The 288,358-nt window shown below is 45.9% G+C and overlaps 1 protein-coding gene across 1 annotated transcript; it reads left to right on the plus strand.

The window, feature by feature from the left end:
* The first annotated feature begins 20,439 nt into the window (after nt 1–20,439).
* Nucleotides 20,440–152,992, plus strand: LOC141247126 (uncharacterized). Its single transcript, XM_073669190.1, has 11 exons — nt 20,440–20,756; nt 25,575–25,913; nt 26,086–26,412; nt 49,282–49,404; nt 91,705–91,815; nt 91,956–92,072; nt 96,177–96,287; nt 96,567–96,683; nt 134,301–134,411; nt 134,691–134,807; nt 152,964–152,992. Exons 1-11 carry the CDS (start codon nt 20,552–20,554, stop codon nt 152,990–152,992), a joined length of 1,707 nt encoding a protein of 568 aa, XP_073525291.1. The 5' UTR covers nt 20,440–20,551.
* The last annotated feature ends 135,366 nt before the right edge of the window (nt 152,993–288,358 follow it).

Raw genomic sequence — 288,358 nt, forward strand, 5'->3', positions numbered from 1 at the left:
CCAGCACCACAGCAGGTAGTTGACAGGTGTCTTGCATAGAGAGAGACCTGTCAATCACCTCATGCACTGCTGGGAAGAGCTGGCCAGGGTCATGACTGGACTAGTCTCATCTCTGGCTATGGTACCAGGATACAGAGCCGAGACAACGGATAGGCAAGGGTAAGCAACCGCCTAGGACATTACATCTTGCCTCCCTGAGGTGGGGCGCAGTTCGAAAACAAAAATTACAGTGCTGTGTCTATGGCCATCTGGCACCTCCCTTCGGCCACAGGCATTCAGTACACTGACAGCTGGGGTGCAAGCACACAGGTGAGCAGTGTCAGTGAGTCACTAACACTGCTCACTGCTCTTTCTGCATGTGCCTCGGCTGGTGTTCCCTCCCTGCCCTCAATTGCATTTACATCTTTAAGATGGAAATACAATTGATGTGAATGCTGGGTCAGGAGCAGTGGAGCGCTTATCAGCTCCCTGCTCGACTGGCAACTCCAGCAGGACATAGGATACTTCTGGCCTGCTACTTGTTGGAGAACAGCGCCATGCAGGCACCATGACATCACTGTGTGGCGCCCCTAAGGGTTCAGTCGCCACAGAGGTACTACAACTGGTGGTGCCTTACTCTCTGGTAAGGAAGGGAGTGCAGCCCGGGACTCTAACACTTGCATCCAACACTACACTGCTCCAGGCCGGCTGGAAGGGCAAGATGCACTGAGTTCTGCTGAGCCCTGTCCCTGGCTGGAGTGGGGGGAACCAGAGTGAGGGGGAGCTGATGCACCCCCGGGGCAATGGGGTACTCGGCAGCCGGGCCTATGGATGCTGGGGGGGGGGGTATGTCACAGTGGCTGGCCCGGTTCATGGCCCAGGGTGGTCAACCAAAAAGGGGGATTGTAACTTGGATGGGAAAAATAAAATAAATAGTTTGTGACGCCACCTGTGGTACCTGGCAAGGTTTACCAACGCTGGTACAGACATCCGGGGGGTGATGGGATGGCAGCTGAGGTGTTTCTGCTCCCCACAGGTGGAGCGGGCGCCCCCCGGGGCAGTGTGGAGTTTGATGGTGGTGATGCTGGGACTTGTAGTGCAGGCGGAGTGATGGCGCAGCTGAAATAATGGACGGAGGCAGTGCGGTGCAGTCATCCGAGTCTTTACTCACAGTTCTCATGTACGTTCCACTGATACACTGCGTGGGTGCCAGCCTCCCACGTCGCGCTGCGTTCACCAGACCTGGGGTTCAGCTCTTCCTCAGGTAGGTTAAAAGCCCCTAACGGAACCCCGCTTTCTGATGTTCCTCTCTAGACCGACTTCACGCTGGGTCTTCTCCCTCCTGCTCTGTGCTTCCCCACTCACAGTCCCGATCGGGTGCTCTGAAGTCCCTCTGGACAACATGGAGTTCCCGGACCTGCTTGACCCTCACGGTGACTAGGATGAGGCTTTGAAAACTGCACTATAGAAGCCAGAAGCCTCCGGTTTTTCCAGCCGAGACCTGGAGTAACACGGCTGGTCCAGGAAAGAAAAGGCTTCTATATAGGTGAGTTTCATGTGCTGTGTACATCCATCCATCCCTCGTCCATCCATCCCTCTTCCACCCATCCATCCCTCCCTCTTCCATTCATCCATCCATCCATCATTCCCTCCCTCATTCATCCCTCGCTCATCTATCCCTCTCTCATCCATCCATTCCTCCCTCCTTCATCTATCCATCCATCCATCTCTCATCCATCCCTCCATAAACCATCCATCCCTGATTCATTGCTGCATCCACCCCACATTCCCTTATCCATCCATCCCTCTCTCATTCATCCATCCATAACTCCCTCCTTCATTCATCCCTCCCTCATCCATCCCTCTCTCATCGATCTATCCCTCTTTCATCCATCCCTCCTTCACCGATCTATCCATCCCTCCCTCATCCATCCATCCCTCTCATCAATCCATCCATCCATCTCTCATCCATTCCCCCTCATCCATCCATCCATCCCTCCCTCATCCATTCATCCATCCATCCCTCCCTTATCCATCCATCCATCCCTCCCTCATCCATTCTTCCATGCACATGACGCGCCCCCTGGGCCATGTTTGGGGAATACCCGGAGCCAGATCTGTTGGGGGTAGTAGTCCTCGTGGCGGTGACCCGGTCCGTGCCCAGGGTGTCAAACTAAGTGGCGGAATTAGTATATGATGTTTTAGTGTTCGACTACGCCACTCGTTGAATGCGGTTATGAAACCGCCGCTGCAGGGCAGACCGCTGAGGCCGGTGGTACAGTTGTGCAGCGTGGGTAGTATAACCCCCAACGGGAGGGGTATGGCCTCAGGGCAGCAGACGTGGATGATGGGGATAGCGGATTTGCACGCAGGCACCAGGAACCACTCAGAGACGGTGCGGTATAGTTCAGGGTCTTTACTGGTGGCAAAGGTAGACCCTCCCGGGAGTACTGGCTAGCGATCGGGGCCTGGTCAGTCCATGAGCAGACAGGATCTCCCCTGGCCAGGCGGATTTGTAGGCCTCCTCAACTAACTGTACTCTTCTTGGCTACCTTGCTAGAAGCGGGTAAAAGTAGCCCACGTCCCTGAGTGTACCGTGTGGTGCTCACCCGTATGGCCGGTGACTCGGGGCCTTCTGGTAGCCTCCGCTCCACGACGGCGGTGCTGGTCCCTTGCGTGTGACCGTGCCTTCGGGTTTCTTGGCCAGAGGACCTGAAATCCCCTGCCGGTCGGTTTCTGCTGCTGGGTATGGAACATCCCCACAGCCTCGGACTCCGTGTCCGGTGAGATCTCTTCAGCCAAGGCGAGCTATCTAGCTTCCAGCCTCTGGCACTCACTCCTGCTCCTACAGAGCTCTTGTTGTCACTTTCCCTGCAACTGCTCCACACCAGACCAGACTGTGTCTCTGTCTCTGTCTGTGTTCTTCTTTTAACCCCACCTCAGCCCCAGTTTATATAGGGGAAGTTCTTCCCCTCCCAGGACTGGGCAGGAGGTGTGGCATGCTTAGGATTCCTGACCAGGAGACCTCCCACCTGCTCACAGACGTAATATTGCTATTACTGTGGTAACCAGACCCCTGGGGTTCCACATTCCCCCCTAGTAAAATTTAGTACTCCGGGACTAAACATATTTTTGAAAACATAACAGGGTATAAACAGGAACAATACAATAAGGAAAAACACATTAGGGTGGTCACGGTGTGTCCGCAACCGGGTGCAATTTTTGAAACAAAAAGGGTGTCCATTTCACCAAAGAACGGGGAGCCGTAACCAGGTAGGGGTCTGTCCTGCCCCGAGTCTTTAACAGTCTATAGTCCGTTCCTGGGTTACGCTCCAAACATATATACAATAGAGTTCTAGTAAATCCACAAAAGATACCTATAAAATAACTGGAAAAACATAATTATTTACAAGCAACAGTAAACAGGTAAATATTAATAAAACAGTCTAAACACTTTAGATCCTCCAACGTACGGGCAACTGGCCTCTAGTGGCCCTAGTAGACCTACGGAGCTTACTGACCGGTCCTGAGCTACAGGGTGTAGGAGTTGTCAAAGGTAAGCTGGGCAGCTGTCTACGGACTCTTTGGCTCACTAGGGGCACGGCAGGCTCACTATAAGCAGAGGGTCGATTCTCCTGGTCTGCTTGTATGGGGTCTTCTGCCTCCTGGACCGGTTGCTCTTCCAGCTCTACCTGTTTTTCCGTAGGCACTTGGGATGCTGGCTGGAGGAAGGTGAGGACGGGTACTACAACAGCGCCATTTACTTGTGTCCAAGATCGAGGGAAGTCTCCGAGTACAGTACTGACCATCTCTTCCCTTTCCTCTGCGGGTCGAGGGTTTTCTTGATCTTCTTCAGGGCTTCGCAGCTGCTCGGGACACTTCTTCAGGTGATCTCGGGAGACAATGGCTGTGGTTTCTCCTCCATCCTTACTGATTGTGCAGACTTTCAGGTTTTCATGGCTTGATGGCAGTACGGTGTACGGGTCCTTCTCCCACTGGTCGTCCAACTTGTGGAGCTGTCTTTTCCTCTTCAAGACCTGCTCTCCAGGTACCAGGGGAACAGCGGGAGCATACTGGTTGTAAGTCTTCTCCTGTCTTTCTCTTGCTTGACGGAGACTTCGCTCAACGCTCTCCTGTACTTTCCGGTACTGCTGCTGCCTCTCTGTGTCCCAGTCTGCTTCTGGTGAAGTGTCCTCGGGTGTCAGGACTCCCATATCCAGATCAACAGGCAGCTTACCAGGTCTTGCTCTCATTAGGTAAGCCGGGGTACAGTTGGTAGAACCTACAGGGATGTGGTTGTATAGGTCCACCAGATCAGGCAGTTTCTCAGGCCACAGACTGCGTTCTTCCAGGGGCAATGTTTTCAGAAGGTCTATCACCACCTGGTTCATCTTCTCACAGAGTCCATTGGTTTGCGGATGATAGGGTGTTGTTCTTATCTTCCGGAAACCATACAGAGTGCAGAACTCCTGGAAGACTTCCGCTTCAAAGGCAGGTCCTTGATCCGTCAGCACCTGCTCTGGGTATTCGTGTGGACGGCAGAAGTGCTGCTGGAAGGCTCTAGCTGCTGTTTGAGCCGTTAAGTCCTTGACGGGGACTACAACCAAGAACCGGGAGTAGTGATCCACGATGGTTAACGCATAGACGTAGCCACTTCTGCTGGGGGTCAGTTTTACATGGTCCAAGGCTACCAGTTCCAACGGCTGCCTGGTGACGATGGACTGCAGGGGAGTCTTCTGGCTGGCACGGTCCTTCCTTCTTAGGTTGCATGGGCCACAGTCTCTGCACCACCTCTCGATGGTTCCTCTCATGCCTACCCAGTGGAACCGCCCGCGCAGCAGGAACTCCAGCTTCTTCCATCCGAAGTGCCCAGCTCCGTCGTGGTATGCCTCCAGTACCATTGCCGCGTCTCTTCTTGGCACCACTACTTGCCAGACCAGTTCATGCGTCTGGGAGTTAACCATTCTGCGGCACAACTTCCCCTTGTAAAGGAACAGTCGACTCTTCTCAGCCCACAGTTGCTTGGTCTCCTCCGGAGCGTCTGGGTCAAGGCGGGCATCTGGCTGAGTCAGCATCTCCTTCACCAGTCGGACGGCGGGGTCACTGTCTTGCGTTTCTGCCCAGTTGTAATGAGGTAAGGGGTTGAACGTAGCGGATTGCTTACCCCTTACACGGTGGGAATACTGGGTAGTCCCATGACGGTGAAACGCGGGGAGTTCAACTTCTTCCAGTTCACCTGGATCTTCCCCTACGTCCGGTAGGTTTGGCATTCTGGACAAGGCATCCGCGTTGGTATTGGAGCGTCCTGCCCGGTATTTGATCGTGAACTCATAGTTGGACAGGCGGGCCATCCATCTCTGCTCCAGGGCACCGAGTCTTGTAGTGTCCAGGTGTGTCAACGGGTTGTTATCCGTGTACACGGTGAACCGGGAAGAGGCGAGGTAGTGCTTAAAGCGTTCGGTGACTGCCCACACCACTGCCAGGAACTCTAGCTTGAATGAGCTGTAATTCTCAGGGTTTCTTTCGGTGGGTCGCAGTTTTCGGCTGGCGTAAGCAATTACCCGTTCTCTCCCCTGCTGGATCTGGGACAGTACGGCTCCTAGCCCGATGTTACTTGCGTCGGTGTAGAGGATAAAGGGCTGGCTGTAATCAGGGTACGCCAGGATTTCATCCCCCGTGAGGGCCATCTTCAGCTGGCGGAAGGACTCTTCTTCCAGCTTCTCCCATCTGAAGGGCGGCTTCTGGTTCTTGGCCTTCCTGGACTGGCCTATCAGGAGGTCCTGCATAGGAGCTGCCTTTTTGGTGAAACCGGGAATGAATCTTCGGTAGTAGCCTACCAACCCGAGGAACTGCCGCACTTCCTTTACGCTGGAGGGTCTTGGCCATTCCTTAATCGCGGTGATCTTATCAGGGTCGGGGGCCACTCCGTCAGCACTCACCACGTGTCCCAGGTACTGCACTTTTGGTTTTAGCAGGTGACACTTCGACGGTTTCACCTTCAGACCGTAGTTTGCCAGGGCTTCAAACACCTCCGCCAGGTGTTTCAGGTGGTCCTCGTAGGTTTTGGAATAAACTATAACATCGTCCAGGTACAGCAGGACCGTCTCAAAGTTCCGGTGTCCCAGACAGCATTCCATCAATCGTTGGAAGGTTCCTGGTGCGTTGCAGAGTCCGAACGGCATGCAGGTAAACTCGCTAAGTCCCATCGGGGTGGTGAATGCGGTCTTCTCCCGGTCCGCCTCTGCTACAGGAACCTGCCAGTACCCGCTAGTGAGATCCAAAGTGGAGAAGAAGTTAGCAGATTTTAAAGCAGCCAAAGACTCCTCTATCCTTGGTAAGGGGTACGCATCTTTGTGTGTGATACGGTTGATTTTCCGGTAATCTACACACATTCTCATAGTGTTGTCTTTCTTTTTAACCAAGACTAGTGGAGCTGCCCAGGGGCTACAGCTATCCCTGATTACCCCAGCCTCCTTCATGTCTCTAAGCATCCCCTTGGCGTGTTGGTAGTGTGCAGGGGGTACGGGACGATATCTCTCCTTTATGGGAGGATGGTCTCCCGTGGGGATGTGGTGTTCTACCCCCTTTACTCGCCCGAAGTCTAGCGGGTGTTTACTAAACACTCTCTCGTACTCTCGAACCACCCGATAGACTCCCTGTTTCTGGTGTGAGGGAGTGGAGTCAGTACCCAAATGCAGTTGCTGACACCAGTCCTCCATTAGTTGCTTAGAGCCGTTACCTTCCTCTGGATGAGATGGAGGCAAGGGTTCCACGGACTGTACAGAATTTTGGTTGATGGTATACAATTTGGCTAGCGTAGCATACCGGGGCAGCTACACTTCCCTCTTCCCGATATTTATTATGCGAACGGGCACCCTCCCATGGCGTACATCAACCACCCCCCGTGCTGTCAAAATGGTGGGCCTACTGTCTGAGTAGACGGGTTCTACCATTGCTTGGTAGTCTCTACCTCTGAGACCAATAGCTGCCCGGCACCAAATCATCATCTCACTTTTTGGGGGCATGGCAATAGGGAACGGGTCACACATTCTCACGCTACCTATCTCACCACCGGAGAGTTCCACTTGTTGCCGTCGCATCAGTGCCCGGATCTCTTTTTGGAGCACTCGCTGCTGGCCGGAGCTGGCGTTCTTGGCAACCTGCTGTAAAATAAGAATCACCTCTGCAAGACAATTTTCAATCACATTAGTTCCTAGAGTTATCTTTGGGTGACTCGCGCTTGTCAATGTCTACAATGATCAGTCCCTGTGCTGCCAGTTCGACTTTACCGATTTTAATGGTCATCTCTTTAAATCCGATCTGTGGCACGGGCTGACCATTGCTGGCGATGATCCTCAAGTCGTCGTCTGGGTAGCGGGTTATATCCGAGTCATTCCAGTACTGCTTGAAGAGCACGTACGGGATGGTGGTGACCTGTGACCCGGTGTCAAGTAGGGCACTCATAGGAATGCCATCCAGTACCACAGGCAAGACTGGACGTCCTCCCACGTATTTGTCACGCCAGTTCGATGGGCCTGGTGATCTTATTCCTAGGGGTTGGCCCTCTACCCCAGGTTGTGCCAGTTTAAAGGACAGTACCTTGCCATATGTCCGGGTTGATTGCAGCGGCGGCAGATGGGTTGTCCGTCCTCGTTGTATCGGTCGCTGGGTCTTCCTCTGGCCGGTGGGGTCCTCCTTGGTCGGCGCCACGGGATATCCTCCGGTCCGGATGCCAGCTGGATCTTCTCTGGAGTAGAAACCTGTAAAGACTGCACAGTTCGGGTTAGCGCGGCAACGCTCTTAGTCAGCTCTTGGACCTGATGGTGCAGGTCTGTAGCCGGGTCACTGTTTAAAGCCTGCGCATCAGCTCCCACAGGCCCTGCAGACAAGGGCGCCGTCTCCTGGTGGTAAGTGATAGCAGGGCGCCTGTGGGTCACAGCGCCACCTGGTGCCGGTTCTCGGAGCACCCGGATGGCTCTGTCCTTGAACTGTGCAAAGTCCAGGTCAGGGTCCTGTAAGGCCATTGCCCGCAACTGGGTTCGGTGGGCATTGCACAGTAGACCCTCAATAAATTGTTCAGTCAACAGCTTATCTTCATTTCCCACGCTGTCAGGGTCTGCCTGCTTAATGGCTCTCAGGGCCTCTTGTAGGTTTAAAGCATAGTCTCTTATACTCTCATGTGCCCGCTGTTTGCACCCGTAAAATCGAAGCTTTATTTCGGCTGAGGTGCGGGTGTCAAATGTGTCTTTCAGCCGGGCTAGTATCTCTCTGACAGTCCTCTTCCCCCCAGGTGGCCAGGACTTTACCTCCCTTTGGGCTGCCCCTGTTAATTGAGCCACCAGGATGCTCACTTTTTGCTCTTCTGTGAGGGGGTACACCTGGAAGAGGCTATCCAGCCTTTCTCTGAAGTCATTTAGGGTATGTGACTCCCCTGAGTACTGGGGTAGCCAGGCTGCCCCCGGGATATAGGGCATGGTGAAAGGCATGACCGCAGCAGCGGTGGTGCTGGCGGTGGCTGTGGCAGTGAAGCTCTCCTCCGTATCCGACATCCTCCTCCCCCCTAGTGGACCGTGGCCTACCTTGCGATGATCCTCTTCCGTAGGCCGCGGCTCCGCAGTGGATCGTCAGGGTTGAGGACCTTCCGTCGCGCTCCTGTGACGTCGGCGTCTGCTGGGTTCCTTCCAGGACCTTACGCAACGTCCGGACGTGAGGCGGGGCTTCAGTTCTCGCGCGCTTTCGGAGTCCACGCCCCTCTTCTTCCCGCGCGGCGTCCTCGAGATGGCGTCCAACGGCGGGAAAACTCCACGGATGGCGGGAAGAAGGCAAAAGATGGCGTCGGATGGCGGGAAAACTCCATGGATGGCGGGAAGAAGGCAAAAGATGGCGTCGGATGGCGGGAATCTTCACCACAGGTAAGTTTAACAGTCTTTTTCAGGCACGCAGTACCCGGTGGTTGCGGGCACGAAATCCTGCCGACTACGCCAAAAGTTGACGCGCCCCCTGGGCCATGTTTGGGGAATACCCGGAGCCGGATCTGTTGGAGGTAGTAGTCCTCGTGGCGGTGACCCGGTCCGTGCCCAGGGTGTCAAACTAAGTGGCGGAATTAGTATATGATGTTTTAGTGTTCGACTACGCCACCCGTTGAATGCGGTTATGAAACCGCCGCTGCAGGGCAGACCGCTGAGGCCGGTGGTACAGTTGTGCAGCGTGGGTAGTATAACCCCCAACGGGAGGGGTATGGCCTCAGGGCAGCAGACGTGGATGATGGGGATAGCGGATTTGCACGCAGGCACCAGGAACCACTCAGAGACAGTGCGGTATAGTTCAGGGTCTTTACTGGTGGCAAAGGTAGACCCTCCCGGGAGTACTGGCTAGCGATCGGGGCCTGGTCAGTCCGTGAGCAGACAGGATCTCCCCTGGCCAGGCGGAGTTGTAGGCCTCCCCAACTAACTGTACTCTTCTTGGCTACCTTGCTAGAAGCGGGTAAAAGTAGCCCACGTCCCTGAGTGTACCGTGTGGTGCTCACCCGTATGGCCGGTGACTCGGGGCCTTCTGGTAGCCTCCGCTCCACAACGGCGGTGCTGGTCCCTTGCGTGTGACCGTGCCTTCGGGTTTCTTGGCCAGAGGACCTGAAATCCCCTGCCGGTCGGTTTCTGCTGCTGGGTATGGAACAGTCCCCACAGCCTCGGACTCCGTGTCCGGTGAGATCTCTTCAGCCAAGGCGAGCTATCTAACTTCCAGCCTCTGGCACTCACTCCTGCTCCTACAGAGCTCTTGTTGTCACTTTCCCTGCAACTGCTCCACACCAGACCAGACTGTGTCTCTGTCTCTGTCTGTGTTCTTCTTTTAACCCCACCTCAGCCCCAGTTTATATAGGGGAAGTTCTTCCCCTCCCAGGACTGGGCAGGAGGTGTGGCATGCTTAGGATTCCTGACCAGGAGACCTCCCACCTGCTCACAGACGTAATATTGCTATTACTGTGGTAACCAGACCCCTGGGGTTCCACACACACATCACTATAGACTGAGGTTCTGCAGCAGCTGAGGAGTATTATGTGGTATATACAGTACAGACCAAAAGTTTGGACACACCTTCTCATTTAAAGATTTTTCTGTATTTTCATGACTTTGAAAATTGTACATTCACACTGAAGGCATCAAAACTATGAATTAACACATGCGGAATTATATACTTACAAAAAAAGAGTGAAACAACTGAAAATATGTCTTATATTCTAGGTTCAAAGTAGCCACCTTTTGCTTTGATGACTGCTTTGTACACTCTTGGCATTCTCTTGATGAGCTTCAAGAGGTAGTCACCGGAAATGGTTTTCACTTCACAGGTGTGCCCTGTCAGGGTTAATAAGTGGGATTTCTTGCCTTATAAATGGGGTTGGGACCATCAGTTGGGTTGTGAAGAAGTCTGGTGGATACACAGCTGATAGTCCTACTGAATAGACTGTTAGAATTTGTATTATACCAATAAAAAAAGCAGCTGAGTAAAGAAAAACGAGTGGCCATCATTACTTTAAGAAATGAAGGTCAGTCAGTGCGAAAAATTGGGCAAACTTTGAAAGTGTCCCCAATGCAGTTGCAAAAACCATCTAGCGCTACAAAGAAACTGGCTCACATGAGGACCGCCCCAGGAAAGGAAGACCTCTGCTTCTGAGGATAAGTTTATCCGAGTCAACAGCCTCAGATATCGCAGGTTAACAGCAGCTCAGATTAGAGACCAGGTCAATGCCACACAGAGTTCTAGCAGCAGACACATCTCTACAACAACTGTTAAGAGGAGACTTTGTGCAGCAGGCCTTCATGGTAAAATAGCTGCTAGGAAACCACTGCTAAGGACAGGCAACAAGCAGAAGAGACTTGTTTGGGCTAAAGAACACAAGGAATGGACATTAGACCAGTGGAAATCTGTGCTTTGGTCTGATGAGTCCAAATTTAAGATCTTTGGTTCCAACTACCGTGTCTTTGTGTGACGCAGAAAAGGTGAACGGATGGACTCTACATGCCTCGTTCCCACCGTGAAGCATGGAGGAGGAGGTGTGATGGTGTGGGGGTGCTTTGCTGGTGACACTGTTGGGAATTTATTCAAAATTGAAGGCATACTGAACCAGCATGGCTACCACAGCATCTTGCAGCGGCATGCTATTCCATCCGGTTTGCATTTAGTTTGACCATCATTTATTTTTCAACAGGACAATGACCCCAAGCACACCTCCAGGCTGTGTAAGGGCTATTTGACCAAGAAGGAGAGTGATGGGGTGCTATGCCAGATGACCTGGCCTCCACAGTCACCAGACCTGAACCCAATGGAGATGGTTTGGGGTGAGCTGGACCGCAGAGTGAAGGCAAAAAGGCCAACAAGTGCTAAGCATCTCTAGGAACTCCTTCAAGATTCATCAAGAGAATGCCAAGAGTGTGCAAAGCAGTCATCAAAGCAAAAGGTGGCTACTTTGAAGAACCTAGAATATAAGACATATTTTCAGTTGTTTCACACTTTTTTGTTAAGTATATAATTCCACATGTGTTAATTCATAGTTTTGATGCCTTCAGTGTGAATGTACAATTTTCATAGTCATGAAAATACAGAAAAATCTTTAAATGAGGTGTGTCCAAACTTTTGGTCTGTGCTGTATGTATACATCACCATAGACTGAGTGTCTGCAGCAGCTGAGGTGTATTATGTGGTATATATGTATACACATCACTATAGATTGAGGTTCTGCAGCAGTTGATGTGTATTATGTGGTATATATGTACACACATCACTATAGATTGAGGTTCTGCAGTAGTAGATGCTGCTTTCCACACATGAGAACACTGCTCTGTTATTTCCTATTCTGGAGTCAATGTGCAGTGAGAGGACAGAGAGCGGTGCTGGACACTGAGACGGCAGTGCGAGCTCTGGCTGTGAGGTTAGATAATACAGCACATGGAGCTGTCAAGTTTGGCAGAGCCGCAGGTAAACAAAGTGAGTGCAGGGAATAAAGTGAAATTCAGGAGGAACGAACGGCAGAAGCAAAAAATAAAATTTATAAGGGTGCTGTATATTACAATATAGCACAGATTAGCTTAAAAAAAAATTGGATTTCGTGGTCAGACAACTTCTTTAAGAGCACACTGGAAATTGTAAGTTCATGAGATACAAATGTATATGGGGATGACCTGACATTACAATTGATCGCTGTATTAAGCTTGGTGATGTATTCATGTACTGATCATGGTTCCAGTCACATATTCATGTCTGATAATGGTACTGGTGTTGTATTTATTTACTGATGATGTTTTTTGTGTTGTATTCATGTACATATTTTGATTGATTCTGGTGATGTATTCCTGTACTGATGGTGTTCTGGTGACGTATTAATGTATTGATGGTGATTCTGATGACCTCACCAGAGCTATCAGTGATAGATGAGTATATAATCAGAATGTCTATAATTACATGAACACATCAGTATAACCACTGGCAGTACAGGAATATAGCACCACAACCACCATCAATTTTATTTCAAGTTATATTTGTTGCATGATGGATGCAAACACCTTCAGTCATATCATTTTATCTATAATGTTGTCTGTTTCTATAAGGGCAGGGGTGCACAACCTGCAGTCTGCAGGTTTTGATGCCATCAGATCTGGCCATGTCCCGTTACTCTTGGAGACCAAACACGGCTTCACTACCTGGCTTCTACAAGCTGTTCTACATATCTCCCCACCCCGGGATGCTAGAACGTGTCATGACGCAGGCGGGTGTTCGTCCCGTTCCCGCAGTATCAGAAATATAACCATTAATATGTTAGGACGTATGATAACTTCATGACTCCTTTTGAAATTACAGCTCCCATACATCTTGGGGGGTTTATTTGAAGCAGTCAATCATCTTAGGCTCCCAGCATGGGTTCATCCTGCCAGAAAGGCCTTGGTCCCAGGTAGGCTGCTAAGGGTGTGAGTTTTTCCACTTGGAAATTTTGAAGCTGGACCACTTGTTGAGCCAGGTGTCCTTTCTCAGCTTCACATTTTGAAGGAGGTCTATAATCTCGGACCGGATATGATAAAAACAATTGGCATAAAATAATATCCCTATTTGCTTCAAACACGTGTATTATGTCTAGGTCTGTCAGTTCCTATAACACCCTTGCCAATTTCAGATGTGCTACTTGATGTATTAGAGGAAGAGTCATTTTTTATAGAAGGATATCAGAATCGTATCTTTCATTTTGAAAGTAGAAGAAAGCTTTGTAACTGATTTTGTAAATTATTTAAATAGCCTATTACACAGTTCCAATATATATTCCTCAGTTACTGGCAGATAAGAGACTAATATTTTCAAACAGGTCAAAATGGTTTATATCAGTGTTAGCGTCAAATTCAATGATTATAACTCCTGGGTTGATTGGGAGTATCTTCAAGCGGATTGCCTGCAGAGAGAGTTCCATCAGTGACATCAGACAGTAGGGGCTTCTGAGGGTCCAGTGTTCCCTCAAAAAGGTGGGGGTACTGTCGTGGTTCGGTTTAAGGATTCGATCAGCTGACCTATTGCTGCGTGGTCGGTTCCAATCCTTTAGCTAAGGGGTTTGCCTAGCATGGTAAACACCAATTGAATTCCTGCAGTGAGTCTGTTTGTTTTCTTCCCAATTCCTCTTCCTTTCACCTCTTTAGGTTTCTGAGAGGTTTTACTTGTTCTGTTTACTTTTGGCTCTATTTAGCTTTCCCTCTCTACCCTATATGAACGTGTTTTAATTTCTCACCCTGGGTTTTCGTTACTTCCTGCACACTTTCCTTTTAGTTGGTCTTCCGCCTTAATGTATAATCAAACATACAAAAATGGAGAGTGTGGTTATCATTATATTTACATTATATCTATTCATCCATTTTACAGTTAGAAAGTAATGAAACCAGAAAACATTTGATGATCAGAGGAAGTAAAACCATTTGTGTTTCGATTCATGGAAGCAACTGAAATACATTGTCAGCACCATTCTGAACACATGAAAATGAGAGCATTTCTGCATTTAAACTGTTTCTGTTGATTTGACAATTTACACCTATTCCTGTTGTTAATGTAGTTACAAGAGTAAATGAGCAGGTTTATCAAAATAATCTTAACCCCTTTACCCCCCAAGGTAGTTTGCACGTTAATGACCAGGCCAATTTTTACAATTCTGACCACTGTCACTTTATGAGGTAATTACTCTGGAACGCTTCAACGGATCCCACTGATTCTGAGATTGTTTTTTCGTGACATATTGTACTTCATGATAGTGGTAAAATTTATTTGATAACACTTACGTTTATTTGTGAAAAGAAAGGAAATTTGGCGAAAATGTTAAAAATTTTGCAATTTTCAAACTTTGAATTTTCATACCCTTAAATCAGAGAGATATGTCACACAAAATAGTTAATAAATAATATTTCCCACATGTCTACTTTACATCAGCACAATTTTGGAACCAAAATTTTTTTTTGTTAGAGAGCTATAAGGGTTAAAATTTGACCAGCGATTTCTCATTTTTACAACAAAATTTACAAAACCATTTTTTAGGGATCACATCACATTTGAAGTGACTTTGAGGGGCCTTTATTACAGAAAATACCCAAAAGTGACACCATTCTAAAAACTGCACCCCTCAAGGGGTGCTCAAAACCACATTCAAGAAGTTTATTAACCCTTCAGGTGCTTCACATGAATTTTTGGAATGTGGAAGAAAAAAATGAACATTTATTTTTTTTCACAAAAATGTTACTTTAGACCCCAATTTATTTTACAAGGGTATCATTAAAAAATGGACCCCAAAATTTGTTGTGCAATTCCTCCTGAGCACGCCGATACCCCATATGTGGGGGAAAGCCACTGTTTGGGCACACGGCAGAGTTCGGAAGGGAAGGAACGCCATTTGACTTTTTGAATGTAAAATTTACTTAAATAATTAGCGGGCGCCATGTTGTGTTTGGGGAGCTCCTGAAGTGATTAAACAGTGGAAACCCCCCACAAGTGACACTATTTTGGAAACTAGACCCCTCAGGGAACTTATGTAGATGTGTGGTGAGCCCCTTAAACCCCCAGGTGCTTCACAGAAGTTAATGACATTAAGCCGTAAAAATAAAATTTTCACATTTCTCAAACAAAAATTTTTTTCAGCCCCCAATTTTGCATTTTCATAAGGGTAACAGAAGAAATTGCACCATAGCATTTGTTGTGCAATTTCTCCTGAGTAAGCAGATACCCCATATGTGGGAGAAAACCACAGTTTGGGCGCACTGCAAGGTTCGGAAGGGAAGGAGCGCCATTTGACTTTTTGAATGTAAAATTTACTTGAATAATTAGCGTACGCCATGTTGCGTTTGGAGAGCCCCTGATGTGCCTAAGCAATGGAAACCCCCCACAACTGACACCATTTTGGAAACTATACCCCTCAGGGAACTTATCTAGATGTGTGGTGAGCACCTTGAATCCCCAGGAGCTTCACGGAAGTTTATAACATGGCGCCATGAAAATAAAAAAATCTAACTTTTTTCACAATAATGATGTTTTAGCCCCAATTTTTTTATTTTCACTAAGGTAAGAGGCAAAAATGGACCCCAAAAACTTTTGTTCAATTTTTCGCCGATACCCCATATGTGGGGAAAATATACTGTTTGGGCTCATGGTGGGGTTCAGAAGGGAAGGAGCACTGTGTGACTTTTTGAATGCAAAATTGGCTGGAATCGAGAGCGGACGCCATGTCGCGTTAGGAGAGCACCTGACATGCCTAAACAGTGGAAACCCCCCAGAAGTGACTCCATTTTGGAAACTAGACCCCTCAAGGATTTTATCAAGGGGTATAGTGAACATTTTGTTCGACAGAATTTGACAACATTAGGTCATCATACTGAATAAGTTGTCATTAGTCTTGAGCGCAAATGCTCGCTACTTGAGTTTGCATTGGGTGCTCGGGTATGCACCGTGTATCTCGGGTGCTCAAGTGACATGCTCGAGTCCCCACCCAGCATGTTTCACGGTTATTAGACACCCAAAAAAAACATGTTGGGATTGCTTGTGCATGGCTGGCAATCCCCGCAAGTTTTTTTTGGCTGTATAACAGCTGCAAAACATATGGGGCGGAGACTCAAGCACCCGTGATACTCCGTGCATACCCGAGCAACCGATGCAAACTCAAGTAGCGAGCACTTTTTGTAAAAATCCCAACCCCAACACAACCCTAACCCCAGTCCTAATACAACCCCAACCCTAGCACAAGCCCGACCCTAACCCTAGCCCAACCATAACCCTAGCGTAGCACAACCCTACCCCTAGCCCAACCCTAACCCTAGCCCAACCGTAACCCTAGCCCAACCCCAACCCTTGCCTAGCCCTAGCACAACCCTAGACCTAGCACAACCCAAGCCCTAGCCCAACCCTAGCACAACTCTAACCTTAGGACAACCCTAGCCCTAAAGTTTATTATTTACGCCATTCATAGTGCGGTATAAGTGATTAGAGGACTTTATTCTTCGGATCGGCCATGCCAAATTCTATCTTTCATATCTTCCTATAAAATAGACTTTATATTTTGCTTCCACATCTGAGTGGCAGCATTTGCAGTATTCTGGAAAGACGCTAGAGTGGTCATCCAAAAACAGATTTAATTGTTTCTGACATGGCCGAAAGTGTTGGCACCCTTTCAATTGTTCCGGAAAATTGAGTATTTCTCCCCAAAAATTGCTGCAATTACCCATGTTTTGCTATACACATATTTATTTTCTTTGTGTGTATTGGAACAACACAAAAAATAAAGAAAAAAAAGGCAAACTGGGCATAATTTCACACAAAACCCCTTCAAATATGAGAGACCTGGAGCAGTTTGCAAAAGAGTGGTCTAAAATTCCAGTTGAGAGGTGTAAGAAGCTTGTTGATGGTTATAGGAAATGATTGATTGCATTTAAATATTAAGCTGGGGATGCCAACAATTTTGTCCGGCCCATTTTGGGGGTTTTGTGTGAAATTATGTCCAATTTGCCTTTTTTTTCCTCTGTTTTTTTTTGTGTTGTTTCAATACACACAAAAGAAATAAGTCTGTGTATAACAAAACATGTGTTATTGCAATAATATTCTGGGAGAAATATTTCAATTTCTGGAACAGTTTCAAGGGTGCCAACACTTTCGAACATGACTGTAACCATGTATGGCCTTTTTAGAGGTCTTGTCCTTCAAGGTGTTGTGCCATCATGATTATCCAAATACATCAGCTTTATTAGTTCTGACATTGGTGGTCTTCATGTATCCAAGTATTATTTGGCTCATTAATTTGATTGCGCACTGTGTAATTCTTATTTCAACAGGCATGCAAAAGTTTCTTCAGTGATAACAGCTTATCACCGGGGTTTAAACTATAGCTAGTGTTTAGACAATCGGCTGATTGTTTGGATGGCAGTAGTCCAAGAAAGGGTTGTTCACGTAGAATTTCTCCTGGAACTCCATGAAGATATAAATCCCACACATCATCTACAGGCTGCATATAGCATACAGTATATTATATTGCAAATCTATTGTTCATGTTACTTTTAGACAAATGTATTATAATTACAAATCATCATTATGTATAGACTTGGAAGATAAGAATATTCCTTTGCAATGATTGATTATAAATTATGTACTAAAAATCACAGGGATTAGTCATCCAGATGTGGTGGCTTGAAAGTTGTAAAAGAGAACAATGTTAAGGAGAAGTACTGACCAAATAGTGGGAACTTTACCGTAATCTGTATTAAGGTCACATTATGTAAATGGGAAACTGAAAGATTTTCTGTCTGCTCAAAGTCCCAATCTGTCATTACTGCCTGAAATATTTCTATGCCAACAAAGGAGAATTTAACTCAGCATTCATTTGTCAACATCAGCCTCATTGTGCTGTCTGGTGCCCATCACTGGCTAAAGCTAAGGAACCATAAGGTAATTTAGGCAATTTTACACTGAATATTTTAGAATGCTTAAGGCAATTTGGAAATAATCTTTCATGATTTTGATGTTTATAATATTAAAAGTGTACTAGCGAGATATTTATCCAGTATAAACTTTTTCATCTGTAGATTGAGGCCAATTAACTCACTGTAAGAATTGTAGAGTAACTGAGTGTATTTTGTATAAGCTGTTTTATACATCTCTAAAGTATTTACATCTTGAAATTTATTTTCAAATTTTCTGATGTCACTGAGTTTTCTATGGATGTCTGTAAATTGAGATTCCAAGGATTGTTAAAATGTAGCACTTGGATGAGCCAGATGCCCATTCAGCTTCACCCACAAAACTCCACATCTTAGATTGTGGCTGGAGATGTTTCCATTGAAAACATCAGTACTGTTATACATCATCAACTTCATTATATCTATTGTGAAAAAATATTGATGAATGATATTGACCTGTAGTTTTGACTTTAAACCCACAACATCTCAGTTTATATTGTGAAATGGTAGCAGATTTGTGGCGGATTTTTCCTGCTGAGTTCAATTAGAAAGTCAAATTTGAAGCAGACTGATTTTTAATTATCTGCAATGGAACTTTTATTTGTGAACAAAGCCTTCAATTTTTTTTTCCCATCAAATACATTTTTTGGCATATAAATAAAGATAAGTGGTTACCTTATAACAAATCTGTCATGTGAAGTGTCTGCCAGACACTGCAATAAGCCTTAAGTAGTATTCAGACATCCATTTTTTTGTGTACGCGGTCTATATATGTTTTTCATAGATAGAAACCGTACCTAGCATAGCCTACTAGGAAGAAGCTTGTGGCGAAACACGCATTTCGTGTATGAAAATAAAAAACAGTGGCGGTAACAAACAGTCCAGTAAGAACGGACAGCACATAGACGGCATCCGATTACAGTCCGATTTTTTCATAGACCAGTAGACTTGCAGTGGCAAATTTGGCCTGTGACTTGGATCAAAATTGGACAGGTCTCCGTGATTTTGGGCAGATCGCTCAGTCCTTGAAAAAATCTGGACATGTGAACAGCTCCATAATAGGTACGAATTAGATTCATGAAAAACACAGGACTCGTATGAGAAAAACGAATGTCTGAATGAACCCTAAGGTCTTACCAGCATACATGAGAGTGTAATTGCAGATAAATCACAGCCAAAATATTCATACAGACAAATAGGAAAATAATTATACCTTGTAGAACAAAATGAATATCGAATATCTGAGTTATATACCGACACCAATAGAAAGTACTGTTGATCCAGAAAGAAATAATTTGGAAAGAAAGAGGAAGCAGATAGACGAGCAATTAAAGTTCTAACCATGGACTGCTTCTCCAATGCGGAGAATAAAACCACACATTCAAAACATTTCTGATGGGAGAGCTTTATATTTACTGATGCTGGTTTTCTGTGATGCAGGCACATTTTGGTCAAACCAAGACTCCGTTGTGCTCTGATTTTACTTCTTATTTCTGCAAAGATTGGAAAGGTTCTCAAACGTCTGACAACAATACTGCATTTTATCAAAAGTGGTCCGTGATATCTGGAAACCATGGCAACAATTATTTTATTTTTCTATTTTATACAAGGCAAGTATTGTAAAATAATAATAGAACTAGAGATGTCACCTTTTAGGAAATCTTTGCCCAGTTCAGTATGAAAAACAAATAACGTTTTACTCACTGTTCCTTGGTCCACTGGTGAGTCTCCACCACTGTTCCTGCTCACTGGCATTGGCTGCAACGTGCTACTGTGCTACTGTGTAAATGGACTCACACAAGATAATTGCTTACGTTTAGAGAGTGCGTGAAGACCAATAAAATCATAGACATTCGGGCCTGATTCATTATTGAATGTGCTTTTTTTGTTGTGCACTTTTTTTGCTTGTGTAATATTCATCCTGCAATTTGGGCCTTTTCTAAGTCTATGTTATGTGGGGGGTGGTTGTGCCTTTGTTTTTTTTGCTTGCCACTGTGGGTGGAGTTTAAGATTTCCAGATGTTTTCGTCTGATTCATCATTTTCTACCTGGAGTGATTTTATGCATGTTTGTAATATAGCAACTAATTTTGCAACATTTTGGCGGAACATGCAACTTTTTGCTCTATAAAGTAGGAAAATAGGTTAAAGACAAAAATAAACAGCATATTTATTTTGCTCGAAATTCATGATGATGATTTTGATGAATTTAGCACACAAAAAAATAAGCAAATACCACAGGCCAAAAAAACGAAAATGATAACCGAATATCACATATGATGCATCAGGCCCTTCATGTCTTGAGTTGACCTCCCTTGTTGACTGGTCATGGTGGAGGGAGATCCCATTCCAAGCTTAGCTATGAGATCTAATGGGTGCTATGTATCAATGAAAGTTTTATGTTTGAGCATAGAACATACACTACATGAACATATATGTATTACATTTTGGTTAAGAGAGGAATGACATTTATAAAGTACTAACACAATTCTATTGTACAGCTGTGTCAGGTTATCTTTTTGGACCAGGTGAAGTAACAGGAGCACTAGGAGGTACTGTGATCGTATCATGCTACTACAATCCCATCTCTGCCAACATCCATGGGAGAAAGTTTTGGTGCAAAATGATCAGAAAAAATTGTATAACTATTATATCAACCAATTACATTGCACCAGAGTACGCCAATAGCACTCATCTGCAGAATTATAGAGATCATTTCAAGATAAATATGAGGAATCTACAACCAAAGGACAGTGGATTATACCAGTGTGGAATCGGAGATGATAATAGTCGATTCTTTTACCCCATTAATGTAAAGGTTTCTAAAGGTATGTGCCATTTTCTTGTTCTTATTTCGTATTTCTGAATTTACAGAGGATAAGATCATTTTTTTACCTTCCTACCAAGTGAGGGATCCTCATCTACAGTATCTCATGAACGCCTTATTAATGCTGTTGAAGTCTGGTATAGAGCTCCCTTTATGATCCAGAGAGGGACAAAGATCATCTATTGCTGTGGTGACTTAGCCCATAATAATATTCATATAGGCATTCATTTAAATGGCTGCAAGGAAAATGTATGACCAATGGCAGCTTTCCTGGACGCAGCAACTGATTGGCAGGCTTTATACTATTTTTATTGGTTGTCACTCATGTCTTTAAATGGGTTGGCTGGTCACAGTATATTGATGAACTATCCCCAAATAGGCCATCTACATGGGATTGGTAAGGGTCCAACAACCAGCAGCCCCAGTGACAACCGAATGTAAACAGTTTGAATGGATGTAGAAAGTGCAGCTCCATTAAGGGTGTTGAAACCTCTGCCAGCTACTGCAGAACAGGTTCTATTCTTTTGTAGCAATAACTTTTTCTATTCCAGCAATAACTTTAGATGACTTGGGGTGCCTGGTGTTGGACCCTCACTAATTTGATATTAATGACTACAGATACCTACAGTGCTGGCCAAAAGTATTGGCACCCCTGCAATTCTGTCAGATAATACTCAGTTTCTTCCTGAAAATGATTGCAATCACAAATTCTTTGGTATTATTCTCTTCATTTAATTTGCTTGCAAGGAAAAACACAAAAGAGAATGAAGCAAAAATCAAATCATTGATCATTTCACACAAAACTCCAAAAATGGGCCAGACAAAAGTATTGGCACCCTCAGCCTAATACTTGGTTGCACAACCTTTAGCCAAAATAATTGCGAACAACCGCTTCCGGTAACCATCAATGAGTTTCTTACAATGCTCTGCTGGAATTGTAGACCATTCTTCTTTGGCAAACTGCTCCAGGCCCCTAATATTTGAAGGGTGCCTTCTCCAAACTGCCATTTTGAGATCTCTCCACAGGTGTTCTATGGGATTCAGGTCTGGACTCATTGCTGGCCACCTTAGAAGTCTCCAGTGCCTTCTCTAAAACCATTTTATAGTGCTTTTGGAAGTGTGTTTTGGGTCATTGTCCTGCTAGAAGACCCATGACCTCTGAGGGAGACCCAGCTTTCTCACACTGGGCCCTACATTATGCTGCAAAATTTGTTAGTAGTCTTCAGACTTCATAATGCCATGCACACGGTCAAGCAGTCCAGTGCCAGAGGCAGCAAAGCAACCCCAAAACATCAGGGAACCTCCACCATGTTTGACTGTAGGGACCGTGTTCTTTTCTTTGAATGCCTCTTTTTTTTCCTGTACACTCTATGTTGATGCTTTTTCCCAAAAAGCTCTACTTTTGTCTCATCTGACCAGAGAACATTCTTCCAAAACGTTTTAGGCTTTCTCAGGTAAGTTTTGGCAAACTCAAGCCTGGCTTTTTTATGTCTCGGGGTAAGAAGTGGGGTCTTCCTGGGTATCCTACCATACAGTCCCTTTTCATTCAGACGTCAACGGATAGTACGGGTTGACACTGTTGTACCCTCAGACTGCAGGGCAGCTTGAACTTGTTTGGATGTTAGTCGAGGTTCTTTATCCACCATCCGCACAATCTTGCGTTGAAATCTCTCGTCAATTTTTCTTTTCCGTTCACATCTAGGGAGGTTAGCCACAGTGCCATGGGCTTTAAACTTCTTGATGACACTGCGCATGGAAGACACAGGAACATTCAGGTCTTTGGAGATGGACTTGTAGCCTTGAGATTGCTCATGCTTCCTCACAATTTGGTTTCTCAAGTCCTCAGACAGTTCTTTGGTCTTCTTTCTTTTCTCCATGCTCAATGTGGTACACACAAGGACACAGGACAGAGGTTGAGTCAACTTTAATCCATGTTAACTGGCTGCAAGTGTGATTTAGTTATTGCCAACACCTGTTAGGTGCCACAGGTAAGTTACAGGTGCTGTTAATTACACGAATTAAAGAATCATCACATGATTTTTCAAAGGGTGCCAATACTTTTGTCCACCCCCTTTTTTAGGTTTGGTGTGGAATTATATCCAATTTGGCTTTAGGACAATTCTTTTTGTGTTTTTTTCATTGAAGACAAATTAAATGAAGAGAATAATACCAAAGAATTTGTGATTGCAATCATTTTCAGGAAGAAACTGAGTATTATCTGACAGAATTGCAGGGGTGCCAATACTTTTGGCCAGCACTGTATGTCATCAACATGGACAATCCCTTAAACAGACTGTTTTTCTTAAGGGAACCTCACATGTGAAAAAAATGTTATTAACTTGTAGATATGGGGCTAATCTGCAGGTTAATAGCACTCAGAAGCCATGCGGCCACTACGCATAAAGCCATGCTGCCAGGAGGAAGTGAACTTTATTTCTCTCAGCAGCCTTGGGCTTTCAATTATGGAGGCGCGGCTTCAGTCACTACTAAGTACATACTGAGCGGCGTCTGTAACCATGCCCCCAGCACTGACTGACAGCCGACTCAGCAGTGCAGTGCCTGCTGTCAGTCAGTGCTGGGGTGTGGTCACAACCTCCCCTCATCATGTACTAAGCGGTGACTGAAGCTGTGCTAGCTGCACCTCCATGACTGCAAGGAGGAAGCTGTCTGGAGGAATAAAGTTCATTTTCTCCTGGCAGCAGGGCCTTTAGTGCGGCGGCTGCATGGCTTCTGAACTCTGTTAACCTGCAGATTAACCCCATATCTGCAGGTTAATAGCATTCTTTCACATGACAGGTTTCCTTTAAAGGGGATCTGTCAGTAGATTTTCACATACTAAACTATTTATATGTGCAAATATCCTTGTTGTACTGTCATACAGTACGTTATGTCTGTAAGGCTCTAATTTAAAAAAAAATTACTGCCCAACCTATGTTTTTTTTCTGCATACCTAATCCACTATGCTATTACCAATAGCATTTTTTTTTACAAATATACCTTTATTTTAGCAATGTTACATTAAAGGTATTGTCTCTAATTCAGTTTTTTTTGTTTTGTTCAAAACAGCAGTATTCAGATGGGGGTCTTTCCCTGTGTCATGTGAAAAGGCTTGTTATAGAATCAACATTGACTAATAAGGTGGCTCTCTCCAATAGATGGCAGTATAGAGTGAAGTTTCTTCCTCTTGGAAGAGTCTAATGAAAAGAACAGAAAAGGGAGTTATAACCATTGTGAGAATATCTAGCAACATTTTTTTTAAATAGCTGAATTTAAAAAGTTAGTATTCCAAAATCTAACAAAGAAATTTAATAGGGGTATTCCCACCTCCAAGATCCCATCCCAATATGTAGTACGTGTAATAATAATAATAACAAAAACTTAAATTAGAGATGTAGGAAAGTTCTCCTGATAACCTATGTCACTTTCCTCAAGTGCAGGCATTGCAGTAGCGTAGGTATCCATGGTTACAACCAGTAGCAACTAACAAACTGTTACTATATGAGTGGTCGTAACCATGGATACCTAAGCTACTGCAATGGCCTGCACATGAGGTACTGTAAGTGACATACGTTATCAGGAGAACTATACTAAGTTTCTAATTGGAGGTATTTGCTAATACTATTATTATTAGACCAATTCTATATTTTGGGGTAGGATCTTGAAGATGGGAATATCCATTTAATAATGTATCAACTCATTTAAAAGCAATAACAATACATTAAATACAATAAAAAGAAAAATGAAGTAAGTTATAAAAATGTAGACTATGTTAAATTTGGATTTTTTACTTTTAGTACATTTTAAAAATTGTACCACACTTGCTATCAACAAATATATACTTTATGGATTTGGTAAAATATTCTAGAAATATTTTTTTATATAGTTTTTCATTGTGATATCATATATACACATAATGATGTTTGTAACTCTTTATGGGCTGTAGATTGTCAATTGTTATATTATTATAGCTATTTTGATTACTTTAATATATTGAACCAATTTATGTTCATTGACTTCACGTAATCCAGATAACACAATTTTGGGATGATTTATTATTATTATTATTATTATTACTTACAGGGATAAATATTACAGATGAGGGACTATATTTGAGTGGAGTTGATTTCTGCTCTAATATTTCAAAATTTAGAATTTGCCAAAATGCTGAATTTTTTTTGTAGTTCGCTAACAAGTAGATTCAGCTGAACTGTGAAGGGCCAACAAAAGGTTAAAAAGATAATAAAAAGAAACAACTTATATTCACCTTACCGCTCACCTCTCTCCAGTCTCTCCGCTCTTCATCTTCCCCCATTCAGTTCTCAGTGCATCTTCTTATAACCGTCGTTGAGCCCTCATTCCCCACAATGAGCAATTGTGACATCCTGATGTCGTGAATTAAAGCGCGCTCTCGTAGAAAAGTCCTCTGGCTCATTAGAGCTGAAAGTCCCAGCTTAGTATAAAGAGGCTCAAGGGTTCATAGATTCAGCTCTAGGTGGGACTGTTAAGAAGATGTGCTGAGGACAGGGGCTGGGGATGCTGAAGAGCAGAAAAGCCGGAGAGGTGAGATGACTATAAGTATTTTATTTTTTTTACATTTAACTTTTATTATGCTCTGAGGTCTGGAGAGACCCCAGAACATAATAATAGACATTCAAATTGTGGAGAATTTCCTAGGACAATCCACACGATTTGATTAATTCTAATTTTGTCAGATCTGTTCATCTCTAGTAAATATATCTTCTTTCTATTAAAGCGTCAAGCAGTTGCAGAATAATTAAGGATGAATGCAAATGAACATATATTTATCCTGCTCTTACAGGAGACAAAATTCCCTACTCTTCGGAGGTTATTGTTACACATCTCAAAGGTTCAATCATGATTAATTGTCCAGTTCCTCAAGAATTCAACACCAGATGGAAGTACTTGTGCAAAATGAGTACAATAGGTGTTCCATCCTGTCACACAATGGTAAACAGTTCTGGATACGTTCATCAAAATTTCTGGAAAAGGATATTGATACATGAGGTTTCCAACACAAGTGATTTCAAAATTCTTGTCAATAAAATTAAAATGAATGACTATGGGTTCTACCGATGTGGAACTGGAAAATTTGAGGATGGATCAGATTGGACAGATCTACACATTCATATCTTAAATCGTAAGTGACATGCAATAGAAACATATTAATACTCTACTAAAATGCTGCTTTATGTTCTTTCTAACCATAAGTGCTAAATATTACATTGACAACTATCTCTACAATTCATGTTATGTTAAAAAATAATGATTTACATATTTATACTTACATATTCCTTAAATTTAAATTTCAGCTTCAAATAAAATAAGGTACCAGATTACAAAGCCACTCAACCGATATCCTGGGGAACAAGTAATGACACAATGCCGGGTCCCAATATCTTTCAAATCTGTTTCCCTGATATATTGGTGCCGATGGAATAACACTGGGTGTTTGCGTTTGATAGACAATGATGGATTTGTCCAGGAAGGTTTTCAGAACAGAATTTTCTTCAATAACACCAACAGACACATTACTATTACACTAAATCATTTAGAATTGGGAGATACCGGATGCTACTGGTGTATCATTACAGATGGGCATAATGTGGAAACATCGTCAGTGGAGATCTACATTTTAGGTAAGGTTGTACTTTCAAATTGGATTTGGATTTTAATTAATAAAACTTCTGGGTTTTGATAAATTTGAATACCGATGTGCAAAACTATAAAGTCTAAAAAGGAGATCAAATGGAATAATTATGGAGCATTTTGATAGCACACTGATAGCAACACTGCAATAGAAATGCTAGCACAGGCTTCCAGTATCCGTTGTTTCAGATGCTGCACATCTCATATCTTGATGGTATGGTGTGGTATATGGGGTACAAAGATAGTGGGGCCATTCTTCATCAATGGAAACCTCAATGCCACTGGATATCTGAAATTGCTACATGATGATGTGTTGCCCTCTTTATGCACTGAAGATGGCACGTTCACTGAGTTTTTCCGACAAGATGGTGCACCACCACATTATGGGTGTCAGGTCTGAGCATTCCTACACCAACAGTTTCCTGGAAAGTGGATTGGTCGTTGTGGGCCAGTTGAATGGCCACCAAGGTCTCCCGATCTGCCCCCCTTAGACTTTTATCTTTGGGGTCATCTGAAGGCAATTGTCTATGCTGTGAAGATACGAGATGTGCAGCATGTGAAACAACGGATACTGGAAGCCTGTGCTAGCATTTCTTCTGTGGTGTTACTATCGGTGTGTCAAGAGTGGGAGAAGAGGGTTGCATTAACAATCCAACACAATGGGCAGCACTTTGAACACATTTTATAAGTGGTCATAAACTTGTAAAAAACTCATGAAAGAATAAAGTTATGTTAAAACCAAGCACACCATTGTTTTCCTTATGAAATTCTCAATAAGTTTGATGTGTCACGTGACCCTCTTCCCATTGAAAAAAATAAAGTTGGATCCAAAATGGCAAACTTCAAAATGGCCGCCAAGGTCACCACCCATTTGGAAAAGTTTTCCCCCTCCTATATACTAATGTGCCACAAACAGGAAGTTGATATCACCAACCATTCCCATTGAATTTAGATGTATCCATATAAATGGCCCACCCTGTATATAAAAAGACCCATATGCATGTTTTTATCAATATCTGGCATGAAATCAGAATAAATCTTTCCTGTTTAGGTCAATTAGGATTACCATAATTTTTAATATTTTCCAGATGCCAGAATAATGAGACAGAGAGAATGTTTTAAAGCATTTTTATTACTTACTGCAAAGTCAAAAGTTTACATATATTTCATTAGTATTTGGTACCATTGCCCTTAAACTGAATGACTTGGGTCAAACGTTGGGGATATCCTTTCACAAGCTTCTCACAATAGTTGGTTGGAATTTGGGCCCATTCCTCCTGACAAAACTGGTGTAACTGATACAGATTTGTAGGTCTCCTTGCTTTCACCTTCCTTTACAGCTTTGCCCATAAATAATCAATATGATTGAGATTAGGGCTTTGTGATGGCCACTCCAAAACATTGACTTTGTTATCCTTAAGCCACTTTGTTACCATTTTGGCAGTATGCTTTGGGTCATTGTTCATTTGGAAGACCCATTTCCGCCCAAGCTTTAACTTCCTGGCTGATGTCTTGAGATGTTGCTTCAGTAATATCACATAATCTTCTTTTCTCATGATGTTATCTATTTTGTGAAGTGCACTAGTCCCACCGGCAGCAAAACAACCCCGCAACATGATACTGCCACCGCCCATGTTTCACAGTTGGGATGATGCTCTTAGGCTTCCAAGCTTCTTCCTTTTTCCTCAATTTTATTTTCATCAGACCACAGGACATGTCAACAAAAATTAAGGTCTTTGTTCCTGTGTGCATTTGCAAACATTAATCTGGCTTTTTTATGTTTCTTTTTGAATAATCGAATTTTCCTAGCAGAGTGGCCTTCCAGCCCATGTTGATACCGTACTCGTTTCACTGTGGTTATTGACACAATCTTACCAGCTTTGGCCATCATCTTCACAAGATCTTTTGCTTTTGTACTTGGGTTGGTTTGCACATGTCAGACAAAAGCACGTTCATCTCTGGGACACAGAACCCGTCTCCTTCCTGAGTGGTATGATGGCTGGACATTCCCATCTTGTATGTACTTGCTAGTGTTGAGCGAGCACTAAAATGCTCGGGTGCCCAATGTTAGTCTATGGGAGACCCGAGCATTTTTGCGGCGGCACCCCCGGCAGTCTGTAGAAAGCCTAAAAAGTGCAAAAAACACTGGTGACAGTGCTCAAATGACATGGGGACAGCATGGGGATCGCCTCAGGAAGCATTTCTGCCCCCCAGGTCACTGCCATCAACAACGTGGTCAGAGGTATTAAGCCACTTTTACGGACTCACAATAAAAAGTTCAAAAACGAAACTGAAACTGTTGACCTGTGAAATATGTTAAGGAACATCCTTTCCAGGGTAAAAACTTGTGTATAAGGTAAAATAAATAACCAAAAACAAAAATACTCCTCCACACCTTGGGCTATGTTCACAAGTAGCATTTTTTATGTGTTTTTGCACTTTGTATTGCTTTCAACCGTGACAAATGCATTCACCGGGAAATGTTATTTTAACATTTTTCTACCTTATCTGGCCATGTGCTGTGTGACATTTGCATACAGTGCTGAAAAGACAAGGGAACAGCATGGGGAAGACCCCTGGAAGAATCTCTGACACCCAGGTCACTGCCTAAAAGTGTGCCCATCAGAAGTGATCCTTGCCGCATCAGAAGATGCAGACTTGCAACTATCCCCGTACAAGTCCTTGTCCCAGGTCAGTGTTCAATTGTACCTCCCCCATTCCTTGCAATGCAAGCGCAAATATGCAGCCAACCACCCACCCACCCGCAGGCTGCAATACTATACTGCTAGTGACTCGCCCCCTGGGCCGTGGGGTACCCGGAACCGGGCTTCTGTACGATGCTGGGGGGTAGTAGTGGCAACCCGATCCCGTGGCTCAGGGTGGTCAGACCAAATTGTGGCAGTCTATTTATCAGTGTTTTGAATGTCCGACTACGCCACCCGTGGATTGCGGTCAGGGATAACCGCCGCTGCGAGGCAGACCGCTGAGGCTGGCGTTGGTGTGCAGCACAGGCATAGGATAACTCCCCACGGGAAGAGTGCAGCCTCAGGGCAGTGTAGGTGGATGCTGGGGGTGATGGTACAGGCGCAGCAAAGATCACACTGAGTCCAATGGTGCAGTCCAGGGTTTTTACTCACAGTTGTTATCCATGTCACTTCTGTCAGCAATGACTGCCCAAGCCGTGCTGCGTCCACCAGGTGAGGAGCTCGGTCAACCCCCAGGCAATTCAGAAGTATGGCACAGGACCCCCTTCTGTCCTTTCTCTGGCCTCTCATGCCCCACCAGTGACCAAACTTCTGTCCAGCTACCGCGGACCGTGTAGGGCAAGCGTTGGCCTCCGCTTCCCGCTATCCTATATGGTGCCTTCCTAGCAGGTTTGGCGGGGGGTCGCACCAATAAATGGTCACGACCTTCGGTACTTGGCTGAGGGATGATTTACCTCCACCAACTTGGGAATCCGGTACCCTTCCACAGCCTGACCCTTCACCCAATATAACACGGGTTAGCAACGGTTGCTGTCCGTTCTGCTCTCTTAGGGTCCCTTCTGCCTTCTTGTTTCTGGAGCCTTTCTACTCCTCTGTCTCTTCTCTTTCCTTCCTTCTCCTTCTTCTCTTCTGCTCTCTGGCCCCGGCCTTTTCTCTAGGCCTGCCTCGTGGAGCTGAGCTCAGGCTGAGCCTCGGCTCCCTGTCAGCCCTCTCTCCCTTCTGCGCTGACTGGACTTCTCTGAACTCCCTCGTAAGATGGCCCCCACCTTTTATCTGCTTCTCTGTGTCTGAGCTCAGGTGACCTGCACCCAATGAGCTCCTTCCTATGCTCCAGAAACCGTCCCCTCTTCTCCTACATCACTGGGTTCTCTCCCCCCTCCCCACTCCAGCCAGGGACATGGTCAGTTGTGCCTGCATAAATGGGAGCACCGTCAAGCTGTCCCCCGGAAATGGGGTGAGGGTGTGTATGCAGCTAACTGAGCCCTGGTCCACACTCCATCCTTACCTGGGAGTGGAATATCACACCTCTGGTTGAGGTGCAATACCCCTGTAGCAACAGAACCCTCGGGGCGCTACACTAGCTTGCACTTGAAATGGGGCCTTTTAGTTTGGAGGAGGCCAAAGCTGGCCACTACCTCATCCCCACACTTTTCTTAGCCTGGCCTGCTTTAGGGCAGCATTGGATGAGCCCACCAGACAACCAGAGACTCCTCCGGTGGGCCCTGGTTTCTCCATCAGGGGAGTTGAGAGTGCCAAGGTGAGGAGCATGATGATGATGATAGAAGTTAGCATCTGCTTTGTTTTCTTGGAATGCAAGCGTAAGTGTGCAGCCTGCCACCCACCCACCCCCAGGCTGCAATACCATACTGATAGCTTGCACTTGAAATGGGGACTTTTAGTTTGGAGGAGGCCAAAGCTGAGCAGTACCTCATGGCTGCTTCCGCAGCGAGGTCTCCATACTCAGTCCCCAGCCACCACTATTTGTCCTGGTAACCTTCCCCACACTTTTCTTAGCCTGGCCTGCTTTAGGGCAGCATTGGATGAGCCCACCAGACAACAAGACTCCTCCGGTGGGCCCTTGGTTCTCCATCAGGGGAGTTGAGAGTGCCAAGGTGAGGAGCATGATGATGATAGAAGTTAGCATCTGCTTTGTTTTCTTGGAATGCAAGCGTAAGTGTGCAGCCTGCCACCCACCCACCCCCAGGCTGCAATACCATACTGCTAGCTTGTTTGCACTTGAAATGAGGCCTTTTAGGCTTGTGGAGGCAGACGCCGGCCACCTTGTCATGGCTGCAACAGCGGCCTGGTATCCATACTCAGTCCCCAGCCGCCCCTATTTGTCCTGTATACACAAGCGCGCACACCAAAACATTACCTGTGCCATCCCCAGTGCATTTAGTACGAAGGAAAGCCTATTCCGCTGTAGTGTGTGCACGCCAACCCCCTGTTTATGGCAAATGCGAAGATGCCTCCTGCCCTGCGCCTGTCGTTGCAGACTTGCAACTATCCCCGTTCAAGTCCTTGTCCCAGGGCAGTGTTCAATTATACCTCCCCCATTCCTTGCAATGCAAGCGCAAGTATGCAGCCTGCCACCCACCCACCCCCAGACTGCAATACCATACTGCTTGCTTGCACTTGAAATTGGGCCTTTTAGGCATGTGGAGGCGGAATCTGGCCACCACGTCATGGCTGCGTCGGCGGCCTGGTATCCATACTCAGTCCCCAGCCGCCCGGCGGCCGGGTGTCCACGCTTGGTCCCCAGCCGCCAGGGGGCGGCCGGGTGTCCATACTCGGTCCTCGGCCGCCCCGTGGCCGGGTGCCTACACACTGTCCCCAGCCGCCTGGGGGCGGCCGGGTGTCCATAAACCATCCCCAGCCGCCCCTATTTGTCCCGGTGCGCCTTATACACAAGCGCGCATAACAAAACATTACCTGTGCGCTCCCCAGTGCATCTAGTGGGAAGGACAGCCTAACCACAAACACGTGGACAAGTGAATGTGGCCCGGGATGGTCCATCTCACTGACGCCTTCACACTGGGTTAATATTGTGGAAGCCGGGACACAGTTGGACAACGGGATGCAACACATCCTCCAGACATAGAGGATTGCGGGTCCTGGTTCAATCAGGCTTCAACACAGAGTTCAGAAGGTAGTCAGCAGCAGTGGTCGGCCTCCTACTCAACGAGAAAATTATTCATGATCATGAGGCCATCCATCTCCTTAGCTTTCTGTTCCTTGGAATGCAAGCGCATGTATGTAGTAGCGGATAGGCCTGAGGTGGTCAGCGTTTTGGCGCATATCCTACCTCCTCCGAGGATTGCTGGATGTTTTCCTGCTACTATCCCAGTTCTATGACTCCCATTAAAACAAAGCTTCAGGAAATCAATGATGGATGAGGTAGTGGCAAAGGAGAAAGAGCAGGAGGAACAGGGACCATTCACATCAATATCAGGCCAGTCAACCACACATGTCTTGTAGGATATGTTTCTTTACAAAAAGGATCGGTTCGGCTACACAGTTATAGGGCATACTGTGAGTGCAATGCCTACCAAAAATTTTGAGACACTCCAATGCCCCTTGGAAGTAACATGGAGGTCAGAGGGCCTTAACTAAACCGTTTTTTCCATTTATAGCAACTGGGTCTCCTGTACACTGTTGGCCTAAGCAGTGAATGGAAGGCTTTCCAAAAATTATGAGGAACTGCAATGCCCCTTGAAACAGACGTGGATTACAGAGTACTAAAAACCTCCTACCCATTATTGGGGAGTGGGTCTCCCTTAGTGTTCGCCTATGCATTGAAAAGCAAAAGCTGACTAAAATTAAGAGGAAATGCAATGCCCGTTGGAAGAGTCATGGAGGTTAGAGGTAATTAAAAACAACATTTCAATGCCCCTTGGAAGAGCTGTGGAGTTCAGAGTGGTTTAACAAGACGGTTTTAATGCCCCTTGGAAGAGACGTGGAGGTCACAGTAGCTTAACAAGACGGAATAAAAAGACAATAACAATGCCCCTTGGAAGAGTGGTGTAGGTCGCAGTGGAATAAAAAGACAATATCAATGCTCCTTGGAAGAGTGGTGGAGGTTACAGTGGTATAAAAAGACAATATCAATGTCCCTTGGAAGAGTGGTGGAGGTCGCAGTGGAATAAAAATACAATATCAATGCCCCTTGGAAGAGACGTGGAGTTCAGAGTGGTTTAACAAGACGGTTTTAATGCCCCTTGGAAGAGACATGGAGGTCACAGTAGCTTAACAAGACGGTTTTAATTCCCCTTGGAAGAGACGTGGAGGTCACAGTGGAATAAAAAGACAATATCAATGTCCCTTGGAAGAGACGTGGAGGTCCCAGTGGAATAAAAAGACAATATCAATGACTCTTGGAAGAGACGTGGAGGTCACAGTAGCTTAACAAGACGATTTTAATGCCCGTTACAAGAGCCATGCAGTATAGCATATTAAAAACATTATTCCCATTATTGGGAAGTGGGTCTCCCATAGTCTTTGCCTATGCCTTCCAAGCAAAAGCTGCCAAAAATTAGGACGGAGGAACTTGCAATGCCCCTTACAAGAGCCATGCAGTACAGCATATTAAAAACATTATTCCCATTATTGAGGAGTGGGTCTCCCATAGTCTTTGCCTATGCCTTCCAAGCAAAAGCTGCCAAAAATTAGGATGGAGGAACTTGCAATGCTGGCAACATGGACCACGGTCACCCTGGTGGTATATTGGTGGTGGAGGCTGAGGATAAGGAGAAGAGCAAAAAACAGCCGAAATGAGGAAACGTATACCCATGTGTGCGTGTGAAGCGGTGCATGGGAATATACCTCCCGAAATAACACAGTGGATTTGACTTTGTTACTCTGCTGTCATTTGGTTATGATGAGAAGTCTGGCCCAATCCAGCCCTTGTTCATTTTGATAAGGGTCAGCTTGTCAGCATTGTCAGTTGACAGGCAAGTGTGCTTATCAGTTATAATTCCCCCAGCGACACTAAAAACACGCTCCGATAACACGCTAGCGGCAGGGCAGGCCAGGACCTCCAAGGCGTACAGAGCGAGTTCATTCCAAGTGTCCAGCTTGGATGCCCAATAATTAAAAGGTACAGAGGAATCACAGAGGACGCTGGTACGGTCGGCAAGGTACTCCCTCACCATCTTTTGAAACTTTCCACTCCTTGTGAGAGTACCCCGCGCCTCAGGGCCTGTAAGCTGGGCGGGTCTCAAAAAACTGTCCCAGAATGCTGACAGTGTTCCCCTGCCTCTGCTGGATTGGAGTTGGGTCTCTCTCGCCTGTACTCCTTAGTTGGGCAACGAACTGTGACCTCTGCCACTAGCGTGTTCAGATGGGAATTTTTTAAACAGTTCTGCAGCAAGGGCCTTCTGGTACTGCCCCATTTTTGTAGACTTCTCCACCTCAGGAATAAGAGAGGGAAAGTTCTACTTGTAGCGGGGGTCTAAAAGTGTTACCAACCAGTAATGACTGTCACCCAACATTTTGACACGGTTAAGGCAGCGTAATATAAAGTCAGACATGCGTACAACAGGGGGTTCTCTTACACGCACAACAGCGGAAGAAGCAGTGGTGACACCTGCTGACACTGGTCGTGGACCCTGGGGTTCGTCCCACAAAGTCGGGTGCTTTGCTGACATGTGCCTGATCATGCTGGTGGTGGTCAGGCTGGTAGTTTTGTCACCCCTGCTGATGCTGGCCTAGCAGGTGGTACAAATGGCCTTTTTGGTGTTATCAGCAGAGTCTTTAAAAAAATTCCAGACTCTGGAAGACCTACCGGTTGTACTGGCAACGTCCCTCGTGTTGGTGTTATGGGGAGCGGTTGCCCGCCTTCTGTCTGCGGCCACCACACTGCTTCTTCCTGCCTGTTGGGGTACTCTGCCTCCCTCCCCTGTGTGCTGCTGGCCTCACTCTGCGTGTCCTCCTGCCACGTTGGGTCAGTTACTAGATCATCCACCACCTCCTCCTCTTCCACTTCCGCACCATGGTCCTCCTCCTCACTTCGTGGCAATTGTGTCTCGTCGTCGTCCACCTCTTGTGACAAATTGCCAGCGTCGCCTTCCTGTGGCCGTGGCTGTTCAAATATTTGGCCATCACTACATGGGATCTCCTCTTCCACCACTTCAAGCGGAGCAGGCGAGGGGCCCAAATATGGAAATGGACCAGTGAACAGCTCTTCAGAGTGTCTAACTGTGGGATCAGTTGCTGTCTGACGACACTCGGCATTGTGGGAGGAAGGAGCATCAGGGTGAGGAGGAGTATGCGGTCGAGACTCATGGCTACTAAGACTTGACAATGTGGAAGACAGACCGGAGGTCATGGTGCCCAGGTGACTGGAAGTATTATCTGCTATCCAATTAATAACCTGTTCACACTGATCAGTTGGCAATAGTGGTGTTGTGTACTTCCCTAGTAATTCGGTCAAGAACTGGAAGCGAGAAGATGTGGCTGTTGGTTGTGGCACATTTTCACCTTGGCCACGGCCCCGTCCTCTGCACGCACCATCACCAGAACGTCCAGTTCCATGTCCCTTGCCATGCGCCTTGCCCATTGTAAATGAAGTAAAATAGCTTACACTTGCACTATCAATGGCAAAAGGGTAATAAAAAGGAGATTAGAACCGTGGAAGAGGAAAACCACAGTTCTAGTTCTCTGGCCTACACCAGAATCTTTTAAACAGATATATTTGTGTCTGAACAGTCAGCGAGACACTCAAACTGTTTTTTTTTATGGAAAAAAGGCAAAAAGGTGGATTACACCCAGATTTGAACCATGGAAGAGGAAAACCACAGTTCTATTTCTCTGGCCTACACCAGAATCTTTTAAACAGATATATTTGTGTCTGAACAGTCAGCGAGACAGTCGAACTGTTTTTTTTTATGGAAAAAAGGCAAAAAGGTGGATTACACCCAGATTTGAACCGTGGAAGAGGAAAACCACAGTTCTATTTCTCTGGCCTACACTAGAATCTTTTAAACAGATATATTTGTGTCTGAACTGTCAGCGAGACACTCAAACTGTTTTTTTTAAGTAAAAAAGGCAAAAAGGTAAATTACACCCAGATTTGAACCGTGGAAGAGGAAAACCACAGTTCTAGTTCTCTGGCTTACACCAGACTCTTTTAAACAGATATATTTGTGTCTGAACAGTCAGCGAGCCACTCAAACTGTTTTTTTTATGGAAAAAAGGCAAAAAGGTGGATTACACCCAGATTTGTACCATGGAAGAGGAAAACCACAGTTTTATTTCTCTGGCATACACCAGAATCTTTTAAACAGATAAATTTGTGTCCGAACAGTCAGCGAGATACTCAAACTGTTTTTTTTTATGGAAAAAAGGCAAAAAGGTGGATAACACCCAGATTTGAACCGTGGAAGAGGAATACCACAGTTCTAGTTTTCTGGCCTACCCCAGAATATTTTAAACAGATATATTTGTGTCTGAACAGTCAGCGAGACACTCAAACTGTTTTTTTTTATGGAAAAAATGCATAAAGGTGGATTACACCAAGATGTGAACTGTGGAAGAGGAAAACCACAGTTCTAGTTCTTTGGCCTACACCAGAATCTTTTAAACAGATATATTTGTGTCTGAACAGTCAGTGAGACACTCAAACTGTCTTTCTTTATGTAAAAAAGGCAAAAAGGTTGATTACACCCAGATTTGAACCGTGGAAGAGGAAAACCACAGTTCTAGTTCTCTGGCCTATACCAGAATCTTTTAAACAGATATATTTTTGTCTGAACAGTCAGCGAGACACTCAAACTGTTTTTTTTTATGGAAAAAAGGCAAAAAGGTGTTTAACACCCAGATTTGAACTGTGGAAGAATAAAACTACAGTTCTAATTTCCTGGCGAATACCAGACTTTTTTAAATAGATATATTTGTGTCTGAACAGTCAGCGAGACACTCAAACTGTTTTTTTTTATGGAAAAAAGGCAAAAAAGTGGATAATACAGAGATTTGAACCGTGGAACTGCAAAACCACAGTTCTAGTTATCTGGCCAAAACCAGACTCTTTTAAACAGATATATTTGTGTCTGAACACTCACAGACACACTCAATTTTTTTTTTGTGGGGGGGGGGGGAATACCAAAAGGTTAATAAGACGGGTATTTGCACAATTTGACTGAGGAAAAAAAAAAAAAGAGGATTTAGATGAAAAAAAAGGATTTTTCCTGTCCCCTGAGACCTGGGGCTAAGTCTAGCAATTTGAGCAGCAGCAGCCCACAGAACTGTAATGCAGTGTTTGTTGGTATAACCACTGTGTCTCCTATACAGCCTGCCTGCCTGCCTGATATCTGGGATGGAAATTAGTCCTCAGAAGGACTCTTTGTTTGATTTTGCAGGCTTTAGAGACCCTACACTTCCTATTTTGCAATATAAATCTCTCCCTAGCTCAGCAGCACCTCACTACACTGTCTGATCCGGAGCGACTGTGTCCAAGATGGCGGCGCCCGGTTTTAAATACTCGAGGTGACGCTGTGTGGCCAGCCAATCACTGCAGTGCCCACAACCAACATGGCTGCGGCATTACAGTGACTGGCTGGCAATCCCTGCATGTTCATTGGCTCTGTAAAGAGCGCCAAACATGCAGGGCGGAGACCCGAGCTCCCGCCCGAGTAACCCGAAAATGCTCGGTGCTCGCCGAACATCCCGAGTAGTGAGTAGAGATGAGCGTTGTTCTACTCGAACTGTTCGCCAATCTCAAATTCGAGCTGTTTTGGGCGGTGTTCGAGCCGTTCGGCGAACACGAACAATTTGAGAAAAATTCGGCTGTTCGAGGTTATGTTCGATAACTGTTCGTGCACCAAAATCATAACTGGATTTTTTCTCAGTAATGATGAAAATTAATGTTAATACGCAGTTTGAGTGTACAGCGGGGTGGGGGGAGGGGCAGGGGATGGATCTCTGCAGGAACAATGAAGATCTCCATTTTTTTTTCTCTTTCCCGCATTTACAGTGGGGAGGTGCAATCTGTCAGCCTATCAGCAGCGCACACACGGAGCGAAGTGCTTTTTTTCACACAAGCAAGGGCATGTGTCATTGGCAGTGTATGTCACATGTCCTTGCCCTATAAGACCAAGCCATTTTCCCCGTCGCCACCATTTTCTCACTGCTGCAGCTGCGTGTTAGACGGCACCGCTGTTTCTGTGTGCGCTATACCTTGTTAATTTCAAGCCAATTTTCGCACAAATATACAGATAGCTTGGGAGTAGGGAATAGTTGTGATTGCAGTCCTTTTAAGGACTAGGTTACAGCATTTCCTACGACTTTTATCAGGCAGGTCTGTGCTCTTAAATAGATAGGTTGTGGGAGTAAAGACTAATTGTAATTGGAGTCCTTTTCAGGACTAGGTTACATCAGTTCCTATCAGTTTTTGCCAGGCAGGTCTGTGCCAGTGCTGTGCAAGTTTTTTTCACAGCATTTGGCTGAATCTAGCAAAGCTAATCCTTTTTGGCCTATTGCAGAGTGTGTTAGTCAGTGGAGTAGCCTATCTGTGCTGCAAGATATACCACCTGTGTATAGAATACCAATTTTTTTACTGCACCTAGTGAAGTAAAATCTTTTGGGCATAGCATCATTCTATTAGTCCATCTATACTGACCTCCATCAGGTTGCAAACTGAATCTAATATTTTTCTGCATCTAGCTCTGAAAAAATATTTGGCCTTCTAGCAGTGTGTGGGACTTGTTCTATTAGTCCACCTATACTGACCTCCATCAGGTTGCAAACTGAATATATTTTTTCTGCATCTACCTCTGAAAATATATTGGGCTTCTAGCTGTGTGTGGGACTTGTTGTATTAGTCCATCTATACTGACCTCCATCAGGTTGCAAACTGAATATATTTTTTTCTGCATCTACCTCTGAAAAAATATTGGGCTTCTAGCTGTGTGTGGGTCTTGTTCTATTAATCCATCTATACAGACCTCCATCAGGTTGCAAACTGAATATAATTTTTTTCTGCATCTAGCTCTGAAAAAATATTTGTCCTTCTAGTAGTGTGTGGGACTTTCTCTGTTAGTCCATCTATACTGACCTCCATCAGGTTGCAAACTGAATATATTTTTTTCTGCATCTACCTCTGAAAAAATATTGGGCTTCTAGTTGTGTGTGGGTCTTGTTCTATTAATCCATCTATACAGACCTCCATCAGGTTGCAAACTGAATATAATTTTTTTCTGCATCTTGCTCTGAAAAAATATTTGGCCTTCTAGCAGTGTGTGGGACTTGTTCTATTAGTCCACCTATACTGACCTCCATCAGGTTGCAAATTCAAAATAATTTTTTGTATGCATCTAGCTCTGAAAAAATATTTTGCCTTCTAGCAGTGTGTGGGACTTTCTCTGTTAGTCCATCTATACTGACCTCCATCAGGTTGCAAACTGAATCTAATTTTTTTCTGCATCTAGCTCTGAAAAAATATTTGGCCTTCTAGCAGTGTGTCAGACTTTCTCTATTAGTCAATCTATACTGACCTCCATCAGGTTGCAAATTAAAAATAATTTTTATCTGCATCTACAGTACCTCTGAAAAAATATTTGGGCTTCTAGCTGTGTGTGGGACTTGTTGTATTAGTCCATCTATACTGACCTCCATCAGGTTGCAAACTGAATATATTTTTTTCTGCATCTACCTCTGAAAAAATATTGGGCTTCTAGCTGTGTGTGGGTCTTGTTCTATTAATCCATCTATACAGACCTCCATCAGGTTGCAAACTGAATATAATTTTTTTCTGCATCTACCTCTGAAAAAATATTGGGCTTCTAGCTGTGTGTGGGACTTGTTGTATTAGTCCATCTATACTGACCTCCATCAGGTTGCAAACTGAATATATTTTTTTCTGCATCTACCTCTGAAAAAATATTGGGCTTCTAGCTGTGTGTGGGACTTGTTCTATTAATCCATCTATACAGACCTCCATCACGTTGCAAACTGAATATATTTTTTTCTGCATCTACCTCTGTAAAAATATTGGGCTTCTAGCTGTGTGTGGGACTTGTTGTATTAGTCCATCTATACTGACCTCCATCAGGTTGCAAACTGAATATATTTTTTTCTGCATCTACCTCTGAAAAATATTGGGCTTCTAGCTGTGTGTGGGACTTGTTGTATTAGTCCATCTATACTGACCTCCATCAGGTTGCAAATTGAATATAATTTTTTTCTGCATCTAACCCAGCCAATAGTTTTGGCCTAATACCACAGTTTGGCCACTCAGCTCTGCTCGGTTACCATCCATTGTTTTTTTGTGCAAACAACTCCAGAGTTGTGAATTAGTTAACCACCAAAATGAGTGGAAAAAGGCCTGCTGCTGGTGGAAAGGGGAATAGGCGTGTTGGGAAGGGGAAAAAAGGTTGTGTCCGTGGGGTAGGTGTTAAAGCAACAGTAACATCTGCAGAAGAAAGACCATCTTCCAGCCAAACTAAAATGTCTACTTCTTTTAGCGGACAATGTGATAAGATCCCTTTCTTACGGCCACGCCAATCGCTACAAATTCCAGATGAGGCACAAAAACAGCAGGTGCTTCAACGGATATCAAGTGCTCCTTTAAGTGGGCTCTCCTCCACATCAACTTCAACATCACAAATACTCCAGTCCTCAAAGGTGTCACCCAAATCGCACTTGCTTCCTCACAGCTCCCAAATCTCCAGCTGCCCGTCTGAGTATGAGGTAGAACAGATGGTTGAGTCTGCAGAGCTGTTTACTCATACTATAGCCTGGGAATCAGAGGTCGACTCCAGCGCTTCTGTGAATCCAGATGAGGAAATGATCTGCACTGATGCCCAGAATCTTTATGGGTCGGATCCAGGACCAGACGCAGAAGGTTCTGACCATAATGTAGACCCTCATTCCCAAACTGTAACTCCTGTTGGTGGAGACAATGAGGAAGACGATGATAAGACTCAAATACCTGATTGGAGCGACAACTTTAGTTTTTTGTCAGGGCAGGAACAGGTTGGCTCTGAGGACGACGGGTGTGATAACACACAGGGTGATGATGATGAGGTTGGAGATCCCACTTGCTGTCAACCCACAGTCAGCCAAGAGATGAGGTCAGCAGAGGAGGTGGAGGAAGATGCTAGTGACGACGAGGTCAGGTTGCGCCTTCCTGGACAGAAACGTAGTACTGGAAGCACGTCAACAACTGCATCCTCAAACACAACTCTGCCTCTCACCACAAATCGTGGTGGCTCTTCAGGTCGCATGGGTGCTAAGCCTTGCATAGCCTGGGCATTTTTTCAGATCGATAAAGATGACCCAACTCGTGTTATCTGTAACATTTGTCAGCAAAAGCTAAGTAGAGGCCAAAAAATACATAGTTTGAGTACTTCATGCATGAACCGGCACATGGACATGAAGCATAAGTTGCAGTGGGAAGCTCAGTGTGCTACAATGCGGCCTAGCCGGCCGGGCCAACCACCGTCTGCCATATCTTGTGCATCCGCGGCCTCTTCATCCTCTGTGACTGGGGGGACAGCAGTCACACCTGTTTTGGGGCGCAGACCTGCCACCTCTTTACCCGCAACAGCCAGCGTGATTGGCAGGTCATCATTTTCTTTGGAGGTGGTAACACCAGCTGGTGTTGAGCGCTGTCCGACATCGATAGCACCACCTTTGGATCAAGGCAACCTAACATGTCCGCCTGCATCTTCCTCACAGACCGGCAGTTTGCCGGGGACACCCTTATCAACCCCGTCTAAGCACAATAGCCAGCCCTCGGTCCCTCAGATGTGGACAAGTAAAAGACCATTTCCTCCTAGCCATGAGAAAGCTAAGAGGTTGAATTTCACCATCTGCAAGCTCTTGGCTACAGAAATGCTGCCTTTCCGCCTGGTGGACACAGAGGATTTTCGAGACCTTATGTCCGTCGAAGTGCCCCAGTACCAGTTGCCCAGTCGGCACTACTTCTCAAAGAAAGGTGTGCCTGCGCTCCACCAGCATGTCGCACACAACATCACCGCTTCTTTGAGAAACTCTGTGTGTGACAGGGTGCATTTCACCACAGACACTTGGACGAGTAGGCATGGACAGGGGCGTTACATGTCGCTGACTGGGCACTGGGTAACTATGGTGACAGCAGGACAAGGGGCTGCTGTCCAAGTCTTGCCGTCCCCACGAGATGTGCGTCAATCCTCTTTATGTCAAAGTTCCTCCACTGCTTCTGCCTCCTCAACCTCCTCTCGGTCTTCCACCTGCACCCAAAGCCTGTCTGGTCATGCCACAAGCTTTCTAACTGCGCAGAAGGGATCCTGCACACCTCCTTACTATGCTGGCAGTAGGGCTCAACGTCATCAGGCGGTTTTTACTTTGAAATGTCTGGGAAATGTGAGTCACACAGCTGAGGAGTTGTGGTCAGCTCTGGAGAACCAATTTCATGAATGGCTGTCTCCACTGGACCTGAAACCAGGGAAGGCCGTGTGCGACAATGCTGAAAACCTGGGTGCGGCCCTTCGCCGGGGCAATGTCACACACGTGCCTTGTATGGCTCACGTGTTGAACCTGGTTGTCCAGCAATTTTTAGCCCACTATCCCAGACTAGATGGCCTTCTGCAGAGGGCACGGTCGCTGTGTGCTCACTTCCGCCGTTCGCATCCCGCAGCTCAGCGACTTACATCTCTACAGAAGTCGTTGGGCCTGCCACTTCACCGGCTAAAATGCGATGTGCCTACCCGGTGGAATTCAACTCTGCACATGTTGCAGCGACTGTGGCAGCACCGACAAGCCCTGGTGCAATACGTTCTGACGTATAGCCTGGGCCAACGAGATCCAGAGGTGGGGCAAATCACGCTGGAGGAGTGGTCTCAGATCAGGGACCTATGCACCCTTCTGCACAGTTTTGAAATGGCGACGAAGATGTTTAGTGCTGATGATGCCATTATCAGCATGACTATTCCGGTGATTTACATGCTGGAGCACATGTTAAACAGAATTCGGAGTCAGGTGGTGGCACAAGAGGAGGTGGAGGAAGTAGAGGAGGAGGAGTTGTATGCGGAAGGGCTAACATCTGCAAGGTCCAGACGGTCGGCAGCACCAAGGCGGCAGGCATGTGAGGGTGGGGGAGATGGTTTTACCAGGGCGCATGGTAGCAGCCAAACTAGTGAGGAAGGTGCAGGAGCCCAGGAAGAAGTGGAGGACGAACTGATGGAAGACTCATCAGATGAGGGAGACCTTGATCACATTTCTGTTGTGCGAGGTTGGGGGGAGAGGACAGAGGAAGGAAGCATGATTGTTACCTCGCCACCAACACGACAGGGACTTGGTGCTCCTGGATGCGCAACACACATGAGTGCCTTCTTGCTGCACTACCTGCAACATGACCCTCGAATTGTGAGAATTAGAAATAATCCTGACTACTGGGTTGCCACACTGTTAGATCCCCGGTACAAAAGTAAATTTGCCGAAATTATTCCTGCCATAGAAAGGGATGCACGCATGCAGGAGTATCAGCAGAGACTGTTGCAGAATCTTACATGTGCTTTTCCACAAAACACCAGTGGTGCACGTAGTGAATCTCACAGTTCCAACTTGCCAACCGTGGGACCGTCAAGTGTTCAGCACTCAAACCGTAACAGAACCACAGTATCTGCTGGTAACATCAATTTTGCGGAATCATTTCACCACTTTTTTAGCCCATCCTTTGCAAGGCCACAGGAGACAAGAAGTCTGACACATAGTCAACGCCCAGAGACGATGGTACAGGAGTATCTCCAAGTAAACATTGAAGCCACGACTGTGTCACTGGACCCTTGCTCTTTTTGGGCTTCCAATCTGGATAAATGGCCGGAGCTAGCCACTTACGCCTTGGAGATCTTGTCATGCCCCGCAGCCAGCGTTCTGTCTGAACGTGTGTTCAGCGCTGCTGGTGGTGTGCTGACAGATAAGCGCACACGGCTCTCCACTGATAATGTAGACAGACTCACGTTCATAAAGATGAACAAATCATGGATCCGAAACGACTTTTCTACCCCTGTGTCATCCTGGGGAGAGTAAAAGCTTGATGATTGGTTAAAATCACCCTACCAACCGTTTTAAGCTTTCAAATTACTAATCATGTTTATCTGTATCTTGACTGGAAAATAATTTGGGCTTTGTAGCAGTGTGCAGCACTGATCCTATTAGGCCATCTATAATAAGCTCCACCAGATTTAAAATTAAAAATAATTTTTAGCTGCATCTAGCCCGGAAAATAATTTTGGGGCTCCGAGATGCGCAAGACACATAAATGCCTTCTTGCTGCACTACCTGCAGCATGACCCTCATATTGTCAGAATTCGAAGTAATCATGACTACTGGGTTGCCACACTCTTAGATCCCCAAACTTTTCGATCAACCTTTTCATTTTAATAAAGACCAAAAAAATGGTCATTTTTGAAATTATAAGCATTAGCAGGTTGTTAGAAACTGAAATCAAACAGTTTTCAACTCAAAACTTTATTCTAGGTGATGTTACATTTTCACATAGGACCCCTTGTTCGAAAGGAGCTTCTGAACTCTCTCGTCCATTGAATTTGTCAGGTTTTGGATGGTTTCTGCTTCAATTGTTTTGCATGAGGACAGAATACCCTCCCAGAGCTGTTGCTTAGATGTGAACTGCCTCCCGCCATCATAGACACTCCTTTTAATGATGCTCCAAAGGTTCTGAATGGGGTAGAGGTCAGGGGAGCATGGGGGTCACACCATAAGTTTGTCCCCTTTTATGCCCATATCAGCCAGAGATGCAGATGTTTTATGTGCAGCATGAGATGGTGCATTATCATGCAGAAAAATGATCTTGCTGTGAAATACACGGTTCTTCTTCTTGAACCATGGCAGGAAGTGCTGTTTGAGAAAATCCACATACATTATGGAGTTCATCTTTAGCGCCTTCAGGGATCCTAAAGGGGCCGACAATCTCTCTCCCCATGATTCCAGCCCAAAACATTACTCCACCTCCTCCTTGTTGGCGCTGTAGCCGTGTTTGCGTGGGGTGTCCATCAACCAGCCATCCTCCACTCCATCCATCTGGACCATCGAGCGCTGCATGGCACTCATCCGTGAACAAAACAGTTTTGAAATCAGTCTTCATGTAATGTTTGGCCCACTGGAGCCGTTTCTGCTTGTGTGAAGTGGATAGAGGAGGTCGACAGGATGGCATATGCACAGCTGCAAACCTCTGAAGGACCCTGCATCTTGTTGTTCGGGGGACGTTGGAGGCACAAGCAGCTTCAAAAACTTGTCTGCTGCTATGACAAGGCTTTTTTGCCGCTGCTCTTTCAACCTGACGTAATTGCCTGTAGGAAAGAGTCCTCAATTTGCCCTTATCAGCACGCACACGTGTGTACTGTGAATCAGCTACATACTTCTTGATTGCCAAGACACTTCATCCTGATCATCGCACAATGTTGATTGTAGTCATGCCTTGACCTAAACACTCCACAATTTGTTGCTTCTCAGCAGCCGACACATCCTTTTTCTTTCCCATTTTGGCAGAAAATGTAGGCTGCTTAATAATGTGAGAGAGCCTTCTTAAGTAGTCTTGCCTTTCATTGGACACACCTGCCAAACTAATTAGCACAGGTGTCTGCAATTGCTTACAGTGATATAAAGAGCCCTGACACACATCACCATCAATGAGTTTAACTGACAAACAAATTCTTCCCTTATCACTCCTAAACACTTTTTGCATAATAATTTGGAACGCAGTGTACATGTGCTTTTCCACAAAACACCAGTGGTTCACATAGTGAATCTTACAGTTCTAACTTGCCAACCGTGGTCTGTATGGAATTGTTCAATAAAGTGCCCAAAATTAAGATAACATAGATGGGAGAGGTCTCTATGAATAGGAATTCCTAAGTATTTGATACCCTGTGAGGGCCAGGCAAAGGGAAAGTTGGACTGGATGGAATCCTATATGGATGTGGGGAGGGAGACATCGAGGGCCTCAGACTTTGCTGCATTGATTTTAAAATTTTACCATGTAACAAAGTGATCTATTTCAGCCATAACAGCAGGGATGGATATATGTGATTGAGTGATATATACTAGGACATCATCAGCAAATAGAGAGCACTTGTACTCGGTGCCTCCCACCTCAATCCACCTAATATTGGGGTTATGGCGAATTGATGAGAGCAGGTGCTCCGTCACTAGGATGTATAAGAGAGGGGACAGAGGACATCCCTGCCTTGTCCCATTGGTGATTGTGAAAGGTGATGAAAATGTTCTGACGCACCCCCTGGGCCTTGGGACACCCGGAGCCGGACCCTTTTTGGTGGATGCTGGTGGTTGTAGTCTTCGTGGCGGCGACCCGGTTCCGTGGCTCAGGGCGGTCAAACCAGTGGCGGAACTATTTATGTGGTTTTGATGTTTAAATGTCCGACTATGCCACCCGTGGATTGCGGTCAGAGTGAACCGCCGCTACAGGGCAGACCGCTGAGGCTGGTGTTGTGGGTGCAGCAGAGCGTAGCATAACTCCCCACGGGAGGAGTATAGCCTCAGGGCAGTGTATGCGGAGGATGGGGGTGATGGTGCAGGGCAGCAGCAGTAACGACACGGAGTCAGTGATGCAGTCCAGGGCCTTTACTCACAGTTCTTATTATCCAGACCACGTCTGCAGGTAACGGCTGCCCACGTCGTACTGTGCTCACCAGGTGAGGGGCTCAGACAACTCCCAGATAACTTTGGAGCACTTCACAGGACCCCCTTTGTGTGTCCTTTGTCTGGCCTTTCTTACCAACACTTCTGTCCGGCTGCCTCAGGCCTCCTCTTGGTAAACTTGGCGCCAGTTTCCCTGACCCTATGTGGTGCCTTCCTAGCGGGTGTAGCGAGGGGCTGCGCCACATAAAATGTCAGAGCCTCCGGTTTCTAGCTGAGGGTCGTTTCCTGCCTCCACTAGTTCGGGGACCGGTCTCCCCCTTTGGCCTGACCCCTCCACGCAGGTGGATTCGGGCGTGCGGTGGCGACTCGCCCGTCCGCACCCCTGGGATCCCTTCATTCCTCGTTCCTGGAGCCTTCTCCGCTCCTCTTCCTTCCTTCTCCCTCTTCCAGGCCTGAGCCTCTGTTACTAGGCCCGCCTCCGGAGCAGAGCTCATGCAGAGCCCCTGCTCCCTGCCACTTCTGCTCAGACTTCTCTGCACTGAACTAAGATGGTGCCCACCTTTTATACTCCCTTCTCAATGCACCCAGGAACTGCTTCCTCCCTGCTCCTGCACTACAGGGTTCCCCTTCCTCAGTGTTCCCTCCCCCCACTCCAGCCAGGGACAGGGACTGTCGTGCCCATCTCAGGGGCATATTGGTCGCCCTGCCCCACGGCAATGTGGTGTAATGCATGCAGGTGTCGGGTCCTGATCCACACTCCATCCTTACCTGAGAGTGAGATATCACACCTCTGGGTGAGGTGCAATACGTCTGTAGCAACCGAGCCCTCAGGGTGCTACAGTTCCATTTATCTTCAGCCTAGGTGACGTATTGCGATACAGGGCCGTGATTTTGGCTATAAAAGGGTCCCCTAGACCCCTACCCCAAGCTTTTTAAGAGAATCATATATGGCGTGCCAGGAGACTCTATGGAATGCTTTCTCAGCATCCAACGAGAGTATCTAATTACAAATTTTTAACTGCATCTAGCCCAGGAAATACTTTGTGCCTAGTAGCAGTGTCTGCTAGTCAGCGGATTATCCCGGCTGTTAAGCAAGCTACACCACCTGTAGTTTAGACACTTAATTTTTTCAAAGGAAATGCTTCGGGACCATGGGATACTTAGTGAAGAGCATCAGGAGGCACCCCAAGGCATAGGGGCTGGGACTGGCAGTAGGATGCCTTGCGGTGGACAGCCGAGCTCGATCCTTATAAAAGCTTTTTAACTGCAGCAGCTTTAGTGGACGCTACTGGAGCTGGAATTACCGCGGCTGCTGGCATGAGACTTGCCCTCCAATAGATCCTTGTAAATGGATTTAAAGTGTATTCATTCAAATTAGAGAGACAATTTAAATTAAAAAGCTTAGAGCTGCCTCCACCACAGGGGGGCTCGCTCGACCCACCAGCGGACAGGCACCAGTATTGGGAGAGGGGGGCTGGCCGTCAGGATTCACCGCGGCTCTGGCACAAACCCGGCGACACGGAGGTGGCACGGGCAGGAGCGGACTGGCCGTGTCGGCTTCTCACTTTTTGGATTTTAGAAGGGCACATGCCTATATCTGTGTCTCCCCCTCCTTTTACTCCTCCACCTCTTTTATTTTCGCATAACTATATGTACTTGTCACTTTTCCATGTGTTAGTTATGTCTTCTGAGCAGTTTGTCAGCTTTTGGACACCTTTGAAGGTGTTTTCTATGTGTTTCTATGTGTTTTTGTTTGCCTGCCATTGGTTTTAACGGTGTTCGAAGATGTTCGACGAACAGTTCGACGAACAGTTCGGCGAACACACGGGTGTTCGACGAACCGAACTCGAACACTACGGGGGTGGCTCAACACTAGTAGTGAGATGCTCGGGCGAGTACCGAGCAGTGCCGAGCATGCTCGCTCAACACTAGTACTTGCGTATAATTGTTTGTACAGATGAACGAGGCACCTTCAGGTATCTTGAAATCGTACCCAAGGATGAGCCAGACTTGTGCAAGTCCACAATTCTCTTCCTGATTTCTTTAGACTTTCCCATGATGCTACACAAAGAAGCAGTGTGTTTCAGGTGTGCATTAAAATACATCCACAGGTGTGTCTCTAATTAACTCAAATGTTGCCAAGAAAACATCAGAAGCTTTCAAACACATGACATCATCATATGGGCAGTCCAGAATTGTTTAAAGACATAGTAATCTTATTGTATGTGACTTTGCAGTAAGTACTAAAAATGCCTTAAAACATTCTCTTTCTCTCATTATTCTGGCATTTGGCAAATATTAAAAATTATGGTAATTATAATTGACCTAAAACAGGAAAGGGTTATTCTGATTTCATGTCAGATATTGAGAAACACATGCATATGTGTCTTTTTGTATAGTGTATGTAAACTTCTGGTTTCAACTGTATACAGAAAAATGATTATAAGAACACAAAAAAATAAGCCCTCACACAGATCTACCGACAGAATATGTTGACACAAGCAATTTTTGTTTTCTTAAAAATTACAGAACTTCTTTTCCTCGCTAAAGTATATAAAAGTAAACAAGTTTGGCACAGACATAATCTGGAGAATCATGTTGTCAGGTCATCTATATCAATAGAAAAATAAAAAAGTTATAGCTCTTTAAAGAATGGTAGGAAAAACGAAACAGCAAAAGTGAAAAATGAGTTATTGGTTAATTATTTTTATGTTATAAAAATGATTTGATTTTGTGTACAATAAAACCTTTAACACTAACAATGTCATGGACTCTTTTTAGCTACTCCTACAACTGAATTATACCTGAGTTCTATCATTAGAAAGACGCATGGAAATATTTTGACTGGAACAACGGCAAACTCAATAGGTATTACTTTACACAATGTACTTTTTGTTCTTGCAAGTAGGTTTTGAAGTTTAGTGGATATGTTTGTATTTGTACTCTTAAAGAAAGAGTCACCTGTCTTAACACAGGGCACAGTCAGAAGGCCATATCAGACCAAGATTGTAATGCAGTGCAAAGACTGGCTTGCAGCTCTCCCAAATCCAGAGAGACAACTGCACTGAAGTACATGAAGCTATAATGCTCAGGTCGGGAGAGCCGCCAGCCAGTCAGTGCACTGTGTTCTGATTTATACGGCCATCTAACTGCGCCCTAAAACAGATTTCTGTCAGTGTGATAAGAAGATGCCTATTTTTATTCTATGTTGATTTAATTGGCGGGTAGGCAAAGAGACCTTGGACTACATTCAGCTTATCCCATTGACGCAGCAGTTTTTTTTCCCCCCAAGGACAGTCCTTCCCGCTCCTCTGGCCGGGGTCAGATATTAGCCTTGACCTACCATTTCACACGTCTTACATCTCTGTTCTCATTCTGGGACCTCTCCCAATCTGCAGGGGTTTATCCAAGCACTGTAGGCATTGCAGAGGCCACCCCACTTGAATGTACCACGCTCTGGAAGACAGGCAGTTGGCCCAGGTCGGTCATCTCAGTGTCACAAGTTCCTTCTAGCAGGCGGTCCCAACAGAACCCGAGATAATGCGTCTGATTTCCATTCTCCCTTCCTGATCGGAACTTGATATGGTAGTTGAACTTAGTCAGCTGTGCCATCCACCTCTGCTGAAGCACCCCCAGTTTGGCATGTTCCAGGTGAACCAATGGATTGTTATTCATTATGACTACCACTTCAGCCCCGTTAGGTACTCTGCAATAATTCAGTCATTGCCCAAACCAAGGCCAGCAGCTCTTGCTTGAAAGAGCTATAATTTGCGGGGTTACCTTCTGTCTCTCTTAGGGAATGGATTCCATATGCCACCACTCTCTCCCAGCCATCTAGTACCTGTGACAACACTGCTCCCAAACCATGCAGGCTTCCGTCTGTGTAGAGCAGGAACGGAGTATCAAAGCGTGCAGAAGCCAGAATTGGTGTGCCGATTAGGGCGGCTTTCACATCCTCAAAGGCCTTCTGTTGCTGAGGGCCCCACTGAATGGGGCGATTCTTGGGTTCTAGAGTTGTGCCTCTCAGGCGTTCGTTCAAGGGACCGACCAGATGAGCGAAATAGGGGATAAACCATTGGTAATATCCTGCTAGTCCCAAAAAGACTCTAACCTCTCGCTACGTTCTGATACACCATTGTTTCATTGGGGGCTCATATCACGTACAGACGATGAACAACAGTGGGTCAGTTTTTGAAAAAACAAGCAAGAGATCCCTTCCTCCCAGAACTACTGCTACATCACAGTTCTGCTCCATTCAACATGCTTTCCCCTAGAATTAGCCAGAAAAAATGAAGTGGAACTGATTAAACCTCTTTAGAGTCCAATAATAATATACTTTTAACTGTCTCATCCTTCCTCTCAAGACTTGTTCTTGTGATGGATTTTTTTGTGAAGCTGGATGCTTATGTGAAAACTTAGTAAGGCAAGCATGATAATAACTTTTTTGAGGGTCTCTCAGATTTCAGAGGAGAAAAACAAACATATGACTAAGTTTTCTATATGTGGATAAAAAAGGGGTTCACGTGGGTTCTGGATTTAGAATGAACTGCATTGCACTAAATATTTTGCTGTGGGACCGTCCTCTACTAGCCTTCATCAGAACATGTCTGTTGTAAAAACTCCGTATTCAGCGCAGCGTACCGTATTCTTAATCTGATGGTGCAGTCAGTAGCGTCTACTTCACAGCTTGCAGAAGGTGTTTTACAGTAACATGTCCAGATCTCTACGTATTCTAGCTAATATCCCTCCTTGTACTTCTCCTTTTTGTATCAAGGTTTGTTTTTTTGCATAGAGGAGCATCACAATGTAATGCTTAAGCAGCTATTCTAATGCTATGACTACTGCTATTTGCAACTTGGTGATGATGTATAGTATATATAGTTCAAGAAATCAGAATATGAAATCAAAATTAAGCGTTGGAGAGATTGGTGGTTAGCTTAGACTTTAGCAGAATCATATACTAATATAGAGTCAGAGACTCATAATATATTTAAAAGGAAATGATCTCCAAGTTTTTGGTACCCCATCTGAGAGCTGCATGATGCAAAGACCCTCATTCCAGTGATGTATCACCTATTGTGCTGCATGCTGCTGTTTTGATAAAATCAGTTTTATCTGCTGAAGATTTACCAATTTTCTACATGCTGAGCTCTCTGTGTACACTGTGCATAGGCAGAAAGTTGCTAATCTGTATTGGGGGCGTGGTTATACAGAGCTGATGAATATGGAGGACTAAATGGAAGCAGATTTACTGGTCCCCTAATGGTAATCTCCCAACACAATGATTTTATCAAAACTACAGCAAACAACCCAGTATTTGATGCATCACAGGAATTAGGGTCATCGTCTCTATATTTTGCTCCTCTCTGATTAGGTGGCAAACACCTAGTGACATATTCCCTTTAAGAAATGAGGTATGTTTTCATTCATCTATTTTATGTACCCACGTTCCAGATATAGGAAAGTCAAGGACCTGGCACTCAGGAAATGCACTATATAAATACCGTATTTTTCGGACAATAAAGACACACTTTGTTCCTCCAAAATTTTGGAAGAAAGTGAGGGGTGCATTTTATAGCCCAGATGTACTTTATAGTATGGCTGTGGATGGGGGGGGGGAGCGGCAGCAGCGGGTCACAGGAGGCTATATAAGTTACATAGTTACATAGTTTATAAGGCCGAAAAAAGACAAGCGTCCATCCAGTTCAGCCTATTTCTTGTGCACTGCAGCTATTCCGCAGTGTTGATCCAGGGGAAGGCAAAAAAAAACATGCGGTATAGGCCAATTTACATCATTGAGGAAAAATTCACTTCCCGACACCAATCTGGCAGTCAGATTAAATCCCTGGATTAATTAACTATCACTAAGCATAAGGTGTAATTTTATTGTTCTCAAGAAAGGCGTCCAGGCCTCTTTTGAACTCATTAAGTGAGTTGGACATCACCACTTCCTCTCCCAGAGAGTTCCAGAGTCTCACGGCTCTGACCGTAAAGAATCCCCTTCTATGCTGGTGCAGAAACCTCCTTTCCTCAAGACGCATAGTGTGCCCCCTCATCTTTGTCACCATCCTTGGTATAAACAGGTCATGGGAGAGATCTCTGTACTGCCCCCTGATGTATTTATACATGTTTATGAGGTCTCCCCTAAGCCTTCTCTTTTCCAACGTAAATAGGCCTAATTTTGACAACCTCTCTGGGTATTCTAGTCCCTCCATTCCCTTTATTACCTTAGTCGCCCTCCTTTGTACCCTCTCTAGCTCCAATATGTCTTTCCTGAGCACCGGAGCCCAGAACTGTGCACAATATTCTAAGTGCGGTCTTACCAGCGCTTTATACAGAGGAAGAACAATGTTCTCATCATATGCCCCTATTCCTCTTCTGATGCATGCCATGACTCTATTTGCCTTCGCAGCTGCTGCCTGACACTGGGCACTCCAATTTAATTTGCTATTAACCAAGACGCCCAGGTCCTTCTCCATGTCAGATTTCCCCAACGGTTTCCCATTTAATATGTATGGGTGACTGCTGTTTTTCTTTCCCATGTGCATGACCTTACATTTATCGGCATTGAACCCCATTTGCCATTTTTTGGCCCAACTCCCCAATTTATCTAAATCCTCCTGTAGCTGTGCCCTATCCTCATCTGTATTAACTACTTTACAAAGTTTAGTATCATCTGCAAATATTGCTATTTTACTATGCAACCCTTCCACTAGATCATTAATAAATATATTAAATAATATAGGGCCCAAGACAGACCCTTGAGGCACCCCGCTAGTAACCCTGACACCCCCTGAGCTTACTCCATTGATAACCACCCTCTGCTTTCTATCACTCAGCCAGCTATTTACCCACTTGCACACATTATCCCCCAGACCAAGCATTCTCATTTTATATACCAACCTTTTGTGTGGCACGGTATCAAACACTTTGGAGAAGTCAAGGTATACAACATCCACTGACTCTCCCCGGTCCAGCTGTGAGCTCACCTCCTCGTAGAAGGCGATCAGGTTTGTTTGGCAGGAGCGATCCCTCATGAATCCATGTTGATATGGATTTAGACAGTTATTATCTTTAAGATATTCTACAATAGCATCTCTAAGAAATCCTTCAAACAATTTACCCACAACAGACGTTAAGCTGACTGGTCTATAGTTCCCAGGGTCACTTTTAGACCCCTTTTTGAATATTGGTACCACATTTGCTTGGCGCCAGTCTAGTGGGACAGTCCCTGTCCATAAAGAGTGCTTGAATATAAGATACAGTGGCCGGTCTATCACATTACTTAATTCTTTTAATACCCGGGGGTGTATGCCATCTGGGCCTGGTGACTTGTCTATTTTGATATTATTTAGGCGTTTCTGAACTTCCTCCTGGGTTAGGTGGGTGATATTTAGCAGAGGGTTTACTTTATCACTCTGCATTTCCTCCGATAAATTGTTTTCTTTTGTGAAAACAGTGGAGAAGAAGCTATTGAGTCGGTTTGCTTTACCCTCATCGCCCTCTATGATTTTACCCATGTGATGCTGTTAAAGAGGATGAAAATTCACTGCTCCCCATGCCCATAGTCTCTCCCATGTTTATGCACTGAAACTGGTGTCTAGAGGTGGGAAGGACTATGAGAGTGGAGAGCAGTGAATATTCATTCTCTTTAATAGCAGGCACACGTGATCGCCCAGCCACTGCAGGAAGCCTGCGGCTGCAGCTAACACCGTGCCTGCTATTAAAGTAAATGAATATCCACTGCTCTCCACTCCCATAGCCCCGGGCGTGGGGAGCAGTGAATATTCCGGCAGCTTACCCCCATCGGTATTCTCACATCACACTCACATACTATTTCATCCAGCTTCAAGCACCCCTTTAACTGGCAGTATCATCCTATACTTCTGTGCTTTATTTAGAGCCATGTCTAATCATACAGGAGGTGAGACAAGGAGATGAGCGCTGTATCCTTGTATCTCTGACACTTAGAAAGCTAAGCTATGGTGGGGGTATGTTCTCTTTCTAGTGCTTATGATTAGGCAATTCATATAGACACAAGATATGCACACAGTGAAAGTTAACTAATAAAACCCACTTGGACTTATAAAAAGTTAAATCATTATGGGCCAATATTTTGATTGCTAATATCTCTGCAACAGGGATAAAACCTGTTTTATTCAGTTGAGCAGCCATTATTACATTCTATGTCCAATTCAACATTTGGTGAGAGGTCCCCTCTAAAATGACGCCGCCATAGCCTGGTTTTAGTCCAGTTTCAGATGCCCTACAGTGGCCGGCGCAGCTTCAGTCACCGCTCAGTACACAGTGAGCAGCAGCTGTAACCAGGGCATGTTTACATCCTCCGCTCACTATGTACTGACTGAAACTGGCTGCACAGCAACGACTGACAGCCGGAGGCTGCCGTGAGGAATAAAGCTAATTTCTTCCCGGTAGCTGGGTTTTCAGTGCAGCAGTTGCACAGCTTTAGAAAGCAATTAACCTGCAGATTAACTCTATGTCTGCAGGTTGATTGCATTTTTGACATGACAGATTCTCTTTAAATAAGGAATAATGAAGATCTCTAGGTTATAGCAACCCTTGTACAACTAAAACTTTCCTGGATGTTCACAAGTTCCTAAAATTATAAGATTAATACAAGTTAATAAACTGGTGAATTGCACTATAATGTCTATTATATTGAAAAACTCTATTTGCTTCAAAAGTATTCTAGCAATACAAATGCAAAGCTGTAGGGAATTCATATTATTTCCTGATACCCAGCTGATGCCCTGCAAATCTACCAGTTAAATACTGCAGCCTATAGTCTGTATGTAGTAGACATGAGTAATTCAAATTTTATGAAATTCGCAGGTTCCACCGAATTTGAATAATTTACAGAAAATAGCATCAGTCACAGAAGACTAACACGATCTCATGCCCAACTGCAAGGGCATCCCCATAATGCCTTTCAGCTATTAAGATCACATGGTATTACACAACTTATCAGGAGGGAAGAGGAACTATCATAGCTTCTATAAAAGCCAAGGCAGAGAATGCAGCAGCCAATTTAGGATGATTTTAGGATAAATAGAGGATGTCAGAGTTCACAGCTCAGCAATAGTGATGAGCGAGTATGTTCTGTTAACCCTTTCGGCAAGCATGCTCGGGTGCTCGCCGAGTATCTTCAGCATGCTCAGGTGCTATGTTTCAGTCACTCTGTGCTCATGATTTGCGACTGTTTGACAGCTTTAATACATGTGAGGAATGCCTAAGAAAAGGGCATTCTTCACATGTATTAAAGCTGTCAAACAGTCGCAAATCATGAGCACGGAGTGACTGATACATAACACCCGAGCACGCTAAAGATACTCGGAAAACACCTGAGCATGCTTGTAAATCTCGAGTAACGAGCATGCTCGCTCATCACTACTCAGCAACAAATATTTCCTTCTGTAATCATGAGAGTAGTAGTCTGCAAAAAATACATGACTGAGGGATATCTAACCTTTGGTCTCCTTTCATACCAAACCCTCCTCGGCATGCTTCTACCCCAAGATAACAACACTAAGGCCTGGGTCCCACTAGCGTATGGTATCCAATGCGATAGCATCAGACGCGATCCGAACGGAGCTGAAAAAAAAATGCCACTGAGCACACCATCATGGGATTAAATTGGTATGAATGCAATCCGATTTTTTTATTCGATTACATTCACACAATTTAATTGCAAGTGAGAGCGAGCCCTGACTCTGCATGAATTGGATGGAATGGCCACATCACAGCCCTTTATTAAATAACACCATAACAATAACAACGTACCATATTAAATGAGGACTCTAATGAATGGAAGGAATAGGTTTTTGGAGGTGCATCAAATAATATCCCACACCACCAGCCACTCCTACCATAGAAGAGTCTCATCACCCTTTTACCAAATCACTAATTGCGCCCCAAAGAACTGTTTCAGCCACAGCAAACATGCACGTTCCACCGCACCTGAACCACCTTCATAACATCATCCCTTACACCCAGAGTCCAAATGTTAATTTCTGTCTCCGATAAATGAAACCTATCTTATCTCAAATGCTCCCATTAAGGAACCTCCAACTTCCGATGCTGAAACACAATTGCAACATTCCTTGGTAAAAATGAGCTACCTCCCTGCTAACCTTGATATGAGCCTTATTCAAACACTCCATGAATCGAGCGGGATTCTAAGCCAGTGTGGTGCCCTGCTGCGCATTGGTGCCACAGAACCCAGAAGAGTGCATGGATGGATTTCTCCACAAGAAGCCTTCACACATTCACACACCTCCACCCTACCACCTCAGACCACCAGAGGGAGCCCATTAGGGATATATATAGGGAGGATGGAGCCATGCAGTAGAGTTTAGAGTGAGTTCAGTTGTGAGTCAGAAGTTAGTTGAGTGTTCAGTCAGACTGAGAGAGAGTCTGAGAGCGTGCTGATGCTCAGAGAGCAGCGAAGAGGCAGCACGCTGGCTGCTGTGCTTAGGCGAGCCAAGGCCTACAGCACATGTGAGGGCCCTAAGTGTGGTTGAAGGCAAGAGGAGAAGGAAGAAGTAGTGAGGGGGCAGAGGAGCATACCAGGCTCACCCCGAGATATATACCGGACACCGGGTCCGCGCCTACGGGGACCCTTTATACCCAGTAGGGACCACCGGAACCCCTGGAGGACTACAGGTCTCAGGTTTACCAAACGCTGACTACAGTAACAGGACTAGGAGTCACGGAGGCCCCAGCGTCCAGGGAGAGTGATCTCCAAGAGAAGGCCCTACCACCAGGTCAGCAGGTGCAAGGGAGAGAGCGACAGTAACCAAGCTAGGCCTAGTTCCAGGCAGGCCAGAAGCTTAGTGAGTAAAGCCACGGATCAGGAGGCCCTATAACCGCTTACTGGGGAGAGTCCAAAAGTGCACCCTTCGTCCGGAGTACCCTGGACCGTGCCTGCATCATCACCAGTAAAGGTACTGAAGCTTACCCCCGTGTGAGTGTCCGTCTTTCCTCCGCGACCGTCCTGCCATCTCTCCCTAGCATCCACCGTCTACCCCTATACTGCCCTGGAGCTAACTCTACCTGTGGAGAGCCACACCACCCCTGCTGCCGTAACACCAGCTCCAGAGGACTGCTACACAGCGGCGTCTCCCTTTAGCCGCATTCCACAGGTGGAGTAATGAACTTTCCAAATCCCCTATAAATATCCCCCTTTTTACTGACCGCCCTGGGTCACGGATCGGGCCAGCCACCGTGATATTCCCCACCGGCATCCACAAGAGGCCCGGCTGCCGAGTACCCCAGGGCCCTGGGGGCGCGTCACCAGCTTTATATAACAATAAGAGAACGAAAAAAAAACTAGCATCTTATCATGAAATGTCATGAACCCCAACAAATATCATAACAATATAATATTATTATAACACATGAATCATCGGATAGCACTCATTCGAGTTAGACGCTGGCTACTCGCCAGTGTGAGCTAGCCCTTAGGATGTCGCTCTATTTGCCGATTTAAGTGGTTGTCACGTGATCTCTCGTATGCGATTTGCAGACTTGTGGTCATATGACGACTGACGTCTCCTTCTGCTTCTCTTTTTGTTCTAAATTTCTATTGAGAGAAGAAGGAGGAGACGTCAGTCGTCATATGACCACAAGTCTGCAAATCGCATGTGAGCGATCATGTGAAGACCGCTCGAATCAGCAAGCAGAGCGACATCCTAATAAAGTGCATATTACACATCTTTAGGATTCAGCATGTCAATGTACAGAATTACAAACATGTACATAAATTACACCTATATAATACACACATACACTCAACACATGCCCTGCACCAACTCTACAGCCAGGGCCTATCAGATGCCGGCAGCTACAGAGCACACATGCGTCACGTTGATGTCATTACACCTATCAGAGACCTGCTGATACGGGTCTGGGTGGTGGAACCTCTGTGCTTTGGTGCAAGGAGGGACCAGAGGGGCATGACTAAGTGCCTACACGGCCTGACCAAGGTCGCACGGCGGCTCAATCGACTCCGTGAACCAGGGAGGGACCGAGCAGGGGGACCAGATGCCACTCTGGGACCGACCTTGTGTGAGAGCAGGTGACTCCCACGGGTCAGATGGCAGGAACTGACTGGTACAGCGGATGAGCACGGCAGGGAGGTTGACGGGTGGTCCGGGTAGATAAGCAGGCTGGTTCGGCAGATAGCCAGACGGGTGCCCCGGGTAGGCGAGCTGGCCGGCACGACAGGTAACTGGCAGGTGCTCCAGGTGAGCAGGCTGGTGGGCACAGCAGGTAACTGGGAGGTGCTTCCAGGTAAGCAGGCTGGTGGGCAGAACTATTGACAGGCTGACGGGCTGAACTGTAGACAGACTGACAGTCAGACTGGTGGGCAGGACTGACAGGCAGCGGGACCTGAAGGCTGAATCAAGTGTTAGCACACAGAACAACAACCTTGCACAGGCACCTCCATTTTGGAGGAGGTGCCTTATATAGGGGAAGTACTCCAGCCGGGGACTTTTTAGGACGGCGCGTGAGGCCCCTTTAAGAGGGAGGGAGCGCGCGCGCACGCGCCCTAAGCACAGTGCCCGGGAAGCTGCGTGCGTTGCGTGCCACAGCAGCAGGGGAGCGGGAGGACGCAGGACCTGGACCATGGCGGTGAGGGGAACGGCGTCTCTGCCCGGCAGGAGTCAGAGACGCCGATGCTACACCCGCAGCTTGGTTGTTACGCCCCTGAATATTTTACATCATGCACATGACATTGTATGTAAAAGGTAGAAACAAGACAGCAGAATATTTTTTAAGAAAAAAAAAATCTGAAATCAGTGTCAGTTAGAGACGGTGTTCCACTTGTCTCAAGATATTGTACTAAATTTTTGCATTTCTTATGCAATACTTTTTGTTAAGGGGGGATTATTATTATTATTTTTTTGTTAATACAAAAGATAATTCTATAAAATTCAGACATTTAACTTTGACTGTCTACCTCACTGTCTATTTATTTTTTGCATATCTGTTTTACCCGTCTTAGTTTACTGTCAGACAAGTCACACTAAAACAGAACCCTGTTGCATGTGCTGGCTTTTCAGTCTTGTACCTATGTAACATTTATTATTACAAAAATTTTAGTAAGGGGGGATGCTTTTTGCTGAAAAAAATAGAAAATAATTTTTTTAATGTAGACATTTAACTATGCATGTTTATTTTTGCTTAACTGTTATATTAGTCCAATTTGGCAACCATAAATGTACACCCATATATTGTCCTACTGCTACATTTTGCTTCCTGTATGTGATCTACCTGCCTAATATTTCTTGTTATGTCCTTTAAGGCAAAGGTTAAACAAGTGGTGTGGAAAAGATTGTCAAAAGTTAATTATAGTGTTGTACACAATGTATGGTAAAAATGTGGGAGCTGCTAGCAAAATCAAAGCACCATCAGTTGTCCAGGCAGTAGTTCTACCAAGGCAGACCACAACTGGCCTCCTTTGCCTCTAGCAAGAATATATATATGGCACATAACATGTCTCAGTCACAACAGGAGATGTTACCTCTAACAGCAGCACCATCAGTTTGAGTCACTGCTTATTTTTCTCATTTATATAGCACCATTAATTCCACAATGCTTTACGGGCATCACCACTGTCCCCAATGGGGCTCTAGATTCCCCATCAGTATGTCTTTGGTCCTCATATGTCAGTTGGGGACTGAGAGTCCCCCATAACCGTTTGCTAGATTGTCATGAGATGCAAGAGCGTGAAGCGAAAGAAAAATGAATTAAGTGTTATTAAATCTAACTGAGAAGTGCCCATGCCTGCTTAAAGCAAGAGAAACCTCTGTGAAGAAATGTGTCTATTATCTGATGTACATAGTTCTTATCAAGTTCATGTTCAGTAAAAACAACAATGTTGGAGTTTGGTCTCCCTTAATTTGTTCTTTAACATCTATTCCTGGCCTGCCCGATATAGCGGCACCATGCAGCCTGCAGAGGCATATCACCCAGGTATTAATAATAATAATAATAATAATAATTTTTATTTATATAGCGCCAACATATTCCGCAGTACTTTACAATTAAGTAGGGACTAGTGTTGAGCATTCCGATACTGTAATATCGGGTATCGGCCGATATTCGCGGTATCGGAATTCCGATACTTAATTCCGATACTTTTACAATATCGAATACCGGAATCGGAAGTTCCCATAATGCCTGCGCTCTGCAGTGTCTGTGAAGGATGACAAGCTGGATGGCAGCGCGATCCAGCCTGTCATCAGAATGCCATCCCAGCGGGGGAGAATTCTCCTGATTGTTTAAAAGCCGGCGGGCGGTAAAAAGCCGCCGGCTTTTAAACAATCACACAGCCCCATACTGCTTCCCCGCAGCCTCCCACCCCGATCCTCCGCTCCCCTCGCCACCTCCCATCCCGATCGTAAGTTAGGACCGGGCGGGGAGCGCAGCACCAAGGAGCGGGGAGCGAAGGACCCGGGCGGGGAAGCCGGCAGTGAAAAGACTTCACCGCCGGCTTTCCCGTTCTGTGCTGCGCTTTCCCGCCGGTTATTTCAAATGAACAGCTGAGGTATCAGGTGATGCCGATCAGCTGTTCATTTGAAGTCGCTGCGTTGCCCTCAGAGGGTTCATGTGAGTTCATGCTTGACTGCATGAACTCACATGAACTTTCCCACGGCCGCACAGGTCAGCCTCACCTCCCAGACCCGTCATGATTAGTGTGTGTGCGGGGTGTGTGTGCGGGGTGTCTGTGCGATGTTTGTGCGGGGTGTGTGTGCGGGTGTGTGTGCGGGGTGTGTGTGCGGGGTGTGTGTGCGATGTTTGTGCGGGGTGTGTGTGCGGGGTGTGTGTGCGGGGTGTGTGTGCGATGTGTGTGTGCGATGTGTGTGTGCGATGTTTGTGTGCGGGGTGTGTGTGCGGGGTGTGTGTGCGGGGTGTGTGTGCGGGGTGTGTGTGCGGGGTGTGTGTGCGGGGTGTGTGTGCTGGGTGTGTGTGCGGGGTGTGTGTGCGGGGTGTGTGTGCGATGTTTTTGCGGGGTGTGTGTGCGATGTTTGTGCGTGCAGGCAGACATAGGCCGATGTGACACTACTACTCCCATCGGCCTATGTCTGTCCCCCGTCCACTCGTGCCAGCAGGATCAGCTCGATGGGAGCAGTAGTTCCCATCAGCCTGATCCTGCTATTTAAATTGCCCTACTGTGTCCCCAATAAATGTTAGATACATGTCATTGGTGGCCAGTGGTTACCTAAAAGAAATTAGTTCATACATTACCTGTCCCCGCCGATCGCCACCTAAAATAAAGTAAAAAATAAAAAACTTCCTCTATACTCACCTAGACACCTAATTCCCCGAAGCCAGCGATCTCCTGTAATAAAATATAAAATAATAAACCACAACCTTATCCTTACCCCTCCGGAGTAGTCCACGAGTGGCTCACGAAGATCTCCAGTTCAGAGCAGCCACATAGAATGTGACCGCTCTGAACCGCTGCCGCCGCTAGAATGACGGGGCCGTAAGGGTTCACCGGAGTTCAGGCAGCGCTGCTCCGGTTAGCTGCTTTATGGCCCTGCTGTATCGTGAGAAATTCCCACTGTACAGCAGTGCGGTAAAGGAGGTCTCCGGAGCTGCGCTGCCTGAATGCACTCCGGTGACCTCAGTCAGTGGCTCCCGCTGCCGGGAGCGGACGTGTTCCCGGCAGCGTGAGCTTACAGCAGCCATGCACAGCTGTCACCATCTCCAGATGTGACAGCTGTGCATGGGAGATCAGCGCAGGAACGTGGACAGGTAACTATTATTTTTAGTAAACTAAGAATTAAATAAAATGGTGTGTTTTATTTCAAATAAATTATTTTTTTCTGGGTGTAGTGTGTTTTTTCTTTTTAACACTTTGTAGGTTAGTAATGGGGGTGTCTTATAGACGCCCATCATTACTAACCTGGGCTTCATGGCAGCTGGCGCTGACATGAACCCCACCACTATTACCCCCTGCCACCGCACCAGGGCAGCGTGGAAGAGCGAGGCTAAGTGCCAGAATTGGCGCATCCTATGGATGCGCCATTTCTGGGGCGGCTGACGGCTGGTGTTTCTAGCCTGGGAGGGGGCCATTATTCATGGCACCCTTCCTGGGCTATTAATATCAGCCCCCAGCTGTCTGCCTAGCCTTTGCTAGCTATTAAAATAGGGGGGACCCCACGTCATTTTTTTTGGGGGGGTCCCCCATTTTAATAGCTAGTAAAGGCTAGGTATTCAGCTGGGGGCTGATATTAGTAGCCTGGGAAGCTCCGTGGGTTTTACCCCCTTCCCAGGCTTCAAACATCTGCCCCAGCCATCTGCTTAACCTCCGCTAGAGACTAAAATTATGGGGGATCCCACGCCATTTTTTTTGTAAATAAATCCTTTATTTTAACACTAAATGACATTTGAGGAGTTAATAAAGATGCAGTCCCTAAATTATTATTTATTTTTTAATTAATTTTTCCCAAAACTTTTGACGTGGGCTTCGCAATATTTTTGTATGCCAGCCAGGTACAGCATCCAGCTTCTATGAACGCGCCATTTTCCGGGGCGGCTGCGGACTGCAATTTTCAGCGGGGGGGGGGGCAGAAAGCTTGGGCCTCCCTGCGCTGCAGATTCCAGCCCCCAGCTGCCTAGTTGTACCTGGCTGGACACAAAAATAGGGAGAAGCTCCACGTTTTTTTTTTTTTTAATTATTTCATGAAATTCATGGAATGATTAAGAAAAAAAGGGCTTCCCTATATTGTTGTGTCCAACCAGGTACAAATAGGCAGCTGGTGGTTGGGGGCAGCCCGTTCCTGCCTGCTGTACCTGGCTGGACACAAATATAGTGCAAAGCCCCACGTCAATTTTTTTTTAATTATTTCAGGAAATTCATGAAATAATTAAAAAAAAATTATGTTGGGCTTCGCCCTATATTTGTGTCCAGTCAGGTACAGCAGGCAGGAACGGGCTGCCCCCAACCACCAGCTGCCTATTTGTACCTAGCCGGAAACAACAATATAGGGAAGCCCTTTTTTTCTTAATTATTCCATGAATTTCATGAAATAATTAAAAAAAAAAATACGTGGGGCTTCGCCCTATTTTTGTGTCCAGCCAGGTACAACAAGGCAGCTGGGGGCTGGAATCCGCAGCGCAGGGAGGCCCAAGCTTTCTGCCCCCCCCCCCCCCGCTGAAAATTGCAGTCCGCAGCCGCCCCGGAAAATGGCGCGTTCATAGAAGCGCCATCTTCTGGCGCTGTACCCAACTCATCCAGGGCCCTGGTGCGGTGGCTCACTGGGTAATAAAGGGGTTAAGGCCAGCTTGGCATTATCAGCTGGCCCTAAGCCCGAAATTCATGGGGTCACGCCAATATTAGACATGACCGCCATGAATTTCTAGTAAAGTATTTAAAAAAAACACAAACACCCAGAAAAAAGTCCTTTAATTGAAATAAAGACACAATTCTTTATTGTTCTAAATTAAACCATACTTACAGTCACGCCCATTCCAGCTGAAGCCAACGATCTCCTTCAATAAAAGAAAAATAATAAAGCAACCTCATCCTTACCTTTCCATGGTTCCCACGACAGCTTCAGCTCTGCTACATCGAGATGACAGGCTGGACCGCAGCAGAACGCTGCCATCCAGCCTGTCATCCCGCAGACACTGAGAAGCGCAGGCATACTTCCACTCCTCAGTGTCTGGCTGTGACGGCATCCAGATGAGCCGAGGTCATGTCCAATGAACTCAGCTCACCTCATGCACGTCACTGACAGCGTGGGAAAATACAGTAATCAACACTGTCACTGTACTTCATATATATGTGACTGACATGTTTCTATCTATCTAATCTATGTGTGATTCTCTATTCTTTCTATTCTAAATTGTCGGGTACAGATGCTGAATTGCCGGCCGGCTTTCTTAAAGAGACGGTGCACGAAAACACTAATATTTTTTTAAATAAATCCTCTACACTAAATGACAAGTACAGTAAGCAACACTGTCACAGTACTTCATATATATGTGACTGACATGTTTCTATCTATCTAATCTATGTGTGAAGCTCTATTCTGTCTGTTATAAATTGTCGGGTACCGCTGCTGAATTGCCGGCCGGCTTTTTTAAAGAGACGGTGCATGAAAACACTAATATTTTTTAAAATAAATCCTTTACACTAAATGACAAGTACAGTAAGCAACACTGTCCCTGTACTTCATATATATGTGACTGACATGGTTCTATCTACCTAATCTATGTGTGAAGCTCTATTCTTTCTGTTGTAAATTGTCGGGTACCGGTGAATGCCGCTGATGAATTGCCGGCTTTTCATGTCATTCTACATTATTCTTAGTTGTTTTACTTCATGTAGAATTAACCTACAAGGAAAGAAAGGGTTTATTTTCATTCCGATATTTGTGTCCCATTGACTTGCATTGGTTTCCGGTATCGGAATCGGCGATATCCGATACTTTTTGGGTATCGGCCCGATCCAATCCGATACGATATTTCCTGATATTGGAAGGTATCGCTCAACACTAGTAGGGACATATACAGACAATATAGACAATACAATGTATCACATTTCAACAGTTACAGGAGGAATGAGGGCCCCGCTCGCAAGCTTACAATCTATATGGAAATTGGGGGACACAATAGATAGAACATGGTCATCAGCCAGTATCGGTCTAAGAGCAGTTACCGTGTGCTATTGTGTGCATGGAGGATGTGGAGACAGATGAATTCGCAGGGGTAGATTAAGATTAACATTTAGGAGGGGACATGGGAGAGTTAGGTTGGTGAGTTGATGAGTTGAGGTGGTCGGTTTGTCTAAACAGATGTGTTTTTAATGTGCGTTCGAAGACATGGGGGCTAAATATGAGTCGGATCATTTTGGGGCAGTGTATTCCAGAAAACTGGCGTGGCACGAGAGAAGTCTTGGAGGTGGAGGTGTGAGGTTCGGATTAAGGAGGATATTCGTCTTAGATCAGTTGCAGAATGAAGGGCACAGGTGGGGTGATAGACTGAAATGAGGGATGAGATATAGGGCGCTGCAGAACTGTGGAGAGATTTGTGGGTGAGAGAGATGAGTTTGTATTGTATTCTGTGGTGAATGGGTAACCAGTAGTGTTGAGCGATACCTTCCGATATCGGGAAATATCGGATCGGATTGGATCGGACCGATACCGAAAAAGTATCGGATATCGCCGATTCCGATACCGGAAACCAATGCAAGTCAATGGGACATAAATATCGGAATTAAAATAAACCCTTTCTTTCCTTGTAGGTTATTTCTACATGAAGAAAAACAACTAAGAATAATGTAGAATGTATTGGGGGAGGTGGGGGAGACAATAAAGGCACAGAGGTTTAGCCCAGTCAAATGGAATAGCAGGAATTACTATTTTTTTATTATGTTCTGAGTTACGGAAATATTAACTATGTTAAGTATTTTTATATTTTGTCAGATATTTATGTTTCACTACTTCCATGCTCTTCACCTTCTTTTTTACTTCTCCCACACTTTCTCCTTCATCATCCTCAGCATCTTTTTCATCCACTTCTTCTTCACCTTCTTCTTCTTCACCTTCTTCGTATTATTCTTTTTTTTACATTCTTCATATTCTACTTCTTCATCTTCTTCATATTCTTCTTCTTCATCATATTCTTATTTGTGACAGGCATTCCTGTAGTTGTTATCTATAAAAGGTTGGACATTACACCTTTCGTTCTGCCCGTCACAAAAGATTTACAACAGGATTTGTCCGCGTTCAGTTTGGCCTGCAGCAGCAGGTCTTTTCCAGGGGCACCACGAGGAGGAACGGACTCACCCCCATACACTGCTTAGTCATCTTCTGCTTATAATTTAGATATTATCTTTTGCTCTGATTTTTAGTCTTATGCTTAATGTTCTTCCGCTTTTTGTTCTGCAGCTTCTTGTATTTCTGCTTCTTGGTTTTCTGTCTCTTGTTCTTCTGTATCTTGGTGCTTGTCTTCTCTTCTTTGTCTTCTTGGTCAACTTCTTCAGGGTCATCTTCTTGGTCTTCTTCGGGGTGGTCTTCAGGGTCGTCTTCGGGGGTCCTCGTCTTCGGGGTCCTCGTCTTCTTCGGGTTGGTCTTCTGGGTCCTCGTCTTCGGGGTCCTCGTCTTCTTCGGGGTGGTCTTCAAGGTCCTCGTCTTCTTCGGGGTGGTCTTCAGGGTCCTCGTCTTCTTCGGGGTGGTCTTCAGGGTCCTCGTCTTCAGGGTCATTGTCTTCGGGGTCCTCGTCTTCTTAGGGTTGGTCTTCAGGGTCCTCGTCTTCAGGGTCCTCGTCAGGGAGATCCAGAGTGATTACCAAGAACCATTTCAAAAAGCTTGAACTTGGAAATGTAGCAGAAGGTACAAGAAAGCTGAGGAACTACCGAGGACCAGCTGACGGTACTGGAACCCGGATGGGTAGCAGAAGGTACAAGAGCCAATGGAACTACCGAGGACCAGCTGATGTTACTGGAACTCGGTTACTAAGCAGGAGGTACCTGTGCCAGAAAGCACTACCAAGGACCAGCAGACGTTGGTGGAACTTGGATACCGAGAAGGAGGCACCTAATCCAAAGGCACTGCCGAGAACCAGCTGACGGTACTGGAACCCGGATGGGTAGCAGAAGGTACCCATGTAAAAAAAAGTTCAAGGCCGCGAGCCGGCCGCAGTTACCAAAACCCACAGTCCTACAGGGGGTGCTTGTCCTATTGGCACTATGGAACCAGCCTTCATTGCCAGATCCCGCAGCCCACATAGGAGTCACCTAAACTGCAGGCACCATAGAGTCGGCTAACCCGACCGCAACACGACAGGACAACGCATTGGAGGCAAAGTGACGTTGACACTACCCGGAAACAGCTGGCGTGCTGGAACCAGGCTGGGCAGGAGGGAGTACCCGTGCCAAAGACACTGCCGAGAACCAGCTGACGGTACTGGAACCCGGATGGGTAGCAGAAGATACAAGAGCAAATGGAACTACCGAGGACCAGCTGACGGTACTGGAACCCGGATGGGTAGCAGAAGGTACAAGAGCCAATGGAACTACCGAGGACCAGCTGATGTTACTGGAACTCGGTTACTAAGCAGGGGGTACCTGTGCCAGAAAGCACTACCAAGGACCAGCAGACGTTGGTGAAACTTGGATACCAAGAAGGAGGCACCTAATCCAAAGGCACTGCCGAGAACCAGCTGACGGTACTGGAACCCGGATGGGTAGCAGAAGGTACCCATGTAAAAAAAAGTTCAAGGCCGCGAGCCGGCCGCAGTTACCAAAACCCACAGTCCTACAGGGGGTGCTTGTCCTATTGGCACTATGGAACCAGCCTTCATTGCCAGATCCCGCAGCCCACATAGGAGTCACCTAAACTGCAGGCACCATAGAGTCGGCTAACCCGACCGCAACACGACAGGACAACGCATTGGAGGCAAAGTGACGTTGACACTACCCGGAAACAGCTGGCGTGCTGGAACCAGGCTGGGCAGGAGGGAGTACCCGTGCCAGACACTGCCGAGAACCAGCTGACGGTACTGGAACCCGGATGGGTAGCAGAAGATACAAGAGCAAATGGAACTACCGAGGACCAGCTGACGGTACTGGAACCCGGATGGGTAGCAGAAGGTACAAGAGCCAATGGAACTACCGAGGACCAGCTGATGTTACTGGAACTCGGTTACTAAGCAGGAGGTACCTGTGCCAGAAAGCACTACCAAGGACCAGCAGACGTTGGTGGAACTTGGATACCGAGAAGGAGGCACCTAATCCAAAGGCACTGCCGAGAACCAGCTGACGGTACTGGAACCCGGATGGGTAGCAGAAGGTACCCATGTAAAAAAAAGTTCAAGGCCGCGAGCCGGCCGCAGTTACCAAAACCCACAGTCCTACAGGGGGTGCTTGTCCTATTGGCACTATGGAACCAGCCTTCATTGCCAGATCCCGCAGCCCACATAGGAGTCACCTAAACTGCAGGCACCATAGAGTCGGCTAACCCGACCGCAACACGACAGGACAACGCATTGGAGGCAAAGTGACGTTGACACTACCCGGAAACAGCTGGCGTGCTGGAACCAGGCTGGGCAGAAGGGAGTACCCGTGCCAAAGACACTGCCGAGAACCAGCTGACGGTACTGGAACCCGGATGGGTAGCAGAAGATACAAGAGCAAATGGAACTACCGAGGACCAGCTGACGGTACTGGAACCCGGATGGGTAGCAGAAGGTACAAGAGCCAATGGAACTACCGAGGACCAGCTGATGTTACTGGAACTCGGTTACTAAGCAGGAGGTACCTGTGCCAGAAAGCACTACCAAGGACCAGCAGACGTTGGTGGAACTTGGATACCGAGAAGGAGGCACCTAATCCAAAGGCACTGCCGAGAACCAGCTGACGGTACTGGAACCCGGATGGGTAGCAGAAGGTACCCATGTAAAAAAAAGTTCAAGGCCGCGAGCCGGCCGCAGTTACCAAAACCCACAGTCCTACAGGGGGTGCTTGTCCTATTGGCACTATGGAACCAGCCTTCATTGCCAGATCCCACAGCCCACATAGGAGTCACCTAAACTGCAGGCACCATAGAGTCGGCTAACCCGACCGCAACACGACAGGACAACGCATTGGAGGCAAAGTGACGTTGACACTACCCGGAAACAGCTGGCGTGCTGGAACCAGGCTGGGCAGGAGGGAGTACCCATGCCAAAGACACTGCCGAGAACCAGCTGACGGTACTGGAACCCGGATGGGTAGCAGAAGATACAAGAGCAAATGGAACTACCGAGGACCAGCTGACGGTACTGGAACCCGGATGGGTAGCAGAAGGTACAAGAGCCAATGGAACTGCCGAGAACCAGCTGGCGGTGCTGGAGCCCAGGGTAAATACTAAAAACAGAGGAGCCAGAGGTGTATTTGGAGGAGGTTTTAAATCCGTAGTACAGTGGATGTGGACAAAGCAGGAGAATTTGCCGGACACACAGCTGGGGATCAGCTGACGTTACTGAACCCCAATAACACTGGAGCAAGCGTTGACTGTGCAGACGGCACTTCTGAGCAGCAACTAGCGGTATTGGAGCCCAGGGTAAATACTAAAAACGGAGGAGCCAGAGGTGTAATTGGAGCAAGTTTTAAATAAGTAGCACAGTGAATATGGACAGAGCAGGAGAAATTGCCGTGAACACAGCAGGGGAACAGCTGACGTTACCGAACCCCAATAACACCGCAGCAAGTGTTGACTGTGCAGACGGCACTTCCGAGCGCCAACTGGCGGTGTTGGAGCTCAGGGATTACAGTTCAGGTGGTAGAAACATGAACAGAACAGGAGACCTGGATACTGTTGCCAACCAATTATTTATTCTGGAAGAGGACAGGCAAATTCATGAGAGATCCAGGCCTTGTTCATTTTGAGAAAAGTAAGCCGGTCAACGTTATCGGAGGATAGTCGCATGCGACGGTCTGTTAGTACACCACCTGCGGCACTAAAGACGCGTTCCGATAATACACTAGCAGCAGGGCAAGCTAGCACCTCCAGTGCATACTGACTAAGCTCTGGCCATGTATCCAGCTTACAGACCCAAAACTTGAAGGGAGAAGAGCCGTCTGGGAGTACACTAAGAGGGCAAGACATGTAGTCTGTCACCATCTGACGGAAACGTTGCCTCCTGCTGACTGGAGCCGTCTGTGATGGTGTAGACATTTGTGGCGGAGGGGACACAAAACTTTGCCACATTTCGGCCATACTGGTCTTGCCTTGTGCTGAGGCGCTGCTTCTGCTCCCTCTTTGTGCAGAGCTTCCTCCACTGCCTCGACGCACTGAGCTGCTTTGTAAAGCACTAGCAGCACTGCTCTCGGTTGGAATGGAGAACATGATGAAATGCACCAGTGCGTCTTGGTACTCCCGCATTTTACGCTCCCGGTTCAACGGTGTTAAGAGGCTTTGTAAGTTGTCCCGGTAGCGAGGATCTAGGAGGGTGGACACCCAATAATCAGCCGTGTTGAGAATGTGGGCGATGCGGCGGTCGTTTCTCAGGCACTGCAGCATGAAATCAACCATGTGCTGCAGACTGCCAACTGGCCAAGAAACGCTGTCCCCTGCTTGAGGCGTGATCTCTGCCTGCTCTGCATCACCCCACCCTCGCTCTAGATACTGACTACTAGAGCATTGTGTACCTCCCTCCTCTGGACAGATGTCTTCCTCATCCATTGACTCCTCCTCATCCTCCTCACAAAGTGTCCCCTGCCTAGGCCTTTGTGAGGAACCACGTTGCGCAGACTGTAGAGAAGCAGATGGCATTTGTGACTCCTCATCCTCCACCTCTTCCAAAACCTCGTCCCTTAGTGCGTGCAGTGTTTTTTCAAGCAGGCAGATAAGGGGGATAGTCATGCTGACTAGTGCATCATCTGCACTCGCCATCCGCGTGGAATAATCGAAGGCACGCAAAACGTGGCAAATGTCCTTCATAGAGGCCCACTCAGTGGTGGTGAAGTGTGAACGGCGCGCACTGCGACTTGTTTGCGCCTGCTGCAGCTGGTACTCCATTACTGCTGCCTGCTGCTCACACAACCTCTCCAACATATGTAACGTTGAATTCCACCTGGTGGGTAGGTCACATATGATGCGATGTTCCGGAAGACATAATCGGCGCTGCAGAGCTGCAATGCGTGATCTTGCATTGCTGGAACGCCGCAAGTGAGCGCACTCTATGCGGACCTTGTGAAGCAGTGCATCAAGATCCGGATAGTCCCTCAAAAAACTCTGCACGACCAAGTTGAGCACATGTGCCAGACATGGGATGTGAGTGAGGTTGCCTAGGCCCAGAGCTGCCACCAGATTTCGGCCATTGTCACACACTACCATGCCTGGCTGGAGATTCGCTGGCACAAACCACACGTCACTCTGCTGCTTGATGGCATTCCAGAGCTCCTGCGCTGTGTGGCTTCGATTCCCCAAAGAAATTAATTTTAATACGGCCTGTTGACGTTTGGCCACGGCTGTGCTCATATCGGTCATCATAACAGGTAACCGTTCACGGGTCGATGTGGAGGTAGACCGTGACGGCTCCTGCAGCGCTGATTCAGAGGAACTGGAGTATGAGGAGGAGTCAATGTGTACAGACTGGATTCCTGCAATCCTTGGAGTTGGCAGAACACGTACAGCGCCACTCTCAAGATCTGTACCCGGCTCCACAACATTTACCCAATGGGCAGTGAGGGAAAGGTATCGTCCCTGTCCATGCTTACTGGTCCACGCATCAGTGGTCAGGTGGACCTTGCTACTGACGGCGTTTTGTAGCGCATGTTTAATTTTTCCCTCCACATGATGTTGCAGGGCAGGGACGGCTTGCCTGCTGAAATAAAAGCGGCTGGGCACGTTGTATTGTGGGACTGCCAATGCCATAAAGTTACGGAATGTGTCAGTCTCCACCAGCCTGAATGATAGTATTTCAAGGGCCAGTAGTTTAGCAATGCCAGCATTCAGAGCCTGTGCTCGGGGGTGGTTTGCCGAGTATGGGCGCCTTTTCTCCCATGCCTGTGCTAACGATGGCTGTAGACTGGCCTGGGAGTGTGAGGATGACTGGGAAAGTGGTGCTGTGGGTGGAATTACACTGTGTCTCTGTACAACAGTGCCAGAGATTCTTCCATGGCGATCCTGTGAGGAAGCCGAACCAGCTGTGTGTGAGCTGGAGGAAGAGGCTACAACACGAGCTGAAGAGGTGGTAGGTGGCGCTGTAGGTTGGCCTAGGTCTTCAGTGTGTTTGTGTAACTCCACCACGTGCTTGGTCCGCACATGTTTCCACATATTTGTGGTATTGAGGTTGCTGACACTTTTCCCTCTTTTCACCTTCTGATTACACAGCTTGCATTTGACAAAGCAAATGTCATCTGCAACTGTGTCAAAAAAGGACCAGGCACTGCAAGTCTTGGGAGCGCCCGCTTTGGATTTTGGAAGAGCCATGCTCCTAATGGGTGCCGAAGTGGAGGCTACAGGCAACCAAGTCTGCCCCCTCCCTCTCCCTCCTTTTTGGGCCGTTCGGGGAATCTCTTCCTCAGAGCTGCTCCCACCACCTTCCTGTCCCTCACGCCATGATGGGTCAAGGACCTCATCATCTACACCACCCTCTTCAAACAACTGCTTCTCCTGGGTAGTCTCGACAGCACAGTACGCACCAGAAAGTGGCACCTGAGTCTCATCATCAGATGCGTACTGAGGTGTGCTGCTGACCATAGGCACTGGCCTACCCGCCTCTTCAGATTCAGAGAGACAAAACGGTTGCGCATCACTGCATACTACCTCTTCTTCAAATTCTCGAATTCTGCTTGGCTGGCCCCCTCTTTCCAAGCCAAGAGATTCAGAGAACAGAAGTAGAGATGGCTCCTGTCCAGGGCTCTCTGACTGCCTGGGCAATTTGGCAGGTGGTGAAGAGACAGATGGGTGCTCTTCAGTGCTCAGGACCTGAGAGGATCTGGAACTAATTGAAGTCGATGCGTTAGCTGCCATCCATCCGACAACGGCTTCAATTTGGTCCTCGCGCAGCAGTGGGGTACGGCTAGCTCCTACAAAGCTGCGCATAAAGGACTGTTCCCTGGTAAAACTGGGGGATGCTGAGTCACTGGTGCCCGCAGCAGGCACAGAATCCCCACGTCCTCTCCCTGCAGGCACAGAATCCTCACGTCCTCTCCCTGCAGAAACTCCACGCCCACGCCCACGACCACATGCCTTACTCCCTGCCTTCTTCATCTTGGTAGACTGATAAAGATAGGCAGAAAAGTACTAAGGGCTTAGTGTGCTTATTCCTGAACAGCTGCTAACAGGTATAAGAAACACTAATTTTATAAAGTGTGGACTAGACTTTAATATGAGCTAATGTGGCCTACACAACTGTAAAGTGGAGTGTTTGATGAACTTTATTTAGGTTTTTTTTTGTCACAAAAAGACACTGGATGTGCCTAAAGATGTAATAACGATAGTATCACAAACTTTTTGTAGCTATTACAATGTAGGAAGGTAACCTACAATGCAATAGATGAGGCTGCAAAAAATAGGCTAATACTAATCTGGCTGGGGCTGCAGGGCCCAAGGCTGCAGAAAGGCTCCTCTATCTACTCCTATATAGTGTGTTTGGAATCAATTTAGCTGAATACGGATGGAACCACCACACTAATAGGAGATATCAGGAAAAATTATGAATTGGCAATAAAGGACAATGTATGAGGCAGTGACACACACTGAGTGCACTACAACCAGACGGGGTTGAAGCACACACTACAGGGTGAGCTGCACTCACACACCAGACCTTGCAGACAGCGGTGAACAGTACAGATGCAGAGCACTGTGCACTAGCGCTGCAAGACGGAAAAAAATGTCTCTATCTACTCCTATATAGTGTGTTTGGAACCAATTTAGCTGAATACAGATGGAACCACCACACTAATAGGAGATATCAGGAAAAATTATGAATTGGCAAAAAAGGACAATGTATGAGGCAGTGACACACACTGAGTGCACTACAACCAGACTTGGCTGAAGCACACACTACAGGGTGAGCTGCACTCACACACACAGACCTTGCAGACAGCGGTGAACAGCACAGGGAACTGTGCACTAGCACTGCAAGGCACAGTGATTTAGAAAGTAGCTTGGGTAAAGCAGTATAGAGCAAATAGGTAGCTAAAACTGTCCCTCAGAACAACAGCGTCCTATCCCTAACTGAATTCACAGCAGAGTGAGCTCAAAATGGCGGCGGTGGCTTTTATAGTGCATCATGACATCATTTCAGCAGCCAATCACAGCCATGCCATTAGTTAAGATGCCTACATGCCTAACAGGATGTGCCCACACTTCTTAGGATCCTCATTGGCTGAATAAAATGAAAATGTCTCATTGCATTATGGGAACTTCCGATTCCGGTATACGATATTGCAAAAGTATCGGAATTAAGTATCGGAATTCCGATACCGCGAATATCGGCCGATACCCGATATTTCAGTATCGGAATGCTCAACACTAGTAACCAGTGCAATGACTGGCACAGGGTAGAGGTATCGGTGAAGCGGTCTGATAGAAATACAACCCTGGCTTCTGCATTCAGGATGGATTGGAGAGGAGAGTTAGGTTAGAGGGAGACCGATTAAAAGAGAGTTGCAGTTGTCCAGATGAGAGTGAATAAGAACGACAGTAAGAGTTTTTACAGTATCAAAGGTGAGAAAAGGTCAGATTCTGGAGATGTTTTTAAGGTGCAGGTGACATGAGTGATTGAGTGATTGTATATGGGGAATAAAGGAAAGTTGTGTGTCAAATATGACTCCAAGACAGTGAGCTTGCTGCTTGGGAGTTATGGTGGCGCCACCCAAGGAAAGTGAAAAGTTAGGTATAGGTAGGTTAGTAGAGGAAGGAAAAACAAGGAGTTCAGTTTTAGAGAGATTCAGTTTCAGATAGAGGGAGGACATGATGTTAGAGACAGCGGACAATCACTGGTATTTCGTATTAGAGTGGGGGGTGGGGTCAGGTGAAGAGGTATATAATTGGGTGTCATCAGCATAGAGATGATGCTGGAAACCAAATTTGCTGATGGTTTGTCCAATAGGGGCAGTATACAAGGAGAAGAGGAGGGGACCTAGGACTGATCCTTGTGGAACCCCGATAGTAAGGGGAAGATTAGGCTACACAAAAAGCATGCACTCTAAAGATTATGTGACGCCAATACCAGGAAACTGAAAAATTAATACTACATAATAATAGTAATATAATATAATATTTAATATTAATGATAACAATATGGTATTACTGTATATATTCTGATAGTACCACATTTCAACCTCCCAAACAAGAATTTATTTCTTTAATTTCTCTGTGCAGAAAGTCATATAAATGTCACCCTCAGTCTTAGCAGCACGAAGAACCTTCCACCCACATTAATCCCCAATCACACTGTCCTGAATACTGAAACATCTAAATCTCAAACTGGAGGTTTGTTATAATCGCACAGATCAGAATTACCAGGACTGTGTTATGGTTTATGTACTGATATATAGAATTTTGTGCAGATGACACAACATGGCAGCATTATATAACTGCTCAAAGAAATCCAACTGATGGAGGATCCACTGTCCAGTTACCTGCTGTTCCTGCATCTGCTACACATAGTATCCAAGGTCAGACAGTTTTTGGTACCAGTATCATATACAGTAAAAAATATCTGTTGATATTATGTCATCTGTGCTTTTTTATGTTTGACATTTACTACTCAGAGATTGCTACTAGTACTACAAGCAAAAACCAAGTCACTGGTAAGAGAGAGGAATATATCAGCTCTTTTCTATCCACAACTAAAGACACAGCTGTCACTCACATTAAGCACGGTTGGTAATAAATAAAATTTGAAATATTAATTCCTGAATTGTCAAATCAAATATTAATATGATATGCATTCTCTGCAAAAAAACACTAAAGAGCTGTACCACAGAATATCCAGCAAATGGCAGACTACTAATAAAGTAACAAAAAAAGAAAATCATAGTGGCACTCACTGTTCCTATTAAAATCCAACGTTTTTATTCAATACATCATATTAAAACTAGCTGCAGGGGAGAGTGAAGCACATGGGACGGAAGACGGCCGTTTCGCACCTCTCTGCACTCCAGGACCTGGTGAAGCACAGACAGATGCGAAACGGCCATCGTCTGACCCTTGTGCTTCACTCTCCCCTTCAATACAGTTTTAATATGATGTCTTGAATAAAAACGTTGGATTTTAATAGGACCGGTGAATGCCACTATATTTTTATTTTTTTGCAATTTTCATGGACTTAGTCAGATGAGCACCCGCTACCTCTAGATGTAATTGCCCTATATAAATACAATTGTATAAGGAAACACAGTTTTTTGGTGCCGGATTTAACTTTCTTTGTTCTAGTAATAAAGTATATATGAATTTAAAGAGGACCTTTCACCAGTTTTAACATGTTAAACTGGCAGATCATGGAATAGCGGCTGCAGACCTGAGATTAACATAGTTGTTTTTTTTATTTCTCATCTCTGTTGCGGAGAATATTAGCTTGTAAAGTTTAGGTTATAATTTACATTGTCCAAGACGGTGTTACCAGAGATTTTTTCTATGGGCGTGCACTTTTTACCCTGCATGACATTGACCAATCATGAGCAGGCAGCCACATACTGGGGAACAAAGAACACCCCCCACAATAACTTACAACTGGATTTCTTCTCTGTAAGCTATGTGATGATCAGCCCTGCTCTCCTGTAGTCTGTGTATAGGGAGGGGATACAGCAGGGCACTGAGAGAGGAGAGACACAGTTGAAGATGTGTTTGTAATTAGACAAAGCTCTGCTGTGATGTTCCCCCCATCCACACTTACTGCCATGAGATGATAGCTGAAAAGTGTAAGCACACTCATCTCTACTCTACTTCTAGCACTTATAATTACTCTGCAGTAAGACCAGTGGGAGAACTGGCTGTCTGTCATTACATGTTTCAAACAGGAGAAAGCCTGATCTAAGCTAGTGTGGAGATGTGATCTTATTTCCCCAATAGGTTCCTAACTGCATTTAATTGGTCAATGTCATGCAGAGTCCAAAGTATACTCCCAGAGAAAAATCTCTAGTAATACCATCTTGGACTTAATATTTATATGCTAAGTTATCATTTATGCTAATATCGCCTCAATTCAGGAGAAATCAAGAAATATAATTTTTCTACCGCTCTGCAGTCACTATTTCATGATGTGGCAAGTTTAACATGGTCATATTGGTGCAAGGTCCTCTTTAAATGAAAGCTGTCAGCCAAACCATTTGCAATTTTCATGCTTACAATCACGTGCCAACTAATTTCTCTTTCTGATTCTCTCAATGTTCAATGAAAAACTACAGCCACTGCTTCAGAGAGCCAAATCCACATAGTGAGTTTATTACACGCTGTGAGAATTTGGCATGCTGCAGTGCTTGCCAAAAATTAGCTTTGGCCCGGAAAACACTTTAACCTATATGCCCTGCCATATATCTTAAACATAGGTCTCAAACTTCATATGAACATTGATTATATGACTATTTTGTTTGGTCCATAGGTTTGTAGATATACAGTGGTGACTGAAAGCTCTTCATTTTTCTTAAAAATGTGATTACTTCTACCTGGTTATTGTGATGCCATTTCTCTGGTGAAGAATTGAAAGCGCATGAAGCTGTCATCATGCAAGACCTTAATTTTAACCAAAATGCTTTTGAATATAAGTATGGTCATTTAATTAAAGAAAACTGACAGCCAAACATTTTGCATATACTATTTAATTAAGCCACTAGGGTATTCAAGACATCTTGAGGGATTTTGCTTCATTCCATTTACAAATCTGCAAACAATTCACCTTTATTGCTATGGATACGGGCCCCAAATCGTCGCCCTAACTCATCCCAAAGATGCTCTATAGGGCTTAAATCAGGTGATTGACTTGGCTATTGCAACAGGCGAACATTTTCTTTGCTAACCAATTTTTTACTAAATTGGATGTGTGCTTAGGGTCATTGTCTTGCTGGAATTTCCATCCTCTGCCTACTTTGGTTTTACCATGTGGCAGCATTACATTCTCCAGTATATCCTTGTACATGGTGGCATTCATATTTCCATCAATTCTATGCAGAGGGCCAATGGCAGATGCAGAAAACAGCCCTAAACTATGACATTGCCACCACCATGTTTCAATGTAGGTGTTTGGTACCTTACATTATTACATTTTCCAATTGGGCGGTATATACGTATAGTGCTTGAAATCACTACCAAACAGCTTGAACTTGGATTCATCAAACCACAACACCTTAGACCAATCTGTCTCTTTCCATTGGCTGTGTTCTTTGGCAAACTCAAGTCGGACCTTCTGGTTCTTTGCAGAGATGAAAGGCTTCTTGACTGGAACTCGTGCATTCAACCCTACTGCTCTTAGCCGTCTTTCCACAGATTGGCGACTCACTTTGACCCCATATTCTTCCTTCATTTCGTGCAAAATTTGTACAACACTTTATGGACATCAGATACTCACATATTAATAATGTGATCAACTCTGGAGGAAGTTTTCTGTGGTCGTCCACTTCTAGCTTTATCAGCTGTTCCATAACCTTCTTTTTCTTTCTTTAATATATGTGACACTTGACTCTGAGATCAGGTGAATTCCATAGCTCCTTCTTTTTGGCTTCTGCCTGACTTCACTCTCAGAATAATTAACTTCCCGACATCTGGTGATAAATTTGGCTTTGCCATGTTTTAACCTAAAAGCACACACATAAAAAAATGAGGGCAAAATTCGACTACCCATGACAAAATATGCAAAACATTTGACCGAGCAAATGTTGAAAACTAATACATAAAGGGATAAAACAATGTCAAACACCATTTTCGTCCTTACAGCTGACATCTATTTGCTTCGCAACAGCACAAAATCAGAATATAAAAATGAACCTTTGTTAATATGATTAAAAATTCTGTGTTTAAAGAACCAAGTGCTCACACAGAAAAAAGGAAATAGTAACATTAATACTGTACAGTAATCAGTCAAACAAATTGACCGTATGCACCAGAATGGTATCAGTTTCACATAACCAAGGGTTCTGGGGGTGAGGATATAACATTCAATCTTAACACAGTCTGTTGTTTATTAATCCATATGCATGATCATGGAACTAACCCCTTACAACTAGAACCAGTTATACCAGAGGTAAGAAATAATCCTCCAAGGTTTATAATGAGCAGTCAGCAACGACCGGATAATCGCAATTCACCATGTCCGCCGTAGTGTTATCGTACACCAGGTGTGACGTCACTTTCCACACACCCCGGATGTGAAGTCTGAGTGTCAATGCCAGACTTATGCGTTCCGGTGGGTGGAAGTGCGAGCGGTCTGACCAGATGAGTGTTGTACGCCATTGATTAGCTGGGTGCAGCGCGGTACATTTAAACCGGGTCAGCTTGTGTACATATCACAGCAGCATTCGGTCTATGGATTCCGCAATGAGACGGTCCTTCTTCTTTGAAACTATGAATGAAACATAATCCCCTGATGAATCGGCGTGAGGAAACATGTCGGGAGGTTCTTTGAATCATATCCTCATCCTAGGGATGACTTGTTGGAGTTTTCAACATCCCTGGGTGAGATCTATCCATTATTATCCTTTGAATTCCTGTTTAAATGCACATTAGGGGCTATTTCTTCATAGGGATATAATGGTAGTCTAGTGGTCTATTTTTTTTACAATATATCCATAATTCATACCTGTCACTAACAGGGTGTGTATACTATGACATGCTGCAGTGTTGATGTCATGACTATAGCTCACATTACTGCTGCACTTAATCAGTAGACTCAGTATCACAGGGTTTACGGTGACAGAGAGGGGCCAGATGATTGAGGTGTCAGATTTCACATACTTCTGCACTGATTAGAAGTACTTCACCACCATATTAAATGGTGCAAGTTTCTGCTAGCAGTGCAGGGATTAATCTGTGCAGTTGTGAACTTCTGGAGCTTTCCTGCTTTGATGATCTCAGCTGTTAAGAGTTGGCCACTCCCCTCAGCTATATATACTCACCTCTGGCAATCAGGGATTGCCAGTGTTAGTTTCATACTGCCTAGTTCTGGGGTTGGAGGTGTTGGTTGTTTGAGGAGGTGTTTTGGAGTGTTGTTCTTTAGACTTTTGCTTTTTGATTAGTCTGTGTGCATATTCTCGTCCTCTCCTATTTGCTTTTTCCATCCTTCACTTCCCAGTGTTCCACTCTGTTGTTTGTGAGTGCATATTTGTGTGATTCGTATTTTCATTTATCCCTGTACATCTTCCCTTTTATGTCTGGTTTATGTTTTCTTATACACTACAACTCCCCATTACCTTGGGTGGGGGAGGGGACAGATAAGGGCTGATTTAGGAGCTCAGCAAGGCACGTGGCCCCGGCGTCTTCACCATCAGAAGTAATCCGGGGAGCAGGGGTAGATAAGGTGCCCCTAGCTTCAAGAATAGGGAAAGAGCACCTAGCCCTGGGATATCCTGCAACAGAGACAAGACATTCAGCCTTTTGGGTTGACTACTTTATAATATATGGATAGTCTTCTCTGCTGTATCCATGTTTTATACATACAGCTCTGCTACAGACATAGTAAACTCTCAAAGCTCTGCTACCACCATAGTATATACTCACAGCTCTGCCACTGCTATTGTACACACAACTTACAGTGAACACACACATATACTGTTACTCTGCTACAGCAATAGTACACGGAAAGAGCTCTGTTACAGCCACAGTACACACACACAGCTTTGCTACAGCCCCAATACACACACAAAGCTCTGCTACAGCAATACTACACACAATCAGCTATTACAACCAAATTACACACACATACAGCTCTGCTATAATCATAGTACACACACAGCTCTGCTATAACCATAGTATGAACGTACAGCTCTGCTCTAGCCATGGGACAAATACACACACAGGTATGGTACAGATGGTGTACACACTCAGTTCTGCTACAGCTATAATGCACACACACACCTATTCTATGATCCTAGGACAGGCAAAGACATCAATAGTACACAAACAGACACAGCTCTGCTTCAGTCATAGTGCACAGTTGAAACCAGAAGTTTACATACACTATATGAAAAGACTCATATACATGTTTTTCTCAATATCTAACGTGAAATCAGAATAAACCTTTCCATTCTAGGTCAATTAGGATTACCATATTTTTTAATATTTGCCAAATGCCAGAATAATGAGAGAGAGAGAATTCTTTAGGCACTTTTATTGCTTACTGCAAAGTCAAAAGTTTACATACAATAAGATTACTGTGTCTTTAAACAATTCTGGACTGCCCATACGATGATGTCATGTGTTTAGAAGCTTCTGATTTGTTTTTTTGGCAGCATCTGAGTTAATTAGAGACACACCTGTGGATGTATTTTAATGCACACCTGAAACTCACTGATTCTTTGTGTAGCATCATGGGAAAGTCTAAAGAAATCAGCCAAGATATCAGGAAGAGGATTATGGACTTGTACAAATCTGGCTCATACTTGGGTACAATTTCAAGATACCTGAAGGTGACTCATCCATCTGTACAAACAATTATACACAAGTACAAACAAGATGGGAATGTCCAGCCATCATACCACTCAGGAAGGAGATCGGTTCTATGTCCCAGAGATGAACATGCTTTGGTCCGACATGTGCATATCAACCCAAGGGTAAAAGCAAAACACCTTGTGAAGATGATGGCGGAAGCTGGTAAGATTGAGTCAATAACCACAGTGAAACGAGTACGGTATCAACATGGGCAGAAAGGCCACTCTGCCAGGAAGAAGCCATTACTCCATAAGAAACATAAAGCCAGACTAATGTTTGCAAATGCACACAGGAGCAAAGACCTTAATTTTTGGAGACATGGTGTGGTCTGATGAAACTAAAATGTAACTATTTTGGCATTATAACCATCGTTACGATTGGAAGAAAAAGGGAGAAGCTTGGAAGCTTAAGAACACTATTCCAACTGTGAAACACGGGGGTGGCAGCATCATGTTCTGGGGTTGTTTTGCTGCAGGAGGGACTGGTACACTTCACAAAATAGATGTCAGTGTGAGAAAAGAAGATTATGTGGCAATATTGAACCAACATCTCAAGACATCAGCCAGGAAGTTAAAACTTGGGCGGAAATGGGTCTTCCAAATGGACAATGACCCAAAGCATACTGCCACAAAGTGGCTTAAGTAACAAAGTCAATGTTTTGGAGTGGCCATCACAAAGCCCTGATCTGAATCCTATTGAAAATTTATGGGCAAAGCTGAAAAGGCAGGTGCGAGCAAGGCGACCTATAAATCTGCATCAGTCACACCAGTTTTGTCAGAGGAATGGGCCCCAATTCCTGTTGGCATATGCAACAGATTAGGACTTATTATAAGTGAAAGGAGGACTTTATACTAACCAGACAGCAGATGGCGATAGTGTGTAAAGTTATATGCCTGCTGTAATGGTGGGAGGAAAGCTCTCAATTGTTGGTTGTTTTTACTTCCAGTGTTTTTTCTTTCCTTTCCTGCATGTGTTATGTCAACAGCACACGGACTGTGTGACACTGAATTGTATCTCATGTTTAACCAGTATGAAGTAAATACTGTTTACTCAAGATATCTTGCTGATTGAAGCTCTCGTAAGTACAGTAGTGACTGTAAGAAGATGCACTCTGTGACAGGTTATGGGCCCAGGCCGGAACCCAGACACTAAAGCCCAGACACTACAGGCCCGCACTACAAGAGGATCCTGGTTTATAACCCCAGATAATGGAGCACACAGATAAGCTCTGTAAACAGAAGGAAATAAATCCAGATACAGAGTGACAAAGGAATTCATGATCCCAGGAGCTGGATATAATTACAGAGAATTCAACACAGGCAGGACATACAGGAACTATCAAGAAGAAAAAACAGGACAATATCTTCAGTACATCTCTCTAAACAAGTAAGACTATATAAAGATGATGAGTAACACAGAACTGAAATTCACAGTAGCTAAACTGAATAGTGAAAATTATCAGTTATGGAAATTCAAAGTAGAGATGTTGTTATCTAAGGATGATTTATGGGAAGTAATTGTTACAGAAAGACCAGATCAAGATAATCAGACATGGGAAAAGAAGAATAGACAAGCGAGAGCCACCATTAGCTTATTAGTGGATGATGCTCAATTAATACATATAAGAAATGAAGAAACAGCTAAGGGAATGTGGGAAAAATTAAGAAAACTGTATGACAGACCTAGCTTGAATCACAAGTTATTTTTATTAAGAAAGCTTTACAGTATGAGATTGAGTGCAAATGACGACATGCAGAAGCACATATTCTCAATGATGGAAGTGATATCACAGCTAAGATCTATTGGTGAAGACATTAAAGATAGTCATGTAGCAGCTATATTATTGTGCAGTTTACCAGATTCGTATACAGCCTTGATAAATGCCCTTGAGACGAGACCAGAAACTGACATTACATTAGATTTTGTGAAAACAAGACTAATAGATGAATATCAGAGAAGAAAAGAACAAAGAAATGATTCTTCTACTGAAAAGGACAGTGAAAACGCTCTTAAAGCTACAGAATTTAAAAAAACCTATAATAAAGAGACAAGACAATGCTTCAGATGTAAGAAAAAAGGTCATTTAAAGAAAGACTGTACCATATGGAAAGCAGAACAACAAAAATTACAACATAAAAAGCATACACAGAAAGTAAAAAACACAATTTCCGATTCATGCGAGAATAATTGTAATGGCACATTTAAAGTAACAGACAAGAAATCATCACTTGGTTGGTTTATTGATTCAGGAGCAACGAGTCATGTGACAAGTGACAAGAATTTCTTTACTGATCTTGATTTAGATAAGAAAGAAGCCATTTATCTTGCAGATGGAAGAAAAATAACCGCAGAAGGTATCGGACAAGGTATGCTAAATTGTTCAAACAAGTTCGGACAAGATTCAAAGATACTTGTACAGGATGTGTTGTATGTTCCAAAATTGGAAGGCAGATTATTATCTCTGAAACGTTTCACAGCAAAAGGACTTACAGTAAAATTCAAAGACAATGAGTGTGCAATTATTGCAGGAAACAAGGTGATAACCAAAGTCAAGGCAGATGAACAATTATATCATTTTGACACACCAAAGGAACAGATGAAGGTACGTACACATGATCTCAAAAACTGTATTCACATGTGGCATAGACGTCTAGGACATAGACACTCTGACAGTATAAGGGAACTACAGAGAAAAGAATTGACAAAAGATTTAAAGATATCAGATTGCTCAATTACCGTAAGATGTGAATGTTGTTTAAAATCCAAAGCCACAAGGATATCTATTCCAAAAGAAAGTGAGATGAAAAGCACAAGACCACTTGATTTGGTGTATACTGACGTATGTGGACCCATGAAAGTGACTACATCAGGAGGCAATAGATATATGTTGACTTTTATAGACGACTACTCAAGATACACAGTCACATACTTAATTAAGAACAAAAGTGAAGTTTTTGATAAACTTGTAGACTATGTAACAAGATCAAGTAACAAATTTCAAAGGAAGCCAATTGTCATCAGAAGTGATAATGGAGGTGAATTTACAGGTCACGGAATAGAAGAATACTTAAGACAAAATGGAATAGAACACCAGAAAACTATTCCATACACACCTGAACAAAATGGAGTAGCAGAAAGGAAAAACAGAACTCTAACAGAAATGATAAGATGTATGTTGACGGATTCCAAACTACCAGAGAAATATTGGGGTGAAGCAGCAATGACAGCTACATATCTACAGAACCCACTTTTTTCCAGAAAACTGACGAAAACTCCATATGAACTGCGGCAAGGTATGAAACCAAGTGTCAATCATTTAAAAGTTTTTGGATGTAAAGTTTTTATATTCATTCCAACAGAAAAACGTTCCAAACTTCAAAACAGATCCATGGAAGGAATATTCGTTGGATATAGTGAAAATTGCAAAGGATCCTAGATCCCAAAACAGACAGAGTTACGGTGAGTAACAGTGTGGCATTCATTGAAGATTTAAATGAAGACATTATGATTTCAGTTGAAACAAAAAATGAGAAAAACAATAGTGACATAACTGAAAAAATATCTGATGAGAAAGAAGTAGAAATTAATGAAGAACAAAATACTGAAAGTGAAGAATCACAACTACAAACAGACACAGAACCAAGACGTTCAATGAGAGAGAACAAAGGAAAACCACCAAAACGTCTCTCATACAAGACAAGCATAAGAAAAATCTATGAGCCTACCTCTTGGGAAGACATATCTAAACTTCTTGAAGAAGCTAATAAATGGATAGAAGCAACAGAAACAGAAATTAAATCCATGCATGATTCAAATACATGGACATTAACAGATTTGCCAGAAGGAAGAAAAGCCATAGGATGTAAATGGATTTTTAAAGTAAAATACCAAACAGATGAAAGATACCGAGCAAGACTCGCAGCTAAAGGGTATTCTCAAAAATATGGAGAAGACTATGATGAGACATTTGCTCCAGTTGTCAAACACACTACAATAAGAACTTTACTTACAGTTGCAGCAATGAAACAGATGGAACTGAGACATCTGGATGTAAAGACAGCTTTTTTGAATGGAGATTTAACAGAAGACATTTACATGGAACAACCCCCAGGATTCAAAGATGAAAGAAATCCAAACAAAGTTTGCAAACTACAGAAAAGCATATATAGTTTAAAGCAAGCAGCTAAAGCGTGGAATGACAAAATCACGGAAGTACTTACAAATGAAAAATTTCAAAGAAGCAAAGCTGATCCATGCTTGTACACAAAAAGGCTAATTAATAGATGGATTTATGTACTCATATACAGTACAGACCAAAAGTTTGGACACACCTTCTCATTTAAAGATTTTTCTGCATTTTCATGATTATGAAAATTGTACATTCACACTGAAGGCATCAAAACTATGAATTAACACATGTGGAATTATATAGTTAACAAAAAAGTGTGAAACAACTGAAAATATGTCTTATATTCTAGGTTCTTCAAAGTAGCCACCTTTTGCTTTGATGACTGCTTTGCACACTCTTGGCATTCTCTTGATGAGTTTCAAGAGGTAGTCACCGGAAATGGTCTTCCAACAATCTTGAAGGAGTTCCCAGAGATGCTTAGCACTTGTTGGCCCTTTTGCCTTCACTCTGCAGTCCAGCTCACCCCAAACCATCTCGATTGGGTTCAGGTCTGGTGACTGTGGAGGCCAGGTGATCTGGCGTAGCACCCCATCACTCTGCTTCTTGGTCAAATAGCCCTTACACAGCCTGGAGGTGTGTTTGGGGTCATTGTCCTGTTGAAAAATAAATGATGATCCAACTAAACGCAAACCGGATGGAATAGCATGCCGCTGCAAGATGCTGTGGTAGCCATGCTGGTTCAGTATGCCTTCAATTTTGAATAAATCCCCAACAGTGTCACCAGCAAAGCTCCCCCACACCATCACACCTCCTCCTCCATGCTTCACGGTGGGAACCAAGCATGTAGAGTCCATCCGTTCACCTTTTCTGCGTCGCACAAAGACACGGTGGTTGGAACCAAAGATCTCAAATTTGGACTCATCAGACCAGAGCACAGATTTCCACTTGTCTAATGTCCATTCCTTGTGTTCTTTAGCCCAAAAAAGTCTCTTCTGCTTGTTGCCTGTCCTTAGCAGTAGTTTCCTAGCAGCTATTTTACCATGAAGGCCTGCTGCACAAAGTCTCCTCTTAACAGTTGTTGAAGAGATGTGTCTGCTGCTAGAACTCTGTGTGGCATTGACCTGGTCTCTAATCTGAGCTGCTGTTAACCTGCGATTTCTGAGGCTGGTGACTCGGATAAACTTATCCTCAGAAGCAGAGGTGACTCTGGGTCATCCTTTCCTGGGGCGGTCCTCATGTGAGCCAGTTTCTTTGTAGCGCTTGATGGTTTTTGCAACTGCACTTGGGGACACTTTCAAAGTTTTCCCAATTTTTTGGACTGACTGACCTTCATTTCTTAAAGTAATGATGGCCACTCATTTTTCTTTACTTAGCTGCTTTTTCTTGCCATAATACAAATTCTAACAGTCTATTCAGTAGGACTATAAGCTGTGTATCCACCAGACTTCTGCACAACACAACTGATGGTCCCAACCCCATTTATAAGGCAAGAAATCCCACTTATTAAACCTGACAGGGCACACCTGTGAAGTGAAAACCATTTCCGGTGACTACCTCTTGAAGCTCATCAAGAGAATGCCAACAGTGTGCAAAGCAGTCATCAAAGCAAAAGGTGGCTACTTTGAATAACCTAGAACATAAGACATATTTTCAGCTGTTTCACACTTTTTTGTTAAGTATATAATTCCACATGTGTTAATTCATAGTTTTGATGCCTTCAGAAAGAATGTACAATTTTCATAATCATGAAAATACAGAAAAATCTTTAAATGAGAAGGTGTGTCCAAACTTTTGGTCTGTACTGTATGTAGACGACATTTTGATTTGTTTTAAACAAGATTGGGATAAAGAAAACATTCTAAAAATCCTGAAGCAACATTTCGAAATCAAAGACTTGGGAAATGTAAAACAGTACCTAGGAATACAGGTAGAAAGAGAAGAAGACGGAAGTTTCCTACTGAATTAAAATCACATGATTCATGACATAACAGAAAAATTTGGATTAAAGGATGCAAAAACAGTAAAGTCTCCAATGGAAACTAATTATCTTAAAGAGATGAACAGTGAAAAAAATATGCTACCAAATAATGAAGAATACAGAACAGCAATAGGAAAACTACTGTATCTAGCGACCGTTACAAGACCAGACATCGCAGCAGCAGTAGGAATCCTGAGTACAAATGTATCAAAACCAAATAAAGCTGATTGGAATGCCGTGAAGAGAGTAATGTGTTATTTGAAAGGAACTAGCAATGTTTAGCTGAAATTACCCACAAGTGATAATTGCATTTTAACAGGATATGTTGATGCAGATTGGGCTTGAGATCCAACTGACAGAAGATCTACCAGTGGACATATTTTTTTTCTCTCAGGTGGACCAATAAGTTGGACAAGTAAGAAACAGTGAATTGTGACACTGTCTTCAACAGAAGCAGAATATGTTGCCGCAGCACATGCGAGTCAAGAAGTACTGTGGTTAAGACAATTGTTGACAGAATTAGGACAACCACAGTTGGAACCAACAAAACTGAAAGAGGACAATCAAGGATGTCTTGTTCTTGCTCAGATGGAAAGAGTCAATCCAAGAACCAAGCATATTGATGTGAAATATCATTTCTTGAGAGATCATCAGGAACAAGGAGTCTTGAAATTAGAGTATTGTCCTACTGAAGAAATGACAGCAGACATCTTCATGAAGGCGTTGAATGCTGATAAACACCAGAGACTAATAAAAAAGTTGGGTTTGATTGAATAAGTCCTTACTGTTGAGAAAGGGTGTTGGCATATGCAACAGATTAGGACTTATTATAAGTGAAAGGAGGACTTTATACTAACCAGACAGCAGATGGCGATAGTGTGTAAAGTTATATGCCTGCTGTAATGGTGGGAGGAAAGCTCTCAATTGTTGGTTGTTTTTACTTCCTGTGTTTTTTCTTTCCTTTCCTGCATGTGTTATGTCAGCAGCACACGGATTGTGTGACACTGAATTGTACCTCATGTTTAACCAGTATGAAGTAAATACTGTTTACTCAAGATATCTTGCTGATTGAAGCTCTCGTAAGTACAGTGGTGACTGTAAGAAGATGCACTCTGCGACAATTCCGACCAACTATTGTGAGAAGCTTGTGGAAAGATATCCCAAACGTTTGACCCAAGTCAGTTTAAGGGCAATGGTACCAAATGCTATGTATTAAATAAATACTATGTACATAATCTTTTGACTTTGCAATAAGTAATAAAAATGCCTTAAAACATTCTCTCTCTCTCTCATTATTCTGGCATTTGGCAAATATTAAAAATTATGGTAATCCTAATTGACCTAAAACGAGAAAGGTTTATTCTGTTTTCATGTCAGATATTGAGAAAAACATGCATATGTGTCTATTTATATACTGTATGTAAACTTCTGGTTTCAACTGTATATGCAGACAGACTTAGCTTTGCTATTGCCATAGTGTGTACAAAAACAGCTCTGCTACAGCCATAGTATACAAACACCCACTTCTGCTATAGCTATAGTACACCCACAACATTGCTACAGTCATAGTATACACAAAGCTCTGCTATTGCCATTGTACATACACATAGCTCTGATACAGGCAGAGTATATACACACACACAATTCTGCTACATTCATAGTGCATACACAAAAAGCTCTGCTACAGCCATAGTGTATACATACACACAACTCTGCTATAGGCATATTACTCACACAGCTCTTCCATAGCCATAATATACAAAGACTCAGCTCTGCTATAGCCAAAATGTACTGTATATGGACCCAGACACAGCTCTGCTACTGGCAGTCCACACGGAGTAAGCAATCATCCTCACAGTCACTCTACCTCTTGGCTCAAGTAAGAACAGTCTGAATGAGTGACATATACTGTATGCTGACAGTGCAGGGAAGATTGAATATAGTACAGGTCAAAAGTTTGGACACATCTGTTCATGTACTATGTCTGCTAAGTGATGTTTGTGCATCATTTATGATGGCTTTTATCAGAGGAGCTGTGAATTTGAATTTTTTGAGGTTGGTAACCTTGATGAACATATACTGCGCAGTAGATGTAATTCTTGCTTTTTCTTTTCTGGGGATGTCTTCATGAGAGCCAATTTCATCATAGTTATTTATGGTTTTCATGACTGCACATGAGGATACCTTCAAGACTCTGATAATTTTCCAAATTGACTTTTCTTAATTTCTTAAAGTAACGATGGACTGTCACTTATTTTAGCTTTAATTGAGTGGTTATTGTTATATTCTGATGTAGAACAGTTGAGTATAGGGCTCAACACTGAATGGTACTGTGCACCAATACTGCCTCTGCAGAAAATACCCGATGGCCACAAATACTTTCTGAAGGCTGAAGAGTACACAAGTGAAGTCATGACGAAACATACATATTCATTGCAAGCCATTCCAGGTGACTGCCTGATGAAGCTGCTTGAGAGAATAATAATAATTAATAATGTTATATAGCACCAACATATCCCGCAGCACTTTATAATTGAAAGGTTACAAAAAAGATTATTCCAAAGTAACATATAGTTTGATAGGAGTTATAGGAGGAATGGAGGTCCCTGCTTGCATGCTTACATTCTATAAGGAAATATGGGGGACACTATAGATAAAAAGTGCTTGCCATGGATGGTCCAGCCATCATTGTACTAAATAGGGGTTTTGATATAAAGCTGCATAAGCCGGTCATCAGCCAGTATATGTCTAAATAAAGTTACCAAGTGCTATTGGGTGCATGGAGGATGTGGAGACAGATGAGTGGGAGGGACCAGTTTCTGATGAAAATTTACAAAGAGGGAACAGGAAAGATTGATATTAATGAAGTGAGGTGATAGTTCTATCTAAAGTGATGTGTTTTTAAAGCAGACTTAAACATGTGGGGGCTAGGTATTAATCGGATCATTTGGGGTAGTGCATTCCAGAAAACTGATGCAGGAAGAGAGAAGTTTTGGAGACGGAAGTGGGAGGTTTGGATTATGGAGTATGTTAGTGTTAGCTCAGTTGCCGAATGGAGTACACGGAGCGGGATATAGACAGAGATGAGGGAGGAGATGTAGGGCAGTGCAGAACTGTGGAGATCTTTGTGGGCAAGAGAGAGGTTTATATTGTACTCTGTAGTGGATGGGTAACCAGTGCAATGACTGGCACAAGGTGGAGGTGTCGGTGAAGCAGCTGGACAGAAATACAACCCTGGCTGTCACATTCAGGATGGATTGGAGATGAGAAGGTTTGGTAAGAGGGAGATCGATCAGTATAACATTATCATCAGAGTAAAAGAGAGGAATCTAAGGTTTAACATGCATTCTGGTTTGTTGCTTAACTGCTTGTTTCCATTTGTGTCCCTTCGTGGTTGTTCTGCCTTCAGTCTGAATCTACAATGTCCACATTCCAATAAGAACAAGGAAAACCACTGGGTGAACAAGTGTGTCCAATCTTTTGACCGTTACTGTACATTTCTTTGCAGCATGCGCAAATTTTGTCTATATAAAATCTCTGTCAGTGGACTCACAAAAAACAAATATTTATGACAGTTTCCATGTGGATAGTACCGGGAAGGGGTTGGGGCGATATTGCACTGCCCCTCTCAGCTCAGTAGACTATTAGTAGTTGTGTGTTCTGTTCCTATTGGTGCTTCGCAGCTGCTGGCAATATTTAAAATATGGTGCATTTATAGGAAAGGCTCTCTGTGATACAGAAGTATTCTAGCAATACAAGGGCAAAGCTATAGGTAATAAAATTATCTGATGCCCTGCAAATCTACCAACCTGTAGTCTGTGAATAGACATCAGACTATACAAACAGTATGTAATCTAATGATGTTCTGATAAATATTACTGGAAATGTAAAAAAAATAATAATAATAATAATATTGTATATATTCTGATAGTACCATTACATCTTCTAAACAAGAGTATATTGTTATTCATTTCGCTGTGCAGATAGTCATATAAATGTCACCCTCAGTCTTAGCAGCACAAAGAACCTTCCACCCACATTAATCCCCAATCACACTGTCCTGAATACTGAAACATCTAAATCTCAAACTGGAGGTTTGTTATAATTGCACAGATCAGAATTACCAGGACTGTGTTATGGTTTATGTACTGATATATAGAATTTTGTGCAGATGACAACAATTGTGACATTATATGTCATCTGTGCTTTTTTATGTTTGACATTTACTACTCAGATCTTACTAGCACTACAAGCAAAAACCAAGTCACTGGTAACAGAGTGGAGTATATCAGCTCATTGTTACCCACAACTAGAGACACAGCTCTTACCCAATCTATTCCCAACAAGCAAGGTTGGTAATAATGCCATGTACAAATATGAAATTGTCCAGAAAATAGTTATATGGTATGCATTCTTCGCAGAGCTGTACCCCAGAACATCCAGCAGATGGCAGACTAGTAATAAAGTATACATCTCCACTACAAACAGCAACCAAGGTTGGCAGAGTCTGTTCTTCAATGTCATAAATGTATTTATTTTCTAATATTAATAATATACATTTTATATAGTAGCATGGATGTTTTAAGGAATTAGTTTAATGGCAAAAACTACATTTTTAAAGACAAAAGAATAATCATGATAAGCTAAAAGATTTACGTTATGATAATTTATTTATTTACCAGAGTTTTTTTCTCTGTGGGCGTGTACTTTTTTTTTACCCTGCATGACATTGACCAATCATAAGCAGGCAGCAACATACCTGGGAATAAAGAACATCCCCCACAATAGCTTAGAACAGGATTTCTCCTCTGTAAGACTTGATGATCAGACAGCCCTGCTCTCCTGTAGTCAGTGTACGGGGGGGGGGGGATACAGCAGGGTACTGAGAGAGGGGAGGCACAGATGAAGATGTGTTTGTAATTAGACAAAGCTCTGCTGTGATGTTCCTCCCCCCACACTTACTGCCATGAGATGATAGCTGAAAAGTATATGCACACTCATCTCTACTCTACTTCTAGCACTTAGGGTATGTGCACACGAAGACTCCCAGCCTGAGCGGCGGCTTTTTTTTTATTCACATGCAGAGTTTCCTCATAGAGGTTAGGTCTATGGGGAAAGCCCGCATACGAAATTGACATGCTGCGGTCTGGAAAGGCACGCCGAATGTCAGTTTCCGCGGGTGATCTGCATACGCATAGTGGACATGGGATTTCTACAAATCCCATCCTCTTTGCTGTTACATCTGGCCACTGCGGGTTTGACGCAGCATAAGTCCACAGCTTCAAACCCGCAGCAGCTCCGGATCGTCTGCACACACCCTTATTACTCTGCAGTAAGACCAGTGGGAGAACTGGCTGTCTGTCATTACATGTTTCAAACATTGGCTTTCTAAAGAGCACCAAACATGCAGGGCGGGGACCTGAGCTCCTGTCCGAGCAAGCCGGAAATACTCGCCGAGCTTGTCAAGCACCGTGATACTCGGGCGAGTACCGAGTAGTGATGAGCACGTTCGCTCATCACTATTTGGCATTCTACAGTGCTTGCCAAAAATTTGCTTTGGCCCGGAAAACTAACCTTTATGCCCTTCCAAATATCTTAAACATAGGTCTCAAACTTCATATGAACAGAGGATTATTTTGTTTGATCCATAGGCTTATAGATGTCAAATGTCAAACACCATTTTCGTCCTTACAGCTGACAACCATTTGCTTCGCTGCAGCATAGTGTAACATCCCTGCGGCGTGCTTGCATGGTGCACCACCTCCCACCATGCAAGACCGCAATCTCACCTCTCAGTCCAGGCTGCACATTTTGTTTCAGTATCTGCTGTGTCCATGTCTCTTGTCTGACTGCTTAGGGCATCGGTGCAGCTTCTGCCTGTTTCTTATAGTTACTGTGTGCACAGTCCTAATGCATCCCCAGCCTATTGCTGTGAGTCACTGGATATTTAAACCCCCTCCACCCAATAGGAGGTGCCTGAGCAACACTTTCACTCAGTTTGTTTTGCAACTGAGTTGCCAGGTCCTGTCCTGACTCTAGTCTGTTTCTGCCACCCTGGGGGCTGAGTACCCAGGGCAGCTACCTGTACCTGTGACTTCTAGTCAGTTTCTGCCACCCTGGGGGCTGAGTTCCCAGGCTCGTTCTTGTATCTTGTTCCTGGTTCAGGCCCTGTCTGAACAGTGTCCTAGTCTGTTACTTGTTTGTGTCTATGTCTGTATATTCCCTTTTTCCTGCAGTATCTGAACGTGCACCTAACTCCAACTCGTTGTCTCTGTACTTCTGTTTGTGAGTTTTGTGTCCACTCGCTACAAGTACCTTGTGTGTATCTGGTTCTGCTCGTTCTGTTTCCCTGCCTCTGTATCTAACTCCTGTGTTCCAGCTATCTTCTTGTGTTCTCCAGTCTGTTCCATGTGAACAGAGCCCTGTCCTGTCTACTGCATCTGCGGGTTTTTCTTTGCTCTGCTTGCTCACTGCACCTGCGGTTTTGCTCTGCTTTGCTTGTTCACCGCATCTGCGGGCTTTGCTCTGCTTTGCTAGTTCACCGCATCTGCGGTTTTGCTCTGCTTTGCTTGTTTACAGCATCTGCGGGTTTTGCTCTGCTTTGCTTGTTCACCGCATCTGCGGGTTTTGCTCTACTTTGCTTGTTCACCGCATCTGCAGGTTTTGCACTGCTTTGCTTGTTCACCGCATCTGCGGGTTTTGCTCTGCTTTGCTTGTTCACTGCATCTGTGGGTTTTGCTCTGCTTTGCTTGTTCACCGCATCTGCGGTTTTACTCTGCTTTGCTTGTTCACCGCATCTGCAGGTTTTGCTCTGCTTTGCTTGTTCATCGCATCTGCGGGTTTTGCTCAACTCTGCTTGTCTACCGCACCTGCGGCTCTGTTCCTATATCCCAGTCTGTGCTGGTCCCTATCCTGCCTACGTTCCTACTTGCCAGTACCCGCCTGTCTGCATGTCAGCCGTGCCTGCCTGTGCCCACCTGTTTGCATGCCAGCCGTGCCTGCCAGTGCCCACCTGTCTGCATACCAGCAGTGCCTGTCAATATCCACCTGTCTGCATACGAGCCGTGCCTGCCAGTACCCACCAGTCAATATGCCAGTTTAGCCAGCCAGTTCCTGCATTCCCCGGTGTGGGTCAACAGCTGTGACCGGGGTCTGACCTGGAGTAGCACCTGGTCCCTCTGCTCGGTTCCTCCCTGGTTCACGGATTTGACTGAGCCTCCGTTCTACCTTGGTTGGATCGGGTTGATACTTAGTTACGCCCCTCCAGGCACTCCTCGGTTCATGGTATAGTGGGATCACTAATCACACTCACGCTGGTCAGTCCGGGCGCGAGCGTAACACACAGAATCAGATGAGCGGGCTTTGGGCCTCCTGCCTCTTGCCTCTGCGTAGTAAGTTTCTGACCTGCCTGGAGCTAGGCCTAACTCTGTCTCTGTCCTGCGCTGGCTGACCTTGTGGTAGGGCCTTTCCTTGGAGTACACGCTCCCGACTTACGGGGCCTATGTGTCTCCTGGCTCTGTTACGTATCAGCACTTTAGCGATCCTGGGACTTGTAGTTCTCCAGGGATTCTGGTTTATCTTACTGGGTCGCGGAGATCCCGGTAAGCTTCGGACCCGGTGTCCGGTAACCGCTTCGGGGTGAGCCAATTAAGCTCCTCTGCCCCCTATGTACTAACTCTCCTCTTGCCTTCGGCCTACTCGGGCCCTCACTAGGCTACTCACACTAACGGCAGCTTGCCGCGCTTCACCGATCTTATGGCGCCAGCACACCTAAAGCTCACCTCTCTGAGCTACCCGGAGTCTTGATCTGGATAAGCTCCACTGCAGGATAACAATTGCAGGAGCTCGAACAGGCTTTTGTCCTCTGAGGAAATTCTTCTCAGACTGCACTGGACTCACTGCTAAACCAGACTGAACTCGACTCTGACTCCAGAATAGACTAACTCCTGCCTGGTTCCACCTTCCCTATTTATCTATCCCTATCGGGCTCCCTCTGGTGGTCTGAGGTGGAAGGTGGAGATGTGTGAATGGTTATGGGGGCCTCTTGTGGAGGAATCCATCAATACACCCTTCTAGGATCTGTGATACCTAGCGCAGCTGGGCGTCACACTTACATTCTATAAGGAAATAGGGGGGACACTATAGATAAAAAGTGCTTGCCATGGATGGTCCAGCCGTCATTATACTAAATAGGGGTTTTGATATAAAGCTGCATAAGCCGGTCATCAGCCAGTATCTGTCTAAATAAAGTTACCAAGTGCTATTGGGTGCATGGAGGATGTGGAGACAGATAAGTGGGAGAGACCAGTTTCTGATGAAAATTTACAAAGAGAGAACAGGAAAGATTAATATTAGTGAAGAGAGGTGATAGCTCTATCTAAAGAGATGTGTTTTTAAAGCAAGTACCATTACATCTTCTAAACAAGAGTTTATTGTTATTCATTTCTCTATGCAGATAGTCATATAAATGTCACCCTCAGTCTTAGCAGCACGAAGAACCTTCCACCCACATTAATCCCCAATCACACTGTCCTGAATACTGAAACATCTAAATCTCAAACTGGAGGTTTGTTATAATTGCACAGATCTGAATTACCAGGACTGTGTTATGGTTTATGTACTGCTATATAGAATTTTGTGCAGATGACACAACATGGCAGCATTATATAACTGCTCAAAGAAATCCAACTGATGGAGGATCCACTGTCCAGTTACCTGCTGATCCTGCATTTGCTACACATAGTATCCAAGGTTAGCCAGTTTTTGGTACCAGTATTGTATGCAGCAAACAATTGTGACATTATAGGTCATCTGTGCTTTTTTATGTTTGACATTTACTACTCAGATCTTACTAGCACTACAAGCAAAAACCAAGTCACTGGTAAGAGAGAGGAATATATCAGCTCATTGTTACCCACAACCAGAGACTCAGCTCTTACCCAATCTATTCCCAACAAGCAAGGTTGGTAATAATGACATGTACAAATATGAAATTATCCAGAAAATAGTTATATGGTATGCATTCTTCGCAGAGCTGTACCCCAGAACATCCAGCAGATGGCAGACTAGTAATAAAGTATACATCTCCACTACAAACAGCAACCAAGGCTGGCAGAGTCTGTTCTTCAATGTCATAAATCTATTTATTTTCTAATATTAATAATATACATTTTATATAGTAGCATGGACATTTTAAGCAATTACTTTTATGGCAAAAATTACATTTATGAAGACAAAAGAATAATCATGATAAGTTAAAAGATTTACGTTATGATAATTTACTTATTTACCAGAGATTTTTCTCTGTAGGCGTGTACTTTTTTTTACCCTGCATGCCATTGACCAATCATAAGCAGGCAGCAACATACCTGGGAATAAAGAACATCCCCCACAATAGCTTAGAACAGGATTTCTCCTCAGTAAGACTTGAGGTGATCATTTATATAGTACAGTAGTTTTACGGCAAAAATAACATTTAGGATCACAAAAGTGGAATCCTGATAAGCTAAAAAAAATTGATGCAAAAACTCTCAAAATTAATCAATGTCCTCATTGTACGGTAAGTAGTGTTGAGCGAGCACTAAAATGCTCGGGTGCTCGAAGCTCGGGCCGAGCTCGCCGTGATACTCGGGTGCTCGACCCGAGCAATGAGCCCAATGTTAGTCTATGGGAGACTCGAGCATTTTTGCGGTGGCACCCCCGGCAGTCTTTTAAAAGCCTAACAAGTGCCCAAAACGATAGTGACAGTGCTCAAATGACATGGGGACAGCATGGGGATCGCCCCAGGAAGCATTTCTGACCCCCAGGTCACTGCTGTCAACAACGTGGTCAGAGGTATTAAGCCACTTTTACAGGCTCACAATAAAACGAAAGTGAAACTTTTTTCCTGTGAAATATGTTAAGGAACATCCTTTCCAGGGAAAAGACTTGTGTATAAGTTAAAATAAATGACCAAAAACAAAAATACTCCTCCACACCTTCGGCTATGTTCACAAGTAGCATTTTTTATGCGTTTTTGCACTTTTGTATTGCTTTCAACTATGACAAATGCATTCACCGGGAAATGTCATTTTAACATTTTACAACCTTATCTGGCCATGTGCTGTGTGACACATGCATAAAGTGCTGAAAAGACATGGGAACAGCATGGGGAAGACCCCTGGAAGCATCTCTGACTCCCAGGTCACTGTCTAAAATTGTGCCCATCATAAGTGATCCTTGCCGCATCAGAAGATGCAAACTTGCAACTATCCCCATGCAAGTTCTAGTCCCAGGGCAGTGTTCAATTGTACCTCCCCCATTCCTTGCAATACAAGTGCAAGTATGCAGCCTGCCACCCACCCACCCCCAGGCTGCAATACCATACTGCTTGCTTGCTTGAACTTGAAATTGGGCCTTTTAGGCATGTGGAGGCGGAATCTGGCCACCACGTCATGGCTGTGTTGGCGGCCTGGAATCCATACTCAGTCCCCAGCCGCCCCGCGGCCGGGTGTCCATACTCAGTCCCCAGCCGCCCCGCGGCCGAGTGTCCACACGGTCCCCAGCCGCCTGGGGGCAGCCGGGTGTCCATAAACGGTCCCCAGCCGCCCCCATTTCTCCTTGGAACATCCCCCCACACACTTTTCTTAGCCCGGCCTGCTTTAGGCAGCATTGGACGAGCCCACCAGAGAACCAGACTCCTCTGGTGGGCCCTGACTTTTCCATCGGTGGTGTTGAGAGTGCCAAGGTGAGGAGCATGATGATGATGACAGAAGTTAGCATCTGCTATGTTTTCTTTTAATGCAAGTGTAAGTGTGCAGCCTGCCACCCACCCACCCCCAGACTGCAATTCCATACTGCTAGCTTGCACTTGAAATGGGGCCTTTTAGTTTAGAGGAGGCCGAAGCTGGCCACTACCTCATGGCTGCTTCGGCAGCGAGGTATCCATACTCAGTCCCCAGCCGCCCCTATTTGTCCTGGTGTGCCTTATACATAAGATTAAGCGCGTATACCAAAATATTACCTGTGCCCTCCCCAGTGCATTTAGTGGGAAGGAGAGCCTATTCCGCTGTAGTGTGTGCATGCCAAACCCCTGTTCATGGTACATGCGAAGATGCCTCCCACCTTGCACCTGTCGTTGCAGACTTGCAACTATCCCCATTCAAGTCCTTGTCCCAGGGCAGTGTTCAATTGTACCTCTCCCATTCCTTGCAATGCAAGCGCAAGTATGCAGCCTGCCACCCACCCACCCCCAGGCTGCAATACCATACTGCTTGCTTGTTTGCACTTGAAATTGGGCCTTTTAGGCATGTGGAGGCGGAATCTGGCCACCACGCCATGGCTGTGTTGGCGGCCTGGTATCCATACTCAGTCCCCAGCCGACTGGTGGCTGGGTGTCCCCGCTTGCTCCCCAGCCTCCAGGGGGTGGCCGGGTGTTCATACTCGGTCCCCAGCCACCCCTATTTGTACCGGTAACCTTTCCCACACTTTTCTTAGCCTGGCCTGCTTTAGGGCAGTATTGGCCGAGCCCACCGGACTATCAGACTCCTCCGGTGGGCCCTGGCTTCTCCATCAGGGGAGTTGAGAGTGCCAAGGTGAGGAGCATGATGAGGATGATAGAAGTTAGCATCTGCTTTGTTTTGTTGTAATGCAAGCGCATGTATGTAGTAGTGGCTAGGCCTGAGGAGGTCAGCGTTTTGGCACATATCCTACCTCCTCCGAGGATTGCTGGATGTTTTCCTGCTACTATCCAAGTTCTATGACTCCCGTTAAAACAAAGCTTCAGGTGATAAATGATGGATGAGGTAGTGGCAAAGGAGAAAGAGCAGGAGGAACAGGGACCATTCACATCAATATCAGGCCAGTCAGCCAGATATGTCTTGTAGGATATGTTTCTGTAACAAAAGGAGCGGTTCGGCTACACAGTTATACGGCATACAGTGAGTGCAATGCCTACCAAAAATTTCGAGGCACTCCAATGCCCCTTGGAAATGACATGGAGGTCAGAGGGCGTTAACTAAACCTTTTTTTCCATTTATAGCAACTGGGTCTCCTGTGCACTGTTGGCCTAAGCAGTGAATGGAAGGCTTTCCAAAAATTATGAGGTACTGCAATGCCCCTTACAAGAGCCATGTGTGGCACCCCAGGGGTCTGGTCACCACAGTAATAGAGATTACGTCGGAGAGCAAGTGGGAGGTTTCCTGGTCAGGATCCCTTAAACATGCAACATCCTCCTGCCCCAGTCCTGGGAGGGGAGAATTCTGCCCTTATAAACTGGATCTGGGGTGGGGTTGAGTGAGTCAGAGAACAGAGAACAGTCAGAGTCAGAGTGAGAGCAAGGGAAAGTAACAGCAAGGAGCTCTGTAGGAGCTAGGAGCTAAAGACGAGGGGCTGGAAGCTGAGCAGAGCTCGCCCTGGCAGAAGACAATAGGAACCGGACACAGGAGTCCGAAGCTGTGAGGACTAGAGATGAGCGTTGTTCTACTCGAACTGTTCGCCAATCTCAAATTCGAGCTGTTTTGGGCGGTGTTCGAGCCGTTCGGCGAACACGAACAATTTGAGAAAAATTCGGCTGTTCGAGGTTATGTTCGATAACTGTTCGTGCACCAAAATCATAACTGGATTTTTTCTCAGTAATGATGAAAATTAATGTTAATACGCAGTTTGAGTGTACAGCGGGGAGGGGGGAGGGACAGGGGATGGATCTCTGCAGGAACAATGAAGATCTCCATTTTTTTTTCTCTTTCCCGCATTTGCAGTGGGGAGGTGCAATCTGTCAGCCTATCAGCAGCGCACACACGGAGCGAAGTGCTTTTTTTCACACAAGCAAGGGCATGTGTCATTGGCAGTGTATGTCACATGTCCTTGCCCTATAAGACCAAGCCATTTTCCCCGTCGCCACCATTTTCTCACTGCTGCAGCTGCGTGTTAGACGGCACCGCTGTTGCTGTGTGCGCTATACCTTGTTAATTTCAAGCCAATTTTCGCACAAATATACAGATAGCTTGGGAGTAGGGAATAGTTGTGATTGCAGTCCTTTTAAGGACTAGGTTACAGCATTTCCTACGACTTTTATCAGGGAGGTCTGTGCTCTTAAATAGATAGGTTGTGGGAGTAAAGACTAATTGTAATTGGAGTCCTTTTCAGGACTAGGTTACATCAGTTCCTATCAGTTTTTGCCAGGCAGGTCTGTGCCAGTGCTGTGCAAGTTTTTTTCACAGCATTTGGCTGAATCTAGCAAAGCTAATCCTTTTTGGCCTATTGCAGAGTGTGTTAGTCAGTGGAGTAGCCTATCTGTGTTGCAAGATATACCACCTGTGTATAGAATACCAATTTTTTTACTGCACCTAGTGAAGTAAAATCTTTTGGGCATAGCATCATTCTATTAGTCCATCTATACTGACCTCCATCAGGTTGCAAACTGAATATAATTTTTTTCTGCATCTAGCTCTGAAAAAATATTTGGCCTTCTAGTAGTGTGTCGGACTTTCTCTATTAGTCCATCTATACTGACCTCCATCAGGTTGCAAATTAAAACTAATTTTTATCTGCATCTACAGTACCTCTGAAAAAATATTTGGGCTTCTAGCTGTGTGTGGGACTTGTTGTATTAGTCCATCTATACTGACCTCCATCAGGTTGCAAACTGAATATATTTTTTTCTGCATCTACCTCTGAAAAAATATTGGGCTTCTAGCTGTGTGTGGGACTTGTTGTATTAGTCCATCTATACTGACCTCCATCAGGTTGCAAACTGAATATATTTTTTTCTGCATCTACCTCTGAAAAAATATTGGGCTTCTAGCTGTGTGTGGGTCTTGTTCTATTAATCCATCTATACTGACCTCCATCAGGTTGCAAACTGAATATAATTTTTTTCTGCATCTAGCTCTGAAAAAATATTTGGCCTTCTAGTAGTGTGTCGGACTTTCTCTATTAGTCCATCTATACTGACCTCCATCAGGTTGCAAATTAAAACGAATTTTTATCTGCATCTACAGTACCTCTGAAAAAATATTTGGGCTTCTAGCTGTGTGTGGGACTTGTTGTATTAGTCCATCTATACTGACCTCCATCAGGTTGCAAACTGAATATATTTTTTTCTGCATCTACCTCTGAAAAAATATTGGGCTTCTAGCTGTGTGTGGGACTTGTTGTATTAGTCCATCTATACTGACCTCCATCAGGTTGCAAACTGAATATATTTTTTTCTGCATCTACCTCTGAAAAAATATTGGGCTTCTAGCTGTGTGTGGGTCTTGTTCTATTAATCCATCTATACTGACCTCCATCAGGTTGCAAACTGAATATAATTTTTTTCTGCATCTAGCTCTGAAAAAATATTTGGCCTTCTAGTAGTGTGTCGGACTTTCTCTATTAGTCCATCTATACTGACCTCCATCAGGTTGCAAATTAAAACTAATTTTTATCTGCATCTACAGTACCTCTGAAAAAATATTTGGGCTTCTAGCTGTGTGTGGGACTTGTTGTATTAGTCCATCTATACTGACCTCCATCAGGTTGCAAACTGAATATATTTTTTTCTGCATCTACCTCTGAAAAAATATTGGGCTTCTAGCTGTGTGTGGGACTTGTTGTATTAGTCCATCTATACTGACCTCCATCAGGTTGCAAACTGAATATATTTTTTTCTGCATCTACCTCTGAAAAAATATTGGGCTTCTAGCTGTGTGTGGGTCTTGTTCTATTAATCCATCTATACTGACCTCCATCAGGTTGCAAACTGAATATAATTTTTTTCTGCATCTAGCTCTGAAAAAATATTTGGCCTTCTAGTAGTGTGTCGGACTTTCTCTATTAGTCCATCTATACTGACCTCCATCAGGTTGCAAACTGAATATAATTTTTTTCTGCATCTAGCTCTGAAAAAATATTTGGCCTTCTAGTAGTGTGTCGGACTTTCTCTATTAGTCCATCTATACTGACCTCCATCAGGTTGCAAATTAAAACTAATTTTTATCTGCATCTACAGTACCTCTGAAAAAATATTTGGGCTTCTATCTGTGTGTGGGACTTGTTGTATTAGTCCATCTATACTGACCTCCATCAGGTTGCAAACTGAATATATTTTTTTCTGCATCTACCTCTGAAAAAATATTTGGCTTCTAGCTGTGTGTGGGACTTGTTGTATTAGTCCATCTATACTGACCTCCATCAGGTTGCAAACTGAATATATTTTTTTCTGCATCTACCTCTGAAAAAATATTGGGCTTCTAGCTGTGTGTGGGACTTGTTGTATTAGTCCATCTATACTGACCTCCATCAGGTTGCAAACTGAATATATTTTTTTCTGCATCTACCCCTGAAAAAATATTGGGCTTCTAGCTGTGTGTGGGTCTTGTTCTATTAATCCATCTATACTGACCTCCATCAGGTTGCAAACTGAATATAATTTTTTTCTGCATCTAGCTCTGAAAAAATATTTGGCCTTCTAGTAGTGTGTCGGACTTTCTCTATTAGTCCATCTATACTGACCTCCATCAGGTTGCAAACTGAATATAATTTTTTTCTGCATCTAGCTCTGAAAAAATATTTGGCCTTCTAGTAGTGTGTCGGACTTTCTCTATTAGTCCATCTATACTGACCTCCATCAGGTTGCAAATTAAAACTAATTTTTATCTGCATCTACAGTACCTCTGAAAAAATATTTGGGCTTCTAGCTGTGTGTGGGACTTGTTGTATTAGTCCATCTATACTGACCTCCATCAGGTTGCAAACTGAATATATTTTTTTCTGCATCTACCTCTGAAAAAATATTGGGCTTCTAGCTGTGTGTGGGACTTGTTGTATTAGTCCATCTATACTGACCTCCATCAGGTTGCAAACTGAATATATTTTTTTCCTGCATCTACCTCTGAAAAAATATTGGGCTTCTAGCTGTGTGTGGGTCTTGTTCTATTAATCCATCTATACTGACCTCCATCAGGTTGCAAATTCAAAATAATTTTTTTCTGCATCTAACCCAGCCAATAGTTTTGACCTAATACCACAGTTTGGCCACTCAGCTCTGCTCGGTTACCATCCATTGTTTTTTTGTGCAAACAACTCCAGAGTTGTGAACTAGTTAACCACCAAAATGAGTGGAAAAAGGCCTGCTGCTGGTGGAAAGGGGAATAGGCGTGTTGGGAAGGGGAAAAAAGGTTGTGTCCGTGGGGTAGGTGTTAAAGCAACAGTAACATCTGCAGAAGAAAGACCATCTTCCAGCCAAACTAAAATGTCTACTTCTTTTAGCGGACAATGTGATAAGATCCCTTTCTTACGGCCACGCCAATCGCTACAAATTCCAGATGAGGCACAAAAACAGCAGGTGCTTCAACGGATATCAAGTGCTCCTTTAAGTGGGCTCTCCTCCACATCAACTTCAACATCACAAATACTCCAGTCCTCAAAGGTGTCACCCAAATCGCACTTGCTTCCTCACAGCTCCCAAATCTCCAGCTGCCTGTCTGAGTATGAGGTAGAACAGATGGTTGAGTCTGCAGAGCTGTTTACTCATACTATAGCCTGGGAATCAGAGGTCGACTCCAGCGCTTGTGTGAATCCAGACGAGGAAATGATCTGCACTGATGCCCAGAATCTTTATGAGTCGGATCCAGGACCAGACGCAGAAGGTTCTGACCATAATGTAGACCCTCATTCCCAAACTGTAACTCCTGTTGGTGGAGACAATGAGGAAGACGATGATAAGACTCAAATACCTGATTGGAGCGACAACTTTAGTTTTTTGTCAGGGCAGGAACAGGTTGGCTCTGAGGACGACGGGTGTGATAACGCACAGGGTGATGATGATGAGGTCGGAGATCCCACTTACTGTCAACCCACAGTCAGCCAAGAGATGAGGTCAGCAGAGGAGGTGGAGGAAGATGCTAGTGACGACGAGGTCAGGTTGCGCCTTCCTGGACAGAGACGTAGTACTGGAAGCACGTCAACAACTGCATCCTCAAACACAACTCTGCCTCTCACCACAAGTCGTGGTGGCTCTTCAGGTCACATGGGTGCTAAGCCTTGCATAGCCTGGGCATTTTTTCAGATCGATAAAGATGACCCAACTCGTGTTATCTGTAACATTTGTCAGCAAAAGCTAAGTAGAGGCCAAAAAATACATAGTTTGAGTACTTCATGCATGAACCGGCACATGGACATGAAGCATAAGTTGCAGTGGGAAGCTCAGTGTGCTACAATGCGGCGTCAATCCTCTTTATGTCAAAGTTCCTCCACTGCTTCTGCCTCCTCAACCTCCTCTGGGTCTTCCACCTGCACCCAAAGCCTGTCTGGTCATGCCACAAGCTTTCTAACTGCGCAGAAGGGATCCTGCACACCTCCTTACTATGCTGGCAGTAGGGCTCAACGTCATCAGGCGGTTTTTACATTGAAATGTCTGGGAAATGTGAGTCACACAGCTGAGGAGTTGTGGTCAGCTCTGGAGAACCAATTTCATGAGTGGTTGTCTCCACTGGACCTGAAACCAGGGAAGGCCGTGTGTGACAATGCTGCAAACCTGGGTGCGGCCCTTCGCCGGGGCAATGTCACACACGTGCCTTGTATGGCTCACGTGTTGAACCTGGTTGTCCAGCAATTTTTAGCCCACTATCCCAGGCTAGATGGCCTTCTGCAGAGGGCACGGTCGCTGTGTGCTCACTTCCGCCTTTCGCATCCCGCAGCTCAGCGACTTACATCTCTACAGAAGTCGTTGGGCCTGCCACTTCACCGGCTAAAATGCGATGTGCCTACCCGGTGGAATTCAACTCTGCACATGTTGCAGCGACTGTGGCAGCACCGACAAGCCCTGGTGCAATACGTTCTGACGTATAGCCTGGGCCAACGAGATTCAGAGGTGGGGCAAATCACGCTGGAGGAGTGGTCTCAGATCAGGGACCTATGCACCCTTCTGCACAGTTTTGAAATGGCGACGAAGATGTTTAGTGCTGACGATGCCATTATCAGCATGACTATTCCGGTGATTTACATGCTGGAGCACATGTTAAACAGAATTCGGAGTCAGGTGGTGGCACAAGAGGAGGTGGAGGAAGTAGAGGAGGAGGAGTTGTATGCGGAAGGGCTAACATCTGCAAGGTCCAGACGGTCGGCAGCACCAAGGCTGCAGGCATGTGAGGGTTGGAGAGTTGGTTTTACCAGGGCGCATGGTAGCAGCCAAACTAGTGAGGAAGGTGCAGGAGCCCAGGAAGAAGTGGAGGACGAACTGATGGAAGACTCATCAGATGAGGGAGACCTTGATCACATTTCTGTTGTGCGAGGTTGGGGGGAGAGGACAGAGGAAGGAAGCATGATTGTTACCTCGCCACCAACACAACAGGGACTTGGTGCTCCTGGATGCGCAACACACATGAGTGCCTTCTTGCTGCACTACCTGCAACATGACCCTCGAATTGTGAGAATTAGAAATAATCCTGACTACTGGGTTGCCACACTGTTAGATCCCCGGTACAAAAGTAAATTTGCAGAAATTATTCCTGCCATAGAAAGGGATGCACGTGACGAGCCCCCTGGGCCATGTTGTTAGGGATACCCGGAGCCGGATCAGATGGGGGTTGTAGTCTCCGAGTGGCTGTGACCCGGTCCGTGCCCAGGGTGTCAAACTCAGTGTGTGGCAGTCCTTATAGATGTTACTAGATGTTCTTTTGTGTCGACTACGCCACCCGTTGATTTGCGGTCAATACGGCCGCCGCTGCAGCAGGGTCCACTGAGGCTGGTGATGTGTGTGCAGCTTAGGTAGTATAACCCCCAACGGGAGGGGTATAGCCTCAGGGGGTCAGCCGTGGAGGATGGTGGTTGTGAAGGTGCAGCAAGGAGACTCAGAGGCATAAAATGCAGTTCCAGGGTTTTACTTACTGGTGTTGCTCGGGTCACTGTGTACAGCAGTGACCACCCAAGCCGTGCTGCGTCCACCAGGTCCTGGACTCGGTCAACTCCCAGGCAACTCCGGAGTGTGGTCCTGAGCTCCCTTTCTGACTTGTCCTCCTCTCCGGCCTTCCCCACCAGGGATCCACCTAAGTCCGGCTCCCTCGGGCCTCCTGTTGGTAAACCCTTGTCTCTGGGTTCCCTGACCCTATTCTTGGTCTGCCTTCCGGGTGGATTTAGTGGGTGGTCGTGGCAGATCCTGCCCACGACCTCTGGTTCCTGGCTAAGGTGTGCTGTAGCCTCTGCCAGCTTGGGATCCGGTACCCTTTTGCCGACCCTTCACCCTTTTGTCCTTATTTTGGGATCTTGGGGTCCCCCTCTGCGCCTCTGGGTCTCTCTTCCTTCTCCTCTGCTCTGCTTCTCAGGCTCTCAGACAGACTGACGTCTCACAGACTGACTGACCGACAACTGACTGACCCTGATCTAAGATGGTGCCCACCTTATATACTCCCTCTATGTGTGAGCTCAGGTGACCAGCACCCAATGAGCTCCTAGCTTTACCCAGGCTGCTCCCCCTATCTGCCCCTACACTACTGGGATGTTCCACCCCCCCCCCACTCCAGCCAGGAACAGACACTGTCGTACCTGCACGTTTCTCTAGTGGGAGTACCATCGATCTGTTCCCCGGAAATGGGATGTGTGTAGTGCATGCAGCTAACTGAGCTCAGCTCCACACTCCATCCTTACCTGGGAGTGGAATATCACACCTCTGGGTTGAGGTGCAATACCCCTGTAGCAGCCGAATCCTCAGGGTGCTACACACGCATGCAGGAGTATCAGCAGAGACTGTTGCAGAATCTTACATGTGCTTTTCCACAAAATACCAGTGGTGCACGTAGTGAATCTCACAGTTCCAACTTGCCAACCGTGGGACCGTCAAGTGTTCAGCACTCAAACCGTAACAGAACCACAGTATCTGCTGGTAACATCAATTTTGCGGAATCATTTCACCACTTTTTTAGCCCATCCTTTGCAAGGCCACAGGAGACAAGAAGTCTGACACATAGTCAACGCCTAGAGACGATGGTACAGGAGTATCTCCAAGTAAACATTGAAGCCACGACTGTGTCACTGGACCCTTGCTCTTTTTGGGCTTCCAATCTGGATAAATGGCCGGAGCTAGCCACTTACGCCTTGGAGATCTTGTCATGCCCCGCAGCCAGCGTTCTGTCTGAATGTGTGTTCAGCGCTGCTGGTGGTGTGCTGACAGATAAGCGCACGCGGCTCTCCACTGATAATGTAGACAGACTCACGTTCATAAAGATGAACAAATCATGGATCCGAAACGACTTTTCTACCCCTGTGTCATCCTGGGGAGAGTAAAAGCTTGATGATTGGTTAAAATCACCCTACCAACCGTTTTAAGCTTTCAAATTACTAATCATGTTTATCTGTATCTTGACTGTAAAATAATTTGGGCTTTGTAGCAGTGTGCAGCACTGATCCTATTAGGCCATCTATACTAAAGCTTCACCAGATTTAAAATTAAAAATAATTTTTAGCTCCATCTAGCCCGGAAAATAATTTTGGGGCTCCGAGATGCGCAAGGCACATAAGTGCCTTCTTGCTGCACTACCTGCAGCATGACCCTCATATTGTCAGAATTCGAAGTAATCATGACTACTGGGTTGCCACACTCTTAGATCCCCCAAACTTTTCGATCAACCTTTTCATTTTAATAAAGACCAAAAAAATGGTCATTTTTGAAATTATAAGCATTAGCAGGTTGTTAGAAACTGAAATCAAACAGTTTTCAACTCAAAACTTTATTCTAGGTGATGTTACATTTTCACATAGGACCCCTTGTTCGAAAGGAGCTTCTGAACTCTCTCGTCCATTGAATTTGTCAGGTTTTGGATGGTTTCTGCTTCAATTGTTTTGCATGAGGACAGAATACCCTCCCAGAGCTGTTGCTTAGATGTGAACTGCCTCCCGCCATCATAGACACTCCTTTTAATGATGCTCCAAAGGTTCTGAATGGGGTAGAGGTCAGGGGAGCATGGGGGTCACACCATAAGTTTGTCCCCTTTTATGCCCATATCAGCCAGAGATGCAGATGTTTTATGTGCAGCATGAGATGGTGCATTATCATGCAGAAAAATGATCTTGCTGTGAAATACACGGTTCTTCTTCTTGAACCATGGCAGGAAGTGCTGTTTGAGAAAATCCACATACATTATGGAGTTCATCTTTAGCGCCTTCAGGGATCCTAAAGGGGCCGACAATCTCTCTCCCCATGATTCCAGCCCAAAACATTACTCCACCTCCTCCTTGTTGGCGCTGTAGCCGTGTTTGCGTGGGGTGTCCATCAACCAGCCATCCTCCACTCCATCCATCTGGACCATCGAGCGCTGCACGGCACTCATCCGTGAACAAAACAGTTTTGAAATCAGTCTTCATGTAATGTTTGGCCCACTGGAGCCGTTTCTGCTTGTGTGAAGTGGATAGAGGAGGTCGACAGGATGGCGCATGCACAGCTGCAAACCTCTGAAGGACCCTGCATCTTGTTGTTCGGGGGACGTTGGAGGCACAAGCAGCTTCAAAAACTTGTCTGCTGCTATGACAAGGCTTTTTTGCCGCTGCTCTTTCAACCTGACGTAATTGCCTGTAGGAAAGAGTCCTCAATTTGCCCTTATCAGCACGCACACGTGTGTACTGTGAATCAGCTACATACTTCTTGATTGCCAAGACACTTCATCCTGATCATCGCACAATGTTGATTGTAGTCTTGCCTTGACCTAAACACTCCACAATTTGTTGCTTCTCAGCAGCCGACACATCCTTTTTCTTTCCCATTTTGGCAGAAAATGTAGGCTGCTTAATAATGTGAGAGAGCCTTCTTAAGTAGTCTTGCCTTTCATTGGACACACCTGCCAAACTAATTAGCACAGGTGTCTGCAATTGCTTACAGTGATATAAAGAGCCCTGACACACATCACCATCAATGAGTTTAACTGACAAACAAACAAATTCTTCCCTTATCACTCCTAAACACTTTTTGCATAATAATTTGGAACGCAGTGTACATGTGCTTTTCCACAAAACACCAGTGGTTCACGTAGTGAATCTTACAGTTCTAACTTGCCAACCGTGGTCTGTATGGAGTTGTTCAATAAAGGGCCCAAAATTAAGATAACATAGATGGGAGAGGTCTCTATGAATAGGAATTCCTAAGTATTTGATACCCTGTGAGGGCCAGGCAAAGGGAAAGTTGGACTGGATGGAATCCTATATGGATTTGGGGAGGGAGACATCGAGGGCCTCAGACTTCGCTGCATTGATTTTAAAATTTTACCATGTAACAAAGTGATCTATTTCAGCCATAACAGCATGGATGGATATATGTGATTGAGTGATATATACTAGGACATCATCAGCAAATAGAGAGCACTTGTACTCGGTGCCTCCCACCTCAATCCACCTAATATTGGGGTTATGGCGAATTGATGAGAGCAGGTGCTCCGTCACTAGGATGTATAAGAGAGGGGACAGAGGACATCACTGCCTTGTCCCATTGGTGATTGTGAAAGGTGATGAAAATGTTCTGACGCACCCCCTGGGCCTTGGGACACCCGGAGCCGGACACTTTTTGGTGGATGCTGGTGGTTGTAGTCTTCGTGGCGGCGACCCGGTTCCGTGGCTCAGGGCGGTCAAACCAGTGGCGGAACTATTTATGTGGTTTTGATGTTTAAATGTCCGACTACGCCACTCGTGGATTGCGGTCAGAATGAACCTCCGCTACAGGGCAGACCGCTGAGGCTGGTGTTGTGGGTGCAGCAGAGCGTAGCATAACTCCCCACGGGAGGAGTATAGCCTCAGGGCAGTGTATGCGGAGGATGGGGGTGATGGTGCAGGGCAGCAGCAGTAACGACACGGAGTCAGTGATGCAGTTCAGGGCCTTTACTCACAGTTCTTATTATCCAGACCACGTCTGCAGGTAACGGCTGCCCACGTCGCACTGTGCTCACCAGGTGAGGGGCTCAGACAACTCCCAGATAACTTTGGAGCACTTCACAGGACCCCCTTTGTGTGTCCTTTGTCTGGCCTTTCTTACCAACACTTCTGTCCGGCTGCCTCGGGCCTCCTCTTGGTAAACTTGGCGCCAGTTTCCCTGACCCTATGTGGTGCCTTCCTAGCGGGTGTAGCGAGGGGCTGCGCCACATAAAATGTCAGAGCCTCCGGTTTCTAGCTGAGGGTCGTTTCCTGCCTCCACTAGTTCGGGGACCGGTCTCCCCCTTTGGCCTGACCCCTCCACGCAGGTGGATTCGGGCGTGCGGTGGCGACTCGCCCGTCCGCACCCCTGGGATCCCTTCATTCCTCGTTCCTGGAGCCTTCTCCGCTCCTCTTCCTTCCTTCTCCCTCTTCCAGGCCTGGGCCTCTGTTACTAGGCCCGCCTCCGGAGCAGAGCTCATGCAGAGCCCCTGCTCCCTGCCACTTCTGCTCAGACTTCTCTGCACTGAACTAAGATGGTGCCCACCTTTTATACTCCCTTCTCAATGCACCCAGGAACTGCTTCCTCCCTGCTCCTGCACTACAGGGTTCCCCTTCCTCAGTGTTCCCTCCCCCCACTCCAGCCAGGGACAGGGACTGTCGTGCCCATCTCAGGGGCATATTGGTCGCCCTGCCCCACGGCAATGTGGTGTAATGCATGCAGGTGTCGGGTCCTGATCCACACTCCATCCTTACCTGAGAGTGAGATATCACACCTCTGGGTGAGGTGCAATACGTCTGTAGCAACCGAGCCCTCAGGGTGCTACAGTTCCATTTATCTTCAGCCTAGGTGACGTATTGCGATACAGGGCCGTGATTTTGGCTATTAAAGGGTCCCCTAGACCCCTACCCCAAGCTTTTTAAGAGAATCATCTATGGCGTGCCAGGAGACTCTATGGAATGCTTTCTCAGCATCCAACGAGAGTATCTAATTACAAATTTTTAACTGCATCTAGCCCAGGAAATACTTTGTGCCTAGTAGCAGTGTCTGCTAGTCAGCGGATTATCCCGGCTGTTAAGCAAGCTGCACCACCTGTAGTTTAGACACTTAATTTTTTCAAAGGAAATGCTTCGGGACCATGGGATACTTAGTGAAGAGCATCAGGAGGCACCCCAAGGCATAGGGGCTGGGACTGGCAGTAGGATGCCTTGCGGTGGACAGCCCAGCTCGATCCTTATAAAAGCTTTTTAACTGCAGCAGCTTTAGTGGACGCTACTGGAGCTGGAATTACCGCGGCTGCTGGCATGAGACTTTCCCTCCAATAGATCCTTGTAAATGGATTTAAAGTGTATTCATTCAAATTAGAGAGACAATTTAAATTAAAAAGCTTAGAGCTGCCTCCACCACAGGGGGTCTCGCTCGACCCACCAGCGGACAGGCACCAGTATTGGGAGAGGGGGGCTGGCCGTCAGGGTTCACCGCGGCTCTGGCACAAACCCGGCGACACGGAGGTGGCACGGGCAGGAGCGGACTGGCCGTGTCGGCTTCTCACTTTTTGGATTTTAGAAGGGCATGACATGCCTATATCTGTGTCTCCCCCTCCTTTTACTCCTCCACCTCTTTTATTTTCGCATGACTATATGTACTTGTCACTTTTCCATGTGTTAGTTATGTCTTCTGAGCAGTTTGTCAGCTTTTGGACACCTTTGAAGGTGTTTTCTATGTGTTTCTATGTGTTTTTGTTTGCCTGCCATTGGTTTTAACGGTGTTCGAAGGTGTTCGACGAACAGTTCGGCGAACACACGGGTGTTCGACGAACCGAACCGAACTCGAACACTACGGGGGTGGCTCAACACTAGTGAGGACTTATATATCCAGCAGCAGAAACCAGCCGGCAGGGGATTTCAGGTCCTCTGGCCATAGAAGCCCGGAAGCTCAGTCACAAGCAAGGGACCAGCACCGCCGTCGTGGAGCGGAGGCTAACAGAAGGCCCCAGGTCACCAGACATACGGGTGAGCACTACACGGTACACTCAGGGACGTGGGCTACTTCTACCCGCTTACAGCAAGGTTGCCAGGAAGAGTGCAGACAGACGGGGAGGGCTACAACTCCACCTGGCCAGGGGAACTCCTGCTTGCTCACAGACTGACCAGGCCTCTTATGCTAGCCAGTACTCCCGGGAGGGTCTACCTTATAATCATCAGTAAAGACCCTGAACTGCACTGCAAAGCCCCTTAAAAGAGCCATGCAGTACAGCATATTACAAACATAAGTCCCATTATTGGGGAGTGGGTGTCCCATGGTATTTGCTTATGCTTTCCCAGCAAAAGCTGCCAAAAATTAGGACGGAGCAACTTGCAATGCCCCTTACAAGAGCCATGCAGTACAGCATATTACAAACATAAGTCCCATTATTGGGGAGTGGGTGTCCCATGGTATTTGCTTATGCTTTCCAAGCAAAAGCTGCCAAAAATTAGGACGGAGAAACTTGCAATGCCCCTTACAAGAGCCATGCAGTACAGCATATTACAAACATAAGTCCCATTATTGGGGAGTGGGTGTCCCATAGTATTTGCTTATGCCTTGCAAGCAAAAGCTGCCAAAAATTAGGACGGAGCAACTTGCAATGCCCCTTACAAGAGCCATGCAGTACAGCATATTACAAACATAAGTCCCATTATTGGGGAGTGGGTGTCCCATAGTATTTGCTTATGCCTTGCAAGCAAAAGCTGCCAAAAATTAGGACGGAGCAACTTGCAATGTCCCTTACAAGAGCCATGCAGTACAGCATATTACAAACATAAGTCCCATTATAGGGGAGTGGTTCTCCCATAGTATTTGCTTATGCTTTCCCAGCAAAAGCTGCCAAAAGTTACTCTGCTGTCATTTGGTGGTGATGAGAAGCCTGGCCCAATCCAGCCCTTGTTCATTTTGATAAGGGTCAGCTTGTCAGCATTGTCAGTTGACAGGCGAGTGCGCTTATCAGTTATAATTCCCCCAGCGGCACTAAAAACATGCTCCGATAACACGCTAGCGGCAGGGCAGGCCAGGCCAGGACCTCCAAGGCGTACAGAGCGAGTTCATTCCAAGTGTCCAGCTTGGATACCCAATAATTAAAAGGCACAGAGGAATCACGGAGGACGCTGGTACGATCGGCAAGGTACTCCCTCACCATCTTTTGAAACTTTCCACTCCTTGTGAGAGTACCCCGCGCCTCAGGGCCTGTAAGCTGGGCGGGTGTCAGAAAACTGTCCCAGAACGTTGACAGTGTTCCCCTGCCTCTGCTGGATTGGAGTTGCATCTCTCTCGCATGTACGCCTTGGTTGGGCAACGAACTGTGACCTCTGCCGCTAGCGTGTTCAGATGGGAATTTTTTTAAGAGTTCTGCAGCAAGGGCCTTCTGGTATTGCCCCATTTTTGTAGACCTCTCCACTAGTGTTGAGCGATACCTTCCGATATCAGGAAATATCATATCGGATTGGATCGGGCCGATACCCAAAAAGTATCGGATATCGCCGATTCCGATACCGGAAACCAATGCAAGTCAATGGGACACAAATATCGGAATGAAAATAAACCCTTTCTTTCCTTGTAGGTTAATTCTACATGAAGTAAAACAACTAAGAATAATGTAGAATGACATGAAAAGCCGGCAATTCATCAGCGGCATACACCGGTACCCGACAATTTACAACAGAAAGAATAGAGCTTCACACATAGATTAGATAGATAGAAACATGTCAGTCACATATATATGAAGTACAGTGACAGTGTTGCTTACTATACTTGTCATTTAGTGTAAAGGATTTATTAAAAAAAATATTAGTGTTTTCGTGCACCGTCTCTTTAAAAAAGCCGGCCGGCAATTCAGCAGCGGTACCCGAAAATTTATAACAGAAAGAATAGAGCTTCACACATAGATTAGATAGATAGAAACATGTCAGTCACATATATATGAAGTACAGTGACAGTGTTGCTTACTGTACTTGTCATTTAGTGTAAAGGATTTATTTAAAAAAATAATAGTGTTTTCATGCACCGTCTCTTTAAGAAAGCCGGCCGGCAATTCAGCATCTGTACCCGACAATTTAGAACAGAAAGAATAGAGAATCACACATAGATTAGATAGATAGAAACATGTCAGTCACATATATATGAAGTACAGTGACAGTGTTGATTACTGTACTTGTCATTTAGTGTTAAAATAAAGGATTTATTTAAAAAAAAATTGGCGTGGGGTTCCCCTTAATTTTAGGCTCTAGCGGAGGTTAAGCAGACAGCTGGGGCAAATGTTTGAAGCCTGGGAAGGGGGTAATACCCACGGAGCTTCCCAGGCTACTAATATCAGCCCCCAGCTGAATACCTAGCCTTTACTAGCTATTAAAATGGGGGAACCCCCCCAAAAAAATAACGTGGGGTCCCCCCTAATTTAATAGCTAGCACAGGCTAGGCAGACAGCTGGGGGCTGATATTAATAGCCCAGGAAGGGTGCCATGAATATTGGCCCCCTCCCAGGCTAGAAACACCAGCCGTCAGCCGCCCCAGAAATGGCGCATCCATAGGATGCGCCAATTCTGGCACTTAGCCTCGCTCTTCCACGCTGCCCTGGTGCGGTGGCAGGGGGTAATAGGGTTGGGGTTGATGTCAGCTTATAATGCCAGCTGACATCAAGCCCAGGTTAGTAATGGAGAGGCGTCTATAAGACACCCCCATTACTAACCCCATAGTCAAAGTTAAAAGAAAACACAAACACCCAGAGTAAAGTCCTTTAATTGAAATAAAGACACAATTCTTTATTGTTCTAAATTAAACCATACTTACCATCACGCCCATTCCAGCTGAAGCCAACGATCTCCTGCAATAAAAGAAAAATAATAAAGCAACCTCATCCTTACCTTTCGATGGTTCCCAGGACAGCTCCAGCTCTGCTACATCGAGATGACAGGCTGGACCGCAGCAGAAAGCTGCCATCCAGCCTGTCATCCCGCAGACACTGAGAAGCGCAGGCATGCTTGCGCTCCTCAGTGTCTCTCTGTGACGTCATCCAGATGAGCAGAGTTCATGTCCAATGAACTCAGCTCACCTCATGCACGTCACTGACAGCGTGGGAAAGTTCTCCTGCACTCAGCGCTTCAGCGTGAGAATTCTCCCACGCTGTCAGTGACATACATGAGGTGAGGTCATGTCCAATGAACTCAGCTCACCTCATGCACGTCAATGACAGTGTGGGAAAATTCTCACGCTGAAGTGCTGAGTGCAGGAGAATTTTACCACGCTGTCAGTGACGTACATGAGGTGAGCTGAGTTCATTGGACATGACCTCGGCTCATCTGGATGTCGTCACAGCCAGACACTGAGGAGTGGAAGTATGCCTGCGCTTCTCAGTGTCTGCGGGATGACAGGATGGATGGCAGCGTTCTGCTGCGGTCCAGCCTGTCATCTCGATGTAGCAGAGCTGAAGCTGTCGTGGGAGCCATGGAAAGGTAAGGATGATGTTGCTTTATTATTTTACTTTTATTGCAGGAGATCGTTGGCTTCAGCTGGAATGGGCGTGACGGTAAGTATGGTTTAATTTAGAACAATAAAGAATTGTGTGTTTATTTCAATTAAAGGACTTTTTTCTGGGTGTTGTGTTTTTTTAAATACTTTACTAGAAATTCATGGTGGTCATGTCTAATATTGGCGTGACCCCATGAATTTTGGGCTTAGGGCCAGCTGATAATGCCAAGCTGGCCTTAACCCCTTTATTACCCAGTGAGCCACCGCACCAGGGCCCTGGATGAGTTGGGTACAGCGCCAGAAGATGGCGCTTCAATGAACGCGCCATTTTCTGGGGCGGCTGCGGACTGCAATTTGCAGCGGGGGTGGCCCAGAAAGCTTGGGTCTCCCTGCGCTGCGGATTCCAGCCCCCAGCTGCCTAGTTGTATCTGGCTGGGCACAAAAATAGGGCGAAGCCCCACGCAATTTTTTTTTTAATTATTTCATGAAATTCATGGAATAATTAAGAAAAAAAGGGCTTCCCTATATTGTTGTGTCCAACCAGGTACAATAGGCAGCTGGTGGTTGGGGGCAGCCCATTCCTGCCTGCTGTACCTGGCTGGACACAAATATAGTGCGAAGCCCCACGTCAATTTTTTTTTAATTATTTCATGAAATAATTTTTTTAAAAAAGGGCTTCCCTATATTGTTGTGTCCGGCCAGGTACAAATAGGCAGCTGGTGGTTGGGGGCAGCCTGTTCCTGCCTGCTGTACCTGGCTGGACACAAATATAGGGCGAAGCCCCACGTCAATTTTTTTTTAAATAAATCCTTTATTTTAACACTAAATGACATTTGAGGAGTTAATAAAGATGCAGTCCCTAAATTATTATTTATTTTTTAATTAATTTTTCCCAAAACTTTTGACGTGGGCTTCGCCATATTTTTGTATGCCAGCCAGGTACAGCATCCAGCTTCTATGAACGCGCCATTTTCCGGGGAGGCTGCGGACTGCAATTTTCAGCGGGGGGGGGGGCAGAAAGCTTGGGCCTCCCTGCGCTGCAGATTCCATCCCCCCGCTGCCTAGTTGTACCTGGCTGGACACAAAAATAGGGAGAAGCTTCACGTATTTTTTTTTTTTAATTATTTCATGAAATTCATGAAATAATTAAGAAAAAAAGGGCTTCCCTGTATTGTTGTGTCCAACCAGGTACAAATAGGCAGCTGGTGGTTGGGGGCAGCCCGTTCCTGCCTGCTGTACCTGGCTGGACACAAATATAGTGCGAAGCCCCACGTCAATTTTTTTTAAATCATTTCAGGAAATTCATGAAATAATTAAAAAAAATTGATGTGGGGCTTCGCCCTATATTTGTGTCCAGTCAGGTACAGCAGGCAGGAACGGGCTGCCCCCAACCACCAGCTGCCTATTTGTACCTGGCCGGACACAACAATATAGGGAAGCCCTTTTTTTTTAAATTATTTCATGAAATAATTAAAAAAAAATTGACGTGGGGCTTCGCACTATATTTGTGTCCAGCCAGGTACAGCAGGCAGGAACGGGCTGCCCCCAACCACCAGCTGCCTATTTGTACCTAGCCGGACACAACAATATAGGGAAGCCCTTTTTTTCTTAATTATTCCATGAATTTCATGAAATAATTAAAAAAAAAAATGTGTGGCGCTTCGCCCTATTTTTGTGTCCAGCCAGGTACAACTAGGCAGCTGGGGGCTGGAATCTGCAGCGCAGGGAGACCCAAGCTTTCTGGGCCCCACCTGCTGCAAATTGCAGTCCGCAGCCGCCCCGGAAAATGGCGCGTTCATAGAAGCGCCATCTTCTGGCGCTGTACCCAACTCATCCAGGGCCCTGGTGCGGTGGCTCACTGGGTAATAAAGGGGTTAAGGCCAGCTTGGCATTATCAGCTGGCCCTAAGCCCAAAATTCATGGGGTCACGCCAATATTAGACATGACCGCCATGAATTTCTAGTAAAGTATTTAAAAAAAACACAAACACCCAGAAAAAAGTCCTTTAATTGAAATAAAGACACAATTCTTTATTGTTCTAAATTAAACCATACTTACAGTCACGCCCATTCCAGCTGAAGCCAACGATCTCCTGCAATAAAAGTAAAATAATAAAGCAACCTCATCCTTACCTTTCCATGGTTCCCAGGACAGCTTCAGCTCTGCTACATCGAGATGACAGGCTGGACCGCAGCAGAACGCTGCCATCCAGCCTGTCATCCCGCAGACACTGAGAAGCACAGGCATGCTTGCGCTCCTCAATGTCTCGCTGTGACGGCATCCAGATGAGCCGAGGTCATGTCCAATGAACTCAGCTCACCTCATGCACGTCACTGACAGCGTGGGAAAATTCTCCTGCACTCAGCGCTTCAGCGTGAGAATTCTCCCACGCTGTCAGTGACGTGCATGAGGTGCGCCGAGTTCATTGGACATGACCTCACCTCATGCACGTCACTGACAGCGTGGGAAAATTCTCACGCTGAAGCGCTGAGTGCAGGAGAATTCTCCCACGCTGTCAGTGACGTACATGAGGTGAGCCGAGTTCATTGGACATGACCTCGGCTCATCTGGATGTCGTCACAGCCAGACACTGAGGAGTGGAAGTATGCCTGCGCTTCTCAGTGTCTGCGGGATGACAGGATGGATGGCAGCGTTCTGCTGCGGTCCAGCCTGTCATCTCGATGTAGCAGAGCTGAAGCTGTCGTGGGAGCCATGGAAAGGTAAGGATGATGTTGCTTTATTATTTTACTTTTATTGCAGGAGATCGTTGGCTTCAGCTGGAATGGGCGTGACGGTAAGTATGGTTTAATTTAGAACAATAAAGAATTGTGTGTTTATTTCAATTAAAGGACTTTTTTCTGGGTGTTGTGTTTTTTTAAATACTTTACTAGAAATTCATGGTGGTCATGTCTAATATTGGCGTGACCCCATGAATTTTGGGCTTAGGGCCAGCTGATAATATGAAATAATTTTTTTAAAAAAGGGCTTCCCTATATTGTTGTGTCCGGCCAGGTACAAATAGGCAGCTGGTGGTTGGGGGCAGCCTGTTCCTGCCTGCTGTACCTGGCTGGACACAAATATAGGGCGAAGCCCCACGTCAATTTTTTTTTAAATAAATCCTTTATTTTAACACTAAATGACATTTGAGGAGTTAATAAAGATGCAGTCCCTAAATTATTATTTATTTTTTAATTAATTTTTCCCAAAACTTTTGACGTGGGCTTCGCCATATTTTTGTATGCCAGCCAGGTACAGCATCCAGCTTCTATGAACGCGCCATTTTCCGGGGAGGCTGCGGACTGCAATTTTCAGCGGGGGGGGGGGCAGAAAGCTTGGGCCTCCCTGCGCTGCAGGTTGCTTTATTATTTTACTTTTATTGCAGGAGATCGTTGGCTTCAGCTGGAATGGGCGTGACTGTAAGTATGGTTTAATTTAGAACAATAAAGAATTGTGTCTTTATTTCAATTAAAGGACTTTTTTCTGGGTGTTTGTGTTTTTTTTAAATACTTTACTAGAAATTCATGGCGGTCATGTCTAATATTGGCGTGACCCCATGAATTTTGGGCTTAGGGCCAGCTGATAATGCCAAGCTGGCCTTAACCCCTTTATTACCCAGTGAGCCACCGCACCAGGGCCCTGGATGAGTTGGGTACAGCGCCAGAAGATGGCGCTTCTATGAACGCGCCATTTTCCGGGGCGGCTGCGGACTGCAATTTGCAGCAGGTGGGGCCCAGAAAGCTTGGGTCTCCCTGCGCTGCAGATTCCAGCCCCCAGCTGCCTAGTTGTACCTGGCTGGACACAAAAATAGGGCGAAGCGCCACACATTTTTTTTTTTAATTATTTCATGAAATTCATGGAATAATTAAGAAAAAAAGTGCTTCCCTATATTGTTGTGTCCGGCTAGGTACAAATAGGCAGCTGGTGGTTGGGGGCAGCCCGTTCCTGCCTGCTGTACCTGGCTGGACACAAATATAGTGCGAAGCCCCACGTCAATTTTTTTTTAATTATTTCATGAAATAATTTAAAAAAAAAGGGCTTCCCTATATTGTTGTGTCCGGCCAGGTACAAATAGGCAGCTGGTGGTTGGGGGCAGCCCGTTCCTGCCTGCTGTACCTGACTGGACACAAATATAGGGCGAAGCCCCACATAATTTTTTTTTAATTATTTCATGAATTTCCTGAAATAATTTAAAAAAAATTGACGTGGGGCTTCACACTATATTTGTGTCCAGCCAGGTACAGCAGGCAGGAACGGGCTGCCCCCAACCACCAGCTGCCTATTTGTACCTGGCCAGACACAACAATATAGGGAAGCCCTTTTTTTCTTAATTATTCCATGAATTTCATGAAATAATTAAAAAAAAAAAAACGTGGAGCTTCTCCCTATTTTTGTGTCCAGCCAGGTACAACTAGGCAGCTGGGGGATGGAATCTGCAGCGCAGGGATGCCCAAGTCTCCCCCCCCCCCCACTGAAAATTGCAGTCCGCGGCCGCCCCGGAAAATGGCGCATTCATAGAAGCTGGATGCTGTACCTGGCTGGCATACAAAAATATGGCGAAGCCCACGTCAAAAGTTTTGGGAAAAATTAATTAAAAAATAAATAATAATTTAGGGACTGCATCTTTATTAAGTCCTCAAATGTCATTTAGTGTTAAAATAAAGGATTTATTTAAAAAAAAAATGGCGTGGGATCCCCCATAATTTTAGTCTCTAGCGGAGGTTAAGCAGACGGCTGGGGCAGATGTTTGAAGCCTGGGAAGGGGGTAAAACCCACGGTGCTTCCCAGGCTACTAATATCAGCCCCCAGCTGAATACCTAGCCTTTACTAGCTATTAAAATGGGGGACCACCCCCAAAAAAATGACGTGGGGTCCCCCCTATTTTAATAGCTAGCAAAGGCTAGGCAGACAGCTGGGGGCTGATATTAATAGCTCAGGAAGGGTGCCATGAATATTGGCCCCCTCCCAGGCTAGAAACACCAGCCGTCAGCCGCCCCAGAAATGGCGCATCCATAGGATGCGCCAATTCTGGCACTTAGCCTCGCTCTTCCACGCTGCCCTGGTGCGGTGGCAGGGGGTAATAGTGGTGGGGTTCATGTCAGCGCCAGCTGCCATGAAGCCCAGGTTAGTAATGATGGGTGTCTATAAGACACGACCATTACTAACCTACAAAGTGTTAAAAAGAAAAAACACACTACACCCAGAAAAAAATAATTTATTTGAAATAAAACACCATTTTATTTAATTCTTAGTTTACTAAAAAAAAATAGTTACCTGTCCACGTTCCTGCGCTGATCTCCCATGCACAGCTGTCACATCTGGAGATGGTGACAGCTGTGCATGGCTGCTGTAAGCTCACGCTGCCGGGAACACGTCCGCTCCCGGCAGCGGGAGCCACTGACTGAGGTTACCGGAGTGCATTCAGGCAGCGCAGCTCCGGAGACCTCCTTTACGGCAGTGCTGTACCGTGGGAATTTCTCACGATACAGCAGGGCCGTAAAGCAGCTAACCGGAGCAGCGCTGCCTGAACTCCGGTGAACCCTTACGGCCCCGTCATTCTAGCGGCGGCAGCGGTTCAGAGCGGTCACATTCTATGTGGCTGCTCTGAACTGGAGATCTTCGTGGGACACTCGTGGACTGCTACGGAGGGGTAAGGATAAGGTTGTGGTTTATTATTTTATATTTTATTACAGGAGATCGATGGCTTCGGGGAATTAGGTGTCTAGGTGAGTATAGGGGAAGTTTTTTATTTTTTACTTTATTTTAGGTGGCGATCGGCGGGGACAGGTAATGTATAAACTAATTTCTTTTAGGTAACCACTGGCCACCAATGACATGTATCTAACATTTATTGGGGACACAGTAGGGCAATTTATATAGCAGGATCAGGCTGATGGGAACTACTGCTCCCATCGAGCTGATCCTGCTGGCACGAGTGGACGGGGGACAGACATAGGCCGATGGGAGTAGTAGTGTCACATCGGCCTATGTCTGCCTGCACGCACAGACACCCCGCACACACACCCCGCACACACACCCCGCACACACACACACCCTGCACACACACACCCCGCACACACACCCCGCACACACACACACCCCGCACACACACACACCCCGCACACACACACACCCCGCACACACACACACCGCGCACACACTAATCATGACGGGTCTGGGAGGAGTGGCTGACCTGTGCGGCCGTGGGAAAGTTGATGTGAGTTCATGCAGTCAAGCATGAACTCACATGAACCCTCTGAGGGCACCGCGGCTACTTCAAATGAACAGCTGATCGGCATCACCTGATACCTCAGCTGTTCATTTGAAATAACCGGCGGGAAAGCGCAGCACAGAACGGGAAAGCCGGCGGTGAAGTCTTTTCACTGCCGGCTTCCCCGCCCGGGTCCTTCGCTCCTTGGTGCTGCGCTCCCCGCCCGGTCCTAATTTACGATTGGGATTGGAGGTGGCGAGGGGAGCGGAGGATCGGGGTGGGAGGCTGCCGGGAAGCAGTATGGGGCTGTGTGATTGTTTAAAAGCCGGCGGCTTTTTACCGCCCGCCGGCTTTTAAACAATCAGGAGAATTCTCCCACGCTGGGATGGCATTCTGATGACAAGCTGGATCGCAGCTGAGCGCTGCCATCCAGCTTGTCATCCTTCACAGACACTGCAGAGCGCAGGCATTATGGGAACTTCCGATTCCGGTATTCGATATTATAAAAGTATCGGAATTAAGTATCGGATTTCCGATACAGTGAATATCGGCCGATACCCGATATTTCAGTATCGGAATGCTCAACACTACTCTCCACCTCAGGAATAAGAGAGTGAAAGTTCTCCTTGTAGCGGGGGTCTACAAGTGTCACCAACCAGTAATGACTGTCACCCAACATTTTGACAACGCGAGGGTCACGGTTAAGGCAGCGTAACATAAAGTCAGCCATGCGTGCCAGACTGGTAACGGGCAAGATTTCCGTGTCCTCACCAAGATGACAACTGACCATGCTCTCCTCCTCCTCTTCCTCCTCCCCCCTGTCCTCAGGCCACCCACGCTGAACCGACGGTATGACACTTGTACAGGTACTACCGTCTACAACGCATGATAGCAGCTCCTGTTCTTCCTCCTCCTCCTCCTCCTCTCCCTCATTGTCCCCCAATGCACGTTGGGATGAGATGAGGCTGGGCTGTGTGTAATCGCCCGCTACGGCTTCTTGATCCATCTCATCATACTCTGGTTGCAATGCCTCCTCTTTAATTCTCTGCCACAGATCTGCCTGCTCTTTCACAGCTGTCCACAACTCACAAACAGTGTGAGGTTTATCACCTAAGCTTATGAGTTTCAGCACAGCCTGTTGCCGCTTGGCGGAGGCAGTACTGCAATGCTTCCAGCTTGTAACTGATGTGGTGATATCTGAGATGGAGGCTGAACATGAGGAGGAGGAGGAGGATGCGCAGGAGCTGTACACTGTGGGGGCAACTCTGACTGACATAGGGCCCGCAATCCTCGGTGTGGGGAGGATGTGTTCCGTCCCAAGGTCCGACTGGGTCCCGGCTTCCACTATGTTTACCCAGTGTGCCGTCAGAGAGATGTACCGTCCCTGGCCACAAGCACTTGTCCACGTGTCCGTTGTCAGGTGGACTCTCCCAGTAACTGCGTTGTTGAGGGCACGGCAGATGCTTTGGGACACGTGCTTGTGTAGTGCGGGGATGGCACACCGGGCAAAATAGTGTCGGCTGGGGACCAAGTACCGAGGGACGGCCACCGCCATAACATTGCGGAAGGATTCCGTCTCCACCAGCCTAAAAGGCAGCATTTCCAATGCAAGCAGTCGTGAAATGTGCGAATTTAGGACTGTGGCCTGTGGGGCGTTAGCTGCGAATTTCCGCTTTCATTCAAAGGTCTGGGATATGGACAATTGAACGCTGCGGTGGGACGTGGACGTGGACGTTGATGCTGATTTTGAGAAACTGCCATAACAAGTGAAGACTGAGAGGAGGGGGCATCTTTACATGCAGTATGGACAGGGGATTGCCTTGCACACACAACAGGGGGTTCTATTGCACGCACAACAGTGGAAGAAGCAGTGGTGACACCCGCTGACACTGGTCGTGGACCCTGGGTTTCGCCCCACAAAGTCGGGTGCTTTGCTGCCATGTGCCTGATCATGCTGGTGGTGGTCAGGCTGGTAGTTTTGTCACCCCTGCTGATGCTGGCATGGCAGGTGGAACATATGGCCTTTTTGGGGTTATCAGCAGAGTCTTTAAAAAAATTCCAAACTCTGGAAGACCTACCGCTTGTACTGGCAACGTCCCTCGTGTTGGTGTTACGGGGAACGGTTGCCTGCCTTCTGTCTGCGGCCACCACACTGCTTGTTCCTGCCTGTTGGGGTACTCTGCCTCCCTCCCCCTGTGCGCTGCTGGCCTCACTCTGCATGACCTACTTCCACGTTGGGTCAGTTACTAAATCATCCACCACCTCCTCCTCTTCCACTTGCGCACCACGATCCTCCTCCTCACTTCCTGGCAATTGTGTCTCGTCATCGTCCACCTCTTGTGACAGATTGCCAACGTCGACTTCCTGTGGCCGTGGCTGTTCAAATATTTGGGCATCGCAACATGGGATCTCCTCTGCCACCACTTCAAGCGTATCAGGCGAGGGGCCCAAATATGGAAATGGACCAGTGAACAGCTCTTCAGAGTGTCCAAGTGTGGGATCACTTGCTGTCTGACGACACTCGGCATGGTGGGAGGAAGGAGCATCAGGGTGAGGAGGAGTATGCGGTCGAGACTCACGGCTACTAAGAGTTGACCGTGTGGAAGACAGACCGGAGGTGGTGGTGCCCAGGTAACTGGAAGTATTGTCTGCTATCCAATTAATAACCTGTTCACACTGATCAGTTCTCAATACTGGTGTTGTTCTGTGCTTCCCTAGTAATTCGGTCAAGAAGTGGGAGCGAGAAGATGTGGCTGTTGGTTGTGGCACATTTTCACCTTGGCCACGGCCCCGTCCTCTGCACGAACCATCACCAGAACGTCCACTTCCACGTCCCTTGCCACGCGCCTTGCCCATTGTAAATGAAGTAAAATAGCTTACACTTGCACTATCAATGGAAAAAGGGTAATAAAGAGTAGATTAGAACCGTGGAAGAGGAAAACCACAGTTATTGTTTACTGGGGTATACCACACTTTTTTAAATAGAGATATTTGCGGCTGAACAGTGAGCGACACACTCAAACTGCTTTTTTTTTAGATACCAAAGGCCCAAAACTGGATAGTACAGCGATTTGACCCGTGGAACTGCGAAACCACACTGGGATGTCGGGCCTACACAAGACTATTTTCAACAGATATATTTTTGTGTCACAAAAGTCAGGAGACACTACTGTTTTTCTTTACGGAAAAAACTACCAAAACCTGAATAATAGAGATTTTTTACCGTGGAACAGCAAAACCACAGTTATAATTTACTGGTGTATACCAGGCTTTTTAAAATATATATATATTTGCGGCTGAACAGTGAGCGACACACTCAAACTGTTTTTTTTAGATACAAATGGCCCAAAAGTGGATAATACAGAGGTTTGTACCGTGGAACTGCAAAACCACACTTGTATTTCTTGGGCCTACACCAGACTATTTTCAACAGATATATTTGTGTCTGAAAAATCAGGGAGACACTATTATTATTTTTATACAGCAAAAAATGCCAAAAACAGGATAATAGAGATGTTTTACCGTGGAACATTAAAACCACAGTAATAATTTACTGGTGTATACCAGGCTTTTTAAAATATATATATATTTGCGGCTGAACAGTGAGCGACACACTCAAACTGTTTTTTTTAGATACAAATGGACCAAAAGTGGATAATACAGAGGTTTGTACCGTGGAACTGCAAAACCACACTTGTATTTCTTGGGCCTACACCAGACTATTTTCAACAGATATATTTGTGTCTGAAAAATCACGGAGACACTATTATTTTTTTTTTTTACAGCAAAAAATGCAAAAAGCAGAATAATAGAGATTTTTTACCGTGGAACAGCAAAAGCACACTTCTGTCTCTCTGGCCTACATCAGACTATTTTCAACAGATATATTTGTGTCTGAAAAATCAGGGAGACACTATTATTTTTTTTTTTTACAGCAAAAAATGCAAAAAGCAGGATAATAGAGATTTTTTACCGTGGAACAGCAAAAGCACACTTCTGTCTCTCTGGCCTACACCAGACTATTTTCAACAGATATATTTGTGTCTGAAAAATCAGGGAGACACTTATTATTTTTATACAGCAAAAAATGCCAAAAACAGGATAATAGAGATGTTTTACCGTGGAACAGCAAAACCACAGTAATAATTTACTGGTGTATACCAGGCTTTTTAAAATATATATATATTTGCGGCTGAACAGTGAGCGACACACTCAAACTGTTTTTTTTAGATACAAATGGCCCAAAAGTGGATAATACAGAGGTTTGTACCGTGGAACTGCAAAACCACACTTGTATTTCTCGGGCCTACACCAGACTATTTTCAACAGATATATTTGTGTCTGAAAAATCAGGGAGACACTATTTTTTTTTTTTTACAGCAAAAAATGCAAAAAGCAGGATAATAGAGATTTTTTACTGTGGAACAGCAAAAGCACACTTCTGTCTCTCTGGCCTACACCAGACTATTTTCAACAGATATATTTGTGTCTGAAAAATCAGGGAGACACTATTATTATTTTTATACAGCAAAAAATGCCAAAAACAGGATAATAGAGATGTTTTACCGTGGAACATCAAAACCACAGTAATAATTTACTGGTGTATACCAGGCTTTTTAAAATATATATATATTTGCGGCTGAACAGTGAGCGACACACTCAAACTGTTTTTTTTAGATACAAATGGCCCATAGAACTGCAAAACCACACTTCTGTTTCTCTGGCCTACACCAGACTACTTTCAACAGATATATTTGTGTCTGAAAAATCAGAGGCACACTTTTTTTTTTTGGGGGGGGGGACACCAAAAGGTTAATAAGATGGGTATTTGTACATTGTGAAGGAGAAAAAAAAAAAAAGGATTTTGATAAAAAAAAAGGATTTTTCCTGGCCCCCGGGACCTGGAGCTAAGTCCAGCAATTTCAGCAACAGGAGCAGCACACAGGACTGTAATGCAGCGTTTGCTGGTATAACCACTGTGTCTCCTATACAGCCTGCCTGCCTGCCTGCCTGATATACCTGGGATGGATATTAGTCCTGAGAAGGACTGTTTGTTTGATCTGGCAGCCTTTACAGACCCTACACTAACTATTTTGCAGGATATATCTCTCCCTAAATCAGCAGCGCTGTCCCTACACTGTCTGATCCAGAGCGACTGTGTCCAAGATGGCGGCGCCCGGTTTTAAATACTCGAGGTGACGCTGTGCGGCCAGCCAATCACTGTAATGCCCACAAACAACATGGCTGCGGCATTACAGTGACTGGCTGGCAATCCCTGCATGTTCATTGGCTCTGTAAAGAGCGCCAAACATGCAGGGCGGAGACCCGAGCTCCCGCCCGAGTAACCCGGAAATGCTCGGCGCTCGCCGAACATCCCGAGTAGCGTGATGCTCGGGCGAGTACCGAGCAGTGTCGAGCATGTTCGCTCAACACTAACGGTAAGTGAATCAATAAAATGGAAAGAATGAGGTGCAGATTTCCAGCATTCTGTACTAATTTCAGCAATTAAAAAAAAATAAAAATAGGTAGAAATAATAGAGAAATAATCCTGAAGGCTTCTATAATTTTATATTATTTGACCCGACTACCAGTATTTAGATTAAAATTAACCATTAGGATGTCAATTAACATCCTGGAAAGTAGTCTGCATGTATGGAGGGGACTCAGGAGGTGGCATCTGTATAACAGATTTCTATATATCTGTATATCTCTAGAACATAGCTGGCATCTGTCTTAAACAGCCACAGCTGGAGCTCTGACAGCGACATTTAAATTGATCGTCTCCCATCACTATTGCAGGGGACCAATGGGTAACAATGGCTGAACTCCCTAGGAGACCATAATTTTAACTATACACTGTGATATTGCAGTAGATATTATAAGCCATCAAACAACTGCAGATTTAAGTACCCTAGGGGAACTAAAAAATTAATGTAAAAAATTATCATACATTTTTTTTTACAAATATTAAAATAAAATAACAAAATATACAAATTTAATTCAACCCTCCCCTTGTTTCCTCTGTTAAAAAATTAAGAAAGGAAAATATATAAAAAAACAAACATATTTTCCATGTTCGATTTATCAAAATTTAGAATGAAATAACCACTATGGTAAACACCATAAAGGGAGAAAAAAAACAAAAAAAAGTCAGAATTGCGTTTTTCTTTTTTTAATAATCTCACTATCCGAAAAAAATGCAATAAAAAGTGATCAAAATGTTGGATGTAATCCAAAATTAATATCCATAAAAATGTCAGCTCACCACACAAAAAATAAGACCCACACAGCTCCATCAACTGAAAAATAAACATGTTACGGGTCTTGCAAAAAGGTAAAACAAAACAAAATTTATTTACAAAATTCAGAATTTTTTTCATCGCTTAAATAGAATTTTTTCTTTGCAAATTTACTTTTGCAATAATCGTAATGACCTGGACAATCAGGTTTCCAAGTCATTTTCACGGCACAATGAACGCCGTAAAAACAAAACCCAAAAAACCAACAGTGGAATTGCATTTTTTTTTTTAAATTTCATCCCATTTGGAATTTGTTTCCTATTTTTTGTATATGGTATAGCAAAATGAGTTGTGTAAGGAAAACTACAGCTTGTCCCACAAAAAATAAGCCCCTAAGCAGGTATGTGGCATAAAATAAAAAAAAATGTTATGGCTCTTGGAAGAAGGTAAAGGAAAAAAGAGAGCGCAAAATGTAAAAAACTTTCTGGCACTTAAAGGAGAGTGTTTTTAGGGTTGAGAAAAAAAGTCAGCGATGAGCATATTGTCACGATTCCCCTGTATTCCCTGTGCGAGTGATCGGTCACGTGGCCACATGTATGTGATTTGCATAGCTGCAGTCACATGCCACCTAGTCTCATCTGGCTTCTTTCAGTGCTGTAGGAGAGACTAACTGGCACATGACCGCAACGATGTAAATCTTATATGTGTGGTCACGTGACTGACCACCACTCGCATGGGGAATTGTGACAGTGTGTGCAGACTTTTCTTCTCAGTGCCGAAAACCCCTTTAAGATATTGTATTGAATAATATAGTAAACCCTTGATGTGATTGAGCAGACACTGATCTTGACAACCATGTGCTGACATTGACGGTAAAAAATACACTAAAGCTTCCTCAGTTAGACTTGGGACATAAGGATGGAAGAACTAGATTGAGGGAGTAGTGACTGTCAACCATTCACCAAGCTCAGGGTTCTTTGTTCCTCTACCACCCTTCGTCTTCAGACATTTAGTGCCCACAGCGTTGCCACACTTTCTCCACAGTCATCATTTTTCTGGTTCCACCACTCTCTGATGCTCTGTGCACTTCCCTCATTTTCCTTTAATCCTTTCCTGGCTGGTTATCAGGCTCCACAAAGAATGATTTTAGTAAAGATCTGGCACTAAACTAATACGCTACTTTTTTTATTGATTAGTATTCATTTAATTGCAGGCAGACCACACTTCATATGCGCACTGAATGATCTGTAATTCACATATGCATTCAATTTTTTACATTTTTTTATTATTATTTATTTATATAGCGCCATTGATTCCATGGTGCTGTACATGAGAAGGGATTACATACCAGATACAGACATCACTTACATTAAACAAAACTAACAATGATAGACTGATACAGAGGGAAGAGGACCCTTGCTTTGCGGGCTTACATTCTACAGGAACGGGGCAGGAGACAGTAGACCAGACAACATAGTACCTGAATCACTGGCGGGGAAGAGACTGTTATGCTATTTATTGCTTGGACTACGGCCATGTTGTCGCAGTTAAAGCGTATCCATTTATCCCTAAAATGTTCTCCCCACAAATTGACCACCACCAGGATCGGAAAAATCTCCAGGAATGTCAAGTTCTTTACTATGCCAGTCGTTTGCCACTCATCTGGCCACTCCGTTGCCCCTGAAAATACGCTCCAAAACCCGTACTTCCTGCTCCGTCCGTGAATAACTCTAACTGATGATTGTCTACTGCCTCATTCATTATCAACGAGAGACCATTGTACAATTCCAAAATTTTTTCCCATACCGCTACGTATTTCTTATGCTCCTTCATCAGTCAAATATAGTGATGAGGAGCCATGATCCTGGCTGTCACGCTAGTCAATCTTCTAGAAAAAACACATCCCATGGGCATGATTCTGCATTCAAAGTTAAGTTTGCCTTGCAGCAATTGTATTTCTCTAAGCGTTAGTTTCTGTACCCACCTTGACCTGGCTACTTCCGATTTTAATGCAGAAATTTTTTCTTGTGGTAAACGAAATTCCCAATTACCCAAGGCGATTTCTATGCCCAAAAAACGTAAGTACAATGTCGGACTCTCCGTTTTATCCTGGGCCAAAGGACCCCGAAGTGTTTTACCACCCATTCCATTGAACATAATGTGGACTCGCATAACTTTGAATGTTTGTGACCGAAAATCAAAAAATCATCTAGGTAGTGGATGATAGGTGCCCCGCCAGACACGACTCAAACCACCCACTCTAAAAAACTGCTGAAAACCTCAAAACCGAGCAGGAAAGGGAACACCCCATGGGCAAATACCGATCAATAAAATATTTCCCCTCCCAAAAGCAGCCGGATACTCTCGGAGTCAACTGGTAGTAGTCTGAAGGCAGCTTCGATGTCGGTCTTTGCCATGAGGGCCCCCCTACCCAACTTGTAAACCCATTGCATTAGGGTTTCAAGGAGGTCTTCTGCGGTCGCCATGGGAGTCACAGGTCCAGTCTTATATTGTCCTGGAGGTCACGGGTCAGGTCTTCTCTTGTCCTGGTAGCGGGGGGAAAGAAATGACCCCGCCTCCCCTTCGCCTTATAACCCCTCACCTATGCCCCCACCTCCACCAAACCCACATCATGTGGGCTTCCGCCCACTGGCCTGGCCTGGGGGCTCCAGCATCCCCTTTCACGGTAAAAAATACACAAAATCTTCCTCAGCTAGACTTGGGATATAAAAATTAAAGAAGTAGATTATGAGGGACCAGTGACTGGTCAGCCATTCACCGAGCTCAGGGTTCTTTCTGCCTTTACCACCCTTTGTCTTCAGACATTTAGTGCCCACAGCATTGTCACACTTTCTCCACAGTCCTCATAGCTCTGCTATTGCCATAATGTTTATACACACAGCTCTGCTACATCCATTATATGCAAACACCCACTTCTGCTATAGCCATAGTACACCCACAACATTGCTACAGTCATAGTATACACAAAGCTCTGCTATTGCCATTGTGCACACACATAGCTCTGATACAGCCATAGTATATACACACACACAATTCTGCTACAGTCATAGTGTATACACAAAAAGCTCTGCTACAGCCATAGTGTATACATACACACAACTCTGCTACAGGCATATTACTCACACAGCTCTGCTATAGTCATAGTAAACACACAAACACACACACACACACAGCTCTCCTATAGCCATAATATAAACAGACACAGCTCTGCTATAGCCAAAATGTACTGTATATGGACCCAGACACAGCTCTGCTACTGGCAGTCCACACGAAGAAAGGAATCATCCTTACAGTCACTCTACCTCTAGGCTAAAGTAAGAACAGTCTGAATGAGTGACATATACTGTATGCTGACAGCGCAGGGAAGATTGAATATAGTACAGGTCAAAAGTTTTGACACATTTGTTCATGTAGTATGTCTGCTAATTGATGTTTGTGCTTCATTTATGAGGTTTTTTTTTTTTATCAGAGGAGCACTGAATTTGAAATTTTTGAGGTTGGTAACCTTGATGAACTGACACTGCGCAGTAGATGTAATTCTTGCTCTTTTTTTTCTGGGGATGTCCTCATGAGAAGGTGGAAGCAGGACTACCGACCATAGGTAAATACAAAGCAGGGTAGTGGGTATAATAAAATTTAACCTGTAATGAATATAGTTAAAAGAACCAATGGGGCTCAAAATGGACGCAACAAAAGTACAGACAAAAACATATGTTTTTATTGTGTTACCATCACATTAATTAGGCTACACTGGTAGGAACTCTACCCCCTGATTGTGTAGGTGACAACTAATCTTGTGTGCCATTTATTGTTTTTTGTGTGTACTTTTGTTGTGCCCTTTTTGAGCCCCATTGGTTCTTTTAACTATATTCATTAAAGGTTAAATTTTATTATACCCACTACCCTGCTTAAGATGTCCTTATGAGAGCCAATTTCATCATAGTTATTTATGGGTTTCATGACTGCACATGAGGATACCTTCAAGGCTCTGGTAATTTTCCAAATTGACTTTTCTTAATTTCTTAAAGTAACGATGGACTGTCACTTATTTTAGCTTTAATTGAGTGGTTATTGTTATATTCTGATGTAGAACAGTTGTGGTATAGGGCTCAACACTGAATGGTACTGTGCACCAATACTGCCTCTGCAGAAAATACCCGATGGCCACAAATACTCTCTGAAGGCAGAAGAGTACACAAGTGAAGTCTTGACGAAACATACATATTCATTGCAAGCCATTCCAGGTGACTGCCTGATGAAGCTGCTTGAGAGAATAATAATAATAATTTTTTATAGGATCAACATATCCTGCAGCACTTTATAATTGAAAAGGGATAGACAAAAAAGATTATTCCAAGGTAACACATAGTTTGATAGGAGTTATAGGAGGAATGGGGGTCCCTGCTTGCATGCTTACATTCTATAAGGAAATAGGGGGGACACTATAGATAAAAAGTGCTTGCCATGTATGGTCCAGCCATCATTGTACTAAATAGAGGTTTCATATAAGCTGCATAAGCCGGTCATCAGCCAGTGTATGTCTAAGTAAAGTTACCAAGTACTATTGGGTGCATGGAGGATGTGGAGACAGATGAGTGGGAGGGACCAGTTTCTGAGGAAAATTTACAGAGAACATGAAATATTGATATTAGTGAAGTGAGGTGATAGTTCTATCTAAAGTAATGTGTTTCTAAGGCATACTTAAATATGTGGGAGCTAGGTATTAGTCGGATCATTTGGGGTAGTGCATTCCAGAAAACTGATGCAGGAAGAGAGAAGTTTTGGAGACGGAGGTGGGAGGTTCGGATTATGGAGTATGTTAGTCTTAGCTCAGTTGCCGAATGGAGAACACGGAGCAGGATATAGACAGAGATGAGGGAGGAGATGGAGGGCAGTGCATAACTGTGGAGATCTTTGTGGACAAGAGAGTTTATATTGTACTCTGTAGTAGATGGGTAACCAGTGCAATGACTGGTACAAGGTGGAGGCGTCGGTGAAGCAGCTGGATAGAAATACAACCCTGACTGTCATATTCAGGATGGATTGGAGAGGTGAAGGTTTGGTAAGAGGGAGATCGATCAGTTAAAAGTTGTCATCAGAGTAAAAGAGAGGAATCTAAGGTTTAACATGCATTCTAGTTTGTTGCTTAACAGCTTGTTTCCATTTGTGTTCATTCGTGTTTGTGCTGCCTTCAGCCTGAATCTACAATGTTCAAATTCCAATAAGAACAAGGAAAACCACCGGGTGAACAAGTGTGTCTAAACTTTTGACCTTTACTGTACATTTCTTTGCAGCATTTGCACTTTTTGTCTATATAAAATCTCTGTCAGTGGGTTCACAAAAAACAAATATTTATGACAGTTTCCATGTGGATAGTACCGGGAAGGGGTTGGGGCGATATTGCACTGCCCCTCTCAGCTCAGTAGACTATTAGTAGTTGTGTGTTCTGTTCCTATTGGTGCTTCGCAGCTGCTGGCAATATTTAAAATATGGTGCATTTATAGGAAAGGCTCTCTGTGATACAGAAGTATTCTAGCAATACAAGGGCAAAGCTATAGGTAATAAAATTATCTGATGCCCTGCAAATCTACCAACCTGTAGTCTGTGAATAGACATCAGACTATACAAACAGTATGTAATCTAATGATGTTCTGATAAATATTACTGGAAATGTAACAATAATAATAATAATATTGTATATATTCTGATAGTACCATTACATCTTCTAAACAAGAGTATATTGTTATTCATTTCTCTGTGCAGATAGTCATATAAATGTCACCCTCAGTCTTAGCAGCACGAAGAACCTTCCACCCACATTAATCCCCAATCACACTGTCCTGAATACTGAAACATCTAAATCTCAAACTGGAGGTTTGTTATAATTGCACAGATCTGAATTACCAGGACTGTGTTATGGTTTATGTACTGATATATAGAATTTTGTGCAGATGACACAACATGGCAGCATTATATAACTGCTCAAGGAAATCCAACTGATGGAGGATCCACTGTCCAGTTACCTGCTGTTCCTGCATCTGCTACACATAGTATCCAAGGTCAGACAGTTTTTGGTACCAGTATCATATACAGCAAACAATTGTGACATTATATGTCATCTGTGCTTTTTTATGTTTGACATTTACTACTCAGATCTTACTAGCACTACAAGCAAAAACCAAGTCACTGGTAAGAGAGAGGAATATATCAGCTCATTGTTACCCACAACCAGAGACTCAGCTCTTACCCAATCTATTCCCAACAAGCAAGGTTGGTAATAATGACATGTACAAATATGAAATTATCCAGAAAATAGTTATATGGTATGCATTCTTCGCAGAGCTGTACCCAAGAACGTCCAGCAGATGGCAGACTAGTAATAAAGTATACATCTCCACTACAAACAGCAACCAAGGTTGGCAGAGTCTGTTCTTCAATATCATAAATGTATTTATTTTCTAATATTAATAATATGCATTTTATTTCCAGCATTTAGATTAAAATTAACCGTTAGGATGTCAATTAACATCCTGGAAATTAGCCTGCATGTATGGAGGGGACTCAGGAGGTGGCATCTGTATAACAGATTTCTATATATCTGTATATCTCTAGAACATAGCTGGCATCTGTCTTTAACAGCCACAGCCGGAGCTCTGACAGCGACATTTAAATTGATCGTCTCCCATCATGATTGCAGAGGACCAATGGGTTACAATGGCAGCCAGGGGCCTGAGGCTATAGGCTGAACTCCATAGGAGACCATAATTTTAACTATATACTGTGATATTGCAGTAGATATTATAAGCTATCAAACAATTGCAGATTCAAGTATAATAAGTATTCAATTATAATAAAAAAGTTTTACAAATATTAAAATAACATAAAAAATATAAAAATTTAAATCACACCTCCCCTTGTTTCCTCTGTTAAAAATGAAGAAAGGAAAAAATATAAAAAACAAACATATTTTCCAAGTCCGATTTATCAAAATATAGAATGAAATAACCACTATTGTAAACACCATAAAGAGAGAAAAAAAAAGTTAGAATTGCGTTGTTTTTTTTTTTTTTTTTTTTAATAAACTCACTTTCTGAAAAAAATGAAATAGAAAGTGATCAAAATGTCGTATGTAATCCAAAATTGGTATCATTAAAAAAGATAAGACCCACACAGCTCCATCAACTGAAAAATAAACATGTTACGGGTCTTGCAAAAAGGTAAAACAGAACAATTTTCTTTAAAAAATTCAGATTTTTTTTCATCACTTAAATAGAATTTTTTTTTTGCAAATTTGGTCTTGCAATAATCGTAATGACCTGGACAATCAGGTTTCCAAGTCATTTTCACGGCACAATGAACGTCATAAAAACAAAACGCAAAAAAACAACAGTGGAATTGCATTTTTTTTTTGCATTTCATCCTATTTGGAATTTGTTTCCTATTTTTTGTATATGGTATAGCAAAATGAGTTGTGTGAGGAAAACTACAGCTTGTCCCACAAAAAATAAGCCCCTAAACAGTTATGTGGCATAAAATAAAAAAATGTTATGGCTCTTGGAAGAAGGTAAAGGAAAAAAGAGAGCGCAAAATGTAAAAAAAATTCTCTGCCACTTAAAGGAGAGTGTTTTCAGGGTTGAGAAAAAAAGTCAGCGATGAGCATATTGTCACGATTCCCCTGTATTCCCTGTGCGAGTGATCGGTCACGTGGCCACATGTATGTGATTTGCATAGCTGCAGTCACATGCCACCTAGTCTCATCTGGCTTCTTTCAGTGCTCTAGGAGAGACTAACTGGCACATGATGGCAACGATGTAAATCTTATATGTGTGGTCACGTGACTGACCACTCGCATGGGGAATTGTGGCAGTGTGTGCAGACTTTTCTTCTCAGTGCTGAAAACCACTTTAAGATATTGTATTGAATATCATAGTATACCCTTGACGTGATTGAGTAGACACTAGTGATGAGCGAGTATGTTCTGTTAACCCTTTCGCCGAGGATGCTCGGGCGAGCACCGAGTATTTACAGCTGCTCGGTGATATGGTTGAATCACTCCAGTGAACATGATTTGCGACTGTTTGACAGTTTTATTACATGTGAGGAATATGTAAGAAATAGACATTCCTCACATGTATTAAAACTGTCAAACAGTCGCAAATCATGCACACGGGAGCGATTCAACCATAACACCGAGCAGCTATAAATACTCGGAGCTCGGCCCGAGCATACTCGGCGAAAGGGTTAACAGAACATACTCGCTCATCACTAGAGACACTGATCTTGACAACCATGTGCTGACATTCACAGTAAAAAATACACTAAAGCTTCCTCAGTTAGACTTGGGACATAAGGATGGAAGAACTAGATTGAGGGAGCAGTGACTGTCAACCATTCACCAAGCTCAGGGTTCTTTGTTCCTCTACCACCCTTCGTCTTCAGACATTTAGTGCCCACAGCGTTGCCACACTTTCTCCACAGTCATCATTTTTCTGGCTCCACTGCTGACTGATGCTCTGTGCATTTCCCTCATTTTCCTTTAATCCTTTCCTGGCTGGTTGTCAAGCTCCACAAAGAATGATTTTAGTAAAGATCTGGCACTAAACTAATAGGCTACTTTTTTATTGATTAGTATTAGTGATGAGTGAGCACTAAAATGCTCGGGTGCTGGTTGTTCGAGTCGAGCAAATTGGAATTCTCGAGTGCTCGGACCGAGTAACGAGTAAAGATGAGCGGTGTTCGACTAGAACTGTTCGCCAATCTCAAATTCGAGCTGTTTTGGGCGGTGTTCGAGTTGTTCGACGAACCCGAACGATTTGCAAAAAATTCGGCTGTTCGAGGTTATGTTCGATAACTGTTCGTGCACCAAAAGCGTGTCCTGCATGTCTGGCGCTATTTAGAGCACCAATCATGCAGGGATTGTCTGCCACTCACTGTAATGCCACAGCCATGGTGGTTGTGGCATTACAGTGATTGCCCAAATCGATGGGAACAGTGCTCACAGTGAAACATGAAAAGCCGGCAATTCAGCAGCGGCATACACCGGTACCCGACAATTTAGAAGAGAAAGAATAGAGAATCACACATAGATTAGATAGATAGAAACATGTCAGTCACACATATAAGAAGCACAGTGACAGTGTTGCTTACTGTACTTGTCATTTAGTGTAAAGGATTTATTAAAAAAAATAATAGTGTTTTCATGCACCGTCTCTTTAAAAAAGCCGGCCGGCAATTCAGCATCTGTACCCGACAATTTAGAATAGAAGGAATAGAGAATCACACATAGATTAGATAGATAGAAACATGTCAGCCACATATATACGAAGTACAGTGACAGTGTTGCTTACTGTACTTGTCATTTAGTGTAAAGGATTTATTAAAAAATATAATAGTGTTTTCGTGCACCGTCTCTTTAAAAAAGCCGGCCGGCAATTCAGCAGCGGTACCCGACAATTTATAACAGACAGAATAGAGCTTCACACATAGATTAGATAGATAGAAACATGTCAGTCACATATATATGAAGTACTGTGACAGTGTTGCTTACTGTACTTGTCATTTACTGCAAAGGATTTATTAAAAAAAATAATAGTGTTTTCATGCACCGTCTCTTTAAAAAAGCCGGCCGGCAATTCAGCATCTGTACCCGACAATTTATAACAGACAGAATTGAGCTTCACACATAGATTAGATAGATAGAAACATGTCAGTCACATATATAATAAGTACAGTGACAGTGTTGGTTACTGTACTTGTCATTTAGTATTAAAATAAAGGATTTATTATTAAAAAAAATTGGCGTGGGGTTCCCCGTAATTTTAGTCTCTAGCGGAGGTTAAGCAGACAGCTGGGGCAGATGTTTGAAGCCTGGGAAGGGGGTAATACCCACGGAGCTTCCCAGGCTACTAATATCAGCCCCCAGCTGAATACCTAGCCTTTACTAGCTATTAAAATGGAGGACCCCCCCCAAAAAAATGACGTGGGGGTCCCCCCTAATTTAATAGCTAGCAAAGGCTAGGCAGACAGCTGGGGGCTGATATTAATAGCCCAGGAAGGGAACCATGAATATTGGCCCCCTCCCAGGCTAGAAACACCAGCCATCAGCCGCCCCAGAAATGGCGCATCCATAGGATGCGCCAATTCTGGCACTTAGCCTCGCTCTTCCACGCTGCCCTGGTGCGGTGGCAGGGGGTAATAGGGTTGGGGTTGATGTCAGCTTATAATGCCAGCTGACATCAAGCCCAGGTTAGTAATGGAGAGGCATCTATAAGACACCCCCATTACTAACCCCATAGTCAAAGTTAAAAGAAAACACAAACACCCAGAATAAAGTCCTTTAATTGAAATAAAGACACATTCCTTTATTGTTCTAAATTAAACCATACTTACCGTCACGCCCATTCCAGCTGAAGCCAACGATCTCCTGCAATAAAAGAAAAATAATAAAGCAACCTCATCCTTACCTTTCCATGGTTCCCACGACAGCTTCAGCTCTGCTACATCGAGATAACAGGCTGGACCGCAGCAGAACGCTGCCATCCAGCCTGTCATCCCGCAGACACTGAGAAGCGCAGGCATGCTTGCGCTCTGCAGTGTCTGGCTGTGACGGCATAAAGATGAGACGAGTTCATGTCCAATGAACTCGGCGCACCTCATGCACGTCACTGACAGCGTGGGAGAATTCTCCTGCACTCAGCACTTCAGCGTGAGAATTCTCCCACGCTGTCAGTGACGTGCATGAGGTCAGCTGAGTTCATTGGACATGAATGAGCTCACCTCATGCACGTCACTGACAGCGTGGGAGAATTCTCACGCTGTAGCGCTGAGTGCAGGAGAATTTTCCCACGCTGTCAGTGACGTGCATGAGGTGAGCTGAGATCATTGGACATGAATGAGCTCACCTCATGCACGTCACTGACAGCGTGGGAAAATTCTCCTGCACTCAGCGCTTCAGCGTGAGAATTTTCCCACGCTGTCAGTGACGTGCATGAGGTGAGCTCATTCATGTTCAATGAACTCAGCTGACCTCATGTACGTCACTGACAGCGTGGGAGAATTTTCACGCTGAAGTGCTGAGTGCAGGAGAATTCTCCCACGCTGTCAGTGACGTGCATGAGGTGCGCCGAGTTCATTGGACATGAGCTTGTCTCATCTTTATGCCGTCACAGCGAGACACTGAGGAGCGCAAGCATGCCTGCGCTTCTGAGTGTCCGCGGGATGACAGGCTGGATGGCAGCGTTCTGCTGCGGTCCAGCCTGTCATCTCGATGTAGCAGAGCTGAAGCTGTCGTGGGAACCATGGAAAGGTAAGGATGAGGTTGCTTTATTATTTTACTTTTATTGCAGAAGACATTGGCTTCAGCTGGAATGGGCGTGACGGTAAGTATGGTTTAATTTAGAACAATAAAGAATTGTGTGTTTATTTCAATTAAAGGACTTTATTCTGGGTGTTTGTGTTTTTTTAAATACTTTACTAGAAATTCATGGTGGTCATGTCTAATATTGGCGTGACCCCATGAATTTCGGGCTTAGGGCCAGCTGATAATGCCAAGCTGGCCTTAACCCCTTTATTACCCAGTGAGCCACCGCACCAGGGCCCTGGATGAGTTGGGTACAGCGCCAGAAGATGGCGCTTCTATGAACGCGCCATTTTCTGGGGCGGCTGCGGACTGCAATATGCAGCGGGTGGGGTCCAGAAAGCTTGGGCCTCCCTGCGCTGCAGATTCCAGCCCCCAGCTGCCTAGTTGTACCTGGCTGGGCACAAAAATAGGGCGAAGCCCCACGCATTTTTTTTTTAAATTATTTCATGAAATTCATGGAATAATTAAGAAAAAAAGGGCTTCCCTATATTGTTGTGTCCAACCAGGTACAAATAGGCAGCTGGTGGTTGGGGGCAGCCCGTCCCTGCCTGCTGTACCTGGCTGGACACAAATATAGTGCGAAGCCCCACGTCAATTTTTTTTAAATTATTTCATGAAATAATTTTTTTAAAAAAGGGCTTCCCTATATTGTTGTGTCTGGCCAGGTACAAATAGGCAGCTGGTGGTTGGGGGCAGCCCGTTCCTGCCTGCTGTACCTGACTGGACACAAATATAGGGCGAAGCCCCACGTCAATTTTTTTTAAATTATTTCAGGAAATTCATGAAATAATGAAAAAAAAATTGATGTGGGGCTTCGCCCTATATTTGTGTCCAGTCAGGTACAGCAGGCAGGAACGGGCTGCTCCCAACCACCAGCTGCCTATTTGTACCTAGCCGGACACAACAATATAGGGAAGCCCTTTTTTTCTTAATTATTCCATGAATTTCATGAATTTAAAAAAAAAATACGTGGAGCTTCGCCCTATTTTTGTGCCCAGCCAGGTACAACTAGGCAGCTGGGGGCTGGAATCTGCAGCGCAGGGAGGCCCAAGCTTTCTGGACCCCACCCGCTGCATATTGCAGTCCGCAGCCGCCCCAGAAAATGGCGCGTTCATAGAAGCGCCATCTTCTGGCGCTGTACCCAACTCATCCAGGGCCCTGGTGCGGTGGCTCACTGGGTAATAAAGGGGTTAAGGCCAGCTTGGCATTATCAGCTGGCCCTAAGCCCGAAATTCATGGGGTCACGCCAATATTAGACATGACCACCATGAATTTCTAGTAAAGTATTTAAAAAAACACAAACACCCAGAATAAAGTCCTTTAATTGAAATAAACACACAAGTCAGCCGTCACAGTCAGACACTGAGGAGCGCAAGCATGCCTGCGCTTCTCAGTGTGTGCGGCATGGCAAGCTGGATGGCAGCGTTCTGCTGCGGTCCAGCCTGTCATCTCGATGTAGCAGAGCTGGAGCTGTCCTGGGAACCATGGAAAGGTAAGGATGAGGTTGCTTTATTATTTTTCTTTTATTGCAGGAGATCGTTGGCTTCAGCTGGAATGGGCGTGATGGTAAGTATGGTTTAATTTAGAACAATAAAGAATTGTGTCTTTATTTCAATTAAAGGACTTTATTCTGGGTGTTTGTGTTTTTTTTTTAACTTTGACTATGGGGTTAGTAATGGGGGTGTCTTATAGACGCCTCTCCATTACTAACCTGGGCTTGATGTCAGCTGGCATTATAAGCTGACATCAACCCCAACCCTATTACCCCCTGCCACCGCACCAGGGCAGCGTGGAAGAGCGAGGCTAAGTGCCAGAATTGGCGCATCCTATGGATGCGCCATTTCTGGGGCGGCTGAGGGCTGGTGTTTCTAGCCTGGGAGGGGGCCAATATTCATGGTTCCCTTCCTGGGCTATTAATATCAGCCCCCAGCTGTCTGCCTAGCCTTTGCTAGCTATTAAATTAGGGGGGACCCCACGTCATTTTTTTTGGGGGATCCTCCATTTTAATAGCTAGTAAAGGCTAGGTATTCAGCTGGGGGCTGATATTAGTAGCCTGGGAAGCTCCGTGGGTATTACCCCCTTCCCAGGCTTCAAACATCTGCCCCAGCTGTCTGCTTAACCTCCGCTAGAGACTAAAATTACGGGGAACCCCACGCCAATTTTTTTTAATAATAAATCCTTTATTTTAATACTAAATGACAAGTACAGTAACCAACACTGTCACTGTACTTATTATATATGTGACTGACATGTTTCTATCTATCTAATCTATGTGTGAAGCTCAATTCTGTCTGTTATAAATTGTCGGGTACAGATGCTGAATTGCCGGCCGGCTTTTTTAAAGAGACGGTGCATGAAAACACTATTATTTTTTTTAATAAATCCTTTGCAGTAAATGACAAGTACAGTAAGCAACACTGTCACAGTACTTCATATATATGAACAACTGGCTACGTCGATGGTGCCGTCAACAAGGATTTGGATTTCTGGATCACGGAATGAATTACCTATACGATGGACTACTTGCTAGAGATGGGGTGCACCTTACGAAGACTGGAAAACATGTATTTGGAAGTCGCCTTGCTACACTCATCAGAAGAGCTTTAAACTAGAACAATGTGGGAAGGGAAGCAAAAGGCCAGAAAAAGCCATACAGCTGACAAATACTATTGAGATCTCTGCTACTGGAAGTGGAAAAGAAGAACAAAGACAAAAAAATCTAAATAATAAAAATATGGGAGGAAGAGAAACCAATCACAAACTAAAATGTTTTTATACAAATGCACAAAGCATGGGCAACAAACAAGGAGAATTGGAACTACTAATGCAGGAAAAGGAATATGATGTCATTGGAATCACTGAAACTTGGTGGGACGATACACATGATTGGAATAAAAGGCTAAAAGGATACAACTTATTTGCAAGAAACAGACTTGATAAACGAGGAGGAGGTGTTGCATTGTATGTTAGAAAAGCGTATATCTGCACAGAGATTGAAGCTTCAGAGACTGGGAGTTCTGTGGAAACTGTTTGGGTAAGAATACAAGGAGAGAACAACGGAAAGGACACCATTGTAGGCATTTACTACAGGCCACCTGGGCAAGCTGAAGATATGGATGAACTCTTTATGTATCAAATGACCAAGTTCTCCAAAAAATATGACGTAGTGGTCATGGGAGATTTTAACTATCCAGACATTTGTTGGGAATCTCTCTCAAGTAAAACTAACAGGTCAAGCAAATTCTTATCCTCTCTTGCTGACAACTTTATCTTCCAAAAGGTAGGGGAGAAAACAAGGGGATCTGCTACTTTGGATCTAATTCTTATAAACAGGGAGGAAATGGTTGAGGAGGTAAAGGTGGCTGGGACCCTAGGAGGCAGCGATCATGCTATTATAGAATTTTGGATAACTAGAGGAGGAAGACATGTGAAGACTCAAACTTCAAGGTTAGATTTTAGAAAGGCAGATTTTAAGAGACTCAGAAAGAGAATAGGAGGGATCCAATGGCTGGATGTCCTTAAGGACAAAAATGTCCAGGAAGGATGGGAAATTTTTAAAAATGAGATTCTCAAAGCACAATCGTTAACAATCCCAAAAAGTAGGAAGAATGGGAAGCATTTAAGGAAACCAGGATGGATGAACACAGAACTTAAACACATGCTAAAAAGAAAGAAAGAAATGTTTATTAAATGGAAAGAGGGAGGCATATCTAAAGAAGATTATAATGCAGTCTGCAGATCCTGCAGGGCACGTATCAGGTTAGCTAAAGCTGACAATGAATTAAGGCTTGCAAGAGATGTCAAAAGCAATAAAAAAGGATTTTGGGGGTATGTCAAAAGTAAAAGAAAAGTCAAAGATGCTATAGGATTTTTACAGGATGAAAATGGAGAAATGGTAAGAGATGATGTTGAGAAGGCCGAACTTTTTAATTCCTATTTTGCATCTGTTTTCTCTCAGAAAGAAAATGTAACATCAACTGATCTTCACTGTCCTTTTAAAGGAATAGAGGAATCCAAGTTATCAGTAAACAGAAAGATTGTGAGGGAATATTTAGCTAACATAAATGAGTTCAAGTCTCCAGGTCCAGATGAATTACACCCCAGAGTACTGAAGGAGATTGTAGAAGAAATTTTAGAACCACTCTCCATAATCTTTGAAAATTCTTGGAGAACAGGAGAAGTCCCAGAAGACTGGAGAAGAGCAAATGTTGTTCCTATCTTCAAAAAGGGGAAGAAGGTGGACCCAGGGAACTATAGGCCGGTGAGTCTGACTTCTATACCAGGAAAGATCTTTGAACAAATTATTAAACAACATGTATGTAAGTACATGGATAAGAATGAAGTGATTAACCAGAGTCAGCATGGGTTTGTAACTAACAAGTCATGTCAGACTAACTTAATTTCTTTCTATGACAGAATCACTGACTGGGTGGATCAGGGAAATGCTGTAGATATAGTATATCTTGACTTCAGCAAAGCATTTGACAAAGTATCTCACATCATCCTTATTGAAAAAATGACCAAGTATGCAATGGACCAGGCAACTGTTAGGTGGATTCATAACTGGCTTAGTGATCGGACTCAAAGGGTGGTTGTAAATGGCTTCACATCCAGCTGGATGAATGTCTCAAGTGGGGTACCACAGGGCTCCGTCCTGGGACCTGTATTGTTCAACATCTTTATCAATGATTTAGATGAAGGAATTGAGGGTAAACTGATTAAATTTGCTGATGACACAAAGCTAGGAGGGATAGCTAATACTAGAGAAGAGAGAGAGAGGATTCAAAAAGACCTAAATAAACTGGAGCAGTGGGCAGCAACCAACAGAATGGTTTTTAACAGGGAAAAATGCAAAGTACTACATCTGGGCAATAAAAATGAAAAAAGCATATACAGAATGGGAGGAATAGAGCTGAGCAACAGTACATGTGAAAAAGACTTAGGTATACTAATAGATCATAGACTGAACATGAGTCAACAGTGTGATGCAGCAGCAAAAAAGGCAAATACAATTCTGGGATGTATTAACAGAAGCATACAGTCTAGATCACGTGAAGTCATTATCGGTCTTTACTCCTCTTTGGTCAGACCTCATCTGGAATACTGTGTACAGTTTTGGGCACCACATTTTAAAAAAGACATAGACAAACTGGAGCAAGTTCAGAGAAGAGCGACCAGAATGGTGACTGGTCTGCAAACCATGTCCTATGAGGAACGGTTGCAGGATTTGGGAATGTTTAGCTTGCAAAAAAGAAGACTGAGAGGAGACTTAATAGCTGTCTACAAATATGTCAAGGGCTGTCACATTGTAGAAGGATCATCTTTATTCTCATTTGCACAAGGAAAGACTAGAAGCAATGGGATGAAACTAAATGGGAGGAGACACAGATTAGATATTAGAAAAAACTTTTTGACAGTTAGGGTGATTAATGAGTGGAACAGGCTGCCACGAGAGGTGGTGAGTTCCCCTTCAATGGACGTCTTCAAACAGAGGCTGGACAGACATCTGTCTGAGATGATCTAGTGAATCCTGCTTTGAGCAGGGGGTTGGACCAGATGACCCAGGAGGTCCCTTCCAACTCTACCATTCTATGATTCTATGATTCTATGATTCTATGACTGACATGTTTCTATCTATCTAATCTATGTGTGAAGCTCTATTCTGTCTGTTATAAATTGTCGGGTACCGCTGCTGAATTGCCGGCGGCTTTTTTAAAGAGACGGTGCACGAAAACACTATTATATTTTTTAATAAATCCTTTACACTAAATGACAAGTACAGTAAGCAACACTGTCACTGTACTTCGTATATATGTGGCTGACATGTTTCTATCTATCTAATCTATGTGTGATTCTCTATTCCTTCTATTCTAAATTGTCGGGTACAGATGCTGAATTGCCAGCCGGCTTTTTTAAAGAGACGGTGCATGAAAACACTATTATTTTTTTTAATAAATTCTTTGCAGTAAATGACAAGTACAGTAAGCAACACTGTCACAGTACTTCATATATATGTGACTGACATGTTTCTATCTATCTAATCTATGTGTGAAGCTCTATTCTGTCTGTTATAAATTGTCGGGTACCGCTGCTGAATTGCCGGCCGGCTTTTTTAAAGAGACGGTGCACGAAAACACTATTATATTTTTTAATAAATCCTTTACACTAAATGACAAGTACAGTAAGCAACACTGTCACTGTACTTCATATATATGTGACTGACATGTTTCTATCTATCTAATCTATGTGTGATGCTCTATTCCTTCATGTCTAAATTGTCGGGTACCGGTGTATGCCGCTGCTGAATTGCCGGCCGGCTTTTTTAAAGAAAGCGTCTTCTGAGCAGTTTGTCAGCTTTTGGACACCTTTGAAGGTGTTTTCTATGTGTTACTATGTGTTTTTGTTTGCCTGCCATTGGTTTTAACGGTGTTCGACGGTGTTCTAAGGTGTTCGACGAACAGTTCGACGAACAGTTCCTCGAACATCCCGGTGTTCGACGAACCGAACCGAACCCGAACACTACGGGGGTGGCTCAACACTAGTAACGAGCCCAATGTAAGTCTATGGGAAACTCAAGCATTTTTCCGACGGCTCCCCCCGGCGGTCTGCAGAGGGCCTAATAATTGCCCAAATAAATGGGAACAGTGCTCAAATGACATGGGGACAGCATGGGGAAGACCCCTGAGAGCATTTCTGACTCCCAGGTCACTGCTGTCAACGTTGTCAGAGCTATTACGCCACTTTTATGGACCAACAATAAAACATACAAAAACAAAACCAAAATGGATTTTCCTGGGAAATATGTTAAGGAACATCCTTTCCAGGGTAATAACTTGTACAGTATATAAGGCAAAATAACCAAAAACAAAAATGCTCCTCCACATCTTGGGCTATGTTCACACGTAGCGTTTTTGATGCGTTTTTGCACTTTTGCATTGCTTTCAACCAAGACAAATGCATTCACCGGGAATTGTCATTTTAACATTTTACAACCTTATCTGGCCATGTGGTATGTGACATGGGAACAGCATGGGGAAGACGGCTGGAAGCATCTCTGAGTTTGCCACCACCACCACCCTGTATTCCACATGGTCCAGTCTCAGTAGATGTGAGTCTGGATCACATTATTATTATTACTTTATCGCCATTTATTCCATGGCACTTTACAGGTGAAAAAGGGTAGACATCGCAAAAACAATTACAATAATCTTTAACAAAAATGTGACAGCGACTGGTACAGGAGAGGAGAGGACCCAGCCTGCAAGGGTTCAGTCTACAAGGCATGCGTGAGGATACAGTAGATGAGGATAGAGCTGGTCTTGCAGCGGTATGGTGGAGCGACGGTTACTGCAGGTTGTACGCATGTTGCAAGAGGGAGGTCTTCAGCTTCCTTTTAAAGGTTTCAACAGTAGGCAAGAGTCAGAAATGGTGGGGTAGAGAGTTCCAGAGAACGGGGGGATGCACGGGAGAAATGTTGTATGCGATTGTGGGAAGAGGAGCAAAAAGGGGAGTAGAGAAGGAGATCTTGTGAGGATCGGAGGTTGCGTGCAGGTAAGTACCGGTAGACTAGGTCACAGATGTATGGAGGAAACAGGTTGTGGATGGCTTTGCATTCCAAGCTAAGGGTTTTGAACTGGAGTCTCTGGGTAAAGGGGAGCCAGTGAATGGATTGACAGAGAGAAGAGGCCAGGGAATAGTGAGAAGACAGGTGGATTAGTCGGGCAACAGAGTTTAGGATAGATTGGAGGAATGCGAGAGTGTTAGAAGGGAGGCCACAGAGTAGGAGGTTGCAGTCTTTGAGAAGGGAGATGATGAGCGTGTGCACTATTGTTTATGTAGATTTGTGGTTTGAGGAATGTGCGGATCCGGGAGATTTTTTTTACTTGGAATCAGCATCTTCCTCACCCTGATCCTCCTTCCTCTCACCATTCCGAGTGCCCTGAGACAACTGATCCCACACTTGGACACTTCAAAGAGCTGTTTTGTTCATCTTTCCATTTATAGATTCTGGCCTCTCGCTCAGTCCGCTTGGAAGTGGAAAGAGCTTGGATATGTGGTTTGAAGGAGAGATTACAGTCCAAGGTTACCCCAATAGCTGTTCACTTTTCCATCGATAAATCTGGGCCTCTCGACTGGCCAGCTTCGAGCAGGGCAACATAAAATCACATGTAGCGATTTGAGGAGCCATGGTCACCCGAAGGTGATGGTGAGACAGTGCAAATACTGTCGCAAGAGGTGGATAATGATGAGACACAATGGACAGAAAATCAGGAAGAGGACCAGGTAGCGGAAGTGGAAAACGAAGCGGTGGATGACGAAGTCACTAACCCAATCTGGCAAAGGAACATGTAGAGCGAGGACAGCAGCACACAGGGGGAGGGAGGTGTAGCACCAGAAAAGGCAGGAACAAGCAGTTTGCTGGCCACAGACACAAGGCGGGCAACTGTTCCCCGGAACACCAACATGACGGAAGTTGCCAGTACAACTGTTAGGTCTTCCCGAGTCTGGTTCTATTTTAAACACTGTTTAGATAGCCCCAAAAAGGCCATTTGCAACATCTGCCAGGCCAGCATCAGCAAGAGCACCAAAACTACCAGCCTGACCACCACCAGCATACTCAGACACATGACAGCAAAGCACCTGACAAACTGGGTCAAACACCAAGGTCCAGAAACAGTGTCTGCGGGTGACACCACTGCCTATTCTGCTGTTATGCATGCACGCCAATCCCCTGCCCATGTTGCATGCGAGGATGCCTCTCGCCCTGCACCTGTCATTGCAGACTTGCAACCATCACCGTCCGCATCCTTGTCCCTTTGCAGCGTTCAGTTATCCCTACCACAGTTCTTGGAATGCAAGCGCGAGTATGCAGCCAGCCACCCACCCACAGGCCTCAATACTAAACTGCCACATTTCTGGATTGCCTGCACTTGATATGTTGCCTTTTAGACTTGTGGAGACTGAAGCTTCATACAACCTCATGGCGGCCAGGTGTCCATACTCGGTCCCCAGCTGCCACTATTTCTCCCGGTATCTTCTCCTCCTTCCACAAGCGCGGGTCCCAGAAAATTACCCGTGCCCTTTCCATTGCACCTAAGTGCGACGGACCACCTAACCACAAACATGTGGACAAGTGAATGCGGCCAGGGACGGTAGATATCACTGACGCATGTCACTGGGTTAATAGTTAATATTGTGCTTGATCTCCTAGGCAACAACCAAATTATTCCTGATGGTTGGATCATCCATCTCATTAGCTTTGTGTTATTTGGAGTGCAAGCGCAAGTATGCAGCCAACCACCCACCCACAGGCCGCAATACTAATCTGCTACATTTCTGGACTGCTTGCTTGCACTTGAAATGTTGCCTTTTGGTCCCCAGCCCCATTTCTCCAGGTATCATCTCCGCCTTCCACAAGCGCTGGTCCCAGAAAATTACCCGTGCCGACCCCAGTGCACTTACTGGGAAGGATTGCCTAACCACAAACATGTGGACAGGTGAATGTGGCCAGGGACGGTACGGAGTCAGTCCACAGTAAAAAAAAAAATATACAGCCATAGAGTGTCCGGGAACCTTCCCACACACTTTTCTTAGCCAGGGCTACTTCTCGGCAGGGTTGGTCAGACCCACCAGAGAACGGGAGACTCCTCCAGTGAGCCCTGGCTTCTCCATCAGGAGAGTTCATAGTGCCGAGGTGAGGTCGTGATGATTATAGAGGCCACCATCTCCATAGCTTGCTGCTAGTACTTTTCTGTAGGAATCAGCTTAGCTCCAACCAGCCTGGAATATTTCCAGTGGTTTGGTATTGGCACCCAGTACCAGAAGCGAGGCCATCCACAATTTCCTTCTCAGGAATTTTATTTGGCAGACTGAGTGGCTGCCCAAATACATTAGTTTCTCACAAAGGAGAGAAGATACTGAGTGGCAGTAGGTGCAAATTTGTCCAGCATGTTAGATATCAGAGGGAGAACAGAGAGGGCAGCACAGTGGCTCAGTGATTAGCACTGAAACCTTGCAGTGCTGGGGTCCATGGTTCAGATCCCACCAAGAACAACATCTGCAAGGATTTTGTTTGTTCTCCCTGTGTTTGTGTGGGTTTCCCCTCAGTAAAAATGCAGCCATAGAGTGTACAGGAACCTTCCCACACACTTTTCTTAGCCAGGGCTGCTTCTCGGTAGGGTTGGCTGTGCCCACCAGAGAACCAGAGAATCCTCGGGTGGGCCCTGGTTTCTCCATCAGGAGAGTTCATGAAAGCCAAACTTTGCAGCTGCTATGGGGCTCTTGAGCAGGGGAGAAAGGTGGGCCCTCAAAATCAAATCCTCTGGTGGGCCCAATGTTTTTCACTGACACTGCTTCTCATGAGAGTAGTATTTCACCACAGACATATTCTGAATATATATATATATATATATATATATGAAAGGAATGTCATAGAGGGAAACCGTATCTACTCCGGCTGGCAATTCTCCGCCACCAGTTTCCACCCACTGTCACACACGATCATGCCTGGCTGTATGTTCACCGGTGAGAGTCACAGATCAGGCTGCTGTGTTACAGCTTTCAACAACTCTGCAGCGCTGGGCAGTTTGTCACCTAAGCATTAAGCATATTATCTTCAGCACAGCCTGTTGCTTCTTGGCCAAGGCAGTGCTGCAGTGCTTCCAGCTTGTGACTGATGTGGTCATTTTGGAGATGGAGGCCGAAGCGGAGGAGGAGGTGCAGGAGCTGAACAATGTGATTACATTGAGGTTACATTGGCGAGTCTGGTTTTTATACTAAAGAAAGATCCTACTGTGCTTTTTTTTTTTTTTTTTTTACATCTCTTCAAATGTGCATTGAAGTGCGTCCTAATTTTTGGCAGCCCTTGAAATAGTTGCATATGCAATAACAGTGTAGGAGACACACTCCTTTAATAATGGGAAGGACAATTTAAATAGATTCTATATTCTAGAATATTAACTGTCTTATCTGAAATTCTTTTACGGCTGCGGTATCGCAGTATGGATAGCGTATTACACCTTTCCAGCCAGGTATTATTGCCTTATACTGCATGCTGCTCAAAAAAAATTAAAATCTACTCTATTCCCTATCGATAACGCTGTCAGATGAATTTTCAATAGGAACAGGTGCTGCTGCTAGGTGGTATTATCACCATCTACACATGAGTGTTCATTCTGGTCACATAAATGTTTTCCACAGTCCATAACTTTATTTTTTTTTATTTATTTGGCCTTATATACAAGTTATTACCCTGGAAAGAATGTTTCTTAACATTTTTTCCATGTTAGCTTGTTTTTTGTATGTTTTTTTTTTTGTCAGTCCGCAAAAGTGGCATAATACTCTGACAACATTGTTCACCACAGATATGCTATTTGTCAGCGGCCAACTGTAAATAGGTTTGAACCCACAACTGCGATACTTTAAATGGAGTGTAATATTTGACACGTTCACAGTAATTGCTGGATTATTAGGGCAGTCATATGGGATAACGTCTGATGGCCACGGTTTCAGGCAGTCGCCTAATAGTATGGTATTTGTCAGCGACCAAGTGTCAATTGGTTCAACAAAACACAGGTGGCTGACTTTAAAAGGAGTGGAATATTTGGCACGCTCCACAAAATTTCTGCATTATTATGGCAGTCATATGGATCACGTGCTTCTGATCATTGAAAAAAGTTCCTCTGCTTCCACAATACAGTAATATGCATACAACTAAAAAAATCTGGCTGTATTATGTGATCAAGCAAATGGAGCTGTAAAATGGTGTACACTGACACACTGCTACAATCTATAAATGGAGGACAATATTTTCCACATTCACTACAAATGGCTGGATTTGAACTGCAGTTATACAGTATGTGATACGTCTAACAGAGAACTACGGTTTTAAATAGCAGGCCTGCAATTTGCTAATTCACAGACACCAAGTGTGAATAACTTGATCGACACACTGCAACGGAATGAAAATGGAAGAAATGGCTGATTTTGGAACACTCTTATGGGTGTTATGTCTGACAGAGAACCACAGTTTTAAATAGCAAGCCTGTAATTTGCTAATACTATCTTTCACAGACACCTAATGTGAATAGAATGACTGACACACTGCAACAGAATGGAAAAGGAGGCCAATATTTTGCAATTTCAGTTTAAATTCCTGGATTTTTATTGCTGAAATGTGGAACAGATCTGGCTTTATTCTGCAGTGAGCACAAGCAAATGGAGCAGAAAATGGTGTACTCTGGATTCCTTTTTAAGCAATTAACCAGGATTAAAATAAAATCATTTTTTTTCCCTGGCCCGTGATATCTGGAGCTATGTCTACAAGTATCTGTAAGAACAGCAGCAGCAGCAGCAGGAACGTTCAATGGACCCTCTTTCACTATATGCACTGCAGTCTGCAACATACACTGCCTGCCTAATTCCTGCTATCACCACTGAATATATGAAGCTGGATTAGTCCTCAGAAGGACTGTTAGTTCAGTTGGATATATATATGTTGTGGAATACTTATAATAACTATGAAGAAGCAAATCTCTCCCTGACGCAGTAGCAGCTCTCCCTACTCTGATTCCGGAGTAGACTGTGACGAGCATGGCGGCGCCTGATCTTATATACACCTGATGATGCTGTGCAGCCAGCCAATCACTGTAATGCCCACAACCAACATGGCTACGGCATTACAGTACATGGCAGGCAATCCCTGCATGTTCACTGGCTCTCTAAAGAGCTCCAAACATGCAGAGAGGGGACCCGAGTTCCTGCCCGAGCAACCCAGAAATACTCGCCGAGCTCGTCGAGCACAGTGATGCACGGGCGAGTACCGAGCAGTGGCGAGCACGTTCGCTCATCACTACTTAGTATTCATTTAATTGCCTGTTTATACAGGCAGACTACTCTTCAGATGCGCACTGAATGATCTGTAATGGATTGCTCAGTGCTTATAGGCTGCAATTATTCTTGGGAGTGCAGGTACTGTTTATACAGGATGAGGTGCTGCTGAGAACAATGATCTTTTGAGAAATTCAAAAGATCTTTTCATCTAATGAAGTGTTTTGCTTGTTTGTTAGGTGATTGGCTGCCTGAAGAGATTTCATGATTATGATAAAACCAACATTCTTAGGAAGGCTCTGTCACGATAATAGTGCAGAGTCAATGGACTTCAAGTCATTGACAATCTTTGGAAATAGTTTCCCACAAGCATCAGAAGTGGTCAGGGATAGAGCGCTTAAGCTTGAGCCATCAGTGTCTTTCTGGAATCTGGGTCGGTGAAGAGTTATGGTTAGTGATGGGAGAGCGTGCTCGGTACTCATTCGAGCATCAGGGTGTTCGATCCAGTAGCGAGCAGTGGCGAGTATCGTGTGGTGCTCGAGTGCTCGGATCCCCGTAAGTGAATTATGATAGAGAGATTTTTCTGTCCTCCGGAAAAATGCTCGAGTTTGCCATTCACTTCCTTTATTCTCGCTACTCAAGTCGAGCACCTCGTTGCATCAGATGTGCTCAATTCGAGTACCGAGCACTCGAGTATTTCACTGCTCGATGAACATTAATTATGGTATTTGACTGCTATTGATCATTCAAGAGCATATGGCACCAGCCAGCACTTATCCAACCCATGACCTTTAACGATACAGACCAGTCAGAACACCGGAGAAGAAATGGAAGATCAGGAGGGAGAAAGCTGCGTGGGGAATAAAGGGTTGGAGGGGAGAGAGCTGTTGTGAAGAATCAGGTGACCTGCAACTTTACAAACTGTCTGACCCAGTTGATGAAGTAAAGACCTGTAACAGAAGGTGTCAATAGGTAACCTATCTTTGATATGAAAAGGGTGGTGTCAAAAGTTTAAGGTTACCTAACAAGGCTAGCGTCACCACCCAGCACACCTGGGCAAGTGCCTGAGCCTGGACAAATGGGGGGCCCACTCGCCATCAGGGGGTGAGGGAAGGCAGAGCATGTTCTGCAGGCATTCATTTGTATTCGCGTCTTTTCAGGATCTTCTCCCTGCCCGACATGCAGGTCATCTCATCATGCTGCAGACTTCATGAAAGTGCCGCAGAGGACTGAATAATGTGGGTGCAGCAGCTGGCAGATAGTAAGCACTTGTAGAGCTGAAGACATGGGCATATAATACACAGAAGGGCTTAATAAAGAAAGGGTCCAGTATGGGGATGCAATAGTACAGCTGGTTCTTTATGAATATGCTGCAGTATAAGGGGCTCCATATGGAGATATGGCAATATAATGCAGTTTAGTATGAAGATGGGGCAGTACAGGGGTCTCTATATAGAAATTTGGCACTATGAAAGGTATGGTAGATCTGCACACTCGGCTGCACTTGGAGGTAGAAATGGAACACTGTCTCTTCAAATTTTCAGTTTTTTTTAACCCTCTCTGCACCTACTATGCAGGAGAAGACTTCCATGTTTCACATCACTGAAGCTAACAGCCTCAGTGAAACATATTTCCCCTCCAGTATTCTGCCAGTGACTTTGTCACATATCCCCCCCCCCGGCCAAACCTGGGGGTTTTGGCACATTCACTTGCTAAACAAGTATGTACAAGGCATCTGCATTACCATGTAGTTTTCTGGGCCTGTGCTCTACATGAAAACTAAAGTCCTGAATCGATAGAAACCACCTAGTAACTTCGGCATTATTCCCCATCCTTTCCCTCATCCATCTAAAGGGTGCATGGTGCATGACACCAACCTAAACTTCCAGCTTAAAAGGTAATACCGCAGCATGTCGACTGCCCACTTGACGGCCAGACACTCTTTTTGTACGATGGCGTAGTTTTTCTCACAGGCAGAGAGTTTTCTGCTCAAATACAGAATGGGATGTTTCTCCTTGTTCACTTCTTGGGACAACACGGCTCCTAACCCGACCTCCGAGGCGTCTGTCTGGACCACAAACTCCTTATTCAAGTCAAGAGCAATCAAGACTGGCTGCTTACACAGGGAGAGTTTCAATTCTTGGAACACTCCCTCCGCTTCCTCAGACCATTTTGCCATTGCTGTCTTCATCCCTTTAAGCAGGTCGTCCAGGGTTGTGGCTATCATGGCGAAATTCGGGATAAACCGCTGATAGTATCCCACCAGTCCTTGAAACGCTCAAACCAGTTTTTTGCAGGCTGGTTGTGGAAAACTTTGGATTGCTTCCACCTTCTTTACTTGCGGCTTTATTTCGTCCCTTCCAACAATATAGCCCAAGTACTTCACCTCTTCTTTACCCATAGCGCACTTCTTCGGGTTTATGATAAAGCCGGCTTTCCTCAGCTCGTCCAGTACTGCCTGAACCTTCTGTAGGTGACTTCCCTAATCTGGGCTGAAGATCACGATATCGTCCAGGTAAGCGCAGCATACTTCTTGTGCGAGGTTAGGATCTGGTCCATGGCCCTCTGGAAGGTAGCTGGGGCTCCCTGCAGACCGAACGGCATCCTGGTGTACTGAAAATACCCGTTGGGTGTAGAGAAGGCAGTCTTCTCCTTGGCACCTGGTGACAAAAGAATTTACCAGTACCCCTTTGTTAGTTCCAGGGTAGTGGTGTACCTGGCAGGCCCCAGCCTTTCAATAAGTTCATCGACCCGGGGCATTAGATAAGCGTCAAACTTAGACACTTCGTTTAGTTTTCTAAAATTGCTAGAGAAGCGCCATTCTCCGTCTGGCTTTGGTACAAGAACAATGGGGCTCGACCAGCCGCTCTTAGACTCTTTGATGACGTCTAGGCTCAACATTCTCTGCACCTCCTTGGAGATCACCTCACGGCGGGATTCAGGAATTCAATATGGCCTCTGGTTCACCCGTACATGCGGTTCCGTCAATATTTCATGCTCCACAACCTGTGTACATCCGGGAAACTCTGAGAACAGGTCTCAGTTTCTCTGCAGCAATTCCCGGCACTGTTATTTTTGGGCCGGTGATAGTGTCTCTGCCACTATAACATCCTCGACCCTGGCTTCAGGATTGGCCCTCAGACACGTAGTCGTTCCCTGTCCCGCCACGGCTTAACCAAGTTGATGTAGTAGATCTGGTACTGCTGTCTTCTACCTGGCTGGTGGATTTTGTAATTGACTTCACTTAGCTTCTACACCACCTCGTACGGCCCTTGCCACTTGGCCAGAAATTTACTTTTGACCATGGTTACTATCACTAATACCCAGTCTCCAGGGCTGAATTGTCTCTGCCTTGCAGCCCGATTGGGCTTCTTGTGCCTGTAGGAGGCTCTCCTTCACAATTGGCATCATCCTCGTGATCCGGTCCTGCATTTGAGCCACATGCTCGATGACGCTCCGGTGGGGTGTAACCTCTGCTTCCCAGGTCTCTTTTGCTATGTTCCGAAGTCCCCGAGGATGCCATCCGTATAGCAGCTCAAACGGTGAGAACCCCATAGAGCTCTGGAGAACTTCCCTAATGAAGAACAGTGGGTATGGCAATAGGCAATACCAGTCTCGCCCATCCTTCTCCACGACCTTCTTCAGCATAGACTTCAAGGTCTTGTTGAATCTCTCTACCATCTGCGGATGGTATACAGACGTCCGGAGTTGTGTAATCTGGAGAGCTTTGCATAACTCCCTCATCACCTTAGACATAAAAGGAGTTTCCTGGTCCATCAGGATCTCCTTTGGCAGGCCCGTCCGGGAGAAAATATGCACAAGCTCTCTGGCGATATTCCTGGCGGATGAGTTTTTCAATGGTATCGCCTCTGGATACCGAGTTGCATAGTTCAACACTACCAGGATGTATTGGAGCCCCCTGGCAGACTTGACCAGGTGCCCAACAAGGTTCATGGTCCACCAGTCAAATGGGACCTCTATAATAAGCAATGGCACTAGAGGGCTTTGGAAGTTGGACACGGGAGCAGTTAGCTGACAGGTGGGGCAGGACCGCAATAGTTAACAATCTCCCTTTGACATCCAGGCCAGTAGAACCTCTGCAAGACCCGCTCCCGTGTTTTCTCTACTCCCAGATGTCTACCCAAGATATGAGAATGGGCCAGGTCTTACACTCTACGCCTATAGGGACCCGGTACCACCAACTGCTCTACCACTTCCTCTCTTGGTTTAGTGACCTGATAAAGTAGTTCCTCATTTAATGTGAAATATGGGAACATGGTGTCAGCCCCCGGCTCTTGAGCAACCCCATTTACCACAGACACATTATCAAATGCATTTTTCAATGTGGGATACTGCATCTGAGCAGTGCCAAAATTCCCAACTCAGGAATCTTGGCCTCTTGGGTCACTGTTCCGTCCTCATCACAAGCAAGGACACACAGGGGGAAGTCATCCCTCTCAGTCTGCATTGGGCATTCAACATGGTGAGATCGACTGCTTCCTGAGTCACATGGTATGCCTGCTTTCTGCCATAATTCCCAGAACAGGCTAAAATCCCGCCCTGTTATCACTGGATGTAGAAGGTCATTAACTACTCCCACTCCATGGGACACAGAGCCGCAGTTAGTTTTTATAGTCACTGTGGCAATAGGGTAGTCTTTGGTGTCCCCGTATATACAGCGGACGCCCATGTTTTTCCCATGGATCAACTGGAGGGGGAGTGTGGCCCTTATCAGAGTCACCAAACTCCCTGAGTCCAAGAGTCCCATCACCATTATCTCATTGATTGTTATGGGACATGCCTGCCAGGCTAGCTGGGCATAATACGAACAGCACCTCCCCACGCTGCAGTTCATCTGCTCGGAGGACATAGGACAACAGGAGGCTATGTGTCCAAGCCCATGACATCTCCAACAGGTCAAGACCTTACCAGCGACTTTTGGCAACCTCTCAGCGATCCCTTGGGATCTCAAACTCCCCCCAGTTGTGGCTCTACTACCCCTCTTTTGAGATTCGGGCTCCTTCTGGGTACTCCAGTACGGGGATGCAACTACACCCGGCTTCCTTAGGAACCTCTCGACCACTTGGTACCTTTCTACTAGTCCAACTAGGTTGTCTGCATTTCAGGGGTCCCCCTGGGCAACCCAGGTCTGCACCAACCTAGGAAGGGACTGGATAAATCTGTCTATAACAACTCACTCGACCATCTGGGCTGGAGTTGAGGACTCCGGCTGCAGCCACTTTTTCACAAGATGTAGTAAGTTGAACATCTGGGAGCGAGGGGGTTTGTCACCACAATACGCCCAGTGGTGGATCCTTTGGGCTCTGACTGACATAGTCACTCTGGTGCGTGCCAAAATTTCAGTTTTTAATTTGGCATACTCTTGTGCATCTTGTAATGCCAGGACATAATAAGCCTTTTGCGGCTCGCCATTTAGATAGGGGGCCAGCACCTCCGCCGACTGCTCCGGTGGCAGTCTCTCTTGTTCTGCTACCCGTTCAAAAACAGTCAAAAATGCCTCCATATTATCCCCTGGGGTCATTTTTTGCATGGCTCGTCTTACCGCTTTCCGGACGTACAAGTCATTACCTGGACTTGGGGGAAGGGCTGCTGGCCTCCCACGAACTGCCTCAGCGAGCAACTCAATCTTCTGCTGCTGCTGTCAGTACTGGTCTTGTTGATGCTGTTGCTATTGTCAGAACTGGTCTTGTCACACGTGTTCGCTGGGAACGCTGCCCGCACTTTTAACACCACCTGTGGTAGATCTGCTCACTCGGCTACACATGGAGGTTGAAACGAAACACTGTACCTTTCAGTTTTCAGTTGGTTTATTAAGCAGCATCAACCAATGTAGAGTTCATGAAAATAAACACAGCCCATCTGGCATAATGGAAAAGCAAAATAAGAAAAATGTCCAGCAAATTCCTTGCACAGGCCAGGGTCCGGCCTCTCAGTATTAGCAAAAACCACACGGTTCAGCTTAGAAGATACAAACACAAGCTCCCCTCTCTGGAGCTGGCCTCCAGATACTGAACCCCACCTGAGTGAAAAGACTGGCTATTTAAAGCCCCCAGACCACACCCTGGGGTGGAGATATGGTGAATGACCTCCCTCCCCACTACTGGGTATTCACCTATAAAACATTCCCTTTTAAATATGGCTGCTTAACCCTCTCTGCACCTACTATGCAGGAGAAAACTTCCATGTTTCACATCACTGAAGCTAACAGCCTCAGTGAAACATATCTCCCTTCCAGTATCCTGCCAGTGACTTTGTCACAAAGTGTTCTATATAGAGATGGGGAAGTATACAGGACCTTAATATGAAGATGTGACAGTAGAGGGCTGCTCTATATAGAGATGGGGCAGTATAGGGGGGATTCTGTATGGAAATGGGGCAGTATAGGGGGTTCTGTATGGAGATGGGCCAGTATAGAGGGATTCTGTATGGAAATGGGGCAGTGTGGGGGGTTCTGTATGGAGATGAAGCAGTATAGTGGGGACTCTGTATGGAAATGGGGCAGTATTGGGGGTTCTGTATGGAAATGGAGCAGTATTTGGGGTTCTGTATGGAGATGAGGCAGTATAGGAGGGGTCTGTATGGAGATGGGGCAGTATAGGGTGCTCTGTATCAAGATGGGGCAGCATAGTGGGACTCTGTATGGAGATGGGGCAGGATAGGGAGCTCTTTATGGAGATGGGGAAGTATATTGGGACTGTATGCAGATGGGTCAGTATAGGGGGCTTAGTATGGCGATTGGGCAGCATTGGGGGCTTTATATAGAGATCGGTCAGTGGTGAGGTCTTTGAGCGGAGATGAGGCAATGTAGGGGGACTTTGCATGGAGATGGGGCAGCATAGGGAGCTCAGTATTGAGATGAGTCAGTGTTGGGGGTCACTGTTTGAAAATAAGACAGTATGGAGGGATTAGCATGGAGATTGGGTAGAATGAGGGCGGCTCTGTATGGAATTGGGGCGGTATGTGAGGATTTGGTGTGGAGATTGAGCAGTATAGGGGGAACTCAGTGTGCAGATGGATCAATATGGGGAGTCTGTGACTGGAGATGGGGCAGTATGGGAGGCTGTTTATGAAGGAGGAGCAGTATGGGTATCAGAATGGAGAAGGAGCAGCATTAGAAGGACAGTGTAAATAGGAGGCTCAGTAAGGAGTGAGGGGGACAGTGTGAAGAGAGGGCTCAATATGAAGTAGAGGCATAGTGAGGGGGGTCAGCATTGGCGAAAAATAGTGTTGAGCGAGCAAGCTCGACACTGCTCGGTACTCGCCCAAGCATCTCACTACTCGGGATGCTCGGCGAGCACCGAGCATTTCCGGGTTACTCGGGCGGGAGCTCGGGTCTCCGCCTTGCACGTTTGGGGCTCTTTACAGAGCCAATGAACATGCAGGGATTGCCAGCCAGTCACTGTAATGCCGCAGCCATGTTGTTTGTGGGCATTACAGTGATTGGCTGGCCGCACAGCATTTAAAACCATGTGCTGCTATCTTGGACACAGTCGCTCTGGATCAGACAGTGTAGGGTCAGTGCTACTGAGCTAGGGAGAGATTTATACTGCGAAAAAGTTAGTGTAGGGTCTCTATAGCCTGCCAAATCAAACAAACAGTCCTTCTCAGGACTAATATCCATCCCAGATATCAGGCAGGCAGGCAGGCTGTATAGGAAACGCAGTGGTTATACCAACAAACACTGCATTACAGTCCTGTGTGCTCTTGCTGGTCAAATTGCTAGACTTATCCCCAGGTCTCAGGGGCCAGGAAAAATCCTTTTTTTCATCTAAATCCTGTTTTTGTTTTTTTTTCCTCAGTCAGACTGTACAAATACCCATCTTATTAACCATATGGTATCCCCCCCCCAAAAAAAAAATTGAGTGTGTCTGTGAGTGTTCAGACACAAATATATCTGTTTAAAAGAGTCTGGTGTAGGCCAGAGAACTAGAACTGTGTTTTTCCTCTTCCATGGTTCAAATCTGGGTGTTATCAACCTGCTTGCCTTTTTTCCATAAAAAAAAACAGTTTGAGTGTGTCGCTGACTATTCAGACACAAATATATCTATTTTAACAAGTCTGGTATACACAAGGAAATTATAACTGTAGTTTTGCAGTTCCACAGTTCAAATCTCTGTATTATCCACTTTTTTGTCTTTTTTCCATAAAAAAAACATTTTCAGTGTCTTGCTGACTGTTCAGACACCAATTTATCTGTTTAAAAGAGTCTGGTATAGCCAGAGAAATAGAACTGTGGTTTTCCTCTTCCACGGTTCAAATCTCCTTTTTATTACCCTTTTGCAATTGATAGTGCGAGTGTAAGCTATTTTACTTAATTTACAATGGGCAAGGTGCGTGGCAAGGGACGTGGAACTGAACGTTCTGGTGATGGTGCGTGCAGAGGACGGGGCCGTGGCCAATGTGAAAATGTGCCACAACCAACAGCCACATCTTTTCGCTCCCAGTTCTTGACCGAATTACTAGGGAAGATCACAACAGCACCACTATTGCGAACTGATCAGTGTGAACAGGTTATTAATTGAATAGCAGAAAATACTTCCAGTCACCTGGGCACCACCACCTCCGGTCTGTCTTCCACACGGTCAAGTGTTAGTAGCCGTGAGTCTCAACTGCATACTCCTCCTCACCCTGATGCTCCTTCTTCCCACCATGCCGAGTGTCGTCAGACAGCAACTGATCCCACACTTGGACACTCTGAAGAGCTGTTCACTGGTCCATTTCCATATTTGTGCCCCTCTCCTGCTCCGCTTGAAGTGGTGGAAGAGGAGATCCCATGTAGCAATGGCCAAATATTTGAACAGCCAAGGCCACAGGAAGGCGACGCTGGCAATTTGTCACAAGAGGTGGACGATGACGAGACACAATTGCCACGAAGTGAGGAGGAGGACCGTGGTGCGGAAGGGGAAGAGGAGGAGGTGGTGGATGATCTAGTAACTAGTGTTGAGCCACCCCCGTAGTGTTCGAGTTCGGTTCGGTTCGTCGAACACCCGTGTGTTCGCCGAACTGTTCGTCGAACTGTTCGTCGAACACCTTCGAAAACCGTTAAAACCAATGGCAGGCAAACAAAAACACATAGAAACACATAGAAAACACCTTCAAAGTTGTCCAAAAGCTGACAAACTGCTCAGAAGGCACAACTAACACATGGAAAAGTGACAAGTACATATAGTCATGCGAAAAGAAAAGAGGTGGAGGAGTAAAAGGAGGGGGAGACACAGATATAGGCATGTCATGCCCTTCTAAAATCCAAAAAGTGAGAAGCCGACACGTTCAGTCCGCTCCTGCCCGTGCCACCTCCGTGTCGCCGGTAGAGATGAGCGTTGTTCTACTCGAACTGTTCGCCAATCTCAAATTCGAGCTGTTTTGGGCGGTGTTCGAGCCGTTCGGCGAACACGAACGATTTGAGAAAAATTTGGCTGTTCGAGGTTATGTTCGATAACTGTTCGTGCACCAAAATCATAACTGGATTTTTTCTCAGTAATGATGAAAATTAATGTTAATGCGCAGTTTGAGTGTACAGCGGGGTGGGGGGAGGGTCAGGGGATGGATCTCTGCAGGAATAATGAAGATCTCCATTTTTTTTTCTCTTTCCCGCATTTGCAGTGGGGAGGTGCAGTCTGTCAGCTTATCAGCAGCGCACACACGGAGCGAACTGCTGTTTTTCACACAAGCAAGGGCATGTGTCATTGGCAGTGTATGTCACATGTCCTTGCCCTATAAGACCAAGCCATTTTCCCCGTCGCCACCATTTTCTCACTGCTGCAGCTGCGTGTTAGACGGCACCGCTGTTGCTGTGTGCGCTATACCTTGTTAATTTCAAGCCAATTTTCGCACAAATCTACAGATAGCTTGGGAGTAGGGAATAGTTGTGATTGCAGTCCTTTTAAGGACTAGGTTACAGCATTTCCTACGACTTTTATCAGGCAGGTCTGTGCTCTTAAATAGATAGATTGTGGGAGTAAAGACTAATTGTAATTGCAGTCCTTTTCAGGACTAGGTTACATCAGTTCCTATCAGTTTTTGCCAGGCAGGTCTGTGCCAGTGCTGTGCAAGGTTTTTTCACAGCATTTGGCTGAATCTAGCAAAGCTAATCCTTTTTGGCCTATTGCAGAGTGTGTTAGTCAGTGGAGTAGCCTATCTGTGTTGCAAGATATACCACCTGTGTATAGAATACCAATTTTTTTACTGCACATAGTGAAGTAAAATCTTTTGGGCATAGCATCATTCTATTAGTCCATCTATACTGACCTCCATCAGGTTGCAAATTGAATATAATTTTTTTCTGCATCTAGCTCTGAAAAAATATTTGGGCTTCTAGCAGTGTGTGGGACTTGTTCTATTAGTCCATCTATACTGACCTCCATCAGGTTGCAAACTGAATATAATTTTTTTCTGCATCTAGCTCTGAAAAAATATTTGGCCTTCTAGCAGTGTGTGGGACTTTCTCTATTAGTCCATCTATACTGACCTCCATCAGGTTGCAAATTAAAAATAATTTTCATCTGCATCTACCTCTGAAAAAATATTTGGCCTTCTAGCAGTGTGTGGGACTTGTTCTATTAGTCCATCTATACTGACCTCCATCAGGTTGCAAACTGAATATAATTTTTTTCTGCATCTAGCTCTGAAAAAATATTTGGCCTTCTAGCAGTGTGTGGGACTTTCTCTATTAGTCCATCTATACTGACCTCCATCAGGTTGCAAATTAAAAATATTTTTTTTTCTGTATCTTCCTCTGAAAAAATATTGGGCTTCTAGCTGTGTGTGGGACTTGTTCTATTAATCCATCTATACAGACCTCCATCAGGTTGCAAACTGAATATAATTTTTTTCTGCATCTAGCTCTGAAAAAATATTTGGCCTTCTAGCAGTGTGTGGGACTTTCTCTATTAGTCCATCTATACTGACCTCCATCAGGTTGCAAATTAAAAATAATTTTTATCTGCATCTACCTCTGAAAAAAGATTTGGGCTTCTAGCTGTGTGTGGGACTTGTTCTATTAGTCCATCTATACTGACCTCCATCAGGTTGCAAACTGAATATAATTTTTTTCTGCATCTAGCTCTGAAAAAATATTTGGCCTTCTAGCAGTGTGTGGGACTTTCTCTATTAATCCATCTATACTGACCTCCATCAGGTTGCAAAGTAAAAATAATTTTTTTTCGGCATCTACCTCTGAAAAAATATTGGGCTTCTAGCTGTGTGTGGGACTTGTTCTATTAATCCATCTATACAGACCTCCATCAGGTTGCAAACTGAACATAATTTTTTTCTGCATCTAGCTCTGAAAAAATATTTGGCCTTCTAGCAGTGTGTGGGACTTTCTCTATTAGTCCATCTATACTGACCTCCATCAGGTTGCAAATTAAAAATAATTTTTATCTGCATCTACCTCTGAAAAATATTTGGGCTTCTAGCTGTGTGTGGGACTTGTTCTATTAGTCCATCTATACTGACCTCCATCAGGTTGCAAACTGAATATAATTTTTTTCTGCATCTATCTCTGAAAAAATATTTGGCCTTCTAGCAGTGTGTGGGACTTGTTCTATTAGTCCACCTATACTGACCTCCATCAGGTTGCAAATTCAAAATAGTTTTTTGTCTGTATCTAGCTCTGAAAAAATATTTGGCCTTCTAGCAGTGTGTGGGACTTGTTCTATTAGTCCACCTATACTGACCTCCATCAGGTTGCAAATCGAATATAATTTTTTTCTGCATCTAACCCAGCCAATAGTTTTGGCCTAATACCACAGTTTGGCCACTCAGCTCTGCTCGGTTCCCATCCATTGTTTTTTTGTGCAAACAACTCCAGAGTTGTGAATTAGTTAACCACCAAAATGAGTGGAAAAAGGCCTGCTGCTGGTGGAAAGGGGAATAGGCGTATTGGGAAGGGGAAAAAAGGTTGTGTCCGTGGGGTAGGTGTTAAAGCAACAGTAACATCTGCAGAAGAAAGACCATCTTCCAGCCAAACTAAAATGTCTACTTCTTTTAGCGGACAATGTGATAAGATCCCTTTCTTACGGCCACGCCAATCGCTACAAATTCCAGATGAGGCACAAAAACAGCAGGTGCTTCAACGGATATCAAATGCTCCTTTAAGTGGGCTCTCCTCCACATCAACTTCAACATCACAAATACTCCAGTCCTCAAAGGTGTCACCCCAATCGCACTTGCTTCCTCACAGCTCCCAAATCTCCAGCCTTGCATAGCCTGGGCATTTTTTCAGATCGATAAAGATGACCCAACTCGTGTTATCTGTAACATTTGTCAGCAAAAGCTAAGTAGAGGCCAAAAAATACATAGTTTGAGTACTTCATGCATGAACCGGCACATGGACATGAAGCATAAGTTGCAGTGGGAAGCTCAGTGTGCTACAATGCGGCCTAGCCGGCCGGGCCAACCACCGTCTGCCATATCTTGTGCATCCGCGGCCTCTTCATCCTCTGTGACTGGGGGGACAGCAGTCACACCTGTTTTGGGGCGCAGACCTGCCACCTCTTTACCCGCAACAGCCAGCGTGATTGGCAGGTCATCATTTTCTTTGGAGGTGGTAACACCAGCTGGTGTTGAGCGCTGTCCGACATCGATAGCACCACCTTTGGATCAAGGCAACCTAACATGTCCGCCTGCATCTTCCTCACAGACCGGCAGTTTGCCGGGGACACCCTTATCAACCCCGTCTAAGCACAATAGCCAGCCGTCGGTCCCTCAGATGTGGACAAGTCAAAGACCATTTCCTCCTAGCCATGAGAAAGCTAAGAGGTTGAATTTCACCATCTGCAAGCTCTTGGCTACAGAAATGCTGCCTTTCCGCCTGGTGGACACAGAGGATTTTCGAGACCTTATGTCCGTCACAGTGCCCCAGTACCAGATGCCCAGTCGGCACTACTTCTCAAAGAAAGGTGTGCCTGCGCTCCACCAGCATGTCGCACACAACATCACCGCTTCTTTGAGAAACTCTGTGTGTGACAGGGTGCATTTCACCACAGACACTTGGACGAGTAGGCATGGACAGGGGCGTTACATGTCGCTGACTGGGCACTGGGTAACTATGGTGACAGCAGGACAAGGGGCTGCTGTCCAAGTCTTGCCGTCCCCACGAGTTGTGCGTCAATCCTCTTTATGTCAAAGTTCCTCCACTGCTTCTGCCTCCTCAACCTCCTCTCGGTCTTCCACCTGCACCCAAAGCCTGTCTGGTCATGCCACAAGCTTTCTAACTGCGCAGAAGGGATCCTGCACACCTCCTTACTATGCTGGCAGTAGGGCTCAACGTCATCAGGCGGTTTTTACTTTTAAATGTCTGGGAAATGTGAGTCACACAGCTGAGGAGTTGTGGTCAGCTCTGGAGAACCAATTTCATGAATGGTTGTCTCCACTGGACCTGAAACCAGGGAAGGCCGTGTGCGACAATGCTGCAAACCTGGGTGCGGCCCTTCGCCGGGGCAATGTCACACACGTGCCTTGTATGGCTCACGTGTTGAACCTGGTTGTCCAGCAATTTTTAGCCCACTATCCCAGACTAGATGGCCTTCTGCAGAGGGCACGGTCGCTGTGTGCTCACTTCCGCCGTTCGCATCCCGCAGCTCAGCGACTTACATCTCTACAGAAGTCGTTGGGCCTGCCACTTCACCGGCTAAAATGCGATGTGCCTACCCGGTGGAATTCAACTCTGCACATGTTGCAGCGACTGTGGCAGCACCGACAAGCCCTGGTGCAATACGTTCTGACGTATAGCCTTGGCCAACGAGATCCAGAGGTGGGGCAAATCACGCTGGAGGAGTGGTCTCAGATCAGAGACCTATGCACCCTTCTGCACAGTTTTGAAATGGCGACGAAGATGTTTAGTGCTGATGATGCCATTATCAGCATGACTATTCCGGTGATTTACATGCTGGAGCACATGTTAAACAGAATTCGGAGTCAGGTGGTGGCACAAGAGGAGGTGGAGGAAGTAGAGGAGGAGGAGTTGTATGCGGAAGGGCTAACATCTGCAAGGTCCAGACGGTCGGCAGCACCAAGGCGGCAGGCATGTGAGGGTGGGGGAGATGGTTTTACCAGGGCGCATGGTAGCAGCCAAACTAGTGAGGAAGGTGCAGGAGCCCAGGAAGAAGTGGAGGACGAACTGATGGAAGACTCATCAGATGAGGGAGACCTTGATCACATTTCTGTTGTGCGAGGTTGGGGGGAGAGGACAGAGGAAGGAAGCATGATTGTTACCTCGCCACCAACACAACAGGGACTTGGTGCTCCTGGATGCGCAACACACATGAGTGCCTTCTTGCTGCACTACCTGCAACATGACCCTCGAATTGTGAGAATTAGAAATAATCCTGACTACTGGGTTGCCACACTGTTAGATCCCCGGTACAAAAGTAAATTTGCAGAAATTATTCCTGCCATAGAAAGGGATGCACGCATGCAGGAGTATCAGCAGAGACGGTTGCAGAATCTTACATGTGCTTTTCCACAAAACACCAGTGGTGCACGTAGTGAATCTCACAGTTCCAACTTGCCAACCGTGGGACCGTCAAGTGTTCAGCACTCAAACCGTAACAGAACCACAGTATCTGCTGGTAACATCAATTTTGCGGAATAATTTCACCACTTTTTTAGCCCATCCTTTGCAAGGCCACAGGAGACAAGAAGTCTGACACATAGTCAACGCCTAGAGACTATGGTACAGGAGTATCTCCAAGTAAACATTGAAGCCATGACTGTGTCACTGGACCCTTGCTCTTTTTGGGCTTCCAATCTGGATAAATGGCCGGAGCTAGCCACTTACGCCTTGGAGATCTTGTCATGCCCCGCAGCCAGCGTCCTGTCTGAACGTGTGTTCAGCGCTGCTGGTGGTGTGCTGACAGATAAGCGCACGCGGCTCTCCACTGATAATGTAGACAGACTCACGTTCATAAAGATGAACAAATCATGGATCCGAAACGACTTTTCTACCCCTGTGTCATCCTGGGGAGAGTAAAAGCTTGATGATTGGTTAAAATCACCCTACCAACCGTTTTAAGCTTTCAAATTACTAATCATGTTTATCTGTATCTTGGCTGGAAAATAATTTGGGCTTTGTAGCAGTGTGCAGCACTGATTCTATTAGGCCATCTATAATAAGCTCCACCAGATTTAAAATTACTAATCATGTTTATCTGTATCTTGGCTGGAAAATAATTTGGGCTTTGTAGCAGTGTGCAGCACTGATCCTATTAGGCCATTTATACTAAGCTCCACCAGATTTAAAATTAATAATAATTTTTAGCTGCATCTAGCCCGGAAAATAATTTTGGGGCTCCGAGATGCGCAAGACACATAAGTGCCTTCTTGCTGCACTACCTACAACATGACCCTCATATTGTCAGAATTCGAAGTAATCATGACTACTGGGTTGCCACACTCTTAGATCCCCCAAACTTTTCGATCAACCTTTTCATTTTAATAAAGACCAAAAAAATGGTCATTTTTGAAATTATAAGCATTAGCAGGTTATTAGAAACTGAAATCAAACAGTTTTCAACTCAAAACTTTATTCTAGGTGATGTTACATTTTCACATAGGACCCCTTGTTCGAAAGGAGCTTCTGAACTCTCTCGTCCATTGAATTTGTCAGGTTTTGGATGGTTTCTGCTTCAATTGTTTTGCATGAGGACAGAATACCCTCCCAGAGCTGTTGCTTAGATGTGAACTGCCTCCCGCCATCATAGACACTCCTTTTGATGATGCTCCAGAGGTTCTGAATGGGGTAGAGGTCAGGGGAGCATGGGGGTCACACCATAAGTTTGTCCCCTTTTATGCCCATATCAGCCAGAGATGCAGATGTTTTATGTGCAGCATGAGATGGTGCATTATCATGCAAAAAAATGATCTTGCTGTGAAATACACGGTTCTTCTTCTTGAACCATGGCAGGAAGTGCTGTTTGAGAAAATCCACATACATTATGGAGTTCATCTTTAGCGCCTTCAGGGATCCTAAAGGGGCCGACAATCTCTCTCCCCATGATTCCAGCCCAAAACATTACTCCACCTCCTCCTTGTTGGCGCTGTAGCCGTGTTTGCGTGGGGTGTCCATCAACCAGCCATCCTCCACTCCATCCATCTGTACCATCGAGCGCTGCACGGCACTCATCCGTGAACAAAACAGTTTTGAAATCAGTCTTCATGTAATGTTTAGCCCACTGGAGCCGTTTCTGCTTGTGTGACGTGGATAGAGGAGGTCGACAGGATGGCGTATGCACAGCTGCAAACCTCTGAAGGACCCTGCATCTTGTTGTTCGGGGGACGTTGGAAGCACCAGCAGCTTCAAAAACTTGTCTGCTGCTATGACAAGGCTTTTTTGCCGCTGCTCTTTTAACCTGACGTAATTGCCTGTAGGAAAGAGTCCTCAATTTGCCCTTATCAGCACGCACACGTGTGTACTGTGAATCAGCTACATACTTCTTGATTGCCAAGACACTTCATCCTGATCATCGCACAATGTTGATTGTAGTCATGCCTTGACCTAAACACTCCACAATTTGTTGCTTCTCAGCAGCCGACACATCCTTTTTCTTTCCCATTTTGGCAGAAAATGTAGGCTGCTTAACAATGTGAGACAGCCTTCTTAAGTAGTCTTGCCTTTCATTGGACACACCTGCCAAACTAATTAGCACAGGTGTCTGCAATTGCTTACAGTGATATAAAGAGCCCTGACACACATCACCATCAATGAGTTTAACTGACAAACAAGCAAATTCTTCCCTTATCACTCCTAAACACTTTTTGCATAATAATTTGGAACACAGTGTACATGTGCTTTTCCACAAAACACCAGTTGTTCACGTAGTGAATCTTACAGTTCTAACTTGCCAACCGTGGTCTGCATGGAGTTGTTCAATAAAGGGCCCAAAATTAAGATAACATAGATGGGAGAGGTCTCTATGAATAGGAATTCCTAAGTATTTGATACCCTGTGAGGGCCAGGCAAAGGGAAAGTTGGACTGGATGGAATCCTATATGGATTTGGGGAGGGAGACATCGAGGGCCTCAGACTTCGCTGCATTGATTTTAAAATTTGACCATGTAACAAAGTGATCTATTTCAGCCATAACAGCATGGATGGATATATGTGATTGAGTGATATATACTAGGACATCATCAGCAAATAGAGAGCACTTGTACTCGGTGCCTCCCACCTCAATCCACCTAATATTGGGGTTATGGCGAATTGATGAGAGCAGGTGCTCCGTCACTAGGATGTATAAGAGAGGGGACAGAGGACATCCCTGCCTTGTCCCATTGGTGATTGTGAAAGGTGATGAAAATGTTCTGATGCACCCCCTGGGCCTTGGGACACCCGGAGCCGGACCCTTTTTGGTGGATGCTGGTGGTTGTAGTCTTCGTGGCGGCGACCTGGTTCCGTGGCTCAGGGTGGTCAAACCAGTGGCGGAACTATTTATGTGGTTTTGATGTTTAAATGTCCGACTACGCCACCCGTGGATTGCGGTCAGAGTGAACCGCCGCTGCAGGGCAGACCGCTGAGGCTGGTGTTGTGGGTGCAGCAGAGCGTAGCATAACTCCCCACGGGAGGAGTATAGCCTCAGGGCAGTGTATGCGGAGGATGGGGGTGATGGTGCAGGGCAGCAGCAATAACGACACGGAGTCAGTGATGCAGTCCAGGGCCTTTACTCACAGTTCTTATTATCCAGACCACGTCTGCAGGTAACGGCTGCCCACGTCGTACTGTGCTCACCAGGTGAGGGGCTCAGACAACTCCCAGATAACTTTGGAGTGCTTCACAGGACCTCCTTTGTGTGTCCTTTGTCTGGCCTTTCTTACCAACCCTTCTGTCCGGCTGCCTCGGGCCTCCTCTTGGTAAACTTGGCGCCAGTTTCCCTGACCCTATGTGGTGCCTTCCTAGAGGGTGTAGCGAGGGGCTGCGCCACATAAAATGTCACAGCCTCCGGTTTCTAGCTGAGGGTCATTTCCTGCCTCCACTAGTTTCGGGGACCGGTCTCCCCCTTTGGCCTGACCCCTCCACGCAGGTGGATTCGGGCGTGCGGTGGCGACTCGCCCGTCCGCACCCCTGGGATCCCTTCATTCCTCGTTCCTGGAGCCTTCTCCGCTCCTCTTCCTTCCTTCTCCCTCTTCCAGGCCTGGGCCTCTGTTACTAGGCCCGCCTCCGGAGCAGAGCTCATGCAGAGCCCCTGCTCCCTGCCACGTCTGCTCAGACTTCTCTGCCCTGAACTAAGATGGTGCCCACCTTTTATACTCCCTTCTCAATACACCCAGGAACTGCTTCCTCCCTGCTCCTGCACTACAGGGTTCCCCTTCCTCAGTGTTCCCTCCCCCCACTCCAGCCAGGGACAGGGACTGTCGTGCCCATCTCAGAGGCATATTGGTCGCCCTGCCCCACGGCAATGTGGTGTAATGCATGCAGGTGTCGGGTCCTGATCCACACTCCATCCTTACCTGAGAGTGAGATATCACACCTCTGGGTGAGGTGCAATACCTCTGTAGCAACCGAGCCCTCAGGGTGCTACAGTTCCACTTATCTTCAGCCTAGGTGACGTATTGTGATACAGGGCCGTGATTTTGGCTATAAAAGGGTCCCCTAGACCCCTACCCCAAGCTTTTTAAGAGAATCATATATGGCGTGCCAGGAGACTCTATGGAATGCTTTCTCAGCATCCAACGAGAGTATCTAATTACAAATTTTTAACTGCATCTAGCCCAGGAAATACTTTGTGCCTAGTAGCAGTGTCTGCTAGTCAGCGGATTATCCCGGCTGTTAAGCAAGCTACACCACCTGTAATTTGGACACTTAATTTTTTCAAAGGAAATGCTTCGGGACCACGGGATACTCAGTGAAGAGCATCAGGAGGCACCCCAAGGCATAGAGGCTGGGACTGGCAGTAGGATGCCTTGCGGTGGACAGCCGAGCTCGATCCTTATAAAAGCTTTTTAACTGCAGCAGCTTTAGTGGACGCTACTGGAGCTGTAATTACGCGGCTGCTGGCATGAGACTTGCCCTCCAATAGATCCTTGTAAATGGATTTAAAGTGTATTCATTCAAATTAGAGAGACAATTTAAATTAAAAAGCTTAGAGCTGCCTCCACCACAGGGGGGCTCGCTCGACCCACCAGCGGACAGGCACCAGTATTGGGAGAGGGGGGCTGGCCGTCAGGGTTCACCGCGGCTCTGGCTCAAACCCGGCGACACGAGGTGGCACGGGCAGGAGCGGACTGAAAATGTCGGCTTCTCACTTTTTGGATTTTAGAAGGGCATGACAAGCCTATATCTGTGTCTCCCCCTCCTTTTACTCCTCCACCTCTTTTCTTTTCACATGACTATATGGACTTTTCACTTTTCCATGTGTTAGTTGTGTCTTCTGAGCAGTTTGTCAGCTTTTGGACACCTTTGAAGGTGTTTTCTATGTGTTTCTATGTGTTTTTGTTTGCCTGCCATTGGTTTTAACGGTGTTCGAAGGTGTTCGACGAACAGTTCGACGAACAGTTCGGCGAACACACGGGTGTTCGACGAACCGAACCGAACTCGAACACTACGGGGGTGGCTCAACACTAGTCGCCGGGTTTGTGCCAGAGCCGCGGTGAACCCTGACGGCCAGCCCCCCTCTCCCAATACTGGTGCCTGTCCGCTGGTGGGTCGAGCGAGCCCCTCTGTGGTGGAGGCAGCTCTAAGCTTTTTAATTTAAATTGTCTCTCTAATTTGAATGAATACACTTTAAATCCATTTACAAGGATCTATTGGAGGGCAAGTCTCATGCCAGTAGCCGCGTAATTCCAGCTCCAGTAGCGTCTACTAAAGCTGCTGCAGTTAAAAAGCTTTTATAAGGATCGAGCTCGGCTGTCCACCGCAAGGCATCCTACTGCCAGTCCCAGCCCCTATGCCTTGGGGTGCCTCCTGATGCTTTTCACTGAGTATCCCGTGGTCCCGAAGCATTTCCTTTGAAAAAATTAAGTGTCCAAACTACAGGTGGTGTAGCTTGCTTAACAGCCGGGATAATCCGCTGACTAGCAGACACTGCTACTAGGCACAAAGTATTTCCTGGGCTAGATGCAGTTAAAAATTTGTAATTAGATACTCTCGTTGGATGCTGAGAAAGCATTCCATAGAGTCTCCTGGCACGCCATATATGATTCTCTTAAAAAGCTTGGGGTAGGGGTCTAGGGGACCCTTTTATAGCCAAAATCACGACCCTGTATCACAATACGTCACCTAGGCTGAAGATAAATGGAACTGTAGCACCCTGAGGGCTCGGTTGCTACAGAGGTATTGCACCTCACCCAGAGGTGTGATATCTCACTCTCAGGTAAGGATGGAGTGTGGATCAGGACCCGACACCTGCATGCATTACACCACATTGCCGTGGGGCAGGGCGACCAATATGCCTCTGAGATGGGCATGACAGTCCCTGTCCCTGGCTGGAGTGGGGGGAGGGAACACTGAGGAAGGGGAACCCTGTAGTGCAGGAGCAGGGAGGAAGCAGTTCCTGGGTGCATTGAGAAGGTAGTATAAAAGGTGGGCACCATCTTAGTTCAGTGCAGAGAAGTCTGAGCAGAAGTGGCAGGGAGCAGGGGCTCTGCATGAGCTCTGCTCCGGAGGCGGGCCTAGTAACAGAGGCCCACGCCTGGAAGAGGGAGAAGGAAGGAAGAGGAGCGGAGAAGGCTCCAGGAACGAGGAATGAAGGGATCCCAGGGGTGCGGACGGGCGAGTCGCCACCGCACGCCCGAATCCACCTGCGTGGAGGGGTCAGGCCAAAGGGGGAGACCGGTCCCCGAAACTAGTGGAGGCAGGAAACGACCCTCAGCTAGAAACCGGAGGCTGTGACATTTTATGTGGCGCAGCCCCTCGCTACACCCACTAGGAAGGCACCACATAGGGTCAGGGAAACTGGCGCCAAGTTTACCAAGAGGAGGCCCGAGGCAGCCGGACAGAAGGGTTGGTAAGAAAGGCCAGACAAAGGACACACAAAGGGGGTCCTGTGAAGCGCTCCAAAGTTATCTGGGAGTTGTCTGAGCCCCTCACCTGGTGAGCACAGTACGACGTAGGCAGCCGTTACCTGCAGACGTGGTCTGGATAATAAGAACTGTGAGTAAAGGCCCTGGACTGCATCACTGACTCCGTGTCGTTACTGCTGCTGCCCTGCACCATCACCCCCATCCTCCGCATACACTGCCCTGAGGCTATACTCCTCCCGTGGGGAGTTATGCTACGCTCTGCTGCACCCACAACACCAGCCTCAGCGGTCTGCCCTGCAGCGGCGGTTCACTCTGACCGCAATCCACGGGTGGCGTAGTCGGACATTTAAACATCAAAACCACATAAATAGTTCCGCCACTGGTTTGACCACCCTGAGCCACGGAACCAGGTCGCCGCCACGAAGACTACAACCACCAGCATCCACCAAAAAGGGTCCGGCTCCGGGTGTCCCAAGGCCCAGGGGGTGCATCAGAACATTTTCATCACCTTTCACAATCACCAATGGGACAAGGCAGGGATGTCCTCTGTCCCCTCTCTTATACATCCTAGTGACGGAGCACCTGCTCTCATCAATTCGCCATAACCCCAATATTAGGTGGATTGAGGTGGGAGGCACCGAGTACAAGTGCTCTCTATTTGCTGATGATGTCCTAGTATATATCACTCAATCACATATATCCATCCATGCTGTTATGGCTGAAATAGATCACTTTGTTACATGGTCAATTTTTAAAATCAATGCAGCGAAGTCTGAGGCCCTCGATGTCTCCCTCCCCAAATCCATATAGGATTCCATCCAGTCCAACTTTCCCTTTGCCTGGCCCTCACAGGGTATCAAATACTTAGGAATTCCTATTCATAGAGACCTCTCCCATCTATGTTATCTTAATTTTGGGCCCTTTATTGAACAACTCCATACAGACCACGGTTGGCAAGTTAGAACTGTAAGATTCACTACGTGAACCACTGGTGTTTTGTGGAAAAGCACATGTACACTGTGTTCCAAATTATTATGCAAAAAGTGTTTAGGAGTGATAAGGGAAGAATTTGTTTGTTTGTCAGTTAAACTCATTGATGGTGATGTGTGTCAGGGCTCTTTATATCACTGTAAGCAATTGCAGACACCTGTGCTAATTAGTTTGGCAGGTGTGTCCAATGAAAGGCAAGACTACTTAAGAAGGCTGTCTCACATTATTAAGCAGCCTACATTTTCTGCCAAAATGGGAAAGAAAAAGGATGTGTCGGCTGCTGAGAAGCAACAAATTGTGGAGTGTTTAGGTCAAGGCATGACTACAATCAACATTGTGCGATGATCAGGATGAAGTGTCTTGGCAATCAAGAAGTATGTAGCTGATTCACAGTACACACGTGTGCGTGCTGATAAGGGCAAATTGAGGACTCTTTCCTACAGGCAATTACGTCAGGTTAAAAGAGCAGTGGCAAAAAAGCCTTGTCATAGCAGCAGACAAGTTTTTGAAGCTGCTGGTGCCTCCAACGTCCCCCGAACAACAAGATGCAGGGTCCTTCAGAGGTTTGCAGCTGTGCATACGCCATCCTGTCGACCTCCTCTATCCACTTCACACAAGCAGAAACGGCTCCAGTGGGCCAAACATTACATGAAGACTGATTTCAAAACTGTTTTGTTCACGGAGGAGTGCCGTGCAGCGCTCAATGGTCCAGATGGATGGAGTGGAGGATGGCTGGTTGATGGACACCCCACGCAAACACGGCTACAGTGCCAACAAGGAGGAGGTGGAGTAATGTTTTGGGCTGGAATCATGGGGAGAGAGATTGTCGGCCCCTTTAGGATCCCTGAAGGCGCTAAAGATGAACTCCATAATGTATGTGGATTTTCTCAAACAGCACTTCCTGCCATGGTTCAAGAAGAAGAACCGTGTATTTCACAGCAAGATCATTTTTTTGCATGATAATGCACCATCTCATGCTGCACATAAAACATCTGCATCTCTGGCTGATATGGGCATAAAAGGGGACAAACTTATGGTGTGACCCCCATGCTCCCCTGACCTCTACCCCATTCAGAACCTCTGGAGCATCATCAAAAGGAGTGTCTATGATGGCGGGAGGCAGTTCACATCTAAGCAAGAGCTCTGGGAGGGTATTCTGTCCTCATGCAAAACAATTGAAGCAGAAACCATCCAAAACCTGACAAATTCAATGGACGAGAGAGTTCAGAAGCTCCTTTCGAACAAGGGGTCCTATGTGAAAATGTAACATCACCTAGAATAAACTTTTGAGTTGAAAACTGTTTGATTTCAGTTTCTAATAACCTGCTAATGCTTATAATTTCAAAAATGACCATTTTTTTTGGTCTTTATTAAAATGAAAAGGTTGATCGAAAAGTTTGGGGGATCTAAGAGTGTGGCAACCCAGTAGTCATGATTACTTCGAATTCTGACAATATGAGGGTCATGTTGCAGGTAGTGCAGCAAGAAGGCACTTATGTGTCTTGCGCATCTCGGAGCCCCAAAATTATTTTCCGGGCTAGATGCAGCTAAAAATTATTATTAATTTTAAATCTGGTGGAGCTTAGTATAGATGGCCTAATAGGATCAGTGCTGCACACTGCTACAAAGCCCAAATTATTTTCCAGTCAAGATACAGATAAACATGATTAGTAATTTTAAATCTGGTGGAGCTTATTATAGATGGCCTAATAGAATCAGTGCTGCACACTGCTACAAAGCCCAAATTATTTTCCAGCCAAGATACAGATAAACATGATTAGTAATTTGAAAGCTTAAAACGGTTGGTAGGGTGATTTTAACCAATCATCAAGCTTTTACTCTCCCCAGGATGACACAGGGGTAGAAAAGTCGTTTTGGATCCATGATTTGTTCATCTTTATGAACGTGAGTCTGTCTACATTATCAGTGGAGAGCCGCGTGCGCTTATCTGTCAGCACACCACCAGCAGCGCTGAACACACGTTCAGACAGAATGCTGGCTGCGGGGCATGACAAGATCTCCAAGGCGTAAGTGGCTAGCTCCGGCCATTTATCCAGATTGGAAGCCCAAAAAGAGCAAGGGTCCAGTGACACAGTCATGGCTTCAATGTTTACTTGGAGATACTCCTGTACCATCGTCTCTAGGCGTTGACTATGTGTCAGACTTCTTGTCTCCTGTGGCCTTGCAAAGGATGGGCTAAAAAAGTGGTGAAATGATTCCGCAAAATTGATGTTACCAGCAGATACTGTGGTTCTGTTATGGTTTTAGTGCTGAACACTTGACGGTCCCACGGTTGGCAAGTTGGAACTGTGAGATTCACTACGTGCACCACTGGTGTTTTGTGGAAAAGCACATGTAAGATTCTGCAACCGTCTCTGCTGATACTCCTGCATGCGTGCATCCCTTTCTATGGCAGGAATAATTTCTGCAAATTTACTTTTGTACCGGGGATCTAACAGTGTGGCAACCCAGTAGTCAGGATTATTTCTAATTCTCACAATTCGAGGGTCATGTTGCAGGTAGTGCAGCAAGAAGGCACTCATGTGTGTTGCGCATCCAGGAGCACCAAGTCCCTGTTGTGTTGGTGGCGAGGTAACAATCATGCTTCCTTCCTCTGTCCTCTCCCCCCAACCTCGCACAACAGAAATGTGATCAAGGTCTCCCTCATCTGATGAGTCTTCCATCAGTTCGTCCTCCACTTCTTCCTGGGCTCCTGCACCTTCCTCACTAGTTTGGCTGCTACCATGCGCCCTGGTAAAATCATCTCCCCCACCCTCACATGCCTGCCGCCTTGGTGCTGCCGACCGTCTGGACCTTGCAGATGTTAGCCCTTCCGCATACAACTCCTCCTCCTCTACTTCTTCCACCTCCTCTTGTGCCACCACCTGACTCCGAATTCTGTTTAACATGTGCTCCAGCATGTAAATCACCGGAATAGTCATGCTGATAATGGCATCGTCAGCACTAAACATCTTCGTCGCCATTTCAAAACTGTGCAGAAGGGTGCATAGGTCCCTGATTTGAGACCACTCCTCCAGCGTGATTTGCCCCACCTCTGGATCTCGTTCGCCCAGGCTATACGTCAGAACGTATTGCACCAGGGCTTGTCGGTGCTGCCACAGTCGCTGCAACATGTGCAGAGTTGAATTCCACCGGGTAGGTACATCGCATTTTAGCCGGTGAAGTGGCAGGCCCAACGACTTCTGTAGAGATGTAAGTCGCTGAGCTGCGGGATGCGAACGGCGGAAGTGAGCACACAGCGACCATGCCCTCTGCAGAAGGCCATCTAGTCTGGGATAGTGGGCTAAAAATTGCTGGACAACCAGGTTCAACACGTGAGCCATACAAGGCACGTGTGTGACATTGCCCTGGCGAAGGGCCGCTCCCAGGTTTGCAGCATTGTCGCACACGGCCTTCCCTGGTTTCAGGTCCAGTGGAGACAACCATTCATGAAATTGGTTCTCCAGAGCTGACCACAACTCCTCAGCTGTGTGACTCACATTTCCCAGACATTTAAAAGTAAAAACCGCCTGATGACGTTGAGCCCTACTGCCAGCATAGTAAGGAGGTGTGCAGGATCCCTTCTGCGCAGTTAGAAAGCTTGTGGCATGACCAGACAGGCTTTGGGTGCAGGTGGAAGACCGAGAGGAGGTTGAGGAGGCAGAAGCAGTGGAGAAACTTTGACATAAAGAGGATTGACGCACAACTCGTGGGGACGGCAAGACTTGGACAGCAGCCCCTTGTCCTGCTGTCACAATAGTTACCCAGTGCCCAGTCAGCGACATGTAACGCCCCTGTCCATGCCTACTCGTCCAAGTGTCTGTGGTGAAATGCACCCTGTCACACACAGAGTTTCTCAAAGAAGCAGTGATGTTGTGTGCGACATGCTGGTGGAGCGCAGGCACACCTTTCTTTGAGAAGTAGTGCCGACTGGGCATCTGGTACTGGGGCACTGCGACGGACATAAGGTCTCGAAAATCCTCTGTGTCCACCAGGCGGAAAGGCAGCATTTCTGTAGCCAAGAGCTTGCAGATGGTGAAATTCAACCTCTTAGCTTTCTCATGGCTAGGAGGAAATGGTCTTTTACTTGTCCACATCTGAGGGACCGAGGGCTGGCTATTGTGCTTAGACGGGGTTGATAAGGGTGTCCCCGGCAAACTGCCGGTCTGTGAGGAAGATGCAGGCGGACATGTTAGGTTACCTTGATCCAAAGGTGGTGCTATCGATGTCGGACAGCGCTCAACACCAGCTGGTGTTACCACCTCCAAAGAAAATGATGACCTGCCAATCACGCTGGCTGTTGCGGGTAAAGAGGTGGCAGGTCTGCGCCGCAAAACAGGTGTGACTGCTGTCCCCCCAGTCACAGAGGATGAAGAGGCCGTGGATGCACAAGATATGGCAGACAGTGGTTGGCCCGGCCGGCTAGGCCGCATTGTAGCACACTGAGCTTCCCACTGCAACTTATGCTTCATGTCCATGTGCCGGTTCATGCATGAAGTACTCAAACTATGTATTTTTTGGCCTCTACTTAGCTTTTGCTGAGAAATGTTACAGATAACACGAGTTGGGTCATCTTTATCGATCTGAAAAAATGCCCAGGCTATGCAAGGCTTAGCACTCACGCGACCTGAAGAGCCACCACGACTTGTGGTGAGAGGCAGAGTTGTGTTTGAGGATGCAGTTGTTGACGTGCTTCCAGTACTACGTCTCTGTCCAGGAAGGCGCAACCTGACCTCGTCGTCACTAGCATCTTCCTCCACCTCCTCTGCTGACCTCATCTCTTGGCTGACTGTGGGTTGACAGTAAGTGGGATCTCCAACCTCATCATCATCACCCTGTGCGTTATCACACCCGTCGTCCTCAGAGCCAACCTGTTCCTGCCCTGACAAAAAACTAAAGTTGTCGCTCCAATCAGGTATTTGAGTCTCATCATCGTCTTCCTCATTGTCTCCACCAACAGGAGTTACAGTTTGGGAATGAGGTTCTACATTATGGTCAGAACCTTCTGCGTCTGGTCCTGGATCCGACTCATAAAGATTCTGGGCATCAGTGCAGATCATTTCCTCGTCTGGATTCACAGAAGCGCTGGAGTCGACCTCTGATTCCCAGGCTATAGTATGAGTAAACAGCTCTGCAGACTCAACCATCTGTTCTACCTCATACTCAGACGGGCAGCTGGAGATTTGGGAGCTGTGAGGAAGCAAGTGCGATTGGGGTGACACCTTTGAGGACTGGAGTATTTGTGATGTTGAAGTTGATGTGGAGGAGAGCCCACTTAAAGGAGCACTTGATATCCGTTGAAGCACCTGCTGTTTTTGTGCCTCATCTGGAATTTGTAGCGATTGGCGTGGCCGTAAGAAAGGGATCTTATCACATTGTCCGCTAAAAGAAGTAGACATTTTAGTTTGGCTGGAAGATGGTCTTTCTTCTGCAGATGTTACTGTTGCTTTAACACCTACCCCACGGACACAACCTTTTTTCCCCTTCCCAATACGCCTATTCCCCTTTCCACCAGCAGCAGGCCTTTTTCCACTCATTTTGGTGGTTAACTAATTCACAACTCTGGAGTTGTTTGCACAAAAAAACAATGGATGGGAACCGAGCAGAGCTGAGTGGCCAAACTGTGGTATTAGGCCAAAACTATTGGCTGGGTTAGATGCAGAAAAAAATTATATTCGATTTGCAACCTGATGGAGGTCAGTATAGGTGGACTAATAGAACAAGTCCCACACACTGCTAGAAGCCCAAATATTTTTTCAGAGCTAGATGCAGAAAAAAATTATATTCAATTTACAACCTGATGGAGGTCAGTATAGATGGACTAATAGAACAAGTCCCACACACAGCTAGAAGGCCAAATATTTTTTCAGAGGTAGATGCAGATAAAAATTATTTTTAATTTGCAGCCTGATGGAGGTCAGTATAGATGGACTAATAGAGAAAGTCCCACACACTGCTAGAAGGCCAAATATTTTTTCAGAGCTAGATGCAGACAAAAAATTATTTTGAATTTGCAACCTGATGGAGGTCAGTATAGATGGACTAATAGAGAAAGTCCCACACACTGCTAGAAGGCCAAATATTTTTTCAGAGCTAGATGCAGACAAAAAATTATTTTTAATTTGCAACCTGATGGAGGTCAGTATAGATGGACTAATAGAGAAAGTCCCACACACTGCTAGAAGGCCAAATATTTTTTCAGAGCTAGATGCAGATAAAAATTATTTTTAATTTGCAACCTGATGGAGGTCAGTATAGATGGACTAATAGAGAAAGTCCCACACACTGCTAGAAGGCCAAATATTTTTTCAGAGCTAGATGCAGAAAAAAATTATATTCAGTTTGCAACCTGATGGAGGTCAGTATAGATGGACTAATAGAACAAGTCCCACACACAGCTAGAAGCCCAAATATTTTTTCAGAGGTAGATGCAGAAAAAAATTATATTCAGTTTGCAACCTGATGGAGGTCTGTATAGATGGATTAATAGAACAAGTCCCACACACAGCTAGAAGCCCAAATATTTTTTCAGAGGTAGATGCAGAAAAAAATTATATTCAGTTTGCAACCTGATGGAGGTCTGTATAGATGGATTAATAGAACAAGTCCCACACACAGCTAGAAGCCCAATATTTTTTCAGAGGTAGATGCAGAAAAAAATTATATTCAGTTTGCAACCTGATGGAGGTCTGTATAGATGGATTAATAGAACAAGTCCCACACACAGCTAGAAGCCCAATATTTTTTCAGAGGTAGATGCAGACAAAAAATTATTTTGAATTTGCAGCGTGATGGAGGTCAGTATAGATGGACTAATAGAACAAGTCCCGCACACTGCTAGAAGGCCAAATATTTTTTCAGAGCTAGATGCAGAAAAAAATTATATTCAGTTTGCAACCTGATGGAGGTCAGTATAGATGGACTAATAGAGAAAGTCCCACACACTGCTAGAAGCCCAAATATTTTTTCAGAGCTAGATGCAGAAAAAAATTATATTCAATTTGCAACCTGATGGAGGTCAGTATAGATGGACTAATAGAATGATGCCATGCCCAAAAGAGTAAAAAAATTGGTGTTCTATACACCGGTGGTATATCTTGCAACACAGATAGGCTACTCCACTGACTAACACACTCTGCAATAGGCCAAAAAGGATTAGCTTTGCTAGATTCAGCCAAATGCTGTGAAAAAAACTTGCACAGCACTGGCACAGACCTGCCTGGCAAAAACTGATAGGAACTGATGTAACCTAGTCCTGAAAAGGACTGCAATTACAATTAGTCTTTACTCCCACAATCTATCTATTTAAGAGCACAGACCTGCCTGATAAAAGTCGTAGGAAATGCTGTTACCTAGTCCTTAAAAGGACTGCAATCACAACTATTCCCTACTCCCAAGCTATCTGTAGATTTGTGCGAAAATTGGCTTGAAATTAACAAGGTATAGCGCACACAGCAACAGCGGTGCCGTCTAACACGCAGCTGCAGCAGTGAGAAAATGGTGGCGACGGGGAAAATGGCTGGGTCTTATAGGGCAAGGACATGTGACATACACTGCCAATGACACATGCCCTTGCTTTTGTGAAAAAAAGCACTTCGCTCCGTGTGTGCGCTGCTGATAGGCTGACAGATTGCACCTCCCCACTGTAAATGCGGGAAAGAGAAAAAAAAATGGAGATCTTCATTATTCCTGCAGAGATCCATCCCCTGCCCCTCCCCCCACCCCGCTGTACACTCAAACTGCGTATTAACATTAATTTTCATCATTACTGAGAAAAAATCCAGTTATGATTTTGGTGCACGAACAGTTATCGAACATAACCTCGAACAGCCGAATTTTTCTCAAATCGTTCGTGTTCGCCGAACGTCTCGAACACCGCCCAAAACAGCTCGAATTTGAGATTGGCGAACAATTCGAGTCGAACAACGCTCATCTCTACTAGTAACTGACCCAACGTGGCAGGAGGACACGCAGACCGAGGCCAGCAGCACACATGGGAAGGGAGGCAGAGTACCCCAACAGGCAGGAAGAAGCAATGTGGTGGCTGCAGACAGAAGGCGGGCAACCGTTCCCCGTAACACCAACACGAGGGACGTTGCCAGTACAACGGGTAGGTCTTCCAGAGTCTGAAATTTTTTTAAAGACTCTGCTGATAACCCCAAAAAGGCCATTTGTACCACCTGCCAGGCCAGCAACAGCAGGGGTGACAAAACTACCAGCCTGACCACCACCAGCATGATCAGGCACATGTCAGCAAAGCAAACGACTTTGTGGGCCGAACCCCAGGGTCCACGACCAGTGTCAGCGGGTGTCACCACTGCTTCTTCCCCTGTTGTGCATGTAAGAGAACCCCCTGTAGTGCGTGTAAGAGAACCCCCTGTTGTGCGTGCATGGCAATCCCCTGTCCATACTGCATGCAAAGATGCCCCCTCCTCTCAGTCTTCACTTGTTATGGCAGTTTCTCAAGAAACAGCATCAATGTCCATGTCCACGTCCCACCGCAGCGTTCAATTGTCCATATCCCAGACCTTTCAACGTAAGCGCAAATTTGCAGCCAACGCCCCACAGGCCACAGTCCTAAATTCGCACATTTCACGACTGCTTGCGTTGGAAATGCTGCCTTTTAGGCTGGTGGAGATGGAATCCTTCCGCAACCTTATGGCGGTGGCCGTCCCTCGGTACTCAGTTCCCAGCCGACACTATTTTGCCCGGTGTGCCATCCCCGCACTACACCAGCACGTGTCCCAAAACATCTGCCGTGCCCTCAACAATGCAGTTACTGGGAGAGTCCACCTGACAACAGACACGTGGACAAGTGCCTGTGGCCAGGGACGGTACATCTCCCTGACGGCACACTGGGTAAACATAGTGGAAGCCGGGACCCAGTCGGACCTTGGGACGGAACACATCCTCCCCACACCGAGGATTGCGGGCCCTATGTCAGTCAGAGTTGCCCCCACAGTGTACAGCTCCTGCGCATCATCCTCCTCCTCCTCCTCCTCATGTTCAGCCTCCATCTCAGATATCATCACATCATTTGCAAGCTGGAAGCACTGCAGTACTGCCTCACCCAAGCGGCAACAGGCTGTGCTGAAACTCATAAGCTTAGGTGATAACCCTCACACTGCTTGTGAGTTGTGGACAGCTGTGAAAGAGCAGGCAGATCTGTGGCTGAGACCACTGAACCTACATCCAGGCATGGTCATATGTGACAATGGCCGTAACCTGGTGGCAGCTCTGAGGCGAGGCGAGATCACACACGTACCATGCCTGGCTCATGTGCTTAACCTCGTGGTTCAGCGGTTTCTTAAATCGTACCCCGAGTTGCCAGATCTGCTCGTTAAAGTACGCCACCTGTCAGCTCATTTTCGGAAGTCGGCTACAGCTTCCGCTGCCCTTGCTGTGTTGCAGCAGCGTTTGCAGTTTCCGGCACACCGACTGGTGTGTGATGTCCCCGCACATTGGAACTCTACCCTCCACATGTTGCAAATGATTTGTGAGAAGAAGAGAGCAGTTGTGGAGTACCAGCTGCAACATGTCGGTCGATATTCAGGTCAGACTCGACACATAAGACCTCAGGAGTGGACCTGGATGTCTGACATATGTACCATCTTGACAAACTTTGAGGAGTCCACCAAGATGGTGAGTGGCGATGACGCCATCATTAGCGTCAGCATCCCACTTGTCTGTCTTTTGCACCGCTCTCTGCATAGAATTAAAGAGGAGGCATTGCAGCCAGAGTATGATGAGATGGATCAAGAAGCTGTAGCGGGCGATTACACACAACCCAGCCTCATCTCATCCCAACGTGCATTGGGGGACAATGATGGAGAGGAGGAGGAGGAGGAAGAACAGGAGCTGTAGATGGTAGCACCTGTACAACTGTCATACCGTCGGTTCAGCGTGGGTGGCCTGAGGACAGGGGGGAGGAGGAAGAGGAGGGCATGGTCAGTTGTCATCTTGGTGAGGACACCGAAGTCTTGCCCGTTACCAGTCTGGCATGCATGGCTGACTTTATGTTACGCTGCCTTAACCGTGACCCTCGCGTTGTCAAAATATTGAGTGACAGTCATTACTGGTTGGTGACACTTTTAGACTCCCACTACAAGGAGAACTTTCACTCTCTTATTCCTGAGGTGCAGAGGTCTACAAAAGTCGGGCAGTACCAGAAGGCCCTTGCTGCAGAACTGTTAAAAAAATTCCCATCTGAACACACTAGCGGCAGAGGTCACAGTTCGTTGACCAACCAAGGCGTACAGGCGAGAGAGACTTAACTCCAATCCAGCAGAGGCAGGGGAACACTGTCAACGTTCTGGGACAGTTTTCTGAGACCCGCCCAGCTTACAGGCCGTTAGGCGTGGGGTACTCTCACAAGGAGTGGAAAGTTTCAAAAGATGGTGAGGGAGTACCTTGCATCCTCCGTGATTGCTCTGTGACTTTTAATTATTGGGTATCCAAGCTGGACACTTGGAATGAACTCGCTCTGTACGCCTTGGAGGTCTGGGCCTGCTCTGCCACTAGCGTGTTATCGGAGCGTGTTTTTAGTGCCGCTGGGGGAATTCTAACTGATAAGCGCACTCGCCTATCAACTGACAATGCTGCCAAGCTGACCCTTATCAAAATGAACAAGGGCTGGATTGGGCCAGACTTCTCATCACCACCAAATGACAGCAGAGTAACAAAAAGTCAAATCCACTGTGTTGTTTGGGAAGGTGTATTCCCATGCACCGCTTCACACCCACACATGGGTATACGCTTCCTTATTTCAGCTGTTTTTTGCTCTTCTCCTTATCCTCAGCCTCCACCACCACTATACCACTAGGGTGACCGTGGTCCGTGTTGCCAGCATTGCAAGTTCCTCCGTCCTAATTTTTGGCAGCTTTTGCTTGGAAGGCATAGGCAAAGACTATTGGAGACCGACTCCCCAATAATGGAAATAATGTTTTTAATATGCTGTACTGCATGGCTCTTGCAAGGGGCATTAAAATCGTCTTGTTAAGCTACTGTGACCTCCACGTCTCTTCCACGGGGCATTGATATTGTCTTTTTATTCCACTGCGACCTCCACCACTCTTCCATGGGGCATTGATATTGTCTTTTTATTCCACTGCGACCTCCACCAATCTTCCAAGGGGCATTGATATTGTCTTTTTATTCCACTGCGACCTCCACCACTCTTCCAAGGGGCATTGATATTGTCTTTTTATTCCACTGCGACCTTCACCACTCTTCCAATGGGCATTGATATTGTCTTTCTATTCCACTGCGACCTCCACCACTCTTCCAAGGGGCATTAAAACCATCTTGTTAAGCTATTGTGACCTCCATGTCTCTTCCAAGAGGCATTAAAACCATCTTGTTAAACCACTCTGACCTCCACGTCTCTTCCAAGGGGCATTAAAACCATCTTGTTAAACCACTCTGACCTCCACGTCTCATCCAAGGGGCATTAAAACCGTCTTGTTAAGCTAATGTGACCTCCACGTCTCTTCCAAGAGGCATTAAAACCATCTTGTTAAACCACTCTGACCTCCACGTCTCTTCCAAGGGGCATTAAAACCATCTTGTTAAACCACTCTGACCTCCACGTCTCATCCAAGGGGCATTAAAACCGTCTTGTTAAGCTACTGTGACCTCCATGTCTCTTCCAAGGGGCATTAAAACCATCTTGTTAAACCACTATGACCTCCACGTCTCTTCCAAGGGGCATTAAAACCATCTTGTTAAACCACTCTGACTACCACATCTCTTCCAAGGGGCATTAAAACCATCTTGTTAAACCACTCTGACCTCCACCACTCTTCCAAGGGGCATTAAAACTGTCTTATTAAGCTACTGTGACCTCCACGTCTCTTCCAAGGGGCATTAAAAGCATATTATTAAACCACTCTGACCTCCACGTCTCTTCCAAGGGGCATTAAAACCATCTGATCATGGATCAACTTTAGCAATTACAGAACTAACAGGTCGAACTTGATGGACGCAAGTCTTTATTCGGCTTTACAAACTATGTTATGTTACTATGTTAGTTAAGCTACTGTGACCTCCACGTCTCTTCCACGGGGCATTGATATTGTCTTTTTATTCCACTGCGACCTCCACCACTCTTCCGAGGGGCATTGATATTGTCTTTTTATTCCTCTACGACCTCCACCACTCTTCCAATGGGCATTAAAACCGTCTTGTTAAACCACTCTGAACTCCACAGCTCTTCCAAGGGGCATTGAAATGTTGTTTTTAATTACCTCTAACCTCCACGACTCTTCCAACGGGCATTGCATTTCCTCCTAATTTTAGTCAGCTTTTTCTTTTCAATGCATAGGTGAACACTAAGAGAGACCCACTTCCCAATAATGGCTGGAAGGTTGTTAGTACGCTGTAATCCACGTTTGTTTCAATGGGCATTTCAGTTCCTCATAATTTTTGGAAAGCCTTCCATTCACTGCTTAGGCCAACAGTGTACAGGAGACCCAGTTGCTATAAATGGAAAAAACGGTTTAATTAAGGCCCTCTGACCTCCATGTCACTTCCAAGGGGCATTGGAGTGCTTCGAAATTTTTGGTAGGCATTGCACTCACTGTATGCCCTATAACTGTGTAGCCGAACCGCTCCTTTTGGTACAGAAACATATCCTACAAGACATGTGTGGTTGACTGGCCTGATATTGATGTGAATGGTCCCTTTTCCTCCTGCTCTTTCTCCTTTGCCACCACCTCATCCATCATTCATCACCTGAAGCTTTGTTTTAACAAGAGTCATAGAACTGGGATAGTAGCAGGAAAACATCCAGCAATCCTTGGAGGAGGTAGGATATGCGCCAAAACGCTGACCACCCCAGGCCTAGCCGCTGCTACATGTGCTTGCATTCCAAGGAACAGAAATCTAAGGAGATGGATGGCCTCATGATCATGAATAATTTACTCGTTGTGTAGGAGGCTGACCACTGCTGCTGTCTACCTTCTGAACTTTGTGTTGAAGCATGAGTGACCCACTACCCGCAATCCTCTATGTCTGGAGGACGTGTTGCATCCCAGTGTCCAACTGTGTCCCGTCTTCCACAATATTAACCCAGTGTGAAGGCGTCAGTGAGATGGACCATCCCTGGCCACATCACTTGTTCACGTGTTTGTGGTTAGGCTGTCCTTCCCACTAAATGCACTGGGGAGGGCACAGGTAATGTTTTGGCATGTGCACTTGTGTATAAGGCGCACCGGGACAAATAGGGGCGGCTGGGGACCGTTCATGGACACCTGGCCGCCCCCTGGCGGCTGGGGACCGAGTGTGGACACCCGGCTGCCAGGCGGCTGGGGACTGAGTATGGATACCAGGCCGCCGACACAGCCATGACATGGTGGCCGGCATCTGCCTCCACAAGCCTAAAAGGCCTCATTTCAAGTGCAAGCAAGCTAGCAGTATGGTATTGCAGCCTGGGGGTGGGTGGGTGGCAGGCTGCACACGTACGCTTGCATTCCAAGAAAACAAAGCAGATGCTAACTTCTATCATCATCATCATGCTCCTCACCTTGCCTCTCTCAACTCCCCTGATGGAGAAGCCAGGGCCCACTGGAGGAGTCTGGTTGTCTGGTGGGCTCGGCCAATGCTGCCCTAAAGCAAGCCTGGCTAAGAAAAGTGTGGGGAAGGTTACCGTGACAAATAGGGGTGTCTGGGGACCCAGTATGGACACCCGGCCGCCCCCTGGCGGCTGGGGACAGATTGTGGACACCCGGCCGCCAGGCGGCTGGGGACTGAGTATGGATACCAGGCCGCCGACGCAGCCATGACATGGTGGCCGGTGCCTGCCTCCACATGCCTAAAAGGCCTCATTTCAATTGCAAGCAAGCTAGCAGTATGGTATTGCAGCCTGGGGGTGGGTGGGTGGCAGGCTGCATACTTGCACTTGCATTGCAAGGAATGGGAGAGGTACAATTGAACACTGCCCTGGGACAAGGACTTGCACGGGGATAGTTGCACGTCTGCATCTTCTGATGGGCCAAGGATCACTTCTGATGGGCACACTTTTAGGCAGTGACCTGGATGTCAGAGATGCTTCCAGGGGTCTTCCCCATGCTGTTCTGTTGGAATAATACATATTAATCTGTATGTGTATTGCAACAACTACTGTGCTGTTTCATATGTTGTGCATATTGTGAGGTTGTCAACAAAGTTTAGTTAAAAAAAAAAAAAACTCCCACAGACAGGATGCCCCCTCCTTCTCTTCCTGTGTTGTTGTTATATGTGTATTTGATTTCCTCATGCTGCAGTAACACCAGACTCCATGCTGTGCCTATGCTGGATATGAATAAACCTACATTCTGTGTTCTAAACTCTGGATGTCACGCGGATTAATCCTCTGCTAACAGGTTATGGGCCCAGATGTACCTGAGTCCCAGAGTCACAGATCCCCAGAACACAGAGGAAAGAAAAGAAAGAAAGACAGCAAACTGAGAAGAAGCAAAGATGGCCACCAGCAGCAGCTATGATACGCTTGTAACCGCACTAGATGCGCGTCCAGATGATGAGCTTACACTGGAGTATGTCAGGGGGAAGCTCATAGATGAATATAAGCGAAAGGCAGAAGGTGTAAACAGTAGGACATGCAACACAGAATCTGCTTTACAGACACAAAACCTAACTGATAACAGGGAGCACATAAAAGAAACACGTGAATGTTTTGTTTGCAAGAAATCAGGACATTTGAAAGCTGACTGCAGAGTCTGGAAAGCTAGAATGAATCAGCTGAAAAAGCAAAGCAGTCATCAAAGGGTTAAAAGTGCTGTATCTGGAGAAAATGATTCTGTGAATACTGAAACTGCATATACTGTCAATGCAAATACATCAAAGCATGCATGATGTATAGACTCTGGAGCAACTAGTCACATGACTAATAACAGAGACTTCTTTTCTAAGCTTGACCAAAATAAATCAGAGAAAGTGATTATGGCTAATGGTCAGTACATGACTTCAGAAGGCATAGGAGATGGTTATATTGATTGTCAAATCTCACCAACACAAAGCAGGAAGGTCCCAGTAAAGGATGTGCTGTATATACCTAGTCTTGAAAGTAATCTACTATCTGTGAAGAAACTCACAAAACAAGGAAATTAAGTTACATTTAAGCATGATAGCTGCATCATCTCAAAGGAAGGTCACACACTAGCAGAGGGAAACATCACAGATGAACTTTATCAGCTGAAATGCAAAGAGTGTGTGTATACAGCGCAACAAGAAGAGCATAAAACTGTATTCATGTGTGGCCTAGGCGTCTGGCACACAGAGACCCAGAAGCAATAAGAAAGTTAGTCCAAAAGCAACTAGCTGAGGATATTACAATTGATCTATGTAACCAGACAATGAAGTGTACTAGCTGCATCAAAGGGAAAATGTCTAGGAAAGCTTTTCCTAAGAGAATTAGTACAACAACAGCACAGCCACTAGATTTAATACACACAGATGTCTATGGTCCAATGAGCACTCTGACTCCAGGGAAGAAGAGATATTTTCTCACATTTATTGATGATCATTCAAGATATACAGTTGTCCACCTGCTTCACAGCAAGAAGGAAGTTCCAGAGAAACTTGAAATATACCTAGCTGAAGAATATAATAAATTTGGAAGAATGCCAAAGATTCTACGTGCAGATAATGGGACTGAATATACAAGTAATGAGACACAGAGCATTTTAAAGAAAAATGGAATCCTATTTCAGACCACTGTACCGTACAACCCAGAGCAAAATGGTGTCGCGGAAAGAAGGAACCGAACACTATGTGAAAGTGGAAGAAGCATGTTATTTGATGCAAATCTGCCCACAGCATATTGGGGTGAAGCAATCATGACAGCTTGCTATCTTCAGAACAGACTACCAGGTAAAGCTACAGAGAAAACTCCATTTGAGCAATGGAATAGCAGAAAGCCAAAACTACATCACATAAGAATATTCGGAAGTAAAGCATTTGTACATGTTCCCAAGGAAAAGCGAACTAAGTGGGAATCTCACGCTAAAGAAGGTATCCTGGTAGGCTACAGCGAAACCCAGAAAGGTTATAGGATTTTACACCCAGAAACAAACAAGATCACAATAAGTAGAGATGTAGTGATTGATGAGAACTTTGTATCACCCAAGTTTTGTGACATCACGCCAGTAGTCCAGCTGAAGTCAAAATTACAAGACAGCAACAAGGAGGATGTAGAGGTCTGGCTGGATTCTTCAACTAATGAAGGAACAACAGAAAAATCAGGTGAATCTGAAATCAGGAGATTGTCAAGATCAAATAACGGTATACCAGCTAAACGTCTATCCTACATTGTCAAGACACTACCTGAGTCAGAGCCGCAGTCATGGGATGAAATGCAAGCACTACCTGTCCATGAAAGAACAAAGTGGATCGATGCCGCTAATGAGGAAATCAAATCGCTTCATCAACACCAAACTTGGAAACTTACCAAGCTACCACAGGGCAAAAAGGCAATCAAGTGCAAGTGGGTCTTCAAAACCAAATATGACTCTGAAGGTAAAGTCCACAGATTCAAAGCAAGGTTGGTCGCAAAAGGATATTCTCAAAAGTATGGCGAAGATTACGATGCTACATTTGCTCCAGTCGCTAAACAGACCACGTTCAGAGCTTTGTTAGCTGTAGCTGCTGTACAAAAGATGTATGTCAGACATTTGGATATAAAAACTGCCTTTTAAAATGGTGACATTGAGGAGGACTTATACATGACTCAACCTGCAGGTTATGTAAAAAGAGGTGAAAAGAATCTTGTTTACAAACTACAAAAATCTCTCTATGGTCTTAAGCAATCAGCAAGAGCATGGAACACCAAGATGAATAAAGTCTTGTTGGAAGAAGGATTTAAAAGAGGTCAAGCAGATCCGTGCTTATACACAAAATATACAGATGGAAAGTGGATGTATATTCTCTTATATGTGGACGACGTGATTGTTGTTCATCAAGACGACGCAGAAATTGGAAATATGACTGAAATTCTGAATCAGCACTTTCAAACAAAAGACCTTGGAAGTGTGACATTTTATCTAGGAATCCAAATCCAGAGAGAGGAAGATGGAAGTTTTCTTTTAAACCAAAGTGCAAAAATTAATTTGATTCTGAATCAGTTTAAAATGTCAGAGGCCAAAGGTATATCAACCCCAATGGAACCATCCTACCTGAAGCTGGAAGGAGAAGATGACCTGTTGCCTAACAATGAGAAATATCGTCAGGCAGTGGGGGCACTTCTATACATATCAACTATGACTCGACCGGATATCACAACAACAGTTGGAATCCTTTGCAGATATGTGGAAAAACCGCGCCAAAGAGACTGGAATGCTGTTACGAGACTTCTCCGATATTTGAAAGAAACGCAAGATGTAAATTTAAAACTATCTGCAGCAAGAGATCTAGAACTTACCGGCTATGTAGATTTGGATTGGGCTGGTGATTCGCGTGATCGTAAATTCACAAGTGGATACTTGTTTAAAGTTGGAGAAAGTTCAATCTCCTGGTCTAGTAGGAAACAAATGTCTGTTGCCTTGTCATCTACAGAAGCGGAGTATGTGTCCGCAGCCTATGCAAGCCAGGAGGTTGTTTGGCTAAGACAATTGATGGACGATCTTGGCAAACCGACAACTCAGCCAATGGTGATTTATGAGGACAACCAAAGATGCATTAAACTTGCATGCAGTGAAAAGATCAGTGCTAGAACCAAGGACATTGACGTCAGACATCATCATCTACGTGATTTGATAGATCGTGGGATAATTCAGTTTGTCTATTGTGAAACTGATAAGATGGTAGCTGACATTATGACAAAGCCATTGCCACGAGCTAGGTTACAAGAATTGAGAACCACAATGGGACTAAGAGGATAAGTAGTTGTTGAGTGGGGGTGTTGGAATAATACATATTAATCTGTATGTGTATTGCAACAACTACTGTGCTGCTTCATATGTTGTGCATATTGTGAGGTTGTTAACAAAGTTTAGTCAAAAAAACAAAAAAAACTCCCACAGACAGGATGCCCCCTCCTTCTCTTCCTGTGTTGTTGTTATATGTGTATTTGATTTCCTCATGCTGCAGTAACACCAGACTCCATGTTGTGCCTATCCTGGATATGAATAAACCTACATTCTGTGTTCTAAACTCTGGATGTCACGCGGATTAATCCTCTGCTAACATGTTCCCATGTCTTTTCAGCACTTTATGCATGTGTCACACAGCACATGGCCAGATAAGGTTGTAAAATGTTAAAATGACATTTCCCGGTGAATGCATTTGTCACGGTTAAAAGCAATACAAAAGTGCAAAAATGCATCAAAAATGCTACTTGTGAATATAGCCCAAGGTGTGGAGGAGTATTTTTGTTTTTGGTTATTTATTTTACCTTATACACAAGTCTTTACCCTGGAAAGGATGTTCCTTAACATATTTCACAAGAAAACAGTTTCAGTTTCGTTTTTGAACGTTTTATTGTGAGCCCGTAAAAGTGGCTTAATACCTCTGACCACGTTGTTGACAGCAGTGACCTGGGGGTCAGAAATGCTTCCTGGGGCGATCCCCATGCTGTCCCCGTGTCATTTGAGCACTGTCACTATAGTTTTGGACACTTTTTAGGCTTTCTACAGACTGCCGGGGGTGCCGCCGCAAAAATGCTCGGGTCTCACATAGACTAACATTGGGCTCGTTGCTCGGGTCGAGCACCCGAGTATCACGGTGAGCTCGGCCCGAGCTTCGAGCACCAGAGCATTTTAGTGCTCGCTCAACACTAGCGAAAAACAATGTGGAGGTCATAGTTCATAAAGAAAGAAGGTGTTTTGGGTGTATCTAATAGTGGAGCACAATGTGGCAGTTGTAGTTCACCAGGGCATACAGTATGATGTAGTCATAGTAAAAAAAGTAGAACAGTATGATGGGAAAGTGTGGACACTCTGTAACATAAGAGAGACTATGTGAGGTCATTTTTGTGCATGCAGCACAGTAAGGAGGAATTATTTATTCTGGGGAACAGTGTAGGGCTTATTTAGTGCACAGAATGGGTAGTCATATATTCTATACTGTACTACACCAATAGTTCTCTGCCGTGTCTGCGCATCATGAATCTGTGGTGTGTTAAAGAGGCCCACTGAGACTCTTTCGCTCGGGGCCCACGAAAACCTGAAGCCGGCTCTGTTACCTAATATGCTCTATAGTGTTATAATATGCTCTAGTGTGACAATACAGGTATTAAAACGCTATTTTGCGTGGGGAGAAGGTTGTGAGGGTGCATGAGTGCACTTACTTTACAATGAGTTTGTGTAGCAACAAGGTTTACTATTATTAACCCCTTTAAAGCCCATGACGTACTATTCCATACCTGCGCCCTGGGCTTTAAGAGCCAGGTATGGAATAGTATGTCATGGCGATCGCGCCCGTACACAGGCTGTGCGGGCGCGATCGTCACCGGGTGTCAGCTGATTGTCACAGCTGACACCCGGTGCTATCTGCAGTGAGCGGTCCCGCACCTCTCCCGGCACATTAACCCCCGCAATGCTGCGATCGAAGTGGCAAGGGGAGGTGATCGCAATACTCACCTCCTCTTCCGGCCTCCAGCGCTGTCTGCCGCGGCTTCCCGGATGTTGCCATGACGACCCGATGTCGTCATGACAACATCCAGGTAACCAGACAGCAGTAAGATAGTTTGGTCATGCGCAGTGCATGACCAAACGATCTTCTCCCTGTGCAGCGCTGACAGCCTGCATATCACAGGTATGGTGCTCCATTCCTGTGCTATGCAGGTGATCAGAATGAAAAAAGTGAAAGTCCCATAGTGGGACAAAGTATAAAAGTAATAAAAAAAAGTATCAGAAAGTGAAAAAAAACATAAAAAAAATTATGAAAATATAAAAAAAAATAAAAAAATAATCCATCAAAAATAAAAATATAATGTACACATCAATAAATATTATTATGAAAAAAAAACAAAAAAACAATAAAAGTACACATATTTGGTATTGCCGCGTCCGGAACAACCTGACCTATAAAACTGTCCCACTAGTTAGCCCCTTCAGTGAACACGGTAAAAAAAATAAATAAAAGAAGCAATAAACAATGCTTTATCACCATACCGCCAAACATAAAATGGAATAACACGCGATCAAAAAGACGAATATAAATAAAAATGGTACCGCTGAAAACACCATGTTGTCCTGCAAAAAACAAGCCACCATACAGCTCAGCCGGAAAATAAAAAAGTTCCAGCTCTCAGAATAAAGCGATGCAAAAAATATTTTTTTCTATAAAATAGCTTTTAGTATGTAAAAGCGCCAAAACATAGAAAAACAATATAAATGTGGTACCGCTGTAAACTTACTGACCTGAAGAATAAAGCTACCTTATTAATTTTACCACAAGCAGAACAGCATAAAAAAAAAAAAAAAAAATCAATTCCTGAATTGTTGGTTTTTTTTTATTCTGCCTCCCAAAAATCGGAATAGAAAGCGATCAAAAAATGTCACATGCCTGAAAATGGCACCAATAAAAATGTCAACTCATCCCACAAAAAACAAGCCATCACGTGACTCTGTCGCCCAAAATATGGAAAAATTATAGCTCTCAAAATATGGCGATTCAAAAACTAGATTTAAAAAAAAATGCAGCTTTTAGTGTCTGACAGCTGTCAGTCATAAAAACCCGATATGATTCTGGTATCGCTGTAATCGCACTGACCCGAAGAATAAAGACGTCTAATCACTTAAACCGCGCGAGGAATGGCGTAAAAAATAAACTCTCGGGTTAGGGTTGTGCTAGGGTTAGGGTTAGGGTTGGGTTAGGGTTGGGATTTTTTTCAAAAGTAAAAAAAAAAGAGATGACGATATGGCGATTAGTGTTGAGTGCAAGTGCTCGCTACTTGAGTTTGCATCGGGTACTTGGGTATGCACTGAGTATGGCGGGTGCTCGAGTCTCCGCCCCAAATGCTTTGTGGCCAAAAAATCCTCACAGGGATTGCCTGCCATGCACGAGCGATCCCCGCATTGTTTTTTTTTGGGTGTCTAATAACCGTGAAATATGTGGGTGGGGACTCGAGCATGTCACTCGAGCACCCACGATACATGGTGCATACCTGAGTACCCGATGCAAACTCAAGTAGCGAGCACTTGCGCTCAAGACTAATGACAACTTATTCAATATGATGACCTAATGTTGTCAAATTCTATGTCGTACCTCTGGGTTCGAAATGTTCACTATACCCCTTGATAAAATCTTTGAAGGGTGTAGTTTACAAAATGGGGTCACATGTGGGGGGTTTCCAATATTTAGGCACATCAGGGGGCTCTCCAAACGCGACATGACGTCCGCTCTCGATTCCAGCCAGTGCTCCTTCACTCCTGAACCCTGCTGTGTGCCCAAACACTGTATTTTCCCCACATATGGGGTATTGGCGTACTCAGGAGACATTGCACAAAAGTTTTTGGGGTCTATTTTCTCCTCTTACCCTTGTGAAAATAAAAAAATTGGGGCTAAAACAATCATTTTTGTGGAAAAAGTTTGATTTTTTTATTTTCACGGCTCCATGTTATAAACTTCTGTAAATGACTTGGGGGTTCAGGGTGCTCTCCACACATCTAGATAAGTTCCCTGAGGGGTCTAGTTTCCAAAATGGTATCACTTGTGGGGGTTTTCTACTGTTTAGGCACATCAGGGGCACATCCGCTAATTATTCAAGCAAATTTTACATTTGAAAAGTCAAATGGCGTTCCTTCCCTTCCGGACCCTGCCGTGCGCCCAGACTGTGCTTTTCCCCCACATATGAGATATCTTCTTACTCATGAGAAATTGCACAATAAACTGCATGGTGCAATTTCTCCTGTTACCCTTATGAAAATGCAAAATTGGGGGCTGAAAAACATTTTTGTGGGAAAAATGTGAAAATTTTTTTTTTACGGCTCAATGTTATAAACTTCTGTGAAGCACCTGGGGGTTAAAGGTGCTCAACACACATCTAGATAAGTTCCCTGAGGGGTCTAGTTTCCAAAATGGTGTCACTTGTGGGGGGTTTCCACTGTTTAGGCACATCAGGGGCTCTCCAAACGCAACATGGCGTCCGCTAATTATTCAAGCAAATTTTACAATCAAAAAGTCAAATGGCGCTCCTTCCCAAACAGTGGTTTTTCCCCACATATGGGGTATCTGCGTGCTCAGGGAAATTTGCACAACAAATTTTGGGGTCCAATTTTTCTTGTTACCCCTGAAAAAATAAAAAAAATTGGGTTTAAAATAACATTTTTGTGAAAAAAGTTAATTGTTAATTTTTTTCTTCCACATTCCAAAAATTCCTGTGAAGCACCTGAAGCGTTAATAAAGTTCTTGAATGTGGTTTTGAGCACATTGAGGGGTGCACTTTTTAGAATGGTGTCACTTTTGGGTATTTTCTGTCATAAAGACTCCTCAAAGTGACTTCAAATGTGATGTGGTCCCTAAAAAAATGGTTTTGTAAATTTTGTTGTAAAAATGAGAAATCGCTGGTCAAATTTTAACCCTTATAGCTCCCTAATAAAAAAAAATTTGGTTCTTAAATTGTGCTGATGTAAAGTAGACATGTGGGAAATGTTATTTATTAACTCTTTTGTGTGACATATCTCTCTGATTTAAGGGCATAAAAATTAAAATTTTGAAAATTGCAAAATTTGCAAAATTGTCACCAAATTTCCATTTTTTTCACAAATAAATGCAAGTGATATCAATGAAATGTTACCACAATCTTGAAGTACAATATGTCAGGAAAAAACTATCTCAGAATCAGGGGGATCCGTTGAAGCGTTCCAGAGTAATTACCTCATAAAGTGACAGTGGTCAGAATTGTAAAAATTGGCCTGGTCATTAACGTGCAAACCACCTTGGGTTGTAAAGGGGTTAACATTGAACGTGGATTATTGGTGTAGTGTGGGTCATTGTACTGAATGAAGGATACAGATTACGGACAATTGTATATATTAAAGGAATTTAGTGGTGTTTAAACAGCAGGTTATATGTAATGAAAAAAATGCCCAAACTCACCAACTATATCTCTCAACACACTCCAGTGGTCCTTAATTATCTTGATTTACTTGTGCTGCAGCAATGACATCATGTATATGACGCGCCCCCTGGGCCGTGGGGTACTTGGTGCCGGGCCGGTCGTTGCTAGGGGAGATGTCATTTTGGCGTGACCCGGTCCGTGACCCAGGGCGGTCAATAAAAGGGAATTTATTTACAGGGGAATTAAAGTTCTTATATACAGTTCATGACTCCACCTGTGGTATGCGGCAAAAGGGAGCCGCCGCTGCGGAGCAGGTTCTCTGGAGCTGTTGTTGATGCAGCAGAGTTGGTTCAGCTCTCCACAGGCAGAGATTAGCTCCAGGGCAGTGTAGATGTTGTAGATATTGAGGTAGTGGTTGTGGTGCAGTATAGTGCAGGGGGTGATGGCGCAGCAGTAATAATTCACAGAGACAGTGGGGTGCAGTCTTCCAGATTTACTCACAGTTCTCACTTTGCTCCTGGTTACAACTACAGATCATAACTTTCCATGTCGTCCTGTGCTTACTCAGGGAGGGGTTCAGCAAACCCTCAGGTACCTCCGTAGTACATAACGGGACCCCCTTCTGTGTGTTCCTTCTGGCTGTCTCCCTGCACCTCACACCCAGTGTCCCAATCCAGTGACCGCGGACCTTGTCGAGCGACGTCTTCTCTGTCCCCTGGGTCCTCTATGGCCACCTTTTCGGTGAGTTAGATGTGGCTTTTTATTTCCACAACTGAAATGCTGCATCCTCCGGTTACCTAGTTGAACATTGCAATTCTCACTAGTTAGGGGCCGGTCCCCTCTTCGACCCGATCCCTCCACCGCCTGGTAGATTCGGGCGTACGGGTGGCCTCCAGCACTGCCCGTACCCCTGGCATCCTTTCTTCACTCCTGGAGCCTTCTCTCTGCTCCCGTTCCTTCCTTCTCTCCTTCTCCTGGGCCTCCTCACTCAGGCCCGCTCTTCCCTGAGCAGAGCTCCTGCTCCCAACTCTTCCTCTGACTCAATCTCACTTCTTCTTCCTCTTAAATGTTCCACCCTCTCTTTTATATCGCTTCTTACTGAGCTCCCCTGAACTACTTCCTCCACCCACACCCACTACATGGTTCCCCCTACTTTGGTTCCCCCCACTCCAGCCAGGGACAGGGCTCAGCAGAGGAGCAGCACATCTTGCCCCTCCTGCTGGTCTGGAGTAGTGTAGTGTTGGATGCAGGTGTTAGGGTCCCGGGCAGTACTCCTTCCTTACCTGAGAGTGAGATACCACACCTCTGGGTGAGATGCAGTACCTCTGTGGCGACTGAACCCGCAGGGGGCGCCACATATATCCATGTGACTGCTGCAGCTAACGACTGGCCTCAGGTATGTTGTGTCATATACATGCAAACATCCAGACTGAGGCTAGTGACTGGCTGCATTGGTCACATGAATGTACATGACATCAACGTTGCAGGAGTGACATCAACATTGCAGGAGAAGTACATGAAAACCCGCAGGGGTGAAGAGAGTAGTAAAGCCTAATTTTATATTATGTAACCATCATGCTAAGGTGAATTGCAGAAGTCTTGATACATTAAGGATCAACACTGTAAATATTAAGTATTTGCATTCATTTTATGTATTTGTGAATAAGAGTTTAAAAACATTGAAATTAATACATTGAAATGAAATTCTTAAAATTGTGCTTCAGTAACAGCAAAGCAACAAACTTTGTGAAAACTAAAATCTGTGTCAGACTCAAAACTTTTAACCAAGACTGTATCGTTAAATGGAGTCTGTCATCCCAAAAATGCTAATTACATCCCTTATACAGGTAAGTAGGGAACTTATCCTCTATGAAAATCATACCTGTAAAGTTACCTTACAGTGTTTGGTGGTGACAGACCTTTAATTCTGTTTGTTCTGTACCTCAGACAACAGTATCCTTTTAATTGATACAGAAACTTGTAATACCAGGGTTAGCTGCACAGGTTCCTTAAAAGTATAGGAGTAACTTTCTATGACTGCAAAAAGCAAGTGACAGCATTATCTAGAAAGCTGATGCTAATTTAAAAGTATAAAAAAGGAGTGACTTGAGAAATGAATAAGTCTGCTCCGAAAACCACCTAAAAAAGCACTCATAAAATGCTCAAAAGAATGAACATCTGCATTTCTATGTAAAAACAACTTGCTTTTCATGTTAATTTTTTGAGTGTCTTTTAATTGCTTCAGGTTTCCAAAGCTGCGAAGTGGTGAGCTGACTATGCTACAGGTGTTTCTGCTCTGCAGACACTTTATTTTTTCAGGGGGAAGGCTCAAAAGATGCCCAGGCATCTTTTTAAGTGTTTTCCCAGTGTGTATGCTTCAGAGAATGCAAGTGTTTTTTCATTGTTGACTGGAGAAAAAAACAACCTGAAAGTGCAAGTACAAAGCCCTCCCAAAAACACAGGAAAAATACTCAAATAAACCACTAGCGGTCAAAAGCATTGTAAAAGTGCTCAACTAAAATTTTGCAAATGCCACCATGTTCTGAAGCATCTTCCTCTTAGATATGCAAATATCCTCTTCAGAGGAAGAGTACAGGAACTCTAGTGCCACTTATTGGGGGGTAACAATCCTAAAAGGTCTCCCTCTTCCCACCTTCGGAAATATCACATACAGTTGGAGGAAATGAGAGAGCCACAGCTCTGACTTCCTCTTGATGTATGTGATTTGTCCGAAGGAATGGAGAATGAAGCCAGGTATGATTGGCTGCAGGGATTGCATGACATAACAATGTTTTACGATCCCCGGGAGAGCCAATTCCAACATTGCTGGCCGCCACCGGAGGTAAGTATAAGTTATTATTTCACAAAGAGGAAACATGAAGATTGCAAAGGGGTTGTCTGAGTAGTTAACAAGTAGGGTGTTTGCCCCTCATCAGTACAAAGCAGGAGGTCTGATTTGGCTATGTGAGAGGATTTGTGTAGATGAGAGGCCTCTGACTTGGAGTATGGAAGGTGGAACGTTTCTCCTTGTGGAGAATGTTAAACCGGCATAAGTTTACATGTACACCATGCAATGCTCCTCTGGTAAATTAAAATGCAAATAACCTCTTCAGAGAGGACAAGAATTAGAATGCAATGCCTTCTATTGGGGGTAGTAATCCTGTTAAAGGGTCAATATTGCTTTGCATGACCTATAAGTCTGCTTACGCCGGCTTGGCACTCTCCACAAAGAGAAATATTCCCACTTTGAATTCCTCTTTGAAAATATGACTGGTTTGACAGCCTGTAAAAATGTTGTGTGCTTATACCCTAAAAATAAATCATTCTTGTAAGGTAAATTTGGGTATTCTGGGAATGATGTAAGTGTGTCTTATGCCCTGATTATGGGTGGCACATGTGCGGTATAGATCCAGGATGTGGGTAGCGCATGTACACAACTGATCCAACTTCAAGATGGTACACAGTATGTTCTCATTTGTCCAGTGAGTAGGTGATTCATGTGCACCAAGAGCCCAGCAAGTGAGTGGAGCAGTTGTTCATCCTACGGATGTCTTGTGTGTAGTATGTGATTGCCACAAGTGCAGCAGTCCTAAAAGTTTTCATCAGCCTTTCTAAATATTTCAAAACAACTTACAAATATTTCTTCATATAATAGGGGAATGTTTTTTTGGGGGAAAAAGGTGCTCTACTAAAGTGGAAGGGTTGGAAGCTTTAGTAATTAATGCAAAATTTAATCTACTGAATAAAAAAATATTAAAAAAAAAAGATATTATACCCAGCACACAATTAAACAGATAAAAGCCTGATTTTTTTTTACTTTATAAGGATAATTGTATACAAGTACATTACTTAGAATCTTAAAAAGTCTGAAACACTCTGTGGCAACTAACACAACAGTCATTGCAAAATTCAAACCGCACCATCCCTTTCCAGGCGAGGGTCCCTAAAATATCTGCTTAGGTGGCATTTTTCCACATAGGCAGCCAACCATAGAGCCCCTGCTCACATTCTTTAGTTATCTCAGAGAAAGTGACAGGTGGACTTTTCTCAGATTATTCTTTTCACCAGGAGATTAATCCATGTTTGTATGATACATTTGGGATTGGATTGAATTCGAATTAATTTTATTCAGAATGCCAAATTGTAGACATTTAAGCTCTACCTCTATCTTGGACATGGGTTTGCAATACCATGTCCCTTTTGCAGTCTGGGTCATGTGATTAATCTAGCAAAGTCAGAATTTTTGGCAAGTATGTCAAACCACCAGGCTCAGAAGCAACAAAACTTGCCCAAAGTATCACGCTGCCAAAACTACATTTAACTTTTTCAAACAGTGTCACTTTAGAAAGCCTTTCTGCTGTCACAGGAAGGAAGCCCACCCTGTTCTAGGTATGAAATAAATGGTTCAGGTGCAGAATAATGATAAGGCTAGGTGCAGAAGTCTTTAATTTCATTGTGGTTCACTTGACCATTAGATTCACCACTTAGAAAATTCTGTATGTGACAAAATTACTACAAGAAATCTTTTGACCTGTAAACAGTAAAAATGTATTTGAGGGTTTTTATGAAGTTAATCATGAATTGTGTTTTACATCTACACTCCTGTTAAAGGGTTGTCAGATTTTGAATATGTATTTTATATACCCTATAAGGGAATTACAGATAGGGACCCTAACGGATCCCCTCTATCTCTTGGTCAGAATTGGGGGATATAAAAAAAGCATGTATTGCAATAATCCTGTCATGTCCTGCATTATACAGGCGGCCAAATTAATTTGAGTGGGCAATGTGTAATCTTAATTTGCCCTGCAGAGGTGCTGCAGGGAAACTTAACTTTTAGAGCCAAATTCTTTAAGAATGAAGTTGTGCATATCAGTCTTAATGAATGCACCCCTGGAGTAAGATGCCTAATGCAACTCCAACCACTTTAGTGGAGCTGTTGTCACGCAAGATGTGGGAAAGACTTAGTGCAACACAAAGGGAAGAGGGAAAGGGAGCCCAGACTATAGGGAAAGGGGAGAGTTGAGACCTCCTAGTCTGGTCTAATGTCACCCTGTCTCCCCTAACATCCCTGTATTGGCTCTTAACCAATCACCGCACGCGTGCCTCGCCCTGACTTTCCTTGGCATTAGATTCAGGCTACGGAAGGAAGGGGATGAGCACTAGTCGAACTCCACTGAACTCTAAAGACAAAAATGAAGGATAAACAGGGGAAATCGCTTATCTTTTAGATGTCTCCAGACAAATGCGCACACGTCCTCAAACACCAGAGAGGAGGAAGTACTTGACGCGCCCCCAGGGCCGTGGGGTACTCGGCAGCCGGGCCTCCTAGTTGCCGGTATGGGGGATATCATGGTTGCAGGCCCGGTCCGTGGCCCAGGGCGGTCACTCAAAAAGGGGGGATATTTTAGGGGATTTGGGAAAGTTCGTGACGCCACCTGTGGTACCTGGTGAGGATCACCAGCGCTGCAACAGTCCTCTGAGGCAGATGTTAGGGCAGCTTGAGATGGGACGACTCCCCATGGGGGGAGCAGGCCTCAGGGCAGTGTAGTAGTAGAGAGTGGGTTGCGCTGGGCGTTGTGGTGCAAGGGGAACGATGGCGCCGATGAAGAATGGACGGAGGCAGTACAGTGCAGTCATCCGAGATTTTGCTCACAGTTCTTAAGACACTTCACAGGTGCACTATTAAGGTAAAGGTCTCCCGCGTCGCGCTGCATTCACCGGGCAGGGGTTCAATCCTTCCTCAGGCAACTTGGGAATACCTGGCAGAACCCCACTTTCTCGTGTTCCTATTTTGACCGTCTTCACACTAGGTCCTTCTCCCTCCTGCTCTGCGCTGCCCACTCTCAATCCCGATCGGGTGCTCTGAAGTCCTTCTTGTACGTTGGATCTGGGACCCACTTGACCCTCCTGGGGATTAGAATGCTGCAACGATCCCTCTGTCTTCTGACAGATGCGGGGCGTACGGGTGCCGTCCTGCACGCGCCATACCCCCTGGGATCCTTTCTGTAGAACAGAGCCTACTCCCTGCTCCAAACCTGGGCCTCCTGACTTGGCCCTACTTGTGAAGCAGATCTCCTAATGAGACTCTGCTCCTGGACTGTTCTTCTGAACTGTCCAGAGCTGTTCTTCTGAACAGCTCCCTAGAACTGACCCTACTACTGAACTGAACCGCCGCCCTAAGATGGCTTCCCTATTTTATACTCCTACTAAAGTGCTCCCTCTAACTACTTCCTCCAACCACACCCACTACTGGTTCCCCCTACCTTTGGGTTCCCCCCACTCCAGCCAGGGTCAGGGCTCAGCAGCTGTGCTCTGCATGTTGCCCCTCCAGCCGGCCTGGAGCAGTGTAGTGTTGGATGCAGGTGTTTGGGGTTCCGTGCAGCACTTCCGCCTTACCTGAGAGAAGGGAAACACCACACCTCTGGGTGAGGTGCAGTACCTCTGTGGCGACTGAACCCTCAGGGGTGCCACATACTGCTCTTGCTGAAGTCTCACAAGAAGTAATGAATATCGCCGGCACCTCCCTTTAGAATACATAAGGTATTTCCACACCCAGGCCAGGGAGTTAATTAGCCAGAGGAAGGTAGCTGCTGTGTCCTAGAGACAGCCTCTAAGAAGATAGTGGTGAAGAACGCAGCACTACTGGACCAGGGTGCAAACCATGTAGATATAGAGAGAAAACCTCGGCACTCAAGTAATGGATTTGAATAAGTGATTTTGAGTGCAGTCCATAGCAAATTAACGTTTCGGTCTATACGACCTTCATCAGTGTACCACTTGCTGAGAATAAGACAGGGAGTGTGAGGACGCTGTGTCTCAAGTCTGTGATCTCTGTGAGTTCTTGAGTGATGGAAGAAAATACAGTAAAGAGCTGGCACAACCGCGGTATCCATTATATAAAAATGCCAAAAGTCGCAACATTTTGGTGCATTTCAAGGTGTCATATACCAGAATTCTGATGAAAACACCTAGATGAATCAGGCCCTTATTGCCAGGATTCACAACAGATTGCAGCTTGTTATGGAAGTTCGCAGTAGTGGGACATTTTGTGATAAATTTATTGTTATGTAACCCTTCTAACCAAGGGGATTGCTTGAACTGGAGAATCCTTTATGTTGTCAGTAGTATTCCTTTATTATATACAACAATAATTTATTTTTCAATATCTAAATTAAATTCCATGTTGAATATTTTGTTATTAGGAATAGATAATTCAGAAAACATTACACCTTTTACTACTAATCAACTGCCTGGGACAGAGAAGAATAATGGGACTACTCCCATGTACATGCTGAACTCGGAGGTGACAATATTGCAAGGAAATTCTACACTAGACCCTCAATCCAAACCAGGACAAAATGATAGTAGTTATCAGAGGTATGCCTACAATTTGCATAAACAATGAGAATGTATGTGTCTCCTAAAGATATCCTTAATGTCACTGTACAGAGCCTGTAAATCAGCACAGAAAGTCTGTGTAGTAAGGTGTGATACGTGTATTGCCTTATGTATGTGGTTATCCCGCTCTAGAAGCAATGTATTTAGGAGAGAAAAGCCCTGCTGGGAATAAGCTGGTTTGTGGTCTGCTTGGGCACAGCAGGATCTGTGGTTTCTCACTACAGTTTACTGGTTCAATAAAGAAGTGCTTATCCGAATATTTACAACTCGTTTGCACCCCTTTACAAATAGCATGATAATACATGGCATACATTTCTATTGTGTCAGATTCCTATAGAATCCAACAGGACAAAAACCCTCTGTCTACCTTCTTCAGTAGCCATACGGAGGTACAACAATGGTCCCATGCACTTCTTTTGGGGCTCGTTTATGGCTCAGGACAAAAATCCTTGAATCTGTATCTTACCCAATGTATGGTAAAACTTTCACAATCTATTATTCTGTATTTATTAACTTATTAGGTTCTAATAGTATTATTTATTATACTTTTTTCTGCTCTATAGTAATATTTACATATGCATTTGAATGTTATCTCATATTTATTTCAATACAGCCATATTTCTAGCCCAAAGAACCTGATCCTCATTTTGATCCTAGTACTGGCCATTATCTGCGTCATTGGCTTTGCAACATTGATTCCCATATTAATAAAGGCTCGAAAAAAAAGAGGTATGAACTAGCAATAGTGATTTCATTGACTATTTTAACTGTGGAGCATCTGAGTTTTCTCTGATCCAGGCAGTTTCAGTAGGAGAAGTGGTTGTGTATTACGGCTAATTCAGATGAGCGTATAATATGGACTTGTGCTGTGAGTAGAAATGAAACGGCACACTGATCAATATAATACAATAAGGCTGGTCTGATGACCGTTTTTTCACACGGAATAAGTGTGATAACAGTGTTTTTGGATCTTGTATGGATCATCCATGTAGCATTCGATTTTTACAAATTCATTGCCATTATTAACTGAATTTGATCATGTGCAATTTAAACTATTGATGTATAAAATCAGATGTCACATACAGTTGTGCTCAAAAGTTTACATACCCCGACAGAATTTTTGCTTTCTTGGCCTTGTTTCAGAGAATATGAATGATAACAAAAAAACTTTTTCTCTACTCATGGTTATTGGTTGGGTGAAGCCATTTATTGTCAAACTACTGTGTTTTCTCTTTTTACATCTACTAACAACCAAAAACATCCAAATGACCCTGATCAAAAGTTCACATACCCTGGTGATTTTGGCCTGAAAAGATGCACAGAATTTGGCATAAATCGGGTTTGAATGGCTACTAAAAGTGACATCCTCACCTGTGACCTGTTTGCTTGTAATCAGTGTATGTGCATAAAAGCTGAGTGAGTTTCTGGGATCCAGATAGACTCTTGCATCTTTCATCCAGCCATTGACATTTCTGGTTTGTGAGTCATGGGGAAAGCAAAAGCATTGTCAACGGATCTACGGGAAAACGTAGTTGAACTTTATAACACAGTAAAGGGATTCAAAAAAATATACAAATTTCGGCCACAACTGCCAGGAAAATATTTCGGGATGCAAAGAAAAACCCACAAATAACATCAGCTGAAACTCAGGACTCTGAAAACTAGCAGTGTGGCTGTTTCAAGATGCACAATAAGGAGGCACTTGGAGAAAAATGGGCGGCATGGTGGAGTCGCCAGGAGAAAGCCATTACTGCGCAAATGCCACAAAGTATCTCGCCTACAATACGCCAAACAGCACAGAGACAAGCCTCAAAACTTCTGGAACAAGGTAATTTGGAGTGATGAGACCTAAATTGAACTTTTTGGTCACAACCATAAATGTTACATTTGGAGAGAGGTCAACAAGGCCTATGATGAAAGGAACACCATTCCTACTATAAAGCACGGAGGTGGATCACTGATGTTTTGGGGATGTGTGAGCTACAAAGGCACAGGAAACTTGGTAAAAGTTAAAGGAAAGATGAATGCAGCACGTTATCAGCAAATACTGGAGGCAAATTTGCACTCATCAGCCTGGAAGCTGTGCATGGGACGTACTTGGACGTTCCAACATGACAACGATCCAAAACACAAGGCCAAGTCGACCTGTCATTGGCTACAGCAGAACAAAGTGAAGGTTCAGGAGTGGCCATCTCAGTCTCCTGACCTAAATATCAGTGAGCCACTCTGGGGAGATCTCAAGCGCGCAGTTCATGCTAGACAGCCCAGGAATTTACAGGAGCTGGAGGCTTTTGCCAAGAAGAATGGGCAACTTTACCATCTGAGAAAATAAAGAACCTCATCCACATCTACCACAAAAGACTTCAAGCTGTCATTAATGTTAGAGGAGGCAATACATGGTATTAAGAACTGGGGTATGTGAACTTTTAATCAGGGTCATTTAGATGTTTGTGGCTCTCATTAACATTTAAAAAGAGAAAACACAGTAGTTTGACAATAAATGGCTTCACCCAACCAATAACCATGAGTTGAGAAAAAGTTTTTTGTTATCATTCATATTCTCTGAAACAAGGCCAAGAAAGCATAAATTCTGCCGGGGTATGTAAACTTTTGAGCCCAACTGTAAATGTCATACGATCATAAAAAGCAGACACACATTTTAAATTTACATTGCCCAAAGAAATTAAAAAATTATTTGTTTGGTCCATATGGAGATCCTACCCAGTGGAATGGCAGAAGGTCATGCTACAATTCACAATTATTATAGCCATTGAAAAATGGCCTCATTGAGATGTCTGTGAGTCATCAACTTGTTTTCTTGGATAAAACACATATCAAATATAGTCCATGTGGCTGTTCACATGTCTGAGTTTTTTTTGGCAGACCAAGTGGTCCTCAAAAATAAAGAAAATGGAGACATGTCCATTTTTGATCCAAGTCACCAATCAAAATTACTCATAAGTCGATGGGTCCTTAAAAAAATCATTGACAGCAAGCGTTGTCAGTGTACAATCTGTATGCTGCCCATTTTTTAACATTGTAATGGATAGGAGATGCTTTGTAATTTATTTATTTTTTCATATGAGAAAATCATTGATGAAACTTTGATATAAATCAGATCAAAAAAATTGATACAAATATGATCTAAAACACTGATAAAAATTGCACCTTTTTTGCATAACAGGAAAGTCACTGACATCTAAATAGCGTCTAATGGTATGGGCATACAATGTCTTTTAGATGCTGACGTACCCACTTAATTTTTGAAGCAGAAGACGCTGCAGAGGAAAACGTCGACAGTGTTTTTCTGACGTCTTTTTGGATGTCTTTGCCGCCGGCGTTTTTTAAAAAAAAATCCATATAGAACATAGGGGCAGCTTACAAGAGGAAGCCTCCAGAAAAATGGAACGGTCACTTACTTTAGCCACTTCACAGATTTCAAAGCCATTGAAAGAAGTCGCAAAAGACAGAACACATGCACAGCAAGTCGTTTTGACATTGTTGTGCATATGATCATTCTTTTTGTAGTTTTTTAGTGTTTTTTTCAGGCGGCTTCCAGCCGGAATGCACTAAAAAAAGATGCAGTGTACACATAGGCTATCTGTGATTGTCACTGTGGTTGCTATTCCATTAATGAACCTTCCTTTCTCTTTAAATATACAGACACAAACAATTCTGTTCTCCACCAAGAAAATGCTTTAATGATAGATGAAGACACAGCAAGAGAGGAAAATGACGAAGAAAATGAGATGTCAGTTGTTGAACTGATAAGCCACAGTAATAACTTTGGAGACACAGGTATGTATGTGTAGCACATAAGCAGATACTTGTCCTGCTTATTAATTCTTCACACATCCTGCAAACAAACATGTTCTTGAAAGATAAAAAGTATGCAATATAAGACTAACAAGGGCACAAAATCCATGCAAATATGGTCACAAAATATATTTAAATAAGAGGACAAGCAAAGAAGAAGCACTCACACTGAGCAGAACTTCCGCTATACTAAAAGAGACTTAAAGGGGTTGTCCACTAATATTAATAATTGGCCATTCTATTTTTATGTTGAAAATAAGTATCTTTGTAATTACCTTGCCTTGCAATTACTGCCTGTGAGCGGCGCTATCGCTTTCCGCTCACAGGCATCACGTTACCCCCGGCTGCAACCGGGGGTCTCTCGCTTCTGCGTTCCACGGTGGATGTTGGGCTGTGGGCGGGGTTACCACACGCGTCACACCCAGCATCCACCGCACACACTCTCTCTCCTCATTCATTGGGAAAGCGCGCGATGGATGCTAGGTGTGACGTGCGGGGTAACCCCGCCCACAGCCCAGCATCCACCATGGGGACCGCGTCACTGATGTCACGCCTCACTTGACGTCACGTGATGCTTGTGAGCGGCCAAGGATAGCGCCGCTCACAGGCAGTATCTGCAAAGCAAGGTATTTACAAAGATACTTATTTTCAACATAAAAATGGAATGGCCAAGTATTAAAAGTAGTGGACAACCCATTTAACTAAAGGGGGTGTAGCGCATCCTGTTTTACCTAAGGCCCGAACACTGAGGGGGCACAATCGTTTTATCTGCCCCTTTTGAAGAGCCCATCATTATAAATAGAGATGAGAGGATCGATCTGCAGAGGATCAAGTTCAAGTAAAATTTCCTGAAATAGGCTGTTTTGACATTCGATTCGCAGTTCCCCCAAAATAAACTTGCCCAGCACCATTTCTCACACTGCTGAAGCATCAGAGTGCAGGCTGAAGTATTTTGCGCTTCGTTGCGGAACTCACCATAATGCCCTACAGATATGACATCTTACAGATAATCATAACTAGTACAGTGACCAGCGGTTCTCAGTGGAGCACAGTTTGTACAGCAGAGTCATTTTCCATCTCCAGAGTCACTGGGCAAGACTTTTCATTCTGTGGTGTGTAAGCTGTTATAGTCAGCGGTGTCCTTTCTCTCCTGTAGAGTGTAAGCTCTTATGGTCAGCAGGGTCCTCTCTCTCCAGTAGAGTGTAAGCTCTTATGATTAGTGGGGTCCTCAGTCTCTCCCCTGTAGAGTGTAAGCTCTTATGGTCAGTGGGGTCCTCTCTGTCCTGTAGAGAGTAAGCTCTTATTGTCAGTGAGGTCCTCTCTCTCCTGTATAGTGTAAGCTCTTATGGCCAGCAGGGTCATCTCTCTCCTGTAGAGTGTAAGCTGTTATGATTAGTGGGGTCCTCTCTCTCTCCCCTATAGAGTGTAAGCTCTTATGGTCTGCGGGACTCTTTAACTCTCTCCTTCCCCCACGTGTATGTTCCCAGCAAGTACAAGTTTCCCAGTATTAATATTTGCACAAATTTATTCCCTGCAAATCAAATTTTTGGGGAAAATTAGGTGAAGTCAGCAAATTTCAAAAGATCTGTTTATCTCTAATTATAAATAAAATATATTCATTGCAGACTTTGAATTATGGCCCAAGAGATTATAGTTATGACAAAAGATAATAAATCCGATGTTCAGGTCTTGGAGGAATCATAGAAGGCAACTCATTGTTTCTACATGGGTTTTGATGCAAATTCTCTTTAAAATCCACATAAAACCATGCTTAAGTACTTTTTGAATACTCTTTAATGTGGATATTGAAGCGAATCCATTTCAAAATTAATGTATCAAAACTCCATGTTAATATACCCTGAACTTGAAAAAAAGTCACCTACTCCAAGTGTTCATGTACTACTTTTATTGGGATATCCTGTCCCCAATGGGGCTCACAATCTAAATTCCTAAATAGACTAATATAATTTTTGCTTTGGTTGGATTAAAAACCAGGACTCCAGAACTGAATGGCAAAAACAGTCTATCTGATTGTCCCTGATGTAGCTATTCCTTTAATGAACCTTTCTTTCTGTTTCATTACACAGCCGCAATCAATTCTGTCTTCCTCCAGAACAATGTTTTAATGATAGATAGAGGCGCAACGAGAGAGGAAAATATCGAAGGAAAGGAGACATTAGCTGATGAGATGACAAATCATGGCGATCTCTTAAGAGAAACGGGTATGTATGTAGGTATGGCGCATAAGCTGGGACTTGAGATTTTCTCAATTTTTTTTATCTCAGTTACACAATTGAGTGGCAGGCTGGATGACCGATAATAACTGATCTATTCATTCTCTATTGGGTTGCTGGGAATAAATGAAGCAGCAGTCAAGCATAAGCACTGCCATATAATAGGGATAAAGCTTTGCCGTTCTACCGATTGGTGCAGATCCCAGTGGTCAGACCCCTAGGATATTTAAATTCACTGCAAATATTCATATTCTAGGGAAATTAAAAGGAATTGCTATTGGAATTGGACTTTGCTGAATCCAAGTACACGCATAGAATATAGCATTTTAGATGGTCATAATAAATATTTTTTGGAACTGTTTAACACTTTAACACTTGGACCTTTAATCGTTCATCAGATCCAGACATAGTGTACCACAAAAATCTATTCTGTACTAAGACGCCTCATACCCAATAGAAGCATTGTTTGGCCGATTGTTCAGCTAGAAGTTATCTCTCTCGACACCTCCATACACAGGAGTGTCCGCTCTGCTGAGTGTTCCTGTGTGCTCTACAAGAGAGCCATTGCCAGACTCCTATGTAGCAGAGTTATCTCGCCGAGAATAAAAGGATCATTAAATCAAAATTAGACATGCCAGAGCCTCATCTCCCCTGATATCACCGGGAGGCCTCCATACACAGTAGACTGTTGGCTGAGCCAGCCAATGATGGCCAGTTTGGCCTACATTAGTTGAATGTACAGTGGTGGCCAAAAGTATTGGCACCCCTGCAGTTCTGTCAGATAATACTCAGTTTCTTCCTGAAAATGATTGCAATCACAAATTCTTTGGTATTATTCTCTTCATTTAATTTGCTTGCAAGGAAAAAACACAAAAGAGAATGAAGCAAAAATCAAATCATTGATCATTTCACACAAAACTCCAAAAATGGGCCAGACAAAAGTATTGGCACCCTCAGCCTAATACTTGGTTGCACAACCTTTAGCCAAAATAACTGTGAACAACCGCTTCCGGTAACCATCAATGAGTTTCTTACAATGCTCTGCTGGAATTGTAGACCATTCTTCTTTGGCAAACTGCTCCAGGTCCCTGATATTTGAAGGGTGCCTTCTCCAAACTGCCATTTTAAGATCTCTCCACAGGTGTTCTATGGGGTTCAGGTCTGGACTCATTGCTGGCCACCTTAGAAGTCTCCAGTGCTTTCTCTCAAACCATTTTATAGTGCTTTTGGAAGTGTGTTTTGGGTCATTGTCCTGCTGGAAGACCCATGACCTCTGAGGGAGACCCAGCTTTCTCACACTGGGCCCTACATTATGCTGCAAAATTTGTTGGCAGTCTTCAGACTTCATAATGCCATGCACACGGTCAAGCAGTCCAGTGCCAGAGGCAGCAAAGCAACCCCAAAACATCAGGGAACCTCCGCCATATTTGACTGTAGGGACCGTGTTCTTTTCTTTGAATGCCCCTTTTTTTTCCCTGTACACTCTATGTTGATGCTTTTTCCCAAAAAGCTCTACTTTTGTCTCATCTGACCAGAGAACATTCTTCCAAAATGTTTTAGGCTTTCTCAGGTAAGTTTTGGCAAACTCCAGCCTGGCTTTTTTATGTCTCGGGGTAAGAAGTGGGGTCTTCCTGGGTATCCTACCATACAGTCCCTTTTCATTCAGATGCTGACGGATAGTATGGGTTGACACTGTTGTACCCTCGGACTGCAGGGCAGCTTGAACTTGTTTGGATGTTAGTCGAGGTTCTTTATCCACCATCCGCACAATCTTGCGTTGAAATCTCTTGTCAATTTTTCTTTTCCGTCCACATCTAGGGAGGTTAGCCATACACAGTGCCATGGGCTTTAAACTTCTTGATGACACTGCGCATGGAAGACACAGGAACATTCAGGTCTTTGGAGATGGACTTGTAGCCTTGAGATTGCTCATGCTTCCTCACAATTTGGTTTCTCAAGTCCTCAGACAGTTCTTTGGTCTTCTTTCTTTTCTCCATGCTCAATGTGGTACACACAAGGACACAGGACAGAGGATGAGTCAACTTTAATCCATGTTAACTGGCTGCAAGTGTGATTTAGTTATTGCCAACACCTGTTAGGTCCCACAGGTAAGTTACAGGTGCTGTTAATTACATGAATTAGAGAAGCATCACATGATTTTTCAAACAGTGCCAATACTTTTGTCCACCCCCTTTTTTAGGTTTGGTGTGGAATTGTATCCAATTTGGCTTAAGGACAATTCTTTTTGTGTTTTTTCATTGAAGACAAATTAAATGAAGATAATAATACCAAAGAATTTGTGATTGCCATCATTCTCAGGAAGAAACTGAGTATTATCTGACAGAATTGCAGGGGTGCCAATACTTTTGGCCACCACTGTATATGGGGGCTTTAACTTTGGTATGATGAACCGAGGGAGATGATGTTTCTGGTGCATTTTTTTTTAGGTTAAGCAATAAGTGAATCCAAAATTAAAGAAAATTTACATTTACTTATTTTTCAGTAATTCTTTTCTTTTGTTTGCAAGCATCGCAGTCGGTTGATATTTTTGTATTTTGTTATATTTCTGTATTTTAACTTGCTCACAACTTTGTGCAGCGCCGCCGTAAATATCCTTTGGAGGTCATGCCCCTGAGCATTATCCCGCTCTAGAAGCAATGCATCTAGGAGAGAAAAGCCCTTGCTGGGAATAAGCTGGGTTGTGGTCTGCTTGGGCACAGCAGGGTCCGTGGTTTCCCACTACGGTTTACTTGCTCAATAAAGAAGTGCTTATCCGAATATTTACAACTCATTTGCACCCCTTTACAAACATCATCTGATAAAACATGGTATATATTTCTACTGTGTCGGATTCCTATAGAATCCAATAGGACAAAAACCTCCTGTATCCTTCAGTAGCCATACGGAGGTACAGCATAGGTCCCATGCACTTTTTGGGGGGGGCTCGTTTATGGCTCAGGACAAAAAATTTTCACAATCTATTATTCTGTGTTTATTAACTTATTATGTTTTGGTAGTATTATTTATTATACTTTTTCTGCTCTATAATTTATAATAATATTTACATATGCACTTGAATGTTCTCATGTTTATTTCCATACAGCCATGTTTCTAGCGCAAAGAACCTGATCCTCATTTTGATCCTAGTAGTGGCCATTATCTGTGTCATTAACTAATAGAGGAAACACAAAAAAAGATGATTAAGTCAATATAGCTAGGTGAATACACACACACAAATGCTAATGGAAGCCTTCAAAATAAATAATCTGTATATATAAATGTATAACTAATTACATCTATAATAATGGCTGAGTGTATGTGTACAGACATCTCGGACATCGATGGCAACAGTCTAATCTGTAACATAATTAATAGAGAAAACACACAAAAAAATGATTAACTCAATATAGGGAGTCATAAGTAATGTCATAAAAGATAAACTTTAATGATCAAATAAAGTGGTGTAATGGACATGCAAAAAAGAGGAAGAGAGCACACGTCACACGTATGGATGGTAAAATATGGTATAAAAAAAAACGTATGTAAAAGAGACTCACTAAAAACAAGATATGCTAGGGTGTTTCTGACTGAATAATAGTCAAATGTACAAGGTGAGGAGATTGTCCTATGTTAACCACAATCAAACATTCAGCATACACTAAAGATGTAAAGAGACTAAGCATGCGTGTCGCCGGGTCGTTCTGCAAAGGTGATCTAGCATTCACTGTCAAGAAGAGTTAGTACTGTGCACAATAGGAGTGTAATACTCAAAAATGGCCACAAGATGGTGAGAAAGAGCATAGAGCTAATATTAAATATGTAGTTGAGAAACTGCTCAGTACTTTGGCAGAAAAATATTAATGTACATAGAATATAAAAAAGATAATATATATAAATATATATATAGATAGATAGATAATATCATTTTGACAAATAAATAAAACTAAATAATAAATGGTAAATAATGCATGCTGAATATGTACATATAAATGTATGAAATATATTGGGTGAAAAAAGCATAGCAAAGAATTGATATATATATATATATATATATATATATATATATATATACAGTACAGACCAAAAGTTTGGACACACCTTCTCATTTAAAGATTTTTCTGTATCTTCATGACTATGAAAATTGTACATTCACACTGAAGGCATCAAAACTATGAATTAACAAATGTGGAATTATATACTTAACAAAAAAGTGTGAAACAACTGAAAATATGTCTTATATTCTAGGTTCTTCAAAGTAGCCACCTTTTGCTTTGCACACTCTTGGCATTCTCTTTATGAGCTTCAAGAGGTAGTCACCGGAAATGGTTTTCACTTCACAGGTGTGCCCTGTCAGGTTTAATGAGTGGGATTTCTTGCCTTATAAATGGGGTTGGGACCATCAGTTGTGTTGTGCAGAAGTCAGGTGGATACACAGCTGATAGTCCTACTGAATAGACTGTTAGAATTTGTATTATGGCAAGAAAAAAGCAGCTAAGTAAAGAAAAACGAGTGGCCAAGGTCAGTCAGTCCGAAAAATTGGGAAAACTTTGAAAGTGTCCCCAAGTGCAGTTGCAAAAACCATCAAGCGCTACAAAGAAACTGTCTCACATGAGGACCGCCCCAGGAAAGGAAGACCAAGAGTCACCTCTGCTTCTGAGGATAAGTTTATCCGAGTCACCAGCCTCAGAAATCGCAGGTTAATAGCAGCTCAGATTAGAGACCAGGTCAATGCCACACAGAGTTCTCGCAGCAGACACATCTCTACAACAACTGTTAAGAGGAGACTTTGTGCAGCAGGCCTTCATGGTAAAATAGCTGCTAGGAAACCACTGCTAAGGACAGGCAACAAGCAGAAGACTTGTTTGTGCTAAAGAACACAAGGAATGGACATTAGACCAGTGGAAATCTGTGCTTTGGTCTGATGAGTCCAAATTTGAGATCTTTGGTTCCAACCAGCGTGTCTTTGTACGACGCAAAAAAGGTGAACGGATGGACTCTACATGCCTGGTTCCCACCGTGCAGCATGAGGAGGAGGTGTAATGGTGTGGGGGTGCTTTGCTGGTGACACTGTTGGGGATTTATTCAAAATTGAAAACATACTGAACCAGCATGGCTACCACAGCATCTTGCAGCGGCATGCTATTCCATCCGGTTTGCGTTTAGTTGGACCATTATTTATTTTTCAACAGGACAATGACCCTAAACGCACCTCCAGGCTGTGTAAGGGCTATTTGACCAAGAAGGAGAGTGATGGGGTGCTACGCCAGATGACCTGGCCTCCACAGTCACCAGACCTGAACCCAATCGAGATGGTTTGTGGTGAGCTGGACCGCAGAGTGAAGGCAAAAGGGCCAACAAGTGCTAAGCATTTCTGGGAACTCCTTCAAGATTGTTGGAAGACCATTTCCAGTGACTACCTCTTGATGCTCATCAAGAGAATGCCAAGAGTGTGCAAAGCAGTCATCAAAGCAGAAGGTGGTTACTTTGAAAAACCTAGAATATAAGACATATTTTCAGTTGTTTCACACTTTTTTGTTAAGTATATAATTCCACATGTGTTAATTCATAGTTTTGATGCCTTCAGTGTAAATGTACAATTTTCATAGTCAAGAAAATACAGAAAAATCTTTAAATGAGAAGGTGTGTTTGGACATTATTTTCATTGTTAAGACGTATCTTGGCCATATGGAGTGCTGCTGCATTCTTTTGATATATTTTATAGTTACGGCAGCCGGCACCAGTTCACACTAGGAGGTGCTGATCAGGTTTCTCTGGTTTGTATATATATATATATATATATATATATATATATATATACTCACACAGTACAGACTTTTGGGCGGTCAGTAAAAAGGGATTTCTATTTATATGGGGTTTTTGGAATAGTGTTCGTGATGCCACCTATGGATTGCGGCTAGAGGGGCCGCCCCTGCGGAGCAGTACTCTGGAGCTGGTGTTACGGCAGCAGGGGTGGTGTGGCTCTCCACAGGTAATGCTAGCTCCAGGGCAGTGTAAGGTGTGTAGGTTGCGCTGAGCGTTGTAGTGCCGGGAGGGAGAGATGGCACAGATGAAAGAAGGGACGGAGGCAGTACGGTGCAGTCATCCGAGTCTTTACTCACAGTTCTTATGACAGTTCCACTGGTGCAATGTACAGGTGTCAGCCTCCCACGTCGCGCTGCGTTCACCAGGCCGGGGTTCAGCCCTTCCTCAGGCAGATTAGGAGTACCTGACAGAAACCCCTCTTTCTTGTGTTCCTAGCTAGACAATCTTCACGCTGGTTCTTTCTCCCTCCTGCCCTGCGCTTCCCACTCTCAATCCCGCTCGGGTGCTCTGAAGTCCCTCCTGTCTCGTCGGAGTTACCGGCCTGCTTGACCCTCACGGGGATTAGAATGAGGCTTCGGCAACTGGCTATTGAAGCCAGAAGCCTCCTCTTTTCCGAGCCGAGACTTGAAGTATTTCCGAGTTGCTCAGGCGGGAACTCGGGTCCCCTCCCTGCTTGTTTGGCGCTCTTTAGAGAGCCAATGAACATGCAGGGATTGCCTGCCATGCATTGTAATGCTGTAGCCATGTTGATTGAGGGCAGTGATTGGCTGGCCGCACAGCGTCATCGGGTCTAAATAAGACCTGGCACCACTATGCTCATCACAGTCTACCCCGGAAACAGGCAGAGTAGGGAGAAGTGCTGCTGAGTCAGGAATAGATTTGCTTTTTTATAGTTAGTATAGGTATTCCACAACATATATATATATATCTAAACTAACAGTCCTTCTGAGGACTAATCCAGCTGCATATAATCAGTGCAAGGCAGGAGTTAGGCAGGGAGGCCGTGTATGTGGCAGACTGCAGTGCATATAGAGCAAGAGGGTCCATTGAACGTCCTGTCTGCTGCTGCAGTAATTACAGATATTTGTAGACATAGCCCCAGATATCAGGGGCCAGGGAATTTTTTTTCTTATCTTAATCCTGGTTATTTGCTTAGAAAGCAATCCAGAGTATACCATTTTTCTGCTCCATTTGCTTGTTAGGACTGCAGAACACAGCCAGATCTGTTCCATATTTCAGCAATAAAAGTCCAGAAATTTGAACTGAACGTGGAAAATTATTGGCCTCCTTTTCCATTCTGTTGCAGTGTGTCGGTCAAGCTATTCACACTGGGTGATGTGAAGAATAGTATTAGTAAATTACAGGCCTGCTGCTTAAAACCGTGGTTCTGTGTCAGACATATCACCTATAAGAGTGTTCCAAAATCAGCCATTGCTTCCATTTTCATTTTTTTGCAGTGTGTCGGTCAAGCTATTCACACTGGGTCTCTGTGTAGAATAATATTAGCAAATTACAGGCCTGCTATTTAAAACCATGGTTCTGTCAGACATATCACCTATAACAGTGTTCCAAAATCAAACATTTCTGCCTTCCATTTCATTGCAGTGTGTTGGTCAAGCTATTCACACTAGGTCTCTGTAGAATAATATTAGTAAATTACAGGCCTGCTATTTAAAACCGTTGTTCTGTCAGACGTATCACATATAACTGCGTTCCAAAATCAGCCATTTCTCGTAAGAATGGAAAATATTGTCCTCCATTTAAAATGGGCAAGGTGCGTGGCAAGGGACGGGTAAGTGGACGTGATGGTGATGGTGCATGCAAAGGCCGAGGACGTGGCCATGGGCAAGCTGAAGTTGTGCCACAACAAAAACCCACATCTTGACTTTCCTGTCCCAATTACTAGGGGACCGCAGTACACCACTATTGAACTCAGAGCAGTGTCAAAAGGCTGTTGGTTGGATAGCAGATAATGCTTCCAGTCACTTTGCCACTACTACCACCCTGTCTTCCACACGGTCAAGTCTCAGTAGCCGTGAGTCTGGACCGCATATTCCTCACCCTGATCCTCCTTCCTCCCACCATGACGAGTGCCCAGAGACAACTGATCCCACACTTGGACACTCTGAAGAGCTGTTCACTTTTCCATTTGTAGATTCGGGCCTCTCGCCCGGCCAGCTTTAAGCAAGTCAAGAGGAGAATGCGTGTAGCGATGCCTAAATATTGGAGCAGCCACGGTCACATGAAGGCAATGGTGGAAAAGTGCAATTACTGTCGCAAGAGGTGGATGATGATGATGATGATGAGACACAATTGCCAGAAAGTCAGGAGGAGGACCCGGGTGCGGAAGTGGAAGACGAGATGGTGGATGATATAGTAACTGACCCAACCTGGCAGGGGGACAAGCAGAGCGAGGACAGCAGCACACAGGGGGAGGGAGGCGTAGCACCACAACAGGCAGGAAGAAGCAGTGTGGTGGCCGTGGACACAAGGCGGGAAAGCGTTCCTCGTAACGCCAACACAACGGAAGTTGCCAATACAACTGTTAGATCTTCCCGAGTCTGGTTGTTTTTTAAAGACTCTGTAGATAACCCAAAAAAGGCCATTTGCACCGCTTGCCAGGCCAGCATCAGCAGGGGTAACAAAACTAGCAGCCTGACCACCACCAGCATGATCAGGCACATGGCAGCAAAGCACCTGACTAGGTGGGCCGAACCCCAGGTCCAGAAACAGTGTCTGTGGGTGACACCACTGCTTCCTCCACTGTTGTGCGTGCACGCCAATCCCCTGTCCACGGTGCATGCCAAGATGCCTCCCACCGTGCATGTGTCATTACACACTCTCAACGAGCACTACCATGTCCTTGTCCCAGCGCAGCATTTAGTTGTCCCTACCCCAGTCCTTTCCCTTGCAGACTGCAAGCACAAATACGCAGCCAACACCCCACAGGCCACACTACTAAATTCACACATTTTGCGAATGCTTGCACTCTAAATGTTGCCTTTTAGGCTCGTAGAGACGGAAGCTTTCCACAGCCTGATGGCGGCGGCGGCCGTCCCTTGGTACTCCGTCCCCAGCCGCCACTATTTCTCCCGGTGTGCCGTCCCGGCATTACACGAGCACATGTCCCACAACATTAGCCGTGCCCTCAACAATGCAGTTACTGGGAAAATCCACCTAACCACAGACACGTGGACAAGTGCTTGTGAGCTAGGACGGTACATCTTGGTGACAGCACACTGTGTTAATATAGTGGAAGCCGGGACCCAGTCGGACCTTGGGACGAAGCATGTCCTCCCGACGCCGAGGATTGCGGATCCTGGGTCAATCAGGGTTGCCCCCACATTCTGCACCTCCTCCTTCTCCTCCACTTCAGCCTCCATCTCCGAAATGACCACATCAGTCTCAAGCTGGAAACATTGCAGCACTGCCTCGGCCAAGCGGTAACAGGCTGTGCTGAAGCTAATATGCTTAGGTGACAAACCGCACAATGCTGAAGAGTTGTGGACAGCTCTGAAAGAGCAGGCAGATCTGTGGCTGACATCGCTGAACCTAAAGCCAGGCATGGTCGTGTGTGACAATGGCTGGAACCTGGTGGCGGCTCTGAGGCGAGGCAAACTCACTCACCTACCATGCCTGGCCCATGTGCTTAACCTCGTGGTTCAGCGGTTTCTCAAAACCTACCCGGATCTGCCGGATCTGCTTGTTAAAGTACGCCGCCTGTGTGCCAATTTTAGAAAGTCATCTACAGCTTCCACCCTCCTTGCCGTGCTTCAGCAGCATTTGCAGCTTCCAGCTTACCGACTGATCTATGATGTCCCCACACATTGGAACTCTACCTTGAAAACGTTGGGAAGGATTTGTGTGCAGAAGAGGGCAATTGTTGACTACCAGCATCAACAAGGCCATCGGTATTCAGTTCAGACTCCACACATAAGACTTCAAGAGTGGTCATGGATGTCAGACATATGTACCATCCTCCAAGGACTCCACCAAGATGGTGAGCGGCGATGACGCCATAATTAGAGTCACCATCCCGCTTCTCTGTTTTCTGAAACGCTCTTTGCTCACAATTAAAGAGGATGCATTGCAGGCGGAGCACGATGAGATGGAGCAAGGAACCATACAGGGTGATTAAACACAGCCCAGCTTCATCTCATTCCAACATGGATTGGGTGACCATGAGGAAGAGGAGGAGGAAGAACATGAGCTAGTTTCCTGCGCTATAGACCGTACTACCTGCACAACTGTCATACCGTCTGTTTAGCGTGGATGACCTGAGGACAGGGAGGAGGAGGATGAGGAGGAGAGCATGGTTAGTCGTCCTCTTGGTGAGGACACAGAAGTCTTGCCTATTAGCAGTCTGGCACACATGGCTGAGTTTATGTTACTCTGCCTTTCCCGTGAACCTCGCCTTGTCCAAATTTTGGGTGACGGTCATTACTGGTTGGCAACACTTCTAGACTGTTACGGATCCGGGTGGTGGAACCTCTGTGCTGCGGTGCAAGAAGGGACCAGAGGGGCGTGACTAAGTATCTACTCGGACTGACCAAGGTCGCATGGCGGCTCAATAATCTCCGTGAACCAGGAAGGGACCGAGCAGAGGGACCAGGTGCCACTCTGGGACAGACCTTGTATGAGAGCAGGTGACTCCCACGGGTCAGATGGCAGGGACTGATCGGTACAGCAGATGAGCATGGCAGGCAGGCTGATGGGTGGTCCGGGTAGACAGACTGGCAGACACCACGGGGTAGCTGGCAGGAGCCTCCCGGTAGGCAGGCTGGTAGGCACGGCAGGTAACAGGCAGGGGCCTCCAGGTAGGCAGGCTGGCAGGCACAGCAGGTAACAGGCAGGAGCCTCCAGGTAGGCTGTCTGGCAGGCACGGCAGGTAACAGGCAGAAGCCTCCAGGTAGGCTGGCTGGTAGGTGTGGTGCCCCTGGGGGTTCGACCGCCACAGGGATGCTGCACCTCTCTAATGGGGTGTGGTATCTCTCCTTCGAGGTAAGGATGGTGCAATCGTCAGGACCCCACCTCTACATCCAACACCACACTCCTCCCACCTGCAGAGGGGGCTAATAGGCATTACAGTGCTGCCCCTTCCAGGATAAGTGGAGATGGGGGAACCAAAAGATAGGGGAACCATGTAGTGGGTGAGGGTGGAGGACGCACATATAGGCTACACTTAATAATTCATATTTAATAAACAGCCATCTTGGGCTTATGGTCTTTTGATTGTGATCTCCATGACTGAACGAAGCTTTCTGTGTGAACCTGCAATTGATGGGGACACGGTCCTAGTCCTCTGGCCTTGAGGCGAGGAGCGGGCAAGAGTTAACGGCTGTCTCTAACCGGTCAAAGTCCCTACCCAAGAAGGCCTGGAGCTTAGGAGATCCCAGGGGGTGCAAAAGGATCCCAGGGGGGTGCAGACGGAGCGGTATATGCCACCTGTCCTCGCTATTCTGGCCTAGTCAGAGGGATTCCGGCTGCAAGAGGGGTACCGGCCCCCGATACCTGACTTTGCTACTCTACGTCCTAGTCAGGGAAGCCCGGAAGGCTCAGTGGATCCCACCGGGTAACGGACGGAGCAGAGTTGCCACCCGTACCCTTGTTCTGTGCATAGTCCAGAGGGAGACCCGGCCTTTCTACACACACATGGACAGGAGAGGACTTAGTTTGAAGTCTAGGAACACTCTGGTGCGGGGTCCTGACCAAAGCACCTGAATTACTCGGAGGTTGTCGGGCCCCCGGTCCTGGTGAACGCAGAGCCCCGTGAGGAGCAGGGAGAAGCCTTGCAGCTGCATGCTCTACCGTGAGTAAAAACCCTGGAAGTCTACCCCTATGACCTCCGGTCTCTTTATTTCTGCACCGCACCGCACAGCACCAGAACTTCTGACTATCACTCCCTCCATCCGCTTCTCTGCCCTGAGGCCCTGCTCCGCCTGTGGGGAGTAGTATCATCGTCGGCTGCCACAACATCCAGCCTCAGAGGACTGCAGCAGCGCTGGTGGCCTTCACCAGGTACCACAGGTGGCGTAGTTGATAGCAACCACTCAACCCTGATAGCCTATTACAACCTCTTTTTAGTGTGACGGCCCTGGGCATGGAACGGGTCCTGGCCACGACAGCCTCCCCAACATCTGACCCGGCTCCGAGTACCCCATTTCCCAGGGAGGGCTGTGAGCGGCACATAGGCACAACAGGTTATTGGTAAGTTTTCCGAGTAGGCAGACTGGCCAAGCCCATAGACAGACTGGCGGGTTGGACCATAGGCAGACTGTCGGGCTGGAGTGTGTTCCGGCTGGCGGAGACAGGTAGCAGGTAAAGGCTCCGGATAAGCAGACGGGCCAAGCCCACAGACAGACCGCCGGACTGGACTGTAAGCTGACTGTCGGGCTGGACTGGTAGTCAGGCTGGCGGACTGGACTGGTAGTCAGGCTGGCGGACTGGACTGGTAGTCAGGCTGGCGGACTGGACTGGTAGTCAGACTGGCAGACAGGACTGGTAGTCAGACTGGCAGACAGGACTGGTAGTCAGACTGGCAGCGGGACCTGAGGGCTGAAGCAGAGTTTAGAACAGAGAGCAACAACCTTGCACGTGCACCTCCATTTTGGAGGAGGTGCCTTATATATGAAAAGTCCTCCGGCCATTGGTTGAGGACTCCTTAGGATGGCGTGCGTGGCCCCTTTAAGAGGGGGGGGGAGCGCGCGCACGCCCTAAGCACAGTGCCCGAGAAGCTGCACGCACCGGCAGCAGCAGCACCAGGGGAGCCGGAAGACGCAGGGCCAGGAGCGCGGCGGTAAGGGGGACGGCGTCTCTGCCTGTGCCACACCATAAGTTTGTCCCCTTTTATGCCCATAGCAGCCAGAGATGCAGATGTGTTATGTGCAGCATGAGACGGGGCATTATCATGCAAATGTAACATCACCTAGAATAAAGTTTTGAGTTGAAAACTGTTTGATTTCAGTTTGTAATAACCTGCTAATGCTTATAATTTCAAAAATGACCATTTTTTTGTTATTTATTAAAATGAAAAGGTTGAAAACTCTGCTGTGCATAATAATTTGGAACATGCATTTTGAGTGTAGTTTGAGTTTTTTATTTTTTTTAAAATATACTGCTATCATAGACAGTTTGTACAAAAACCTTTCAATTGTACTCTAATAGTTATTTGACTGGAAAATTACAATGACTGCAATTCATATAGGTAATTTGGGAAAATCTGAGAAAATATTATTTGCATAATAATTTGGAACACAGTGTAATGCCGATCTCCATTTTTTTTTTCTTTCCCGCATTTACAGTGGGGCGGTGCAGTCTGTCAGCCTATCAGCCGCGCACACACGCAGCGAAGTGCTTTTTTTTCACACAAGCAAGGGCATGTGTCATTGGCTGTGTATGTCACATGTCCTTGCCCTATAAGACCCAGCCATTTTCCCCGTCGCCACCATTTTCTCACTGCTGCAGCTGAGTGTTGGACTGCACCGCTGCTGCTGTAGGCGCTATACAGTATAACTGTGTGAATTGCGAGCGAATTTCCAGTTACATAGAGAGATAGGTTTAGGGAGTAGGGACTAGTTCTAATTGCAGCCCTTTTGAGGGCTAGGTTACAGCAGTTCATAGCACTTTTTGCCAGGCAGGTCTGTGCCAGTGCTTTGCAAGTGTTTTTCACAGCATTTGGCGAAATGTAGCTCAGCCAATCCTTTTGGGCCTGTAGCAGTGTCTGTTAGTCATTGGAGTAGCCTATCTGTGTTGCAAGTTACACCACCTGTGTATCTAATTCTAATTTTTTACTGCATCTAAGCCAGCCAATCGTTTTGGGCCTGTAGCAGTGTCTGGTAGTCAGTGGAGTAGCCCATCTGAAGCAAGCTACACCACCTGTGTATCTAATTCTAATGTTTTACTGCATCTAACCCAGGAAATCTTTTTGGGTCTAGTAGCAGTATCTCGTAGTCAGCAGAGTAGTCCACCTGTGAAGGAAGCTACACTGCCTGTGTATCTAATTTTAAGTTTTTACTGCATCTAACACAGGAAATCTTTTTGGGTCTAGTAGCAGTATCTCGTAGTCAGCAGAGTAGTCCACCTGTGAAGGAAGCTACACTGCCTGTGTATCTAATTTTAAGTTTTTACTGCATCTAACCCAGGAAATCTTTTTGGGCCTAGTAGCAGTGTCTGGTAGTCAGCAGAGTAGCCCACCTGTGAAGGAAGCTACACCGCCTCTGTATCTAATTCTAATTTTTTACTGCATCTAACCCAGGAAATCTCTTTTGGGCCTAGTAGGAGTGTCTGGTAGTCAGCGGAGTAGCCCACCTGTGAATGAAGCTACACCACCTGTGTATTTAATTCTAATTTTTTACAGCATCTAACCCAGGAAATCTTTTTGGGCCTAGTAGCAGTATTTCGTAGTCAGCGGAGTAGCCCAACTGTGAAAGAAGCTACACTGCCTGTGTATCTAATTTTAAGCTTTTACTGCATCTAACCCAGGAAATCTTTTTGGGCCTAGTAGCAGTGTCTGGTAGTCAGTGGAGTAGCCCACCTGTGAAGGAAGCTACACCGTCTCTGTATCTAATTCTAATTTTTTACTGCATCTAACCCAGGAAATCTTTTTGGGCCTAGTAGCAGTGTCTGGTAGTCAGCGGAGTAGCCCACCTGTGAAGGAAGCTATACCGCCTGTGTATCTAATGCTAATTTTTTACTGCATCTAACCTAGGAAATCTTTTTGGCCTAGCAGCAGTGTCTGGTAGTCAGCGGAGTAGCCCACCTGTGAAGGAAGCTACACCGCCTGTGTATCTAATTCTAATTTTTTACTGCATCTAACCCAGGAAATCCTTTTGGGCCTAGTAGCAGTGTCTGGTAGTCAGTGGAGTAGCCCATCTGAAGCAAGCTACACCACCTGTGTATCTAATAACAATTTTTTACTGCATCTAACCCAGTAAATCCTTTTGGGCATAGTAGCAGTGTCTCATAGTCAACGGAGTAGCCCACCTGTGAAGGAAGCTACACCGCCTGTGTATCTAATTCTAATTTTTTACTGCACCTAACCCAGGAAATCCTTTTGGGCCTAGTAGCAGTGTCTCATAGTCATTGGAGTAGCCCAGCTGTGAAGCAGGCTACACCGCCTGTGTATGTAATAAAATTGTTTTACTGCATCTAACCCAGCCAATCCTTTTGGGCTAGTACCACAGTTTGGCCACTCAGCTCTGCTCGGTTTCCATCCATCTTTTTTGTGCAAACAACTACAGAGTTGCCAATTAGTTAACCACCAAAATGAGTGGCAAAAGGCCTGCTGCTGGTAGAAAGAGGAATAGGCATGTTGGAAAGGGAAAAAAAGGTTGTGTCCGTGGGGTAGGTGGTAAAGCAACAGTAACATCTGCAGAAGAAAGACCATCTTCCAGCCAAATTAAGATGTCTACTTCTTTTCGTGGACAATGTGATATGATCCCTTTCTTACGGACACGCCCATCGCTACAAATTCCAGATGAGGCACAAAAACAGCAGGTGCTTCAATGGATATCAAGTGCTCCTTCAAGTGGGCTCTCCTACACCTCAACTTCAACATCACAAATACTCCAGTCCTCAGAGGTGTCACCCCAATCGCACTTGCTTCCTCACAGCTCCCAAGTCTCCAGCTGCCCGTCTGAGTATGGGGTAACACAGATGGTTGAGTCTGCAGAGCTGTTTACTCATACTATAGCCTGGGAATCAGAGGTCTGCTCCAAAGCTTCAGTGTCTGCTAGTCAGCGCAGTAGCCCAGCTGTGAAGCAAGCTACACTGCCTGTGTATCAATAATAATTTTTTACTGCATCTAACCCAAACAATCATTTTGGGCTAGTAGCAGTGTCTCGTAGTCAGCGGAGTAGCCCATCTGAAGCAAGCTACACTGCCTGTAGATCTAATAACAATTTTTAACTGCATCTAGCCCAGGCAATACTTTGGGCCTAGTAGCAGTGTCTGCTAGTCAGCGGAGTAGCCCAGCTGTTAAGCAAGCTACACCACCTGTGCTTTGGACACATAATTTTTTCAAAGGAAACGCTTCGGGCTCCCGGGACACTCAGTCAAGAGCATTGGGGAGGCGCCCCACGGCAAAGGGGCTGGGACTGGTGGTAGCACGCCTTGTGGTGGACCGCCAAGCTCCATCCTTATAAATGCTTTTTAACTGCAGCAGCTTTAGTGAACGCTACTGGAGCTGGAACTCTTTTTTTATTTTATATAAAAGTACAAAAACACAAAAACAAAACACAAATATAAACCACAAATACAAACATTATACAAGAAAAACAAAAAACCCCAGCAAGACATAGCCCAAATCCAAAATTATATAGAGTCCAACAAACTAACACATGACACTTGACATGAAACACAAGACACAAAACGTCTTCGTTCTTTCCAAAAGACCTCCCAGCAAGGGAAGACCTTCCGTACCTACCAGCCAGGCCACGCCCTAAAGCGCACAAGACCCCTAACATCCGCAACATTCATACCTGCACATTCACACCTAACCCCAAAAAGGAAAACTAAATAACTGGCCCACCGCCAAAAATAAGAGATGGGCCACGTGGCCAAAACTAACACTCTACAACACAAAAATTTTTTTATTTTTTTTTTTCAATTTTTTTCAATTTTTTTCAATTTTTTTTATTATTTTTTTTTATTTTATTTTATTTTTTTTATTTTTTTTTCCCCACCACCATTTTTAAACACCCAAGGTCCCACGAAAGTCTGTGGCCTCTTAACACCAACAAGGTCCCACGAAAGTTTGTGGCCATTTACGCGCAAAAAGGGTCCTTTTTCCCGCATCCCGCAGGATGTCCATTTTTCTTTTTTTTTACAAAAACACCCCTTCCCCCTCCCCCCCTGAAACCACCCACCCAACCTAAAACTACACCCCCCCACACGCAATACACATATATATACATACAATACACATATACATACAATACACAACATAAAAAGTCTGTTTTAACACTTAGCAGTAACATGATAATTTCAAACCACAAAGAACCAACCATAAATCAAAAATCAGACCCAAGTTCAGCGCTTGCAAGCCCTATATTCCGATTCCGATACCGCAAAACAAAAAACTACAATGTGAGGGGAGCAGCCCACCACCAGGAAACTGGAGACTACAGAGGCTCTCACCCTAATCTAACACACAACACCCTGTCCCTCCCTATAAAAAAAAAACAAAAAAAACAAAACACAACACCTGTCCCTAACGCCCTACCAATCTCTCCCTACCTGTCCCTACCTGTCCCTCACTGACCCTCACTACCAACCTAATACTAAACTACCTATCCCTGATGACTGTCCCTGTCTGTCCCTCCCTGACCCTACACGACTACCTGACCCTACAAATAAATATAAAGTATAGAAGGAGACTAACTCACCCTATCACAGACACGCATAACCTAACTCTCCCTAGGGCACATTGAATGAGAACCCCCTCCATAGAAGGGAAGCCCTCCCTGCACCCAGCCTCTCATACTCCAGCGAGCGCACTTTTGCCAGGTCACCCAGGATGTTCCTAATCACCTCTTCCCGGGGGAGGGCTTTCTGCTGGGTGGACACTAAGCACCGTGCGTTCCACGTGTAAAACCTAGTCACTAAGCTAACTAAGAAAACAGTGCCCCGATCTCGGCCACCCATGGACCTGAATGCCCCATAGGCCCACTCCGCATAGGAAAGGCCTGCCAGCCTGGGCCAGCCAATGGAAGCACCCACCCTACTGTAGACCTCTGTATTAAAGGGACACCAAAGCAGGAAGTGCTCCATGCTCTCAAGCATGCCGCCACACTCCTCGCGGGGACAATCCCGGTCATCAGAGTTCCTGTACTTCAGGTTGTCCCTCACATACAGTCTCCCATGGAAGCAGCGCCAAGCCAAGTCCCAAAACTTCAAGGGGATCCGTTTAGAGTTCAATAACCCAAGCCCTACCTCTAGATCCCGGCTTGGGCAATCCTTGAGCGCCAGGGGCTTCTGAAAGTGGGTCAACAGGACCCTATTGTCAAGTAACCTCCTTGACAAGGTCCTGATCTCCCACACTCCCAGACCCCACCGACGGATTACCTTCAGAACCGGGGTAGCATAAGCCGGAAGATGCCCATGAGGCGTTCGAAGGTCCTTCACCTGCCCTCCTGTCTCCCATTCCTGGAAGAAAGGCTGAAACCACCCCCTACAGGAGAATACCCACGGAGGAGCCCTCTCTAACCAGAGGTTGGCGATGTTTGCCTTAATAAAGGTGTTTACTAGGAACACCACTGGGTTGACCATACCCAACCCTCCTAGTCTCCTCGTGCGGTACGTGACCTCCCTCTTGATTAGGTTCAGCCTATTCCCCCATAATAATTGAAAGAACAGGCTGTAGACCCGTGTCCAAAGAGGCTCTGGCAAGATGCAGACACTGCCCAGGTATATTAGTAAAGGAAGCAAATACCCTATGGCCAGGCTAACCCTTTCCCTCAGGGTCAGGGACCAGCCCTTCCACTGATCCACCTTCTGGGCGGCAATCTTAAGTCTCACCTCCCAGTTTTGCTGGGGGTAGTCCCCGGGCCGAAACTGATGCCTAGTATTTTTGCTGTGGCCTGAGGCCCTGGAAGAGTGTCCGGGAGATCAAAACTAGGATCTCCCCCTCCCAGCCAGAAACTTTCACACTTATCCCGGTTGATCATGGACCCGGATGCCACCGAGTAGCGCTCAACCTCAGACATGACCCAATCTGCCTCCCCTCTCGAGGTTACAAAAAGGGAAACGTCGTCGGCGTACGCCACTACCCTCAAGGTGGCATCTGGCTCCGCCTGGTCCATCCCGACTCCCACCAACGGTCCGCGCTCCACCCTCCTTAGAAGAGGGTCAATCGCAAACACGTATAACAGTGGGCTCAGAGGACAGCCCTGGCGGACACCAGACTTCACCTCAAAAGGGGGTCCGACCCAACCGTTCACAAGTGGAAAAGTCTCTGCCCCATTGTATAAAACTCTCAACCAATCAACAAACCTCCCGGGCAGACCGTACCTCAGAAGGATGGACCAGAGGTACTCGTGGTTAACCCGGTCAAAGGCTTTCGCCTGGTCTAAGGACAGCAAGTACCCCTTCCAGTGACCTGCCCTGCTCTGCTGCACTGCCTCTCGGACACCGAGCACAGCACTAAAAGTACTGCGGCCTGGAACAGAGCAGTGCTGGGCCCGCGAAAGGAGCCGGGGTGCAAACTTCACCAACCGATTAAAAAACACCTTTGCCAGAACCTTTCGGTCCATATTGAGAAGCGCTATGGGACGCCAATTCTCAATACGGGACGAGTCTTTACCCTTTGACAGAATAATCAGGGCTGACTTCCTCATTGAACTGGGCAGAGCGTCCGAGGAGAGACACTCATTAAACACCTCAGTCAAGAGGGGGACCAAGGAGTCCCTAAAAGTCTTGTAAAACTCGGATGTTAAGCCATCCGGACCAGGCGACTTTTTGGGCCGGAGCCCATCAATCGCCCGTCTCACTTCCTCTTCCCTGATTGCTACCGCCAAAACATGAAGAGAGGGGTCATCCCCTGGCTCAGGGATGGTTTCAGCCAGGAAAGCCGACATCTCATCCCGATTAGGTTCCCTCCCCCCCAAGAGGTGTGAGTAGAAGGATCTGACCACCTCCAGGATCCCTGATTTGGATCTGTTCAGGGACCCCGTACTGTCGATCAGTCCTGTTACCACCTTACAACTCACTGACATCCTGCAGTTCCTGTAAGGGTCGGGCGAGCGGTACCTCCCGAAATCCCTCTCAAAAACCAAGGATGTGTGCCTATCATACTGGCACCCCTTGAGCAAGGCCTTCACCCTAGAGATTTCCTCACGGTCCCCTCCAGTCGAGACGAGCTGCTCGAGTTTCCTCCCCAGATCCCGATACAGGCGGTGCCTGTTCAGGCCCCTGAGGCTCGAGAGCTGACGGAAGAACCTTGCAACCCTTCTTTTGAAGATCTCCCACCACTCAGACTTAGTACTACAGAGACCCAAGAGAGGTACCTGTTAGAACCTTGCTCTTAGGTTTTTTCCTTTGCTGGTCACATGACCTTGTTGGCCTATTTAATCCTGCTCCGCCCTTCTGGCTTTGCTGGACTTCATTGTATAACTACTTTCTAGCTAGCCTGTGCTCTGTATCTACTCTGTTAGTTTGCTTGGTCTACGGACCTCTGTGTTCTTCATATTTTGTTTGTTCGTCTGTCTGCTACTATTTCTGTTAGGAGGTGTCCCATTTTCCTCCCAGTCCTTTGTACTTGTAGGGATTCCTTCCCCACATCTATAGGTCTCCGTACAGACTAGCTTAGGACTTTAGCAGGTCTGATCGCAGGATCAGGTCCCCTGTTACATCGTAGGGATCAAGCTGAGTTCTATCGTAGGGACAGATCTCCTCTCTTTCCTTAGCTCTGGTAGCAGAACCTAACAGTAAGTCCAGCCTGCAAATTCTCTAAGGAAAGATTTTTCTGTTCCATCATGGTGTCGGTTCAGGATTTGGCTCATCGCCTGCAGGGACTCTCTCTGGAGGTGGCCGAGCTCCGTCAGCACGTGAGTAACTGTCCTGGAGCACATTTCTTGGAGCCTAAGGTATGTTTGCCGGATTTATTTTTTGGTGAACACCGAGAATTTTTTTCATTTAAAAATGCTTGCTTATTGTATTTTCGCTTGAGACCCAAGTCCTCTGGGGATGAATCCCAGCGCATAGGGTTCATAATGTCACTTTTGCGCAAAGAGCCTCAGGAGTGGGCCTTTTCTTTGCAACCTAGTGATACATGCTTCAGATCAGTGGATAGTTTTTTTTTCTGCTTTGGGGCTATTATATGATGATCCTGACCGTGTCGCATCAGCTGAGACTGAGTTGAGACGTTTGAAACAGGGATCAGGTAATGTGGAAAAATATTGTACTCATTTCCGTCGTTGGTCTACTCAAACAGGGTGGAACGATTCTGCTCTGAAAAGTCTATTTCTTGCTGGGCTCAATGAAAGGGTTAAAGACCTGCTAATTGCTTATCCTACACCTGAAGATTTGCAACAGGCTATGCAATTAGCTATACGGGTGGATAGGAGACTGCGTGCAAGGGTTAATGAGAGCAAATCCTCTGCTATGTCAGTTTCTGGTTATGAGAATGTGTGTACTAACAGTGGTGAACCGATGGAGATTGGATCGGTGGCACCTCGCTCTCAAGAAAAAGATCGCAGATTTTTTGAAGGCTTGTGTTTCTATTGCAGAAAATCTGGTCATTTGATTAAAGGCTGTGAGCTTCGTATGAAGAAAGAAAAAAAAATGGTCAGTCATGCCCGTATTGCCTGTTTAAATTCCAAGGGTGTATTTTTAGCTGCTTCCACGATTTCTCAGGAAAAATTAATGGAATTTCGGGTGTTTGTTGATTGTGGGTCTACTCTGAATGTAATTGATGGGGGATTCTTGGAAAGACTCAATTTAAAACCCGAACCTTTATCATCCCCCATTGCTGTGGTTTCTGTGGATGGTTCCCCTTTGAAGAATATTACTCTCAAGGTCTGTGAATTTCCTCTCACTATTAATGGTGTTCACCATGAGAAATTGGATTTGGTAGTTTTGAATAACTTGCCTTCTCCAATAATATTGGGATTGCCCTGGTTAAAATTTCACAATCCTGTACTGGATTGGTCTACCAGTGAAATTAAATCCTGGAGCCATAAATGTTATGACAAGTGTTGTAACGGGCGTATTGCTGCTTTGGATAGGGGAGAATTGCCTGTTCCTATTCAGGATTTTTGGAGAGTTTTTTCTGAGAAGGAATCGCAGGTTTTGCCTCCCCATAGACTATGATTGTTCTATTGAATTTGTCCATGGAGCGACTCTTCCTAAAAGTAGTTTATTTAACCTTACTATTCCTGAGAGGAAGGCTTTGGAGGAATACATACAGACAAGTTTGGCCGCCGGTCACATTAGGCCCTCTAAGTCTCCTGTGGCGGTTGGATTTTTTTTTGTAAAAAAAAAGGACGGCGGTTTACGTCCTTGTCTGGATTTTCGTGAGATTAACAAAATTACTGTACGCAATCCTTACCCACTGCCATTGATTCCTGATCTGTTTAACCAGTTAATGGGGGCCAAGTGGTTCTCTAAAATTGACCTTAAGGGGGCATACAATCTGTTGCGCATGAAGGAGGGTGACGAATGGAAGACTGCTTTTAACACTCCTGTGGGTCATTTTGAGAATCTGGTTATGCCTTTTGGTCTTACTAATGCTCCTGCATTTTTTCAGAATCTTATTAATGACATCCTTAGACCTTTGATCGGCAAAAATGTGGTTGTGTATTTGGATGACATTTTGATTTATTCGCTGGATCTGGAGTCTCATTGGCGGAGCGTACGTGAGGTATTACAGTTGTTAATGGACAATTCTCTTTTTGCTAAGCTGGAGAAATGTGAGTTCGCTGTACAGAGAATTAGTTTTTTGGGTTACATTATCTCCAGCGAAGGTTTTGAGATGGACCCGGTTAAAGTTCAAGCTGTACAGGAATGGCCTAGGCCTATTGGTTTGAAATCGATACAGAGGTTTTTAGGTTTCGCCAATTATTACAGAAAATTCATAAAAAATTTTTCTAGTATTGTCAAACCTCTGACCGATCTCACCAGGAAAGGTGCTGATGCGGTTCAGTGGTCTTCTGAGGCCATTGAAGCTTTTGTGTATCTCAAGGAGAGGTTCACCTCTGCTCCCATCCTTATGCAGCCTGATGTGACTAAGCCGTTTTTGGTTGAGGTTGATGCTTCCTCTGTGGGGGTTGGCGCAGTATTGTCTCAGGATAACGGGGATGGATTACATCCCTGTGCCTTTTTTTCAAAAAATTTTTCGGAGACTGAACTGAATTACGATATTGGTAATCGGGAATTATTGGCTATTAAACTCGCATTTGAACACTGGCGCCACTTCTTGGAAGGTGCGGAATTTCCCGTTCAGGTTCTTACGGATCATAAAAATCTGATTTATCTTGATGCTGCCAAGCGCCTGAATGCCCGTCAGGCTAGGTGGGCACTGTTTTTCTCGCGGTTTAATTTCTCCGTTACTTACATCCCTGGTACTAAGAATGTTAAGGCGGATGCCTTGTCTCGCAGTTTTTCTCCCATAGTCGGTGCTGAGAAAGAGGAGAACATTTTACAAGAAGGTGTTGTGATAGCTGCTTTGGACTCCGTTTTGGAAGATGAGATTCTTAAAGCACAGGAGAATGCCCCATCTAACACTCCTCATGGGAGGTTGTTTGTGCCTGGGACCTTTAGGAGAGATTTGTTTGTTGAGTGTCACGAATCTCGGTTGGCAGGTCATCCCGGAATCTCTGAGACCAAGAGACTGGTGGGTCGCAGTTTTTGGTGGCCTGGATGGCAGAAGGAAGTCATTAAGTGGGTGCATCAATGTACTATATGTGCTAGATCTAAGTCCTCACATACTCCTGCTGCGGGGTTGCTTTGTCCTTTGGAGGTTCCCAGTGCTCCTTGGACACATTTGGCTATGGACTTTATAACTGACCTTCCCCCCTCTGAGGGTTTTACTGTCATCTGGGTGGTCGTGGACCGTTTTAGCAAGATGTGTCACTTGGTTCCCTTCGTCAAACTGCCCTGCGCTAAAACTCTCGCTAAGGCCTTTGTCAAGGAAATTGTCAGACTTCATGGCATTCCTACTGACATTGTTTCTGATAGGGGTCCTCAGTTCGTGGCTCGTTTTTGGCGTGCCTTTTGTGACAGGTTGGGAGTTCATTTGTCGTTCTCGTCCGGATATCATCCTGAATCTAATGGCCAGACAGAAAGGAAAAAACAGGATGTTGAGCAGTTCTTGCGTTGTTTTGTGGCAGACAATCAAGAGGGGTAGTCTGAGTTTCTGCCACTTGCTGAATTTGCTCTGAACAATCATACATCTTCTTCTGCTGGTTGTTCGCCTTTTTTTTGTTGTTCTGGGAGACATCCGTCGTTTGGGTCGTTCTCCAAGTTGGGATCTGCCGTGCCTGAGGAGGAGAATTTTTCCGGTGATTTGGAGAGAGTTTGGACGGATGTGCGTGGTAATCTTCAGGAGGCCAACAGAAAATCTAAAGACTACTTTGATAGGAAACGACAGGAGGTTTTGTTCACTGTTGGTGACATGGTTTGGTTGTCCTCTAGGAATCTGCGGTTGAGGATTCCTTCTAAGAAATTGGGTCCCAAGTTTGTAGGGCCCTTTAAGGTGCTTCATGTTGTCAACCAATCTGCTGTTAGGTTGGAGGTTCCTACCTCCTGGAGAATTAATCCGGTATTTCATGTCTCTCTGTTAAAAAAAGCTGTTGTGTCGGATGGTGACGCCTCTGCCTCTGTTCCTCCGGTGGTGGAGGACGGGGAATATGAAATTTCTCGCATCCTTAACTCTAGACGGTATAGAGGTAGTTTGCAGTATCTTGTGGCCTGGAAAGGTTTCGGACCCGAGGATAACTCTTGGGTGAGGTCAGATGATGTTTCCGCGTCCAGACTTATCAGAGCGTTTCACAGGAGATTTCCTGATAAGCCTGGTCCTAGGGGATCCGGAGGATCCTCTTAGAAGGGGGGGTACTGTTAGAACCTTGCTCTTAGGTTTTTACCTTTGCTGGTCACATGACCTTGTTGGCCTATTTAATCCTGCTCCGCCCTTCTGGCTTTGCTGGACTTCATTGTATAACTACTTTCTAGCTAGCCTGTGCTCTGTATCTACTCTGTTAGTTTGCTTGGTCTACGGACCTCTGTGTTCTTTATATTTTGTTTGTTCGTCTGTCTGCTACTATTTCTGTTAGGAGGTGTCCCATTTTCCTCCCAGTCCTTTGTACTTGTAGGGATTCCTTCCCCACATCTATAGGTCTCTGTACAGACTAGCTTAGGACTTTAGCAGGTCTGATCGCAGGATCAGGTCCCCTGTTACATCGTAGGGATCAAGCTGAGTTCTATCGTAGGGACAGATCTCCTCTCTTTCCTTAGCTCTGGTAGCAGAACCTAACAGTACCTGGCTCTGAAGAAATTCCTCAAAGGATTGTCTTACATCAGCTTCTTCCAACAGGGATGAATTCAGCTTCCACAGGCCTCTCCCCATCCGGGGGGTCTCTGTAACATTCAAGGAAAATAAAATAAAACAGTGATCGGAGAATTCCACCTCAACAGCGGACACTGCAGAAGAGACGGCCTCCTCCTTTAAATAAAACCTATCTATCCTAGACCTACTGCTACCCCTATGAAAGGTGAAACCCCCGTGACCTGGGGTGTGCCGGATGTGGACATCCACCAGGCGAGCTTCACTTGCTATGCTATTCAGGGCTATGCTATCATAAGCCAGCCGGTCTCCGGGGCCTCCCCTATCACGGGATCTAGTTACAGTGTTAAAATCCCCACCGAAGACCACCTGCCGGCTAGTAAAAAGATAGGGCTTGACCTTCAGGAAGAGACATTTACGGTCCCACTTAGATTGCGGGCCGTAGATATTAATGAGCCGGAGCTCCTGTCCCCTCATGAAGACGTCAAGAACCAAGCACCTCCCCATTTCTACCTCAATCACCCGTCTGCATTCCACCGAAGCGGCCTTAAAAAGGACCGCTACCCCGCTATACGGCTCGGCCGCAAGAGACCAGTATGAGGGCCCACACCTCCACTCCCTCTTTGCTTTATAAATGGCCCCCATGTCCGTTAGTCTGGTCTCCTGCAAAAATAAAATGTCAGCCTCAACTCGGGTGAAAAAATCAAAGGCCGTAAATCTGGCCACATCTGACTTTATACTGGCGACATTAATCGACGCCAGAGTCAACGGGGTAGGTTCCGCCATCATGGGTGATTGAGTTAGATGGCCTTCTTTTTCCCTGTACCCCCCTTTTTCCTCTCGCCTTCTGAGGAGGAGCCCGAGTCACCCCTCCTCTTTATGGATACCGAGGTGTCCATGCCTGCCCCTCCAGCATCGGACACCTCCATCCTAGCACAGGTTTCCTCGCCTCCGGACCCCGGGGCAGTCCCCCCCCAGGGGCAGCCGAGTCCCCTGGGGGACAGACCCCGCCGCCCCCTGAAGGCACCCCAGATGTTGTCTCCGGCTCCTTACCCCCGACCTCCGACACAGCAGAGTCATCGAGGGCTTGGAACCGATTGGAGAGGGGGATCAGAGGGGAGCCGATGAGCCCTTCCGTAGGCACCGTAGCGGTCGGGGGGGGGGCTTTAGGTTTTTTTACCCTTTTCCTGTTCTTTTTCCTCCGACTACTGGTACTTTTGTCACCTGATTTTTTTGGCTGCTCCACCACCTCCTCATCCAGACTTTCATACTGGGAGGAGTTATCGGAAGCAGCCGCCTCCTCCCTCTCCATCCTCCTGATCTCCTCGCTCACCGCCTTTTCCCCCAGGGCCTCAGAGGCTCCGGCTGCAACCTCCGGGGAGGGGACAGTTATCACCCCAGTCGCCTGGGGCTTATCCTGCCCCCTGTCCCTTCGGCGCCTCACCTGTTGCCACTGGTGGGCAGGTGTATTCGCCTCGCCTTTCCTCCCTGACCCCTCAACTCCCCTCACGCCCCCACCTCCAGTTCCAGCAGAAGATGAACCACTGGGGACCCCCCCGCGGCCCTCCTCCACCTGACCAGAGATGGTGTTGGAAAAGGAATGTGGGCAGCGGCTATACGGGTGACCTAGATCACAACACAGGTGACACCTAATGTCACCTCAGGCCGCGGCCAGATGACCTACCCCGCCACACAAGGCACATTTCTGCAGCTTGCAGCCCGCGCTGAAGTGGCGGGGGTCACCGCACCTGTGGCAGACCTTCGGCTGCCCCTGGTAGAAGATCAGGATCCTGTCCCTCCCCAGGAATGCCGAGGAGGGGATGTGAGTGACAGTACCACCTGAAACCTTCAATTTCATCATGAAGGTCCAGCCCCCTGACCAAATGCCAAACTCGTCCCTGTTCTTCTTTGGGACCTCTGTGACTTCCCCATAACGAGAAAGCCACATCATAATATCGATCCCTGAGAGTGACTCGTTATTTGTTAGAACGGTCACCCTCTTTACACCATTTTGGCGAGACACCGCCTGTACGGCAAAGTCTCGCCAGCCGGGCTCCCCCTTCACCAGTTCAAAATTCGACCAGAAAAGCTCTAAGCCCTCCGGCCGAACAAAACTGATGTCAAAGATGGAGGTGCCAAAAGGATGGATCTGGGCAAAGATGTCAATTGCCCTGAAGTCCATCTTCAGGAGGCGCTCCACGACCCTCGCTCTAGGCGGACATGCTTCACTGCCCCTCCACCGAAGACGGACCACATTCCTCCTGGCCACCCCCTGCCCAGCTGTCGGGAGGGACCACACTGTTTCCCCCTCCCTTTTATCTTGGAAGGCAGCCTGGCCATGCCTGTCCAGCCAAAAGGCTAGATCCACCTCTCTTCCCTCTACCGTGATCGTCCGTTCTCCCTTCTTGAGGGCCTCCAGAAAACGGCATCGCAAGTCACCGTCCCTGAGGTCCAGAGACGAGGAAACCCCCCGAAAGGACCCCGAGGCCCCGGCCACTACCCCCACAAAACTCCGGGGGCTCGCGGCCGGGGGAGCAGATGGACCAGTCCCCCTCCCGTGCTCCCCGCTACCAACAGACACTCCATTCACGCACCCCACCGCAGACACCCCACCATTTGCATCCCCAGCCACAGACACATTCGTACCCACACCATCCCCATTTGTGTCCACAATCACCCCACTCGCCCCGCTCCCACTCCCATGTGCACCGGGGTCAATGTTTTTCTTTTTTTGTGTACACTTTCTTGGCACAGTTTCACTACCACCGTCCATATTACTTGTGTTGCCGGTACTGCCGCCTGCTGGTGGCGTCTTCCCTGCCGGGGGGTTCACTTTTAATGCTGCTGGCCTATCTATCTATTTGGCCTTCTAGCAGTGTGTGGGACTTTCTCTATTAGTCCATCTATACTGACCTCCATCAGGCTGCAAATTAAAAATAATTTTTATCTGCATCTACCTCTGAAAAAATATTTGGCCTTCTAGCTGTGTGTGGGACTTGTTCTATTAGTCCATCTATACTGACCTCCATCAGGTTGCAAACTGAATATAATTTTTTTCTGCATATAGCTCTGAAAAAATATTTGGCCTTCTAGCAGTGTGTGGGACTTTCTCTATTAGTCCATCTATACTGACCTCCATCAGGTTGCAAATTAAAAATAATTTATATCTGCATCTAGCTCTGAAAAAATATTTGGCCTTCTAGCAGTGTGTGGAACTTTCTCTATTAGTCCATCTATACTGACCTCCATCAGGTTGCAAATTAAAAATAATTTTTTGTCTGCATCTAGCTCTGAAAAAATATTTGGCCTTCTAGCAGTGTGTGGGACTTTCTCTATTAGTCCATCTATACTGACCTCCATCAGGTTGCAAATTAAAAATAATTTATATCTGCATCTAGCTCTGAAAAAATATTTGGCCTTCTAGCAGTGTGTGGAACTTTCTCTATTAGTCCATCTATACTGACCTCCATCAGGTTGCAAATTAAAAATAATTTTTTGTCTGCATCTAGCTCTGAAAAAATATTTGGCCTTCTAGCAGTGTGTGGGACTTTCTCTATTAGTCCATCTATACTGACCCCCATCAGGTTGCAAACTGAATATATTTTTTTTCTGCATCTACCGATGAAAAAATATTGGGCTTCTAGCTGTGTGTGGGACTTGTTCTATTAATCCATCTATACAGACCTCCATCAGGTTGCAAACTGAATATAATTTTTTTCTGCATCTACCTCTGAAAAAATATTTGGGCTTCTAGCTGTGTGTGGGACTTGTTCTATTAATCCATCTATACAGACCTCCATCAGGTTGCAAACTGAATATAATTTTTTTCTGCATCTACCTCTGAAAAAATATTTGGGCTTCTAGCTGTGTGTGGGACTTGTTCTATTAGTCCATCTATACTGACCTCCATCAGGTTGCAAACTGAATATAATTTTTTTCTGCATCTAGCTCTGAAAAAATATTTGGCCTTCTAGCAGTGTGTGGGACTTTCTCTATTAGTCCATCTATACTGACCTCCATCAGGTTGCAAATTAAAAATAATTTATATCTGCATCTAGCTCTGAAAAAATATTTGGCCTTCTAGCAGTGTGTGGGACTTTCTCTATTAGTCCATCTATACTGACCTCCATCAGGTTGCAAACTGAATATATTTTTTTTCTGCATCTACCTCTGAAAAAATATTTGGGCTTCTAGCTGTGTGTAGGACTTGTTGTATTAGTCCATCTATACTGACCTCCATCAGGTTGCAAACTGAATACAATTTTTTTCTGCATCTACCTCTGAAAAAATATTTGGGCTTCTAGCTGTGTGTGGGACTTGTTCTATTAGTCCATCTATACTGACCTCCATCAGGTTGCAAATTGAATATAATTTTTTTCTGCATCTAACCCAGCCAATAATTTTGGCCTAATACCACAGTTTGGCCACTCAGCTCTGCTCGGTTCCCATCCATTGTTTTTTTGTGCAAACAACTCCAGAGTTGTGAATTAGTTAACCACCAAAATGAGTGGAAAAAAGGCCTGCTGCTGGTGGAAAGGGGAATAGGCGTGTTGGGGAGGGGAAAAAAGGTTGTGTCCGTGGGGTAGGTGTTAAAGCAACAGTAACATCTGCAGAAGAAAGACCATCTTCCAGCCAAACTAAAATGTCTACTTCTTTTAGCGGACAATGTGATAAGATCCCTTTCTTACGGCCACGCCAATCGCTATAAATTCCAGATGAGGCACAAAAACAGCAGGTGCTTCAACGGATATCAAGTGCTCCTTTAAGTGGGCTCTCCTCCACATCAACTTCAACATCACAAATACTCCAGTCCTCAAAGGTGTCACCCCAATCGCACTTGCTTCCTCACAGCTCCCAAATCTCCAGCTGCCCGTCTGAGTATGAGGTAGAACAGATGGTTGAGTCTGCAGAGCTGTTTACTCATACTATAGCCTGGGAATCAGAGGTCGACTCCAGCGCTTCTGTGAATCCAGACGAGGAAATGATCTGCACTGATGCCCAGAATCTTTATGAGTCGGATCCAGGACCAGACTCAGAAGGTTCTGACCATAATGTAGACCCTCATCCCCAAACTGTAACTCCTGTTGGTGGAGACAATGAGGAAGACGATGATGAGACTCAAATACCTGATTGGAGCGACAACTTTAGTTTTTTGTCAGGGCAGGAACAGGTTGGCTCTGAGGACGACGGGTGTGATAACGCACAGGGTGATGATGATGAGGTTGGAGATCCCACTTACTGTCAACCCACAGTCAGCCAAGAGATGAGGTCAGCAGAGGAGGTGGAGGAAGATGCTAGTGACGACGAGGTCAGGTTGCGCCTTCCTGGACAGAGACGTAGTACTGGAAGCACGTCAACAACTGCATCCTCAAACACAACTCTGCCTCTCACCACAAGTCGTGGTGGCTCTTCAGGTCGCATGGGTGCTAAGCCTTGCATAGCCTGGGCATTTTTTCAGATCGATAAAGATGACCCAACTCGTGTTATCTGTAACATTTGTCAGCAAAAGCTAAGTAGAGGCCAAAAAATACATAGTTTGAGTACTTCATGCATGAACCGGCACATGGACATGAAGCATAAGTTGCAGTGGGAAGCTCAGTGTGCTACAATGCGGCCTAGCCGGCCGGGCCAACCACCGTCTGCCATATCTTGTGCATCCGCGGCCTCTTCATCCTCTGTGACTGGGGGGACAGCAGTCACACCTGTTTTGGGGCGCAGACCTGCCACCTCTTTACCCGCAACAGCCAGCGTGATTGGCAGGTCATCATTTTCTTTGGAGGTGGTAACACCAGCTGGTGTTGAGCGCTGTCCGACATCGATAGCACCACCTTTGGATCAAGGCAACCTAACATGTCCGCCTGCATCTTCCTCACAGACCGGCAGTTTGCCGGGGACACCCTTATCAACCCCGTCTAAGCACAATAGCGAGCCCTCGGTCCCTCAGATGTGGACAAGTAAAAGACCATTTCCTCCTAGCCATGAGAAAGCTAAGAGGTTGAATTTCACCATCTGCAAGCTCTTGGCTACAGAAATGCTGCCTTTCCGCCTGGTGGACACAGAGGATTTTCGAGACCTTATGTCCGTCGCAGTGCCCCAGTACCAGATGCCCAGTCGGCACTACTTCTCAAAGAAAGGTGTGCCTGCGCTCCACCAGCATGTCGCACACAACATCACCGCTTCTTTGAGAAACTCTGTGTGTGACAGGGTGCATTTCACCACAGACACTTGGACGAGTAGGCATGGACAGGGGCGTTACATGTCGCTGACTGGGCACTGGGTAACTATGGTGACATCAGGACAAGGGGCTGCTGTCCAAGTCTTGCCGTCCCCACGAGTTGTGCGTCAATCCTCTTTATGTCAAAGTTCCTCCACTGCTTCTGCCTCCTCAACCTCCTCTCGGTCTTCCACCTGCACCCAAAGCCTGTCTGGTCATGCCACAAGCTTTCTAACTGCGCAGAAGGGATCCTGCACACCTCCTTACTATGCTGGCAGTAGGGCTCAACGTCATCAGGCGGTTTTTACTTTGAAATGTCTGGGAAATGTGAGTCACACAGCTGAGGAGTTGTGGTCAGCTCTGGAGAACCAATTTCATGAATGGTTGTCTCCACTGGACCTGAAACCAGGGAAGGCCGTGTGCGACAATGCTGCAAACCTGGGTGCGGCCCTTCGCCGGGGCAATGTCACACACGTGCCTTGTATGGCTCACGTGTTGAACCTGGTTGTCCAGCAATTTTTAGCCCACTATCCCAGACTAGATGGCCTTCTGCAGAGGGCACAGTCGCTGTGTGCTCACTTCCGCCGTTCGCATCCCGCAGCTCAGCGACTTACATCTCTACAGAAGTCGTTGGGCCTGCCACTTCACCGGCTAAAATGCGATGTGCCTACCCGGTGGAATTCAACTCTACACATGTTGCAGCGACTGTGGCAGAACCGACAAGCCCTGGTGCAATACGTTCTGACGTATAGCCTGGGCCAACGAGATCCAGAGGTGGGGCAAATCACGCTGGAGGAGTGGTCTCAGATCAGGGACCTATGCACCCTTCTGCACAGTTTTGAAATGGCGACGAAGATGTTTAGTGCTGACGATGCCATTATCAGCATGACTATTCCGGTGATTTACATGCTGGAGCACATGTTAAACAGAATTCGGAGTCAGGTGGTGGCACAAGAGGAGGTGGAGGAAGTAGAGAAGGAGGAGTTGTATGCGGAAGGGCTAACATCTGCAAGGTCCAGACGGTCGGCAGCACCAAGGCGGCAGGCATTTGAGGGTGGGGGAGATGGTTTTACCAGGGCGCATGGTAGCAGCCAAACTAGTGAGGAAGGTGCAGGAGCCCAGGAAGAAGTGGAGGACGAACTGATGGAAGACTCATCAGATGAGGGAGACCTTGATCACATTTCTGTTGTGCGAGGTTGGGGGGAGAGGACAGAGGAAGGAAGCATGATTGTTACCTCGCCACCAACACAACAGGGACTTGGTGCTCCTGGATGCGCAACACACATGAGTGCCTTCTTGCTGCACTATCTGCAACATGACCCTCGAATTGTGAGAATTAGAAATAATCCTGACTACTGGGTTGCCACACTGTTAGATCGCCGGTACAAAAGTAAATTTGCAGAAATTATTCCTGCCATAGAAAGGGATGCACGCATGCAGGAGTATCAGCAGAGACTGTTGCAGAATCTTACATGTGCTTTTCCACAAAACACCAGTGGTGCACGTAGTGAATCTCACAGTTCCAACTTGCCAACCGTGGGACCGTCAAGTGTTCAGCACTCAAACCGTAACAGAACCACAGTATCTGCTGGTAACATCAATTTTGCGGAATCATTTCACCACTTTTTTAGCCCATCCTTTGCAAGGCCACAGGAGACAAGAAGTCTGACACATAGTCAACGCCTAGAGACGATGGTACAGGAGTATCTCCAAGTAAACATTGAAGCCATGACTGTGTCACTGGACACTTGCTCTTTTTGGGCTTCCAATCTGGATAAATGGCCGGAGCTAGCCACTTATGCCTTGGAGATCTTGTCATGCCCCGCAGCCAGCGTTCTGTCTGAACGTGTGTTCAGCGCTGCTGGTGGTGTGCTGACAGATAAGCGCACGCGGCTCTCCACTGATAATGTAGACAGACTCACGTTCATAAAGATGAACAAATCATGGATCCGAAACGACTTTTCTACCCTTGTCTCATCCTGGGGAGAGTAAAAGCTTGATGATTGGTTAAAATCACCCTACCAACCGTTTTAAGCTTTCAAATTACTAATCATGTTTATCTGTATCTTGGCTGGAAAATAATTTGGGCTTTGTAGCAGTGTGCAGCACTGATTCTATTAGGCCATCTATAATAAGCTCCACCAGATTTAAAATTACTAATCATGTTTATCTGTATCTTGACTGGAAAATAATTTGGGCTTTGTAGCAATGTGCAGCACTGATCCTATTAGGCCATCTATACTAAGCTCCACCAGATTTAAAATTAATAATAATTTTTAGCTGCATCTAGCCCGGAAAATAATTGTGGGGCTCCGAGATGCGCAAGACACATAAGTGCCTTCTTGCTGCACTACCTGCAACATGACCCTCATATTGTCAGAATTCGAAGTAATCATGACTACTGGGTTGCCACACTCTTAGATCCCCCAAACTTTTCGATCAACCTTTTCATTTTAATAAAGACCAAAAAAATGGTCATTTTTGAAATTATAAGCATTAGCAGGTTATTAGAAACTGAAATCAAACAGTTTTCAACTCAAAACTTTATTCTAGGTGATGTTACATTTTCACATAGGACCCCTTGTTCGAAAGGAGCTTCTGAACTCTCTCGTCCATTGAATTTGTCAGGTTTTGGATGGTTTCTGCTTCAATTGTTTTGCATGAGGACAGAATACCCTCCCAGAGCTGTTGCTTAGATGTGAACTGCCTCCCGCCATCATAGACACTCCTTTTGATGATGCTCCAGAGGTTCTGAATGGGGTAGAGGTCAGGGGAGCATGGGGGTCACACCATAAGTTTGTCCCCTTTTATGCCCATATCACCCAGAGATGCAGATGTTTTATGTGCAGCATGAGATGGTGCATTATCATGCAAAAAAATGATCTTGCTGTGAAATACACGGTTCTTCTTCTTGAACCATGGCAGGAAGTGCTGTTTGAGAAAATCCACATACATTATGGAGTTCATCTTTAGCGCCTTCAGGGATCCTAAAGGGGCCGACAATCTCTCTCCCCATGATTCCAGCCCAAAACATTACTCCACCTCCTCCTTGTTGGCGCTGTAGCCGTGTTTGCGTGGGGTGTCCATCAACCAGCCATCCTCCACTCCATCCACCTGGACCATCGAGCGCTGCACGGCACTCATCCGTGAACAAAACAGTTTTGAAATCAGTCTTTATGTAATGTTTGGCCCACTGGAGCCGTTTCTGCTTGTGTGAAGTGGATAGAGGAGGTCGACAGGATGGCGTATGCACAGCTGCAAACCTCTGAAGGACCCTGCATCTTGTTGTTCGGGGGACGTTGGAGGCACCAGCAGCTTCAAAAAACTTGTCTGCTGCTATGACAAGGCTTTTTTGCCGCTGCTCTTTTAACCTGACGTAATTGCCTGTAGGAAAGAGTCCTCAATTTGCCCTTATCAGCACGCACACGTGAGTACTGTGAATCAGCTACATACTTCTTGATTGCCAAGACACTTCATCCTGATCATCGCACAATGTTGATTGTAGTCATGCCTTGACCTAAACACTCCACAATTTGTTGCTTCTCAGCAGCCGACACATCCTTTTTCTTTCCCATTTTGGCAGAAAATGTAGGCTGCTTAATAATGTGAGACAGCCTTCTTAAGTAGTCTTGCCTTTCATTGGACACACCTGCCAAACTAATTAGCACAGGTGTCTGCAATTGCTTACAGTGATATAAAGAGCCCTGACACACATCACCATCAATGAGTTTAACTGACAAACAAACAAATTCTTCCCTTATCACTCCTAAACACTTTTTGCATAATAATTTGGAACACAGTGTCCATGTGCTTTTCCACAAAACACCAGTGGTTCACGTAGTGAATCTTACAGTTCTAACTTGCCAACCGTGGTCTGTATGGAGTTGTTCAATAAAGGGCCCAAAATTAAGATAACATAGATGGGAGAGGTCTCTATGAATAGGAATTCCTAAGTATTTGATACCCTGTGAGGGCCAGGCAAAGGGAAAGTTGGACTGGATGGAATCCTATATGGATTTGGGGAGGGAGACATCGAGGGCCTCAGACTTCGCTGCATTGATTTTAAAATTTGACCATGTAACAAAGTGATCTATTTCAGCCATAACAGCATGGATGGATATATGTGATTGAGTGATATATACTAGGACATCATCAGCAAATAGAGAGCACTTGTACTCGGTGCCTCCCACCTCAATCCACCTAATATTGGGGTTATGGCGAATTGATGAGAGCAGGTGCTCCGTCACTAGGATGTATAAGAGAGGGGACAGAGGACATCCCTGCCTTGTCCCATTGGTGATTGTGAAAGGTGATGAAAATGTTCTGACGCACCCCCTGGGCCTTGGGACACCCGGAGCCGGACCCTTTTTGGTGGATGCTGGTGGTTGTAGTCTTCGTGGCGGCGACCCGGTTCCGTGGCTCAGGGTGGTCAAACCAGTGGCGGAACTATTTATGTGGTTTTGATGTTTAAATGTCCGACTACGCCACCCGTGGATTGCGGTCAGAGTGAACCGCCGCTGCAGGGCAGACCGCTGAGGCTGGTGTTGTGGGTGCAGCAGAGCGTAGCATAACTCCCCACGGGAGGAGTATAGCCTCAGGGCAGTGTATGCGGAGGATGGGGGTGATGGTGCAGGGCAGCAGCAGTAACGACACGGAGTCAGTGATGCAGTCCAGGGCCTTTACTCACAGTTCTTATTATCCAGACCACGTCTGCAGGTAACGGCTGCCCACGTTGTACTGTGCTCACCAGGTGAGGGGCTCAGACAACTCCCAGATAACTTTGGAGCGCTTCACAGGACCCCCTTTGTGTGTCCTTTGTCTGGCCTTTCTTACCAACGCTTCTGTCCGGCTGCCTCGGGCCTCCTCTTGGTAAACTTGGCACCAGTTTCCCTGACCCTATGTGGTGCCTTCCTAGCGGGTGTAGCGAGGGGCTGCGCCACATAAAATGTCACAGCCTCCGGTTTCTAGCTGAGGGTCGTTTCCCGCCTCCACTAGTTTCAGGGACCGGTCTCCCCCTTTGGCCTGACCCCTCTACGCAGGTGGATTCAGGCGTGCGTTGGCGACTCGCCCGTCCGCAACCCTTCGTTCCTCGTTCCTGGAGCCTTCTCCGCTCCTCTTCCTTCCTTCTCCCTCTTCCAGGCCTGGGCCTGTGTTACTAGGCCCGCCTCCGGAGCAGAGCTCATGCAGAGCCCCTGCTCCCTGTCACTTCTGCTCAGACTTCTCTGCACTGAACTAATATGGTGCCCACCTTTTATACTCCCTTATCAATGCACCCAGGAACTGCTTCCTCCCTGCTCCTGCACTACAGGGTTCCCCTTCCTTAGTGTTCCCTCCCCCCACTCCAGCCAGGGTCAGTGACTGTCGTGCCCATCTCAGGGGCATATTGGTCGCCCTGCCCCACGGTAATGTGGTGTAATGCATGCAGGTGTCGGGGTCCTGATCCACACTCCATCCTTACCTGAGAGTGAGATATCACACCTCTGGGTGAGGTGCAATACCTCTGTAGCAACCGAGCCCTCAGGGTGCTACAGTTCCATTTATCTTCAGCCTAGGTGACGTATTGTGATACAGGGCTGTGATTTTGGCTATAAAAGGGTCCCTAGACCCCTACCCCAAGCTTTTTAAGAGAATCATATATGGCGTGCCAGGAGACTCTATGGAATGCTTTCTCAGCATCCAACGAGAGTATCTAATTACAAATTTTTAACTGCATCTAGCCCAGGAAATACTTTGTGCCTAGTAGCAGTGTCTGCTAGTCAGATTATCCCGGCTGTTAAGCAAGCTACACCACCTGTAGTTTGGACACTTAATTTTTTCAAAGGAAATGCTTCGGGACCATGGGATACTCAGTGAAGAGCATCAGGAGGCACCCCAAGGCATAGGGGCTGGGACTGGCAGTAGGATGCCTTGCGGTGGACAGCCGAGCTCGATCCTTATAAAAGCTTTTTAACTGCAGCAGCTTTAGTGGACGCTACTGGAGCTGGAATTACGCGGCTGCTGGCATGAGACTTGCCCTCCAATAGATCCTTGTAAATGGATTTAAAGTGTATTCATTCAAATTAGAGAGACAATTTAAATTAAAAAGCTTAGAGCTGCCTCCACCACAGGGGGGCTCGCTCGACCCACCAGCGGACAGGCACCAGTATTGGGAGAGGGGGGCTGGCCGTCAGGGTTCACCGCGGCTCTGGCACAAACCCGGCGACACGGAGGTGGCACGGGCAGGAGCGGACTGAACGTGTCGGCTTCTCACTTTTTGGATTTTAGAAGGGCATGACATGCCTATATCTGTGTCTCCCCCTCCTTTTACTCCTCCACCTCTTTTCTTTTCGCATGACTATATGTACTTGTCACTTTTCCATGTGTTAGTTGTGTCTTCTGAGCAGTTTGTCAGCTTTTGGACACCTTTGAAGGTGTTTTCTATGTGTTTCTATGTGTTTTTGTTTGCCTGCCATTGGTTTTAACGGTGTTCGAAGGTGTTCGACGAACAGTTCGGCGAACACACGGGTGTTCGACGAACCGAACCGAACTCGAACACTACGGGGGTGGCTCAACACTAGTCTCCTCCTCCTTTTAATCCTCCACCTCTTTTATTTTCGCATGACTATATGTACTTGTCACTTTTCCATGTGTTAGTTGTGCCTTCGGAGCAGTTTGTCAGCTTTTGGGCACCTTTGAAGGTGTTTTCTATGTGTTTTCTATGTGTTTCCTATGTGTTTCTATGTGTTTTTGTTTGCCTGCCATTGGTTTTAACAGTGTTCGACGGTGTTCGATGAACCGTTCGGCGAACATGCCCGGTGTTCGACGAACCGAACCCGAACACTACGGGGGTGGCTCAACACTAGTGCCAACGTCCTCCGTGATTCCTCTCTGCCTTATAATTATTGGGTTTCCAAGCTGGACACGTGGCATGAACTGGCTCTCTACGCTTTGGAGGTCCTGGTCTGCCCTGCTGCTAGCGTTTTGTCAGAGCGGGTTTTTAGTGTCGCCGGTGGAATTATAACCGATAGGCGCATCAGCCTGTCAACTGAAAATGCTTATAAAAATGAACAAGGGCTGGATTGGGCCAGACTTCTCAACACCATCACCGAATGATAGCAGCGTAGCATAAACTCAAATACATTGGGCTTTTTTTGGGAGGTCTAACTCTCCCATGCACCTCTGTCTTCACACCCAGACATGGGTATACGCTTCCTGATTTGTCTATTTGCTCTTGTCCTCCTCCTTCTCCTCATCCTCCACATCCTCCTCCATATCACCACCTTATCTACCATGTCACCATATCTACGTCTCTTGCAAGAGACATTGGAGTTCCTCCAAATTTTTGGCAGCCATTGCATTCACTGCATAGGCAAACAGGATGTGAGACCCACTTCCTAATAATGGGAACACTGTTTTCAGGAGGCCCTCCGACCTCTATATCTCTTGCAAGGGGCATTGGAGTTCCTCCAAATTTTTGGCAGCCATTGTATTCACTCCATAGGCGAATAGTATGGGAGCCCCACTCCTTTTTAATGGGAACATGTCATACTCATTACTGTGGCCTAGCTCTATGTGTCTTTAAATTGTTAGTAGGGTTTTTCCTAAATTTTTGCATCCATTTAGATTGCCATTTAGAATCTTATGAGGATTTTTTTTAATCATTGCTCACAATTGGGACAAAATGGTCCACATTGAGACAAGATGATAGAGGTGGAAATTGTTTGGACTGCGGAGTGATTGAGGGAAGATTCTTACCTCCTTCGATGGTTGTATGTGTGACACCCCAGGGGTCTGGTTGCCACAGTGATAGAGATATTATGTCTGAGAGCAGGTGGGAGGTCCTTTGGTCAGGGATCCTGTGCATGCGACACCTCCTGCCCAGTCTTGGGAGGGGAAGAACTTCCCCTGTATAAACCCTGGGCTGAGGCAGGGTTAGTCAGTCAAGGAGAGTAGAGACAGAGAAGCAGCATAGAAAGAAACAGCAGAAGCTCATTGGGAGCAATATCACTACGAGTCAGAGGCTGGCAGCTGCAGAGCTCGCCCTGACTGAGAAGCTTTCTTACCGGACCCGGCATCCGAGGCTGTGGGGACTAACTCTTACCCAGCAGCAGAAGCCGACCGGCAGGGGATTTCAGGTCCTCAGGCCCAGAAACCCGAAGGCACGGTCACACGCGTGGGACCAGCACCGCCATCGTGGAGCGGAAGCCATTAGAAGGCCCCGAGTCACCGGCCATACGGGTGAGCACCACACGGTACACTCAGGGACGTGGGCTACTTATATCCGCTTCTAGCAAGGTAGCCAGAAGAGTACAGTCAGTTTGGGAGGCCTACAACTCCACCTGGCCAGGGGAGATCCCATCTGCTCAAGGACTGACCAGGCCCCGTTCACTAGCAAGTACTCCGGGAGGGTCTATCGTTGTTACCAGTAAAGACCCTGAATTACACCGCACCGTCTCTGAGTGGTTCCTGCTACCCCCATCATCCACATCTGCTGCCCTGAGGCCATACCCCTCCCGTTGGGGGTTATACCATCTACGCTGCACCATCCATCCACCGGCCTCAGCGGACTGTCCTGCAGCGGCAGTTCCATAGCTGCATTCAACGGGTGGCGTAGTCGTCCTGCATCTACCGCTGTTACATCGCCGCTCAGTTTGACTCCCTGGGCACGGACCGGGTCACCGCCACGAGACTACAACCCTCAAGAGATCCGGCTCCGGGTAAGCTCCCGCGTGCGCAACGCAGCGCGACACAGGCCCAGGGGCGCGTCAACTTTGGCGTAGTCGGCAGGATTTCGTGCCCGCAACCACCGGGTACTGCGTGCCTGAAAAAGAGACTTTTCAAACTTACCTGTGGTGAAGATTCCCGCCATCCGGCGCCATCTTCTGCCTTCTTCCCGCCATCCGTGGAGTTTTCCCGCCATTGGACGCCATCTTGAGGACGCCGCGCGGGAAGAAGAGGGGCGTGGACTCCGAAAGCGCGCGAGAACTGAAGCCCCGCCCCACGTCCGGACGTTGCGTAAGGTCCTGGAAGGAGCCCAGCAGACGCCGACGTCACAGGAGCGCGACGGAAGGTCCTCAACCCTGACGATCCACTGCGGAGCCGCGGCCTACGGAACAGGATCATCGCAAGGTAGGCCACGGTCCACTAGGGAGGAGGAAGATGTCGGATACGGAGGAGAGCTTCACTGCCTCAACCCCCGCCAGCGCTACCGCTGCTGCAGTTATGCCCTTCACCATGCCCTATATCCCGGGAGCAGCTTGGCTACCCCAGTACTCAGGGGAGTCACATACCCTGCATGACTTTAGAGAAAAGCTGGATAACCTCTTCCAGGTGTACCCCCTCACAGAAGAGCAAAAAGTGAGCATCCTGGTGGCCCAACTAACCGGGGCAGCCAAAAGGGAAGTAAAATCCTGGCCACCTGGGAGGAAGACTGTCGCAGGGATACTAACCCGGCTGAAGGACACCTTTGATACCCGCACCTCAGCCGAGATTAAGCTTAGATTCTACGGGTGCAAGCAGCGAGCGCATGAGAGTATAAGGGACTATGCACTAAACCTACAAGAGGCCCTGAGGGCCATTAAGCAGACCGACCCTGATGGAGTGGGAAACGAGGACAGGCTGTTGACCGAACAGTTTATAGAGGGACTGTATTGTAATACCCACCGAACCCAGTTGCGGGCAATGGCCTTACAGGATCCCCATCTGGGCTTTGCACAGTTCAAGGACAGAGCCATCCGGGTGCTCCGAGAACCGGCACCGGGTGGCGTTGTGACCCACAAGCGCCCTGCTATCACTTACCACCAGGAGGCGGCGCCCTTGTCGGCAGGGCCTGTGGGAGCTGATGCGCAGGCTTTGGACAATGACCCGGCTCCAGACCTACACCATCAGGTCCAAGAGCTAGCTAAGAGCGTTGCTGCGCTAACCCGAACTGTGCAGTCTTTACAGGCTTCCACCCCAGGGAAGATCCAGCTGGCATCCGGACCAGAGGACATCCCGTGGCGTCGACCAAGGAGGACCCCACCGGCCAGAGGAAGACCCAGTGACCGATACAGCGAGGACGGACGACCCATCTGCCGCCGCTGCAATCAACCTGGACATATGGCAAGGTACTGTTCTTTAAACGGGCACAACCTGGGGTAGAGGGCCAACCCCCAGGAAAAAGATCACCAGGCCCATCGAACTGGCGCGACAGATATGTGGGAGGACGTCCAGTCTTGCCTGTGGTACTGGATGGCATTCCCATGAGTGCCCTACTGGACACCGGGTCACAGGTCACCACCATCCCGTACGTGCTCTTTAAGCAGTACTGGAATGACTCGGATATAACCCGCTACCCTGACGACGACTTGAGTATCATCGCCAGCAATGGCCAGCCCGTGCCACAGATCAGATTTAAAGAGGTGACCATCAAAATCGGTAGAGTCGAACTGGCAGCACAGGGACTGATCATTGTAGATATTGACAAACATGAGAGTCACCCAAAAATAACTCTAGGAACTAATGTAATTGAAAATTGTCTTGCAGAGGTGATTTTCCTTTTACAGCAGGTTGCCAAGAACGCCAGCTCCGGCGAGCAGCGGGTGCTCCAGAAAGAGATCCGGGCACTGATGCGACGGCAACAGGTGGAACTCTCCGGCGGTGAGATTGGTAGCGTAAGAATGTGTGACCCTTTTCCTATTGCCATGCCCCCAAAAAGTGAAATGATGATTTGGTGTCGGGCAGCTATTGGTCTGAGAGGTAGAGATTACCAGGCAATGGTAGAACCAGTTTACTCAGACAGTAGGCCCACCATTTTGACAGCACGGGGGGTGGTCAATGTACGCCATGGGAGGGTGCCCGTTCGCATAATCAATATCGGGGAGAGGGAAGTGTACCTGCCCCGGTATGCCACGCTAGCCAAATTATATACCATTAACCAAAATGCTATACAATCTGTGGAACCCTTGCCTCCATCTCACCCGGAGGAAGGTAACGGCTCTAAGAAAACAAAGGAGGACTGGTGTCAGCAACTACATTTGGGTACTGACTCCACTCCCTCACATCAGAAACAGGGAGTCTATCGGGTGGTTCAAGAGTACGAGAGAGTGTTTAGTAAACACCCGTTAGACTTCGGGCGAGTCAAGGGGGTAGAACACCACATCCCCACGGGAGACCATCCTCCCATAAAAGAGAGGTATCGACCCGTACCCCCTGCACACTACCAACACGCCAAGGGGATGCTTAGAGACATGAAGGAGGCTGGGGTGATCAGGGATAGCTGTAGCCCCTGGGCAGCTCCACTAGTCTTAGTCCGAAAGAAAGACAACACCATGAGGATGTGTGTAGATTACCGGAAAATCAATCGTATCACACACAAGGATGCGTACCCCTTACCAAGGATAGAGGAGTCATTGGCTGCTTTAAGATCTGCTAACTTCTTCTCTACCTTGGATCTCACTAGCGGGTACTGGCAGGTTCCTGTAGCAGAGGCGGACCGGGAGAAGACCGCATTCACCACCCCGATGGGACTTAACGAGTTCACCTGCATGCCGTTCGGACTCTGCAACGCACCGGGAACCTTCCAACGACTAATGGAGTGTTGTCTGGGCCACAGAAACTTCGAGACGGTCCTGTTGTACCTGGACGATGTCATCGTATATTCCAAGACGTATGAGGACCACCTGAAACACCTGGCGGAAGTGTTCGAAGCTCTGGCAAGTTACGGCCTAAAGGTGAAACCCTCCAAGTGTCACCTCCTGAAACCAAAGGTGCAGTACCTGGGACACGTGGTGAGCGCTGACGGAGTGGCTCCCGACCCTGATAAGATCACCGCAATTAAGGAATGGCCAAGCCCCTCCAGCGTAAAAGAAGTGCGGCAGTTCCTCGGGTTGGTAGGCTACTACCGAAGGTTTATTCCCGGTTTCACCAAAAAGGCCGCACCTATGCAGGACCTCCTGATAGGCCAGTCCCGGAAGGCCAAGAACCAGAAGCCGCCCTTCAAATGGGAGGAGCTGGAAGAAGAGTCCTTCCGCCAGCTGAAGATGGCCCTCACGGGGGACGAAATCCTGGCGTACCCGGATTATAGCCAGCCCTTTATTCTCTACACCGACGCCAGTAACATCGGGCTAGGAGCCGTACTGTCCCAGATCCAGCAGGGGAAGGAACGAGTAATCGCCTACGCCAGCCGAAAACTGCGACCCACCGAAAGGAACCCCGAGAATTACAGCTCATTTAAGTTAGAGTTCCTGGCCATAGTATGGGCAGTCACCGAGCGCTTTAAGCATTACCTCGCTTCTTCCCGGTTCACCGTGTACACGGATAACAACCCGTTGACACACCTGGACACGGCAAGACTCGGTGCCCTGGAGCAGAGGTGGATGGCCCGTCTGTCCAACTACGAGTTCACAATCAAATACCGGGCAGGACGCTCCAATACCAACGCGGACGCCCTGTCCAGGATGCCCAACCTGCCGGACGGAGGAGAAGATCCGGAGGGACTGGAAGAAGTTGAACTCCCTACGTTCCACCGTCATGGGACTATCCAGTATTCCCACCGGGTAAGGAGTAAGCAGGCTGCTACGTTGAACCCCTTACCCCACTACAACTGGGCGGAAACGCAAGACAGCGACCCTGCCGTCCGACTGGTGAAGGAGATGCTGACTCGGCCGGAGGCTCGCCTTGAACCAGACGCTCCGGAGGAAGCCAAACAACTATGGGCAGAGAAGAGTCGACTGTTCCTTTACAAAGGGAAGTTGTGCCGCAGAATGGTTAACTCCCGGACGCATGAATTACTCTGGCAAGTAGTGGTGCCACGAAGAGACGCAGCCATGGTGATGGAGGCATACCACGACGGAGCTGGACACTTCGGGTGGAAGAAGCTGGAGTTCCTGCTGCGCGAGCGGTTCCACTGGGTAGGCATGAGGGGAACCATCGAGAAGTGGTGCAGAGACTGTGGCCCGTGCAACCTGAGAAGGAAGGACCGTGCCAGCCAGAAGACTCCCCTGCAGTCCATCGTCACCCGGCAACCGTTGGAACTGGTAGCCTTGGATCATGTAAAACTGACCCCAAGCAGAAGTGGCTACGTCTACGCGTTAACCATCGTGGATCATTACTCCCGGTTTCTGGTTGTCGTCCCCGTCAAGGACTTAACGGCTCAAACAGCAGCTAGAGCCTTCCAGCAGCACTTTTGCCGTCCACACGGGTACCCGGACCAAGTGCTGACGGACCAGGGACCTGCCTTTGAAGCGGAGGTCTTCCAGGAATTCTGCAATCTGTATGGCTGCCGGAAGATAAGGACGACACCCTACCATCCGCAAACTAATGGACTTTGTGAGAAAATGAACCAGGTGGTAATGGATCTTCTAAAAACGTTGCCCCTGGAAGAACGCAGTCTGTGGCCTGAGAAGTTGCCCGATCTGGTGGACCTATACAACCACATCCCGGTAGGTTCCACCAACTGTACCCCGGCTTACCTAATGAGGGCAAGACCTGGTAAGTTACCTGTTGACCTGGAAATGGGAGTCCTGACACCCGAGGACACTTCACCAGAAACAGACTGGGAAACAGAGAGGCAGCAGCAGTACCGGAGAGTACAGGAGAGCGTGGAGCGAAGTCTCTGTCAGGCTAGGGAAAGACAAGAGAAAACTTACAACCAGTATGCTCCCGCTGTTCCCCTGGTACCCGGAGAGCAGGTCTTGAAGAGGAAGAGACGGCTCCACAAGTTGGATGACCAGTGGGAGAAGGACCCGTACACCGTACTGCCCTCAAGCCACGAGAACCCGAAGGTTTGTACCATAAGTAAAGACGGAGGGGAAACCACAGCCATTGTATCCCGGGACCACCTGAAGAAGTGTCCCGAACAACTGAGGAACCCTGAAGAGGAACAAGAAGACCATCGACCCGTAGAGGAAAGGGGAGATATGGTTAGTACTGTGCTCGGGGACTTCCCTCGGTCTTGGACTCAAGTCAATGGTGCAGTTGTGGTACCCGTACTCACCTTCCTCCAACCAGCATCCCAAGCACCTACGGAGCAACAGGTAGAGCTGGAAGAACAGCCGGTCCAGGAGGCAGAAGACTCCACACAAGCAGAACAGGAGGATCAACCCTCTGCTTATAGTGAGCCTGCCGTACCCCTAGTGAGACAAAGAGCCGGTAGACAGCTGCCCAGTTTACCCTTGACAGCTCCTACACCCTGTAGTTCAGGGCCAGACAGTCAGCTCCGTAGGTCCACTAGGGCCACTAGAGGCCAGTTACCCGCACGCTGGAGGATTTGAAGTGTATAAATTGTTTTATTTATGTTTATCTGTGTATTGTTGCTTTTGTATAATTTTGTGTTTCCAGTTATTTTTAGGAATCCTTGGTGGATTTACCGGGAATCCTTGTACATAGTTGGAGCGTAACCCAGGATGGACTAGAGACTGTTAAGGACTCGGGGTAGGACAGACCCCTACCTGGTTACGTCTCCCTGTTTTGTTGAAATGGACACCTTGCTTTCTTCAAAGACTGCACCCGGTTACGGACATGCCGTGACCACCTTTATGTGTTTCTTATTGTATTGTTATTGTTATATCTTGTTATGTTTTTCTAAAATATGTTTAGTCCCGGAGTACTAAATTTCACTAGGGGGGAATGTGACACCCCAGGGGTCTGGTTGCCACAGTGATAGAGATATTATGTCTGAGAGCAGGTGGGAGGTCCTTTGGTCAGGGATCCTGTGCATGCGACACCTCCTGCCCAGTCTTGGGAGGGGAAGAACTTCCCCTGTATAAACCCTGGGCTGAGGCAGGGTTAGTCAGTCAAGGAGAGTAGAGACAGAGAAGCAGCATAGGAAGAAACAGCAGAAGCTCATTGGGAGCAATATCACTACGAGTCAGAGGCTGGCAGCTGCAGAGCTCGCCCTGACTGAGAAGCTTTCTTACCGGACCCGGCGTCCGAGGCTGTGGGGACTAACTCTTACCCAGCAGCAGAAGCCGACCGGCAGGGGATTTCAGGTCCTCAGGCCCAGAAACCCGAAGGCACGGTCACACGCGTGGGACCAGCACCGCCATCGTGGAGCGGAAGCCATTAGAAGGCCCCGAGTCACCGGCCATACGGGTGAGCACCACACGGTACACTCAGGGACGTGGGCTACTTATATCCGCTTCTAGCAAGGTAGCCAGAAGAGTACAATCAGTTTGGGAGGCCTACAACTCCGCCTGGCCAGGGGAGATCCCATCTGCTCAAGGACTGACCAGGCCCCGTTCACTAGCAAGTACTCCGGGAGGGTCTATCGTTGTTACCAGTAAAGACCCTGAATTACACCGCACCGTCTCTGAGTGGTTCCTGCTACCCCCATCATCCACATCTGCTGCCCTGAGGCCATACCCCTCCCGTTGGGGGTTATACCATCTACGCTGCACCATCCATCCACCGGCCTCAGCGGACTGTCCTGCAGCGGCAGTTCCATAGCTGCATTCAACGGGTGGCGTAGTCGTCCTGCATCTACCGCTGTTACATCGCCGCTCAGTTTGACTCCCTGGGCACGGACCGGGTCACCGCCACGAGACTACAACCCTCAAGAGATCCGGCTCCGGGTAAGCTCCCGCGTGCGCAACGCAGCGCGACACAGGCCCAGGGGCGCGTCATATGCTCCTGAGCAAGGTCCTCAAAAGTTTTTAGAGCTTCTTGTTCCGTCTCTATGGGAAACAAGTTTAATACTGTCTCAAATGCTTTTTAAAACTTAGAGATCTTGCAAATAAATGTAGAGTAGATCATTAATGGTGATGAAGGGATCAAATTTGGCATTAGGGCAAAAAGTAAGGTTTTTACTAAGTACCAATAAATCCATGGATGGTAAAATATGGGAACTTAAATTGATTACCTTCATGTTGTTCATTTGCCATCGATGTGATTTACGTAATTTCCCCAATAAATGCATTTACATTTGACAGTTGTTCCTAGTCGAGACGATATTGAGGATGAGAATGTATCAGAGTTCACCAGCAGATAACATTGATAATACAGAGGTCACACGATTTCTATCAATGTACTGTAGAGGTAGTTGCCTTCATTGTTAGATATTCTGAAACTGGAAGTCCCTATGACCCCTAGTAAATTTAGTTGTTTGAGTTTCTTGAATATTTTTAACCAAAGTCTCAAGTTGTTTTTCCATTTGTGAATTAATTCCTTTAAGATCATACTCAGATAGTTAAATTGATGAAATTTATACTTCTGCCAAAATTGGTTTATCAATATTTTGAGAGGGACCTAGTAATAATACTTTTAAGTAATTCCATGAACTTCTTGGACATGTTATTGCATATCTCTTCCCAAATGTTAATGAAGTCAAAATCATCAATTGGTAATGAGGGTACAACCCAAATCTGCAATACCCTGGGAATCAGTTGTTTAGTAATGTAACCATAATGTAATGTAACCATAGCTTTCTACATTTAAACAGTAGATACTTAATGTTGTTAATGAGTTCATCAATGGCCCGACCACCGAGGCTATATGTTAAGGATCCACAACCACCAAAAACTTGATTCACTCAGCCAAGTGAATCAAGTGCTCATTGGCTTTATAGTACATGTCACTTGAAAGAAGACTTGTGCAAAACACAGCATATATACATCAAAGAGAGAAATGTACAAGGGAACAAGGAGGATCTATATGTACATACACACAAATTCTAATGGAAGCCTTAAAAATGAATAATGTATGTATATATAAATGTATAACTAATTACATGTATAATGATGGCTGTGTGTGTACATATATCTAGGACATTAATGCCAACAGACTAATCGATAACATAATAAGTAGAGGAAACATGAAAAAAGTCCTTCACATCTATGAGCAATTTTATTTGGTTTCAGTATGTGAGACCCCTATATTCACCTTCTATTTCACGTAAGATTTTTCATACTTACATATTCTTTCCCTTCCCTTCTCACCTTCCCCCCTTCACCTTTCCCCCCGCCTTTCCCTTTTGCTATGTACATGTGTACATGTTTGACATAATGTATTCACTTATATATTTACACCTATTGCAGTCGATTTGTGTGTCCACCCATTCACATATTTACTCATTGTTGATTTATACTGATATATATATGTATATATATACTTTATTTATTATATTGTATAACTATATATATATATATATATATATATATATATATATATGTTACTGTAAAAGTCAGAAGGCCGGTAAAACCTAGGATTTACCGGTCAATCTGGACATTTACCGAGGCCGTCGGTAAAAGCTCAAAATGAAAAGTAAAATTGGACTTTTACCTGTGAAGTCTTGGTAAATGTTAACATTTACCGTCGAGCGTGGTAAAAGTCAGAAATATCAGGTGTGAAGATGGAACATCTGACTTTAACCAAGCGCAGTTGGTAAATTTGCACATTTACCACGGCTTCTTGGTAAATGTAGCTGAGAAGGGTGTAAGCGCAGTTTTACCAACACATGCTGGTAAATGTAAAGATTTACCAATTCGCCCAGGTAAAAGTCCAAAATCGTTCGTTTATATGGAATACATCTGACTTTTACCAACGCTGTTGAGAAATGTTAAGATTTACCAAGACTTCACCGGTAAAAGTCCAATTTTACTTTTCATTTTGAGCTTTTACCGACGGCCTCGGTAAATGTCCAGATTGACCGGTAAATCCTAGGTTTTACCGGCCTTCTGACTTTTACAGTAACATATATACTGAATATGTGTATATATATACTGAATATGTGTAAATGTGGAAAAGATATTTTGACAAATAAACAAAAATAAATAGTGAATGGTAAATAATGCATACTGAATATATATAAATGTGTGAAATATATTGGGTAAAAAAAACCATGAGGTCCTACAGTGAGGTGAAATTGACTTTGAAGTACTTCCATCATGTTTTAGGCTTCCTGTTTATACTTTATGTGAAGATGCAGTTTAGAAGTAACATACACCAATTATTTTCAGATAATAAATTGATGCGAAAATGTTTTTTCCTTTGCAGAAAAATAACTTTACTTTTTTATGTTTTGCAGAAGTCTGAGGATGAAACCCTAGAGATTCTGAAAAAAAAATCCTTTATTTTTTCCACAACATCTGTTTATGTATTCTTCATCTTTTCCTTATTAAACCTATCAAACCTCTTGAAGCCTTTGGAAAATATAAATTGCTGCAGTTTTATGTGATTTTTTTCTTGCAGTACAAATGCGTGTTTTGATTTGTTATTTATATGTTTCTTGATTATCTAAGTCCATATAAAATATGTATACAGTACTTGAAAAAGAAATGTAAATTTTAAATTATTGTTCTACCTTTCAGCTACAATCAACCGTGATGAATTTTTTTTCTTTTTGCTTCAGTTTTATAAGGTTGTGGCAAAAGCACAAAATTCGTCCTCATCTTGAAGTTACACAAAAGTTTTGTAACTTTTGGTGTTTCATCACAATTTATGCTACAATATAGGATAAATAACAATAGAAATGTATACCAGTTCTACAACAACAAAAAAATCACATGCACTTTTTTGATTTGAGTCAAAATCAAAATTACCCATACAAATCTATGGAGCTGATTCATTATTGCATTTACATCTGTTTTTGTATAGTTTTTGGTGTTTTTCAACTACTTTACATTTGCACCTTTTTTGTCTACCTTTTTTTTTCTTATGTTAACCACTGTGGATGGAGTTTGGGGTTTCCAGATGTTTTTGTCTGATTCAGCAATTGAGACTTTAAAACAGAGGTGGGGATATATACCTGATTACCCCTTATACTGTGAGCCCATGCAATGTTTTTTCAGAATGCTGCAGCACATAAAATGAAGGGTAACGACCTGACGCTGGCCAGTGCTAGCGTATTAAAAACCATGCAGTTCAACAGCATCTTTAAGGAGAATCCATCAGCAGTTTTACTATGTAATCTGAGAGCAGCATGGTGTAGGGGTAGAGAGCCTGATTCCAGCAATGTATCATTTACTGGACTGCTTGGAGCAGTTTTGACAGAATCTCTGTTTTCTCTATTGCAGATGTTATATTAGTCAGAATGCTAAGCTGTATATAACCCCAACCAAACCCGCAGTATCGCCCAACTCTTGCCGCCACCGCCTTCCCCCCGGTAAGCTACATTCCGTCTATAAGAGACACCACAATTTCCCCAAAAAATTTTTGGGAAAAAGTGCGTCTTACAGTCGAAAAATACAGTAATTGCACTTGGAATTTTTTTGCTATTTTCCCTTACACTATATAATAAAATTAATGAAGTCATTACAACCTATACCACAAGAAACAAGCCCTCATTTGTCTATGACTTTACAAAAATAAAAAAATATATGACTCTTTGAAAGAGGAGAGGCAAAACTGAAAATTGTCTGTGTCCTATAGGCGTTCATTCTTTACAATTTGTAAGATATTTGTCAGTAAATTAGAATATATTCAGCAAACCTGAATATAGCCTGCCTTGCTTTTAACCACATTCACATATTCAGTATTTGGTCAGTATTTTTCCTCAGTATTTGTAAGTCAAAACCAGGAGTGGGTGATAAATACAGAAGTGGTGACGTGTTTCTATTATACTTTTTCTCTGATTGTTCCACTCCTAGTTTTGGCTTGTGAACCTGGCCAAATAAACAGTTTGGACTTCAGATTGATACATTGTAGGGATTGTACAGACGACCATATTACAACCCCTAGCAAAAATTATGGAATCACCGGGCTCGGAGGATGTTCATTCAGTTGTTTAATGTTGTTGAAAAAAAGCAGATCACAGACATGGCACAAAACTAAAGTCATTTCAAATGGCAACTTTAGGGCTTTAAGAAACACTAAAATAAATCAAGATTAAAAATGTGGTACTCAGTAAGGCTGTGTGCCCACGATGCATGTTTAATGTGTTTCTGCAGCGTTTTTGCAGCTGCTGAAACGCATTAAAAACGCATGGTAGAAGGGCAGCAATGTTCCCCAATGATAATCCGCGTGTGCTGTGCACATGCTGCGGAAATTTCCGCTGCGGATTATCATTGCGGAAAAAAACGCAGCACTACCAATTATTTTGCGGAAGTGCTGCGTCTTCGCTGCCATTGACTTGCATTAGACCGCATGGATTACGCATCACTGTATATTTAGATGCGTAATCCAAGCGTTCTAATGTGCGGATGGTACCCGGGTGCAGATGAGAAGAGAATCTCATCCATACCCAGGTACCATTAAAAAATCTGTAAAAAAAGAATAAAATAAAAAATAAATGTATATTTACCTTCCGGCAGCCCGCGCTGCGCTCCTCCTTGCTTCCCGGTGGATTGAAGGACCTGCGCTGACGTCAGAGTCATGTGACGGGTCACGCGACGTTGACGTCGGCAGGTCTTTCAATCCACCGCTGTCGGCAAGGGAGAACGGAGTGTAAAGCAGGACACCGGGGGGCCATCGGAGAGTAAGTATACATTTATTTTTTTATTTTTACCACTCTCTCGGGTCACACTATATAAATCCATGCCGTTTGCATGGATTTATATAGTGTTACCTAGTTGTCACAAGCACTTTCCAAGTGATGCTAATTAGTGTTGAGCGAGCATGCTCGACACTGCTCGGTACTCGCCCGAGCATTATGCTACTCGTGATTAGTGTTGAGCCACCCCCGTAGTGTTCGAGTTCGGTTCGGTTCGTCGAACACCCGTGTGTTTGCCGAACTGTTCGTCGAACTGTTCGTCGAACACCTTCGAACACCGTTAAAACCAATGGCAGGCAAACAAAAACACATAGAAACACATAGAAAACACCTTCAAAGGTGTCCAAAAGCTGACAAACTGCTCAGAAGACATAACTAACACATGGAAAAGTGACAAGTACATATAGTCATGCGAAAATAAAAGAGGTGGAGGAGTAAAAGGAGGGGGAGACACAGATATAGGCATGTCATGCCCTTCTAAAATCCAAAAAGTGAGAAGCTGACACGGCCAGTCCGCTCCTGCCCGTGCCACCTCCGTGTCGCCGGGTTTGTGCCAGAGCCGCGGTGAACCCTGACGGCCAGCCCCCCTCTCCCAATACTGGTGCCTGTCCGCTGGTGGGTCGAGCGAGCCCCCCTGTGGTGGAGGCAGCTCTAAGCTTTTTAATTTAAATTGTCTCTCTAATTTGAATGAATACACTTTAAATCCATTTACAAGGATCTATTGGAGGGCAAGTCTCATGCCAGCAGCCGCGGTAATTCCAGCTCCAGTAGCGTCCACTAAAGCTGCTGCAGTTAAAAAGCTTTTATAAGAATCGAGCTCGGCTGTCCACCGCAAGGCATCCTACTGCCAGTCCCAGCCCCTATGCCTTGGGGTGCCTCCTGATGCTCTTCACTAAGTATCCCATGGTCCCGAAGCATTTCCTTTGAAAAAATTAAGTGTCTAAACTACAGGTGGTGCAGCTTGCTTAACAGCCGGGATAATCCGCTGACTAGCAGACACTGCTACTAGGCACAAAGTATTTCCTGGGCTAGATGCAGTTAAAAATTTGTAATTAGATACTCTCGTTGGATGCTGAGAAAGCATTCCATAGAGTCTCCTGGCACGCCATATATGATTCTCTTAAAAAGCTTGGGGTAGGGGTCTAGGGGACCCTTTTATAGCCAAAATCACGGCCCTGTATCGCAATACATCACCTAGGCTGAAGATAAATGGAACTGTAGCACCCTGAGGGCTCGGTTGCTACAGACGTATTGCACCTCACCCAGAGGTGTGATATCTCACTCTCAGGTAAAGATGGAGTGTGGATCAGGACCCGACACCTGCATGCATTACACCACATTGCCGTGGGGCAGGGCGACCAATATGCCCCTGAGATGGGCACGACAGTCCCTGTGCCTGGCTGGAGTGGGGGGAGGGAACACTGAGGAAGGGGAACCCTGTAGTGCAGGAGCAGGGAGGAAGCAGTTCCTGGGTGCATTGAGAAGGGAGTATAAAAGGTGGGCACCATCTTAGTTCAGTGCAGAGAAGTCTGAGCAGAAGTGGCAGGGAGCAGGGGCTCTGCATGAGCTCTGCTCCGGAGGCGGGCCTAGTAACAGAGGCCCAGGCCTGGAAGAGGGAGAAGGAAGGAAGAGGAGCGGAGAAGGCTCCAGGAATGAGGAATGAAGGGATCCCAGGGGTGCGGACGGGCGAGTCGCCACCGCACGCCCGAATCCACCTGCGTGGAGGGTTCAGGCCAAAGGGGGAGACCGGTCCCCGAACTAGTGGAGGCAGGAAACGACCCTCAGCTAGAAACCGGAGGCTCTGACATTTTATGTGGCGCAACCCCTCGCTACACCCGCTAGGAAGGCACCACATACGGTCAGAGAAACTGGCGCCAAGTTTACCAAGAGGAGGCCCGAGGCAGCCGGACAGAAGTGTTGGTAAGAAAGGCCAGACAAAGGACACACAAAGGGGGTCCTGTGAAGTGCTCCAAAGTTATCTGGGAGTTGTCTGACCCCTCACCTGGTGAGCACAGTACGACGTGGGCAGCCGTTACCTGCAGACGTGGTCTGGATAATAAGAACTGTGAGTAAAGGCCCTGAACTGCATCACTGACTCCGTGTCGTTACTGCTGCTGCTCTGCACCATCACCCCCATCCTCCGCATACACTGCCCTGACGCTATACTCCTCCCGTGGGGAGTTATGCTACGCTCTGCTGCACCCACAACACCAGCCTCAGCGGTCTGCCCTGTAGCGGCGGTTCACTCTGACCGCAATCCACGGGTGGCGTAGTCGGACATTTAAACATCAAAACCACATAAATAGTTCCGCCACTGGTTTGACCGCCCTGAGCCACGGAACCGGGTCGCCGCCACGAAGACTACAACCACCAGCATCCACCAAAAAGGGTCCGGCTCCGGGTGTCCCAAGGCCCAGGGGGTGCGTCAGAACATTTTCATCACCTTTCACAATCACCAATGGGACAAGGCAGTGATGTCCTCTGTCCCCTCTCTTATACATCCTAGTGACGGAGCACCTGCTCTCATCAATTCGCCATAACCCCAATATTAGGTGGATTGAGGTGGGAGGCACCGAGTACAAGTGCTCTCTATTTGCTGATGATGTCCTAGTATATATCACTCAATCACATATATCCATCCATGCTGTTATGGCTGAAATAGATCACTTTGTTACATGGTAAAATTTTAAAATCAATGCAGCGAAGTCTGAGGCCCTCGATGTCTCCCTCCCCAAATCCATATAGGATTCCATCCAGTCCAACTTTCCCTTTGCCTGGCCCTCACAGGGTATCAAATACTTAGGAATTCCTATTCATAGAGACCTCTCCCATCTATGTTATCTTAATTTTGGGCCCTTTATTGAACAACTCCATACAGACCACGGTTGGCAAGTTAGAACTGTAAGATTCACTACCTGAACCAATGGTGTTTTGTGGAAAAGCACATGTACACTGCGTTCCAAATTATTATGCAAAAAGTGTTTAGGAGTGATAAGGGAAGAATTTGTTTGTTTGTCAGTTAAACTCATTGATGGTGATGTGTGTCAGGGCTCTTTATATCACTGTAAGCAATTGCAGACACCTGTGCTAATTAGTTTGGCAGTTGTGTCCAATAAAAGGCAAGACTACTTAAGAAGGCTCTCTCACATTATTAAGCAGCCTACATTTTCTGCCAAAATGGGAAAGAAAAAGGATGTGTTGGCTGCTGAGAAGCAACAAATTGTGGAGTGTTTAGGTCAAGGCATGACTACAATCAACATTGTGCGATGATCAGGATGAAGTGTCTTGGCAATCAAGAAGTATGTAGCTGATTCACAGTACACACGTGTGCGTGCTGATAAGGGCAAATTGAGGACTCTTTCCTACAGGCAATTACGACAGGTTGAAAGAGCAGCGGCAAAAAAGCCTTGTCATAGCAGCAGACAAGTTTTTGAAGCTGCTTGTGCCTCCAACGTCCCCCGAACAACAAGATGCAGGGTCCTTCAGAGGTTTGCAGCTGTGCATGCGCCATCCTGTCGACCTCCTCTATCCACTTCACACAAGCAGAAACGGCTCCAGTGGGCCAAACATTACATGAAGACTGATTTCAAAACTGTTTTGTTCACGGATGAGTGCCGTGCAGCGCTCGATGGTCCAGATGGATGGAGTGGAGGATGGCTGTTTGATGGACACCCCACGCAAACACGGCTACAGCGCCAACAAGGAGGAGGTGGAGTAATGTTTTGGGCTGGAATCATGGGGAGAGAGATTGTCGGCCCCTTTAGGATCCCTGAAGGCGCTAAAGATGAACTCCATAATGTATTTGGATTTTCTCAAACAGCACTTCCTGCCATGGTTCAAGAAGAAGAACCGTGTATTTCACAGCAAGATCATTTTTCTGCATGATAATGCACCATCTCATGCTGCACATAAAACATCTGCATCTCTGGCTGATATGGGCATAAAAGGGGACAAACTTATGGTGTGACCCCCATGCTCCCCTGACCTCTACCCCATTCAGAACCTTTGGAGCATCATTAAAAGGAGTGTCTATGATGGCGGGAGGCAGTTCACATCTAAGCAACAGCTCTGGGAGGGTATTCTGTCCTCATGCAAAACAATTGAAGCAGAAACCATCCAAAACCTGACAAATTCAATGGACGAGAGAGTTCAGAAGCTCCTTTCGAACAAGGGGTCCTATGTGAAAATGTAACATCACCTAGAATAAAGTTTTGAGTTGAAAACTGTTTGATTTCAGTTTCTAACAACCTGCTAATGCTTATAATTTCAAAAATGACCATTTTTTTGGTCTTTATTAAAATGAAAAGGTTGATCGAAAAGTTTGGGGGATCTAAGAGTGTGGCAACCCAGTAGTCATGATTACTTCGAATTCTGACAATATGAGGGTCATGCTGCAGGTAGTGCAGCAAGAAGGCACTTATGTGCCTTGCGCATCTCGGAGCCCCAAAATTATTTTCCGGGCTAGATGCAGCTAAAAATTATTTTTAATTTTAAATCTGGTGAAGCTTTAGTATAGATGGTCTAATAGGATCAGTGCTGCACACTGCTACAAAGCCCAAATTATTTTCCAGTCAAGATACAGACAAACATGATTAGTAATTTGAAAGCTTAAAACGGTTGGTAGGGTGATTTTAACCAATCATCAAGCTTTTACTCTCCCCAGGATGACACAGGGGTAGAAAAGTAGTTTCGGATCCATGATTTGTTCATCTTTATGAACGTGAGTCTGTCTACATTATCAGTGGAGAGCCGCGTGCGCTTATCTGTCAGCACACCACCAGCAGCGCTGAACACACGTTCAGACAGAACGCTGGCTGCGGGGCATGACAAGATCTCCAAGGCGTAAGTGGCTAGCTCCGGCCATTTATCCAGATTGGAAGCCCAAAAAGAGCAAGGGTCCAGTGACACAGTCGTGGCTTCAATGTTTCCTTGGAGATACTCCTGTACCATCGTCTCTAGGCGTTGACTTCTTGTCTCCTGTGGCCTTGCAAAGGATGGGCTAAAAAAGTGGTGAAATGATTCCGCAAAATTGATGTTACCAGCAGATACTGTGGTTCTGTTACGGTTTGAGTGCTGAACACTTGACGGTCCCACGGTTGGCAAGTTGGAACTGTGAGATTCACTACGTGCACCACTGGTATTTTGTGGAAAAGCACATGTAAGATTCTGCAACAGTCTCTGCTGATACTCCTGCATGCGTGCATCCCTTTCTATGGCAGGAATAATTTCTGCAAATTTACTTTTGTACCGGGGATCTAACAGTGTGGCAACCCAGTAGTCAGGATTATTTCTAATTCTCACAATTCGAGGGTCATGTTGCAGGTAGTGCAGCAAGAAGGCACTCATGTGTGTTGCGCATCCAGGAGCACCAAGTCCCTGTTGTGTTAGTGGCGAGGTAACAATCATGCTTCCTTCCTCTGTCCTCTCCCCCCAACCTCGCACAACAGAAATGTGATCAAGGTCTCCCTCATCTGATGAGTCTTCCATCAGTTCGTCCTCCACTTCTTCCTGGGCTCCTGCACCTTCCTCACTAGTTTGGCTGCTACCATGCGCCCTGGTAAAACCATCTCCCCCACCCTCACATGCCTGCCGCCTTGGTGCTGCCGACCGTCTCGACCTTGCAGATGTTAGCCCTTCCGCATACAACTCCTCCTCCTCTACTTCCTCCACCTCCTCTTGTGCCACCACCTGACTCCGAATTCTGTTTAACATGTGCTCCAGCATGTAAATCACCGGAATAGTCATGCTGATAATGGCATCGTCAGCACTAAACATCTTCGTCGCCATTTCAAAACTGTGCAGAAGGGTGCATAGGTCCCTGATCTGAGACCACTCCTCCAGCGTGATTTGCCCCACCTCTGAATCTCGTTGGCCCAGGCTATACGTCAGAACGTATTGCACCAGGGCTTGTCGGTGCTGCCACAGTCGCTGCAACATGTGCAGAGTTGAATTCCACCGGGTAGGCACATCGCATTTTAGCCGGTGAAGTGGCAGGCCCAACGACTTCTGTAGAGATGTAAGTCGCTGAGCTGCGGGATGCGAACGGCGGAAGTGAGCACACAGCGACCGTGCCCTCTGCAGAAGGCCATCTAGTCTGGGATAGTGGGCTAAAAATTGCTGGACAACCAGGTTCAACACGTGAGCCATACAAGGCACGTGTGTGACATTGCCCCGGCGAAGGGCCGCACCCAGGTTTGCAGCATTGTCGCACACGGCCTTCACTGGTTTCAGGTCCAGTGGAGACAACGATTCATGAAATTGGTTCTCCAGAGCTGACCACAACTCCTCAGCTGTGTGACTCACATTTCCCAGACATTTCAATGTAAAAACCGCCTGATGACGTTGAGCCCTACTGCCAGCATAGTAAGGAGGTGTGCAGGATCCCTTCTGCGCAGTTAGAAAGCTTGTGGCATGACCAGACAGGCTTTGGGTGCAGGTGGAAGACCGAGAGGAGGTTGAGGAGGCAGAAGCAGGATTGACGCACAACTCGTGGGGACGGCAAGACTTGGACAGCAGCCCCTTGTCCTGCTGTCACCATAGTTACCCAGTGCCCAGTCAGCGACATGTAACGCCCCTGTCCATGCCTACTCGTCCAAGTGTCTGTGGTGAAATGCACCCTGTCACACACAGAGTTTCTCAAAGAAGCGGTGATGTTATGTGCGACATGCTGGTGGAGCGCAGGCACACCTTTCTTTGAGAAGTAGTGCCGACTGGGCATCTGGTACTGGGGCACTGCGACGGACATAAGGTCTCGAAAATCCTCTGTGTCCACCAGGCGGAAAGGCAGCATTTCTGTAGCCAAGAGCTTGCAGATGGTGAAATTCAACCTCTTAGCTTTCTCATGGCTAGGAGGAAATGGTCTTTTACTTGTCCACATCTGAGGGACCGAGGGCTGGCTATTGTGCTTAGACGGGGTTGATAAGGGTGTCCCCGGCAAACTGCCGGTCTGTGAGGAAGATGCAGGCGGACATGTTAGGTTGCCTTGATCCAAAGGTGGTGCTATCGATGTCGGACAGCGCTCAACACCAGCTGGTGTTACCACCTCCAAAGAAAATGATGACCTGCCAATCACGCTGGCTGTTGCGGGTAAAGAGGTGGCAGGTCTGCGCCCCAAAACAGGTGTGACTGCTGTCCCCCCAGTCACAGAGGATGAAGAGGCCGCGGATGCACAAGATATGGCAGACGGTGGTTGGCCCGGCCGGCTAGGCCGCATTGTAGCACACTGAGCTTCCCACTGCAACTTATGCTTCATGTCCATGTGCCGGTTCATGCATGAAGTACTCAAACTATGTATTTTTTGGCCTCTACTTAGCTTTTGCTGACAAATGTTACAGATAACACGAGTTGGGTCATCTTTATCGATCTGAAAAAATGCCCAGGCTATGCAAGGCTTAGCACCCATGCGACCTGAAGAGCCACCACGACTTGTGGTGAGAGGCAGAGTTGTGTTTGAGGATGCAGTTGTTGACGTGCTTCCAGTACTACGTCTCTGTCCAGGAAGGCGCAACCTGACCTCGTCGTCACTAGCATCTTCCTCCACCTCCTCTGCTGACCTCATCTCTTGGCTGACTGTGGGTTGACAGTAAGTGGGATCTCCGACCTCATCATCATCACCCTGTGCGTTATCACACCCGTCGTCCTCAGAGCCAACCTGTTCCTGCCCTGACAAAAAACTAAAGTTGTCGCTCCAATCAGGTATTTGAGTCTTATCATCGTCTTCCTCATTGTCTCCACCAACAGTAGTTACAGTTTGGGAATGAGGGTCTACATTATGGTCAGAACCTTCTGCGTCTGGTCCTGGATCCGACTCATAAAGATTCTGGGCATCAGTGCAGATCATTTCCTCGTCTGGATTCACAGAAGCGCTGGAGTCGACCTTTGATTCCCAGGCTATAGTATGAGTAAACAGCTCTGCAGACTCAACCATCTGTTCTACCTCATACTCAGAAGGGCAGCTGGAGATTTGGGAGCTGTGAGGAAGCAAGTGCGATTTGGGTGACACCTTTGAGGACTGGAGTATTTGTGATGTTGAAGTTGATGTGGAGGAGAGCCCACTTAAAGGAGCACTTGATATCCATTGAAGCACCTGCTGTTTTTGTGCCTCATCTGGAATTTGTAGCGATTGGCGTGGCCGTAAGAAAGGGATCTTATCACATTGTCCGCTAAAAGAAGTAGACATTTTAGTTTGGCTGGAAGATGGTCTTTCTTCTGCAGATGTTACTGTTGCTTTAACACCTACCCCATGGACACAACCTTTTTTCCCCTTCCCAACACGCCTATTCCCCTTTCCACCAGCAGCAGGCCTTTTTCCACTCATTTTGGTGGTTAACTAATTCACAACTCTGGAGTTGTTTGCACAAAAAAACAATGGATGGTAACCGAGCAGAGCTGAGTGGCCAAACTGTGGTATTAGGCCAAAACTATTGGCTGGGTTAGATGCAGAAAAAAATTATTTTGAATTTGCAACCTGATGGAGGTCAGTATAGATGGATTAATAGAACAAGACCCACACACAGCTAGAAGCCCAATATTTTTTCAGAGGTAGATGCAGGAAAAAAATATATTCAGTTTGCAACCTGATGGAGGTCAGTATAGATGGACTAATACAACAAGTCCCACACACAGCTAGAAGCCCAATATTTTTTCAGAGGTAGATGCAGAAAAAAATATATTCAGTTTGCAACCTGATGGAGGTCAGTATAGATGGACTAATACAACAAGTCCCACACACAGCTAGAAGCCCAAATATTTTTTCAGAGGTACTGTAGATGCAGATAAAAATTAGTTTTAATTTGCAACCTGATGGAGGTCAGTATAGATGGACTAATAGAGAAAGTCCGACACACTACTAGAAGGCCAAATATTTTTTCAGAGCTAGATGCAGAAAAAAATTATATTCAGTTTGCAACCTGATGGAGGTCAGTATAGATGGACTAATAGAGAAAGTCCGACACACTACTAGAAGGCCAAATATTTTTTCAGAGCTAGATGCAGAAAAAAATTATATTCAGTTTGCAACCTGATGGAGGTCAGTATAGATGGATTAATAGAACAAGACCCACACACAGCTAGAAGCCCAATATTTTTTCAGAGGTAGATGCAGGAAAAAATTATATTCAGTTTGCAACCTGATGGAGGTCAGTATAGATGGACTAATACAACAAGTCCCACACACAGGTAGAAGCCCAAATATTTTTTCAGAGGTACTGTAGATGCAGATAAAAATTAGTTTTAATTTGCAACCTGATGGAGGTCAGTATAGATGGACTAATAGAATGATGCTATGCCCAAAAGATTTTACTTCACTAGGTGCAGTAAAAAAATTGGTATTCTATACACAGGTGGTATATCTTGCAACACAGATAGGCTACTCCACTGACTAACACACTCTGCAATAGGCCAAAAAGGATTAGCTTTGCTAGATTCAGCCAAATGCTGTGAAAAAAACTTGCACAGCACTGGCACAGACCTGCCTGGCAAAAACTGATAGGAACTGATGTAACCTAGTCCTGAAAAGGACTCCAATTACAATTAGTCTTTACTCCCACAACCTATCTATTTAAGAGCACAGACCTCCCTGATAAAAGTCGTAGGAAATGCTGTAACCTAGTCCTTAAAAGGTCTGCAATCACAACTATTCCCTACTCCCAAGCTATCTGTAGATTTGTGCGAAAATTGGCTTGAAATTAACAAGCTATAGCGCACACAGCAACAGCGGTGCCGTCTAACACGCAGCTGCAGCAGTGAGAAAATGGTGGCGACGGGGAAAATGGCTTGGTCTTATAGGGCAAGGACATGTGACATACACTGCCAATGACACATGCCCTTGCTTGTGTGAAAAAAAGCACTTCGCTCCGTGTGTGCGCTGCTGATAGGCTGACAGATTGCACCTCCCCACTGCAAATGCGGGAAAGAGAAAAAAAAATGGAGATCTTCATTGTTCCTGCAGAGATCCATCCCCTGCCCCTCCCCCCACCCCGCTGTACACTCAAACTGCGTATTAACATTAATTTTCATCATTACTGAGAAAAAATCCAGTTATGATTTTGGTGCACGAACAGTTATCGAATATAACCTCGAACAGCCGAATTTTTCTCAAATTGTTCGTGTTCGCTGAACGGCTCGAACACCGCCCAAAACAGCTCGAATTTGAGATTGGCGAACAGTTCGAGTAGAACAACGCTCATCTCTACTCGGGATGTTCGGCGAGCACCGAGCATTTCCGGGTTACTCGGGCGGGAGCTCGGATCTCCGCCCTGCATGTTTGGCGCTCTTTACAGAGCCAATGAACATGCAGGGATTGCCAGCCAGTCATTGAAATGCTGCAGCCATGTTGGTTGTGGGCATTACAGTGATTGGCTGGCCGCACAGCGTCACCTCGAGTATTTAAAACCGGGCGCCGCCATCTTGGACACAGTCGCTCCGGATTAGACAGTGTAGGGACAGCCTGCTGATTTAGGCAGAGAGATAAACTGTGAAATAGTTAGTGTAGGGTCTGTAAAGGCTGTCAGAACAAACAAACAGTCCTTTTCAGGACTAATATCCATCCCAGATACCAGGCAGGCAGGCTGTATAGGAGACACAGTGGTTATACCAGCAAATGCTGCATTACAGTCCTGTGTGCTCCTGTTGCTGAAATTGCTGGACTTAGCACCAGGTGTCGGGGGCCAGGAAAAATCCTTTTTTTTTTTCATCTAAATCCTCCTTTTATTTTCCTCCTTCACACTGTACAAATACCCGTCTTATTAACCTTTTGGTGTCCCCCCCAAAAAAAAGCGTGTCTCTGATTTTTCAGACACAAATATAACTGTTGAAAATAGTCTGGTGTAGGCTAGAGAAACAGAAGTGTTGTTTTGCACTTCCACGGTTCAAACCTCTGTATTATCCATTTTGGGCCATTTGTATCTAAAAAAAAAAACAGTTTGAGTGTGTCGCTCACTGTTCAGCCGCAAATCTATTTATTTAAAAAAGTCTGGTATACCCCAGTAAACAATAACTGTGGTTTTGCAATCCCACGGTAAAAAATCTCTATTATTCAGCTTTTGGTAGTTTTTTCCGAAAAGAAAAACAGTAGTGTCTCCTGACTGTTATGACACAAAAATATATCTGTTGAAAATAGTCTTGTGTAGGCCCGACATCCCAGTGTGGTTTCGCAGTTCCACGGGTCAAATCGCTGTACTATCCAGTTTTTGGCCTTTGGTATCTAAAAAAAAAGCAGTTTGAGTGTGTCGCTCACTGTTCAACCGCAAATATCTCTATTTAAAAAAGTGTGGTATACCCCTGTAAACAATAACTGTGGTTTTGCCATCCCACGGTAAAAAATCTCTATTATTCAGCTTTTGGTAGTTTTTTCCGTAAAGAAAAACAGTAGTGTCTCCTGACTGTTGTGACACAAAAATATATCTGTTGAAAATAGTCTTGTGTAGGCCTGACATCCCAGTGTGGTTTTGCAGTTCCACAGGACAAATCGCTGTACTATCCAGTTTTGGGCCTTTGGTATCTAAAAAAAAAGCAGTTTGAGTGTGTCGCTCACTGTTCAGCCGCAAATATCTCTATTTAAAAAAGTGTGGTATACCCCAGTAAACAATAACTGTGGTTTTGCCATCCCACGGTAAAAATCTCTATTATTCAGCTTTTGGTAGTTTTTTCCGTAAAGAAAAACAGTAGTGTCTCCTGACTGTTGTGACACAAAAATATATCTGTTGAAAATAGTCTTGTGTAGGCCCGACATCCCAGTGTGGTTTCGCAGTTTCACGGGTCAAATCGCTGTACTATCCAGTTTTGAGCCTTTGGTATCTAAAAAAAAAGCAGTTTGAGTGTGTTGCTCACTGTTCAGCCGCAAATATCTCTATTTAAAAAAGTGTGGTATACCCCAGTAAACAATAACTGTGGTTTTGCCATTCCACGGTAAAAAATCTCTATTATTCAGCTTTTGGTAGTTTTTTCCGTAAAGAAAAACAATAGTGTCTCCTGACTGTTGTGACACAAAAATATATCTGTTGAAAATAGTCTTGTGTAGGCCCGACATCCCAGTGTGGTTTCGCAGTTTCACGGGTCAAATCGCTGTACTATCCAGTTTTGAGCCTTTGGTATCTAAAAAAAAAGCAGTTTGAGTGTGTTGCTCACTGTTCAGCCGCAAATATCTCTATTTAAAAAAGTGTGGTATACCCCAGTAAACAATAACTGTGGTTTTGCCATTCCACGGTAAAAAATCTCTATTATTCAGCTTTTGGTAGTTTTTTCCGTAAAGAAAAACAATAGTGTCTCCTGACTGTTGTGACACAAAAATATATCTGTTGAAAATAGTCTTGTGTAGGCCCGACATCCCAGTGTGGTTTCGCAGTTCCACGGGTCAAATCGCTGTACTATCCAGTTTTGGGCCTTTGGTATCTAAAAAAAAAGCAGTTTGAGTGTGTCGCTCACTGTTTAGCCGCAAATATGTCTATTTAAAAAAGTGTGGTATACCCCAGTAAACAATAACTGTGGTTTTGCCATCCCACGGTAAAAAATCTCTATTATTCAGCTTTTGGTAGTTTTTTCCGTAAAGAAAAACAGTAGTGTCTCCTGACTGTTGTGACACAAAAATATATCTGTTGAAAATAGTCTTGTGTAGGCCCGACATCCCAGTGTGGTTTCGCAGTTCCACAGGTCAAATCGCTGTACTATCCAGTTTTGGGCCTTTGGTATCTAAAAGAAAAGCAGTTTGAGTGTGTCGCTCACTGTTCAGCCGCAAATATCTATATTTAAAAAAGTGTGGTATACCCCAGTAAACAATAACTGTGGTTTTCCTCTTCCACGGTTCTAATCTACTCTTTATTACGCTTTTTCCATTGATAGTGCAAGTGTAAGCTATTTTACTTCATTTACAATGGGCAAGGCACGTGGCAAGGGTCGTGGAAGTGAACGTTCTGGTGATGGTTCGTGCAGAGGACGGGGCCGTGGCCAAGGTGAAAATGTGCCACAACCAACAGCCACATCTTCTCGCTCCCAATTCTTGACCGAATTACTAGGGAAGCACAGAACAACACCAGTATTGAGAACTGATCAGTGTGAACAGGTTATTAATTGGATAGCAGATAATACTTCCAGTTACCTGGGCACCACCACCTCTGGTCTGTCTTCCACATGGTCAACTCTTAGTAGCCGTGAGTCTCGACCGCATACTCCTCCTCACCCTGATGCTCCTTCCTCCCACCATGCCGAGTGTCGTCAGACAGCAAGTGATCCCACACTTGGACACTCTGAAGAGCTGTTCACTGGTCCATTTCCATATTTGGGCCCCTCGCCTGATACGCTTGAAGTGGTGGAAAAGGAGATCCCATGTTGCGATGCCCAAATATTTGAACAGCACGGCCACAGGAAGTCGACGTTGGCAATCTGTCACAAGAGGTGGACGATGACGAGACACAATTGCCAGGAAGTGAGGAGGAGGATCGTGGTGCACAAGTGGAAGAGGAGGAGGTGGTGGATGATCTATTAACTGACCCAACGTGGAAGGAGGACATGTAGAGTGAGGCCAGCAGCACACAGGGGGAGGGAGGCAGAGTACCCCAACAGGCAGGAAGAAGCAGTGTGGAGGCCGCAGACAGAAGGCAGGCAACCGTTCCCCGTAACACCAACACGAGGGACGTTGCCAGTACAAGCGGTAGGTCTTCCAGAGTCTGGAATTTTTTTAAAGACTCTGCTGATAACCCCAAAAAGGCCATATGTTCCACCTGTCATGCCAGCATCAGCAGGGGTGACAAAACTACCAGCCTGACCACCACAAGCATGATCAGGCACATGGCAGCAAAGCACCCGACTTTGTGGGGCGAAACCCAGGGTCCACGACCAGTGTCAGCGGGTGTCACCACTGCTTCTTCCACTGTTGTGCATGCAATAGAACCCCCTGTTGTGTGTGCAAGGCAATCCCCTCTCCATACTGCATGTAAAGATGCCCCCTCCTCTCAGTCTTCACTTGTTATGGCAGTTTCTCAAGAAACAGCATCAACGTCCACGTCCACGTCCCACCGCAGCGTTCAATTGTCCATATCCCAGACCTTTGAATGAAAGCGGAAATTCGCAGCTAACGCCCCACAGGCCACAGTCCTAAATTCGCACATTTCACGACTGCTTGCGTTGGAAATGCTGCCTTTTAGGCTGGTGGTGACGGAATCCTTCCGCAATCTTATGGCGGTGGCCGTCCCTCGGTACTCGGTCCCCAGCCGACACTATTTTGCCCGGTGTGCCATCCCCGCACTACACAAGCACGTGTCCCAAAGCATCTGCCGTGCCCTCAACAACGCAGTTACTGGGAGAGTCCACCTGACAACGGACACGTGGACAAGTGCTTGTGGCCAGGGACGGTACATCTCTCTGACGGCACACTGGGTAAACATAGTGGAAGCCGGGACCCAGTCGGACCTTGGGAAGGAACACATCCTCCCCACACCAAGGATTGCGGGCCCTATGTCAGTCAGAGTTGCCCCCACAGTGTACAGCTCCTGCGCATCCTCCTCCTCCTCATGATCAGCCTCCATCTCAGATATCACCACATCAGTTACAAGCTGGAAGCATTGCAGTACTACCTCTGCCAAGCGGCAACAGGCTGTGCTGAAACTCATAAGCTTAGGTGATAAACCTCACACTGCTTGTGAGTTGTGGACAGCTGTGAAAGAGCAGGCAGATCTGTGGCTGAGACCGCTGAACATACATCCCGGCATGGTCGTGTGTGGCAACGGCCGTAACCTGGTGGCGGCTCTGAGGCGAGGTGAGATCACACACGTTCCATGCCTGGCTCATGTGCTTAACCTCGTGGTTCAGCGGTTTCTTAAATCGTACCCCGAGTTGCCAGATCTGCTCGTGAAAGTACGCCGCCTTTCAGCTCATTTTCGCAAGTCAGCTACAGCTTCCGCCGCCCTTGCTGTGTTCCAGCAGCGTTTGCAGCTTCCGGCACACCGACTGGTGTGTGATGTCACCACACGTTGGAACTCTACCCTCCACATGTTGCAAAGGATTTGTGAGCAGAAGAGAGCAGTTGTGGAGTACCAGCTGCAACAAGGCCGTCGATATTCAGGTCAGACTCCACACATAAGACCTCAGGAGTGGACCTGGATGTCTGACATATGTACCACCCTGACAAACTTTGAGGAGGCCACCAAGATGGTGAGTGGCGATGACGCCATCATTAGTGTCAGCATCCCACTTGTCTATCTTTTGCAACGCTCTCTGCAGAGAATTAAAGAGGAGGCATTGCAGCCAGAGTGTGATGAGATGGATCAAGAAGCCGTAGCGGGCGATTACACACAGCCCAGCCTCATCTCATCCCAACGTGCATTGGGGGACAATTAGGGAGAGGAGGAGGAGGAGGAGGAGGAAGAACAGGAGCTGATATCATGCTTTGTAGATGGTAGTACCTGTACAAGTGTCATACCGTCGGTTCAGCGTGGGTGGCCTGAGGACAGGGGGGAGGAGGAAGAGGAGGACGAGGAGAGCATGGTCAGTAGTCATCTTGGTGAGGAAACGGAAATCTTGCCCATTACCAGTCTGGCACGCATGGCTGACTTTATGTTACGCTGCCTTAACCGTGACCCTCGCGTTGTCAAAATGTTGGGTGACAGTCATTACTGGTTGGTGACACTTGTAAACCCACGCTACAAGGAGAACTTTCACTCTCTTATTCCTGAGGAGGAGAGGTCTACAAAAATGGGGCAGTTCCAGAAGGCCCTTGCTGCAGAACTCTTAAAAAAATTCCCATCTGAACACGCTAGCGACAGAGGTCACAGTTAGTTGCCCAACCAAGGCGTACAGGTGAGAGAGATGCAACTCCAATCCAGCAGAGGAAGGGGAACACTGTCAACGTTCTGGGACAGTTTTCTGACACCCGCCCAGCTTACAGGCCCTGAGGCGCGGGGTACTCTCACAAGGAGTGGAAAGTTTCAAAAGATGGTGAGGGAGTACCTTGCCGACCGTACCAGCTTCCTCCGTGATTCCTCTGTGCCTTTTAATTATTGGGTATCCAAGCTGGACACTTGGAATGAACTCGCTCTGTACGCCTTGGAGGTCCTGGCCTGCCCTGCCGCTAGCGTGTTATCGGAGCGTGTTTTTAGTGCAGCTGGGGGAATTATAACTGATTAGCGCACTCGCCTGTCAACTGACAATGCTGACAAGCTGACCCTTATCAAAATGAACAAGGGCTGGATTGGGCCAGACTTCTCATCACCACCAAATGACAGCAGAGTAACATAAAGTCAAATCCACTGTGTTATTTTGGGAGGTGTATTCACATGCACCGCTTCACACCCACACATGGGTATACGCTTCCTCGTTTCGGCTGTTTTATCTTCCTCTCCTTATCCTCAGCCTCCACCACCACTATACCACCAGGGAGCCAGCATTGCAAGTTCCTCCGTCCTTATTTTTGGCAGCTTTTGCTTGCAAGGCATAAGCAAATACTATGGGACACCCACTCCCCAATAATGGGACCTATGTTTGTAATATGCTGTACTGCAAGGCTCTTGTAAGGGGCATTGCAAATTGCTCCGTCCTAATTTTTGGCAGCTTTTGCTTGGAAAGCATAAGCAAATACTATGGGAGACCCACTCCCCAATAATGGTACTTATGCTTGTAATATGCTGTACTGCATGGCTCTTGTAAGGGGCATTGCAAGTTGCTCCATCCTACTTTTTGGCATCTTTTGCTTGCAAGGCATAAGCAAATACTTTGGGACACCCACTCCCCAATAGTGGGACTTATGTTTATAATATGCTGTACTGCATGGCTCTTGTAAGGGGCATTGCAAGTTGCTCCGTCCTAATTTTTGGCAGCTTTTGCTTGGAAAGCATAAGCAAATACTATGGGAGACCCACTCCCCAATAATGGGACTTATGTTTGTAATATGCTGTACTGCATGGCTCTTCTAAGGGGCATTGCAAGTTGCTCTGTCCTAATTTTTGGCAGCTTTTGCTTGCAAGGCATAAGCAAATACAATGGGACACCCACTCCCCAATAATGGGACTTATGTTTGTAATATGCTGTACTGCATGGCTCTTGTAAGGGGCATTGCAAGTTGCTCCATCCTAATTTTTGGTAGCTTTTGCTTGCAAGGCATAAGCAAATACTATGGGACACCCACTACCTAATAATGGGACTTATGTTTGTAATATGCTGTACTGCATGGCTCTTGTAAGGGGCATTGCAAGTTGCTCCGTCCTAATTTTTGGCAGCTTTTGCTTGGAAAGCATAAGCAAATACTATGGGAGACCCACTCCCCAATAATGGGACTTATGTTTGTAATATGCTGTACTGCATGGCTCTTGTAAGGGGCATTGCAAGTTGCTCCGTCCTAATTTTTGGCAGCTTTTGCTTGGAAAGCATAAGCAAATACTATGGGAGACCCACTCCCCAATAATGGGACTTATGTTTGTAATATGCTGTACTGCATGGCTCTTGTAAGGGGCATTGCAAGTTGCTCCGTCCTAATTTTTGGCAGCTTTTGCTTGGAAAGCATAAGCAAATACTATGGGAGACCCACTCCCCAATAATGGGACTTATGTTTGTAATATGCTGTACTGCATGGCTCTTGTAAGGGGCATTGCAAGTTGCTCCATCCTAATTTTTGGCAGCTTTTGCTTGCAAGGCATAAGCAAATACTATGGGAGACCCACTCCCCAATAATGGGACTTATGTTTGTAATATGCTGTACTGCATGGCTCTTGTAAGGGGCATTGCAAGTTGCTCCGTCCTAATTTTTGGCAGCTTTTTCTTGGAAAGCATAAGCAAATACTATGGGAGACCCACTCCCCAATAATGGGACTTATGTTTGTAATATGCTGTACTGCATGACTCTTGTAAGGGGCATTGCAAGTTGCTCCGTCCTAATTTTTGGCAGCTTTTGCTTGCAAGGCATAAGCAAATACTATGGGACACCCATTCCCCAATAATGGGACTTATGTTTGTAATATGCTGTACTGCATGGCTCTTGCAAGGGGCATTGCAAGTTGCTCCGTCCTAATTTTTGGCAGCTTTTGCTTGCAAGGCATAAGCAAATACTATGGGACACCCACTCCCCAATAATGGGACTTATGTTTGTAATATGCTGTATTGCATGGCTCTTGTAAGGGGCATTGCAAGTTGCTCCGTCCTAATGTTTGGCAGCTTTTACTGGCAAGGCATAAGCAAATACTATGGGACACCGACTCCCGAATAATGGGACGTATGTTTGTAATATGCTGTACTGCATGGCTCTTGTAAGGGGCATTGCAAGTTGCTCCGTCCTAATTTTTGGCAGCTTTTGCTTGCAAGGCATAAGCAAATACTATGGGACACCCACTCCCCAATAATGGAACTTATGTTTGTAATATGCTGTACTGCATGGCTCTTTTAACGGGCATTGCAAGTTGCTCCGTCCTAATTGTTGGCAGCTTTTGCTTGCAAGGCATAAGCAAATACTATGGGAGACCCACTCCCCAATAATGGGACTTATGTTTGTAATATGCTGTACTGCATGGCTCTTGTAAGGGGCATTGCAAGTTGCTCCGTCCTAATTTTTGGCAGCTTTTGCTTGGAAAGCATAAGGAAATACTATGGGAGACCCACTCCCCAATAATGGGACTTATGTTTGTAATATGCTGTACTGCATGGCTCTTGTAAGGGGCATTGCAAGTTGCTCCGTCCTAATTTTTGGCAGCTTTTGCTTGCAAGGCATATGCAAATACTATGGGACACCCACTCCCCAATAATGGGACCTATGTTTGTAATATGCTGTACTGCAAGGCTCTTGTAAGGGGCATTGCAAGTTGCTCCGTCCTAATTTTAGGCAGCTTTTGCTTGGAAAGCATAAGCAAATACTATGAGAGACCCACTCCCCAATAATGGTACTTATGCTTGTAATATGCTCTACTGCATGGCTCTTGTAAGGGGCATTGCAAGTTGCTCCGTCCTAATTTTTGGCAGCTTTTGCTTGCAAGGCATAAGCAAATACTATGGGAGACCCACTCCCCAATAATGGGACTTATGTTTGTAATATGCTGTACTGCATGGCTCTTGTAAGGGGCATTGCAAGTTGCTCCGTCCTAATTTTTGGCAGCTTTTGCTTGCAAGGCATAAGCAAATACTATGGGACACCCACTCCCCAATAATGGGACTTGTGTTTATAATATGCTGTACTGCATGTGACGCGCCCCCAGGGCCGTGTGTACACGTGTGTGGGATACCCGGTGCCGGGTCTCTGGGGTCTGTAGTCTCCGTGGCGGTGACCCGGTCCCGTGGCTCAGGCTGGTCAAACCAGTGGCAGTCTTTCTTAGGTTTTGAGGTTAATTGTCCGACTGCGCCACCCGTGGATTGCTGTCAGGGAGTACCACCGCTGCGAGGCAGACCGCTGAGGCTGGTGTTTTGTGCGCAGCAGAGAATGGGATAACTCCCCACAGGAGGAGTATAGCCTCAGGGCAGTGAGTGTGGATGATGGGGGTGATGGTGCACGAGCGCAGCAGGAACGACTCAGAGTCTTTGCAGTGCAGTTCAGGGTCTTTACTGATGATTATAAGGTAGACCCTCCCGGGAGTACTGGCTAGCATAAGAGGCCTGGTCAGTCTGTGAGCAAGCAGGAGTTCCCCTGGCCAGGTGGAGTTGTAGGCCTCCCTGTCTGTCTGCACTCTTCCTGGCTACCTTGCTCTAAGCGGGTAGAAGTAGCCCACGTCCCTGAGTGTACCGTGTAGTGCTCACCCGTATGGCTGGTGACTTGGGGCCTTCTGTTAGCCTCCGCTCCACGACGGCGGTGCTGGTCCCTTGCTTGTGACTGAGTCTCCGGGCTTCTATGGCCAGAGGACCTGAAATCCCCTGCCGGCTGGTTTCTGCTGCTGGATATATAAGTCCTCATAGCCTCGGACTCCTGTGTCCGGTTCCTATTGTCTTCTGCCAGGGCGAGCTCTGCTCAGCTTCCAGCCCCTGGTCTTTAGCTCCTAGCTCCTACAGAGCTCCTTGCTGTTATTTTCCCTTGCTCTCACTCTGACTCTGACTGTTCTCTGACTCACTCAACCCCGCCCCAGATCCAGTTTATAAGGGCAGAATTCTCCCCTCCCAGGACTGGGGCAGGAGGATGTTGCATGTTTAAGGGATCCTGACCAGGAAACCTCCCACTTGCTCTCCGACTTAATATCTCTATTACTGTGGTGACAAGACCCCTGGGGTGCCACACATGGCTCTTGTAAGGGGCATTGCAGTTCCTCATAATTTTTGGAAAGCCTTCCATTCACTGCTTAGGCCAACAGTGCACAGGAGACCCAGTTGCTATAAATGGAAAAAAAGGTTTAGTTAACGCCCTCTGACCTCCATGTCATTTCCAAGGGGCATTGGAGTGCCTCGAAATTTTTGGTAGGCATTGCACTCACTGTATGCCCTATAACTGTGTAGCCGAACCGCTCCTTTTGTTACAGAAACATATCCTACAAGACATATCTGGTTGACTGGCCTGATATTGATGTGAATGGTCCCTGTTCCTGCTGCTCTTTCTCCTTTGCCACTACCTCATCCATCATTTATCACCTGAAGCTTTGTTTTAACGGGAGTCATAGAACTTGGATAGTAGCATGAAAACATCCAGCAATCCTTGGAGGAGGTAGGATATGCGCCAAAACGCTGACCACCTCAGGCCTAGCCGCTACTACATACATGCGCTTGCATTACAACAAAACAAAGCAGATGCTAACTTCTATCATCCTCATCATGCTCCTCACCTTGGCACTCTCAACTCCCCTGATGGAGAAGCCAGGGCCCACCGGAGGAGTCTGATAGTCCGGTGGGCTCGGCCAATGCTGCCCTAAAGCAGGCCAGGCTAAGAAAAGTGTGGGAAAGGTTACCGGGACAAATAGGGGTGGCTGGGGACCGAGTATGGACACCCGGCCACCCCCTGGAGGCTGGGGAGCAAGCGGGGACACCCGGCCACCAGGCGGCTGGGGACTGAGTATGGATACCAGGCCGCCGACACAGCCATGGCGTGGTGGTCAGATTCTGCCTCCACATGCCTAAAAGGCCCAATTTAAAGTGCAAGCAAGCAAGCAGTATGGTATTGCAGCCTGGGGGTGGGTGGGTGGCAGGCTGCATACTTGCGCTTGCATTGCAAGGAATGGGAGAGGTACAATTGAACACTGCCCTGGGACAAGGACTTGAATAGGGATAGTTGCAAGTCTGCAACGACAGGTGCAAGGTGGGAGGCATCTTCGCATGTACCATGAACAGGGGTTTGGCATGCACACACTACAGCGGAATAGGCTCTCCTTCCCACTAAATGCACTGGGGAGGGCACAGGTAATGTTTTGGTATACGCGCTTAATCTTATGTATAAGGCACACCAGGACAAATAGGTGCGGCTGGGGACTGAGTATGGATACCTCGCTGCCGAAGCAGCCATGAGGTAGTGGCCAGCTTCGGCCTCCTCCAAACTAAAAGGCCCCATTTCAAGTGCAAGCTAGAAGTATGGAATTGCAGTCTGGGGGTGGGTGGGTGGCAGGCTGCACACTTACACTTGCATTAAAAGAAAACATAGCAGATGCTAACTTCTGTCATCATCATCATGCTCCTCACCTTGGCACTCTCAACTCCACCGATGGAGTCAGGGCCCACCGGAGGAGTCTGGTTCTCTGGTGGGCTCGTCCAATGCTGCCTAAAGCAGGCCGGGATAAGAAAAGTGTGTGGGGGGATGTTCCAAGGAGAAATAGGGGCGGCTGGGGACCGTTTATGGACAACCGGCTGCCCCCAGGCGGCTGGGGACCGTGTGTGGACACCCAGCCGCTGGGCGGCTGGGGATCGAGGATGGACACCCGGCCGCCGGGCGGCTGGGGACTGAGTATGGATTCCAGGCCGCCAACACAGCCATGACGTGGTGGCCAGATTCCGCCTCCACATGCCTAAAAGGCCCAATTTCAAGTTCAAGCAAGCAAGCAGTATGGTATTGCAGCCTGGGGGTGGGTGGGTGGCAGGCTGCATACTTGCGCTTGTATTGCAAGGAATGGGGGAGGTACAATTGAACACTGCCCTGGGACTAGAACTTGCATGGGGATAGTTGCAAGTCTGCATCTTCTGATGCGGCAAGGATCACTTATGATGGGCACACTTTTAGACAGTGACCTGGGAGTCAGAGATGCTTCCAGGGGTCTTCCCCATGCTGTTCCCATGTCTTTTCAGCACTTTATGCATGTGTCACACAGCACATGGCCAGATAAGGTTGTAAAATGTTAAAATGACATTTCCCGGTGAATGCATTTGTCATAGTTGAAAGCAATACAAAAGTGCAAAAACGCATAAAAAATGCTACTTGTGAACATAGCCGAAGGTGTGGAGGAGTATTTTTGTTTTTGGTCATTTATTTTAACTTATACACAAGTCTTTTCCCTGGAAAGGATGTTCCTTAACATATTTCGCAGGAAAAAAGTTTCACTTTCGTTTTTGAACGTTTTATTGTGAGCCCGTAAAAGTGGCTTAATACCTCTGACCACGTTGTTGACAGCAGTGACCTGGGGGTCAGAAATGCTTCCTGGGGCGATCCCCATGCTGTCCTCATGTCATTTGAGCACCGTCACTATCGTTTTGGGCACTTGTTAGGCTTTTAAAAGACTGCCGGGGGTGCCACCGCAAAAATGCTCGAGTCTCCCATAGACTAACATTGGGCTCGTTGCTCGGGTCGAGCACCCGAGTATCACGGCGAGCTCGGCCCGAGCTTCGAGCACCCGAGCATTTTAGTGCTCGCTCAACACTAATGTGTAGCGTCGGCGTCCCTGCCTCCTGCCAGACAGGGACGCCGTTCCCCTCACCTCTCCGCTCCGTGCCCGGCGGCTTCCTCCCGCTCTGCTGGCAGCGCGCGCTGCTTCCCGGCCTCTGTGCTTAGGGCGCGCGCGCGCTCCCCCTCTCTTAAAGGGGCCGCGCGCGCCGTCCTAAGGAGTCCCCGGCCAATGGCCGGAGGACCTCACCATATATAAGGCACCTCCTCCAAAATGAAGGTGCCCGAGCAATGTTGTTGCAAAGCCTTTCAACTCAGCTTCAGCCCTCAGGTCCCGTTACCAGTCACCTGCCAGTCACCTGCCAGATACCTGCCTGATACCTGCCTGATATCTGCTTACCTGCTTGCTATCCTGTGGTCCGACAGTCTGCCTACCAGCACCTGCCAGTCTGTCTATGGATCAGTCCGCCTGCGGACCAGGAAGTACCTGCCAGATACCTGCCTGATACCTGCCTACCTGTCCAGAGACTCTTACTCGCTCACCTGGGAGCGCTCACCTGCTGCCTGCCTGCTAGCCTACTTGGAGGCTTAGCCATCACTTGCTGTGACCACCTGCCTGTCCTGAGACTCTTAATCGCTCACCTGGGAGCGCTTACCTGCTACCTACCTGCTAGCCTACCTGGAGGCTTAGCCGTCACTCGCTGGGACCACCTGCCTGTCCAGAGACTCTTGCCCGCTCACCTGGGAGCGCTCACCTGCTACCTGCCAGCTAGCCTACCTGGAGGCTCTGCCGTCACTTTCCGTGACCACCTGCCTGTCCTGAGATTCTCGCCCGCTCACCTGGGAGCGCTCACCTGCTACCTGCCTGCTAGCCTACATGGAGGCCCTGCCGTCACTTGCCGTGACCACCTGCCTGTCCAGAGACTCTTGCCCGCTCACCTGGGAGCGCTCACCTGCTACCTGCCTGCTAGCTTATCTAGAGACTCTTCCCTGCTGTCACTTGCCGTGACCACCTGCCCGTCTAGAGACTCTTTCCCTGCTGTCACTTGCCGTGACCACCTGCCCGTCTAGAGACTCTTACCCTGCTGTCACTTTCCGTGACCATCCGCCTGCCTAGAGACTGTCCCCGTCACTTGCCGTGACTTCCTGCCCCTTCTACCCAGAGACTGTCCCTGTCACTTGCCGTGACTACCTGCCCGCCTTCCCTGGGAGCCACCCGCTTCCTTACAAGAACTGCCCATTTGTATAGTTGCTCAGAGGTTCCACCTCCCAGACCCGTTACAGTTTTGCTCGGGCCATGGAACCCGGTGGCACCCAAGCTCCCTCGCTCTCGGACCTTTGCCATGAACTGTCCCGTCAGAGGTCCCAACAGGAGTCCATTCTGAGCCACCTGCGTAGTGTTAACTCACGCCTGGACACACTGACTACATCTTCGGGACCGGCTTCCAGTCGCACGATTCCTACCCCGGCAGGGCCGCTGCCCATCAATTCCATGGCATCTCTTCCCGGTCCCCGCCTCACCGCCCCGCCTCGTTTTGGCGGAGATCCCGGTCAGGCACGGGGCTTCATTAACCTGTGCACTCTGCACTTCGAACTGTTGGCACACCAGTTTTCCACCGACCGAGCCAAAGTAGCCTTCATCATGTCCCATCTCACGGGGGAGGCGCTGGCTTGGCTAAATCCTCTATGGGAGAGAGGAGACCCCCTGGTTTCCAATCTGCCAGCCTTTCTCTCGGCTTTCCGGAACCAGGATGGAGGACCTCATCCGCCTCATCTCTGCTACGCCTTCGCCAAGGAAGTCTTACCGTGGGCCAATATGCCATACGGTTCCGTACCCTTGCTTCGGAGCTTGCCTGGGATAACGACGCCCTGGTCTCTGTCTTCTGGGAGGGTCTGTCCGGCCGTATTAAAGATGAACTCGTCAGTCGGGACATTCCTACCACTCTCGACGACTTAATTTCACTTGCCACCCGGATTGACATCCGGTTCCAGGAGCGCACCAAAGAGGTCACCCGTGAGAGGAGGTTTCCATACCTTGCCCCTACCTTCCAGAGATCCGTCACTTCCTCCGTTACTCCTCCGGCGCACTCACCCGAGCCTATGCAGGTCGACCAGACCAAGATGGTCAAGACCCGTCAGGAATTACGCCGTGCCGAGGGGAGCTGCTTCTACTGTGGCAGTAAGGAGCACCGGATCCGTTCCTGCCCGGAGAGGTCGGGAAACGCCTGTGTCTAGGATTGCTCAGAGAGGTCACCCTAGACAAAAATAAACCCTCTCCATCTCTAATGCTGTCGGTCTCTATCATCAGCGGGGAGAACCGTTATTTTGAACTGGCTCAACTTGACTCTGGAGCTGCCGGAAATCTCATTTCTCAGTCCCTGGTAGAGAAATACCGCATTCCCACCAAACCTCTGACTGTACCCTTGTCTGTCGCCACCGTGGATGTGGGCCTCTTACCTCATCCCATCCAACTCATCACCGAATCCATAACTCTGCAGGTGGGAATGCTGCACTCTGAGAGCATCTGCTTCCATGTTCTGCCTGGGCTCTCTCACGCCCTCTTGCTAGGCCTACCTTGGCTCCAGAAACACGCACCCGTGCTTGATTGGCAGACCGGAGAAGTTCTTCGCTGGGGACAGGACTGCCATAAGACTTGTTTAGTTCCCGTTCATCCTGCTCGTCCTTCTCCTACCCCAGCCAATCTACCCGGCCTACCAGCTCCCTATTGGTCTTTTGCGGACGTCTTTAATAAAAGAGAAGCAGAGACATTACCCCCTCATAGACCATACGACTGACCAATTGACCTGATGCCCGGCGCTACTCCTCCCCGTGGGCGTATTTACCCTTTGTCCGCTGCTGAGACCCGGTCCATGTCTGAATATATTGAGGAGAATCTGGCCCGGGGATTTATCCGGAAATCTACTTCCCCGGCGGGAGCAGGCTTCTTCTTCGTCAAAAAGAAGGACGGCTCACTCCGTCCCTGTATAGACAATAGAGGCCTTAACCTGATCACAGTGAAGAATAAATACCCCCTTCCGCTCATTCCTGAATTATTTGACCATCTGAGGGGGGCTAGAATCTTCACCAAGCTGGACCTCCGTGGGGCGTATA

The sequence above is a fragment of the Phyllobates terribilis genome, unplaced genomic scaffold (genome assembly GCF_046119375.1).
Source record: "Phyllobates terribilis strain yellow unplaced genomic scaffold, ASM4611937v1 Scaffold_2__4_contigs__length_985480577, whole genome shotgun sequence".
Lineage (NCBI taxonomy): Eukaryota > Metazoa > Chordata > Amphibia > Anura > Dendrobatidae > Phyllobates > Phyllobates terribilis.

Coding starts and splice junctions, on each gene's coding strand:
- LOC141247126 (XM_073669190.1), top strand. CDS start 20,552: ATGATCAGAAAAAATTGTATAACTATTATATCAACCAATTACATTGCA. Junction 92,073..96,176: donor ATCTATTCCCAACAAGCAAG/GTTGGTAATAAT, acceptor TTCTCTATGCAG/ATAGTCATATAAATGTCACC. Junction 134,412..134,690: donor ATCTAAATCTCAAACTGGAG/GTTTGTTATAAT, acceptor TTTACTACTCAG/ATCTTACTAGCACTACAAGC.